Source organism: Juglans microcarpa x Juglans regia, chromosome 5D, assembly GCF_004785595.1.
Source record: "Juglans microcarpa x Juglans regia isolate MS1-56 chromosome 5D, Jm3101_v1.0, whole genome shotgun sequence".
In the NCBI taxonomy this organism is placed as follows: Eukaryota; Viridiplantae; Streptophyta; class Magnoliopsida; order Fagales; family Juglandaceae; genus Juglans; species Juglans microcarpa x Juglans regia.
Genome location: NC_054602.1, coordinates 7,036,285 through 7,280,077, shown reverse-complemented (window position 1 = coordinate 7,280,077; position 243,793 = coordinate 7,036,285). Strand labels below are relative to the sequence as shown.

Genomic DNA, 243,793 nt, shown 5'->3' with positions numbered 1-243,793 from the left:
AGTGCCAGTGTTTGAGATAGGAAGATAAGAGCCATTACCAATGCTGACATGGTCCGATCCATGATATGGAGAAGAGTCTAAATTGAGGTTAGAGAAATCTGCTATGAAGTGATTTGTGGCTGCTGTGTCAGGGAACCAGGAATTGTGATTGGAAGAGGTGGGTGGAAGGGCTGTGTAATGCGCAATAAAGGAGGAGGGTGGAGGTGATTGGTAAGACTGATTAAATCAGTGATAACAGGATAACGCAGTATGATTAGGTTTATGACAAACTTGGCATACAGATTTAGTAGTAAGTGCTGAGAAAAGAAATTGGAATTTGTGGGAGGAAGACGACTAGGACCAGGACCACAACCACATTGAGGACCACGACTATGGTTTCGACTTGAGGATGTAAAATTAGAGCGGGTGATTGTTGTATGAGCTTGAATTTGTGGAAGGGCGATACCTGAAAGGAGGGAATTGGTCTGGTGAGCAAGTCTAGACTCATGATTAAGTAAATAGCTGTAGACTTGAGAAAAGGATAGATGATCGGGTCGAGTGGTAATGGAGGTGACAAGGGACTCGTAGTCAGTTCCTAAACTAGCAAGAAGGTAAGTGATAAATTTGGAGGGGAGAGAGGTTGGCCAGCTGCATCGAGAGAGGTAGCTAAGGACTTTGCATGATGGAAATATTGGGTAATATTTTCAAAACCCTTCTTGAGAGTGGCTAGCTAAGACTGTGCTTGCATGATGTGGGCTAAGGTTTGAGTCAAGAACATGTTATGTAGAGTGGACCAAACTTCTCATGATGTGCTGCAATCAAGGACTTGAGAAAGAACAATATCGGTAAAAGAAGAGTTAATGACAGAGATGATTAGTTGATCTTGTAAAATCCATTTTGTGTATTTTGGGTTTGGTTGACCATCAATGGCAGAAGGGGGAGTGGGGATAAAATCATCAACATAACCAAATAGCTGGTGACCTTTGATAAATGGGAGGTTTTGAGCTTTCCACAATAGATAATTGTCAATGGAGAATTTTTGAGTGATGAAGTGAGCGGCCGAATTAATGACGGTGGGGTTAGCCTTATCCGGTTCCATGATTTTTAAGAGGGAGGAAGAAGGTGGACGTTAGTCCTCTAATGCTCTGGTACCATAAGAGACACCAAGTGTTCTACAAAATGTCTCACAAACAATATTTTTATTCAAGGCAATTTCTACAGGTTTCTATATTCCTTTTTTTACGTACCAATGTTCAATATCACACTAATATTTATAGACTACTTAGATCATTCATATATTTTTGTTAGAACAAAATTCTTTTGGAATCATCCAATGCACATTGTCAGTGCATTCTGTTATGAGACGTGGATGGAGCCTTGGTTGAGCTTGACAGAATATTGTCAGAATTCGTTGGTGAGCTGTGTGTTGTCTTTGCTGAGGCAATTTTGAAATATGCCTTAATAGAGTCGCTTGATTTTTGGTAATTTTTTTCAAAACCTTGCTGATTTACGTGATAAAATACAAGCTTCTAAACTCTCTTTGCAAAACTCTGCTCTTAACTCTGATCTAGTCATTTTACAAAATTTAGACAAAAGAGTACAATGACAAACTGCTCCAAGAATAAATCTTTTATAAGCAAAAATCTAGAATTAAATGTTTATGTGAGGGTGACAAAAAAACAATTTCTTCCATCAAATGGTTGCCCCAAAGAGGAAAAATGCTTCTATTACCTCCCTTACTCTCCCCGATGGTTCTTCCTCCTCTGAGCATAAGCTTATCCACTCAGTTGTTGTGGCTTTATTTAACAATCACTTAACTGTTTCTTCGACTCACTCTTCCATCTCTTCATTTGATTTAATTCTTAACTTGGTTTTTGATGATGATAACACATTGATGCTCAAACTTCCTCCGTTAGAAGAAGTAAAGCAAGTTGTCTATAGCATCTCTTTAGACTCAGCTCCGAGTCCAGATGGCTTATCTTCTTCTTTTTGCACCTCTTGTTAGTCTATTATCCATCCAGACCTCTTTGAAGCAATTAGTGATCTTTTTAGAGGTGAGCCTTTGCCTCCTTCCTTGAAACACACTTTCATTTGTTTAATCACTAAGAAAGAATATCCCTTCACTTTCTTTGATTTTAGATCCATTAGCCTTTCCCAAGTGTCTTATAAGATTTTTTTTCTCAAATTCTGGTTTCTCGTCTTTCCACCTTCTTACCCAAGTTTATTTTAGCCCACCAATTGGTGCTTTTGTTGAAGGGAGAGTCATTATTGATAGTATTTCTTTGGTTCAAGAACTTACTGATAGTCTTGCTAGAAACATCAGAGGCAATAATGTTATGCTCAAAGTTGACATGGCTAAAGCCTTTGATAGGGTCAATTGGACTTACCTCTACCGTGTACGTCATTCCTTTAGTTTTAATGAATGCATTGTCTCTTTATTTTAGATTTTTTTTTTTATTTTAATCTTACCATATCTTCTCTATTTGCTTAAATAATACTCACTCGAGTTATTTCACTTCTAGTAGAGGCCTTAGACAAGGGGACCTATTATCCATTCTTCTTTTTATTCTTAGTGAAGAACCCTTGGGTAGAGGTCTTCACCATCTTATGACTGAAGGTCATGTCGCTCCTTATGCAGTTCCTAGGGGTTACACTCCCATTTCTCATATCCTTTTTGCGAACAACCTTTTGATTTTCACTAATGGTTCTAAAAATAGTCTTTCCACCCTCATGGAATTCCTTACTATTTACAAAGACGAAGACTCCTCTAATCAAAAGATCAATCACTCCAAAAGTGTCTTCCTAGTTCATAACAAAGTCACCACATCTAGAAGATACATTATTACTTCTACTACCGAAAATGATGAAGGAAACTCCCTACCACTTACCTTTGTGCTTCCCTTTCCTATGGAAAAATTCCTTCATTTGCTTATAATTCTATCATTCTCAAGATTCGTAAAAAGATAGCTGGCTGGAAGGGTCGCCTACTTTCTATTTTCGGTCCCCAACTCTCTCAAAAAAAGTCATTAATTCCATTCACAAAGCCTTTGCTAATTTCTTCTAGGCTGACATTGATGGTAACAATACGAAACATTGGATTTCTTGGAATCACATTTGCCGTCCTTTATCGGAAAGTGGTCTTGGTATTAGAAATTTACATGATATTGTTGATGCTCTTCACTGTAAATTGGCTTGGAGATTCGTTAACTCGAACTCTCATTGGGCTATATTTCTTTACAAAAAATACATGAATGATAGTCCCTCATTGGATCTTATTTCAGCCAAAGCCTACCACTCTCACTCTTGGAAAGCCATTTGCAAATCACTCACAACGAGAGTCAATGGAATATTCTTGATGACTCTATTCATTTCTGGCATGAAAATTGGGCAGACAATAGTTCCCTTATCTAAAAAGGTTTCATTATTTCTAACCCCTCTTTACAAATTAAAGATGTTTGTTCTCAAAATAGTTGGAACCTTAATTTGATCCACAACCTCGGTGGCCAGTCCCTTATCAATGAGGTCAATCTCTTCCCTATCAAAAAAAAAAAAAAAAAGCCTTGATATCCGTATTTTGAAGCACAACAAAGATGGCATCTTCTCCTCCAAATCTGCCCGGAATTTTCTTAGAGAGCATTACTATCTTGCGTTTTTTTTAGCCCCTTCATTGGAATAAAGCCCTCCCTATTAAGATTTTTGTTTTTCTTTGAAAGCTATGGTTCAATGGCATTCCTTTTGATGACATGATCCAACATTGTGGGATCCATATGGCTTCTAAATGCAATAACTGCACTAATGGGTAAGGTGATATTTCTGATCATGTCTTCTCTGATTGTAAGCTTTCCAAAAAGGTTTGGCAACATTTCACTACTATCTTTGGCTACACAAACACAATCTATCATAGTTGGAAACTTAATGTCACTCATTGGTGGTCCTCCTCTAGAGGTTCTTATTAGCTCCATTTACTCGCTCACTTTCTTCCTCCCCGTATCTTTTGGAAATTTTGGGTTGTTAGAAATAAATCTCGTTTTGAGGACTCATTTACCTTTGCTGCCCCTATCATTCATAAAATCAATAAGTGGTTAAAAGACCTTGATTCTCTCATTAAGCCTCATTCTCTTGTACCCTTTGCTAATATTTCTATCCTTCATCACCTACACATTCCCCCAACCACCATCCAGATAAAAAAACTCATCATTGTTCGTTGGTTAGCCCCTCCTCAAGGATCTCTAAAGCTCAACATCGATGGTGCATCTAAAGCTAAACCAGGGTCTGTTGGTTTAAGGGGAGGGGGTTCTTCGGTCCCATGATTGCTCTTTTGTTACTAGTTTTTTTGGTATGGATACTTGTGCAGAGTTGTCTGCTTTAAAAATTGCTCTTATTTTGTGCTATCAATTGAGTGTTCATGACCTTATTGTAGAAACTGATTATCTACTTGTAGTGAATTGGTTTAATAAGAATTCACTTCCCCTTGGATATATGTTGATCTTTGGAATGATGTCTTACATTTCAATCATTTTTTTTCTTTTAGCATTACTCATGTTTACATAGAAAGGGAATACTTTAGCAAATAGTCTTGCTAATCATGGAGCTTTGGGCAACATTGTAAGTTTCTCTACTATTTTTGAACTTCCCAAACATATAGTTGGACATTTTGCTTTGGACTGTGCAAGTATTGCCAACTTCCGGCATTAACTTTGACATTCTTAGCATCTTCTTGTATCTTCATTTTTGTTTCGTTTCTAGTACTAGTTTTTTTTTTTCCCTTAAGAGCTTGGTTTTGGATTTTCAAATGTTGCAACTGCCTTACTCTTTTTGTATAAGGTATTCATCCGCTATAAATAAGGGTTTTTTCAATAAAATTGAGGTCTCATCCTCTTCTTTAAAAAAAATGTTTGTAATATTAAATATTAATGTTTATGGGGTTTATAAGTCAATAAAAAAAAAGATTAGTAATCCATATATATAATATATGATAAGAAACAAGTTTTTTTTTTTTTTAAATAAAGTTTAAAAGAGAAGTACTACAGCCGCAAAAAAATCCTACAAAAGTAAATCTAAATTCATAAACTAACATAGTTTCATATGATACGTCAGATGTACTTTATAATAAAATAGCTTTACAATCTAATGTACTGTTAGAAATGTATTTGACACGTGGTTAATTGTAGATATTTTTCTCTGTTGTATAGCTTCACTGCTTATATTAATATTGCATGTACAAATTAATTATTCACATTAGAATACACAATAAAGATCCAGAATCTCAAATCTCTTTTGCTCTCGTGCTCTCTTTGTTAGCAACCTCCATAGATAATCTCTATCTAGCTCTATGCAAAATAACCATTACAAAACACAAGCTCAAACTTTTCTTCATGGTATTAGAGTTTTGAGCTCTGTGATTCATATCTCTCATGGCAACTATATCATGCACATATTTGATATCTTAGCAAGAGGATTCTATAAATCCTTATTTTCTTTAGGACATTGACTCCCTTAGTCTTAGATACTTTCATGGCATTGAAATTGTCATGTCTGCTCAAGGAGTTGCTCTCTGCTAGCAAAAATATGCACTTGAAATCATTGTTGATGCTGGTCTTTTGGTAGCCAAACCACCCAAATTTCCTACGAATCAAAATCTGCAACTCACTAAGGATCAAGGCACTATGTTGACTGATCCTCTTGTGTGTAGAAGGCTTGTAGGAAGATTTTTATACCTTACTATTACTTGACCTGATTTGACTCTTTCAATTCATATTCTTAGTCATTTTATGGATCGTCCTCGAGATTTTCATTTAGCTACTGCGTATCAAGTCAAGCTTAGATACCTCAAGGGTACACCAGCTCAAAGTTTTATTTGTTCTACACATTATGATTTGCAGCTTAAAGCATTCTGTGATGCTAATTGGGCAAGCTATGATGATACTCGAAAACCAGTGACTGGTTTTTGCATGTTCTTTGGATCTTCTCTTGTGTCTTGGCATTCCAAGAAGCAGAATACAATCTCAAGATCATCTGCCAAGGTAAAATATAGAGATATGGCTACGACATGTTGCAAATTAACTTGGCTCTTACAGGTTTTGCATGACCTTTCTATATCTCATTCAAAAACAATAGTTTTATTTTGTGACAACCAAGCATCACTCTATATTACTGCAAATTCAGTTTTTCATGAATGGACTAAATACATAGAGATAGATTGTCATCTTGTGCATGAGAAATTGTTGAATGGTCCCTTGATGTCTCCTCACAAAACCAGCTAGCCGATCTTTTAACCAAGCCACTTGGTTTCTCTCAATTTTCTTTTCTTCTTTTCAAGATGGGAGTGCTTGGTCTTCACTCTCCATCTTGAAGGGAAATGTTAGAAATGTATTTGGCACGTGGTTAATTGTATATATTATTTTCTGTTGTCCAACTGGGTTGTATATATAAATATTGCATGTATAGATTTATTATTCTAAATAGAATACACAAGAAAGCTCTAAAATCTCAGATTTCTTTTGCTCTCATGATGTTTGTTAGCAACCTCCATAGATAATCTCTGCCAGCTCTGTGCAAAATAGTCATTACAGAACACAAGCTCAAACTTTTCTTCACATTTCACATTAATTTATTGATTTACTTTTGCGATATTTCTTCATAACTAAAGCATGTCTCTATTTATAATGAACTCTCTATTTTACATCACACGCTTAGGTATTTGCAACAAATTATTTATATCCGAATAATACTACTTATCATTCATTTAATCATTATCTATTCATTATCTTATGATGTGATATTAAATAATTAGAGACTATTTATTATGTTTTATTTGTGAGTCTATTATTTAATGCCACTCAATGAATGTTGAGAGGATGATGATAAATTGATTTTTCCTTTACACATATAGAGAGAAATAAGTTACGGAAAAAATATGATGCAAAATAATACAAAAATTAATGAAAAAATAAATTATAAATTAATATGAAAGTTAAATCACAAGATAAGGAAGAAGAAGTTTTTTTTTTCAGAAATTACACGTGCGACATGAAATTATTAAAATTGAAGTTACCATTTTAACCTTCAAACTAATAGTAATAGGCTAGGAGTAATATTAGGTATAATAACCGTATAAGTCTTAAATAGATAAGTTTTATACAAATTTTTTTATAAAAAAAAATAGGTCTCACTAATAAAAAATAATTATTTTTATACTTTTTTAATATGAAGTCTATTTTTTTACAAAGAATTATGTGAGACTTGTCTATTTAAGATTTATAGAGATAATTTCTCATAGGCTAATAGCATCAAACTGGAAGTCTAGGATTAGGAAACTACCAAACTAGGCCAGGCCGGACCGAGGACTGTAAGAGGAGAGGACCGGACTGAGACCAACCGAATATATATATATATTTTTAAATATTATATAATATTATTTTATATAGTAGTTGTATAAATTAATTATATAATTTTCATCAAAATGATCACTATTGATCATATATGTAATAAAATTATTTAATATTCATTAATTATATATAAAATGTTAAAAAAATTACTTAATTTCATTAACTATATATATAATAAAAAGATGTTTATAGGCCCAATCAGATCGAATAAATCGACTGAACTGATAGCTAACGGTCTAACCCACAAAAATAATGAATCGAAATTTTCGACCCATACTTCCTGGACCGGTTAGATCTAAGGAACCGGAGGCTAGAGTTTTCAGGAGATTTCATATATATGAAATCTCAGATACGTAGGCAAATATAGACCGTTGGATGGAATCAACCAGTGTAGTGCACGATTTAGAATCGCTCCTTGTTTGACCACTTCTTGGAGCTCCGTCGAGTTGAGAAAGTGAAGCCGTCCTTCCCTCTTTTCCAAAGATCCCGATCACACAACAGCCACTCCAAGTAAGTCTCTTGCTTTTCTTCCCAGTTTTCACTTTGATCTAATCGCTAATAACGATCTTCTTCTCGATTCACATTTTGAACGGATTTTTTTTCCTTCGTTGATAAAACAAGCATTGCACTGCCTTAGGGTTTGTGCGAGGCATCGATTAGCTGATTGAACTTCTCTAATAATGATATTCATTGATTCTTCCTTCCGTTTGGTTACTGATAAAATGTGGAAAGGAAAATAAACGATAGGAACATTATCTTCAGAAAGGATAATAAAAGAGCATGGTTTTCTCGGAATACATCTTCCGGGAAATATGAAGTTTCTTTCTTTTGCTTGGCATGTTTATTTATTTGCGGGAAAGTGGGATTATAAATGAAGGTTTGCACGGAAAATGCCCCAGGCAATTTTATGATTTATGTGAGAATTTCGTAATTGAATCCGATGGAGCCTACGTTTTCTTGTGCGGAAAATAGTTCCTTTTCCCCCTTTTTCTATGGAAAATCTTTGCCGGCTTAAAGTTTTTCTCAGCAAAAAGTAAAGGTTATTTACGGTCCCTGTATAGCAGATGGCACTGAGGAACTTCTACAATGAGATCAAAGGGCTGAAGGTAAAGGAACTGCCCAACCATGTGAAGCCAATGCTTTCCATCAACTATGTGAAGACTGCAATACAGAGAGGGCTGGACAACTACCATGCCAAGTACATCCAAACCAGCTCCATTGACCCACTCTACCATGTCTGCTTTGGTGGAATGATCTTTTCCTACCTGGTTGCACTCCCTGAGGAACGCCGCCACCTTGAGCACCAGCAGCATGCCAAAGAGCATGGCGACTGATGATCAGTCACTCGGTTATTGCAGGTGTGTGCTCAAATGAGTAATTGTGGGCTTTTTGCTCATAGATAATTGTGATTTTTGGTTGATCCAAGTTTTGTTTGTTTTCTTCTTGATTGATTTGTGGCTTTGCTGGATTACGCTACAGCTTTGTTAGATTGGATAATTTTTCAATATCTGAAGGATGGATGTGTTTGAATTAATAATTATTTTTTCTTGTTTCATTTTTAATTGATGGGTTCTATTTTCTGCATTGAGTTGTTTTTATAGGTCTATGATGTCTAGAAGTTTGATTGATGCAGACATGGTAATGGTTTTGTAATCTTATAGATTTGTTGGATGGCTTTGCTTCTACACGTGTTCACCCAATGTTTTGAAGAGAATTGTTATGGGTGGCTGCTTTTATTATCAGATATTATTGATGAAATTACATGACATTTGACTAGTGCATGTCAGGTGATGTAATCTTTGATAATTGTCTCTCTTTTTTCTGAATGGTGGTTTTTTAGTTTGTACACGTTGAATCTGTGAGGTTTTGAAGAATTTCATTGAGTATCTTTAATTTCTCAGGGGATGATTTTTTTTTTTTTTTTTTTTTTGGGTGGGATGATGATTGTTAGGATTGTGATACATTTTTCTCTAATCATGAAGCATCTATCATGCCACTCTTTTTGTAACAAGAATCTGTTCAAAAGTCTAGATTGGTACGTGCATATATATCTAAGCAAATATGTCCTGAGAGGTGTATGATCGTAATCAAATAGAAAATATGCACCTGGTAGTCATTATGATCAAATAGCCAACGAACTTGGTTTCTTCACAGCCTCTACTGTTATACTGCTGCTGAAAGAATTATTTTCTGGCTGTTCTTTAGCTAATGTTCAGTTTAAGTTTTTTTTTTTTTTTTTAACAATTTATGAGGCTCATACCTTTTGTTTCTTCTATTTGCAGGTTCCTAATCGCTGATTGGGAGACAATTAAATGCATACTGTTTATTTGGTTTTGGTATGTGGAAATTGTTAACAGAGAGATTCTGTCTTCTCACTTAGCAGCATTAAGTGATACAATAAAATCCAATCCACATTAACGTTGTCTATCTTACATCAATTACTTCAGTTTGATTGTTGAAATGAATGTCTATTTGCTTTGATTGGCCCAGTCCTCGTGATGAACTAATAATATCTTGTCGCTTCTATTGTTACTGCATTTGATCAACAGCTAAATTTGTTTGTGAATTACCAATAAAAGTAATATAATAGGTATCTACTTCAAGTCGGAAGCTTTTATATATTTTGCCAAATTCGCATGTTTGTGTGTAGAATTGTTGTCATTCTTTTCTAGGTGCTTGGCTATGCCTTTTTTTATTGGAAAATACTACTCTTATCGCTAGTTTCTAACGCTATAAGTTTTTTATTTTTTTTTATTTTATATTTTACTTAATGATTAAGTAAGTATTTTTTAATAATATTATGAATTTTTTTATTTTTTAAAATATATTTAAATATGTTAAAAATATACATATAAAAAATACAAAAAAAAAAAAGAAAAACTCATCCCAAAACCACTAGCGGGAGCTCCACCTGTGGGAGTAACACCGCTCTTTTTTATTATTTTTTGAATGATGTGAAACTCATCAGAGTCCAATCCTCCGAATTCACCCCATGGGGAGTGTGGTTATGCCGTTTGTAAATTGTATCATTTATAGTGCGCTTTCATTTATGATCTTGGCGGCCAAAACTTCTTGTTGACGTTGAAAGAATCTGCCATTCATTGAATGGTGGTTGTTATAGATATAAAAGGATTCTATACACTGATATGACATACTCACACCTCTTCTCCGCTTCTTTTTTTTTTTTATTTTTTTTTTCTCCACCCTCCCCCACTCCCCTTTACCTCTTTGTCTCTATCCTCTTGTGTCTCCGGCCTCCTCATGCCCACCATGGTGGTTGGGGATCACCTCAGGGCCGGCAAAAGTTGCCGGTGGGGCATGGGAGAGGGAGAGAAAAAAGAAAGAAAAAAAAAAGGGAGGGAGGGAGGCGTGGCACACTCACAACTCACAATATATCATATCAGTGTGTGAGATCTTTTGTATCTATAGTATTTTCCAAATATAGAATGCTATGTTTAAGTCATCAAAATGTGGTTTAATTATTAAAAAAATGAAGAATAAATATTAGAGATTGCCAGAATAAATACACGTGCTACTTTCATTATGACATGTCATTGTTTATTAAAAATTAATATTTATGTAAATAATTTCAAAAAAATAATATTTTATCATAGTACGAGAGTATGGTATCATTTTTATACTCCAAAAGATCTAATAATGTTACTCTAAAAAAGAGGGAAATTTTATTTTCCAACCTACGAATCCTCAAGGTTAGAGCATTTTGTGGACTTCAGACTATCAATGTTTCATCAATCCAGTGCTCAGTTTGAGTTATGGTTAAAAAGTTAAAAAAAAAATGCATTAAAATCGCGGGTTTTGAAAGAGTAGAACTCGGCTATGCATCATGAGACAGCTCGTTTTTTCTGTTTGATTGATGAAAAAGAGGAAAATCTTGGACTTTTCAAGTCTTCCCCTCTCATTTCTTCCATCTAAACAGATCACTCATCTCCTCGAGTACTTTTTTCGTCAGATTTCTTATCTACCAAAGCACGTCTCTCTCACTGAGTGCATATGCCATCCCATATTTTTCAAGAAAATTAGCCTGGAACAAACAAAACACCTTGTCATGGAAAAATTACCAGAGGTTCTCACAAAACTCGTTCAGGTAACAACCAACCGGAATTTGGCTATAGAACTTTTCTCACCAAGTCAAATAAAGTACACATGTATTAATGTTGGTTCTTCATCGCCCCAAACCAAAGTGTACTGTTCTCAAGCATCGACTATAGCAAAATATTATATATATATAAAAAAAAAAAAAAATTCCTTAAAAAAATTGGTCTTCCATGGCTATAATACAAATTCTCTTCAAAAGTGGAAAGGGAGCCACTTCTTCATGCCATCTTCTTTTTCTCCTAAAACAATTATTTTTCATCCCCAAACTTCAATCCTACAAAACCTGACGACTCTCAAATTCTTTGATAGGTGCTTCCTCCTAATAAATTAAATACATAAATCAAAGGCGCATTCAGATAAAGGAAATCACATGAAGACTAGAAAGTTGAAATGACCATCAAATAAACCGCATACCTCATAAATGTTGTCACGGCAATAATACATCCCTTAGACAATAACCAAATTTGAGTATACTCGATATAATATGTTCTTATTCGGGGTGCTGGAATTCCAGATCTAACTTCCTCTTTAAATGTGATCTGTCAGCACTGTATAAGTCAAAAAGAAAAAAAAAAAAAAAAAAGGATCAATTAGAATGACTACCAAATTTCAGTACAAGTTTGCCAGACGTAACAAGCATTGACATACCAAAATATTTAAAAAAATATCATGAAAAGGTGATTCTTAAGTCCACATTCCACTTGGCACTCAAAACAAATGTAAGTATACAAAAGAAAACCTACATTTGCCAATTTGGCATCAAGTACAAGATGAAATCCAGTAAAGATGATGTATTGTATCATACTGATAAGCACCAAGGTAACAGCAGTCATTGAGAGGTCCTACCAAAGAAAGCAGCCACTCACGCACATTTTACCAATTTTGCATCAAAATAAGAGATGGAATCCAGTAAAGATGATGTTTTATAACAACAAGCACTCAGGTAAGTTGGTAACAGTTGTTGAGAGGTCCTACCATTAGCATAACTGAAAATTTTAAAATTGCACGTTTTCAAGAAATTAGCATGATTGAATCAGATACTTGAGCAAACAGGAGTGGAACTTTGTTCCCTACCCATTCAATCAACTTTGTCTGACACCGGATATTGGTTCCAGACACTCTGATCCTTGTCCAGAATCTGGGTTCAGATGAACTTTTTCGTCCAAGAAGTTGAAATGGCTGAAGCAAAACCACTTCAGCTCCAAATTTAAAAATTATGGTTGTCTTGCAAAAGTTCTTTATTTATTACAACCCTAGTGTAGATATTCTTTAAACTTCCATTGATATATACTATTGTAAGATTTGATAACCTCATCATACATTTCTTTGCTTTGTAACTTAGGTTTGTTATGTAATTAAAAATTGTCACTTTTACTCTGAGGTAGGATGTTTAGTAACAAGGGTATAGATTAATTTATTATGTGCCTAATACGAGGTTGAAATCCAAAGCAAACCAGGTCAGTCAAGGGTTGCCTTAAATAAACAAGGATTTGTTTGGTCACTTTGTTATTTTTCAAAATCTGGTTCCAACTTGCTTTTGTACTTTAGTATAATTTTATACGATTTTTCTTTACTGATAAACTTCACATGCACAAATTTTGAACATACGACCTTACCCTCCATCTATTTCTATGAGAGAAGAAGCACCATTGGAACTAAAGCTTGTTGACTTATGTTTTAAGATGATATATATCATTGAAGGCATTATGCGTCCAATGTAAAAAAAAAAATTTGCCTCTTTTGATATCTCTTATGTTCCACAAACAAATTTGTGCGAATATGTTTTAAACTGAGTTAGGTTTGGTAATTTACACTTGTACTTGAAAAGGACTATACGGTTTAAATGAATGTTCCCTTAAAATATGAAATCCCTCAAATGGGCCAACAAAATGCGACAGATTGGGAAAAAAGCAAATGGGATTTTTGCCTCAGGTAGAACTCTGAATCCTTTTCAACTTCTATATTTGACCACTGTTTTGATCAAGAAACCTGTAAATCTAGCTCAGATATGTGTTCTATAATGAATAATCATGTTGTTTTACAGTTCAGTTTTAGTCTTATATCAAATTAAAATTTTTTATATCAAGATATTGCTACAAGGTTGAAAGTCCATCTTCAAGCAGAACTACCTATCATAGAAGTTTAAGTAAATTACAGACATTTAAAACAATTGTGAAACAATCCCATGTACTTGGGCTATTGCCTAATCTTATGATCAATAAAATCTTGTTTGCTGATAAAAAAACAATTGTGAAATAATAATGACTTTTTTACCTGTTAATTGTGGGCCTGTTCGGAGGTTTTGCTCCAAAGATAGAAAAGTCTACTGACATTGGTACTGGTTCATTCCTGCTTGCATTTTCACCATTTGCCTCAATCTTATCAATATGATGAAAAATTCCTTCCAAGCCCTCACGGTCCGGCATCACTCTCCTCGTCTTTCTTGGAGGTGATAAGACAGTAGGACCATCATGTGAATTAAAATCAGAAACCCTAGAATCCCGCTTAGGTGCAGGTCTGGGGAGTTTATCTGGATCTGTAGGCAGTGGTGCAGATGAGAAGTACCTAAATAGGAAAATATAGATGAGAGAAAGGAACCAAATATAACCATAGATTTCCTATTGAATGGTTGAAGGGACAAACCGGTGCTCTAATGCCTGCTGCACTGATATTCTAGCTTTCGGATCATAAGTAAACATCTTTGACAGCAGATCTAAAGCATCATCACTAGCCATTGGAAACAAGGAACGTAAAGGGGGTGCAGGAACATGCTGGTACTCCACATAATCAGGAAGGTATACCAGATCAGGCCACTGGGATGGTGTTGGTGTCCCAAATGCAGCAAAGATCTTTCCCAGTTGATCAATGTCACTTGAACCCTATAAAACATTAAAAACCACACAGACAAGAGAATCAGAAAATCATGCAAATACGGATTCCATAACTATAAATGGCACATGCAAAATAAAATAAAATAAGCAGACAAGATCAAGCCATGCAAGATATAAATGGTATACAATAAGAGCAAAGGAGCTCCGAGGTAGTTATGTTAGTCAGCAAACTCAACTCAAATAACGGTAATCCTGACCATGGGGTTGACCACATGTATCTTTCTTTGTCAATATATTCTGTCTAACCTTCTATAATCCATCACCTTCATGTTCATTACGTCCTTCTTTACCACTTCTACCCGCAAACTTTCAATTAAAATATAAGTAACAATCAAAAGTATGATATAAAGATAAAGTTCATCATAGCTAATGGAAAGATATTCACTAGTAGATTCAGTACAGTGATCGATACTGGCACCATGGAAGACTTCAAAGTAACACTCCTCATGCATGGGCCAAATTTCACTTTAATAAATGGACCCCAACACTAGGAATAATTAATTGAAATGAGAAGTAAAGAGCAAAGTTGGGACTCAAACTCAAGACCTCTATTTTAATACCATCTTAAATCACCATTGTCCCAAAGCTTTTGATAGGAAGAGGAAGAGGTGAATTTAATCATTTAATTTATATTTTTATACTTACTATATATTAAATTATAATTAGCATAAAAAATAGGAGTGAATCCTTAATACAGTAACATGAAATGATAATACAATTCACTCAATATTTAAAAAATAAGTTCTTGAATCTTTTTGCTAGAGAACAAAAGTGTGAGTGTGACCCTTTTATTGATTGTTGGGCCTCTACTAATTGTTTTCTAGTTAAGTCCTTTTTTTTTTTTTTTTTATAAGTAAACGATATTTAGTCCAACTGACATATTTTCTAGTTAAGTCTATCTCGGGTTTGGGTTTGGTGCTGAAATATAATTTGAAAGACCATTACAAAGTGGCCCCAATTAATAAAATAACCAAATTACCCTTCAACTGCAGAATCAATCAAATCTTTACTAAGATTTTACCAATTCACCAATCTAAATCTAGACGCACCTACAATCTGTGTTGAAGCCATCCGGATTGTTCTGCCCTAACATAAATCAAACCAGATGAGAGTCCAGGGACCCATGGGGCGGTAACTAAGATCAAAAGAGAAATCAACTGCAATACATGGCAAAGGGTGAATCTCCTTACTAAGCTTTCCAGAAAGTAAGCACTATTCTCAGATGCAACGAGCTTGACGCACCTAAGCTAAGTCTTTTTTGCCTGCCCCGGCACACAAACTTGATGAGTAAAGTATAAGACTAAGGATCACGACTAAATGCAGAGAGATATCCTTCCCCCCGTTCGATGCAATTCTTCCCATTCTCAGCACTCAAAAAAAGAGTCATTTACAGTCTTATTGGCCCCGCCTTTCATTCCATAATTCACGGACAAGTTCTTGCATCCGGTGCAAGTGTAACCGCTTTTTCTTGTTGCTCTCTCTTTCTTTCTGAAGAGAAATCTCCAAAAGGCGTTCCCAATAATTGAGATGACCCTGAAAAACGCGAATATGTTTAACGGTCTTTCTCAATTCTTCTTTTAAAGCCTCCCTGGATAATGCATCAAATAGATGCAAGGGTTGATGACTCAATAGGTCCTTGTATGGACTGATTAAGTTCCCCACTGGGAGAGCTTTAGAGGGAATAAGGGTGGACATCCATATGGGCTTCATGTGATTCGAAGCCAACCACTATGTATTGCAAGATATTAATTATAAAAAAAAAAAAAAAAAAAAAAAAAAAATCACGTGATGATCACCACTTCATATTAAAAGATACGAACAAAGCCCCACAGATAGTAGCAGAGAGAATACAGGCATCATAGCTAGCAAAGTAAAAAGGATCTGAAACACAAAAATCAAATTTGCAGAAATTTAACTGCAATCCCAACTCATAGGAACCAGTAAGCATGAAAATTTCAATTCACCTGCAGAAAAGGTCGACGCAGGAGAAGTTCAGCAAATATACAAGCAGCAGCCCAAACATCCACCCCAGCACCATATTGCTTGGTACCAAACAACAGCTCAGGTGCTCTATACCATCGAGCAAAAACCTACCATAAGAGTACAGGTCTATTATTGAATTATATTTTGCAATTGTGAGTCACAAAGATGGATCTTTTTCAGTTTGTAAAGGTATAAAGGAGTGTGAAACATTTTTTATGAGTAAAAGGAGTAGGAAACATAAACATCAAATTGGGTGATTTAGATGCAGTAAATGGTCAATCGTCTTCGGTGATATCTTCAAATATTCCAAAATAAAGTTTCCAATACGATAACCAATGTAGCTAATTTATGATTTACTGACTTGTCAACATGGACAGAAAGATAAATATAAAACAGCAAGCCTGACAGCCTCCAGGATCTCAAATATCAGTTCCTTCTCGCAAACTTGCTGTGCAAAAACAGTAATAATATTTACAGAAAAAACTGCAATTCTCATATAAAAAAACTACGAATGTGGCACTAATATACAATAGGAAAAAAAAAATCTATACGCAATAATAGTAGTAATCATTACTTGTTACATGAAAATACAAAAAAAAAAAAAAAAAAAATGAACATGTTTGATTCATCATATCTTACTTTTCGCTTAAACACTCAAAAGCTTTTGTTAAATCACTCCAATGTCCAAAAAAAATACTAACTCAACCAAGTTTACTTTCCTATTAGCAGCCCTAGTGACACATGATTTATGTTAGATGATAAACAGTAGTCACCACAAACGGGTGAAGTTCAACATCTACTCAAAAAAGAAAACCCAACTTCAAAAACACAATTATTTAAGCAACATGACCAAAGAAGATTTCTATTGATGAAAGCAGTACCATAAGGGCTACTAATAGATTATCCCCACAGGTCTCAAAATACAGATACAGGAACTTTGAATGATTAAAAGAATCACCATGCAATTCTATAAGTAGAAACAAACCTGGTGAGTGAACTTGCGATCTGGGCTCCCAAATATTCGTGCTAAACCAAAATCTGCAAGTTTGAGCTGTCCATTAGATCCTATTAACAAGTTGTTTGGTTTCATATCCCTGTTGAACACAAGTAGCACGTATTTCAGACAAATCCTGCCAAGAAGGTAACAACCTACAAATCAGCTTGTCAACATTAAAATGATACCTATGTAAAACCCATTTCTTGTGGCAGTAAGCAAGTCCTTTAAGTGTCATCTGAAGATAAGATTTTATATCAGCCGGCGAAAGAAATATATTCCGGTCCCGAATAACAGCTTCAAGGTCTGTCTCCATGAACTCAAACACTAGGTGCAAGTTACCCTTATGAGGGAACGCATCAATCAACTCAATTATATTCGGATCTTTCAGCTCTTTAAGGAGCTTGATTTCTCTAAGTGCCGTAAAATTTACCCCTTCCTTTTGCTTCCCAAGCCGAATCTTTTTAATTGCGACTTTCTGTCCTGTCTGCAAACAAGCGGTTAAACTTACAAATTAGTCATCCCCATTATTCCATACAAGTCTCAAGGCAAAATCTTTTAGCACATTCTACACTAAAATCTAACCAATTCCATATACTCCCTAACCCATTAACCCCATCTAATTTATATACGTACATGAATAACCACGTAGCTGCAACCCAACATGTTGGATTTTGCCTTAAAGAACATGCCTGCCTACCTGCCTATGTAATTGCTAGAAGAAAAAGGCTCCTGAATATCGACTCAGTCACTCAGCTTTCCCTGAGTCAACTATTCAGTTCCACCTCGGTTATGTTTTTTTTTTTTTTTTTTTATTTCTTGCATGAAACCAAAGATCATCTTACTGAAATTCGTCTACACATATAATTCTCAGCTCTCATTTCCCCCAACCCACAAAAAAAAAAAAAAAAAAAGTAATTACTCAAAAGCAAGAACTACCTTGGTATCAATGGCTTTGTAGACGACCCCGTAGGTACCTTCGCCGAGGACTTCTCGCTTCAGATATCTATCGGCGACTTTCTTGGACAGATCGAGCTCTGACATATTTTTTTGTTCGGCTTTCGGGTTTTTTTAATTTATTTCTTGCGTATGTAATTTATTTAACTGTTATATCAATTTAATCTATTTCTTGATTGATTATTGGGATAAACTTGGAGAAATCTTTAGGTGAGTCTTCATTTTCCCGAGAAAATCTGAGAAAGTTAGGGTTCGGATTTCGGGGCAAGGGGACGCGAGGAAAAAAAAGCCGTTGAAAGCAAGGGACAGAGTAGTGAGAGTAAAGATTCAGAGGCAACGTCTATGGTTAATTTAACATTTTTCAAGGTCGTTTCGGTAATAGTGAAAATAGTTCGTCTATGATCAGTTATCTATGCTGCCCGACATTTTGGGCTTGAGATTAGACTTGGACTCGTTACAGCCTGAACATAAGGTTGGACCTAGGCCCAATCTATTTCCTGAGTAGGCCCGTTTCGATTTTTCTCGTACAAAAGCACGTTCTTGTTGCAGTGAATGCAATGCATGAACGTACAAAATTGGATATAATTGCTTCTGTTTTTGAAAATTAGCTGTATAAATTCTGCAAAAGATAAGTTTCTGACATAATTATTCTTCCATTCAAAATTAGCCCAAAAATAACTTCTTTAGAATTAATTTAATTATCATTTGAAAAACTATTTATTTTTATAACTTTTAAAAAAAAATGATTTGTAAAGTTTTAAGATATACAAGCTCCATCCGTGTATTCTTTTTATAAAAAGTACACAAATTTAAGATTCTCATAAAAAAAAAATATCTATTTTTTAACTGAGTCCATTTTTTTAAAGAGAGTGTGTGGGTCTTGTACAACACTTTAGAATTATATCTAGCATTATTCAATTATTAAAATATTTTCATTAGGGTAGTTTTATAATTGGTATAATTATTTATTTTGTGTGTTGTGCTATATATTATATTAATATCGTCTTACCCACGTTATAGTACTATATTCTTGATACAAGATAAAAGTGGGATAAAAGAGTAATACATAATTTTTTTTTAGGTTACATAATTACCAACAAAGACATACATAGAAAGAAAGAAAAAACACCATATGCATATAAATTAATAGTACTCGCTCGATGATCCGCGGAAACGGAATCATACATGTAAACGTGTTTAGCTGTATCTGAACCATGATATGCATGCCATGCATGCAAGTTGACAGAAAAGGAAACCAGAAGCCTTTCTTTTCTTGTAATGCGAGTCGACATTGTCAAACTGCAAAAGGCGTCAAATGGAAAATGTTAGTGACTTATAATATTCATGATGATGACCCGAGATTCGATCTCAGAATTCTAGCTGTGTATGATCTGCTAGCTAGCTAGTAATTTAAAGTTATAACTTCTGACCCAAAATCTCACTACTTAATCATGCATGCATGCCAGTAATTAATTGAAGATAAGCCAGTAGCGTTGGGTTAAGAATATAATATAAATAATAAAATTTATTTTTTTTATTAATTTAAATTTTTGAAATAAATGATAATTTTATATAATATCGGAGTAGAAGTTTTAAATTCGAATCTTAACTCTACACTCTATCTATTTAATTAAATATTATACATATTAGGTATATTTATTAAAGAAGATACTGACCTACACGTGAAAAAATGTGTTAAGAATATAATATAAATAATAAAATTTATATATTTTTATCGGTTTAAATTTTTAGAATAAGGGATGATTTCCACGCTGAAACGCAAGAAAAAAGGCACTTGACTCAATTAAAAACTGATGTACGTAGAAGCACTACCATTTTTGGGGTGTTGGAGACTGAAATCTTGAAGGTTGGGGTGAGCAGGCTACAGGAGACGATCATGATATGGATCATTAAAAAGTGGATCAGGCAAGGTTGCTAACTGAAGCACACTACTACTACTACTTGCCGCGGGTTGCTGCTCTTCCCGGCCAGAGAATGGGAAGTACCGTTCCAGCACCTGATGATGTCTATTTTCCTCGGTCTTTGGCACCATAGCCACTTGGTAGTACGTCTGATGCTGCTCCATTGCTGCCTGATTCTCATTGATCTGATTTTGCCATATATAAATGATTTTGACAGTGAATCAAGAAGTTATAAGTATTATCAATCCAATTAAAAGGCCATGCATGCCATTGCTAGCTAATGATCAATGGTGTACGTACGTACGTACTCACCAGATGGTATATTTGTTCATTTTCTTCCAGCAGCATTTTCTCCTACATGATTTCATATTACAGAACAGAATGCGACAGATCTAGCGAATGATTAATTTAATAACAATCGCTAGAATTGTATATGCTGTGCTCTGTGTGTGTGTGTATGAGAGAGAGAGAGAGAGAGAGAGAGAGAGAGGAATGGTTAAGAGATTTTGCATTTTACCTTCCTTCGAAGATTATCCGTCTGCTGTTGTAAGAGTTCAAACTGTAATGTCCGATTATGACAAACAATATTATTATTAATTAAGGTTGTACGTGAAACAAAAAGACACTGATCATCATATATATATATATATATATACACACACACGAGCATATTTGCATCTTTCAAACTCTTACATTCATGATTTAGCAACAGTACTAGTACTAATATACGTACCTTCCTAGCTCGAACTCTGTTGACTGAGAATTCCAGCTGCTGCTCAAGTTCATCTAAATCCTCAAACTTTATAGAACTCAAGCCCTCACCATAGTACCGTTGCAAACTTAATTGAAGATTCGCGGTTTCTTTTTGCATCCTTGCCAACTCACCAGGCATTAATTGATGATCCTACGAATAGTAAAGATCAAAACCTTAATTAATTAGAACCTTAACTAGGTTTTTAGCTATATCTTACATCTAATTAATTAACTATGGTACGTACGAAGATGAGATGGGTTGTACGTACAGTTTGATAATTCTTTTCCGGATCTCCATTTTCTGTTGCAACTAATTGATACCTTCTTATCATATGTTCCATGCTGCAGCAATATAAAAAAAAACATATATACTAATTTCACATTTAGTTTAACTAGATCAGCATCATTAATCAAATGAATGACCCTTTATATATATGTAAGTTTGTGATCTCAATCTCAAAAATTAATTTGAAGTTTAAATCCATGGATTTGGAAAAAAATTCATTGCTCATGAAATGTGTAGAAAATAATATATATATATATATATATATATATATATATATATATATAACAGAAAAGAAGAGTGAGAAGGGGGGAGAGAGAATTTTAGGGCTACTGCATCTAATTTGCTATATAGTCTCATGAATTCATGTTATTGGATACATAACATCTGAACCAACTGAAAAAGGCAGCTAGCTAGAGGCCAAAGATCATATATATACATACATATATATATATATATATATATATATATATATATATATACACATACACACACACATATATATACACACACACATAGGCGGTAATACTGGCCAAGTGTAAATAAGAAAATAAGCAAGTGACTTACAGTTATTAATTGAAACAGTTGGAGTTGTGCTTCAAATTAGCTAGATAAACAAAGGCTCAAGGATAACATGGGAGGATTATAATTATAGAATTACAAGGATAGTAGGGAGAACTAGCTATATAGGAAAGAGTTCCTAAAATGGTTTGTTTCAAGGTTCTGTCTTTCAATGAAACAAAGCCAGTCTTTTTTAGGCAAAAAGCAGCATTACAGTAGTGCCGAGGCTCTCATGAGAGATGAACAGTAATTTTGACTTTTACTATTCATTTTGTCAGAATAAATCTACAGAAAACAGGGATAAAAGCAGCAGAAATCACAGGTTACAGCAATAATAGCCTTCAACAATACGCGCGCGCGCGCATATACATAGATATCCGGTTGCATGAGATAGTAGTATATATCATGTTTTACTTTTTGATGCTTCGAGTTAGCTGGCATGATGAAGGCCCGGCGCTGCTACATTTAATTGGTATATATTAGCAAAACTATTTAATAGGTACCATACATTTACCGGCGCTGCTACATTTAATTGGTATATATTAGCAAAACTATTTAATAGGTACCATACATTTACAATAAAACGAGTGCATATATATACATCAAGGATATACTACAAGAAAAAAAGGTTTTCTTAGCGCTCAAAATCGTCAAAAATACATCACAAATTCATTGCAGTTGATCAATTTCAATGATTTTGCTAATATGTTGGGGGTGTGTGTAGAGCCCAGACCCGTGGCCCAGGCCTAAACAAAAATCTAACCTAGCTTGGAGACCTAAACGACGTCGTTTAGGTAAGTCCCATTCATTCAGTTTCATCTTCCCAAGCACTTCTCCCACAAGATTTAGTTAGTTATATTGAATTTGTATATATATGGAGAATTTACACGTTAGCAAATAGTTTCTGTTTAGGTTATGATATTGATAGAGCTCGAGTCCATGGCATTAGTAAATCTCTCCAAGAGTCAGGTAAGTGGAGATTTTATGCTAGACTTTGCATAAAAGGAAAATGAACTAAGGTTGATTTATGAAAATGTGCATGATATGTTTTGAAAAGAAATGTGAGAACAACCTTAGTTATGTGTTATACATTACTCATAAAAATTGTATAAAAGATAAAATGTTTTCTGGCATGACTAGTGTAAACATGAATAATATTTTGACATGTTATTTCTTAAATGTGCAAAAGAGCGAATATGGAATTTGTGAATTTTGTACATGTTATATGAAAATGCTCTGAATTCATTTCGATTATTTGAAAATGATATGAAAATATTCAATACTCTATTTGATATGATATGGCATCTAAAAACATTTGGCATAACATTCTGATTTTGTATCTGATTATGTTCTGACTTTAGTTCTGATTCTGTTATATAGTTGGTACCAACATCTCTTATATGAATGCACCCACTTTGGAAACAAAGTGGTTTTTTTTTTCATGTTCTTTCCTGTGTACATACTCAGGACTCCGAAAATGAATAAAAGAAAGTTTCATATTCTGATACTGTCTAGTTTGGCCACCGGGGATAGCATAATCCTACCACGAGAGTTAAACATGGTATATGATATGATATGATGATATAATATAATATAATACGATACTATATGATATAATAAGGCGAAGATATTTAGTCATGTTATGCCAAAGGGTCTTTGAATATAAATAGTTTGAAATTTCGCTATGATATTTTGATAACATGCTTTTTTTTGGATATGCATTCTGAAAATGAAATGTTTTATTTCTACATACTGAACTCTCTGAAAAGACTCATATTTACATACTAGTATATGTTATTTGCTTACTGAATTGTTGATAACTAACTCCCTTATCTTCACAATATTTTTCAGATGATGTTGATGGTTTAGCTGAGGATCAGGAATAGAAAATGTGAGCAAGGCTAGCCAAGGATAATGAGTCAAGTACCTAAGGGTACCATCACTAATAGAGGGGTTTCGTTTGATTATCTGGATTTCATTACGTTAGTTGACTTATTGAGATTTATGGAATTAACAGTTTATTATGTTGAGGTTATTGGGAGATTGTGTAAACATTAAATTATGTTATTTGATTTATTGCATTGATGACCTTGTGGAGGAAATTTTTGTATTAAGTTGAAATAGTTGACTTTATGTTTTGTTTTGGAGCCTTTTGAGATTATATTTGCATTAGGAGACATGACTATAGGTGACAAGTAGTAATTCTCTAACCCATTTGTGTACGGGACGTTACAGTTGGTATCAAAGCCAAGTTTGATGTTCTGCAGACTATATTCTATGAGGTGTTGGATATCTTATTGTTTTAGGTAGTGATTTTAAGTTTTGGAGGAGATGATTATGTTACTACTTACATTTTCAGAAATTGCAGATTTTAGGAATTAAGTTATATGATAGTTGAGGACTTAGTTTTGTAAAATATTGGAGAACTGCTTCCATGGTATTTAAGGTGTTAGGTAAGGATTTAGGGTTCTTATGTTATAGTCGTAAATAGTCTCGAAGAATGCAAGGCTTCGGAATTACTAAACTCTAAAGTATGAATTTATCAACTACGAGGTTTAGATTCTGATCAAGAATTGTTAAGTTGTTGTGTAGATTCATTTTTTTTATTTATATATAATTATGATTAAATTATTATTTACCATTAATATTTTTGGAATACTCGTGTGAAACATTTAATAAAGTATGGATCTTCCAGGATGGCAGCTCGTCACAGTGTACAAAATATGGCAGACTTGAATGCGACAAGTGATGAGGGTGAATGTACCATAGAGCAGTTTAATCGAATGTACCCTCCTACCTTTGATGGGCGAGGCGAGGCGACCCAACCTTAGCAGAGGACTGGAGTCGAGACATTGAGGAGATACTTCATGTCATAAATTGTACTGATGAACAAAAAATATTGTACTCCGCATTCAAGCTGACTAGAAAGGCAAAAAAATGGTGGATTTCTAAGAGAACTATTAGAGAAGCTAAAAGAACAGAAGCAGTCAATTGGCTCCAGTTCAAGTAGATTTTTTTGGAACGCTCTTTCCCTAGCTTAGTAAGGGACAATAGGGCGAAGGAGTTCTCTAGTTTGGTACAGGGAGCTATGACACTACACCAGTATACTGCCAGATTTATTGAGCTGTCACGTTTTGCTGCATACCTAATCCCTAATGAGGAGAAGAAGGCTCGTAAGTTCGAGCAGGGACTAAATGATAAGATTTATGAACGAGTGGTGGGCTTTCATATCTGAAGTTTCTCAGAGTTAGTGAATAAGGCCACAGTATTTGAACGAAGCCTTCAAAGAAGTGATGCGTTGCAAGATCAAAGGAAGATGACTACTCCACCTGGGTCTCATTCTGGCATGGAGCAAGGCTTTTGGAAAAAGAGGAATGAAGGCAGTAGCTCTGGTAAGAAGCCGGATTAGGGCAACCAATAAGCATATCAGTGTAGAACACGCAACCGTGTACATGCGGGAGAGTGCAGGAATGAGGCAGGACTATGTTTCTGTTGTGGCAAGTCGGGTCACATTCTTAGGGACTACCCATTGCAATTGGATAGCAACAAGACTGTCATACCACCACCACTCAGGACAGAAGGGACAGCGCGAGGCAGCAACAAATGCATAATTGTGCCTGTACGGATCTTTGAACTGACGTCTAGAAAGGCTGAGAATAGAAATGACTTGATGACTGGTATGACTTCTTTCATTTGCTCTAAGAAATTAACTTGTTGTTTATTGTTAAGGCTATGGTTATTTAATTCATGGATGGTGATGGGCGTGAGCATAGGTACCCTTTCGTTGTTTTCTAATAACGCTAATGTGTTATTTAATTATAGAGCTACACATTCATTTGTTTCTAAGGATTATTTAAGTTTTGCACATTAGAAACCAAAAAGTTGAAGTACAAGTTAGTTGTCTTGACCCCAACAGGAAATTTGGTAATATGTGATGAGGTTCTACCGGGGTGTCCTTTATCCATTGAAGGGAGACTAATGCCAGCTAACCTAACAGTATTCCACATGGTATGGGTTTGATGTAATATTGGGTATGGACTGGTTGGCTTCCTACCACACTAGTATTGATTGTTTTAAAAATGAAGTATTATTATTATTGTCGAAAGCGTGGTTGCACCCACCAATTATATATGCGGTTCACATTGGAAAACCATTGCGTGATGGTTGTCAAAGATTATTAGCCTGCGTGGTAGAAGCACCAAAAGAGGAGTTGAAATTAGAAGAGATACCTATTGTGAGTGAATATTCAGAGGTATTTCTTTAAGACTTGTCTGGACTACCACCTAAACGGGTGGTAGAGTTTACCATTGAATTAGTCCCTGGCACGACATTACTTTCGAAAGCACCTTATCAAATGGCACCATTTGAGCTAGTGGAACTCAAAAAGCAGTTGCAAGACCTATTGGACAAGGGTTCATCAGGCCCAGTGTGTCACCTTAAGGAGCTCATGTTCTATTTGTGAAAAATAAGGATGGATCGATGAGAATGTATATTGATTACAGGAAACTTAAACAAGTGACCATAAAGAATAAATACCCTCTACCCCGCATAGAATATTTATTTGATCAGCTCCAGGGTGCTCAGGTATTTTCTAAGATTGATCTTCGATCTAGGTACCATCAAGTGAAGATCAAGGCAGAAGACGTGGCCAAGACAGCCTTTAGGACCAGATACGGCCATTGTGAGTTTTTAGTCATGCCTTTTGGCCTAACTAACTCTCCAGCGGTATTCATAGATTTGATGAACATAGTGTTTCACGACTTATTGGATAAATTTGTGGTGGTATTTATAGATGACATAGTGATATATTCCTAGAGCAAAAGTGAACATAAGGAGCGTCTGAGACTGGTACTCGAGACGCTCGGGGATAAGAAGTTTTTCACTAAGTTGAACAAGTGTGAATTATGGCTAGAATCAATTGCATTCCTGGAGCATGTGGTTTCAAATGAGGGCATTTCAGTAGACCCGAAGAAAGTTGAAGCAGTGGTTAATTGGTCAGTGCCAAAGAATATGCATGAGGTTAGAAGTAATTTCTTGGGATTGGCATGAAATTAGCGGCAATTCATTGATGGTTTCTTCAGAATAGCAGTTCCTCTCACTGCCTTCACCAAGAAGAAAAATAAGTTTTGAGTGAATAGAAAAATGTAACGAAAGCCTTTAGGCACTGAAGCAAAGGTTAGTGATAGCCCCGGTGTTAACAGTTCCCATTGCTAGAGGAGGATTTGTGGTTTACAGTGATGCATCAAGGTTAGGTTTGGGGTGTGTATTAATGCAACACGGGAATGTTATAGCATACGCCTCACGCCAACTGAAGTCATATGAACAAAATTACCTCACACATGATCTAGAGTTGACATCAGTCATTTTTGCACTTAAAATTTGGAAACATTATCTGTATGGAAAAAACTGCGAAATTTATACGGATCACAAGAGTTTGAAATATTTCTTCACCCAAAAAGAATTAAACATGAGGCAAAGGAGATGGCTTGAGTTGATCAAGGATTATGATTGTACAATCAATTATCACCCGGACAAAGCTAATGTTGTATATGGCCGATGCACTAAGAAGGAAGTCAAGGGGACCAACAGTTGCAACTATTACAACTCAACACCAATTATTAATGGACTTAGAAAGAACAGGTATTGAGGTTATCTCCAATGAACAACAGACTTTTGTAGCTAGTTTGATGGTTCATCCAACTTTGGTAGACAAAATTAAAGTAGCCCAAAAGGAGGATATGGGGTTAGTGAAGCTGGTAGAAGGAGTCAGTAAGGCAATAAATCTGAGTTTAGCGTTTCTGAGGATGGAGTGTTAAAGCTCAAAGGTAGATTGTGTGTGCCTGCTAATGATGAACTAAAAGGGGTAATTCTCGAGAAAGCACACCATTCGTTTTACACAGTACATCTAGGGAGCATTAAAATGTACTAGAATTTGAGAATCTTATTGGTGGAGCAGTATTAAAAGATAAATTTCAAAATTTGTAGAAGAGTGCCTAACATGTCAACAGGTGAAAGCGGAACATCAGAGATCAATAGGTTTGTTGCAACCACTTCAGATTCCAGAATGGAAGTGGGAGCATATCTCCATGGATTTATTGATAGGCCTACCAAGGACATTAAGCGAATAGGATGCAATACGGGTGATCATGGATCGCTTGATGAAGACTGCTCGTTTTGTGCCCATTAAGGTTTCTTATAAGCTAAACAAACTAGCCGAGCTATATATGCAGGAGATAGTGAGATTGCATGGGGTACCGGTATCCATTGTATCAGATACAGATCCTTGTGTCACTTCAAAATTTTGGCGAAGCATACAAGAGGCCATGGGCACTAGGTTAAATTCCAGCATTGCTTTTCACCCTCAGACAGATGGACAGTCAGAAATAACTATTCAAATCCCAGAAGACATGTTGAGGGCATGTGTGATAGACTTCAAGGGAACTTGGATGCGACATTTACCCTAGTCAAGCCAGTATTGGAATGGCATCGTATGAGGCATTATATGGCAAAAAGTGCAGATCGCCTTTGTATTGGGATGAAGTGGGTGAAAGACGAATTTTGGAGCCAGAAATCATCCAAAAGACCACAAAAATTATAGATGTCCTTCGAGCTAGAATAAAAGCAGTTTAGAGCCGATAAAAGAGTTACGCTGATAATCGTCGTCACTAACTAGAGTTCAAAGTTTAAAACTAGGTGTTCTGAAGGATAACACTAATGAAAGGAGTTATAAGATTTGGAAAGAATGGCATATAAGGTGGCACTCCCACCGACACCTACAGGGGTGCATAATGTATTTAATGTTTCTATATTGAGGAAGTATATTCCCGACCCCACTCACACTATTGACTATGGGCCACTTCAAATTCAGGAAAACCTAACTTATGCAGAGGAACCAATGCAAATTTTAGAGCGAAGGGAACAGGTGCTACGAATTGGAGCTATCCATTTGGTTAAATTGATGTGGAATAATCACGCTACTAATAAAGTTTCTTGGGAATTTGAGGAAGAGATGTGAGTTAAGTTCCCACGTCTGTTCAATTGTAGTTTTGATGGCTTGTAGCAAATTTCGACGGAATTTCTTTTCAATGGGGGATGTAAAGCCAAGCTCGTAGCCCAGGCCTAGACGAAAATCCAGCCCAGCTTGGAGACCTAAACAACGTTGTTTAGGTAAGTCTCCTTCATTTAGTTTCTTCTCCCTGATCACTTCTCCCACGTCTCTACATCCCAACCCCTTATTCCCCGAATATCTCTCTTTCTTACAGCTCCTTCCCATGATTTCCTCTTCCCCGATCACACTCATTCCCCCATGCCTCTTCATTTTCATTTAATTTTCTCTTCACTCTCAAAGCCCTTCACACCAAACTCTCTCTTCCTCACCTCTTGCAAGAATCCTTGTGAGATTGGTGCTGTGTGTATGGGTGTTTTTGGGTTTTGATCGCCGAACTGAACCAAGGTAAGCATAATCTCTCTCTCTCTCTCTCTCTCAGGCACGCAGTCACTCCGAGTTCTCTCCCTCTCCCATGGAATTTCTTTGAAATTCTTTGAAATGGGTTTCAGATATGCAGTCTGTGGGTTTTTATGGATCTCTCTTGCCATTGTTTGTGTTGTATTGGTGCTACAATTTTGTTGTCCTCCCCATCGTGCAGTGCTGCCACTATCAGCACCGTCGTAGGTTACCTCACGCTGGTAAGGTTCTCTCTCTCTCTACATCTCTCATTCTCTCCCTCTTTACCTATGTTTTCTTCTTTTTCCCTCAACATTTTGTCTATGGCAATTTATCCTCGTTGCTGCCCAAGAGCCCTACACCACAAATAAATATCTCTATGCACTACCAACACCAAAGCCACCCTTCGTTACCAAGGTAGTTTTCCTTTCCAGTGAGTGTTCAAATGTCAGCCCTACTGCTACATGTTTTCCATTAAATAAACTAAATCTGTCATTGTTGGTGAATCACAGAGAAGTAATTTCATTTCTAGGCAGCGTGTGTCATTCTCCAATTCCACGATTCACTGCACGAAATTAGGTATAATATTTTTGAGTATTTCCTCTCCACTGTGAAATGTACTGCTATGACTATAGAGTCGTATGAAAAAACTTTGATTTATGTGAAATTATGAGGTTAATTTGTGGATGCTTAGGAGTTGAGAAATGGTTGTCTTTGTTACTGTTGGGGTTATAGATGTTGATGGTTGAGTTGATGTGACTGTTTCGGGTTTAAATATTGATCATTAAATTGACGTTGGTTGTTACGGGTTATATTGGACATGGAGTTTGTTACAATGATTGTTTTGGGATAAAATGATGTGGTTGTCAAGTTTTGTTTTATGAGTGATGTTGGGTTAATTTTGTTGAGTGAATGTGTAGGCTATTCAGATTATTATGTGGCTATTTGGTTGTTTCAGTTTCTATTGGAATTGATAAATGGTTGTTTGGGTTTATAAATATTATTATTTTACCGTTATGTGTGGCTATTGGGACTAGAAATTTTGACTGTTTGGCGTTATCATTTGAGTTAATGTTAACTGTTGGGCTTGTTTTACGGAGGGTTGTGTTGGGTTGCAACGGTTGTGGGCTGTCAATATTGTAATAGGTTATGTTAGTGAGCTTGTTGGGTTGGACAGGGCGATTTGTGTTGATGTTTTGGGGTTGTGTGTGAGTATGCTCGTACCATGTATTGAAACCAAAGCAATATGATGACGTGTGTGATGAATAGAATTACAGGATTTAGTTAGTTATATTGAATTTGTATGTATATGGAGAATTTACACGTTAGTGAATAATTTTGTTTAGATTGTGAAACTGATCGAGCTTGAGTCCAAAGCTTTAGTAACTCTCTGCAAGAGTCAGGTAAGCGGAGTACTTATGCTAAACTTTACATAAAAAGAAAATGAACTGAGGTTAATTTATAAAAATGTGCATGATATATTTTGAAAAGAAATGTGAAAACAAGCTCAGTTATGTGTTCTGCATTACTCATGAAATTTGTATAAAAGAGAAAATGTTTGCTGGCATGACTAGTGCAGACATGAGTAATATTTTAACATTCTGCTTCTGAAATGTGCAAAAGAGTAAATATGAAATTTGTGAATTTTGTATATGTTATATGAAGATACTCTGAATCCATTTCGATTATGTGAAAATGATATGAAAATGTTCAATATTCTATTTGATATGATATGACATCTGAAAAATCTTTGGCATGAATTTTTGATTTTGTTCTGATTCTATATTTGATTATGTTTCTAGTTCTAATACGATGGTTCTAATTATGTTATATGGTTGATACCAACATCTCTGATATGAGTGCACCCACTTTGGAAATAAAGCGATTTTTTTTTTTTTTGCATGTTCTTTCATGTGTGCACACTCGGGACTCTGAGAATGAATAAGGGAAAGTGTCACAATATGATACTGTCTGGTTTGGCCACGGAGAATAGCACAACCCTACCACGAGGGTTAAACATAGTATATGATATGATATGGTGATATGATAATATACGATAAGATATAATATAATAAAATGAAGATGTTTAGTCATGTTATGCCAAAAGGTCTTTGAATATGAATAATTTACAATGTCGTTCTGATATTTTAATAACATGCTTTTTTTATATATATGCATTCTGGAAATAAAATATTTTGTTTCCACATATTTAACTCTCTGAAAAAACTCATGTTTACATACTAGTATATGTTCTTTGCTTATTAAGTTGTTGATAATTCACCCCATATCTTCTCAATATTTTTCAGATAATGTTGATGGTTTAGCTGAGGATCAGGAATAAAAAATGTGAACAAGGCTAGCCAAGGATAGGGAGTCGAGTACCTAAGGGTACCATCACTAATAGAAGGGTTTCGTTTGATTATCTGGATTTCATTATGTTAGTTGACTTATTAAGATTTATGGAATTAACAGTTTATTATGTTGTGGTTATTGGGAGATTGTGGAAATGTTGAATTATGTTATTTGATTTATTGCATTGATGACCTTGTGGAGGAAATTTTTGTATTAAGTTAAAATAGATGAATTTAAGTTTTGTTTTGGAGCGAGATTATATTTGTATTGGGAGACATGACTATAGGTGAAAGGTAGTAATTCTCCAATCCATTCGGGTACTGGACGTTATAGTGTGTGTGTGTGTGTGTGTGTTATATGAGGGTGTAAAAAAATACCAGTAAACCGGACTGGACCGGATCGAACCTGTAGGTTTTGTCCAATACCGAGTTTGGTTTGGTTCGGTCCAGTATTGATTTTATTTTCTTAAAACCAGTCAAAATCGGTCCGGTTCTAATTTTTTTTTTTTTAAAATGGATTGAACCTAACCGGACCGGTTCATATTTATATATTATAATTTTTTTATATATAATATACAATTATATATAAAATAGTTTTGTATTATATGATTACTAATTAATATAATATTAAAATTTGAAATTCTATATAAATAACTATACATTATCACTATAGTCTATTATGTTAGTAATTATACTAATATTATATCAGTATCATATATTATAATATACTATAATATATCACTATAGTATTATATACTATAATATATTATTATATATATATTATATAATATAGTATATAGTATATTGAAATCGAAAAATCGGATCGGAACCGGTAAAACCTGAATTAAGTACTGGTTTAGGGAGATAACTGGTGCCGAATCGGTTTTTGAAAATGTAAAATCGGTGCATGCCTATTTGGTCCCAATTGTCTAAAATCGGACCAAATCAGATTGGTTACACCCCTAGTGTTATATGGTACAATTATCTACAAGAAATCGATGGATTCTAATATTTATATCTGGTACCATATAATTAATGTACATTAATATCACGCTAGAAGCAAAATGACGAACCTAATAATTGGGAGAGAAAAACACATATTCATCATTATAGGAGGCAAAATATTGATCATTAAACACATATTCATCATTAAAAATATAGATCATTAAACATTTGTTCTAAGAAATTATTCCTCTAATCCTGGAACAATATTCCTATTGATAATTTGTTCGTTTAAAATACAGATGAAATTCTATTAATTGATTCTTTGATTTTACACTTTGAAAGAAAATTAATCATTGAAAAAATTAGTAAACATCAATCATGAATGATTTTGAGAATTTAAAAAAAGGTCAAATCCCATGTTGATAGTTGATTGATGATCAGTTTGAAATAAATTAGAACAGATTTAAAATATATATATTGTGTATCTTTAAAAGTTTATTATATATAAATGATTTTTCAAAACAATACAACCTAGCTAGCTGGGAAAAAAAAAACATACATTTACGTTCAAGGCTGCCCGAATAAAACCATGCATGTCAACTTGGCAATATTATATAGGGTACGAACAGTACTGAACCTGCCATGTAATTTTTCAGAACTTTACAGAAAAATACGAATCCTAATACTAATTGTAAGTATAAATATACATCAAAGGGTGTGTGTATATATATATATATATATATATATATTGGCCGTATATAATATTCTTTTCGTTTTTCAAGAAGCAAGGGACAAATAAATAAATGATCAAGTACAGTACGTACCTTGCTTGTTCAATATTTCATGGAACAAAGTTAATGTGTGCCGTGTATAAGTAAAAAAGGAACAAGATTACATGAGGTGATCAAAGATACACAGAAGTCATCAGGATATTTGATCAACTCCAGTACCATACATACATACATACATATATATATATATATATAGGTGTACAGATATCTGAAAATCATGAAACTGAAGACTTAGATATATAAGAACAAATTATCATCATGAGGCTGCGCAAAATTACTAATACCCTATATAATGGATTAGATCGGAATTAAGCGCCTATGGAGTAGAGCATAATAATATATATTATGAGTACGTACTTGCAGATCGATGATCAGAAGCGCGGAAGCTGCGCATGCATGAGGGTCATGTACGTCATTGATATTAATTAAGTCGGTCAAAACTCAAATTAAGTCGGTCATGGCATATAAATACCCTAATGGAACTAAAACATCTGAGAAAATAGATCAGAACCAAAACCAGATCACATGTATGATCAATATATTGATGACCTCCAATCGAGAAAACCCTAGTCATACGTCTAGGTAAAGACAACTAAAGAGATCGTCAGAACCGCGAAAACTAGATTTATCAAACCAAAAATGTCCAAGCCCATGGATTCGAGCAAGATGGAAAATCCAGCTAGCTTATTCAGAATTGATCTCGAAAACAAAATGCGTACATTATATATGCAAAAAGAACCGATTTTGAAGATCAACAAACCTACATAACACGCCATTCCCTTGAAATACAAGAGAGAGAAGGGGGCCGGGGAGGAGGAGATCAAATCAAAACAAAAACCAGAAAAACAAAACAAGAAAACCATGAAGAGTTAAACATGATGAAATGATTGGATTTGCATGACTTGGAACAGAACAACATTGGAAGCAAGAAACATGATAAAAGACAAAGATATTAATTTTTTACGTACCTAGATGTCTCGCTGCAATACTCGAACAACTTCCCATTGCTTGAGAAGATGATGAGCCCAATCTGGGCATCACAAAGCACAGAAAGCTCATGGGTTTTCTTAATCAGCCCTACTCGGCGTTTTGCAAAGGTAACTTGCCTTCTGGTTCGGTTCTCTATCCTTGAGATTGACATCTTTCTCCGTCCCATTTTCCAAGAGTAATCTTATTGCGCTTCTAGATCTTTATCTTGTCATGAGGGAAAGGTAAGAAAAAAAGGAACTTTACCCTTCTTGTACTGAAATTCCTGTTGCACAAAAAAAAAGATAATTAAATAGTAAACCGATCGAACAACTAGTTCTGAACACCAACTAGAAGGCAGCAAGCTGCATAAATAGGTTATCTGGTAGAAATTATTGGCGAGGATATGCAAATTAGATCTAAATACTTATTGATCTTTTCTTCCCTGGAAGAATATTAAGCTGATGATCAACCGGCGCCCTACAATATTATTATTATTGTTGCCAACCTTAAGTCGTGATCATCATGCTTGTCTTACTGCTCGCATCACGTACGAATAATTCAACAGAAGGCAAATAATTCAACAGATAACTGCTTGTACGTAAAACATGATACAAGTACTCTATGTAGGCCAGAAAGTATATATAAATGTCTGTCTCCGAGTATCTTTCGAATGGTAGCTAGCGCAGGAACAAAGCAAGTTGATTTCATAATATATATTATTGCGAGTCTGAGACTGTCAACTACCCTATCTACTGGAGGAGACCACTCTGGCAAGTTAGCTAGTTTGTCTTGTTGAATTTTCCCAATTAGGAAATGGCATATTAATTAGGTACATGCGCCAGTACCATTGCTACTATTCCTCAAAGTAATCAATTAATTAACTCCTCACCTTTTTTTCGTCACATGCATGCATGATGCATGCGGACACTAGTACGCCCATGGATCGAGCTTGTCATCATGAGTGCATGGCGGCCTTTTCTGCTTGTGAAGTTTTAACGAAGATTCCATGATATTGATCATGAACAATAATTGTGCAAGAAGATCAATATTATATCATAGTACGTATATATATATATATATATATATATATATATAATGTTAAACCACATTCTTAATTTCATGCATGGAAAGATACATGAGATCACTGTGCATACATCATATTGATGTGCTTCCTAGGAAATTATAAGTATAATTAATAAGTCTTCATGTAATTGAGGCCGTACGTAATTATTAAGCCTTCATGTACCCTCAATTCTGATCTGCCACACACAACATGATCATGTATATATACATGATATGTATATATATGCATGATGAAGTGAATGCAGGTAATATTCATGCATGCATGTAGTGTACGTGTGATTAGACTATATATTAATGTCGTACTACTGTGACCTAGCTCGTAATAATGGGCGCAAAAGCGAGGGTACATGAATGAGTGCCTGAATATTAATCATGTCCTAGCTAGGAAAAAAACGACAAATATTTAAGGATTCTGTGAAATTCTTTAATTTCCGTTAAGAAAAAATTTCAAGCAGCTTGTATGACAAAGTTTAGAGTGCATGAATGCGATCCTGTTGAGGAGGACTAGTACTGGCTACCTAGCTCTGATCAGTAGTGTTTAATTTTAATTGCTCGATATTACACAGCAAACCCGGCCTAGTAATTAATTATATATTTTATAAGGATAATGATAGTTACCGTTTAAATAGTAAGTTGAGATTAAAGTTATAAATTGAATAAAATATTATTAAAATATTATTTTTTAATATTATTATTATTTTAAAAATTGAAAAAAGTTGAATTGCTTATTATATTTTGTATAAAAATTTGAAAAAGTTGTAATGATGAGATAAGATAAAATATTTTCACTATCCAAATAAAATTTAATGTACAAGTCTCGCTCAAACCCTTTATAAAAAGGTGGATCTCACTATAAAAAGATGTGAAAAACTTATTTTCTTTTTTTATGGAACCTATAGTTTTATAATAAACTTAGACATTTAGGGCTTCTACGTACCTAGCATTAGGACCCCTAGGTATTACTAAAGCTATAATTAAACCCATGCAGATCGAACCACCAAATATAAGGAATAATATTGAGATCTAGCAAATATGCATATAGACTGCTGACAGCCTGTAGCTGCATGCAACCAGTTATAAGTTTTAAATAGATAAATTTTTTTTAAAAAAAAAAAAGTAAGTCCCATTAAAAAAGAATGATTTTTTACTTTTTTAAGGTAGAGCCTACAGCTTTTTTACAAATATTTGCACAAAATTTATCTATTTAAAATTTATATAAATCATTTCTCTATTTATAATATTATGCATTAATAAATATATGGTAAGAAATGGGAATTAGGCAGGCCAGATCTGAGGCAGATCTAGAGCTAGCTAGAGCAGCAGATATATATTGCTCAAAATTAGTAATTAGTAGTACTAGAATATCATTAATGTTGGAGTTTGACGAAGTAATTAGCTTACTGTTTCTCTCTTATAACTTCATACGTATATGGATAGGCTATGCAATTAATTACCTAGTTAATTAATTAAAGGATACAGTGTATATATATACATATATATATATTAATTGGAAGCTGCTAGGGCGCCACGGAGAAAATCCACTGATCAGGATTTGTACCGACAGTGTAATCTTTTTTTATGCATTTAAAAAAATACTAAAAAAAATAAACAAACAAAATACTAAAAAATAAACAAACACAAATCCTAAAAAAATAAAAAGCATCATGGGTACAAATGATAGGTACACTTTCTCATGATACCTATCATTTTCCATATTAATTTTATGCCTTGGCATGCATTGATCATATCTATTTCAAACAAATCAATGTTGAATCAAGTTATATATTATCTAAAGGGAAAAGCCCCCAGCCGATCGGGTGAAAATCCAAGTTTTACACTAGCCAATAAAATATCGCCACGTAGGATATACAACAAATCTCCATCTACACTCACATGCACTAGATTCCTTCCTTATTTTCCATCTCTTTCCCTCCTCTCTCTTTCTCCCTTCCCCACCCCACTGCAACTTCCCCCATCTCTCTCTCTAAAATACGTTATCTCTCTCTAAAATACACTCTCCCCGCTCTCCTCTGTGGGCCAAGTTACTAAACAAGTGAATCCACCATAACCATGAGAAATGAAATACTTTTGATATTTCTGGTCAACTTTCTAGGGATATGCATCCCTAAGCATGTACATTTTCTAGCTTCGGTGGAAACTCAATAATTTCTTCAAGTTGCTTGCAATCATGCAATATAAGACTCCTCAATTTAACAAATGTTTTGATGTTTGCTGGAGTGCTTATGATATTATTGCCTGGTAGATCTAATAATCCCAGATTGGGAAAGAAATGAAATGGCCCAAATAAATTCAAATTTGATAGGCTAGAGTTTTTAAGCTTCAATTGCAACGAAGACAAAAATGCTAATAAGAAAGAATCGTGACGAAAAGAAATGACTAAATTTGTTGGAAGCAGCAATGGGAATAATTCTACACTCGATGAAGTTTCATTTTTCCTTGCAGAGGAGATCAACAATCTTTTGGTTGTTCAACCGATAGAGGAGAGCGAGGTGAGTGTATTTTAGAGAGAGAGAGAAAGAGAAGTTGCAGCAGGGTGGAGAGAGAGAGAGAGAGAGAGGAGAGATGAAAAATAAGGAAGGAATCTGGTACATGTGAGTGTAGATGGAGATTTGTTGCATGTCTTACGTGGCGAAATTCTATTGGCCAATGTGAAAGTTAGGTTTTCACCCGACCTAATGGGAGCTTTTCCTATTATCCAAATTTGAGAGTTAAATGAAAGAGATAAACACATTAAATGGATCCTATAGTTTATTCCTACCCATATAAATATTTCGTGTATAATTAAATGAGCAACAAATGCAGTAAATCTAGTACTTGACGTGTTTATCTGTCTTTTCCAACCACTTAAGAGTATCTTTTTTCCTCCCAACCACACAAACATATCTACATATAATGCACCCAAGGCATATATACAAATGTACCAGTACTACTCCAAGTTCCACAAGATAATTAATTATTAAAACTCATCTAACTTTTGTATTAATTCCTTGTCTATACATGATATGATCTTCGGATGATATATGTAGTCTACAATAAAAGAGGCTATAGCCTCGTGTATAGTGATTTTTGTTTTTCTCAAATATTATGGTATAAGCTCCAACAATATTGTTAAGATTCGAGCCCTCTCAAATGGACTTAATTTATGTGCACACATGAATATAACTTACATAGAAGTTGAAACTGATTCAAAGCTTGTGATAAATTGGTAGGAGAAGAGTGGGCAAGTCCCTTGGAGGAGTCATACGTACTGGAACGAGGCAAAAATGAAGGCTCGCTCGATGGTGGTGAGGATCCATCATTCTTTTAGGAAAACGAGTCATGCACGTCATGAACAGATTAGTTAAGCTGAGCAGTATTGGTAAAAAGGCTTTCTTTGAGAATAAAAGCAATCTCCCGAAAGATATTCTATGAGCTAATCGTATAGATCAAACTGATTTACACGTAATTCAACGTTGATAACAGAGTCTATATAGGTTTGATATTTTTGGTCTTTTATTGAGGTATGTATTTTGTTTTGTTTTGGTTTAAATGGTTATTTTAATATATTGCATAGTGTTTAGTTTATTTTTTATGCGTTTGGATTTTATGATTATGTGTAAACCTCAGTTGTTCAAATGTAATCATGATATTTCTCTGCTATAAGTGAAAGTTATCAATAAAATTAGAGTACCATTTTCTTCCTTAAAAAAAATAAGTAATGATTTTTGTTTGAGTTCACACGGCCATTCCATATGCACAATTACGTTTTTGTCTTCTAATTCATCATTAAAAATCCTTATTTGTATAGTTACGTTAATTTTAACCTCTAATTCATCATTGAAAATCTTCATTTGCACAATTATGTATTTTTCCTCTAATTCATCATTAAAAATACAATTAATTTTTTCTGTTATTCTAATATTAATTAGAATATAATAATAACAAGAATGAAATATTAATATCTTACAAATAATCTCAATTAAAGATATTTGTTTATTGAACTTTTGTGGAACAAATTAACAACTTAGGAATTTTTTATTTTTCTTCTTAGATTTTAAATAATATTATTTTTTTGCATATAATATTATTTGAAAAAATAAGAATTACTTTCATATTATTTTTTATAGTAAATTTTTATTACTGATCTAATATTAATTATAATATAATGATAATAAGAATGAGATATTGAAGATTTTGGTTTATTGAACTAATTTTTGTGAAAAAAATTAACTTGGGATATTTTTTTATATTTCTTCTTAGATTTAAAAATAACAGTACAATTACAATCATTTGTAAAATTTGTTGGATGGATTTATGATTATCTTTACATGATTTATCATACTTATTATTCTAATTGATATGCATCTTAAAATTCATATTTACCATATCAAAAATGCAGTAGCACTTTCAACAGGTAATACGACTGCAAGGCACGTAAAAGCACATGATGCCTTTAATTTCCCTCCCAACTTATTTCCCCACATGTTTACAACTTATAATTTATGTTGTAAATTATAATATTAGCATTTCTCAACATGTTTATTGGTATTATAATTTTGGACTCATACTCATATTTGTTATTATTATGTTTTTAATATTGATTTTATTATAGGTTAAAATATGATAAATAATGATATTTTTTAGTAGGTAGTCTTATTATTATTTTTAGATATTGTGGTTACTAAAAAATATAGATTTTAACTTTTATATAAAATTATGTTAATTAGGTCAAATTGGTTATATGGCTCAGTTCAACCCATCTACATAAAATAGATTGAAATGAGTCGTGTCGTGTCTACTCATTTATAATTAACTGTTAAATGGGTCAAAACGGATTATATCGTGCCACCCGTTATTTAAATAGATTGTGTTAAGATTTGAATGTCCTGTTTATTTAGCTTAACGAGTCGTGTTCGAATTGACTCATATAGATAAATGTCTATAACTTCACACGACATGAACACACACGAATTATCACCCCTATAATATATGCATGTGGTTAACAACCGCTATAGACGATCATTTATAGATAATAAATTAAGCATAATCGATTTAAAAATTAATTAATTAATTAATTAAGCATACACTATAGTCTATATCGGCGCATAACGACTATTAGAAACGTCACTTTATATTGGGTGGTAAAAAAAACTTTACTAATAAGAAAATCGAACGTATTAAATTTGATCACGTCAAATTGTAAATTTTATTTTTATAAAATTTCTTTATAAATCTAATACTTCCTTTTCTTTAATCAAATTAATAAATAAACCAATACCAGTGATTTGAGGAATGAAAATTGAGCAGTGCTAGCACTAGACGGGACTCGATAAGAGTAAAATGTTTTTTTTTTTATTTATTGTTTTATACCATAAATATTTTTTAAAAAAAATTACAATATTATTAAAAAATACTTTTTTAATTACTAAGTAAAAAAAAAAAATTATCGAAACCCAACTGTAAGTGAGAGTAACATTTTTCATAGAAATTATCCTAAAGCCAAATATGCCACAAATAACGAAACGATCTTTTACCTAATTTCCCCATTTAACTTGTAAGTAGGACCTTAATCCACATTTCCATAGGCACCAGATTTTCAAGAATGAAATCCTGTCCGAGCATTCACAAAAAAAAATAAAAATAAAATAAAAATTCCTGTCCTAGCCCTATACATATGGAAAAGATTTTTTAACTTAATGATTAAATAATTATTTTTTAATAAAAAAAATAAAAATAAAATACACTTTTCAGTCGAAATATGTCGGTAGGACTAGCATGACCCTAAACATATATACAAATCTTGTAACATAAGTAAACATGGCCCTGTTCTGAGCATTCAGACAAAAGGCCATAACACCGCACGTACGCCCGAAACAGCCCCAAACTCGCACGCTAAAAAGCCGCTGCAGGCAGACGTCTCAAATCCTCCAAAACTCCTCCGTTCAGACAAAATAACAAAAAAGTTTATAGTCTATATATTACCAAAATTAATTGAAATAAAAAATAATTTTCAAATTTTCGTATGGTCCATAAATTTTTTGTGGCTTTTCTTTGGTAAAATCTTACTTAACACTTTTGGAATATTTAAAAAAACAAAAAAAAGGTGCCTCTGCCTACCACCCACCTCGTTTATGCGCATCACCTTCACACATACAAATACGCTTTTTATCATCCCTTCTCCATTACTCGTCTCCCCCTTTCCGTTCTTTCTTTCTGATTTTTCTACGAGCACTTCTCTGTTTCTATCTCTGTTCCTCTCCATATTCGTGTTTTTTTTTTTTTTTTTTTTGGTTCTTTCATTCTCAGATCCATATCTTGATATCCACGCAGCTATGGATCTAGCCCCTGAACAGCTCCAATACCTCACAATCCCAGAAATTCTCAGAGAAGCAATCTCCATCCCCAAGCAGTCCCCTAAGACTTTCTACCTTATCACCCTGATCCTCATCTTCCCTCTCTCCTTCGCAATCCTAGCTCACTCCCTCTTCACCCACCCGCTCTTAGTTCAGATCCAGAACTACTCACAAACCGACCCGTCCCAGACCCGCCACGAATGGACCCTCCTCCTCCTCTTCCAGTTCTTCTACATCATCTTCCTTTTCGCCTTCTCCCTCCTCTCCACCGCCGCTGTCGTCTTTACAGTTGCCTCCCTATACACCTCCAAGCCCGTCTCTTTCTCCTCCACAATGTCAGCCATTCCCAAGGTCTTCAAGCGCCTGTTTGTAACATTTTTGTGGGTCTCTCTTTTGATGATGGCCTACAATTTTGTGTTCGTTGCTTTCTTGGTGTTATTGATCATAGCTATTGATACCCAGAACGTCCTTTTGCTGTTTCTGTCTGTGGTGGTCATCTTCTTGCTCTTTATTGTTGCTCATGTCTATATCACAGCATTGTGGCATTTGGCCAGCGTGGTTTCGGTGCTGGAGACGGTACACGGGTTCGCTGCGATGAAGAATAGCTACGAATTGCTGAAGGGGAAGACCTTTTACGCTAGCGTGCTCGTTTTCGTATATTTGGTGATTTGCTTGGTTATTGAGGGCGTATTCAGCTCGGTGGTGGTGCACGGAGGGTACAAGTATGGGGTTTTTGTGAGGATTGTGGTGGGTGGATTCTTGGTGGGGATGTTGGTGATTGTGAATTTAGTGGGGTTGTTGGTGCAGAGCGTCTTTTACTATGTTTGCAAGAGCTATCATCATCAGGGGATTGATAAGACCGCTTTGCATGACCATCTGGGTGGCTATCTCGGGGAGTATGTGCCTCTGAAAAGCAGCATTCAGATGGAGAATTTGGAAATTTGAGCACAGGGTGCAAGCTGACAGAGACGAATTTATGTGTAAGTTTATGAGGTAGAAGAAATGATGTGTACCTTTTTTCTTTTGTTTTTTTTTTTTTTTTTTTTTTTTTGTCCTTTAGATTTTGTTGTTACATTGAAAGTGTAAAAATGGGGGAAAAACCTGTCGATATGGAGCAAATTTACTGTTTAATTGTACCTTTATTTATTGTTTGGTTTCCAACAACTATTTGAACGAGTCCTTATTTTTAGTTGTGAATTGATCCGTTTTAGTTAGAGCATGCCCAGGGTCCATTTTCGTTCTTGGGTTCCTGGTATGAGGGCTTTCGTGCTCCTCGCGGGCTTATTCATGGTTGAGAAGTGGGAAAGGAGTCTAAATCAAGGGACATTAATGAACTATCAGTATATGTTGACATGGATTTGGAAAATATTTTCGCTTAGATATTGAACATCAATAGCAACTTCGCTTCTACTTTGACAGACTGGGAAACTCAAGTTAGATGCTTATGCTTTTGTTCAGTGCATTCCATAAATAATGTTCTTTTTCTGTGATGAAAGAGGGAAGGATGTGGTGATTGTAGTACTGTGAGCTGATTTCACTTCCTGTCGCATTACTTGTAATCTGCTGCTTGTTAGAAGTTCATATGAGCAGAAGCTGGTTTTCTAATAGGTTTTATCATCAGATCATAAATTAATAGCTGGGTTAGTTTATATTCTTTTCATTGCATTCCTATTAGTAAGTTTGGTTAGTGGTGTTTAGAAGATTATTTCGAAGGTTCTTGCCAATTGGTTAAGCCTTGTGCTGGAACATATTATTTCCAACCCTCAGAACGTATTTATCCATGGGAGACAAATTCTTGATTCAGTGCTTATTGCAAATGAGTGCTTGGATCATAGACTGTAGGAGGGAAGTTCACGTATTCTTTGTAAGCTTGACATGGAGAAGGCTTATGATCATGTGAACTGAGAATTCCTCTTATACTTGCTTGAGAGGTGTGACTTTGGGGATAGGTGGATATTCTGAATGCGTCATTGTATTTCAACCGTCCGGTTCTCAGTTCTAATTAACGGTACACCTGCTGGTTTTTTTTATAGTTCTTGGGATTTGCGGCAGGGAAATCCTTTGTCCTCTTTTGTTTGTTATAGTTATGGAGACTTTAAGTCGGATGGTGCAGGCCGCTGTTGGTGGAGGTTTCTTATCTGGTTTTCAGGTGGGCATTGGCTCTGGTGGTCCTATTATCATTTCACACTTTCTTTTTGTAGATGATACTTTAGTCTTTTGTGTAGCAGATAATAGCCAGATCCAAACCTTATGAGCATTGTTACTTTGCTTTGAAGCAGTGTCGGGGCTTAAAGTGAATCTTGATAAGTCCGAGATGGTTCTGGTGGGTGTGGGTCTCAAATATCCTCAGTTTAGCAAGCATCTTTGATTGTAAGGTGTCCTCTTTACCAATGAAATATTTGGGTCTTCTGTTAGGAGCAACTTTCAAGGCTAGAGCTATATGGGATGGGGTGGTGGAAAAGATAGAGAAAAGGTTGGCTGATTGGAAACGGGTGTATTTATCGAAAGAGGGCCGACTCACTCTTATCAAGAGTTTCTTACTAACCTCCTCACATATTTTTTATCTCTGTTTCCTATGTCTGCAAGGGTGGTGAATAGGATCGAAAAACTCTTTAGGGCGTTCTTTTTGTCATTTCAAAATCTGATGATGAGGTTTTGAAACTCTTTTATTAAATTCCTCTGTTCTTTTGTTTTGATTTGGGGGGGAGGGGGTTTATGCTATTGTTCAAGTCCCAGCTGAAAGGATGCTCGACAGGTTTCCTCCATGGTAGATGGGTAGAGGGGACGTGACTATAGGTATTACCTATAATGCAATGTACTATGTTATGTTTTAAATTACATTTTCGTATACTGTGAATTGTGAAAATAGGAAAGCCGTTGTATATTTAATGTTTAAGGGAGTCTTCAAGAAGCTAAAACTCCATTTTGCATGTGCTGTGCTAGAAACTAATGCTGACTGTTGCGAGATTCAGGATTTTTTTTTTGTTGAAATATGGGTGGAACATGATTATGTGGGTTTCACATGGGTCTTATGATTCTTCCATCAAATATTATGTGTCATTATCCTTGAACCTTTTAATAGAGGATCATATGTTCTTAGGAGAGTTCTATACTCCCTATCAAATCTTAAGATCTTACATGAGTTTTACCTAAAATAGGTGCCACAACTTCAGAAATGAGTGTTTTGTAGGTGTTGTGATGTTTCCTTAGCCGTTGTTCTCATCTTTTCCCCACTGCATTTATTTAATCGTAGAACAGAAAACTGAAGTTTTGGCATTGGTTGTCTCGTCTGGGTTCTTGGTTGCGTAGTCACTGGTGGGAGACAACACAAAATGCTGCAGCCTGCAACTTTCCATGTTTGAGACATTAATATAGGCTTGTGTGATGTGCACAATCCTTTTTATTGTAGTTCCTCCCAATGATGCCTCGAAAATTAGTTACTTTTTTAATTTAATTTCATCTACCCGATTATAATCTATGGTTCCTGGAGGCATGGAGAAGCCATAAGAGTACATTTATGAAGTTCAGTTCCCATGAACAGAATTAGTCAACAATTGTATAGCTGATTAGTCACTGCAATTTCTGCACAAGCAATGTTTGTACGAGAAAAACAATCTAGAAATATCGAGTCGAGTACTGTGTACTGACAAATTACTATGTTATGTGTCACCTTCCGGCATTTAGTTAATTAATTATCAGCATCCTCTTTAATTATATCTTATTATACTCACTCAAATTCTCGAAAAATGCTTTCATAACGTGTTGCTTTCAACATCAAATCCTCACCACCTGCAATAACAACGTGCAAACAGCCACTCCAATGTGATATATATATATATATATATATGTATATGCAAGTGCAATTATATATTATCAATAATCATACCCTTACACCTCTTTTACTATTATTTTATTACTCGAATTTTTTTCCTTTTATTATTTGAATCTAGATTAAAAATTTCAGAATATGATATTCTTGCATAATCTAGAAGAAAATAATTTGAAGCAATTTTTATAAAATTGAATTTATTTTCTTTTAGATTATGCAAGAATATCATGTTCTGAGATTTTTAATCTAAGTTCAAAGAGCAAAAAGAAAAAAAAAGAGCTTGATAGTAAAACAATAACACAGAAAGTGTAAGAGTATTATCCTTTATATATTTAACGCTATGTTTTTGTTCATTTCTCAAAGAGTAATGTTACATCCAGTCGTCAAGTGCGCAAGTGTCGTGCAATCGCTTTGAAAAAAAGTAGAATCCACTATTAAATTTTTTTTTTTCATATAGATCCTGTATTTATTTCTAATATCTAGTATACTTGCACAATCCATAATTATATATAGTATTATTCGATGAGGTAACGGCATGAACTAATTGGGTTGATCTAGACACCTCCATGAAGTCACAAAAGAGATCCATCACAACCAAAACACCTATCATCATGAAGTTTCTATTGACACATCATTAACCAATTTCATGAGCAAATATTCACGTGTAAGAGTGGAAAAAGAGCATAGGGTAAGGTTAGAGAGAGAGAGAGAGAAGGAATAGGATGTAGAAAATACGCGAAAACTTGCCAAACCAGCTTCAGGAACAATCTTTTCGGAAACTTTACATGTAAGTAATGTCGGATAAAGATAAATTAATTGGAAGAGTCGATAAATGCATTGTTATTTATAAGTAATACTACATACAGTCATGTAGTACGCAAGTGCCAAGCAGTCATTTTAAAAAAGAGTGGAGTCCATTATTAAATTTTTGTTTTTTTCATATGGATCCTATATATATTCATTTTTTTTTAAAATAATTATACAGCGCTTACGCATTCACGACTGTAACTATTATTTTTCGTTATTTATTGCATTGAGCATCTTATGATCTTATGGGCCTGCAAGTTTGCAACCCAGGGGGGTTAAATCTACATAAGTCTAGCCCAACACACAATGAAGAGCCGGCCGGATAGATGGGAAAATTCCCAAACAACCTTTATGAGATAGCAAGATATATAAAAGCTATCAGGTTGCAACAAGATCATTGGCCAACAAAGAGTTAATGTAAAATTAAATACCCATTTGAATGAGATTGATTTAAAAAATCTTTCCAAACAAATAATCTGCCACATTTATGTGAATAAAGTTCAGAGATCCTTATTTATTATTGGAATTTTTTTTATTTCTTTTTACTTCGTGATTAAGGAAATATTTTTTTAATAATGTTGTGATTTTTTTGAAAAAATATATTTAAAATGATGTATGTAAAAAAAAAAACACATAAAATATACTAGCAGGAGCTCCCAGCAGTGGCTCTAGTGTTACTCTTATTTTTTATATAATGTTTTTCATCCCATATTTTATTATCTCCAGATACACCAATATTCATGTAGCACATCATGTTAAGTGATTACTATTTAAATTATTGACATATGAAACCATTTAAAAAATTTATCACATCAGCATACAAGTGTGACAAGAAATAATAAGATTATTTACGGTGAAAATTAGCACTATTTTTTTTATTCTCTAAATTTATAAGGTTGAAAGAGATTGATTGAAAGATTAAAGAAAGAGCCAGGACCCATGCAAAGGCCTAATTAGCAAGTCCAATTCATTTCGTAGTGAGCTTGAACATGATTTGACATGCCGCGTGTTATTTTATTAATTTTATTAATTATAATCTTTTGAAATAAATGCATAAATATATGGATCTATTGCTTACACAACTCTCCTACGATACCATACCCTAGTAGGAGAATTGTACGGTAGGTGTTTGTGAAAATGTATCACACGCGCGCTGTGTATAAAAATACCATACCCTAGTAAAAAGTTAGGAATATATCATAGAGAATAATGCTAGAGCTCCCGCGCTCTCGCTAGATTTTAATATGTGTTTTATTATGTATTTTTTTAATTCTTTTTATATAGATTTTTTTAACAATTTTCAATATTTTGAAAAAAAAAATACAATATTATTAAAAAGTAATTTTTTATTTCACTTCATGATTAAAAAAGTATTTTTTACTGATTTTTTTTTTCTTTCTAATTAAATAAGTATTTTTAATAATATTCTAAATTTATTTTATTTTCTAAAAATATTAAAAAATTTATATAAAAAATAACTTTAAAAAAAACACATGCTACGGCTCCAGAGAGCTCTAGCATTGTCCATATCATAAATAAGGACTACTCATCTTTACTTTTCAGTTGACTCCTGCAAATAGTACGAAAAATATATATGTAATCCAGATCAGATCTTACATCCACATGTTTGTCTTTTTGCCTCGATGGGCATGGGATCCTATATATATATATATATATATATATATATATATAACAACTCACTTTGAAAGAAAAAAAAAATCATGATTAAAAAAATATTTTTTAATAATATTGTGAATTTATTTGTTTTTTAAAAATATTTAAAAGTGTTAAAAATTATATATATATATATAAAAGAGCAAAAAAAAAAATACATAATGATAAAATACATTAGCGAGAGTCGCCGGTGGCTATAGTGTTAAAAAAAAAAAAGAAAAAAAGCATATCATGTATATGGTTCTAAAGATTCTGAGACGCACTGATTAATTTGTGCAGAATTTTCCTTGTGTTCTATCTAAAGCTTTATATTAGTGGAAGGTGTCGACACACATTGTCTACCATGAAAAGTGACACCATCGGTAGCCCCACATGCTGCATGCATGCACCATAAAATATCATGCATATTTTAAACAATAATAATTTTATGCTTATGGCATATTCGAACAACTGTTAGTCAGCTAGCCCTCCTCCTTCATCCATTTTGACAATGTCAGCTGAAAGTCCAAACCCACTATATATGCACCATAGAAAATGCATGGCTGCTTAATTAATTAAACCTTATATTATAATCCCCTTTAACTACTATTCCCATTCTTTTGATCTTGATCAACGTACGATTCAATCTCATCGTGACCATATTAATTAATCAATAATTCTACATATAATTATGAAGTGTAAAAATATCATGTAATCACTTTGAAAAAAAATAGGATCTACTATTAAAAAATTAATTTTTTTTTCATGTGGGACTCATGTTTTATTCACTTTTTTAAAGTAATTACGCGGCAGTTGCACAATTTACGATTGTAAATATCTTTTCTCATATAATATATATAAACTAGATATTATATGTTTATAAATATATACATGTATATTGGTTTCTAGAAAACAAAACTGCATTATTATCTATGTATCTTTCCATTTTGTTAATTTATTGGTAGCAATAAGAAATATTATCTTTTGTTCCAATTACTGGAAATTAAATTAAGTGGGTAGGAACAAATTAATAATTGGTTAGGTAGGTTGATCAATTTTTTTGACTAATATTTAAGAAATATTTCTGTGAGATGATGATGATGATGTAGATCAACAGAAAAGGCCAGCCAGAAAGTACAGAAATTAACAAAGAGGGCAACCGCCCCGTAGTACTTACTGATCATCATCATCAGTACGTGATATTGAGTTACCTTCTTTGATTCACTTAATTCACCAATACAATAATGAACGTCCCTAATATTAATAATTCAGCCCTAGCTAACTAGTATTAATCAGTACAATAAAAATGAACATTTATGACGAGTTATTTATGACGATAATAAACTCATTTTAATAAAAAAATAACTGACACAAAAAAATAATTTTCTTATAATAAATACCTTTTAGTGATCTAATAGGCCAAATTGAAGACACAAAGCGTGCGCAGTCTATATATACCTAATTATTCTATCAAAATATTCTTTGTTGATGTCGTGTTTCGCGGGCCTGGGCAATTTCACACCCCCGATATCCGAGTGTTTGTCTACACAGTAACAATGGGAGGACCTCGGGGTCCGTTGATCCTCCAATGCTTAAGTCAATATAGTGAAGAAGATAATGAACGAAAGCAAAACAATAATGTGTATGAAGAGCGGTAGATTTTTTTCATTACCTTATTTGCTGTTGGTTGACCCTTATTTATAGTTACCGACTAGGATCCCACCGTAGTGGGGTGTTGCGTAGCATGGGATAATACGCTCCGCGCAATTGATTCATCGAGCAACTTCTATGTCATCATCTTGCTGAGCATCGATGGTCTCAGGCCTTTTCTGTGAACTGCTCAGGTCTTGGATCGCATTGAATGCGACACACTCTACGCTCTGGGGTGCATTGAATGCAGCATGGTCGGTATTATGGGCCGCATTGAATGCGACGTGGCCTCTGTTCTGGGCCGCATTAAATGCAACGTGCTTCTTGTCCCGTGTTCCTTCCATCTGGTGATATACGTCAAGTCCTCCCTTTTCCCAGTCTTCACTCAAATCTTATGTCCCATTATCGTAGCCCGATCCGAGTTTCCTATCCGTACCTTGATCTAGGCATTTACCTTTCTTGCCCAGACTTAAATGAAAGGGTTGGGCTTTACTTTCGACTCAACTCCTCGCAATATACTCTTCCTGCAACCCGGACCTAATGTAACAGATTTTCTCTTTCTTATTTATGCCAAAATTAGAGCAGAAAATCATTATAATATTATGATCGAGCTGCATATATGGAATCCAATTAGATAACATGTTAAACTAGGTGAGCCAATATATATATATATAATCAGTAGACAGAATACTACCTTTTCCTCATCAAAATTAGAGAGCCAATAAATCCTCCGCTTAATTAATTAGCATCCAGCTGGTCCAAGAGTTAGGTCGCTTTTAATGTTCCTGGCACACTATATATATGTGAACATGCATGCGCATATGCACGATATATAGATCAGTGGTCCAGCATGCATGTGAGTGTGATCTGTCTTTCTATTCAAATGTACGCGCGTAGGTATAATCGCTTTCCACCAAATTATTCACGTGCGTATATACGTAGTTTTTTCTACTGCGAAATCTCATTAAAATAATTCATCACCTAATTAATTAAGCAAAAGCAAAAGCAAAATTAGGTGCATGGTCATGTTAAAGCAATCCAGTCATGTAATGTTAAAAACATGTCGGCTCGTCCCAACAAATATATGGGGGAAAGTACTAAACATTTCTGTTTTAATTAAGAATGTCGAATGCTTGGTTGCCCCCACGAATTCATGGTTCACATGAATGGCACTACCACTGCTCGTGGTACTCTAAACAGAGTTTTGCCAATCTTGGCCGGAGAATTTGTACATGCATGATTAATATTAAAGATATAAAATAAATAATAAAAATCTACATTTTTCTATCAGCTTAATTTTTTAGGACAAGTGGTGATTTCACATGGTATCAGAGCAAAAGTCCTAAATTCAAACTCTGACTCTATAATTTACCCAATTTAACTAAACATTCCACGTGTTGGGCCACCCATTGAGAAAGAGTCTGGCTCACACGTGAGGAGAAATGTTAAGATATAAAATAAATAATAAAAATTTACCTCTTCTTATTAGTTTAAATTTTTGAGATAAGTTGTAATTTCACATATATACACACGTATTTTTTTTCCTTCCCCTATCTTCTTTTCTTTTTGTTTGTAACCATTTTTCTAGAATATTGTGTAAATATTGCATACTCATTTTAAAAAAAATATAAGATCCACCATTTAAAAATATTTGTTTATATGTAGTTACATATTTATTTATTTTTTTCAAAAAAAGTACTATGCAGAACTTGCATACATTAAAACTGTAAATATCATTTTCCTTTTAAATTAATAAATTTATGATGTTCTTCTTTAATTTTGTTAATTAATTACACTTCAATATTATTTTGCATCGATTACCTAACACAAACGCATGCATGATATCATACGTGTATTTAAGTACATGCCGGGATATATATTTCCCTACTATTTAATTGCATTCAAGCTAATTAATACGTAAAAAAATAATCAGTTGACTTCTTTATAAGCTATGAAAGGAATTTATAAACATCCTGCATGCATATATATATATATATATATAACTATTATTTTCTTTAATTATAAACAAATTAAATATGAGTCCCGCGTCATGGTCCAGATCATCTGATTGGTTCATATATATATATATATATATAGATATATAAACTAAACATGTCATGAATGTTTCTAAATTCTTGATATATAGTTGAAATTGCTGATATATATATATATATATAGTATTGTCCGATGCATTCCCCTTAGAAATTAATTCAGTTTCATTCAATATTGAATGCTTAAGCTGTCGACTATCAACAGGGAAATTTGAGTCATTGACCCGCTTTGGATGCCGATCCCAAAAAGAACAAAAATGTATTTAATATTTGTTTTTTAAATTCAACTTGATTAATTTGTTTTTCTTTATTAATATTGTTGAGTCAAATTAATTAAGTTTTACTTGTTCATTGATGATCAGATGAGAGAAGCTAAAATGTAATTTTGTATTCATCGTCATAATTAGAATATTAGGAAATTTAAGGGTACGTTTTGTTTTTTTGTTTTTTTTTTTTAAATAAATAAATTTTAGTTCCAAATTACCTTTACTTTTAAACACTAATTTAAAAACTCAATAAAAATAAGATTTTAATTTATTTAAAAAAAATCCTAAAAAATACATGATATCAAATTACATGTCACTCATGATCATCGTAAAAAATGCTTAAGATTGTCAATAGTGCCAATTATTATATATTTGTTGGGTTTCTCTTTCGTAAACGAGTTGGGTTCATGATTTGTTGCTCACCACACAATGATTATTTTACTATTTTTCCGTAAGGAGCGCTTGTTATTCAAGGAGATAATAATTCAGACATTAATGATTGAGTATGGAAATTAAGTCCAACCAATAAAGAAAAAATCAACAAAAAAACAAATTAATTAATCAAGAAGAATCATGACACACGATTAGACAATAAGGGAACAAAAAAAAAAGAATTATTATCATCAGTCACTATTCATTACTTCATATTTTATAAAAAATACTTACATATTCTATGAAAAATACCTCTATATCCGATAAAAAAATTATAGATGTGAGGTATTGAATAGTATGTATAATAAATCTCTTAAAAAAAAAATTTGTGAATACATAAAAAAAAATTTATTTATGTTTTAAGACAGAGTCACTTGTTTTTCAAAAGTTAATTGGATATATGGTCAGGCCATTGACATCGGCTGAGATATACAGATGTGAGATGTTGATGGTAAAACACTTTTTTTAATTTGCAATTATTATTACATTGGAATATATAATTAATTAATGTTCCATCTTGTGATTTTTTTATCCTAAAGTTCGAATGCTCCACTTGATTATTGATCGTCACGTCATAGCCACGGATTAGGTTGCCAGCTCCATATTAACACGTGTCCTCCCGTAGAGGCCATGGTTGATTGACACTACGTCATTGGTACTACGTCGTCCAAGGTAGTGAACCAATTTATGAAGAGAAATGCTTGGAATCTCGAAAATAGATTTCGAATATTTCTCTAGTAATTTTATTTATTTAATAATTAAAAAAATATTTTTTAATAATATTATAAATTTTTTATTGTTTTAAATATTTATGATGATTAAAAAAATACATGAAAAAAAAATAAAATGTATTATTCGAAACATCTTTCTAAATAAGTTTTCAGTAACTATAGTACTGCTCATTTATAAAATGCTTAGTAGAAATAAAAATATATATTATAGATTATATTTAGAAAAGATAAACACTTTAATCATAAAAGTATTTTATAAAAATAAACTATATGTGATATATTAAATTAAAAAATAAATTTAATGTATAGTATAATAATTAATACTACATCAGGTTATTTTCCCATTTATAGAGAACGCCTATCACTTGATTAAATTAGGCGACAGTTAGCTAAGTAATTGTGAACCTGACAAGGGTATAAAGTTAGAAAAATATTTTAGTTACAATCAGATTATATAAAAATAAATTTATAAATTAAAATAATTTAATATATTAAATTATAAAATTATAAAATAAATTTAACTAATCCTATAAAACTATTTTTATCGCTTGACAGCACTTCTGCAGAGTTAAATGTAATGGCATGTATAGCGCTTAGCGTTGGCCTGGATTTAGAAATAAGACGATGATGTTTTAGATAAAAGATGAAAATTAAAAAAATATTATTAGAATATTATTTTTTAATATTATTATTATTTAAAAATTTAAAAACTTGAATTAAAATTAAAAGAAGTTAAATTATTTATTATATTTTATATAAAAATTTTAAAAAATTATAATAATAATGAGATAATAAACTTTCCGATCTAAAAGGGCGTTAATTAAAGTGGGAAGCCTGTTCTAGTGGTAGGTGAGAGGCTTGAGAATTGTTGGAGCGTGTAGTATACTCGCTATTCGCTCGTTTGAGAATGGCATCAGCGAAAATTAACAAGAGAATGGCATTCACTCATTCAGTGTCTCACAGAGGAAAATGTTTTCTATTTGACGCGCGACGTACCGTTTTAGAAACTAGTCCAATATTTCATTAAATATAAATCAAAATTAAAAAATCTATATATTTGACTATATGCATGACAGTTTGTATTAGACTTTGCATAATGTCATGATCTCTAACATTATAGATGACATTAATTTATAAGGTCTGGTTTGCTTTCAAGATTAAAAAATTTTGAAAATTTTAAAAATTTTAAAAACCTTACATCTTATCATTTTCGTTTGTGTTATCTAGTAGCTTCGAAATGAACGGTCTAGAATTCATCTAGTTCATGGCTCTTAACATTTCTGCTTGTGTTGTCTCAAAGCCAATATTTCCGTTGGTAGGCATAGAGCTATGCGTAGTATTAAGCATTTTTTCAATTAGAAAAGTACTTATAGTATAAAGTAAATTCACAAAATAACGTATTTTGATGATATTATGCGTTAGATTGTAAAGTTACTGTAATCGTAAAATAAATTTAACAGTTTACATGATGAAATTATATCAGTTTATAAATTTATTTTTATGTAATTTTTTTATATCTATATTATTTATCTTAATCTTTTACTTATTAATATAATAAGAAATGACTAAAATATTTACGATACTCTCTAATTTATTTGAAATGAAGAGATGAGTAAGATGGAGAGACGTTGGCTAGCTATCCTCCGATTTTCTCAAGCTTATGTTAAATTTAAGGCTGGTTTTTATAGTGCACCCACCTGCATGCGGTACGTCCTTCCCTATTGCACGACGCACGTGATGAATGCGCGCAGTGCATGCAGAAGTAGCTAGGATTGATGTTGACGCTTGGTTTGAGAATTATATAATATCATTCGACACAGTTAATGCAAGTTGCAGGACAGATGGAGAAAGTAGAGAAGGACGATGATCACATCAAGTTGGCTGGTTTTTCTTTCATGTTAACCAAAATTTCAAGTTACAAGTTGGAGGAAATTATTTTACTCAAAAAAAAAAAAAAAAGTTGGAGGAAATTAGCAAGCTGCCGCATGAAATGATTGGCTATGGCCGCATGCATGCAGGAAGATCGAGCAGACATATATATGTGTGTATCTATCAGAGAAGATCATTTTTCCTACGTCTCCCCATGCGGCCATTGTCCTTGATCATGATCTGGCTCAATGTTATTAGAGAGTGTAGTTTGATATGATACTCGGGACAAAAGAGTGTCCCTTTCAAATTAATAGACAATTATCATCAGACTATACAAAAATAATATATTCTTCTTTTTTATACCACATTGTTCATTTTCAAGTTGGAGAGAGAGAGGTTTTAGTGTACTTCCCTTATGTTACTCCTCTTTCTTTTTTTTATCTTTCTTTTATCTGTTGTCAAAATCATTATTGAATGAATAATACTAAATATAATCATGAAATGTATAAATATTGAGTAATTTTTTTAAAAATTAAGAATGAGACTCACTATTAAAAATTTATTATTTTTTTACGTGAATCTTATATTTATTCACTTTTCTTATGATGCGCTTACATACTCCATAACTATAAATATTATTTCTCTTACCAAATATTCATCAACACATATGTATTTTCTTTATAAAGCTTTCTATTTATATATCTTATTGGAATCGTGATGTTTTTTTATTTATTAAACTTCATTTTTGTTTGTGTGACATTAGAAAAAGAATATAAAAATCTAGAATTATATACATTGAGGTTGAAAGTATCTCTCTTTCTTTCTAAAAGAATTATTCTTTTGGCAAGAAAGAGAAGAAAAATCTTCTAATAATCCATCATTTAACTTTTTTTTATTCCTTTTAACTTAAGAAGGTGATCATTAAATGTATAAATTTATGTTACTTAATATAATGTATTAAGTTATTCATTTTCTTTATTATATAATAAAAACTGAGACATCATACTTTTTTTTTAGATAAAAAACTTATTTTTGTAAGAATCTTTTTAAAGCCAAGGCTGCCAAAATGAGACCCATATGTTTTTGGGACATATGTTGTAAAACAAAGGCACGTAGAAAAATATAAGTGTCACAGACACAAAAATATTATACAAAAATAAATTTACAATTTGATGTAATTTGATGTGATTCATTATATATATTTTATAATAAAAATAACTTGACAATATGACGTGTACCACATCAAGTCATGTCAATTTATGGATTACTTTTGTGTAATCCCTTTGAAGTATTTCTTGTAAAATAATTTTGTTTTGCAATATTGCAAAGTAGTAGGGCAATCAATAGTAAACCCCATCAAGCTCGAAAAATTGAAATTGGGTAATAACTGATTCAATAAATCAAGCAATTCAACAAATTGAATCGGGAAATTCATGATAATTCTGGATCGGTTATTTCAATATTGACAAAAAGTATTAAAAGTCATATAGAATGCAATTCAAGCATTTGCTATAATGTATAAAAGAGTAAAAAATATAAATTCATTTACTAGTTTTAATAAAAATATAATATGAATCTAAATAATTTCAATAAACATGTCATGTATGTATTTAATCTCAACTGTAGACATTTTGTTGTCATGTATACGAAGAAGATAAAGATCATTAAGTTATAAGTACATAGCAAATATAGTATTATATGCACAACCACAGATTTAATGCAAACACTCATTCATCTCCTAAATTTCTTGTTCAACTAAAAAAGATAAAGAACTACATGTTATGTATTTTAATTTGTTTCGATTCTTATTAAATACAATGATGAAAAAGTTAATATATGTTTAGTTTTATCATAGTTTTGCACAATAAATTTAAAAAAAAAAAACTTAGTTGTTTAGACAATTCAAAATTAAATACATTTTTGAATAGATTGGAGTTGGCCTAAAACTGGCTAGAATCTATCTTAATCGGCCTAAGTAAGTACTCAATTTAAGCGGTTTAATGAACAACTAAAAAAGTTCACTAAAATCAATTCGGTTTATGAGCGATTCAATTTAAATCAACTAAATCAACCTAAATCGTACTGTTTTTACGAGTTTTGGACCTTATGATTAGAGCATGTTTGAATATTATAAGAATTCTTAAAACTTTTTATAATTTAATTCTCAAACAATATTCAAACACAAAATACTTATCAGTTTTAAATTTCTAACTTTTTATTATCTAATCATTATCTAAGGATTATTCAAACACAAAAATTAATACAACTTTTAAAAACTTCAAAACAAAACATAAAAATTAATATAATTTTTATAAATTTTAAAATAAAAATAATATTCAAATAATTTTTAATTTTATAATATTTGTATTTAATTTTTTTCTTTTATTTATCAAAACACAATAAAATATATTAATTCAAATTATTTTATTATTGTTTATAAAATTGTACGGTTTAAATAGTGCGATGAAACGAGATGATTTTAAATAGAAGTTAAAAATTGAATAAAATATTATTATAATATTATTTTTATATTATTATAAGATTTAAAAAAATTAAATTATTTATTATATTTTAAATAAGAATTTAAAAAAATTATAATAATAAAATAAAATAAAATGAAATGAGGTGGTATAAAATAATTTTAATGTACAAACGGGGTTAAGAGAGAAAACATTCCATTGAAGTACTGCTGCCTACCAGAAACCTTCCGTACTTCCACGGATGGTCATCGGAGCATACAGACGAGAAACTTATTTTTCTATTTGTTTTTTTTTTTTTTTTCTTTCGCTCAGCAGAGATCCGCCGATGTTACAAACGGTAGTTGCCACGCGCGCGCTCTCTCTTTTCTCTCTCAAATTTTGCTCCACGTTTCTTTCGTTTTAACTCTGTCAGAGAAAACTCTGTTTCCTTGGGCGAGTAAAGACTAAAGAGCCAAAAGAAGCCTTCACACAAGAAGGTTCTCTGTTCGCTTCTTTCTATTACCGAGCCTTCGTTTTTGCTCAGGAAACCCGCTTGGTTTTGGTCGTCTCTGCGTTTTTGGTACACGGGTATGTGAGTTTTTTGGTTGGTTTTTATGATCATGTGGCTGAAACAGAGCCTCTCTTCAAGCTGACCCCACTTGGAATTTCAGTGTCAGAGTAATACATACTGAATTCTTTGTCTGTTTCCTCTTTATGTTCTTTGCATGTGAGGTGTGTATGTTCTTTGCATGTGAGGTGTGCCTGAACTATTCTATCCTCAGTTATATTTCTGGGTTTTATTTTTGGGGGTTTTCCGTAAGTAACTTACCAGAAAAAATGATACTTTGAATTGAAGTATCAAGCTTAGGCTTTTGGTTCGTTTTCAGCTTGTCTTGGTTGTCTTAGTCATAACTTGAATATTTAATTTGGTCCTTCTCTTTCAACTTTAGTTGCTGTCAGTTTTTGTTGGTCAATCTGGGTGTTAAAGAACTGAGACTAATTTCTCGTAATTGGATTTGAATTGTCTGTTTTTGGTTCGAATTTATAGTTCTATATTCGTTATTAGTCTAACTTGCATCTTGGTTCTCTGTTAGATTTTACTGGTGGGTACAACTCTTAGTTGGATTGAATATAGATTTCAAGTGAAGATCAAAGCTGAAATTTTCGGGTTTAAGTCATTTCCTGCTATTTCCGATTGGTTTGGTTTTAGGACTTTTGAGTCTTGGTGCTAGCTTCGGAGTGAGAGATTGAACAAAGGGGACATCATAGAGGGTAGGCGGTGAGAGCTGCAGAATCACTGAACCGAGTTTCAAATGGCTTCAAGAACGGAGATGGATGAAGACAGCGATAACAACAAAGGTAGCATGTGGGTGTTGGATCAGAAACTTGATCAGCCTATGGATGAGGAGGCTGGAAGGCTTAGAAATATGTACAGAGAAAAGGTAGGGGCAACTTTCTTTTCAAGATTCTCTCTCACATAGTAGCATTCAGACTTGAATGTTAAAGTAGAACATCTTGTTAATGGCATTTTACCTTTTTGGGATGAGCTGTTTTAAATGCCAAGTTGTAATCCACCTTAGTTTTCCAATTAGATAGCCCTTGGATTTATTGGATCTTTTATGCTCCAGTTAATTATGATCTTTATGCCTTAAGAAGCCAGAAAAGAATCTTTGGAATTAGTGTATGGGTGTTATTTCTGGATGTAGGCTTGACTATTATTATTCTAAGCTGTCTGATTAAAATAATGGCTTAATATGGGAGATCCAGCCTATACCAAGTGCATGCATGCTGCAGTGAGATATATAGTCGAAGTAATTGAACAATACGAGATCTATACATACCATGCATATGCTTTTAAATTTTCTTTACTTATAAAAAAGTCTATACAAAGTATTGTCTGGAGTAAATTGACAGATATTGGAGGATGTTCTAGCTGTTGGTATTCCATATTCATTTTCTTTGCTGATAAAGGTTTTGATTCTTTTAGAAATTCTCTACGCTATTGCTTCTGCGGCTTGCATTTCAAAGTCTTGGGGTGGTTTATGGAGACTTGGGCACCTCTCCCTTGTATGTTTTCTACAATACATTTCCAAGTGGAGAAGTTAATGATCCTGAAGATGTGGTCGGAGCCCTTTCCTTAATTATATACTCGCTTACTCTTATTCCACTCCTCAAGTATGTTTTCGTTGTATGTAGAGCAAATGACAATGGTCAAGGTATCTGATCTCAACTTATTTATTTTCCTCAGTGAATGTTTTTATTTAAGCACTAGTAAATTGGATAAAGGAAATGCTAGTAGTACATATTTTTTTTTTGATAAGTACGTACATTTTTTTTCATATGCTGGCCAATTATTTCCTTTTGTCTCTAACCCAATAATAGACCATCACTATGAATCCGATGTGGATGCATTTATGTCTATATCTTTTTTGTTTTGTAATTGACCTTCCAGTAAAAAGAACAGAGATGTAACTGCCATAACCTTAACTATTTTTCCTGTGCCGCATGTGCGGGTGGGGGGATGTGTTCTATGTAACTGATGAAGTAGATTTATGACCATGATTATTGCCTGTTTCCTTTATGGTAACTGGTGCAAGTTTTATTTCAGTCACTCCACATATTACTTAACTTGTGAAGGAACCTGTGGTTAAAATGTTATGTTAAACGTAATGTATGCTGGGATGCATGCAAAATCTGTAAATAAGGGACATCGGATTTTATATCACTCCTGAATTAAGATTAACCATTATCTTCTTACAGCCACTTTGACAGGTGAAAGAAATCTGTTGTAATGACTTTACAAGTTGAATTTCTGGCGAGAAAGAATTTAATGAAGTCCTTAGTTGTGGGAGATTAAAATATAGATTGAAAATATTGATATTGGAGAAAAAAAAACTTTATTAAATAGGGTGTATTCTAATGATGCTGATTTATGCCTGAATTTATTGATTATATATTCTTGTTTGGTTTTTCTTGCAACCTTTTGAACTGAGGTGACTGTGATATGTCTCCTTAAGTTTATTTCTTTCTTCAAAACGTCAAACCACCCTTCTTTTCTTCTGAGGCTATATAAGCAAACTGAACCAATTATTTGGTAGTCCATTTGTATTATTCAATTTAGATTAGAATTTGCTAGGTTTTTAACACTCATGTCCTATTTTGTATGGAATGGAAATTATTAAAAATGAATATTTTTTACTATATATACAATAATTTTAACTGCATGCCACCCATAGTTGTATGCTGCAATTTGATATTATTTGCATTGTTCACACTGATTGGGCATATTCTATTTTTAGGTCAATGAGGTGTCATTAAGTTCCCTGAAATTTTTCTCTATGTGGTGAAGGTGGAACATTTGCTCTTTATTCGTTGCTTTGTCGACATGCAAAAATAAAAACTATACCTAACCAACACCGAACTGATGAGCAGCTAACAACATATAGTCGTTCTACTTTTCATGAACACTCATTTGCTGCAAAAACAAAGAGGTGGTTGGAGAAATATGCATTTAGGAAAAATGCGCTTCTTATTCTTGTCCTTGTTGGCACTTGTATGGTGATTGGGGATGGGATTCTAACTCCAGCCATATCAGGTATACCTTACGTGATGCTGGAATTATGTATTTGTTTGTATTTGTGTTTGCCTTCTACCTGTCTTCCTGAGTAGTCTGCCTTTTTTCCTTCTCACATATAATTAGTGCACACTTGTTATAAAATATAATTACAAATTGCTATTTCAACTAAGACTTCAGATGGCCAATGGGGAGAGAAAATGATTGAAAATAATTCTGGCACACATAGGAAACATAATGCTTACATGGTTCAGCACATAGGCTTTACATCCACGAGCATAGATGATCATGCAGAATTTCCTTTGATAAAATATGAAGTACAGTGATGATGAGAGATGCTCAAAAACCCTAGCTCCCAGTACACCCAAAGCCTTGCTACATAATTGCTTGCATTCTACACAAGGCATATACACCAACATCACACTGTGTAATTGAGCTAAAACAATATGAGCCCAAATTTAAGTCACCTATCATATGCAAAAACTTGAATGACCCCTGCACCAGCGCGGGAATTAGATGAATTACAAGGAATTGTGGTTTCACATGTTGCTGAAATTGGAGAGATAGCATGTGATATCTCGCATATCACTTAACAGTGTGAAGAAATCTAGGTTTCTTTTTATTCCAATGACACATCTTGAGTCAGGGACCTTTCCTGGAGTAACCACCTATTTCAGTCCACTTTCTGCTTTACCTTGAGACACACGAAATATATTTTATTACAGTGAATGAGTTGCAGAGTATCAGTGAAAGTTAGAAGAAATCAGCTGGATGAAACCATCACCATCTTTTTGAGATTTATGGGGTTATTCTAGTAGTCCTGTTGGTTGTTCTTTACTTGTGCTTTGCTCATGTGCAGAATATGTTAATATATTTTTTTCTAGGGCATTTTCTTCTAGAAACTATTTAATATGATTAATCATACTATTTTTACAGTTTTATCATCTGTTGGCGGAATCAAGGTAGTCCAGCCTGGCATGAGTAATGGTATTGTATCACTCCTCAACCTATACATCTTCTGTAGTTGCTTCTTCTTGTCAGAATATATATTCTTTCATCAATAATTTAAAATTATGTCTTTAACAACCGCTTTGTTTTGTATGGTGCAGGAGTGGTTGTGCTTATTGCTGTTATAATATTAATAGGATTGTTTAGCCTGCAACACTATGGTACAGATAGAGTAGGTTGGCTCTTTGCTCCTATTGTTCTGCTTTGGTTTCTCTTAATTGGAGGTATCGGCATATTCAACATCTGGAAATATGATAGTAGTGTTCTGAAAGCCTTTTCGCCTCTGCATATATTCTATTATTTTAAAAGGAGAGGAAAAGAGGGCTGGGTCTCCCTTGGAGGTATTATGCTTAGTATAACAGGTAGACTTTCTATTATCTCAGTCAAATCTATTTTTGTAAGCCAATAGGTCATTTAAATTATATAATTGTGACAACCCAAGAAAAGTGTTAGCCACATCTATACTTGTACTCCAAAAGGACTAGTCAAGGTTATAATTAAAGTTTTTTGAAATCTAAGTCTCCCAATAGTAAAGAACCAATGTGGGATTACACACTTATTCACCACTATTTTAATTCACCCACGCAATATGGGACAACCTATTCAGGGAGGTACAATCTTCGACACTTAAATCCCCAACATCCTCTTCAAGGCCCATGTCACACTGTAGTTCCGTAGTGCAACATGGTGTTACTAGTTTGTCTTTGATACCATTTGTAATGATCCAAGAAAAACGTTAGCCACATCTATGCTTATACTCCACAGGTGCATAAGTGCAAAGTCCTACATTGGTTCTTAGGTCGTTGTAAAATTGACTAAATAATTTAGAGTACAAGTACTGATATGGCCATCGGTTTCCTTAGATCGTTGGAAATGGTATCAGAATTGACCTTGTAACACCATGTGGCATTGGGGCTCTACAGTGTGATGTACAAGGATGTTAGAGATTGGAGTGGGGAAATTGTTATGCCTGGAATTCGTTAAGTCCCACATTGGGTTGCACAGATGTGATAATGTTAGAAGAGTATCAAGTCTGGCATTAGTTCCTTACTAAGTGGCACTAGGCATTGTAAATGACTTTAACTTCAATTATAACCTTGACTTGTTCTTGTGGAATGGTAGCACTTTTCTCGGACGTGGGACTTTACCAATTTGGGACGTTACAATAATATTTGACGATTTTGGATTCTGATCATTATATATGAATTGTTACAGGTACGGAGGCGCTTTTTGCCGACTTAGCTCATTTTCCTGTTTCCGCCATACAGATTGCTTTCACCATGGTTGTCTTTCCTTGCCTTCTTTTAGCCTATTCTGGTCAAGCAGCCTACATTATGCATAATAAAACTCATGTTCGTGATGCATTTTATCTTTCTATTCCAGGTTTGTTGTCTGTACTGAACCTTTCTTAGGGCTAAATATTTATCAATTATATCAACAGTAAGCTACCAAACATGTGAATGTGCTGTGCTCATTTTACCTTTAACAAGGTTGAGTTGCTAAAGAGTGAGCCTGTCGCAATGCTTTAGCCTTGCTCTTCTCCAACACTTGTATGATGTCAATTAACTGTTTAATATGGCAAGGGTTTTTTAAACATTTCTATGATGTGGATACACTGTTTAATATGGCAAGGGTTTTTCTGATAGATACTGATTCAATCCTGTTCTTCAGAGAGCATATACTGGCCAGTGTTTCTTATTGCAACTGCAGCCGCTATAGTTGCAAGTCAGGCAACCATATCTGCAACATTCTCCATAATTAAGCAGGCTCTTGCACTTGGCTGTTTTCCAAGAGTCAAAATTGTACATACATCCAAGAAGTTCCTTGGCCAAATATATGTTCCAGATATTAATTGGATCCTTATGATTCTTTGCATTGCTGTGACTGCTGGATTCAAAAATCAAAGCCAAATTGGAAATGCTTATGGTAAGTTCATCTTGTGTGCATGTTACAATGGACTAACAGCATCAGTATATGTTATGTGGTTCTAGTATAAAATCCTACATGAACACAAAGATGTTGTCTTTTATTCATATATCTTAGGTAAAAGCATTTCTTTCTCTCTTCCTGTAATGTGGTTCTTAACTTTCAAAATCAGAGGTGGCTGGGAACCTCCAGACTGGACAACTGTGAATAAGCTCATCAATTCCAACTTTGTTCTAATTTGTTCTGCATTAGTCTGAGAGTTTTCTCTATTTATAAGCCGTTAAGATTTACACACTCTTTATTATAGCATGTTTGCAAAGAGTTTTTTTTATAAGTAAAAGAAACTTTATTAATGAGAATGAAATAAGGGTTTCCCTAGTACACAAGGAGTATGCAAAAGAAAACACCTATTTGCTTAAGAAAGTTATTGAGAGCTTGCGAAAAATTCTTGAGATCTGTTTTATGTTTGTGATTATAAGTGGTGGATCCGTTGAAAAGATGTTTGGAAATTATTTTTTTAAACGTGTATTGATGTTTATGAAAGTGGTGTGATTTTTTTGGTACTATGAAAGTGGTGGGGTCCACTAATGATTAGATGAAACTTTTTGTGGTGAGATGAAAAATTCTTTTGGTGGTTAAAGGTATTTGTATTAAAAGCTGAAAAAATCTGGCATTTTTTCGTTAGAAAAAATAATTTGCATTTCAGGGTTAGATCCGTTAATTCTGTTTTGATTCTCATTTTGCAAGCCCTTGTGCAATATTGTTTATGTATTGAAACTCAATGGTACTGAAAGTGAAAAACTTATATATTGTCGGTACATTTCTAAGTATAATTGGTTTTCTTATTTCTAAGCCAGTTATCATTCCTTTAGGAATGGAAATGAACATTCCTATTCTTTTATTCTGTGAGAACACATGATGTCTTGATTGGAGTTAGATTAAAATTCCTAAAATACCTCAGCTCAAAAATTGTTTTCCAGAAAAACCACCCAATTTATTTTTTAAATTTAAGAAGTACTAACAATAACATGATGACCTGACTACAAAACAAACCAACGGGGGTGGTTAGACACCCTTGAAGTTTTTTTTTTTATTTTTTTTAAATAAGTGTTGAAAAAAGAAAGGTCTATTTTAAATTTTATTCCAGTGCCTCGGGAATAACTCTTCCTCTGAAAAATTTCCTCATCATAAAATATAACCAAACTATGGAATATGACTAGCTATTCCATTTTAGGCATCTATTCCTCGTAACAAACGTACTCTAAATGTACTTGTAGTGTGAATAATTTATATATTAGTGTGTTTGTAGTGTTTTGTGCTTTTAGATTGAGCGTCAGTTGTATGTAGAATGGGTGATTGGACAGGAAGAATGAAAATAAAAGGAGCCATGCCCTTTATTGCATAGAACATGACTTGAATTCTGATGGGGGCATTACTGTCGTTTCAATTTAGTGGGTTTCTTTTCAAGAATACAATGTCATTTTATAGGAGTACATTTCTTCTAACTACAGAAAAATGAATGCTTCATAGTCTCATATTTGGTGTTTATGGCGATAGTAATGGAATTAAATCATTGACACTGTCCATCTTTTCTAGGTACTTATTTTCTTTAGCATTTTGCTGCAATGGACAATTTGGGTAAGTGCGACGAATAGTTTAGATTGGTCCCCTAGTTTAGAAGTGAAGCTGTTAGCTTTCGGCTGATGGGATTGGGCATTAGGGTCGGTTCAAGCTCAACTAAATCTGAATCAAATACTTTCTGTGAACTTGGGCTATGCCTTTTACTTTCAATGAAGTTTTACTTTTACTTGTATAAAAAAACATCTGAATCAAATTGCCAGTGCAATTGGGGAAATAGTGTGGGTCCATGCTCAACCAAACTTGTCATCTTTTCCTTGTTAATTAATAAACACGTGTTATATATTTACGTGCTAGTAAAATGGGCACAGAAAGCACCATAAGTGTGTGATAATATCATTTTCCCATGCTTGCACATAAATGTAAAGAGCCTTGTTCCATCTTAGGTTAGAAATTTAATTTTCTCCTTGATATATGTACTTCCATAGATTTACAGGGCCTCAGTAAACAGCACCCATTCTGTGAAAAACAGAAAATATATCATATATCGAAAACCATATATTAACTGATTCATATTCATTTCCCTTTCAAAGATATCTAAGATATCTATAAAACTTTTTAAACTGTCCAAAGATTTTCTTTCAAAAAAAGGAATCTATTGGCTACAATATCAATTTGTTTACGAAATTCCTGAATTATTCTGGAAATTTTATGCTAAATTGTGTTTAACATTTATGTGTCCCTGCAGGAACGGCAGTTGTAATAGTCATGTTAGTAACCACTTTCCTCATGATTTTAATCATGTTGTTAGTGTGGCGCTGCCACTGGATCCTTGTCCTAATCTTCACCATCTTATCGCTGGTTGTTGAGTTTACTTATTTTTCTGCTGTACTCGTCAAGGTTAATCAAGGTGGGTGGGTTCCCCTTGTAATAGCAGCAGCCTTTCTTCTCATCATGTATGTTTGGCACTATGGTACAGTGAAACGCTACCAGTTTGAAATGCACAGTAAGGTTTCAATGGCGTGGATTCTCGGGCTTGGTCCCAGTTTAGGACTGGTCCGGGTCCCTGGGATTGGACTGGTATACACCGAGCTAGCAAGTGGGGTTCCCCATATATTTTCCCACTTCATCACAAATCTACCTGCCACTCACTCTGTTGTTGTCTTTGTCTGTGTGAAGTATCTCCCTGTCTACACTGTCCGAGAAGAAGAAAGATTTCTTGTTAAAAGGATTGGTCCCAAGAATTTTCACATGTTCCGCTGTGTAGCGAGATATGGTTATAAAGATCTACACAAGAAAGACGATGACTTTGAGAACAAACTGTTCGATTGCCTTTTCTTGTTTGTCCGGCTTGAATCCATGATGGAAGGGTGTTCAGACTCTGATGAGTATAGTCTCTATGGCCAGCAAACCCATCAGTCTGGAGATGGTCCGATAGGCAACAATGGCAACTCAAGTTCTTCCAACATCGACCCGACCATGTCATCAGTGGACTCGATTGTTCCGGTTAGATCCCCATTGCATGGAAACAGTACCGTTGGTTCATCAGGTCAGGCAAGTGCGCAGACTGAGATTGATGAGTTAGAGTTTTTGAAGAGCTGTAGAGATGCTGGGGTGGTTCACATTCTGGGGAATACAGTGGTGAGAGCAAGGAGGGATTCAAAATTCTACAAGAAGATCGCTATTGATTATATATATGCATTTCTTAGGAAAATATGCAGGGAGAACAGTGTTATATTCAATATTCCTCATGAGACTCTTTTGAATGTTGGACAGGTTTTCTTTGTATGATGTTTTGGTGGCAATATATACAGTAAAATTGATTTCGTTCCTACGATGAAACTGTAAATGTGGGTTCCTTTTTCATTTTTTGCCTACTTATGTGAGCATTGTTGGGTATTTTTTAATTTATATATTAAAAAGGTCTGATATGAAGCGAACTGGGTGGTGAACAAATCTACATGCAAAATTGGAAGAAAAAGGTCAGGGCTGGGCTACCCTTTATCACTTCACTTGTACGGTTTTATTTTCTTTCACGGGTTATGGTCAACTACTTTTTGCTAAATTATTTATTCTTTTCTAAAGTTAGTGTAGAGTATGCAATTTAAGATTTGATATGAAAAATAATAATAATAATAAGAAGATTTAATTTATAAAATTTTATCTTTTAACTTAAATTATTTCATGAGGCAATTTACTAAATGTGCTATAGATCGGTTTGAGAATATATTTTTTCTCTATTATATTTTTAGATTTTATGACGTCATGAACTTTGTTAAATTATCGTATCTATATTTAGCGTATTAAATATAATTAATTGGAGGAGTTGTCACTTACCCAACCAAATGGCATCAAATAAAGATTTCCGTACCGTACGCCAGGGCAGGAAGACACGTGAGCTCTCTCCTGTCTTATAATAAAGAGGAGCGAGCGTAGCTTACGACAACAAAGATCGAGCTGGGAGTTTCACTGGAAAGAAACAAGTAATGGGTGCGATTACGATGCTCCAGAAACAAAAAAAAAAAATAACGGGTACGAAATCTTTTCATTTTTGCTCCCGAGTGTAACGTACCTGTGTCTTCGGCTTTTCCATCTTCAATCGGAGTTTCTGGTTTTTTGGTTATTGGCCCTTTGGCCAAGTTTGACCCCTAAACCCACTTGGGAATGCGGATGATCAAGTCGGTGATACATACGTACTTGTATGTGTGTGTGTGTGTGTGTGTGTGTATTTGTGCTCTGAAAGAACTATGCGCCGGGGTTTCTGTCTATTATTAATGTGAAACTGGGTTTTTGGATTTTCTGAATTGGTGTTGATCTTTAGTATCTCAATGTATATGCTTGTCTGCTTGGAGTTAAAAGTTCCAAGCTTTGGTTTTGGATCATTTTAAACTTGTTTCAACTTTTCTTGGTGGGTTTTGTTCAGCTCTTTTAATAGGGCTCAGATTTGAAGCAAACACCAAACTAGTAGATTGAGGAACTGAAAGTTTTGGTCCTTCTTCAAAGGTGTTTTGTGGGCTTCGTCTTTGAGTTCAGTAGGTTAATAATAGCATTAACATTGTCGGGATTTAAACACGATTCTTGTCATCTTGAGCAGATTCGTTTTTCTTTTTCTGTTTTTCATGTCATTTCTGATTTCTGATCTACAGCGATCCAACCAGTACACTCTGGTCAGTTGATTACTTCTTTTATCAACAATCTGCGGCGATCGTTATACCATTATAATCTGTCGATTTTTCATCATTATTTCGATTGAGAGTATAACCTGTCTGTTATATATGTCTCAACCGGTAGGATATAAATAATGCCTATCGGAATAAATGCATTTCAATTTTCAGATTATGAAGATACGAATCGTAAGAGTTGAAAAATCTTTGGCTTTGTGTGAATGGTATTAACTATATGCATCCGTTCCTTCTTGTTTACCATTGAAAAAAAAAAAAAAAAAACCTCTCTGCATCAGTTCCTAACTTCCCATGTGGTCAAAAGAATCTCTCTGTATATTTTCCATGTACTCTGCTGGCAATTAACGGGAGGTTTCAGAATATAAGAATCTATACTTTTTTTTATCTGTTTTCCACAAAGAATCTGGCTTGTCACCTAATAATAGAAGCTGTTAAGAAACATTGCGTTAAATTAACTAAAATTCTATCCAAATTTTCGCTATAGAGGATATTTTTTTCCTATTTTGGCTTAGACATTTGAAGTGCACGCCACATTGGATTTAATGTTATTTTCTCTATACTCTATAAATGTTCTTTTTTTATATATATCTTTGATTAGTACAATTCCCTATATTATTTAAATACAATCTCTTCTAAATTTGGATTTTTCAAAAGAATTGTATGAGTAAATTTTGATATTGAAACGATAAGTATTAAATCATATAAACCTACTTCATAACATAATTAGTACATCAAGAACTCTAAAAGGTGGATGTAACATTTTAAGAGTTTCTCTTTCTGTCATGCAGTAAAATAACAAAGATAATTAGCAATTGCACCAGAAACGTTCTACAAATTGGTGTACCTTTTTGCCTATGTATATTTGTAATGGCAAGGAGTTTAGTTGCTAGGAAGAAGGAAAAGGGGAAAGAAAAAAGAGCAAATAATTTGGTATTGTCAAGTACGTTTATAGTAAGGTTGTATTAATTTGGTATTGTTGTTGAGATGGAATTCTTATCCTTTTTTTTTTCTTAATTTTCAAGCAAATAAACGAATAGAAAAGGTTAATGGTGTATAAAAGAAAAAAAACTTGGTTGTTCTAAACTTGGGGGGGGGGGGGGGGGGGGGGGGGGGGGGAGGGAGAGGGAGGGAGAGAGAGAGAGAGAGTAAAAAAAAAAGTCTAGTTGGAGAGGTACTATACTGCAAATGCATTTAAACTAACAAAAAGCCAATCTGATTTGGGTCAAACTGAGAGGTCGTTAGCTAAATTTTAGCTAGCTATGCATTAATGCTCTAATGCGTGATTGGTGTAAATCATAGGCCCACTTCTTAATGGCTTAAGCCTTTGGGATTAATGCTTTCCAACATAATATCAAAGTTTTGTTTGTCTAAAAGATCTAGTATTCAAGTCTTGTTTATATCCTGACTAGATATAGCTTTTTAGAATTCTACTTGTTCTTAGCTCTTTAATGAATCAGAGTTAAGTTTGGGAATTTTGTAAAACCCAGGCCCAAGCCACATCTAGGCCTATACTACTACTTGTTCTCCCTCTTAAACAATGTGGGATCTCATTCACTACCTTCTTATACACAATCCGGGATATTACAATCTCCCCACTTGAAATCCTTAGTATCCTTGTTAGGCTAAGTTTATCATAGGTGGCATGGCTCAAGTCCCATATCTGGTTGGGATTAGCTGTGATATCATTTATAACAACCCCAAGGAAGACCCAAGTGTGGACTTGGGCCTATACCCAAAGGGATTAGGCAAGTTTACAATTGGAGCCCCTTAGAATCAATTTAAAAGTCTTGAATTTCTCATTCCCAAGCAATGTGGGACTCCATTCACCACTTTCCTATACACAATCTGGAGTATTACAATAAAGTTCTCTACCACATGTTGTCAAATTAAGGATATCAAATTGGATTTGTGCAGGGTTGATGTACCCGTGGTCTTCATTATAAACAAAAACTGTAAAAGATGTGTAGGAATTGACAAAGTGAATTTGAAGAGGTTAAGTGGTGGAAGAGGGAACAATCATTTGAACTGAGATGCAAATGGCTTCAAGAGCACAGGCTGGTGAAAACATTGATAGAAGAGGTAGCATGTGGATTTTGGATCAGAAGCTTGATCAGCCCATGGAGGAGGAAGCTAAGAGGCTTAGAAATATGTACAAGGAAAAGGTATGATGCATTTACCAATTTTGGCACACACATTCTCTCTGAAATACTATTTTGGGATCAACTATTTCAAACTGAATTGCAAATGGGACTCAAAACTCAAATGGCAAAGGCTTTGAATCTTTTTTTATAGCTTATGATAAATTAATTTGTTGCTTGCAGTTAGTCTAAGGATAAAGGAAATGAAATTATGGAAAGGAATTCATGAAATTTTCAAGAAAATTTCTTTTATTAATATCTTGTATGTTATATGGTTGAATTGGTCAGATAATCTAACATGGACATAGCCAGCATATAAAAGCATGGCCTGAAGAAAAACAAGACGATTTTAATTTGTTGTAGTTATTTGGCAACCCAACATTTCTCTCTTTGCTGATTGATTTTGTCTCCTTCAGAAATTTTCGGCATTATTGGTTCTACAACTTGCATTCCAAAGCCTTGGAGTAGTCTATGGAGATTTGGGCACGTCTCCCTTGTATGTTTTCTACAACACATTCTCTGATCGAATTGAAGACCCTGAGGATTTGATCGGAGCCCTATCATTGATTATATATTCCCTTAGCCTTGTTCCACTCCTCAAGTATGTTTTTATCGTTTGTAGAGCAAATGACAATGGTCAAGGTAAATTACTCATTTCATATGTTACTAATTGTAATAGATCTTAACATCTCTTATTTTCTTTTGATGTTGGTAAATTCTCTTTAGGAGAAATCTACATGGAGACAATTTAACAAAGGCCTGTCAAAGATATTGAACTACAAAAGTGAGAAAATGAAACATGCAGCCACAAAATTGACTAGTTAAAACCTGGACACATTAGCTCTCGAATCAAATATGAATTCTAGACTCCAACCCAAAGAATTTTAACAGAAGTTGGATAAGAAGTGAGAAAATGAATATCTTGGAAGTATTAAGCGTAGACTTTAAAATAATTTTTCATTTAATATGGAGCATTACATCATTTGTCTGTACAACAAGAGAAAGAAAGAAAAATGGAGCACTATATTTTAATATCACTGCTATCTAACTTGCCTATTTTACCTCATATTTATTGTGCAGGTATAATTCACTGTAATTAACTTTTGACTTTTTTCTCCAAAACGGTGGATCATTCAGAACCACCTTGAAAAAAATATCTGAGTCCAAATTAATCTTTTAGTAGATATCACCATATATGTGCATTCACTGCATTTACCAATCAAAAAAAGTTTCTAAGTTAAGATACATAAGAAATGGTCCTTCTTGCCCTTTTTAATGTATTATTTATTTTAGAAAAATATATATTTTAAGAAATAAATAAGATTCAGTTTCCCTTGATATACATTGAACAATTTAACAGCATGCTTCCAGTAGTGGCATGGCATAATGCACATAATATCTCCTCTTAATAGGCTTATTTCCCTACTTGATGCTGATGTGTCACCAATGAGTTCCTCTAATTAATAATCCACAGGTGGAACCTTTGCTCTTTATTCACTACTCTGTCGACATGCAAACATAAAGATTATTCCCAATCAAGAAGAGACTGATGAAGATCTAACAACGTATAGCCGCTCTGTATTCCCTGAGCAATCATTTGCTGCAAGAACCAAAAGGTGGTTGGAGGGAAATGCATTCAAGAAAAATGCGCTTCTTGTTCTCGTACTTATTGGCTCTTGCATGGTGATTGGGGATGGTATTCTGACTCCAGCTATATCGGGTATATATCCTTCATGCTTGAACCCTTGGTCCATTAAAATCAATCAATCTATTTATCTATCTGAGTGGTCTGTGGACAAATGAGAAGATCTTTTTTAAGACAAACTGTATGTTCTCTGCAACAGGCCACTGAATGAGATCCCACAAACAGTAAATAATATATAACATGGTTTGGCTGTATTGTACCTGCATCCACAGATGGGAGAAAACGGATGTTAATGTCTCTTTAGTGTTGATTTGCCACTGAATCAGGCTGGTTGTGAGAGCCAATCTGTCCGATTGTTAGTAACTGTGCAAATATAATTATAATAGGTAAATAATTTAATGCAGGACTAAAAACAAAACTGTAGAATGCTTAGGCTCCAGTAAAGTAGCATCTTTGAAGTACTTCGTTTTTGGCTTTGGAAGCCAAAAAACTGTCAAAGTTTTTATTAACCTAGCGTTTAGCCTAATTGAAGAAGATCAGAAAGCTTGTCACCGTCAATACCATTGTTGTTGGAAACACTCAGACTTCTCAGCTCTTTAGCGAAATGCATTGCATTGTATAACCATATGAGGATATGAATGGATCCTTCCTCTTTTTCTCCAAAAGTAAATGTGGAAAGCTATTTCATTCTCCATATGCTGCAGAATCTTAGATAAATTGATTCCTTCAATAAATAAATTTGATATCTCATGATGGTTAAATGTTGCTTAACCATCCAATCTCTTGCAGTTCTATCTGCTGTTGGCGGGATAAATGTGGGTCACACCGTGATAAGCAATGGTATCTCCATCCTTCTGAATCAAAGCATTTTCTTTTATACTTCCTTAAACCTTCCTCTTTCAATTTTTTTCTTACTTGTCAGTATAATTCACTATCTCTGTGATGCAGATATAGTTGTGCTTGTTGCAGTTGTCATAATAGTAGGTTTATTTAGCATGCAACACTTTGGTACCGATAAGGTTGGTTGGTTATTTGCCCCAGTCGTGCTTGTCTGGTTTATCTTAATTGGAGGTATTGGCATATTCAATATTTGGCGATACGATAGCAGTGTATTGAAAGCCTTTTCTCCGGTGTATATATATCGTTATTTTAAAAGGGGAGGGAGAGGTAGTTGGACATCCCTGGGAGGTATTATGCTCAGTATAACAGGTACATTTTTGTTATGGCAGTTGATATCTTCCTCTTTTTTTTTTTTTTTAAAAAAAAAAAACCTATTTAAGTTTCATGAAAATAACATAAGAAACTGGTGAATTTTTACTGCATTAATTAGTTTTGAACTATTACAGGAACAGAGGCACTTTTTGCCGACCTATCCCATTTTCCAGTTTCATCCATACAGATTGCGTTCACAGTAATTGTATTTCCTTGCCTTCTTTTATCGTATTCTGGACAAGCAGCGTACCTTTTGAAGAACCCAGATAATGTAGTGGGTGCATTTTATCATTCTATTCCAGGTTTGTTTTCTGGTCTTTTTAGCGTGTAATTTGTGAGTGCTGATATGTCTAGAAAATAATTAATCTGGTGCCAAAATGGATGGAAAGCAATACCAAACATGTCAGAACTTAAAACTGTTTTTATCTGAGCATTATGGAACATTGAGAAGCCATGCAGATTCTGAAACTTGCGGGGAGACAGTTTCACTGTAGTTAGATAGTGTGGCAACTTGTTACTTATCTAAAAAAGATTGTGTGGCAACATGTGTCAGATACACAAAATGTGAAATCAATTAAAATTCTATGGAGATGAATCGAGTTATATATAAGCTATCCTCGTATTAAGATTCAATATAGATGAAATCGTGGAATCAGATCTTTGATTCCTTGGACCCCCTAAGAATTTGTCATCCAATTGAATCTTCTTATTCTTAGATCCTCCTCATTTCCGTTGCTCTTCTTAGATGTCGAGTATTGCTTTTTCTTGTGCGAGAATCTCCCTTTGCTCAAAACCCAATTTTGGCTATGGTGAAGTAATCAGGATCTCATCTCCTAAATTCTTTCTAAACCCAATTAGCTCAAAAGCTAGTGTTGGTTGCAGATCTTGAGAGGATCATTCTATTAGAAGATAGAGAGCGTTATGGTTGAAGGAAGGTGATCGATGTACTAAGTTTTTTCACAGGGTAGCCAATTCTCATAGGAGATCTAATAATATTGAGATGCTGAAGATTGATGGGGTAGATTGTAAGGATGAGCAGAGAATCAATGATCATGTAGTTGGCTTTTTTGAACAGCTACTTACCGAGCAGGAGGGTTGGGCAGGAGGGTTGGCGACCAAGCTTGATGGGCTAGTTTTTTACTCTGTTGGGCCTATCGATAGTAATCGTTTGGAGAGGCCTTTTGAGGAGGTTGAGGTTTCTGAAGTGGTGAGGAATAGGGGTGATAAACGGTCCGGTCTGACCGAACGGGCCGACCATTTCGGTCCAGACCGGATTGGACTGAGACTTGGTCCGGTCAGTCTCAGTCCACATTTTAGAGGACCGAAAAGTTTTGGTCCAGTCCACAGTCCAGGGTTTTTCCCGACCGGACCGGACTGAATGAAAAATAAAAAATATATATATTTTATATATATTTTTTATATAATAATTATACAATTAACAATATAAAATTTTAAATATGTTATTAATACTTGTTAATATTCTATAAATTCACAATATTTTATATATATCTTCATCTAACTTATCACTATTAACAATATAAAATTTTAAATATGTTATTAACACTTGTTAATATTCTATGAATTAACTAATATATAATATCAATTAGTTAATTATATAGTAATTATATAAATTAATAATATAATTTTCATCTAATTTATTATCATTGACCATGTAAAATATTTTTTATTGAGTTTGTTACTTAATTCACATTAAGAAGTCACTTAATTTAATTTAGTATTTTAAATAAATTTTTTTATTAATTATTTAAAAAAATAAAAAAAACTAGGCCGGACCGACTGGACCGGACTGGACCATTTGCACCCCTAGTGAGGAAGATGGCTAAATACAAGGCTCCGGGTCCTGATGGGTTTTCTATGGGTTTCTTTCAAACATGCTGGGAGGTATTAAAGGATGATCTCATGAAGGTGTTCCAGGAGTTTCACTCGGTTGGACAATTTGAGAAAAGCTTAAACGCCACTTTTCTTACTTTGATTTCGAAGAGGGTTGGGGCTGAGGAGATTAGGGAGTTCCGACCCATTAGTCTAGTAAATGGGGTTTACAAGATTCTCTCTAAGGTACTTGCGAATCTCCTTAGTGAGGTAGTGGGAAAGATAATCTCAAAGCCTCAAAATGAAAGGATAGACAAATCTTAGATGCAGTCCTTATCGCAAATGAATGTCCGGACAATAGACTGAAAGCTGGCAATGCTGGGATTATATGCAAGTTAGATATGGAGAAGGCGTATGACCATGTTAATTGGGACTTTCTACTTGACTTTCGTAGGAGGTGTGGTTTTGGAGAGAGATGGCGATCTTGGATCCGTTGGTGTATATCTACGGCGAAATTTCAATTCTGATAAATGGAAGTCCAACAGCTTTTTTTAACAGCACACGAGGCCTTAGACAAGGAGATCTGTTGTCCCCATTACTGTTTGTTATTGTAATGGAGGCTTTGAGCAGAATGACCTCAGCCCTGGTCGCAAATAGGCGTGTGACTAGTTATTCGATTGGATCCCCGGGTGGGGGACTTATTAATATTTCGCATTTATTGTTTGCAGATGACACTCTTTATCTTCTGTGAGGCAAATTATAATCAGATTCGAGTATTAAAGGCCATCCTTCTTTGTTTTGAAGCAGTTTCTGGGTTGAAAGTGAACCTAGACAAATCAGAGATGGTGTCCATTGGAGGTGTTTAGCGTATAAGACAGTTGGCTAATACTCTGGGGTGTAAGATTGCCTCACTCCCTATGACATATCTTGGTCTTCCATTAGGGGCCGCCTTAAGAGCGGCTTCTTTATGGGATACAGTGATTGAGAAAGTAGAGCGTCAATTATCAGGATGGAAGAAAATGTATCTGTCAAAAGGCGGTAGGATTACCCTGATAAAGAGTACGTTATCTAACCTACCGACCTATTTTTTGTCCTTGTTCCCTATTCTTGCAAGTGTGGTGGTTCGTATTGAGAAACTACAATGAGACTTCTTGTGGGGAAGATTAGGTGAAGAGTTTAAATTTCACCTAGTCAGGTGGGAGAAAGTATGCAGCCCTATCTCTCTTCTGGTGGTTTGGGCATTAGAAATTTGAGAATTTTTAATCAGGCGCTACTTGGGAAATGGTTGTGGAGATACCATAAAGAACCTGATGCTTTATGGAAGCTGGTGATTGAGAGTAAATATGGTGAATTATGGGGGGGATGGTGTACCAATGAAGTGAGAGGGGCATATGACATGGGGTTTTGGAAACATATAAGAAGGGGATTGGGGGTCTTTTCTCGCCACACAAGATTTTGTCTAGGAGATGGGGCCAGGATCAAATTCTGGTATGATTGTTGGAGCGGTAATGGTGCTCTAAAGGATCTATTTCCTGTTCTTTTCAGGCTGGCAAGTGCCAATGATGTCTCAGTGGCGGAAGTCATGGTGATAGTGGGGGAACAAATCCAATGGAACATCAATTTTAGCCGGGCGGCACATGATTGGGAACTTGACAGTTTTGCAGTTCTTTTAAGCTTCTTGTATTCACTCAAACCGAGTAACCAACAAGCTGATTTATTGTGGTGGACACCTACAGGTAAATGTTTATTCTCAGTTCGCTCGTATTATAAATCTCTGTCGCAAGAACTTCCAACTCAGTTCCCTTGGAAAAGGATTTGGAGACATAAGGTGCCTCTCAAAGCAGCATTTTTTGTGTGGACTGCTTCTTTGGGTAAGATCCTCACAACGGATAACTTGAGAAGACGAGGGGTGATCATTGCAAATTGGTGTTGTATGTGTAGGAACGAGGGTGAATCAGTGGACCATTTTCTACTACATTGTGAGGTAGCTCGAGGGAGATGGAATGAGGTATTTAGAAGATTAGGCTTGGGTTGGGTTATGCCCGAGTCAGTAGTGGAGATGTTGGCTAGTTGGATAGATCTAAGAGTTAACCAACAAATCAAGGCTGTATGGAAGATGTTGCCTATCTGCATCATGTGGTGTTTATGGCAGGAGCGCAATGAACGGACGTTTGAGGACAAAGAGAGAATGATGGAGGAACTAAAAGCTTTCTTTTTTAGAACTCTTTGTACTTGGGCCATTGCTGTTAACTTTAATGGCCAAGATTTCCATGATTTCCTTGTTTCTAATGCTCCTACATAGCTAGGGCATTCTTTGTACTGAACATGGCTTTTGCCTATTCTTTTATTAATATACTTACACTTATAAAAAAAAATAATAATAATAAAAAATAAATAAAAATAAAAACAAAAATCTTTCTAAAGGCTTAAATTGTCAGTAAGAAAGCATTCCTGGTAGCTCAAAATGGTACTGTTTGTGCCCACTTAGATTCAGCACTGGCTCAACTCACATCCCAGTTAGACGTCAAGACACTTGACTTCAAGGAGATTTCAGAGAAGTTTTTTTACTGTAGAAAAACGTGAACTGTGAACTGACATTACTCTTTGTCAGGGCTTCTGGCTAGAATTTTATGGTAACAAAAAGGATACAGGCCGAGGAAAAAGGTGTGCTTACCCCATGATTTTGTGCAAAAGCAGGTTTTCGTAATGTGATCTATATAAAGATGCAACTTTTAGTGTTTTGCATGAATAGTCTGCCATTATGACTTGGATGTTTGTGCTTAAATTTGTCAGCCTAAGGCTCTTACAACTTCTCTTGTAGCAATTTGATTACACTGAGCATTCTTGGTACTGCAAAACTCATCAAATAATTGGAATAGGCATCTCCAATGAACTTGAATGCTAGCGGTAATGTGCATCCTAGGTAAAGTTAATTGGTTTGAATTTATCAGGATCAGCATCTGTTGCTAAACTTTCTACAATAACATACTTAGAGAAAAGTGTTTCTTGTTTACGACATGGTACCTTATGTTGTTTTTCTAGTATCCATTGCAATGTTGTGGAAATCTCAGTCGTGAAAACATTCATGAATAGTTGACAATGATTGAAGATATGGAACTGATATCATGTAAAGTTGAAGTCAGTATGGCTTAAACACTGATTGAGGATGTCCCATTCTATTTGACAATGGATTTCTGACAGATGCTGATTATTCATCATTTTACAGATAGCATATATTGGCCAGTGTTTCTTGTTGCAACTGGAGCTGCTGTTGTTGCAAGTCAGGCTACTATATCTGCAACTTTTTCATTAGTCAAGCAGGCCCTTGCACTTGGTTGTTTCCCAAGAGTGAAAATTATACATACCTCAAAAAGGTTCCATAACCAGATATATATTCCAGACATTAACTGGATTCTCATGATTCTTTGCATTGCAGTAACGGTTGGATTCAAAAACCAAACCCAAATTGGAAATGCTTCTGGTAAGTTTACCCTCTGTGTATTATTATGAGGTTTATTTGTTCCATTCGGTTATGCTAATATATGTTATGGAAACACACACACACACACACTATTTACATTATAGGCATTTGTATGCAATGTACTAAGTATTCTGAGAGTAGTGGAAAGGAAGAGCACATTACAGGGAAGTAGTAAGTGATTGATAGCATCTCTGACTTTGATTTCAAGTAAAGATGGTAGTTATATGCGTTCTTCTTTTCTATATCAAACTTTTCGGATCCTTTTTGGACGTGAATAAAGTTAACCGTAGTTGCTTCTCCTAGCGTGAATCTTCGGCAAAATTTATTGAAGTTTCCATTTACTGATATTTCTTGGTTTACCTTGAATCTGGCTTATCATGTCGGTGAATATTTCCATCTTATTTAGGTTCTTGATTAGTCACATTGTCCAAACTTACCTGATTTAGTTGAAGATTTGCTTGCGAGGCAGATAAAGTATTTTGTTGCTGGTTCAAAAGAGTTTGGATCAGCATTGTGAAACTGACTGAAATCATTGTGAATCTTCCTTATAGAGGGTTTAGTACAAAAACAAGAATAAAGTTTTATATTGGTTGTGGGGAAAAGTACACTTTGGAACCCCACGTTACCACCCCTTTTTCAATGTGTGATGCACCCCTAACTATCAACTTTGTCACATGGAATCCTTGAATGACCAAAAAGTCTCAATATACAGCACCATCCATTAAAATACAATCATTACCACTTTGTGTATTTTTCATCTATTTTAATGGTTGTATCTTAACGAGGGTGCACCTTGCAAGTTTTTGGTAGTTTGATGATGTCCTGTTCAGGAAGTCGATAGTTTGGATGCACATTGCAAAGGAAGTGATAGCTTGGGGGTGCAAAGTTGCAATACACATCCAATTAAGATCCAATTATCACTTTACCCATTTTTTGTTTATTTTAATGATTAGATCTTAACGAAACATTGCAAATTTTTGGTATTTTGATGATGTATTGTTAACGAAGGTGATGGTTTAGATGCACATTGCAAAGGGAGTGGTAGCTCGGGGGTGCAAAGTATAATTTCCCGTTAGTCTTAAGGTCGATAGGTTGATAGTTTGACAAAACCTTGTTACAAAAATTCTGGATATGGAGCCATATGAATACTGAAGGGATGTACCACAATAGGACTATATGTTTATTGGGATTGTTTCACACCCCCCCGGTACCTGTAGGTGAACCCTTTAACCTGAAATCCATAATATATATATATATATAAAATATATATATATATATATAAATACATAGATACAATAAGCCTCCAAAATCGAATACCTCAAAAATTCTTTCAAGTAAAATAAACTAAACCCTACTACATACTCTCTAAATCCTCACCAATCCACTTATGCCTCCTGGCACCTATCCCATCCTTCTCTTATAATCTTGTCACGTGCCATTCATTCCAACTGTCACAACTATCAAAGTTATCTGGAGATAAAGGGGTGAGTCCACTGACTCAGTAAGTGGCAAACCTATATTAGTGTGCAAACATGAGCCAGCTATAGAATGCAGAAACAAACAATTCTAAAAAATATCAATGATATTTTCAAAAATATATTTTTTAATAATAATATATATACAAAAGACCTTAGGCATAAGTAGAACTAAAACAACATAAAAAACAAAAAGCCATGTTTACCCCCGTGGCAGGGTTGTGCACATCTGCAGTTAGCTAAGCAGAACATAAATCACTATTTTGTCATTGAAGTGAGTGCACTCAAAACAGAGGCCATGTTTACCCCCATGGTAGGGTTATGTATTTTGCGGATAGCCAAATAGAACATCAATCACCTTGTCATCAAAGTAATTGCACTCAGAATAGATGCCACTATTATATCCCGTGAAAAGGCCAGAAATCATAGCAGAATAGAATCTTATGTCTCACGATTTTCAGATACAATGCAAAAACAGAATAGTATACTGAACAGATAATATCATAGAATCGGATCAAAATTTCAAATTTCATATTCACATTTTATGCAGTAGAGAAACAGAGTACAAAAATTGCTCATGTCTACACCAATCATGATAAAATGTCAGATTTCAAAGTTCAGATACAAAGACTAGTGTAGAAAATAACCTAGACCGTTTTCATAACAAAATATGTAGGTTTTTCACAAAATAAACCTTAGACAATTTTAGGCGAAATCTAGCATAGGAGCACCGTTTACTTGAACTTTTTAACATCTTTGAATTTCCTCACAATGGTTCCAAGCGTATATCAATCGTCACCTAAACATAATTAACGCCATCTATAAGTTAATAGAATTTAAATAGCTCATCTAAAATAAGACGAAAAATACTAATTGACTCCACAACAATTACCCCCATGGTTTTAGTTTTTCTAAACCGGTTACTACTTAACTTCAAACCAACCAAAATAACTTCCAGAATTTTACCTATCCGAGGCATCCACACCCAAATTCTCCTTTCAATTTCAGCAACTCACAATAATTATCCCAACACAATTTATTCTCCCTCTTCATCCAAATACACTCAACTCCAACATCTACTCAAACCAAAACCAAAACCAACCACCCAAACGCCCACTCTAACACACAATCAGAATCAACAAAATTCCTTACCAATCATTGCAACCTGAGACCATCAATAACATATTTTGAGAGGTTACCCTTAGCCATGCAAATAAGCAAGTCCACTCTCCATAAACCTAAATACCACCAATTTAAAATTGAGATGTAGAAATTCACCTTGGGTGCATGTGATGAGGCAGCAGCTAAGCATCGAGATGGTGCAACGGGCTACTACCGGTCATGGTGAAATTGTGAACTCAAAGCAAAGGTGTGGCACTAGGCGAAAGAAAGAGACAAAACATAAAGGATTAGAGAGAGAGAGAGAGAGAGAGAGATGGATGAAAGGAAAACTTACTGGCGACGGCAAAGGATTGCGGCGACGCAGCCTGTGGAGCAAGGCCTTGGTAGTGGCGGTGCACGATGGCTGCGAACAAACAGGGATATGAGAGATAGGCCAAGATAGAGACAGAGAGTGAAAGTGAGAAGCCGAGAAGGGAGAGGATGGCTTAGCGGTGCAGTGGAGCATGGTGGCAGTGTGACAGAGGGCCTGGACGGCATGACTTGAGAGAGGGAGGTCCCGGGGGGTTAGGTGTTGGCTGTGGGAAGAAGGAGAAGAAATAAAGAAAAAAATAGGGTTTTCTGAGGGCTTGGCCTGGGCTCGATGGGCCAGGTCATTACAGATCATATGCTAATTGTTCTCATATCAACTCTCTTTTCATATACTAGATAATCACTTCTACCATGCCCTTTTTTGTCCATTAAATTCCTGTATATTGAAACGTGCTATCTATTGAAGAAATTTGAAAGGGTCGGGTCAATTCATCTTTTCTGCTTAAAAGAATATCATTTTCTTTCAAATGTTTGTTTCAGGTGTTAGTTGCTCCATTTTTGTTACTATTCTAATTAGTTGAGAGGATTTTCATACAATTGTTCTCTTGCATATTTTGTGGATGTGGACCAAATTGTCTGGGGGCAGATTGGTCCAAATCACAATTGTAGAGTGCTGCTTTTCCTCTTTTGAATCTTAGTTGTTTTTCTCAGATTGCAAATAAAATGAACCAGTATGTTGCATGAGTAGAATCAGTGATTAATGTGAAGCATGTGATTTTAGGGTTATTCTATGTGGCAAATCTAGGTCATCTTTGTCTAGTTGTATATTTAACTTCTTGTCTGACTGATGGATGTTTCCCTTTCAATCTTTGCTACATAATGAAGGTTGCATTCAGTAACATATTTCATTTCACAACAGGGACAGCAGTTGTGATAGTCATGCTCGTGACCACATTGCTTATGACTCTAATCATGATATTGGTGTGGCGCTGCCATTGGATAATTGTGCTGATCTTCACTGGCTTATCACTGGTTGTGGAGTGCACTTACTTTTCTGCTGTACTATTGAAGGTCAATCAAGGTGGTTGGGTTCCTCTTGTGATTGCAGCAGCCTTTTATATCATCATGTATGTTTGGCATTATGGTACAGCTAAACGCTATGAGACTGAGTTGCACAGTAAGGTTTCAATGGCCTGGATTCTCGGGCTTGGCCCCAGTTTGGGACTTGTCCGGGTCCCTGGGATAGGACTAGTGTACAGTGAACTAGCCAGTGGAGTACCCCACATATTTTCTCACTTCATCACCAACCTACCTGCTCTTCACTCTGTGGTTGTGTTTGTCTGTGTGAAGTACCTTCCTGTCCACAAGGTCCCAGAAGAAGAGAGGTTCCTTGTAAAGCGGATTGGACCCAAGAGTTTTCATATGTTCCGTTGTGTTGCTAGATATGGCTATCAAGACCACCACAAAAAAGATACCGATTTTGAGAAGAAGCTCTTTGATAGCCTCTACCTGTTTATTCGACTCGAGTCCTTGATGGAAGGATGTTCCGACTCTGATGTGTCTAGTTTGCTTGGTGAGGAAACTGTCCAATCAGATAACACCCTTGTTAAGTGTAATGACAACACACCTCACTCCAATTTGGGCAACACAGTCTCATCATCAGACTCCATTGTGCTCGTTAATTCTTTGTCTCACACAAACAATAGAATCAGCGAGATTGAGATGGATGAGTTAGAATTCTTGAATAACTGCAGAGATATTGGGGTAGTACACATTCTGGGGAATACGGTAGTGAAAGCTAGGAGGGATTCAAAGTTCTACAAGAGGATAGCTATTGATCACATATATGCATTTCTTAGGAAGATCTGCAGGGAAAATAGTGCGATCTTCAATGTTCCTCAAGAGAGTCTCTTGAACGTCGGGCAGATATTGTATGTATGAGTTGTTGGTTGGTTTTTAACCAATATCATTTCATAATTGCTCACCTTCCAATATATATTGCTTTGGCATGCACAATAAGCACCTGAGTGGAAAGTGGGGTGATAGAGACCAAACCCAGTTAAATTGGCTGTGTTTGTAAGTTTTGTTGTCATCAGTTTTAGACATGCTTTTACTCCTATATAATTAACCAAGAATATATGGGTGGTTGGTAGCTTGAAAATTATTAGGCGCTCCAAGAATATGAACAGCATGATACTCACATCCTATCACAAGATGTTATATCATTAAAATTGCTTTTGAAAGTACTCATCATATCATCTTGTGATAGAATCTGAATGTCAGTGTTCATACTCTAAGCTACTTTATAATAACTGTCTTGCCTCCTGATGCATCGGACCTTTTGTACTTTATTTTAATGAATTTCTTGTCCAGCAAAAAAATTGTGACACATTTTAGTTAAGACAAACACCAACGTTAGGGCATTATACTCGTACCCTTTTTAAAAAGAGAATAGAAATGATATCAAAATTATGATATAAAGTCATAAGAAAGTTAATACTAACAACAAAAAGGAATAGACAATGCTTGGTTAACACAGCCCTGTCTTCATCACCACCACACTTTTTTCTACTATTTTGTTTTGGTCGAGTACCAGAAGAAAATAGTGGTATTCATAAGAAGGAATAATCAATGAGAAAATCAGAAGGATTCTCTTCTTCTTTTTCCCCCTATTTTCTTCAGGCTAAGTGAGAAAAATGTCCATTTCTTGAATTTGTCCCTTCAAGAAATTCACACAAATTTGCCAAACTACAAAACTCGTTTATATAACTAATATTTGCCATTACAACATGAATCAAACAGCAACTTCCCACCACAAGGGCAAATTGGTATTTGTTATTCACACAAAGTACCAGAAGCAAGTCTGTTTACTGTGGATACAAATAAAAAGCTTTACATATGAACTGTCTATCTTCTGTTTTCTCTTAACCAGCAATGGTGATAAAAAAAAACCGACCTATAATTTGAACCTCTAAATGGAAGTCCCATCTCCCCCCACTCATATTATACACAAATTTTACGAGGAATATAAAGGTAAACGTATCTCATCATCACTATTCGTGGTAAAAGCCAAAACTGCGGGACGGAATTATCAGGTGACATCACTTGGGCACCTGGTTCTGTGGCTGATGACCCTGTGGCTTAGTTTGGCATGCTGTTGACATCACACGTAACCGTCGAGCAATCTCCGTGAATGATGGGCGGGCCACTGGGTCAGGGGCCCAACACTGCTCCATTAGAAGTCGCCATTCAGGATCGCAGAAGCTTGGCACAGGTGGTCTTAACGTGTTGTTCACTATGCCTCCTGCGTGCAAGAAAATACACCATCAAATAGAGTGCTGTTTCTAGGATATTTTTCCCCTCCAGTTAAGGAAGTACATAGAAATCACAAGTACAGAAAAAAATCAGATATAAAATATTTTTTTTTTACAGATGGAATTTGATTCATAAATTGGACTGAAAATAAGAAAATATAAGACAAGAAAGAGCATGTTCTTGGATATAACAAATAGTAATGCCAACGCCATAGCTAAGAAAAAAAACAAGGAAAAAGAAAGAAAATGAAGCTCCTCATTGAACTCAGCATTAAGAGATTATATGCAGAGAGACTGATTTGGGAAAAATCATTGCTAAACATCTTTGCCGGCAGGTGAAACCTCTGATTCTCTGAATCTTTTCATTGCCACCAGTCGACCAATCCCAAGGTTGCACAAGTCCTCGGCAATGAGTTTCCCTCAAGGGCACCTCAGACAATTCAAGAGGAAATTCTCCAGTCCGATAGCGGTAAGAGTGTGAATGCAGAATTTCGAACCCAGGACATCCGGTTTATACGGCTCGTTCCTAGACCACTATGCCATCCTTTGGGTTCTTACTTTCCTTGGATGGTCTGAGCTGCCAATCGATATATTTTGATGTTTGATTCATTTAAATTTATTTCCTTTCCATTATTTTTTTACTTGATTTTGAGTTACTTTTATTTTATATTTTATAAAGGGTGCCACAGAGCAGACTCGTCATTTGATACAATTAGAAAGGATGCTTTTCACACATCAGGTGTAGTGGTGCTCTACAAATAAAATTTATTGCTTAGTTTAGTCTCCCTGAGAGTGAGAGAGAGAGAGAGAGAGAGAAATTATTTCAAACCTATGATTGCTCCGTAGTGCATATTGGCATAAGGCTCCTCACAGGTGAGAATCTCCCAAAGGACAATTCCAAACGAGAACACATCAACCTGCAAGTAAGGCATGCATTGAACTATTATGGATTGGGCACAATCTACGAGAAATGGAAGGCATAGAAGGCACCGTTAAAACCATCTTCAATAATTAAACACCCATCCCCAACAGTAAAAGGTGATGCTCATCAGTTCTGAATACTCATAGGTTTAATACAATCGAGTGCCACTAGCTTCTATGGTAAATAGCTTCACCAAAGAACAACAGCAAAACAGGTTCAGGAAAGAAATTTTATTTTCTTCTTGTACAATAGACTCTAGATAAAATAGTAATTTACCAAAACTAACATTCAGCATAGGTCAAGTTTGCATCTCCCCAAACTATTAAAGAATCAGCCAGTGATACGTTTAATCTAATTTATGCTTCTTCCTAAAAGCAAGAAATATACTGTATTCTTACTTATAAAATATATATATATATATATACACACACACTACCTCACCTTTTCAGAAACCATACTACTGCTCCCATTCAATAGCTCTGGAGCCATCCATGGAAGGGTTCCCCTTACACCACCAGTCACCAAGGTATTTCTTTTAATTTTTGACAAGCCAAAATCCCCTACCTGCACAACAAGTAGTACGTCACCAAAAACCTTTTCTTTGATGCAAAAGAGGAAGTTTAGGACGACCCTTTGGCAGGGGGTTGCAGTGTGGAGTTACTCTACTGCTTAGCTGTGTGTGAGAGAGAGAGAGAGACAGAGAGAGAATATTTTCAACTATTTATGAGGTCTGCCAGAGACATCCAAACCACCAGCATTAATTACCTTGCAAATAGGTCGTAAAGGATCTTTCAAGTTGACAAGCAAGTTGTCACACTTCAAATCAAAATGAACAATATTTTTGGAATGCAAATATTCCATTCCAAAAGCAGCATCCATTGCAATAATGAGTCGCTTGCGATGGTCGAGTTGCCTGGACATATATTCAACATATTTAAGATGACGAAGATATGAGGAAGTTCAACTTCTTAAGCATTGAACAATATATTACCTATCCTTGCTTAGCAAAACATGTCTAAGAGAGCCATTCACCATGAACTCAGTCACAGTGGCTAGTGTTCCTCCAGGCCCATCTTGAACCACCCCATAAAATGCCACCACATTAGGATGGTGAAGCTTTGAAAGAATTTCAGCTTCACGCCAGAACTCCGTGGTCTGGAAAGGGTGATTACCGGTTACTGAGAAACAAACATATGACAAAGTAGTCTCCCTTAATGACAAAAAAGCAACCGGTGAGAATACCCTCCACCAGTAAGTTCCGGAAGTAAACTGGAGCACCAGAAACGGGGACTACCCAAGCTAATAGCAAGGGATCACAGCCATCTCAAATTGGCAACATAATCCTTCCTAGACTTCAAGTTATAATCATGATATACAAATGAAATGATAGATAAATAACTTAGGTTTGATTGTCGCAACTGAAATTTTCAGGATGACTCTTTCATGTACTCAATTAATCATTTGGCAGGAAAACAAATTAGCAAACACCTGAAAGACCTACTGAATGAAAGAAAACTCACCAATCTTTCCTGCTCAGATGAGCGACCCGTGAAACAGATTTTTTTTATTCGCTTAATGGCAACATCTGATCCTCTCCATTTTCCATGATAAACTGTCCCAAAACTGCCAGAACCCAATTCCCTTAGCTCTTCAAGATCTTCATTCTTAATGATCTGTTACGACATCATGAACAGTAATCAAGGAAGGAAGCATACAATTGATTCAATATAAATGCACGAAGTGCCAGTGCCAAAAACTTTAATGCCCACAAGTTCTGAAAATTTTGCCACGTCCAAAGAGAAACTAAACTTGCAGTTAGAACACCGTGGGAAGGGGAAGGGAAGGGAGGAGAAAAAACAAGGAAACAAAAACACAAACAGAGGAAAGATATAATTAAAACAGTTCCAGTTCCCTAGAGCAGCTTTATATTTTATTTTTAGTTCTGGCGAAAAAGGGAGGAGACAGCAGCCAGTAACCATTTCATATGAGCATAGCAATTACCAAGTCATAATCATACTGACTTGTCACACAATTAACAGAACGAAGGTATTCAACAAAAGAATTCAGGTGGAGGCCCAACCATGCCTCCCAAATACCAACATTCTTTAATGGGCTTAACTTTCATGATTTTCACGTTTGTTTTTCTTTCTTTTTTTTTTATCAGTAAAAGATAGATATTATATATATGAATGAAAAAGGTATAGCCCTTGTACACAGGAAGTATACATAAGTGCTCCTAAATACATTCTAAGAACGATAAATTAAAGACAAGAAATCCTGAATATTGTCCCCATGCAAAACAATAGTGGAAAACCAACACATTAGAGTGTGAAGAAAAAAATTCTTCAACTCGGACATTGTACGCTCCTTATCTTCAAAGCACCTCGCATTCCTTTCCGTCCAAGTACACTACATAATGCACAACGGAATCATCTTCCACACTGCTGCCACTTGTTGACAGCCCTGCAACTTTGTCCAACAACTCCACCACTCTCATAGGCATGACCCAAGCCACACCAACCCTTTGAAAGATCTCATCCCACAACGCCCTTGTTACCTCACAGTGTAATAAGAAATGGTCCATAGATTCTCCATTCTTTTTACACATGTAGCACCAATCCACCAATACACAACCTCTCTTCCTCAAATTGTCCGTGGTCAATATCTTCCCAAGAGCAGCATTCCAAACAAAAAAAGCTACTTTAGAAGGCACACGAGCTCTCCAAATATTCTTTCATGGGAACGGAGTATTGTCAAGATGTGTAGTCAAGATGCTATAATACGCCTTAACTGTACATATCCCGTGATTATTAGACCTCCACTTCAAACTATCTCGTTGTGCCCTAGGAGTCTCCGTGGAATATAATAAGCTGAAAAAAACTGAGGCACTAGGTAATTCCCAATCATGGAAATCCCTATTAAACAGAATATTCCATTGGTGCGTACCATGAGAAAATAACCGCACATCCGCCACTGAGGCTTCCCTATTAGCTGCAATATGGTATAGAGCCAGAAAAACCCCTTCCAATGCCTGATCTCCACACCACACATCTCGCCAAAATCTGATTCGATTGCCCTCACCAACTACAAAACGAATTTGATTTGCAAAGCATGGCCACCCCTTCCTTATATACTTCCATAATCCCACACCATACCCCCCTCTCACTTCATTAGAGCACCAACCACCTAGCCCAATACCATATCTAGCATCAATAATATCCTTTCACAATGATCCCCCCTCCAAATGATATCTCCAAAGCCATTTTCCTAGTAAAGCTTTATTAAAAGTTCTCAAGTTACACACACCCAACCCCCCATTCACAATTGAGCCACATACAGTCTTCCAACTCACCAAATGAAATTTTTTCTCCTCCCCCATGCCTCCCCATAAGAACGCCTTAAAAAGTTTCTCCATTCTATTCACCACCCCTACAGGCATAGGAAACAAAGATAAAAAATAAGTGGGGAGGTTAGTGAGAGTACTCTTGATAAGAGTGAGACGGCCCCCTTTTGATAAATACACTTGTTTCCAGCCAGCCAACCTATTCTCTATCTTCTCCACTACCCCATCCCATATAACTCTATTCTTGAAGGTTGCTCCCAATGGAAAGCCCATATATTTCATTAGAAAAGAAGAAACCTTACACTCCAACAGGCTTGCTAAACTATAGATATTAGAGACCACACCCACAGGCACCATCTCAGACTTGCCCAGATTCACCTTTAGCCCTGACACTGCTTCAAAGCAGAGTAACAATGCTCGTAGAGTTTGGATCTGGCTTCTATTCGCTTCACAAAAAACTAACGTATCATCTGCAAAAACAAGGTGTGAGATGATAGTAGAACCACTAGAACCATTGCCCACCTAAAAGCCAAATAAAAACCCTCCCCCAACAGCAACCTGCACCATCCTACTTAAAACCTCCATAACTATAACAAAAAGAAGAGGAGATAGAGGATCTCCCTGGCGCAGACCTCGCGAACTGTCAAAGAATCCAGCAGGTGTGCCGTTAACCAGAACTGAGAATCGGGCGGTTGAAATACAATAACGCATCCATGAAATCCACCTATCCCCAAAACCACATCTCTCAAGTGAGTATAATAGAAACTCTCAGTTCACGTGATCATATGCCTTCTCCATATCAAGCTTGCACAGCACACCTGAACCTCCCTCCCGTAATCTGTGGTCCAAACACTCATTTGCAATGAGTAATGAGTCAAGAATTTGTCTCCCACGAATAAATGCATTCTGAGACTTGGAAATAATCTGTTCCAACACCGGACTAAGCCGGTTAGCAAGAACCTTCGAGATAATCTTATAAACACTACTAACCAGGCTTATAGGCCGAAAGTCTTCAATAGTCAAAGCCCTGTGTTTCTTGGGAATGAGAGCAATAAAGGTCGCATTTAGGGATTTTTCAAACTTTTGAAGAGAGTAAAATTCATTGAAAACCTGCATAACATCACCTTTCACAATGTCCCAACAAGTTTGAAAAAAACCTATTGAAAAACCATCAGGCCCCGGCGCTTTATCTTTAGCCATTCCAGATATGACCTTGTAAATCTCCTCTTCAACAAAAGGCCTCTCCAAAACACTCACACTATGCAAGTCAATTGCCTCAAAGTTCAAGGCATCAAGCTTCGACCTCCAAGGAAACAATTCTGTGAGGAGAGTCTCGTAGTAATGTACTATATGGTTTTCTAGCTCGGGAGGAGAAGAAAACACCTAAGAACCTAATTGAAGTGACTCGATAGCATTATTATGCCGATGTGAATTAGCCACTTTGTGAAAGAACTTCGTACACCTATCACCTTCTTTCAACCAAAGGGTCCTGGATTTTTGACGCCATGAAGTTTCCTCTGACAACAAAACCCTCTCCAAGTTTGCCATAACCATGCCCTTCCTCAATAACATCTCCTCTGAATTATCTCCCAATAACTTTATCCTCCAGCTCTTGCAGTCAGTGTTTTTGATACCGTTCCGTACCGGCCGGTACGGCCGGTACATACCGTACCGGTCAGTTGGCCGGTACCGAAAATATGCTATTCCGTACCGGTTTAAAAACCGGGTGTATCGGCCGGTACCGGCCTGTACCGGCCGGTATTTTATGTTTCGGCCGAAACATAAATTTCGGCCGGTACATATTTCGGCCGGGTCAGTCGAGTTTAAGGCTGATGGCATTTTCGAAATTATGTCAAATAGTTAGGGGCAAAGTTGGAATTTCACCTCAAAATTAAAACCTACATTTCTCTTCTCTTCTTTCACGTTCAGACTTACTTCTTCCTTCAAGATCATCACACGGCAGCCGAGTCCCATAGCCAAACAGCGTAGCGCGGCAGCGCCAGCCCAGCAGCCGAGTCCCAGACCGCAGACGGCCAGCCAGCTGCCAGCGTCCACCGCCCTCCGTCTCGTCGCACCGCACGTCGCCGACCACCCCCTCATCTCGGTATTTTACTATTTTTTTTGTTTTTTACTTAGTTTGATTTTTTTTTTGTTACTTTTTTTATAAATAAATCATAATTGTATTTTTATAGATGTTTTAGATTATATGTTTGTAGATGTTTTAGATTATATTGTTATAGTGTTTATTTTTATAGATGTTTTATATTATATTTTTATAGATGTTTGTTTATATTTTTATAGATTATGTTTTTGTAGATGTTTGTTTATATTTTTATAGATTATATTTTTGTAGATGTTTTAGATTATATTGTTATAGTATTTGTTTTTATAGATGTTTTAGATTATATTTTTATAGATGTTTTATAGATGTTTATTTATATTTTTATAGATTATGTTTTTATAGATGTTTATTTATATTTTTATAGATTATATTTTTGTAGATGTTTTAGATTATATTGTTATAGTGTTTGTTTGTATTTTTATAAATGTTTTAGATTATATTTTTATAGATGTTTGATAGATGTTTGTTTATATTTTTATAGATTATATTTTGATAGATTATATTTTTATATATGTTTGTTTATATATTTTATAGATGTTTGTTTATAGTTTAGATTTGATTGAGTTTCTTCTTAATGGCTTACTTATAAGTGTTAATGTTTTATACTTTAATAGTTATAAATGTCTAGTTGTCAATCAACCGGTAGTATGACTTCAAGTTCAACTCCAGCACTTGCTCCTGTAAGATCAGAAGATGCAGCTTGGGCCCATGCACGTGCAGTGCCAGGGGCAAGAAATAATACCGAATGTTTATACTGTAATAAAGTAATTAGAGGTGGCGGAATCACTCGGTTGAAGTATCATCTAGCTGGGATTCCAGGCGATGTAGAAGCATGTAAAAAGGTCACTGAAGATGTAAAATGGCAAATGAATGAGTTGCTTAATGAAATGAAAAAAAGTAAAGAGAAGAAAAGAAAATTAAGTTTAGAGATTGGAGGCGATATAGATTTAACATCTGATGATATTGATGATGGTAATAGTATAGAGGGACAGTCTCAGCTTTCAAAAGGTAAGGGGAAGTCGAAAGAATCTGGAACTGGAAAGTCAGTGGGTGGATTGAGTAGATTTTTTGCTCCAAGAACAACTCCTGGGGCCCAACCTTCAATTAAGAGTTCTATGTCTTCAAATGAGATGATTGTAAAAGCAAAGATGGCTGTAGCACGTTGGTGGTATGATGCTAATCTGCCTTTCAATGCAGCTCAATCCAAGTTTTATCAACCAGCTATCGATGCCATGACTGCCATCGGGTCAGGATTCAAAGGCCCATCTTTATATGAGTTGAGAGGAAATTTGTTAAAGATGGCTGTAGATGAGGTTCAAGATTATTTGCAACAAATTAAGAAGGTTTGGAATGAGACCGGTTGTTCACTAATGGCAGATGGTTGGACAAACCAGAAGCAACAATCAATAATCAACTTTCTAGTTTATTGTCCGAAAGGTACAATGTTTTTGAAGTCTGTTGATACATCTGGCCTTCGAAAAGATGCTGAAACATTGTTTAATATCTTTGATGAGGTTGTTCAAGAAATTGGAGTTGAGAATCTTGTGCAGTTCATAACGGACAATGATGCAAGTTATAAAGCTGCAGGAAAAAAGTTACAACAGAAGTATGGCTCTTTCTACTGGTCCCCATGTGCAGCTCATTGCATAGATTTAATGTTGGAGAATTTTTCTGATTCAAGATGTTTTCCCCTTATTGATGATGCTATAAAAAAGGCAAAAAAGATAACAAAGTTTATCTATAACCATGGTTGGGTTTTGGCATTGATGAGAAAAGACTTTACCAAAGGTCATGATTTGTGTCGTCCTGCAATTACAAGATTTGCGACAAATTTTTTAAGTATCCAATGTTTGCTATTGTTTAAGAAAGAACTCAGACAAATGTTTACTTGTGATAAATGGATTGCATCAAGTCATTCTAAGAGTAACATAGGGAAGGAGATAGCTGAGATCGTTTTAGAAGATAAAGAGTTTTGGGCTCAATGTCAATTTATTGTCAGAGTTAGTGAGCCTTTGGTTCGTGTTCTACGACTTGTTGACGGGGATGAGAAACCTGCAATGGGATACTTGTATGATGCAATGGAAAGAGCCAAAGAGAACATAAAAGCAAGATGCAATAATAAAGTTGGTTTATTCAGTCCATTCACCAGGATCATTGATTCAAGATGGGATAGGCAGCTTCACAGTCCATTACATGCGGCGGGTTGTTTTCTTAATCCTGGAATTTACTATAGCCCCAATTTTAAAAATAAAAATGATGTTGTAAGAGGCTTCAACAGTTGTGTTATGAAGATGGAACTTGATCCCGATAATCAAGATAAGATCATTGCAGAACTTGACTTGTATAAGAATGCAATAGGTGAGTTTGGACATTCTTTAGCAATCCGCCAGCGTGATAAGATTAATCCAGGTATTATCATTTATCAATATCATTTGTTAAATAATGTGACTTTGTACTTTAAATTTTATCTTATTTTATTTTTACTGATTAATAATTTATAATTGCATTATTGTTATAGTTGCATGGTGGTCCCAATTTGGTTGCGAGGTTCCAACGCTTCAAAGGTTTGCTGTTCGAGTGCTAAGTCAATGTTGTAGTGCAACTGGATGTGAGAGAAACTGGAGCACATTTGATTTTATTCATTCAAAGAAGAGAAATAGATTAGTGCATAAACGTTTGAATGACTTAGTATTTGTTCGTTATAACTTGAAGCTGAGGGAGAGGTAAATTTTTTTAATACTAATGTTTTCACTCTTGAAAAATATATAATATTTTCACTTATGTTTGATTTTATTTTTACAGGAGCATAAAAAAGGGAAGAGATGCTTTAAATCCAATCAATCTTGAAAACATTGATTTGATGGAAGAATGGGTGGGTGAAGAATCTGAGCTTCTTGATGGAGAAGATTTGGATTGGGCAAATATTGAGGAGCCATTAGCCTCACTAAATGAGGAAGACAATGATAATGTTGGTATTGATGTTGATGACAGTGATGACGTTGATGAAAATATTTTGATTAACATGTCGAATCTTGATCCTTATTGTCTTTTTGATGAGGATGAGTATCTTTGATGACGTGGTGACGTTAATGACTTTATCATGATAATGTTGATGTTTATAACTTTATGTTAGTTGTAACTTAAAACTTAAGACTTGTATTGAGAAGTATTGAGTTTATGACTTATTCTGTTGTTATTTTAGAATACAGTTAATGCTTGTATATATATAATTTATTCAAGTATAAATTATTCCGAAACGGTATACAAAACGGTACCAGTACCGGTACCGGTACCGAAACGGTATCGGGACCGAAATATTATCCCGAAACGGTACACGAAACGGTACCGGTACCGAAATATTTCGTTCCAGTGCCTTGACCGGTACGACTTCCGGTACGGTATTCAAAACTTTGCTTGTAGTTCCTCCAACAGTGCAGACTTTTGATTATCAATGTGACCAAAAACCTCCAAATTCCACTTCTTCAAATCATGTTTCAATACCTTCAACTTACTTGCAAGAATGTAACTTGGAGTACCCATGAACTGATATGTAGTCCACCAAGCACGCACCCTCTCTACAAACCCATCTGCTGTTAGCCACATGTTTTTAAACTTGAAATACCGGCACCCCCTGTGAATACCCCCACAATCCAAAATGATAGGAAAATGATCAGAACTGACTCGAGCTAGTCGTTTTTTACTCACTTTCGAATATTGAGCTTCCCACGCAGGAGATACAAGGAATCTATCCAATTTCGACCACACCCGCCCATTTGACCAAGTGTATTCACCCCCTACCAAAGGGAGATCCATGAGATCAAGATCGAAGATGAACTCGCGGAATTCTTCCATGGCCAAAGAATTCAGACAATGTCCTGAACGCTCACTAGGAAAGTGAATAGTATTAAAATCGCCCCCCATACACCACGGCACATCCCAAAATGAGTATAGACACGCCAACCTCTCCCACAACCTTCTCTTATCCCTATCCACGTTAGGTCCATATGAGCCTACAAATGCCCATTCCCAACCATCAACCACATTTTTAAATCTAGTCGCGACCGAGAATTCTCCGATACACTCCTTGATCAACTCAACAACTCTTTTGTCCCACATAAGTAACACTCCACCTGAGGCTCCCAAAGAAGCCAAATAAGTCCATCCCACATACGAGCACCCCCATACACTTCGCACAATTTTCCTATCAATGAAACGCATCTTTGTTTCTTGAAAACACACCACATCACCCTTCCACATCCGCAATAATGATTTGATACGGAGGCGTTTATTGCGATCATTAAGCCCCCGTACATTCCATGTTATAATCTTAGGCTTCATAAGAAACTATATTGCCCTTCCCTTTCAATCTATCCCTTCCACCACTCCCTTCTTTCACATCATAATTAATGGAACAAGTTAGCCTTTTAAGCTCCCTATCCCGCTTTGTGGCTGACTTTGAATGACTGGCCTCAAGTGCTATAAGAAGAGCCTTGAATTGTTCTTCGTAACCTCCAAACGAAATCCCAATGACATCTTGAATCTCCTCTACCTTCTTAAACACTCAATTTGACGAACAACTCCCCAAAGTAGCGCTGGGAGGGAGTGTACACAAAGGAGTTAGGATGGCCCCCTCCTCACCTGTGCTGACAGGAGCAAATAAGGCCAATTCTGATCCACACACTAAATCTGACTCCCCAATGGAAGGAACAAGACCCATCGGAGACCCCAGTGATGAAAGGCCATGTTCCGAAATGATTGACTGCATCGGATTCACCATTGGGCCTCCATCCACCACACACGACCTTGTCTGAGTATTTTCTAGTGATAACCCACAAGGTAGCGACGTGAAACCCACCAATAACCCATCCTCTGCCAACGGTAACTGCACGGGAGCAACATCTGCTCCTTTGACCACCACTCACGGCAGAGACTGAACGTTCTCCAACAAAAAACCAGGTGACGGCATCGGGAAAGCAGCCCTCGAAATGAGAAGTTCCTCTGTTACCTCGCCGTTGTCCCTGTCTTCCGGTCGGAGTGGCCCTACCGGCACACCATGGTGGTCGCCCACCACCGGCGGTTCTTTCTGTGCCGGTATGGGAGCCAGCGAGGCACTTATCGGTGCCGCCAGTGTTTGACTCGGGCCAACGACCGAAAACTCGGGCCTCACCCGAGTCCTCTATTTCCAACATTGCTCTGGGCCTACGGCCTGGCCCATACCCGGGCCCATGCTAGAGCCCATCACGGGCTTCCCTTTTCCAGCACCCAAGCCCAAGCCCAAGCCCAACCCATCTCCTTCACAGCCCAACCCAAACTGCAGCACCTCCTTCCCCTTAACACTGCGTTTCAGCCAAAGAATTTCTTCCAATAAAAACCCAACTCTTTCCTCCATATTACTCAGCACCCCTAGTATACTTTCCTCATTTGACCCAAACCATGCGTTATCAACTACCCCACGATTCTGCACGATCTCTGAACAGGCCACGGCTGGCACCACAGCACTCACTTCTCGCGACTGAACCTTCTGTGCTTGAAGCACCTCACTGTACGACCGTGAACCACTTGTTATTAACAATGGAGCACCACCTTCTTGCCTGAACAACTTCAAGTTTTCTGCCTGGAAAGCACTAGGTGCTCTGTTTCTCACCTTCGAAACAGAGGAAGAGAAAGGAGGACTGAGCTCCTTCACTGTATTTCCAAAATTTCTCCACCCCTCCCCCTTCCTTCCTTCCTTCCGGCACAACAATCAGACCTCTTCTCTTGTCATGCCCAAATTCCGAGAGGGCAATAAAACTGCCATAATAATTACTACCCCTCCGTACCATCAACACCATATTTCCTTTTCTACGAGTTCTCAAGAACTCTGCAGAACCCAGTGATGCTGCACATTCCTTCACCATAGAGCCCAACCATCCCATGGTTTCATGATCCAAAGAGATGTATTTCACCACACGACGACTTGCTCTCTATGATTCTCCACCACCTTTCATTCTCCTTTCTGAACTCAAAAACCTTCTAATCAATAACAACCTCCCTGCACAGCCCCATCAAAACCAAACAATATTGTACCCAAACTGGACTAAAACTCAATACTCTCAAAGAACTGTTGCCAACTGGACTAAAACTCAATACTCTCAAAGAACTGTTGCCATTAACGCACCAGTACCAACAAAACAAGGAAAAAGAAAAAAACCAACCAAAAACAGGAAGTGTACAGAGAGAAAATATTTTGAGGAGAGAGAATTGGAAGAAATATTTTTCTTCTATCACTCATCTCACGTTTCTTTTTCTCCTTTTAGATAGATGTATCTTTTATATACTTCCTGGGTACTTGGATATTGCCTTTTAATGAAATCTTATAAAAATGGTACAAAGGATGAGCCTGATTCGTCATGCAGATCAGAATGTTAAAAGAAGTAACTGATACATAGATCTTAATGACTTGGAAATGTGAGACACCTATCAAGGGTTTCTCGGCTCAAAACCAAAGAACATATACATAGTCTGGAACCTTTCTAAAAGATATACATACAATGAAAGTTATGAAACCAAAAACTACAATAATACAGTAGCGAGGATCTTAATTTATTCAACCTGCATTCCAAAAAGAGATATTCATGTCAAAGCACCTAATACATAAGAAATAACCTTGTAATCAAACATGACATGGCACATGGATCACAGTACAATAACATCAAAACCAGGTCTAGCTAAAAGGTTGATCATTGTCGCAGACAGGACAGTTGAAAGACCATTAATATAAAACATAATGACTATATATCAAGTATTAACTACATTATCTATCAAAAAAAGTATTAACTACGTCAGAGAAAATCTGGAAAAAATGTTACCAGAGATTTTCTTTAGTCTCTTGGTGTCTCTTATCATTGCTTGCATTGTTGCATTATGATTATATATTTTTCTATGTTCCAATTCGTCATAACTTTAATTTGTTGATAATAAGAAAAAAAGAAGAACTTGCTACATTCAGAAATAAATTGCAAAGAAACATGCCACATGATGAATTAAGCAACCTGCAACACAAACTTCAGGGAGCACTGCAGAGAGAACAAGGGGGATTTAAAAGATTTTTCAAGATTAGGATATGGACCAACTTCCTGGATTTATCATGATGAGCTTCATAGTTTTTTACTCATAGGTATAGGTTTATTACTGACTTGAGTAATTTGGGAAGCAAACAGATTGTAGCCTGCATATAAATTGGAATTGGAGTTGTGTAAGTTGTACTAGCTATTAAAGTTGTGTAAGTTGTACAAATTGGAATTGGAGTTTGGTCTTAGAATTCAAGGGAATGGAAGATTTTTGTCCTATTCTTGACGACCACAAAGCCCAACGCAATAGATATGAAGATTATATCAGCTGCATTATCTTAAGACAATGATGTTAAACTAAAACCAAAGTATCTAAATGCATTTCTTCATAGAACATATACAACATTCAAAACACCTTCATGGTCTTGACTACGGTTCTGAAGCAAATCCTCAGTAAGGTTTCCTTCTCTCTGTCTTGCTCTTTTATTCTTTCTGCTAAAGATTTTTGGGCAGCTGCATGCCTGCAACTAAAATCACTTTCTAGAGACTAAAAGTTTCTCCAAGACTAATTATTGAGACTGTTTGGAATTCATTGCAAATACATTCATGGATCCATTATTTCCTCATCAATCTAAATGTAGAACAATCAAGTTGTCGTCACCCTAATTCTAATAAGGATTGCTAATTCATTTTGAGGTCAAACCCTTGTTCTAATCTTCAATTACTATTGCTTTTATGTAACTTTGCAACAAATTAGGGAATCTGCCAGAGACCAAATTACTAATCTGATCATATCTCTTTCCTCGTGGATTACTTATAAAAAAAATAGCACCTTATGGGTTCCCCAGTCGAAAAAAGAAAAAAGGAATATAATTAGTCCAATACCTAGAACCTTAAGGTAGACAAGATTCAACCTGGTGCTATATCAATCATGAAGCAAAAATAGGAGAACCATAATCCAGCCATCCAGCAAGGGATTTCATTTAATTTTTACAATATCAAGTATCACAAATTAATTGTTTCTTCCTCTTTTTCTTTCATTTTCCTTCCTCCTTTCTCTCTCTGTTTCTTCCTTTTTTTCCTTCATTTTCTTTCATTACTCTTGTTTTATAGGTAATGAAGACTCACAAAAAATTCCTGCATTATGATTCAAAATAGCCTTGAACTAAAAGCCAATATATAAATATGCTTTCTTTTACTTTTGCCATCTTTGATTTACAAATAAATATGAAACAAGTGATCATGCATATACACACATATAGAACAGGTAATTACACATGCGCATGCGCGCGCACACAATACAGAATCCAACGATCACTCCTCACAAATGAAATTTCTAAAGTCCAGGATCCACTAGTTCACTCTGCTTCCAGATGCAAAAAGGGATCATCAAGATATATCTAAATCGTACCTCGAAATATTTGTTACAATGCAAGTGAAAAAAAAATTAAAAATAAAAACTTCCATGTAACCTCATGCTGGTGTGTAGTGTAAAATAAGGCATGATTCAACTATTTCCATATTGATGATAATGGAGATGCAAACTTTAAGCATCATACCCAGGGATTAGTCAGTGCCAATCAAAAAAAAAACTTTGAGCATCATACCTGCAAGGTGTTAATATCAAAATCTGCCAGAGAAAGATCAGCAAGAGGTGCACCGGCATTCTGAATATCCAACTTCACATCCTATGATTGTTAAGAGAAATAATAAAACATGGTCACATGCAGCAAGCAATACGGGTGCAGGATTGGTAAAGAAAAATGTCACGAAGTACCTCATAATCCGATTCTGGCATTCTGGGGATAACCTCATCCAACTGCACACTTCCATTTCCCTTGAGCTCAGGACTGTAATCTGGTTGCAAATTCATGGTGTTGGGTCCGATAACACCAGATGACCCTAGTTGAAATTCTTCATCCAAATGGATTTGGGAGTCATTTTGATCTAGAGCTGCCACCCCGTCAGACTTCATTGGTGGATAGCTGTAATCTATAGGAGCCCCTTCCTCATTTGTGAGTGAGGACAAGAAGCCTAAATGATCCTGATCCATAAGGGAAATATCTTTTCTGACAAACTCATCCTGGGCCAACTTTCGAAAATATGACCAGTGCTTGGGCTCATGATTCTCCATGTTCAAGCTCAAGCCAGTTCCGTCACTAGGTAGTGGGCCCATACCAGAGAGGTTCTGTGATATTCTCGCCTTTGAGAATATATCAGACAGGAAATCATGAGGAAAGCGATCATTTATATCAATAAGAATATCTCCCTGCTCTGGATTACCAACAACAGGGGCCTCACCTCGAGGAACGCCTCTAGCTGGCTTCTCGGCCCAAGCCAAGGGCTCTGCATTGGCCATACCGTTATTCCCACTATTCTTACTGGTAGCCATCTCACTCCATTCAAATTCTTGTGGCCTTAAAGCAGAACCTTCCATGTGCTTGTCAGATGTACCTTGACTTAACATTAGATTATTCAAGTTATCATCTTCTTTACTGTTTATAGAGTGATCTTTGTAGTTTTCTTTTATCCAGGCCATTCCACGTTCATCCTCAGGATTAATCTGCATATGTCTCAAATTAGATTTCTGAAACTTTGACTCAAGCTTATCCTCAGAAATATTAAAGTGTATGTCATTGATATACTTTTCAAGCTTCACCAGTTCATCTTCAACATTCTGAGTATCTGTAAACAGAGGTTGTGGAGATGAGTTGGAACACTCAGCCTGAAAAGCCACATGTCCATCATGCAACTTATCAACTGATTCGGTAATTGGCTGAGAATGATCAGAACGTGCTTGAGTTATCAGAAACTGAGGACCTAAAGAATCATCAGACTTGGACAAGCGGTTCAATTCTGACAGCTCCCTGGGAATTGGCTCAGAATGAAAAACCGGTGGAGGAACCAGCGGTGCTTCAAGGTAGCTAAAGTCAGTTTGATAAGCCTCAGAGCCACCATATCCCAGAGTGATTTGTCCACCAGATGCAAAAAAATGGACATCTTTGTTATTCTTTGTCCCATCATTTAAACCTTCAGCTGACATTTTATTCAGTATGGGTTCCTGGAGCTTTTTATTGCTTTTCATAGACACCAAGGATGATCCTATGTCTGCAGCGGAATTGGTAACCAACACTTCTTCACCAGAAATATGACTCAGAACAGAAAAATCACGTGGATAGGAAGAAACAGGATAATCATGGTCAAAAATTTGATCTTTGTTTGTTTCATTTATTTTTTGGAGTGAGCTTTCCCTACTCATTTTTGCCTCCTTTGATGATGCTTCCTTCTCCTGCAATTGAGTTTTATCAGGTTCATTTAGCTTATGGGCTGAGCTATCTCTTTTCAGCTTCATCTCTTTTCCAGATACTTCAGGATCTTGTAAATGAAAACGATGCAGCTGCCCAGTCAAACCTCCCTGCTGAGTCAGATGGCTATGGACAGGTGTTGGAGCTAAATTCTCTCCAGCAGTGGCATGGTTAGAATGATCAGAACCATAACCATATTGTAATGCAACTGACAAGGAAACAGTACTCTTTTCATCTTTCTTAGGGAAGCTCTCCAAAGGCTGGAAAGGAGAGAAAAAATGCTGTCCAGCTTCTCCATGATGATTCCTTTGTCCCTGATAAGGATATGAATTGGATTCGTAAGCACTAGATGAGCTTGGTAGCAGAGGCTGAGAAGACTGACCAGTGGACAAAGGTGTATCAACTGCCAAATGTGCAGTGCTGGCAGCAGCTAATTCTGGTGCAGCTCGACCACTCCCCCTTTCAACATTTAGGCTGATTAACTCATCCAAGTTATTTCCTGAAGCACTTGCCAAAGCAATTGAGTTCTTTCTCAAACCTAAATCCATTCCATTCACAGCAACAACATACTGAATCTCAGAATCACCCTCAGTGTTTCCGAGACCAAACTCAGCATCCTCCAAATCACCATTGCAAAACAGGAACACCCTTAGCTTCTTTGATCCCCCATCTTGCAGGCCATCATTACATTCTTCCATCATGTTTTGCAGGTCCTCATCAGAAGATACGGACACTAATGCATCAAGATCCTCACCAGGAAGCTGATATTTTATTGAATTAGTTTGGTTGTAAATATTCAACATTTTCTGCACAAGATCTTGCCAAGAAATATCCTTCCTAATCTGGATAATGCGTGTCTCTCCACCAACATATCTAAGCTTTCCATCGCTGGGACGAGGCAAAATCTTCCCGCCAAAGCTGCAGAGGAACTTCACCTTTGTTGATGAGCTATCAAGGGCCCCTGAAGAGGCATAACCATGAAATCCTTGACTAATGTCATTCCTTGACGAGGTTCGGGGCACTGACTGCAATGAATCATAATAACTTTTGTCCTCGTGTGAGGAAGGTCCCTTTCTCTCAAAACCCTGAATGTGAGCATTTTCTACTGAACTGAGTATTGCATTTTCAGACCCACTTTCTGAACCTGTGTGGCTCATTCCCAGCACACCATAAGTACTTGGAACAAACTGCTGCCTAGGATTCACCCTTTCCCGCATAAATTCAAGAGCAAACTCCTCACCAGTTTGAATGGAGAAATTCAGCACAGGTCTTGCTCCAACCGACATATTGTAATCTGGAGGTCGCAAGTTGGTGTTGATATTACTCGACAGATCGGGGAAAAATCTTTGGTTTGCAGACCCAAGTCCCTCATTTCTAGTTTCACCACTGGTGTAAATTTGTTCATAGTTCTTCCGTTGGTCCACCGTACCCTTTCCCAGATTTCGCTCCATTTACTTCAACTTCTGGGGGATAAACACCCAATTTGAGATGCCATGAATATTGACCCAGTGAAATATCAACACAAACTACAGAGAACTTGCAGAGAACCTTCTTCAAATGCAGATAAGTATTTCAGATCCTCAATAAGGAACCTGGGAGTAGACAAGCTTTCAGTAACTCAATCACTCACACATAAACTTCTCTCAAACTAAGCAATCTTAAGACAAACTAGCATTATCCTCATTAAAAAAAAAAAAAAGCTTCAAGAATTTTATTCCTCTATGAAAAATAAAAAGATCTCTTAAAACACTATCATCAAATTTTAGAGGAAACAAAACCATTAAATATTATGCTGTATGTAGGTAATCTAATTCTAGCAAAAAAAAAAATAAGTACCAAATAGATTAATTTCACCAGCAAACACAATAGGCTTAAAACTTTTGAGGATTTGCAAGCGTTATCCACACACATCCTAATAACAATAATTAATTGTGTTAGGCTCATTCTAGTGACTTGGAGCTTTCAATTACCCCAACTTAGAAAAAGTCAGCTTTCTTTGTATGGACAGGTTCTTTGGGGAAGATCCTGATTGTGGACAACCTACGGAAATGTCGAGTCATTAATATTATTATTTTTTATAAGTAAACGATTGTATTAATAATAATATGCTTATCCCAAGTACACAAGAAGGTATACACGAGTTAATGCCTATATAGGAAGAAGAAAAAGAAACAAGAAAGTCATGAATGCCAAGGCCATTAAAATCTACAGTTATGGCCCATAAAAATAATGTTTTAACAAAGAGTGATCTAAGTTCCTCTATAGAGCGTTCTTTGTCTTCAAACGTCCGGTCATTTCGCTCCTTCCATGGGCACCACAATCGAGTCATTATTATTGACTACTGTTGCATGTGTAGAAAAAGTGATGAAATAGTGGATCATTTGCTGCTGCATTGGGAGGTTGCCAACACCCTGTGTGATGAGTTTTTGGAAGAGTTGGGTTAGCTGGGGTTATGCCTAAGAACGTGGTTGAGTTTATTACAAGTTGGAGAAGCCTTCAAGGTATTCCGCAAATTGCTGCAATTTTGAAAATGGTCCCAATTTGCCAGAAGAAAAGAAGTGATCGGTCTTTTGAAGACCAGGAATGCTCGTTGGAGGAGCTTAGATCTTTCTTCTTCAATACACTATTTCTCTGGGCAGTAGCTATTGATTTTAATGGGATTAACTTTTCATGATTTTCTTGCATTTTTTTCCTTCTTCCTAATAAGGCGTTCCCTCTTGTATACAAGAGATCCACCTAAGTGGGAAAAGGGAAAAGTGCTAGAAAATCTTGAAAAGAGGAAACGAAAAAAGCTACACTATTTTGGTCCATGGTCCAATGAAAGAGGGTATTAAGGAAGGAAGACTTGAGCTCAAACATTGAATCTTCACATTCTTCAAAGCTATGCTCATTTCTATCTCTGCAAACACTCCACAATAAGCAAGAAGGATCATATTCCACATTAGTGGGCAATAATGGCTAGAAGATCCATCACTCGAGAAGGCATAACTCAATCCATCTCAAATAGGCCAAAAGCCATACGCCATAAAGAGCATGCAACCCCATAATGCAGCAGAAGGGTAAGAATCTTCTCTAAAGCCATTGTTCAAGTGAAGAAGTTCACTCTAAGGGGGCCTTATTCCTCCAAATAAGCTTACAAGGGAAATGGGCACTAACATAAGCACACAACACATTAGAAGATACTTTCATTCGAACACACCTTTCCTAAATGTGTCTCACAAGATTTTATCTTTGCCATTACGTTCCACCCGACTTGAATGTAACTGGTCAAAGAATGATGCGAAGAGATCTACCTCATAGTCACTGCCCTCCTTGACAAAATTGACACACCTGACAACACTGAAAAGGATTGTGTGAGAGTTGATAGTGATCCCCGCATAAACATCCTTAAAGCAAGCGGTTCTAAATAACTCTAAGGAATCACATTTTAGTGATTTTTCACCACACCAAAAAGCATGCCAAAAGCAAATCTTGAACCTGTCACCCACAATTAATTTTTTTGATAAGTAAGAGGAGTCCCACAACCCCTTCTAGTAAGTTTCTAGAGACCAACGTCGCAAGACCCATTCACCTCATGAGAACACCAGCCACCACCCAAGCTTCCATAATCTATGTCCACTAGCACCCTCCAAAGGCTCTTTCATAGGCATAGCACCATGGTCATTTCCCCAACAGGGCTCTATTAGAGATAATCAAATTCTAATGAGGTTCCTTCCTCTCCACAAGAAACATTGTTATATATTCCCCAATCGGTTGGAAACTCCCACAAGTAGTTGGGAAAGGGACTTATATTAGGCAGGAAAGTTCATAACATACTATTAATCAATGTGCTTTTGTTGTCTTTAGACAAATAAGCCTCTTCCAATCCACCAGTCAATGTCTCATCTTCTCTAGAATATCTTCCCAAACCCCGAGGGAAGACCAAAATAAGCAATGGATAAGATAGAAATCCTACAACCAAGAATTCCTATTAGACTAGCTCAATTCTCAACCCTGCCAACAAGAATTGACTTCGACAAGTCAAACTTTAAACAAAATACAGCTCCAGAGCAAAGGAATAAGAAAAACAGAGATTATCTAATATCTTCATTTGCCTCGTAAAAAACCAAGGTACCATGTAGGAGCAAAAGATGAGAGACATTAAGCCCCACTCCATTCTCAATACCCATAGAGAAGTTTGATAAGAAACCCCTATGAATTGTAGCAGATACCATCCTACTCAGCGTCTCCCTGCTCACTCAATCTTAGTCTACTATCAAGGCAGGTCGTCTTTTAACATCTTAACTTTACCCACCAAAATACAATTTGAAGAACCTTGAAAATGGTAAGAACCCCACCATTGTTTCACTTTTTCCACAAAACCTTCTAACATTAGCCACATATTTCCAAAATCGAAATACTGTTTACCATCCCAAAAATCCTCACAATCAAGATGGAGGGGGAAATTATTGATGCAAAGCCTCATCGACCATTTCTATAACGCTCCAAGGAAGTGAGCTTCCCAATAAGAGAAAATGAAAAAGTGATCCAGTCCAGTCCAAGCAGGAATCTCTTGACAATTTGACAATGTAAAAGCTCCTACTCAATTTAAAGGATAATACTAACAAATTAATTAGTGAGTTGAGTAGAGAAGAAATGAAATGAGAGTTGAAAGTTGAATAAAATATTATTAGAATATTATTTTTTAATATTATTTTTGTTTTGGGATTTGAAAAAGTTGAATTGTTTATTATATTTTGTTTGAAAGATTGAGAAAGTTATAATGATGAGATGTTATCCAAACAAGGCCTAATTAGTAAAAAAAATAGTAAGTAGCGACTAAGCACCTCAATAGGTCCAAATAACTGACTAGAGCTTGAATCAGCTTACTGGGTGTGGAATTGTCCTAGATAGAATGCCAGCAATAGACAATTATCTGAAATGGGTTCAGAATCAACCTAGAATTAGTGTCGTTGAGGAGTAAGCAATAGAACCGAGGAATCAAGTAAATGAACAAAGATTGGTAAATGAAGTGAACCAAACTTCGCTACTGACAAGCGAGTTATTGTTAAAAAGTGAATCGGTGTTACTGTCAAGTAAGCAAACGCCATGCAGACCCAGAAAATAACATTTTGATACAAATCAATCTCAAAAGGCTTAATATTAAAGCTCACAAAACCCCGATTTTACAACCAACAAAAGCTAAGAAAGCGGACCCGAACGTAACATCAAAGCCAAATATCCGACGCAAAACACGATCACAACAAAAAATAAAATAAAACAAAAGAAAAAGAAAAAAAACCATTAATTGTGTGAGAGATCAAGTTCAAATCGCTACAGAATTATGACCAAAAAAAAAAAAAAAAACCATCAGAAGCTCAAAATCTTACATTTACCTGAGAAAGCAGAATAAAACAAACGAAAAGCACCAGAAGACCCTGAGCTTGCTTGCTAATCAGGTCGGCTCAAGCAAATTTCACATCGCGCTCTCTCTTATAGTTGATCTTCCAGAGCTGAGAGACGCTCCTCTCAACTCTCTCATATTTCATTTCCTTGAAGTTCAGAACTTTTTTTAGTAGAATTTTGATTAGTTTCGATTTCTCTCTCAAATTTTACGACTTTCCTTTCCTGTTGGTTCCATCTGGAAATGTCTCTATTTTCCAATTTTTAAGATTACCCACGCGCTTCAGTGACGCGTCTCTCGGTAGGTGTCAAAAGGGGACGGTCCCCACTTGATACAGAAATGCGAGCCTAACTTAGGTGGCAGGATACTGTACCGCTATCCTCGTAATCTTGCCGTGAACTCTGGTTTTGTATTACGGATTTTATTAACGCGATAATTTCTATATTTTAAGTGATTTAAATGTACATCAACAAATTTTTATATTAATCAAAATTGCACTCCTAAAATCAGAAATGCTTCATCTAAAAAGCATAAATATCAGATGAGTGTGTCCGGTCGAACTCATTCTTTTTATGAAAATAAATAAATTATTATCATATGAAATTAATTTAGTTTTATAATTCACGACTCCATTGTTGCTTTTCATGATTAATATTTAAGAAATTTTTAATCAATCTAAATATAAAAATAAAAAATAAATGAAAAAGGGAAGAGAGTGTCCCATTTCAATGGTATAAATTTGTTTCTGGAAAATTAAATAATAAATTTCTTTTATTTTCTTTTTTCTCTATCAAATTTTCGTTTGGCCCGACGAGTTAGGAAATAATCTCGGCCTTGTTCGCATGCTTTTACCTTTTGTACTAGTGGCAATTTTGATCGTGTTTTAATTTTTTGATACGTGAGATATCTTTATTTATGATTTTTTTTTTTTTTTAATGTTCTCTCCAAGTGTACATGAAATATACATTATTATATGTACTAGTTCGAGTAAATAGTTCAAACAATTTGAAAGCTAAAGACTAAGGGTGAAAATTGTTCGGTCCGGATTGGATAAATTAACCGGACCGAACCGACTCGGGATCGAGATGGTCTCGGTCCAATCCTAATTCAGGATTTCTCATCCTAGACCGACTGAATTTAAAAATATATATTATTTATATGTATAATTAATTATGTAATTTTCATCTAACCTGTCACCATTAAAAATATAAAATTTTAAATATGTTATTAACAATGAATATTCTATCAATTAACTAATTATATAGTAATTATATAAGTTAAGAATGTAATTTTTATCTTATTTATTATCATTGATCATATAAAATAATTTTTTTATTAAGTTAGTTACATAATTCACACTAATAATTTACTTAATTTTAATTTAGTATTTTAAATAAAAAATGTTTATTAATTAATTTTTTAAAAAAATAAAAATAATTAGGTCGGACCGACCGAACCAGACCAATAACTACCGGTCCGATCCGATTCCTATAGATGTTCGGTATGGTCCAATCCAAAAAAAATGATGGATCACCCCCTGAACTGGACGAGACCGCGATTTAGTAGTATTTACATCCCCACTAAAGATGCAGAACATAATTGGACAGCCAATCCAATAGTAATGTTTTAAAAACATAAAGTTTTGAAATCTCGAGAATTTATTTCTAATCACACACACCACATTAGATGAATTTACAATTATTCATTTGTTTATTGTAATTATATGCCGATCTAACATGTTTATTAATTTGCCTCGCTTTGTTTAGATTGAAAAGTGATATCAATTTATCTCATTTCATTATTATAATTTTTATAAATTATCACGCAAAATATAATAATTCAACTTTCTCGAATATAAAAATAATAATAATATTAAAAAATAATATTATAATAATATTTTATTCAACTCATCTAAAACTATTTAAACTCATCTCATCTCAACTCTTAATCCAAACGGGCCTTAATGTCGCCCAATATATCTAACTTAAAAAGGCAATAAATTGTTTGTTACGTGGTATTTAATATCTTGCAGTGAAGTAAGGGGATCCATTGTTTGTTCATCCTTCCTATACATGCAACACCACTCTCATACCACAACATAGATTGTCCAAGCTAGGTAAGAATATATATATAGGTACAATATTAAATAATCGATCGAAGTTTACATCATTTAATAATTCATAGACATCGTTAATCCTGCATTATGCTCACAAGTCGTCTATTTTCCTCAAAATTTAATCAGGTAGAGAAATTGAGAAAGCATCTATTCTTTAACAGGCCAGAGATTTGTTGCAAGTTATCCGTTAAAATGATCTAATATCAATTTGGTAATTTAATGTTGAATTGAAAATAATAATAACAACAATAACATGAGAGAATAAAATTTAATTTTTCAAGATAACATAATAACAATTAGACACGATCACCTGGCTACAAGACTAGATGGTTGGATTACAAAATCTGAAGAGAGATTGAGGGATTTAATTATTATGGGATAAGTTATGACTGTATATTATCTGGTGGGTGGTGCTAGAGCTACCAATAGAACTACCGATAGTGTTAAATTCTTTTTTTTTTTTTCCTCAAGTTTTTTAGTTTTTTTAAATAATTTTTTGTAAGTTGGAGGCCCGTTTGGAACTTGAAAGATACTGACATCTCTCAATTCAATTTAATTTTAGGCCGAGTCTGATATTAAAATACTAAACTCTAAAATCACTAAATATTACTTAACTCAAAACTTATTTACACGTTGGATTCATAATTTTTTTCAACTCAACACCTATTTATATGCAAGATCTATAATTTTTTTCAAATTCTCATAAATACATCTGAACTTATCTTAATATTTAAATACATCTAAACTCATATTAGGTAGATCTTACAAAATCCACTCCAACATCTCAACTCCTTGCTGTTTATAAATAACTAAATTCATTTAAACTCGGCTCAAAATCGGACTTAACCCAAGCAGACAGGGGGCTTTGCACATCAATGTAACCCATTAGCCATTCAAGGGCGCCTTGCAAGTTGCAATGCTCCTTCTATATCTGCATTCACTTGGCAAGATCTATTTTTAACTTACCTAAAATGCATGCAGACAGACTTTTTAAGTAATTGGCTAGTCCTGCATTCTTTTTATATTCAGTAGCAGTGATCCTCATCATCTATATTTGCTTTCACTTGGCAAGATCTATTTTCAACTTACCTAAAATGCATGCAGACAGACTTTTTTAGTAATTGGTTAGTCCTGCATTCTTTTTATATTCAGTAGCAGTGATCCTCATCATCAAACATGTCAATCTATTACCTGCTTTTCATGGAAGGGAGGAAAAAAAGAAGGGACTAATGCACATTCATCAAACTGCTATTTTTGTTGGCTGGGACTCTGAATGGGTAATAGCCATGGAAATGGGGCTATAGAATTGTCTGCAAAGTGTAGCAGAACAGGAAGAAAAAAGAGAGATAGAGAGAGGAAACAATAAAACCTGCTGCAAATGGAAAGGTTGAATAACTAAAAATATCAGTAAAAACACAGCAGCTCCAGAAAACACGATGGCGGCTGCTTGAGAAAAGAAAGAAGGCAAGAGAGAACGAGAGACTCATATTTCCTCTATTTCTCTCATCCTCTGTAGTATAGGGAGACTCGGGGAGGAGAGAAAAGCAAACAGAAGAGAGGATGAGGAAAAGGAAAAGGAAGATGGGGAATGATGGGGAGAGAGCAAGAAGAGAGAGGACATAAGAGAGTCGTCGTTTGCCACGTGGCGAGGTCTGACTGGTTGAGTGCTTTGGGCTTCAACAACATACAGCAACAACAACACCAACACCAACACCAACTCTCTCTCTCTCTCTCTCTCTCTCTCTGCTGCCGTGTCAGAGCGTAACCCCGTCCTATGACCCCGGCGAATCCGTATTTGTATGCTTCTCTTTCTCCATCTATTTATTCGTTTGTCGCCCACTCTTTCTCTCTCTCTCTCGTATTCACTCACCATCATCTATCTCCGAGCTTCCATACCCTAACCTATTTCTTTCTCGTCCTCGCACTATCTCTGAATCCAAGACAATATTTCTCTATATTGTTCTTTGATCCGTTTATTTGATTGGTAAGCTTCTGAATTCACATGTGTACTTTGATTTCCTGTGCTTTCTTATGCATTTCTTGGTCGGTACTTCTGTGGGTATTATTTGCGTAATTTCAGCTGACCCATGTGTGCTTTCATGCTGATTTTGGTGTGAATGTTGTTCGAATTTGGAGTTTTTGGGTTTATGGGTTGTAATTGCTAATGCAAAAGTTGGTGTCTTTGGGGAGCTATAAATTGGATTTGGCATGGCTGTGTGATTGGTGGTTACTCAAATGTGGTTTTGGGTTTAGTACGCGTTGAATGTGTGTGCATGCTGAAGTTGATGCGATTGGATTGTTCAATTTCAACATTATCATTCTGTTTTGTAGGTGTATGTAGTCATTTATTGATTAATGGTGTTTGACTAGATGGTTAACTAGATTCAACAATTGGATTTGTTGTAAGTTGGATTTGGCATTGATGTTTCATTTGCTGCTTTTATGTGTTTTTTAGAGCTGCTTTCGCTTCGGAATGTCAGAATGTTGCCGATAACTGTTCTGCATTAAGTGAATATATAATTATATATTGGTTAGCTGCTCAAGAATTAATAACTTTGCCTTTTGTTGTGATAGCCATGAATCAGTTGCCTGCTAGCGGAATCTGAATGATTATTGCTGTAATGTGTTCTAAGTACTTTTCATGGAACTAGCTTCTTCCCACTTCTGCTTCAGACGTGGTAAACTACAAAATGAAACTCTTTTTTGAATCACCAGTATTATATCACGTTCAATTTAAGCTTCGATTCTTACATTATTTTTTTCTTTGTTTTAACCCCCAAATGACTTGTTCTCCCATAATTATATTTCCTATAGTAACCCCCAAATGACTTGTCGTCCCATAATTATATTTCCTATAGTTGAATTGATGGCACCTCCACCTGATGAAATGTGTCTTGGTTATAGAAAGGACTGTCTGTATGAGATTTGTGTACTAACATCTGAAATTAGCATCAATTTCCAATTGACCCCTTGGAATTTAAATTTTCCTTTTAAGTCTTGGTTCCTATATTTCGCCTATGGGCACATGTTTTCACAGTAAGTATTGATTGTACTTTTAGAGTTCTATTTATTTTACAAAAGATCTATTTCCAGTATTGTTCCGGGTTGTTTTTTTTATAAGTATTGTTTCGGGTTGTACTTGATCAAAATTATACTTCTGGAGTCCAATCTATTTATAAAATATCTATTTCCAGTATTTTTTTGAGTTGAACTTAGCTCACAATCTACTGTTTTTGGATATTCTTCACGGTTATTATTGAAAACTTCTCAAATTTATTTTAGGTGAAATGAAAGTGGTTGACTATTGGATTTAGCTCATATCTTGTCGTCAGTTATCTGTGCCTTTTCTTTTCTTCATTTCTGTCTCTGTGCCTTGCTTATCTTGATCTTTCTGCTGTTTGCTTCTAAATTTTGCATCTTATTCAAGTGCAGAAACAGAACATCTTTACCTTGCAGCAAAATCCTGTCCAGAAGCTCTAACTAATCAAGTATCAACCTTATTGTGAATGCAAAATTTACTTCTGTAACTTTTAACCACCCATGTATGACCCAGGTTGAGAGATGAAGGAAAATGGTTCATCAACTAGTAAAATGATTAACAGAAACTGGGTCTTGAAGCGTAAACGGAGAAAGCTGCCTTGTGGAACAGTTCTAGCCAACAGTAAAGAAGATAGTTTGTTGGTATCAGAATCCCGAAAGAATACTTCTTTGGTTAAACACGAGCTGAAGAGTGAAATTAGGTCTGAGCGATTTTCATCCAAGAAGAAAGGGAATGATGGGGTGAGTTATCTTTTGTGCTTTGTTTCCTCTCTCTTTCTCTTTCCCCCTTTTTCTGATCATTTTCATCATTTTTGGGGCAGCTTCTTAATCTAGCCATGAAAAATCTGGGCAACTGATTGCCTTTTTTCCTATCATTCTTGTGAATATTTTCAACGTTTTGTTTCTTTTTTTCATTGAATGCGAAGAGTAGTTTTTCTTTTGCGAACATTAGAGTCCACGTACAAGTTCTACACTAAATCACGTGTAATATATTTTAACATAACATTTTGTACCCATCTCTCCTGAATTTTTATGCACTTAATGGGAGCTGCTGTTGATGGAGTTACTTCATCATTGAATGATGGCATTAATTCTTCTATGTATTTCTTTGCCTCTTCTGGCATGCACGCATTATGTCACAATTGTTTATCTGCCCTGAAAAAATTTCTTTTTTTTTTGTGCTTACCAAAGTCCTTTCTTTGTTCATGCTTGTTTTTGGAGTGATAGATGATATTTACTCTCTTGATGAATTAATGTTTAGTTTGTAAAAGGGGTTAAAACTGTGTAGTATTCCCTATAGCTCAAAAACTTAACTTTACTATTGGTTCTACAATTTTTGAGTAAAATTAATCCTTGCACGTACATGGGCTTTTCTGCTACTAAATGAGCCACTTCTTAGAGATGAAGGCAAACAAGTTAAAGCTCACCTTGAAAAAGTTTACACTTGCATTCACTCACTGTAGATATCGTTTCATGTTATTTGAGCAAATTTTATTATTATTTTGAACTGAAGATGCAGTTCAATACCATATGAGATGGAATCCTTGCTAATGATGGAATCTTGTTAGGTATTCCCGAAAAATGGATACGTGGTACTCCCGTTCTATCACAAAATGTCATGCCATTAAAATTGCTTATATGTAAGCACCACTTTTTAATGACATGGTATACTATGATAGGATGAGAGTACTACATATGTGTACTCCAAGACTACTTAATAATTACTTGTTAATGATACCTTCTTTTGCTTTATCTGTCTTCTGCAATATTGGAAGCATTTTAAGGATTCACTAACTACTTCCTGCTTTTGCTCTGTTCAATTCCCTGATCTTCTAGTATTACTTTGAATGCGTTGTCTGTGATCTTGGCGGCAACTTGTTGTGTTGTGATAGTTGTCCCCAGACCTATCATCTCCAGTGCCTCAATCCACCTCTCAAGGTATGTTTTTGTCTACTTTGAGCTAGTTGACTCGTGTGTGATCTAATTTATTTATCTTTTATTTATAGTCAGAGACGCCAAAACTCAGTGCTTGTCTTTTACTTGTTTAATTAATTAATTAATTAATTATTTTCACTTGAAGCGCATACCAATGGGAAAGTGGCAATGTCCAAAGTGCTGTCAGAAAAGTGATCCTTTAAAGCCCATAAGCCAACCTGATACCATTTCAAAACGGGCAAGAACAAAAATGGTCACTGGAAAATCAAAAAGTGGAATGCAATCATCTGACATTAACAAAGTATCCCAGATTTTTGGAAGCTCCATTATTGCGAAGAGAAGATCCTCCAGCAAAGGAAAATCTGTCAGACTCCTTGAACAGAAACCTATCTCTTCCCGAATAGATGTATCCTATAGCACCAAGCCAAGCCATCAATCCCTTGCTTTGCTAGAAGGTGGTTCATCATGTGTGAATGTTGATGATGAGGATAAATCTAATAAATCTTCTATGGACTCTCCTGCAGACAGGAAGTCAACCTCTCCTGCTAAGGAAATTTCATCTCATTCTAAAGTTACAAATCCAGAAACAACTGATGAAGATCCTGAGGGGAAGCTTGATTTGTCTGGTAACAATAAATCTCCTGAAAAAACACTTGTTCTTGCAATAAGTGCTGCTACCATGGAACATAGAAAAAGAAAACAGAAAGTCGATGATAATAACAGCCAAAAGAAGTGTAGGACTGATAATGGAAAATTTAAAGTTAGCACATCTAAGAAACGCGGATCCAAAGCAAGTAATGCAAGCCCTGGAACTAGTAAATCACATCAGAAGCGCAAGTCTGTTAACGATGGGGCTTCCACTGCTTTGTCAAAGGAAGGTCTTGGAACAAAGATCTTAGATGTGCGGAGGAAAGATGAGGTATCGTTGGCTTTCTATCTGTGTGATGTGGATTTTGGTTATCTATTCCTTTCCAGAAAATGTATGTAGAAAATTTTCCATGTAAAACTTGCAAGCATGGAGAGTGGAAATGTTAGTTGCTGAATGCTTTGTTAAAATGTCAAATACAACATGCTGCGGAACATTAGCACCATGTTGCATTTCTTTCTCTCTCTCTCTCTCTCTCTCACGCGCGCGCATTCACGCTCACACCTTCTCTCTATTGTTTCCTCTCTTTTTAGATCTTATTTGGATTCAAACATGAATTGTAACCAAGAAGAGCTTTTAGGTCGTACTAATTCAAGAATTTGAATCAGTTAATGTAACATGATAGTTGGTCATGACCGATGCACCTATCTGCATAGGCAGGAAGAATGTTAGGTCTCATTATTCATAGGCTCTGAATGAAGAACCTATTTTGTCTCCCAATCCTTTGACTGCCTACATAGAAGGCTACAAAGTAATTTTCTTGTTAATCCCATCAATTTAATCTTTTGTATCTTTCTGGGATTTTTAGACAAATAGGTCTTCATTTACAATCCGTATGCTTAATTTGATAATTTTTTTGTTTACCTATGTGCATGCTGTTTATTTCTTATATGCACGTGAAAAATACTTATTGAGTTATCCTCTCTCTCTCTCTCTATATGTGCTTGTGAACATGCGCCCAAAAAGTACAGATTAGTATTAACTGCTGTAGAATAGCATAAGATTATATAATGTTGCAACAGAATTGATCATCGTTGGATCCACAATGTTGACAAATTTTGGCATTTTTGTAATTTCTATCAAATGTATTTAAGAATATACCATAAAACTCTTGTTTTTTTGGCACTTTGAGTACCATTTTCTTGTTTTCAATGTTTCTAATATTTTATATCACTTCAATACAAATATACCTTTGCTATCATATATGTTTAAATTTTTATTTTTTATTTTTTTGATAAGTAAGAAAGAATTTTATTCATCGAACGAAATAGGCGAAGCCCATGCATACAAGAAGTATACAAAAGAAAACACCTAATTACATCCTATAAAGAAGAAAACGAAAACAGAAAATCATGAGCTGAAGCTCCATTAAGCACTATAGCCGAAAAGCATTGAAATAAAGAGAACACAAAGAATTTCCATATTTCCTCCATAGTTCTCTCCTTATTATTATTATTATTATTATTATTTTGATAATTAATAAGAGAATTTTATTCCGTAAATAGGCATAGCCCAAGTACACAAGATGTATGCAAATGAGTACACCTAAATAGAAACTAGAACAGAACACAACTAAAACAACACATTACAAATATTCCCATTACGAACTAGATTCTTCACCCAAAAACTTAAATTACTAAAGAAAAACTCCCTAAGTTCCCCCATAGAACGTTCACTGTCTTCAAAGCACCTCCCGTTCCTCTCCAACCAAAGGCACCAAATCAAGCACAAGGGGATCATCCTCTACGCTACTGCACTGCTTCTACTCCTCCCAAGACCCTGCCAGCAAGCAAAGAAGTCCACCACATGCATAGGCATCACCCAAGCAATATCCACCCTAGCAAAAATCTCATTGCACAGCATTGTCCCCACCTCACAATGAAGGAAAAGATGGCCAACAGATTCTCCATCCTTCTTACATGTATAACACCAATTAACCACCAATAAACCTCTCTTCCTTAAATTATCTGTGGTTAATATTTTCCCAAGAGACACCAGCCAACAGAAAAATGCAACCTTACTAGGCACCTTAGCTCTCCAAATACATTTCCAGGGATAATCTTTAAGGCCATGACTGGTTAAAACCTTGTAAAAAGAACTCACAGAGAATCTGGAATTTTCTGCAGGCACCCACATCAGACAATTCTCCCCGTTCTGATCAAACTTCATATCATATAATCTTCCAAAGAAATCAGAAATTTCACTTACTTCCCAATCCTGCGCATCTCTGGTGAATTCCACAGTCCAATGAAACATATTATTAGAAAAATTATAAGAATCAGCCACTGCAGCCCCTTTATCTCTAGCAATCCTAAAAAGATTAGGATACACATATTTAAGAGCTGAATCCCCACACCAAGTATCATGACAAAAATAAATCTTTGTCCCATCCCCCAGTTTAAATTTAATATAATTGACAAAATCCCCCATCCCATCCAAATAGTTTTCCACAAACCCACCCCATACACCCCTCTTACTTCATACGTACACCAACTGCCCCACATCCTCCTATATTTAACATATATGTCTCCATAAAGCATTCCTCTCATTAATATACCTCCAAAGCCATTTCCCAAGAAGAGCTTTGTTGAAAAACTTTAAATTTCGCACTCCCAAACCTCCACTAGAAACTGAAAGATAAACCTTGTTCCAACTCACCAAATGAAACTTTCTTTCCTCCCCATTACCATCCACAAGAAATAGAAATTCCGGAAAATCATTTTTTGATGTCGGGGAACCTCTCCAAAGTAGGGCCCTTCGGACCCACCCTTGCAGAGTAAACATTTTGGAAAATCCTCTCTAATCTTTTAGCCACCCCCGAAGGCAAAGGAAAAAGAGAGAGAAAATATGTAGGAAGATTAGACAACATACTCTTAATCAATGTAACTCTTCCCCCTTTTGACAAATATAGCTTTTTCCAACCAGCTAACCTCCTCCCGATCTTCTCAATCACCCTTATTATTAAAGCATCACTCGTTCCTTTCCCACCAAATACACCACATAAGACACAAATGAACCATCTTCCACACAACAGCCACTTGAGGAGAACTTTGAAGCCCAATCCAACACACAAGTAGATCCACATCCGCTACTTTCATAGGCATCACCCAAGCTAGCCCAACTCTACTGAAAACATCATCCCACAATGCCTTTGCCTCCTCGCAGTGTAGAAGTTAATGATCCACAGATTCCTCATGTTTCTTATACATGAAACACCATTCCACAACAACAACACCACGCTTTCTCAAGTTATCGATCGTCAAAATGTTCTTGAGTGATGCTGTCCATATGAAAAAAGGACTTTGGAATGCACATGAGACCTCCAAATAGGCTTCCAAGGAAAAGGAGAACAATGCCGAACAGTCAATGCCTTATAGTAAGACTGTACTGGAAACATTTTACTACCCTTATGCTTCCATAAAATTCTATCCCTCTCATTACCCCCAATTCCCCCATGTTTAAATTTTTATTAATGTGTTCATATATTTCTTTAATTTGCGATTGATGACTTTCTCAGTAATTGCCTTTGATGTCTTAATATTATGGTGACTATCACCTTTATAAAGGTTGTGATTATCGTCATTATTCTTTTTGTTTCAATGCTGATTAGTAAATGTATTCAATTTAATGCAGAAACTTCCTCAGGAAGCAACTAAACTGTCACATGAATTAAACAAGGCAGATAATGTGAACAGAGCAGTAATTTCTGGAGAAAGCATCCTCACTGAACCTTTGCAGGTAAATGAATCTCTTCATCATAAAATTTGTTGTATTGCTTGTTTTAGTGTCTTAAGTATTGGACTATCTCTTGTATTCATCTTGTGTACTTGGGCTATGCCTATCTTTATTAATAATATCGTTTACTTATAAAAAAAAAGTATTGGATTACATGTATTTTTTAATTTTTTATATGTCTATGTGCAGGTCGATCGAGTTCTTGGGTGTCGAGTTCGAGGTGATTATATTGGTTCTTCACATCACTTATCTGTGTCTGTTGCTGATAACCTACATTCTGATGTCTTACTAATTTCAGAAAACCAAAACAGAGTATCGGAAGAAAATTCTGTTTGTGATACTGATTTAGATGTAGCAGCTGGGGAAAATCTTACTGACGGTTGTCAGAATATTGTTGTGAGTCTTGATAAGGAAGGAAGTGTGAAGACTGAAATGAAAGTGGATAAAATGCATGTATACAGAAGATCTGCAACCAGAGAATGTAAAAAAGGGCAAAACATGAGATTTTTACAAAAGGACATCAAGGATTCAAATTCTAGTGCTGCAGATAAAGATCAAGATGAAGTAATTACTGAAGATTTGGAAAAACCAAATGAAAAGATGGTTACAGAGAAGAATACATCACCTAATTTGAGAGATCCTGACAATGATGAAGTTCCAAAAATTTGGGAAACACATGTATTTAATGAAACCAAAGATCACAACCAAGCTGATTTAGAAATGGAAATAAAAATTTCTGGAGAGAACAAAATTCAGGAGGCCACACAGGCTGAAACTGCATGCGTTGATCAAGATACGGTATTGTATGAGTTCTTAATTAAGTGGGTAGGGAAGTCTCATATTCACAATAGTTGGATTTCTGAATCTGAGCTCAAAGTTCTGGCAAAGAGAAAATTAGAAAATTACAAGGCAAAATATGGGATAGCTGTAATAAACATCTGCGAGGAACACTGGAAGCAGCCCCAGCGGGTGATTGCTCTCCGTAATTTCAAAGATGGTAGGCGTGAAGCTTTTGTAAAATGGACAGGCCTCCCTTATGACGAATGCACTTGGGAAACATTGGATGAACCTGCACTTCAAAAATGTTTGCACCTGATTGATCTGTTTAACCAATTCGAATGCCAAACATTGGAGAAAGATTCTTCTAAGGATGCTTCACGAAGAGGAAAGGGTGATTGTCAACAAAATGAGATAGTTACTCTCCCAGAGCAACCTAAGGAACTAAAAGGAGGTTCATTGTTTCCCCATCAACTTGAAGCGCTCAATTGGTTGCGTAAATGCTGGCATAAATCCAAGAATGTGATACTTGCTGATGAAATGGGGCTTGGAAAAACAGTATCTGCTTGTGCTTTTATTTCATCTCTGTATTTTGAGTTCAAAGCTACTCTGCCTTGTTTAGTGTTGGTCCCGCTCTCCACAATGCCTAACTGGCTTGCTGAATTTTCCTTGTGGGCCCCCAACTTGAATGTTGTGGAGTATCATGGATGTGCAAAAGCAAGAGCCACAATTCGCCAATATGAGTGGTATGCTTGTGATCCAAGTGACTTGAATAAGAAAACAGCTGCCTATAAATTTAATGTTCTTTTAACTACATATGAGATGGTTCTTGCTGATTCCTCTCATTTGCGTGGAGTTCCTTGGGAAGTTCTTGTGGTTGATGAAGGCCACCGTCTGAAGAATTCTGGAAGTAAGCTTTTTAGCATGCTCAATACGTTCTCGTTTCAACATCGTGTACTGTTGACTGGTACACCTCTTCAAAACAATATCGGTGAGATGTATAACTTGCTTAACTTCTTGCAGCCAGCTTCATTTCCTTCTCTCTCTTCATTTGAAGAGAGGTTTAATGATCTTACAACTGCGGAAAAAGTGGAAGAATTGAAGAAACTTGTTGCTCCACATATGCTTCGAAGGCTTAAAAAGGATGCAATGCAAAATATTCCCCCCAAGACTGAACGGATGGTTCCTGTTGAGTTGTCATCCATTCAAGCAGAATACTATCGTGCGATGCTGACAAAGAACTATCAGATATTGCGGAATGTTGGGAAAGGGGTTCCCCAGCAATCAATGCTAAATATTGTGATGCAGTTGAGAAAAGTTTGCAATCACCCATATCTCATTCCCGGTACTGAACCTGATTCTGGTTCGGTAGAATTTCTTCATGAAATGCGGATAAAAGCCTCAGCCAAGTTGACTTTGTTGCATGCTATGCTTAAGATTCTATACAAGGAAGGCCATCGAGTCCTTATTTTCTCACAGATGACCAAACTTCTTGATATCCTCGAAGATTATCTGACTATAGAATTTGGGTCTAAAACATATGAGAGAGTGGATGGCTCTGTCTCAGTGGCTGATCGTCAATCTGCAATTGCACGCTTTAACCAAGATAAAAGTCGATTCGTCTTCTTGTTGTCAACACGCTCTTGTGGCCTTGGGATCAATTTGGCAACTGCCGACACTGTCATTATCTATGATTCTGATTTCAATCCGCATGCTGATATTCAAGCTATGAATCGTGCTCATCGAATTGGACAGTCAAAGAGACTTTTGGTATATCGACTTGTAGTTCGTGCTAGTGTTGAAGAGCGCATCTTGCAGCTTGCAAAGAAGAAACTGATGCTTGATCAGCTTTTTGTGAATAAGTCTGGATCACAAAAAGAAGTGGAGGATATTTTGAAATGGGGAACAGAAGAACTTTTTAATGATTCTTATAGTATGTATGGGAAAGATACAGTGGAACTTAATCATAACAAAGATGAGGCAGTAATAGATACAGACAATAAGCACAGGAAGAGAGCTGGTAGTCTAGGGGATGTGTACCAGGACAAATGTACAGAAAGCAGTAGCAGGATCATGTGGGATGAAAATGCTATTTTGAAATTGCTTGACCGTTCAAACCTTCAGTCTGGATCAACTGATAATGCGGAAGGGGATTTGGAGAGTGATATGCTTGGCTCAGTGAAGGTAGGCAGTCATTCTTAAATCTAAATAATTGCACCTTTTTTTGTAATGTTGAGAGCTTTTGTCAGTGTTGGAATGATAGTTAATTAATGTTGCAATGACGTGAAAACTATCTGAATTTTGTGAAGTAATGCATTCTTTACATTGTGGAAATATGTTTGTAATGCCTACTCCTCTCTCCCCCCCCTCCCCCCCCCCCCCCCCCCCCCCCCCCCCCCCCCGAGCTACTGATGGATTCTGTTGCCATTTTTAAAATGCTTCTCACAGTTGTAAAGAAATTTATTTAAATTCTGTTCATTGTGATGCTTTTTTTATCAATACAATCTTCACTTATTTATAAAAGTTGTGATTTTTTTTTGCTATGTGATTGCTTGGAGATTAATCTTATTTTTACAGGAAGTTGTTAATTTAATGACGATATTGACAATCAATGTGTACAACCCAATATCCTTTTTACTGTTGATGATAATTATAATGGATCTGAACCAGGCACTTGAATGGAATGATGAACCAACAGAAGAACAAGGGGGAGCTGAATCTCCTCCCATTGTTACTGATGAAATCTTTGCACAAAGTTCTGAAAGAAAAGACGATAATGCGGTTGCTGGAATGGAAGAAAATGAATGGGATAGACTTTTACGAGTGAGGTAAGAATTTCCTTCTTGTAACCAGTTAGTTCCAGAGTTTTTGTGCATCACCATGGTACTACTAGTCAGTGACACTTGTGCTTTGAGAGAAATGGCCCCTTCCTCTATGGAAAGTTTTTACTAAGATAAAGTCTTAGTAAAAATTTGTACTAAGATAAAGGCTTGGTGGGAATAGTGCTTTTAAAGTAAGATTAACAGAGCCTTTTGCATAAAAATTGTACGATGAGAGAGAGAGAGAGAGAGAGAGTTGTGACAAAATGATTTAAACACAGTGTAAATCACAATGTGATGAGATACAGTGGGCAATTTCGAATAAATTGGAATGGCAATCTTTCTGAAAATTGGACACTGGAGCAGTTGTTAGATTCTTAGAGACCATAAATATTTGTGTGGGTAAATTACAAAGAAACCACCCAAATTACTGCCTTATTTTCAAATACATCTACAAACTATAACTTGGACAATTCACCCCCTAAATAAAAATTTTCATTATGAAACACACTTTGGGCCCGATTGAAGAGTTAAATTGGATGGTAAAATGACAATATTACCCATATTTTTTTATAGGTAATAAAATTTTAGTAAATGTCACAATCCAAGCACATAGGATGTATGCAAGAAATACATCTATCTAGAGGGATAACAAATAGAAGAAAATCATGAGAGTTGAGCAAGTCTATCAAGGCCGTCCAAAGGATGAAAGTGTTGAAGAAGAAAGTTTTGAGCTGCTCCTATGCCTGTTCACAGTCTCAAAACTTCTATCATTCCTTTCCCTTTTTTTTTTAGAGGTAATCAAGAAGTTTTATTCATAGAAAGAGAAGGCATAGCCCAAGTACATAGGAAGTATACATGAGAAGTATCTAACTAGGGTTTGCAATCAAATGATAGAAATTGGTGGCCCACCATGATAGCCAAAATCATTTCCCTAATGGCCACAATGGGCACCATGGAAGTGGCTTCCATGATGGGCTGCCGAGTTCTCTCTCTTACTATTTTTAGTGAAGTGCGATTATATTATTTTTATTATAAGTTATGGTAATATTATTCAATTTAATGTCCTATGATCTTTTTTTAATATCCTGGTGTGTACTCGGGCTATGCCCTTTGAGTCTATTTAATAAGATATATGCCCTAATCTAATCTAGCGGGTAACTCATAAGGTTTTGATGGTGACTTGTCATGAATCATTGTTTGGAGGTGCACTTGAGAATGAATAGCATTTGAGAGGGTTCCTGGAATTTATTCTATTTCTATTTATAACTTGCTAGTACAATTCCTATACAAAGGTCAATGACTCAACATGTTAGGTGTATGTTATGTGTTTATCCTGTAGACATCATGTTAGGTTTTCAGAATTTAAATAATAAGATGGAGAATCCTATCCCATTGAACTACTATTTCCCAGATCAGGCCTCAGATTGGGTAATACCTAAAGCAAAAGAAATTCAACATGTGGTGGGGATTGAATGTGATGGGTATGAGGAGCAGTTCATAGCTTTGTTAACTGCTATAGAAGCTGGACATCGTCAAAGAAAGGGGACTCGAAGAAAAGTCGGGAACTAAAAAGACTGATGCGGTCGATGAACTCGGAAGGTAGCTCTAGTAGGAATAGGGCAAAAGGAAAGGGGCTGACTTTTTCCTAATGAAACCCAAGATTGTGTCTTGGAATGTCCGGGGTCTAAACGAGGTAGATAAGCGTTTTCGGATTTGGCATTTAATTCGTAAGTGGAAAGCGGACATTGTTTGCTTATAGGAGACGAAGCTGAAGATGATAAGTAGGAAGACTATGCGGAGTTTATGGAGCAATATTTATGTAGATTGGGTATACTTGGCCTCTTCAGGGGCATCAGAAGGAATTGTGGTGATGTGGGATAGGCGGGTGGTGGAGAAAATGGAGGAATACATAGAGAGATATATGATAGCATGTTCATTTAAATGTGTATCAGATGGCTTTTTATGGGCATTTGTAGGTATGTATGGGCCTAATCAAGATGTTGACAGAAGATTGCTGTGGGAAGAGTTGGTAGGGGTACATAGCTGGTGGGAGCTCCCTTGGTGTATTAGGGAGGATTTCAATGTGGTTCGCTTCCAAAGTGAATGTTTTGGAAGTAGAAGATTGAGGCCTGCAAGTTTGGAGTTCTCGGAGTGTATTTTTGATTTGAATTTGATCGACCTTCCACTTGCAGGGGGTTTAGCCACATGGTCGAATAATCAGACTTGGTCCCGATTGGATCGTTTCTTAATTTCACCTGAATGGGCAAGCCATTTTCCGGATGTCTGGCAGACACGTTTGGTACGTCTAGCCTCGGATCATTGGCCTATTTTGCTTGATTGTGGAGGTATTCGTAGCGGTAGAAGGTATTTTAAGTTTGAGAATACGTGGTTGAAGTCTGAAGGTTTTGTGGAAAGGGTTAAACAGTGGTGGATTTCGTATCATTTTGAGGGTACTCCCAGTTTCATTTTTGCAAATAAACTGAAAGCCTTAAAAAGAGACTTAAAGGAGTGGAATCAGCCGTCCTTCGGCAATGTTGAGGAAAACAAAAATACTAAGTGGAGGGAAATACGGGATTTAGAAAGAATACAAGAAGGGAGACAACTTACTGAGGAGGAGCAAGCACAGAAGACTTTGCTGGTTGCAGCTCTTGAGAGGATAATTCTACAAGAAGAAATGTCATGGCGCCAGAAATCAAGAGCTCTTTGGTTAAAGGAAGGGGACCGGAGTACGAAGTTTTTCCATAAAATTGCAAACTCTCATAGAAGAAATAATACCAATTTAGTGCTGAAAATTGAGGGGGTCGAATGTAGAGAATAAGAGGTTATATAAGATCACGTGGTCGACTTCTTTGGAAAGCTCCTCACTGAACAGGTGGGGTGGAGGCCCATGCTTGAATGGATTAGTCTTTGACACTATTGGGTCGGGGGATGTTGCTAGATTGGAGAGGGCATTCGAAGAGGAAGAGGTTTATGATGTAGTAAGGAAAATGGCAAAAGATAAGGCCCTCGGCCCTGATGGGTTCTCTATGGGTTTTTTTCAAGAATGTTGGGAGGTGATTAAAGAAAATCTTCTGAAGGTGTTTTAGGAGTTTTTCTCGGTAGGAAAATTTGAGAAAAGTCTCAACACCACTTTTCTCGCTTTAATCCCTAAAAAAGTAGGAGCCATTGAAATTATAGATTTTCGGCCTATTAGCCTAGTGAATGGAACATACAAGATTATTGCAAAAGTGCTTGCTAACCGTTTAAGTGGGGTTTTGGGGAAGATTGTTACTAAACCTCAAAATGCCTTTGTGAAGGGTAGACAGATCCTCGATGCGGCTCTAATTGCTAATGAATGTCTGGACAGTAGAGTGAAGGATGGCAGGTCAGGGCTTATGTGTAAGTTAGATATGGAAAAGACGTATGATCATATGAATTGGGACTTTCTTCTATATCTACTAGGTAGGTGTGGTTTTGGAGAAAGGTGGAGGTCTTGGATTGGATGGTGTATATCTACGGTAAGATTCTCTGTGTTAATCAACGGCAGCCCTGAGGGTTTCTTCCAGAGCTCTCGTGGTTTGAGACAAGGGGATCCGTTATCTCCTTTACTTTTTGTTATTATTATGGAGGCACTAAGCAGGATGATCTCGGCTTTAGCGACTAATGGTTCTATTAGTGGTTTCCAAATTGGATCGCCGAGTAGGGATATCACTACTATTTCGCATTTGTTGTTTGCAAATGATACACATATTATGTGCGAAGCTGATCAAGATCAGTTGAGGGCAGTGAAGGCATTGCTGCTTTGTTTTGAAGCAGTGTCTGGTTTAAAGGTGAATTATGACAAATCCGAGTTGGTGCCTATTGGAGAAGTTCAGAATATAAGGGAGTTGGCTGGCACATTGGCTTGTAAGATAGCGTCTCTCCCAATGAGTTATTTGGGATTACCGTTGGGTATAGCCTCAAGGTCACACTCTATTTGGGATACAGTGATTGAAAAAGTAGAGAGGAGACTGGCAGGTTGGAAGAGAATGTATTTGTCAAAAGGGGGCCAGATTACGCTAATTAAAAGTACACTTTCTAATCTACCCACTTACTTCTTATCCTTATTCCCTATACCAGCAAGTGTGGCGGGTCGACTTGAAAAGCTACAGAGAGATTTTCTGTTGGGGGGGGGGGCTTAGGAGAAGAGTTTAAATTCCATCTAGTTAAGTGGGAGATGGTGTGCCGTCCTATCTCTAATGGCGGTTTGGGTATCAGAAATATGAGGTTGTTCAATCGGGCGTTACTTGGTAAATGGTTGTAGCGATATACTAAGGAACCAGAAGCTTTATGGAAGACGGTGATCGTGAATAAATATGTTGATTTAGGGGCGGGTTGGTGTACTAGAGAAGCTAGAGGGGCCTCTGGAATGGGGCTATGGAAACACATTAGAAGAGGGTGAGAGGTTTTCCATCAACATTCTAGACTACAATTGGGTACAGGTTCCAAGATCATATTTTGGAAGGATGTATGATGTACCAATAGTGCCTTACAAGACTTGTTTCCTACATTATTCTTGATTGCAAATGCTAAAGATGCCATGGTGGGGGAGGTTATGGAAGTTGCAGGAAGGAACATTCACTGGAATATCAACTTCAACCGGGCGGCACAGGATTGGGAGGTGGGGAGTTTTGTAGATTTTTATAGTCTCTTGTATTCTTGTCGTCCAAATATCCAGCATAAAGATGATCTGTGGTGGAGTCCAGCAAGGAAAGGGGTGTTCACTGTTTGTTCCTTCTACAAGGTACTCACACAAGCTCTTGAGATTCAGTTTCCCTGGAGAAAGCTGTGGCACAATAATGCCCCTCCCAAAGCTTCTTTCTTTGTGTGGACAACATCTTTAGGAAAGATTCTCACTATGGATAACCTAAGAAAGAGAAGGATAATTATTGCAGACTGGTGTTGTATGTGTAAAAGAGGGGGTGAGTCGGTGAATCATTTACTTTTACATTGCGAGGTAGCCAGGTCTTTATGGGATGAGGTGTTTAACAGAACGGACATAGCGTGGGTTATGCCGAAAACCGTATTGGATGCTTTGGCCTATTGGACCTCAATTTGAGGTGTGCGTCAAATCAAAGCGGTTTGGAAGATGATTCCTATATATATTATGTGGTGCGTGTGGCAGGAACGCAATGAGAGGATTTTTTAAGACAGAGAGATCTATGGCGGAGCTAAAAATGTTATTTTTTAGGACTCTTTGTACTTGGGCCATTGCTGTGGACCTTAATGGCATGGATTTTCATGACTTCTTAGTTTCTAATGCTCCTAACTAGGGCATATTCTGTAATTGACAGCTGATTGGATGAATAAATAATTATTTTACTTATAAAAAAAAAATCTTGTAGACATCTTATGTACTAGGGCTATGCCTATTATGTTCTTCAATAAAATCTTCGATTCCTTATTAAAAAAATAAAGTGCAACAGTTAGCCTGCGATGGAATATGCCTTCCCAAACTTGAACCTTTTATAAAATATAAGGCCGAACTATCTCTTACCCATTTAGATGTTGAAAGCTTTTCTCAGACCCTCTTGAAGATTATAAATATTAAATTGCAATTAGATTTCGTATTATTCTTTTTTATAAGTAATATAATTTGAAATATTCAAACTATCCATAGAATATTAATAACGCAATATAATATTTTATATTTTTCATATTATTTTTTGCTTGGGGTGGTTTGTGTTCCAATGAAATAAGAGGGGGGTATGGTGTGGGTTTATGGAAGTTTATAAGAAAGGGGTGGCCTTGCTTCGAAAAACTGATTCCCTTTGTAGTCGGAGAGGGCAATCGAATAAGTTTTTGGCGGGACGTATGGTGTGGTGATCATGCATTGGAAAGGGCTTTTCCGTCTCTCTATTGTATTGCAGCTAATAGGGAGACTTCAGTGGCGGATATGCGGTTATTTGATCATGGTTCTCATTAGTGGAATATTCAGTTTAATAGGGGTTTTCATGATTGAGAACTATCTATTGTCTCATATTTTTTCAATCTACTATATTCCATGGGGACTCCTTTGGCACAGCGTGATAGGGTGAAGTGGAGGTCTAATAATCACAAGAAATGTACAGTTAAGGCGTATTATAACATTTTGGTAACACAAGATCATAATTCGTTTCCCTGGAAGAACATTTGGAGGTCTTGCTTGCCTTCTAAAGTAGCATTTTTTGTATGGAATGCCACTTTTGGGAAGATCTTGACCACGGACAATCTGAGGAAGAGAGGATGTGTAGTGATGGATTGGTGTTGCATGTGTAAAAAGAATGGAGAATCTGTGGACTATCTCTTACTACATTGTGAGGTAACAAGGGTGTTGTGGGATGAGATCTTTCGAAGAGTTGATGTTGCTTGGGTTATGCATTTGAGGGTGGTGGAATTGTTGGGTTGTTGGAGGAAGATGCAAGGCTGTCAGCAAGTGGCAACAGTGTGGAAGATGATCTCGTTGTGCATCATGTGGTGTATTTGGACGAAAAGGAATACACGCTGCTTTGAAGATAAGGAATGCACAATAATTGAGCTGAAGAATTTCTTCCTTGATACTTTAATGCTTTGGTTTTCCGCCATTGTATTAAACAGGGACAATGTCCATGATTTCTTATTTTTAAGTTATCGCTCTTAGAATGTTTTTAGGTGGTCTGCTCTATACTTCTTGTGTACATGGGCTATGCCTACTTCATTCATATCAATAATATTAATTCTTACGTTCAAAAAAAAAAATTTATTTTATTCATATCACCATTTGATATTGGGGGGTGATTAAGATGAGAAAGAAAGAGAAAAATAGTGGTTAAGGGCTATGGAAAACCTAGGATTCACTCTAGAAATTACCAATAAAAAAAAGGATTCACTCTAGGAATTTTTTACTTATTGAATTGTTTAATCTTGTTGCATCGGGTTTTAAAATTCAGGCCCTAACCTGTGTCAAACCCGTTTAAGCTTTTCTAAAGCTGTCTTATTAGGGTTTGGTCAGGTCAGGAAACCTGCTTAACGCGTCTCATCACCATCCTTAGCATCCTACATTGAAAAGAATCTTCATCAATTTTGGAGCTTTGAAGTTAGTGCTGCTAACGATCTTAGCTGAACCAAGTGTTATAATGGTTTGGTTCAACTTGGTGAATTTGACCAATATTCAAGCTCCAGTGAAGGTTCTGATTTTTCTTTCAAGTTTGGCTGGGTCTGTAAATGAGTAGCTTCTTTCTGACTTGCTGACGTATGATACCCCATACTAACTGATAATGGTAGGTGGTGTATGAGATCTCACATTTTTTGGGAATGAGAAGTTCTTGCTCTTTATAATGGTTTCAATGGGGCTCCAATTGTATCATTGACTTGTCCTTTTGGAGTGTTGGCCTAGATATGGCTTGGGCATCCCTTGGGGCGTTACAAATAATATCAAAGCCTATCCGAACTATAAATGTGGAAAATGAGCCGTGCCACCTATGATAGACTAGCTCAAAGAGGACGTCGGGAATTTTAGGCGGGGAGATTGTGATACCTCATACTGATTGATAAGTGTAGGTAGTGTATGGAATCCCATATTGTTTGGGAAGGAGAAGTTCTTGCTCTTTATAATGGTTCTAATGGGACTCTAATTGTATCGTTGACTAGTCCTTTTGGAGTATAGGCCCATATGTGGGTTGGGCCTCCATTGGGGTGTTACAACTTACATGAACTTAATTATGTGATATTGGTCAAAAGAGTCTGGTCCCTTCCACCATAGTACTTGGGAAGAAAGCATTTGACAAGTCGTTTGTCAAACTTGTCAACAGTTGTCTTCTTTCGCATTCTAGCAAGTTATTCCGGATTGATATAAATATTATTTATCATTTCACATACTGTCTATGTGCATGCCATTATTCACCCCTTTTTCCAATTGCATCAAAATATCTAACCTGGTATTGCACTCATGATTTCTCTTTTAGCTGAAAAGAAAGTTCTTTGATCTCGACTTGTATTAACCAAACAAGCTTGAATGGAGTTAACTGAGTTGAGCCCAAGTTATGCCTTGGGTTTTTTGCAGCCCTAGTTTTGAGTCCTGCAATTGTAACTAATTTTTATCGATGAGAGTTGGACCTCATTTGACCTTGGATCTGGACACAACAGACGAGCATTTTCTTTTTTTGTAAACACTTAAATAAGAAGAAATAGGAAAAATGAATGTAGGAGGAAATGCTTTGCTATGTGAAGAGTGACTGTGCCATTGATTACTAATTCCTCTACCACTTGCTTCCATTATTGGGAAGCCTTGAACTTGCAAATAGGAATTAAAACTGCTGTATTAAATTTCCTTATTTTTTATGTGCTTTGTAGATGGGAAAAGTATCAAGTGGAGGAGGAAGCAGCACTTGGTCGAGGGAAGCGTCTGCGAAAAGCTGTTTCTTATAGGGAAGCATATGCTCCACACCCAAGTGAAACATTGACTGAGGTACTTTTATTTGCTTTCTGCTTCTAAGCATGAGGATTTTCCTTGTCTACTCAATTTTTCAATATTTTCAGTGATATTGTTAATGAAGATGTGGCTAGAATCTGAAAGGTTACATGTGATAATGATACACGTTGATTCATCTTCAAAAATCGCTTAATTAAACATTAAATCCTAAGTGATTTGTACCTTATTGTCCTTCGATTTCCTTTTTCTATCATGTCTATCTGTGTTGCAACCTCCCCCAAGCCTTGAGAAACTTTCATTTGAACCTTGTAACTCTTTTGGGAAAAATGAATTTCTATGCACATTCTACAAAAGATACTTCTAGGTACATTTGAACCTTTCAACCTCCCCTAAGACTTTGGAAAGTCTGAATTGCACAAGATTACTGATGAAGGATAGTTAAAATAAAGCAAACTCCCCAGAGAAATATTCTTTTGCCTTATCATCACGCAAAATACATATGATATACCAAACTGTGCATCTCCATATATAATTCCTTGAAACCGGGAAATAATTCAGAATGTTTTTGTCATTGAGGAAAGCCATCTTATTCTCTGAAAATCATCAAAAAATGCTACTGAATATCTATAATTAAGACACAGAAATGCTCAAAGGACACTCCAAATATCAAATTGTGCAAACGAGATAGACTAGAGTCTTGATGACTAGCCCTAGATAAAAAAAGAGACACAATGATGCTAACTAAAATGACAAACATTACAGTCAAATACGGTCTCATTACCCAAATCAGGAGCCAAAATGCTTGATAAAAAAATGAAGGATGACCAAGCCTGCAATGCCATTGGAAGGAATGGAAGTAGAAAAGTCTCATCTCTCTAGTCCACCATCCACCAATCACAATAGCGAGGAAGAAAGAAACTGAGAATTGTAAGAGATTTGTGAAATTACGTACAAAACCCGCCCATAGGTGCAAGCAGTAACATGGATAATCTCATCCATATGAAACAAGGGTATAGGATCCATCAGTGCGCTCAATAATATGAGATGGAGCAGATGGACACAATAGAAAAAAAAAATCATTGGAATCACCTATCATGTAATTAATTGTCCTAAAATCAATAACCCACAAGCAGGAAGTAAATGCGATACTTGTGTTCGCAAGAGAGGCCACAATGGAGGGATGTGGCTGGTACTGCTTGTTGCAAAGAATTTCTCAAACTTTTCCTTCGTAATAATGACGGTCATTTCTTGTCGAAAATAATGGAGAAGGTTGTTTTATTATTATTTTTTTTATAGGTAATAAAAATTTTTATTGACTGATGGAGAAGGTTGTTTATGGAAGGAAACCTCATTATTGTTGGTGTTGCTATGTACCTATAAAAAAAAAAAATTGTTGGTGTTGCTATGTAAATTCCAAGAATAAGGAACCATATGACTGTCACCACCTCTGCCTCTCCTTGAATCTCAGCCACAGCCCCTACCACCACAATTACCATGACCTCCACACCTAGTTGTCGCAGCAAGACAGATTATTTGGTAGGACCATTAGGATCCTCAAATAACTTTGATTCGTAAAAATGAGAAGAAACCTCCAAATGTGTTGGAATATCGTAGCTTCCCAAAATCCATGTTGGAATCAAAAAGCTTCCCAAAATCCACGTGCGTACAGGTTCATACTCCGGATGAAAATGAAAAAAAAAGTATAACATGCATATTTTCCAAATCCTTTTCCATCTCTTTAATATCCAAAGTAATAAGTTGATACTGATCGAGTTCTTCACATATATGATTCATCAACGAATAATCTTCCAAACTTTTGTCATCTTGCTGTAGGGAGAAGTATTCATGGGAAAGTTGACAGTTTTTAGTCACATTCTTGGTTCCAGAATACGACTCTACCGCACAGTCTCAGATTTTCTTTGCAATTGGGTAAAGAGAATATTAGGGGTAATTCTCCATGCTATTGTCACACACGCACACCCCAGGTGTTTGACAGAATGCAAGAATGGGACTGCTCTCTTCAAGGGGAGCTCCTCCTTGAGAAATGAGAGAAGAGGGAATAGAGAAGAGAGAGAGAGAGGGAAAAAGAGAGAATTCTATTAAGTTCCAGAATAATCCCTCACAATTTTGTGCCTTCAGTATATATACTGCCAGGCTATCATTATGGACGCAAGCTCTAGAGGCCATGGGCCAGACCAAACACAAATGTAAATAGCAAGAGTCCACTAAATAAAAATGCAAGTCCTACCGTAATAAACTAGGCCCTAGGGAACAACTCCCAGCCCACCAGAACTGATTCTCTAAGACTAATATAAAGAAGACAGGATGACTCTTGAGGCCGATAAGCCCATCAAGCCCAGCCCATCTCAGTTCCTCCTTGAGCTGTGACAGCTATCCATAATCAAGTAATTATCCGGGTACCCTTTTGGTCTTATTTTGAAATTGTGGTGGAAGAAGAAGCATTAGAATTAGAAGAAGATTTAGCCATGATTAAGAGGTTGCCTTTTCCTTAACACCAAAAGAAAAGGGGGATTGCCTTAACACCAAAAGAAAAGGGGGATTGTATCAGCCAAAAAGTGTGACGCAGATCCTGGTGACTGGAATTGGGTTGGCTCAGATACAGTTGAAGATATGGGCCTTTCAGGCTGTGGGCTTTTTATATGGGCTAGACAATTAGGAACATTTTTTCTCTTTTTGCTTTGGGCTGGATTTATTTAAACCGGGTAGGATTCGATCTATGATTGCTTTGAGCTGAACTTAAAACTAGGATATCATAAATTTTTTCTTCTTTCTTTGTTTTAGGTTGTGGGCTAGATTGTGTTAAAACTGAGCTGGACATTCTATCTATGAATTTTTTGAGTTTGACTGAAAACTTGACCAATTGAACTGAGTGAAACTTTTTTTTTTTTTTTTATAAGAGGTAAATTTTATTGATACGAATGAAATAGGCATAGCCTATGTACACAGGAGGTATACAAAAGAACACTTAAATACATTCTAAAATCTCTAAATTAAGGATAATAAGTCATGAACATTGTTTCCATTAAGCACAATGGCTGAAAACCAAAGCAATAACCCGTGTACAAAAAAATTCTGAAGCTCCGTCATTGTGCGCTCCCTATCTTCAAAGCACCACGCATTCCTTTCCGACCAAGTACACTACATAATGCACAACGAAATCATCTTCCATATTGCTGCCACTGGGGGACAACCTTGAATTTCCATCCAACAAGCAAGTAAATCAACCACCCTCAATGGCATTACCCAAGCGACATCAACTCTTCTAAAGATCTCATTCCACAACACTCGTCACCTCACAATGCAATAATAAGTGATCCACTGATTCTCCATTTTTTTGCACAAATAGCACCAATACACACAATGAGTCCCCTCTTCTTTAAGTTGTCCGTGTTCAAAATATTCCCAAGAGCAGTGGTCCATACAAAAAAAGCTACTTTGAAAGGCACGGAGACCTTCAAATACTTTTCCACGGAAGGGTACATTACCTTGTGATGCCAATATTTTGTAATATGCCTTGATTGTAAACTTCTTGTTGCCAATGGACCTCCACTGTCTCATATCCCCGTGTCGTTACACTTTCTGTGGTTATATCAATATGAAAAATTCTGAAACGGTATGCAATTCCTAATCATTAATATCCCTATTAAATAGGACATTCTATCGGTGAGAACCATGAGAAAATGCAAGCAGATCCGCCACAAAAGCATCCTTGTTAACTACAATACTATAGAGAGATGGGAAGGCCCTATCAAGAGCACAATCTCCACACCAAACATCATGTCAAAACCTAATCCTTGTACCCTTTCCAACCACAAAACGGATATGGTTCTCGAAACACTGTCAACTCCTCCTAATAAATTTTCACAAGCCACACCATACGCCCCCAAAAAAAAAAAAAAAAAAAAAAAACTACATTGGAACACCAGCCCCCAAAGCACTTCCATGTCTAAAGCCAATAACTTATTTCCACAGCTAATCCCCCTCCAAGTGGTACCTCCATAGTCATTCCCATAGAGCTTTATTGAAAGTCCTCAAGTTGCACACTCCCAATCCGCCGATCGAGATTGGAGAGCAAACTTTATTCCAATTAACAAGATGAAATTTTGTTTCCTCCCCCACTCCACCCCACAAAAAAGCCCGAAATAACTTCTTGATCCTATTCACCACCCCTGCAGGCAACAGAAATAGAGATAAAAAATAGGTCGGAAGGTTAGATAAAGTGCTCATAATCAGCGTGAGTCGACCCTTTTCGATAAATACAACCGTTTCCAATCAGCCAACCTTTTCTCAACTTTCTCAATAACCCCATCCCAAATAACTCTAGCTTTAAAGGTTGTCCCCAACGGAAGACCCAAATATTTCATAGGCAAAGAAGACACTTTACAACCCAAGAGACTTGCCAGACTATTGATTCTAGGCACCACACCCACCGCCACCATCTCGGACTTACCAAGGTTCACCTTAAGCCCTGACACGGCTTCAAATCATAACACAAGTGCTCGTAAAGTTTGAATCTGGCCAAGATCCACTTCACAAAAGAGGAGAGTGTCATCTGCATATAAGAGATGTGAGATTATGATAGAGCCATTAGTACCATTACCCACCGAAAAATCGACTAAAAAAACCTCATTCAATAGCAGCCTTCACCATCCGACCAAGTGCCTCCATAACAATAACGAAAAGAAAAGGAGACAACGGATCCCCTTGCCACAATCCACGGGAATTGTTACAAAATCCAACAGAGTTGCCATTAACTAGCACTGAGAAGCGAGTAGTAGTAACACAATGTCGAATCCATGAAATCCACCTATCACCAAAGCCACACCTCCCGAGCAAATAAAAGAGAAAATCTCAATTCACATGGTCATATGCTTTTTCCATGTCAAGCTTGCATAGAATGCCCGTTACTCCCTCCTTCAACCTATGATTCAAGCACTCATTGGCAATGAGAACTCAATCAAGTATGTATCTCCCCCGAACAAATGCATTTTGAGGCTTAGAAATAATTTGTTCTATTACCAAGCTTAGCTGATTAGCAAGAACCTTCAAAATAATCTTCTATACCCCACTCACCAGGCTTATAGGGCAGAAATCCTCAATTCCCAATAACTTGAACTGAGTGAAAATTGGCGTGGTTCAAGTTAAGATGTCCTATCCTTGTAACCAAAGAGGGATCTTCCCTTTCTAATTGAGTGATTAAGGTGTATTCTACTATCAAACACTCAGAATAGGACAACCACAGTTTCGGGCAAGCCTACTTTGCTGAGGAGTACTTGCCCACACCAATGGTGTTGGAAATCGATGATGATTTCTCAACCACCAAAACCCAAAGCACTAGCGTTGTCAACATGCATTATTGATAGAACCAACCACTATACTCATCAACACTATCGTCATCACCACAACAAACAAACATCACTCCTGAAATCAACCTCTACAGCAGCTGCAATGACAGATTTCTTGCCTATCATTCTAGTGCACTTCAACACCCAAAAGAGTGACAATGATGGTATCATGACTTTCACTGACATTGAAAATTGCCCATAGTGTCAATTGAGAATGTCATCTTGCTAAGATAAAGAATCACTAAAGTGCAGTTTGGATAGTGAGATGAGATGAGATGAGATGATATGATTTTAGATGAAAGTTGAATAAAATATTATTAAAATATTATTTTTTAATATTATTATTATTTTGAGATTTGAAAAAGTTGAATTGTTTATTATATTTTGTGTGGGAATTTAGAAAAGTTGTAATGATGAGATTAGATAAAACACTTTCACTATCCAAACGGGGCCTCATAGAGAGCTGAGACAACTAAATGACATACATATGGTTCTAAATTTAAGAACAAAAAAATGAATGGAAGAAAGATGACTAAGGGTAAAATGGAAGTAGGATCAATATGGCTTTGATACCATGTAATGTTGACCAAGAGAAGTGAGAAATGTGGGAGTTCAAAAGTATGTACTCCCCCATTAAGGCTTCTTTCCATTATGTGGTATAGACGTGCAAAGTTTGATTAGAAAAACTCTTCTCACAAGCTAACCGTATTGACAAGATAAAGAGAATACTGTCTAATCAACGGGTAAAGATAACACCAATGGTTAAGCTTTATCTGGGATAATCTTATTTTTCCTTTAGGCAGTTTTCCTTTTACTTAAAAAAATTAAAATCTAAGATTTAGAAAATCTATGAAATCTGCAAAAGGAATAGACGTAGTGTCAAAAGCAAGAGAGTGGTCAAGCGCACAGGTAATGGTAATGGTGTGACCTTTCTAAGTCCAAGTGTGTGGATTGAGTATGGAGAGCGGCCACCACAAAAGTGCTGAAAGTAGGATTGTATCTAAACCACCCCTCCTGAGAAACGACTCAAGTGGGACCTGCACTAGGAGATGCCACCTAATTTTTTGGGAAACCTTTTCTATACTTGTTATGGACATGAAGTTTTTCCTCTTATTAACTAAATATCTGTTACTTAGAAGACAATTGTAAATTGAATCTATTAAATTATAGGTTCTAATGTGACGTGTCCTGTAAAAAAACTGGTATGTAACTTATCAAAAAAATTTCGGTATTTCTATTCCTACCCTATGCTCAGTGTTGTGAATGGGTGAGTGTCTAGCAACGACCAACTCATGACTTAACACGTTCTTTAATAAATCATTCTTGTTATATGCAGTCCTTTAAGAGAAGTATTGTTTTTGGAGCTTGATTTGCCAATGTATTGGAAACACATCAGACACATATACAGTCAAAAGATCTATTTAATCTGTTGGCATGCCTGTTTTTTGTATTAATGCAACTCTACTTAGAGCCATATCCTCTGATGAATGTGAGGGAATCATGTATTTCCTTGGGACATCCACTTGCTTTTTTTGGCCTCCCATTTGAATCACTTTGATAATTGATGCATAATTTCTACTTATAAAAAAAATGATTGGTGCATAATTTCCGGGTGCTAATTGTGTTATGCTCTCGTACATGTTGCTTCTTCATCCTGCTTATGTACATTGCCATAAGGAACCATTTCCATAATTGTTTGTTTGTTAAGCAGAGTTGTGGTGATGAGGAACGAGAGCAGGAACCAGAGCCAGAGCGGGAATATACACCAGCAGGACGTGCACTAAAATCAAAATTGTAGGTTCAATTACTTTTCTACTGCGGTTGATTTTGTTAAGAAGCCAAAATGGTGAAAACTATGCACATGAATAATTTACTGCTGACAATGATTCACGCAAAGAAGTTAATTACAGAAGATATTTCAAAAGGGAATAAAAAATCTATGAATTTGACAGGCAAAAGTGCAGCATACAGGGGGAAAAGAAGCCTTTGTTCTCATCATGAAGTTGTTAGAACAGCTTGGCAATTTTGTGCAAAAAAGAAATTGTTCTTTTTTTTTTTACTGTTGTTGTAACTTTCAACTTGTTGTATAATAGTACATGATTAAATCGTTTTTTGGCCCTTTGCGAGATGATCAAGGGCAATTATGGGTTGTTAATATATTGAAACCATGGATTATGCCATTTACTCTCTAATTTTCATTGAACAGTGCTAAACTCCGTGCTAGACAAAAGGAACGGCTTGCTCAGAGGAATGCAGGTTTAGAATCTTGTCTTGGTGGGGGAATACCTGAACCTGATTCTGTCCCTAACTATCCTTCCATAAACTCCAAAGAAGGGGATGTAACTGAATTACATCAAGCTGTCAGTGAGAAGATTTCAGTAATTGACTTAGAGGATGACAAATTCATTCAGCCAGTAGATGGTCCGAAGTGTAAGAATGACATCCCTTTAAGGCTGGGCAGAATGTCAAAGTACAAAATGAGTAGTCATCTGGATTTTCCTGTCAATCCACTTGGTCATCCATCTCCTGACGTTTTCCTTCCTAGTCACCATTTTCAAAGCACGAGTTACACAAACTCAGTGCCCACCAGCAACTTGTTACCAGTTCTGGGACTTTGTGCTCCCAATGTTAATCAAGTGGAGCCATCATATCGAAACTTGTTAAGAGCAAATGGCAGACAAAGTAAGCTGGGACCTGGACCAGAGTTTCCATTCAGTCTGGCTTCTTGCTTCAGGACTTCAATTGAGACAGATGGGAAAAATCAGGACTCTAGCTTGGACAAAGCAAAGAAACCAGATGCGACTGCTGAAGTTGTGCAACAGGGTCTTAAGAACAGCATCCCGGATAACTGTCCTCCATATCTTCCAGTACTCTCTCTCCCTCCTCTCCCCCCCCCCCCCCCCCCCCCCCCCCCCCCCCCCCCCCCCCCCCCCCCCCTCCCCCTTCCATGTCAGGCTTATATTTCTCGTCCTCATATTAACTGCCATGCCTTTTCTCTTTGCAGTGCCTGCCTGCTGTCCAAGGAAAAGCTTCTGAACGTTTAGAAAGTTGTGGTTCTACTTTCTCTGATTTTCAAGAAAAGATGGCATTGCCAAACTTGCCATTTGATGAAAAAATGCTGTCCAGATTCTCACTTTCAGCAAAGACCGCACCAACTTCACATCTTGACTACCTACCTAGCTTGTCATTAGGTAGCAGACCTGAAGCTGTCAATGGCTTCATGCAGGACTTCCCAACAATACCATTACTGCCCAACCTAAAATTCCCAGCACAAGATGCAGTGAGATATAATCAGAAGGACAGGGAGATGCCACCCACATTGGATCTTGGACAGATGCCGGCCACATTTTCCTCATTTCCTGAAAAACATAAGAAGGTGCTTGAAAGCATAATGATGAGGACTGGATCTGGATCAAGCAATATGTTTAGAAAGAAATCGAAAAAAGACAGCTGGTCTGAAGATGAACTTGATTTTTTGTGGATTGGTGTTCGTAGACATGGACGGGGAAATTGGGAGTCCATGATTAGAGACCCGAGGTTAAAATTTTCCAAATATAAAACATCAGAAGATTTATCAGCAAGGTGGGAGGAGGAACAACTCAAGCTCTTTGATGGGTCAGTCTTTCCAGTTCCAAAATCAACCAAGCCGACACAGTCTACTAAATCTTCATTATTTCCAGGCATTTCTGATGGAATGATGGCCCGGGCCTTGCGAGGTAGTAGACTCACCACACCCCCAAAGTTTAAGGCCCACCTGACAGACATGAAATTGGGTTTTGGTGATCTTATGCCCAGCGTGCCACATTTTGAAACATCTGATAGACTTGGTTTGCAAAATGACCAGTTTGTATCTATGCCAACTTGGAATCATGAGAAGTATTGGGCAAATCATCCTGGGGAGTCTTCTGCTGGACCTTGTGAAGGGCTGGGAACTTCTTCAAATGTACCCATTGACAAGCCATTTCTGCTCAATTCATATGGAACCAGTTGCTTAGGTTCTTTGGGTCTGAATTGCTCGACCAGCTTTGATGCACAGATAAAAGAGGATGAACAGTGTGCTAATAAGTATGGGAAGTTTCCTAATCTCGATTTAGGAGTTGGCGAATCTGTCAGCTCAGTATTGCTTCCTGATTCCAATAAAAGGCCGAATCTTTCACACTTAAAGGGCGAAGAAGCAGCTGGATGTAGTTCTTCAAAGGACAAGCTACCCCATTGGTTGCGAGAAGCTGTGAGTGCACCCACAAAACCCCCAGATCCCGACTTGCCACCCACTGTATCAGCAATTGCACATTCAGTTCGATTGCTATATGGAGAAGATAAGCCAACCATCCCTCCATTTGTGATCCCAGCTCCGCCTCCTTCCATACCAAAGGATCCAAGACGGACTCTAAAGAAGAAAAAGAAACGGAGCTCACATTTGTCGAGGTGGGTACCGCCAGACATTGCTGAAAGGAGTCAGGAATTCCGAAGAAACCTCCATGGTGGTAATGCTGGTTCAAGCTCAATCTCATTGGCTCCAACATTTTCACTGCATCCAGAATTGACCTTGGGAACAACAGCGCTTCCACAGATTGAATCTGACCTGAACTTGCGTCCTCTAAATTTGAATATGATGAACCCATCATCCTCATTAGTACATTTACACCAGCAGAAGAAAATCGGCATGGGATTGTCCCCCTCTCCCGAAGTGCTTCAGCTGGTAGCATCATGTGTTGCTCCTGTCCCACATATGTCATCGATTTCTGGCATGACGAACTCAAGCTTCATTGATGGTAAGCTTGAGGTATCAAAATCTGTTGACCTAGTCGGATTCTCAGACCCGCAAGATGCATTTGAAAAAAGGAAAGCTGAGCAGAGCTCACCTTTTAATGTATGGAATTCAAATCCGGGGAGAAATTACAGGAACGTCCTGAAAGTGGAGATTCTAGCAAAACTCAGTCAGATCCCCTTCGGACTGAACGGCCTGATGGTGAGGATATATCATCTGAGGGCACTGTCTCAGATCATCTTGTAAGTGACCATGAATCATAGCCGTAATATGAGACCGAAAACCTGAACATAGCTATTCTTTCATGCTACTAAAAGTTTCAGGATCTTCACCAATGTGCTCGAATTTTTGTAGGTATGAAGTGAGTGATGAACAGAAAATATAGGTTTATTAGGACATCTCTTGTAAAGGTTCTGTAGGAGAAAATGAAATATAGTGTTGCTTGCTTGATATTTCTTAATTCATTGCCTTGCACCAATCCATGAGCATCTCTTTCGTTTTCTAGTCCCAGACCAATGAGATTATATCCGAATTAAGGTGTCGGATTTGTTGGCTAATTTTCCTTTTTTAAATGCTGCTGCATGCCAGACCTTGAAAAATTCCTCAGTTTTAAAACAGGAGATTGAAATGCAACCTATCGGTGCTGAATGCGGCTGCAGAAAGCGTATATATAGAAGTTTATTTTTTATTTTTTCCTAGGCAAGCGTCGTCTTGATCTTAATAATAAAGCTTGTAACTGATGTAATCCAAGATACAAGAGTAATCCAACAAGAGATATGATATTTATAATAGAGTGCGCAAGTACTTCATGACTTTTGAAAAAAAAAAAGAGTAAATATGAGATTCACATGAAAAAATTAATAAGAAATGATATTTACAGTTATAGAATGTGCAAGTGTCATGTACTTATTTTGAAAAAAAGTTAGTAAATATGAGACTTATATAAAAAAATTAATTCTTTAATGGTGGACTCTAGCACTGCACGCTCTTTATGAAAAATAGTGAGATTTAGTATTAAAAAATTAATTTTGAGTAATGTTACATACAGTTTATATGAGTTGTTTAAGTACTATGCACTCTTTTTTATTTAAAATGAATGTGTGACGCTTGCATAACTTAAGACTGTATAGCATTGCTCATCCAACAAACATCCCATTACAACTTATGTAGCATGTAGAGAGAGAGAGAGAGAGAGAGAGAAGAGTTAAAAAATGGATTTTAGGTCTAATAAATCAGTTTTCACCCATCTCCACCAAGGGAGGGCCACCCTGTGTGGTGATTTTGATACAGTTTGATTTGCAAACTACCAAGGCCTTATTTGTTTTCGAAAAACATCTCATCTCATCTCATCTCATCATTATAACTTTCTCAAATCTCTATACAAAATAAAATAAACAATTCAATTTTTTCAAATTTTAAAATAAAAATAATATTAAAAAATATATTCTAACATTATTTTATTCAACTTTTTAACTTTAATCTCATCTCATCTTTAAAAACAAACGAGCCCTAAGTTTTTGGCTCGAGGCCGTAACGGTTTGAGTGGTGCATGTGCACTTTGCTATATTTGATAGAGAGATCTGGACACAGATATAGACATAAAATTTTCAAAATTCAGATGGTCGTGCCGGTTGACATGCAGCTCCTGATCCCCTGCTTAATGAGTTAATTTGGTTTTTTTTTTTTTTTTTTTTATTTTGTCCACATGAATATTATTATAGGGGAACCTACGTTTCTGTAGTGGAGTTTTTGTAGACCACTGTTTTGGGTTAATGCTAATGAATTTATGAGATAGATAACTTTTTAGTAGTGCTACATGTGCGTATAATTTTATACATTATATTATACATATAGAGTGTCGGTCCTATTTTATTAGTTAGTAAAATTGCAAGTATAGATAATATTTTCTTTAATTTTTTTTATTATAAGATAAATTTCAGGATTTAATAGTGGGATTTTTGTAAGAGATCTAAAATGTCATTTGCATATAAAATTATTGTAAGTTTGTTATTAATTAATTCCATTTGTAATTAATTTCGAAATAAAGTTAACATATGTCCCGATTCAATGCCAAACGCAACAATCAAAATTCAGTTTCCATATTTATTATTATTATTATTATTATGGTAAGTAAAATTCACGTAATATTGCTTGGGATTCAAAATAAAGAAATGATTCGTAGAAATCTTAAATAGACAAATTACGTGCAAGTTTTTATAAAAAAGTAAACTACATCTTAAAAAAATAAAAAATATTTTTTATTAATAAGTCTCGTTTTTTTAATAAAAAAAAACTTATTCGAAACTTTTATATTTGAGACTGTTCTTTGTTTTCTTTGTAGCCTCTCTCGTGCTGTATTTTTCAGAAGAAAAGCTGTCTCACTGTAAACTCCTACCGTTAATCGCGGAATATGTCCACCAAAATATTAGAAAACTTTCTCGAAGATGGTAGCTCATGACTTGCACATGGCTAGCTCCACAGTCAACTTTCAAACAAAACTGCAAAGAAAAAAAAAAAAAAAAAAAAAACAGCTCCCTACAAATCTCTCTCCCTCTCTTTCTCTCTGTGTTCAAAGCGTTATTTTAACTTCCTTTTATATAATGCATATGATCAAATCTCACGGCCAAGAGCCCACTTGCAAACATATGATACCAATTACTGCTTTCTGAGACAGGTCCTACTTGGTCCCATCTTATCTTTCGCTCTTTTTTCTCTCGTCCCAAACAAGATATACCGGAAAGTATCTCCCATATTAATCTCTGAGTTTAAAGTTTGAACGGGCTGTATTTGTTTTCCCATTTATAATTTGTCTCAACAGCATGACAAACAGGGTTCTTTCTATATATATAGGAAAGTAGCCTGCTTGCGTCTTGTAAATATAGCAAGGACTGTCTTTCCGCTAGCTTTCCTATGTCGTTTTTTGTGATCTATGACAAGAACTGTACTGAACATCTGAATGTGAGCAAAAATAAAGAAGGAAGAAGTAAAAGACTTATATACATGTCATTATCTGTGAATGTATAAATATATATATATATTAATTACCCATTTGATCGATACAACTAAAACAAAAAAGACAAGGAAAAAAAAACAAATCTACCAAACAGGAGATCGAAAAGCAAAACAAGTTTGCTTTGTTTTTTAGGGTCAGTTTCTAGTGAGAAGCAGTGGCCAGTACTAGTCTTGGAGAAGGGTTTCTTGGGTTGGCCACAAACCTAGAAGAGAAGGAGCAGAACTGATGGTAATCTTCATCCAACAAGCCTCCACTTCCAGTGGTATCGAAGTTGAGAGAATAGCTCAATGGATCGTATCGGCACTGGAATGAACTCTGTCGACTACTCGTGGCGCGCAGGCCTCGGCTATGTCTCTTTAGTTTCCTCACCAGTTTGGTTAGACAACAACAATGCGACGGCGAGACATCGGTTGCCAGGCAAGTGCTTGACACGGCGGTGGTACTCATACTGGTGGCGGAGGCAGTGGTGCTGCCGGCTGAACCACCGCCACTTTTTGTGGTGGCAGTGTTTTTCGGCCACCAAAGGAGACACATTATTTGGGCCATCTCTTAATTTCTCTGTGATCTCTCTCTCGTGTCTATCTCTCTGGCTAGATGCGTTGGATGTAAAAGATTGCGGAAATGAGTGGGACAGTTAGAGGTGTGGAAGTGTTGAGTTTCTTCAAGTATATATAGAGGAAAAGTGGGTCTTATTTTAAACACTTAATAATTATTTATATATATCTCTATCATCTCTAATATTTATTTAGAGAAATACTTCGGCCACGAAATGATTACATAAAATCAGTTTCACAAATTAATATATTTTGATATAGTTTATCAGATTATAAAATTATTTTTATTATAAAGTAATTCTAACAAATCAGATAAAATCACATTAATTTATAAAATTATTTTATATAATTATTTTGTAGATATAACATTCCTCATTTATTTATATTAAGAACTATATTCAATTACGATGTCTATTCGTTTTAGCTTATAACACGAAAGCAACAATATCGATTCAATATATAATATTGTATGTATATAATATTTTTCTCAAAAAAGTTTCATAGGTCAAGTGGCTCAACGAAAAAATATATATTTATTTCAATTAGAAAAGTGCTACAATTGTAAGGGGATTTCCCTCACTTCCTAAGTTTATTGGGCGTTCGGTCGAGAGTAATAGGCTTCAACTCGATACCCAACCTTAGGGTCTAAACTTATCTACGAAGTAAGCCGCCTGCAAGAGAAAGTAAATAATGATGACTGATGGGACGAACATACTTGGCAGGGCAGAGCGAGAAAGATGGAGGACCTTTGATCTTTTGACGTAGGAATATCGACAGACCACCAAAAATATCAGGAGAGTAAGGCAAATCAGAAAACTACGCCAAATTATTGACACCACTATCTAAACTACATGCCACATTAATTACACCGTTGCAGAGATAAGCCGCATTAAAAAATTCTGACAAAAGAAATAGTAGAAAGGATATGAACTCTAATGGGACAAGCACGATTTGTCCCCCTAGACCCATGATATAAGTAGTAATTTTCAGATACGAGAAAGCTCTCTGATTTCTATACTCCATTATTATTTATAAACTTCTAAAATACTCTACTAACTTTGGCATCGGAGACTCTTCGGCAATATTTTAAATACCGTACCGGACGCCGTACCGGGCAAGGCACTGGAACAAAATATTTCGGTACCGGTACCGTTTCGGGATAGCGTTTCGGGATAGTCGATATATGAATAAATTATATATATAAATATATATAAAAATTATATTCTAAAATAATAGTCTATATATAAATAAATAATATATAAATACATATATATAAAAATTATAAATAGTCTAATCTGAATTAGGAGTTAAAAAATAAGCTTGTAGTTTGAAAAAACGAAAAAAAAAAAAACACAAGCTGAAATATCGGTCGGTACCGGCCGAAATATAGGCCGGTATTTTGGTCGGTACGGAACAGATATAGTACCTGTACCGGCCGGACGGTCGAAACGAAAAATTTCGACCGTACCGGCCGGTACGGTACGAAATTTAAAACACTGCTCTCCGGCCTCAAGGGCACCCTCTCCCAGCTTCTTTCTTCTCTATTTTTGCAGGTTCAAATTTGAAGAGTTGAGTTGCTGGAACTTGACGTAAAGACATACAAAACACAAAATTAATAACAATTACAAAAAGATATCACAAAAATAAATCTACATAAAATGAATTCATATAAAGCGTTAGATCTAATTATAAAAATAATTTTATAATCTAACGTATCATATCAAGTAATGTAAATTTATATGATTGTCTACGTTAGGTTGTAAAATTCAGTTAAATTCAGTCTAATTTTAAGTTAAGTCTAACATCTAAATACCCAACTCTCAAATTATTAAACTCATTTCAACTCAAAAACTTCTTACACATGGGACCTATAATATTTTTTAACTTAACACATCTTTATACGTGAGATCCACAATCTTTCTTAACTTTTTATAAAATATATTAAACTCATAATTTTAATATCTAAATACATTTTAAATTTAATTTATATTAATTTTACATAATTTTTTTTATTATTTAATTTATTATTATTTATAAAAAATTGAACTCATTTTAACATTCAAACGAAGTGTTATAAAACTTTTTTAAAACTATAAAGGTGAAGGTTCCAAGCAAATACGAATATTTGAACCGCATTGCTCTTTTCCAAGACCCCGTTGTGTCAGGCACGTGATCATAAAAGCATGGCAATTAATTAAACCTTAAAGTTCTAGATTGTAGACATTGGTCATATAATGGAAGTGGAAGTAATGGAAATGTATCGCCATCACACGTCACGTCACGTCACGTAAGACCACGAATGATCACGATATGACATTTTCATTTAGCTAGGGAGTAAAAGATTTTTTTTTTCTTATTTTGTGTCACACTCATATCATGTGATAAGAGTGATTGCTTTCAAAATAATTAAAAAATATTCCGATTGCTTAATAATTGATCTTGAGAAATTAGGCCATGCCATGCAATGCACTTTTCAGTTCAAATTCAAAAAGCTTCTATTGTTTTGGCCAAACTAATTATTTCAGTTGCATTACTTTTTCTTTTTGGTTAATAATGTCAGATGTAAAGGTAAAATGTTATGATCTCACGTCGACTCTGTATAACAATCAATCCTATACTAAGTGGATTGATTGCATTACTCATCTTAATTTTTAAAGATGAATTCTACGGAATAGATTCATCATAATAATGATATCAGAACTAGAAAAAAACTTAGCATAGAGCCCGCCTGTATGAGCGCCGAGACTATTGTGGATTTCGGCTGTAGAGCGAGGTGATACGATCCCACATCGACTAAATATGAGATTAGTTGATAGTTTATAAGTCATTAAGCACCCTTCTATTATAAGCTAGTTTTCAAAAATAAGTTCTACTTAATGGGTTCATAACACAAAATGCCCTTTGCTCGAAAAGATAAAATTCTCCAAGACAAAAAGAACTAACTACATGTTACAGAAATAAAATCAAAAAATGAAAAAGTGTATTGCCCTTTATTTTTGGTAATGTATAGTATATGGACGAGAGAAGTGCTACCAAGTACCGATACCAAAAAGTATCATAAAAATAAGTTTACAAATTGAAATAACTTCATATTATATATGTAGGGGTCAAATCATAAGTCTAAAAGTTAGCATCGAGATAAAGTCGAAAATCAAATTAAGAGATAAGGCTAAGAAGAGATAAGGAAAGAGACTCCTAAAAGGAAAAAGTTACACAAGGTAAGTTAGACTCAATCACTCTAAAAAAATAGACCTCTATATAATGCGGAAATCTTCACAAATCTAACGATCTCTCCACAAGCTGATCATAGAAGCTCCTTTCACCTAGACTCACCACAACTTCTCTACACTTAGACTAAATTCTTCAATTATATTGTGAGATATGTGAGGTTACAATAAATTATAAAATCAGCTATCATAATAAATTTTGCCTCCAAATAACCCGTGAACGTAGGCATTATGCTGAACCACATAAATTTATTTGTCTTTTTCTATTTATTTTTATTTGTTTATTTGTTATTTATTTTATGGATGAACGCGAAGAGTATTGTATCGAAACCCAAATCACCATCGTGGGCAGGGGATAATCATTTCCTTCCTTTCTGTCTGTTGTACAATTTAAAGCATTAACAATATGTTAGATTTATTTTATAATAAAATTAAGTTTATAATCTAACATATCAAATCATCAAATTATATTAATTTTTTAGTTTAATTTTATAAAATTTCTTTGTGGCTAAATTATATATGCAAATATCTGCATATATACATAGAGGTTAATAACAAAATAATGCCTCGAAGACTTTTCCCAATAATTTAGAAATTGAGATACAGTGGTAGAGGAATAATAGAAAGCTAGAGAAATTAAAAATGAATTAATTATAAATTAAACTGGATCAAACATTGCCTCTTATAAATGAATTATCAGTCAATATTCCTACACTTATTTTCTGGTTGGGTGACTGTGGTACTGTGACACTGTCATTATTCTTGGAAAAGAAAATCAAAAGGAGAAGGAAAACGACTCCTGTGTTAAAGAATTAATTAAAGTTAATATAACCCTTTTTCAGCAGTATTGGCAGCTTCCTTCTCTGGTCAATTTTGTTAATCATTTTCCTGACCTGCAAGCATGCGGCAATTTCAAGAAAGGTATCAAAAGAGTATCGCCTTCAAACATTACTGCCAGTGGCCAATTAGTTTTTAAAAAATAAACTGTAAAAAAATAGTGCCACCTGTGGTATAAATTAATTTAAGCTTAATTGTTTGAGGACTGTTATGGCAGTCTTAAATCGCTGTAACAAAAAAATAAGGAAAATGCTCTGCACACAACATTTTATACAACACAATGTGTTAGATGAGAGGTATTTTTATAAAACATCTTATAAAAGTAACATAATTTTATAAAAATACCCATCTTTTATAATATTGTTGTATAATATATTGTATAATTTGTTGTGTGTATATCATTACTTAAAAAACAAATCCTAAGATATCAACTAAATCTAGTTGATGACATGCAACACATGATCGATCCTGTTCTTAATGCACACTTAAGACGATGAGTAATGCTAGAGAGAAGTTACTGTAGCAGTGCACACTTTGCACTCACTACATGATTGCTTTTAGTTCTCTACTTTTTTATTTTAGACTTGAGACATGTGTGGTATAGATGATATCACATCATGTGTGCAAAATAGTTGTTCCTAACAGTAACTTCTATCTATATTTATTCTAAGATGATATATCACAAATGAATTAATCTATTAATTAATGACTAAGGAGTGATTTGGATTGAGAGATGAATTGATATGGATTGAGATGATTTGTGAATAGAGAATAAAATTTGAATTATTTATTATATTCTAAGATGATATATCACAAATGAATTAATCTATTAATTAATGACTAAGGAGTGGTTTGGATTGAGAGATGAATTGATATGGATTGAGATGATTTGTGAATAGAGAATAAAATTTGAATTATTTATTATATTTTGTGTGAGAATTTAAAAAATTTATTTTGAGATTTAAAAAAATTGAATTGTTTATTATATTTTATGTAAAAATTTAAAAAAATTGAAATAATGAAATGAAATGAATTGAAGTAAATTTTAAATGCAAACTTGGCCTAAGAATAATTATTAATTAGAGAGTAACATTTTTTTTACAATTTTGGTTATTATTTTTGTTATAATTTAATTAGTTACAATTAGGACTACGCACAGGAATTACCACTCATGACATTTCAGAGTAAAATCACGGTGACGAACGATCGATGGTGGATTACCCTAGAGGAATAGGAGTAGCAAGAAAATGATGAAAGGCAGTGGAATCCCAGTACCCATTCTGAGAATATATATTGTACTGTCGTTTTGTCAGAGTACTCTGAATAATTTGACTCAGATGACATCAAATTGACAGCCTCTCGATTGGCTCATATCATGGGTCCACCCATCACCTTTTCTATCAACTCCAATGCTTGCTTTTGCTGGGCATTTTGTAATGGATGGTGCTACTGACCGTTGTCACTGCCGATAATCCAATCGTATTTTAGGTTTTTGTTTTTGTTTTTAATATTTTTTTATAAAAAATACATAAACTCAATAATAATATTCACTTACTTAATTATTAAAAAAACACTAAAAAAAAAAAAAAGAATTGGTCAAAACATCGATCATCTCATCGGTTCAAACAACATTACTCTGCTAACTTCCATGGACAAATCTCAAATAGTTAAATTCTGTACAAAATTTTTGCAAAAATGTGAGTTTCATTAATAAAAGATAATTTTTTTATATTTTTTTTAAGTAAAGTCTATTTTTTTTACAATAATTAATTTATATGAGATTTATTTATTTAAGATTTATATAAATTATTTTTCTTTACAAAATAGGTAAAATAATGATACGACATATATATAACATTTACAATTTTTTTTTTTTTACAGTTTTTATAATACAAAAATACCAACCATTATTTACCAATTAACTACTAAAATGTTAACTAAAAAAGAAAATTATTTTTTGCGAAACATAGTTTTTGAGATGGATAAGAATTATAATTAGGTCGACTCATGATCAGGATTCAATTTCAGTACGTATAAGTTTCTCGTTTTTGGCCAAGGTGACGAGAATCCACACATATATCTGAAAAACAAACTTAATTTGCAGTGTTTGAAGAAGACAGAAATGGCATGATTAAGTCAATGGCCTGGTGGGGTTCTCGATCTGCATGTTGGAGATACATAGTTAAAAGGGTTGATCTCTACAGACTACGTACAGAGCCATGATCACGTGGTGGCCGGCCAGAACTATATGTATATGTAAGTAACATGCATGATATATATAAATAATATAGCACATGGATTGAAGGGGAGCCTTGGATCTCTCGATCGATCAGTAAGTCAGAGACGATCCAGTGTGCATATGCAAATGGACATTCACAGCTTGCAGACATGAAATCGTCAATTTATATTCTTTTTGGGATGTCTTATTTGCTGTATTTTTGGGTGATCTTTTACCTCTTTATTTCTGTGTTGATGTATGCTCTCTTAGAACACTGACATCATTGCATAATATATATATATATATATATATATATATATATATTTATAAATATAATAAGATTTGTGATCCAGCATGCATCAAATCCAGTGTTCTGAAAAAAAAAATATCATGTACCCTCATAATAAGGGTACAAGCACTACTTTATTTTGTTGTCGTATTTTTTACCACCTTTTCCCTTTGTCAGATTGATTTTTTTATTATCGTCGGGTCGATTTGTTTGTAGGGCTTGGTCTTCGTTTATTTGTTTGACTGTTCAAGCAGCTTAAGTACACACTCTGACAATGAAAATATTTAATAATTTTGTGTTAAATAGTAATATGCATTAATATATTTTAGATGTTCTACTCCTGTATTTTTTTTTTCAATTTTTTTTTCTTCCTTTCTACATCTTGATGTTTTATGCTCGGCAAGTACTCCATGAGCAGATGCTCTTAAATACTTGTTAAACATCATCCACTAATTATACATATATATATATATATATATATTTTTTTTTTTTTCGAAGAATTTTGGAGGGAAGCTTAATTGATGCTTATTTCACTACAACAAATTACATTTTTTCTCGAGTGATTTTGTTGCAATTAGTTAATATTCTTGTTGAAAATGACTTTTTTCCATCATCTCAAGTCCTAGCTGCCTCTCTAGAAATAAGTGGAAACATATAATACTTAAACTTGCGATTGAAATGTTTGTTTGAAATACTCTTATTTCTAATGATTTTTGTCGCTATAAAAAGTGTAAATAAAAGCGTGCCAACCATGATCAATTGTAGTAAAAAAAAGGTAAAAAATTTTTCCAACGATTTTTTTGTCAGTGGAAAAAGTCCATCATAATATTGAGAGCTTTGATCGATGATTCTTATTGCGGCGATTAAAATTGCCACAAATAATTATTTGCAAACAAAAAATTAATCCCGTTCGCAAATGCTTATATATATATATATAATTTCTACTTGGTAGAGAGACAGATGTTGATTAGTGAAAATTAAGGGACAAAAATGCTTTGAACAGCCACATTGTTTGCCTTGACGAGAAAATGGACCATGCAGAAATTGACTCATGATCAGTTTGAAATTAATTTATTATCTATATATATATATGTACATAAAATACGTACACATTCTCCTAGGAATTAAGAATATGGTTTTCATGCTTCTTAAAATATTGACAATGGCAGTTTGCTTGTATGGTGGATTTTGGTTCTACTTTATCTGGTCAAAATGACAGTGAAAAGTGAAAAACAAAAGCACAAAAAAGAATGTTATATTTTTAAAGAATTAAAACGCGGCCATGGCTAGCTACTTGACATTCTTTCAATTATAGCCTAGGTTTATTTTTTAAATAAGTGTACAACTTATAACTGTATTTATATAATGTTATTTTATGTACAAACATACACACAAATCCGAGCTCACATGACATGTGCGCACATGTATTTTCCTAGTACGTGAGAAGTAAATTAAAATGGTTTTCAAGACTGTGGGCTACCATTTTGTTGTTTCATGGAGCTAGCTATTTTTTATTTATTAATCTATGGTATTGGAGTACACATTCCAAGCCAACCGACCACATGCATTTAGTCTAGCTAGAGCGAGCGAGCCTGCCTATATAGCTAGCTGCTAATTAATTACAGGGCAGCTTAATTAATAGTCGACCCACATCAGAATAAGTGCGCGCATACCATCAGCTTCTTGTCTCTCCCGAGATGTACACTGTAACATGGGCGGGGAGCTATATATATATATATATATATATTCACAAGTCTGTAACATTATTAATATTACATATAAGATCATTAATTAAGAATTTTGAACATTTTTAATTAATTAAAAGAACCTCAACCAAGTTTATGAACCATGCGTTGACACATTTTGATCTAATATTGACTCTTGGCAGATGGGGTTTTATTAATGAGTAATTATACTCATCATCTCATGATGTGACATTAAATGATAAGTTTACGAATGAAATATAATAAATAGTCTCGGCCAATCATCTAATATCATATCAAAAACATGATGTAAATTGTGAACTACTATATATATATACATATATATATATATCGCAGGACAAGGTCATGTGCTTAATTAACACTAATCTATAACCTGCATGTGTTACTGTTTAATTATGTAATAAAAAAAGATTAGTAAATGACATAGAAAAATATAATGAGTCGTTTATATATTTTATAGGAACCGGTGAAATCTTTCCTTTCTTTTGCTTTCCTTAAATTAGGCGCAGCATGCACATCAATCCGTCTTGAAATATTTAAAACCCTGGAGTTTTTCAATAATTTATAGTACTTCTGCATGAGTATTAATCCAATTTACACGCCGATTCTCAATGATGCAAGAGACATTGATGAGTCAGAATCCGAATTGCTTCCTAGCTGATGAATGTATACCAACCAACATATATAGCCTAACTTAACATGAGGACAAGACCATGTTATTTTTAATGATTTTGTTCACTGTTGTCTATGTTTGCATCCAAAACTCTCATCATGTACAGGTATATAATTAATGTAAAATTTATAGAGTATTAGAGTGAATTGAATAACTTAATTAGATTCAATTCACTTTGAGCCAAAAACCAGAAGGGGGCCGCGCGCGGATCAGAGGGCAGGTACTGCCTGGGGATACTGTGGGTTCATGAACCAAGTCCTTGTTCTGCTAAAGAAGATTAAAACAGGCCAGCGCATGCATTGCCTTTATACGTACCCTAATATCAAGAGAACTGTACGTGTTGCATGCAGGTCATCAAACACAATGCATAAATTTTCAAGGATTCATGCAGCATGCACAATAATCGCTCGCCCTTTTGTTGTTTTTAGAATTAATGATTTATTATCTTGATGCATGCTTTTCCAATTCCAACATTGTGTTTTACATTGCTGAAGGTTCATGCATGTCAATCAAAATCATCCGCCCTGTAGCTTGGGTGCTAGTACTCTTAAAATATATTTTGGGATTTTTCTTGCTGGATCTTACTTAATCATGTACAAGTACTACTGTGTATACTTTAAAATTGTGTTGTATTTTTTAAGAAAAAATCTAATTGTAAGCGATTTTGCGCACTAATACGCGCACCCATTTAATATTATTAGTCAAAAAGTAGATTTTATTGAAATAGTATTAATTTGAATTTAGAATGTGAAGGCAACAACATTAATACGCAGATTGGTACGCAAACTTGTTTGTACAGAGCAAAACTTATTTTTTAATGAATAATTGTTCTATTTTATTTCCAGGGGATTTAATTTTCAAAACACATGGAATTATATTATGAATAGAGAACTACTATAGACATAAAGAGATTATACAAAAGTAAACTCACAAACTGGCATAATTTCATGTGATGCGTTAGATCTATTTTACATAAAATGTAACTTTACAATCTGATGTATTGCATCAAGCCATGTCAGTTTGCGGATTTCTTTGTATAATTTTTCTGTGGCTAAATTATTTCTCTTATGGATAGCCCGTAATTAATCTAAAATCTATTTTTTTTTTCTTGGCAATATATAGGAGATTTTTATATTAATAAAGTAGAAGTGATCATACAATACTAGGGTATATAGGAGCGAATCCGATATATGAACAACAATAGAAAATATAACTTAACAAAAATTTTATATGCAATAATTTTTACGTACTTCTTGCACACTTTATTAATGTGATTGGCTGCATCATTATTTTTTAATATAAAATAACTGTTTTGGTCAATTAAATCAGTAGTGCAGAAAGAGTACGCAAAAATGATTGTATGTAGTAAAACTCGCAAAACATGATTTTTTTAATGATATTTGTAATCATAAAGTGTGCAAGCGCTGCGTACTTATTTTGAAAAAAATGAATAAATGTGGAATTATATGAAAAAAAAATTAAATTTTTTATAGGGAACTCTATTTTTTTCAAAAGGAATGCGCAGCGTTTGCACAAATTATGACTGTATTTATCATTATTCTTTTTTTTTTTTCAAAGATTGAGAGATAAATATAGGAGGGTGGTGTCGGGGCTAAGGAAGCGAGAGGAAATCAGTCGGTCCATCACCCGTGTTCTAGGGTATGTGGGGTTAAAGTTATCGCGGAGCCGGGCGGTAGCATCAGAGATGAGGATGCCATCGACTGCTGTAACAAGCGTTTCACTTCTCTTCACCAGTATGAGACACTTCAGGCAGTGATGATTGCCAGCATCGCTTTACCCTTTTCAACTCATATGTTACCATCCAAGCACCATGATTGAAAGTCCTCGCCCCCCTCATACAATAAGTAGGGGCAATCTTATTGGGAAGTCACTGTAGTCGCATTAGATTGATGTAATAAGCCAAATGTTGTGCAATCAATTTTAGTGTATTTCATGGCATCAGTTTTGATCAGATTGGGAAATCTACATATTTCAGGATTTTTTGGTTAAATCGAGATGAAATGGGAAGAGTTCAATCTCAACAGTGGAGTGGTTAATAAGAGAAAAAAAAAATTAGAGAAAGAGGCTTCTCTGGTTACTATTCAGGTTATTATCCAACTTATAGATGAGTTGTATTATGTACGTATGCGAAAACCATATCTAATATAGTTGAAATGATCTTTGGACAAGTTAATATAGCAATTAAATGTTGCAAGACGTATATGATGTCTTATTTTCTTTTTTTTTTGAGCAAGCTAATAATTTTATTAAAACTAAAAGGAAATACAAAAGACAGGAGAGGGAATCCCCAACAAATAACCCCAACAAGTTAATATGGAGCAAGAAATAAAAACAACCAAATGGGAAATGGATACATCCTATCAAAAAATAAAAATGAGTAGGAAGTCCTTTAAAACACTCTGTTACAGCCAATACATCGCATATATCACATATGAATGAGAGCAAAAGAAGACAACAGGGCCAAAACCTTAGTCCGTACTCCTGTTCCTTGATTAGGTCGAGGAAATGATTACCAAAAGATGGTTTTAGCACGAAGGGATTGTAATACTGTGGATGAAACTAGAATGGATAAGGGAGCACAATAGCTAAACTGTTTCAAAATGTCTGTCCTACAGATTTTCGGGCTAGGAAGTAAAAACCGATATCGAGGGACATCACACATCCTGATACATTGATAGGACTGAATCAGTCCTGACACGAGCAAAATAACAAAAAACTTTCATCCATAGACCAGGATTTCACCCACCCTTCTACCTCAATTATTGCACGAGAAAAGTAATAACCAGTGTCCAAAACAAAATGCCTAGATTTAGAAATTTTTTTTAACAGGGAGTCATACTTTTCTAATCAGCTTCCGTTCATTCCATGACAACCTTGGCCCCAAGAGCTTTCATCTTCTCAATTATTTGTTCACATTCTTCTTTTGATACTCCTCTTTTAAAAACCGAAGGGGTCTTCTCCACCAAGTCTTTGGCTTCCTTGAGACCCAAATCGGTGAAACTCCTAACCTCCTTGATTACCTTGATCTTTGCAGCAGCTTCATAGGACTCAAGTTTCAATTCAAAAACAGTCTTTTCTGGTTGCTTCTCCTCCTTGGCTGCAGTTGGTGCCTTCCCTGTAATTCCAGCCAACCCAGCAGCTCCTGGTTTCATAACCCCCACTGTTGGTGGTTCCTTCATTCCCATTTTTCTCATAATTATGGCTCCCAGCTGGCAAGCTTCAGCCAATGTGAGTCCTGAAACTTCATCTACAAGCCTAAAGACACGTTCAGTTGGAGGACTACGATGCTCTGTAGGATCGAAAGTAGCTGGGTCATAATCAGTAGGGAGCCTTCTCTGATCAATCTCCACTTCTTCCTCACTTTCCTCTTCAATTGCAGGTTGACTAAAGCTTCGGGTGAACCCATTGAAGTTAAAGGTATTTAGTCCTACCACAGCTTTTCTGGACAACCCATTAGGCAGACTATGTCTTCTTAAAATGAAGCTCATTTTCAGGTTTATATTCTATTGATGGAAAATCAACCTCTAGGCTTTGGAATTTAAGTAGACAACAATACGGTCTGGAATCCACAAAATGAACAGAAAGGATCAGAAGATTGTTAAATCATACATTCCTTCAATCGTGTTTCATATAACAGGAAATAATTAAAGATAAACTGGAAATGAAATTAAGCTTCAAAAGAAAAATAACAGGAAAAATATATTAATAGGTCTAAACCTGTCGAAGAGAAGATACAAAAATTTTGAAAAAAGGTAATGAAAAGTGGGGAGAAGAGAAACATGATAATTAGGATCCTTGAATCTTAAAGAATTAAAAATTTCAATGCATCAAAAGAAACATGATGATTACGGTTGGATATATTTTTTCATCTAAAACTCAACAGAAATTGTTCCTATGAAAAGCAATCCTCAATCCTGAAGCAATTGAAATTCAAAGGAGTGGCAAAGTCTACGAAGGAGGAAATGGGCATATTGCCTAAAGCACTAAACAGATCGTACAGAAGAACACAAGAAACAAGATTTTAGCTCCAAAGAAGACCCTTAATCCATTAAATGCATAATTATTTCTCCCGGACCAGATCATCCCTATAATGCAAAGTGGAAATATATTCCAGGAGGGACTACTGTCTTCCAAACCAACTTTTCCAACAACAAACTACATCAGCCACCTTTATGGATTTTTTTTTTCCCAAAACCCCTTTTAATAAAATCACTCAAAAGGATCACTTGATACTTCAAACAAAGCAGAATATTTTTTATTGATTCTCATCTACCCACTGCCCATCAACGTTCCTAAAGCAAGTTTTTCTAAGATGCGTATAGTCACGTTCTACCACAATGGCTAAAATTTATGGGCAGATGAGTTGTGCCCGTCACATAAATCCAATATAATAATGGTATAGGGCTAATACGCTCTCTCATTGCACGTGTGTAACTGAACATTGAAAAGAAATAATGGTGGCATATACGTTATCAATCCACAAATTACCAAACTACGGCAACTAGTATTTCCTAATGCAAAATTTCCCAACATATTCAAGTACCCAAAACAGCAGTTAGCTAGTACATCTGAGCTTCTCAGAAAAAACACAAAAATAAAAAACAAACTAGTACAATCGAGCTGTCAACTTGGAAATTAATTTTCAAAAGAATTCCCACGTACTTATTAAGTTACATACACAAACTTTTTCTGTAACTTATTTACAAAAGAGGAAAAAAAAATCGTTTGCTTATATGAGATGATGAAGGAAATGGGATTAAAGATTCATTTGCAACCTAAACGACTAAAAATTTCAGCCACTTAAGCCTCTTTTAATTACTTTTATCACATTTTCTCAGCAGCCAAACAGACAAAGCACAAAGGAAAGCAATAAAAAATATAGCTTTTCAAGTTTCTGAGGGAGCCATTTCAGCATATGTGAATTAATCAAGAATAAGGGAAATTAGGGAAAAAAACATCGATTTCACATCATAGTTCAAGATGAGAGAAAGAGGAAGATAACCTTTGAGAGAAGAAGCCAAGCTCTAACACCCTAAACTGGCAAAAAGAACCAATTTTAAAAACTATATCCGCTCAAACATTCTAAATCTTCTGGTTCAGATTCTCTTCAAACTACAAAAGAAGCACAAATACCAAACACATACAAATAATCTTATGCAGAAACTATAGAAATGCTAAAGAGAATATTTACCCGAAGGAGCAGCTGAATCCCTGACCCGGAATTACGAAAGAAGTAGAAAAAAACAGCGCCGTCGAGGATGGTTCGTCGGAGGGCTTTTTTCTCTGATCGGCGATAGTCCAACTTGAATGTGTGTGCGTGTTTGTCGGTGTGCGAGCAGATTGCCGAGCTCCAGTTACTCTCAAATGGGGTACACTGATTCTTTGGTATTTCGTAAACGACGTCGTCCTTTGAGCATGGCAACCAATGGTCCAGTACTCTCAAATTCTCAATGACACCCTTTTATGTGCCCGACCCGAGTCAATAAATAGCGCGTCTTACACGCGCTATCCTTGTTGCTGGCGTCGCAGTTTCACAGTGTGAGAGAGAATGAAGAACGATGGAAAGGTAGTGGTGGAGAAGGTGGGAGGGAGATCGACAGTGACGAGGTGCTTCTCAAAGTATCCCCTTAAATTCATCATTCCCAATAAGGTTCAGTACTTCTCCTTCTATCTACCATACGTGGGCAATCGGTTTTCATCACAGACAATCTGAACTGAGGGTGTTCGCATGCTCCTCCTTTTGCTTTTCCCTTAGGTGGGTCCCTCCAAAACCGATGCTGTTTGGATTTACAGCCTCACCTATGGTGGTGGCATTGTCTCCGTATGTTGCATTTCTTCTTCTTCTTCTCTCTCTCTCTCTTTGTATTACAAATAATCGATCTATTTGCTTGTGGATTGTAATAGTCTTGAATGTTTCTATGTTATTGGGTTTAGGGTGATTCTATCTCGTGTGAATTAACCATTGGAGATGGTTGCACCACTGTCCTCACAACCCAAGCTTCAACAAAGGTAGATTTCTTCAACCTCTCTCGATTTGATTTTCGATGGGTCAATATAAATTAATTTTATGTGTCTTCTTTGCATTTTCTTTTGGGTTAACGGGCTTTGAATTGTATGTAATTCTGGATTGCGTGCTTTTAATAATTTTGTACTCGGACGGGTCGGACCTCTGTGTATTTCTTTCGATTCTTGTTATATATGCACCTCTCGTCATGGTTTCGCTTTATGCTCCCATAGGTATACAAGAGTATGGGATCCAAGTGCTCTGAACAAGCGTTGGAGGTAAAAATCTTGCCTTAACAAAATTACATAAAATATTTATATCACCGGCTACTACTTAATTAACTTACAAATATTATGTTAAAATGCTGAACTACTGTGTCCTGGAGGAGCATTAGTTGTCTATTTGTATTTGGTCCCGTGGTTTTAAGTTGACAACTTTTTTGGAGTTCAAGAGATCCGAGGAATAAATGGTTGATCTTCTTCTTCTTCTTCTTCCTTTTCTTCTTCTTTTTTTCAATGTTCCTCTTTATTTTGTTTTCTTTGTATATGTTTATGGTTCCATTAATCCATTTGCAAGGAGTTAGGTTATAGGAGATTTTCCTGTTGAAATTACAAGACGACTTTGCTCAAAGATACAAAGACTTGATGAAGATTTCCTTTTGATTATTTGTATGACAAATGATTTCAAAGTGATAATGGTGAATTAATGAAATGAAATAGGCAAGAATCGGGAGTGATGCTATTTTGGCCATTGTTCCAGACCCAGTGACATGTTTTTCCACAGCAAGATACTCTCAGAAACAGGTCTTTAGGGTGGTTTCAGACTCGAATTTGGTTATTGTTGATTGGATTACCAGTGGACGCCATGAAAGTGGAGAAAGATGGGATTTTGATCTTTATAAGAGCACCAACCGCATACTCTTAGAAGGTGATCTGCCTTTGTTTCTAGATACGGTAATGCTCGAGTTTGTTTTATTCTTAGTTGTTGCATTAATGTGCTGCTGCTTATTGAATGTACTGTTAGAAAGGAATTTATCTTTAATAAATGGGGATTCTGGAAAGCTCTCAATTTATTTTTGTTTTTCGGTTCTCTGTTCTGATGGCAGTGTTATGAAGAAACCATGTCCTATTTTAGGGACAGTAGTGCAACCTAATCAACTTAGCTCTGCTATATTCATCACCATACACTATTTGTGATCTTTTCCCTGCAGCTTTTTTTTACTGACTCTCCACGTCTTTGCAGATATATATTCACTCATAAAAACAATGTCTTCCCAGTATTTCCTCCTCCTTTGAATCTCCAACTTGCTTCAATACGTTACAAGCTGGTGCCATGTTTATGTCCTCTATTTTCATTTTTGTGCAACCCGGATTTTGATTCAAAACTTTGGTGATTTCATTTTATTCTTATTTCAGAAGAACTGAAAATTTCATAGTTAATTTTTCGTCTTGTTATGCTTTTTAAGTCTTTTTTTATAAGTATACTTTTGGCATAGCCCAAGTACTGTTATGTTTTTTAAGTCTTGGGATGTATTTTTTGCATGATGCACCTGGAGATTCTAGTTTCTTTTCCTAGGACTTCATCTCACATGTTTTAGTGTTCTGGAACAGGTGCTTCTAGAGCGAGGAAGCATTGCCTCAATTGCAGAACGCATGCAGGACTACCAAGTCATTGCAATGGTTGTTCTCTTTGGGTGAGTACTTGGTGATTTATAACCCATTTGCAGCTTCGTTATCCTGTATATTACATATAATTCCTGTAATGATTAACTTTAGTTATGTTAAAAAGGAGGTGAAAGAAATTTGAATAAATAAATCAATGTTAGACCTTGCAATTGCTACCTTGTAGGCCAAAGATGAAGCACATTCAGAACCAAGTTCAAGAAGATGTGAAGAAGATAATGTCTGAGCAGTTGATTATTCCTTCCACTTCCTTGGGCCACCAAATAATGAATAAATCTAAGCATTACTTGATGAAACCAAGCTTTGTTGCTTCTGCCAGTGTCTTTGGTCCAAAGGTAATTTCCTCAGTTGGTGCTACCAAGGCTGCCAATAAGTTTTTATGCTACACCTGCACATCCCATGTTTTCGTCAACCCGCTTGCTTACAGAGCTAAGTAGTATGAAGTAATTATTTTCATAACCTAACTATATGAAATTTATATGCTTACTAGCCACTCAATAATCTTTAGAACCACCTTCACTCTGTTTGCTACAGTTCAAGTCAACCTCAAAATTCTTGTTGTCCGACTAGCGTCTTAGTCTTGATTTATCTCAAAAGTTCATTAATTAATATATTAATCTGATTATATGTAAGTCAAATTTAGTGTATAAGATTCATTTTGTGAATGCTCCATGCATTTTTATGGACTTTTTTCAGGTGAACGCAAATTTTCATATGATGGATTTTTGAAATTAACCACAACACATGTATAAAAATACAATTAGTATTTTCAGGAACCAAGTCAGTCAAGCTCGTCTCTTCATCCCCGACAAGGTTTCCTATTTTTACTTTGAATTTTTGTCACAAGGATGCATAGATTGTTGTACTACTAGCCTGCATCAGTTGTGGGGGGGTTTAATATGACCTCTTGATATAAAAACAATTGCTCTCTGTAATGTCTGAATCACAAAACAGGAGTCTTTTTGTTATGTAGCTCATTAATCAGGGTGAAACTATATGTTAACTGATCTCTCTCTCTCTCTATAATTTGTAACACAAACGTCAAGGGATCTTGAACCCATGACTTCATCTGCCCCTCTATTTTTTGAAGGGGATGAGGTGCCATATGAGCTAGAGCTCAATAACACTACATTAATCCAGCTCTTAAAGTATCCCTGTACTCCCTTCATCCCTTCAAGCTTTGGGTTATGCTTCTTTTTTTTTTTTTGATAAGTTGGCTATGTATTTGAAGATCCAATTTAGAGTTTGCTTACGTTTTCATAGACATTTAACAGAAATATTATATAAGCTTCATATTGCTTGGCTATCTAAGTTCAATGCTAACCAGTGGTCGTGTGTGTGAGAGTGTGCAGGGAATAGGTGTCGTTGTCCGTATAGCTGCCATGACAACTGAATCTGTTTATAGATTTCTGCAACAACAATTGGCTAGCATGGAGCCATTGCTTGGGGTGTCACCATATAGATAAATATGCAGCAGAATGTGTTTTGTAACAGAGGTAGTTGTCAGTGGTGCTTAAGCTTTGCCTCTATTGTAAGTAAAGCATATGTTTCCATTCTTCTATGGATGTCTACTTTTTGCCAATTTTTTTGGTGGCTACAGTATGTATTACCTCATAGATCCTGTTTCCCTATTCCTTCACAAATTGTAGATGTTGAAGGCTCCGGTATGTGGAGAAAACAATGCAGGCCACCATCGTAAAGAGGCCGTGCTGGAAAATGGGTAGACAATTAGAGCTCCTTCATCAATTTGCTAGGATGATGGGTTACTACTAGATTTGGAATAAATGGGGGACTTTTAATTACTATCTTTACAGATGTGCCATGCAAAAAGATGCTTCTTTCTTTCAACTGTCGCCTCTAATTCGTAAGCGCATAGGTGCATGACTTTTACAGGCGAATGCTAATTCATCTTCCATTTCCATACGCCTGGTTTGTTTGTTTTTTGAAATTTTGTATTCAAAATTTCAAAGTGATCCAACTACCATGAATAATATGTAACCGGTTAGTAATTTTAGCGTCTTATAGTCCAGAGGGGTGAAAAAAGAAAAGAAAAACTATCTTGCTGAAGACATCTTGCCATTTCAGTCCCTACTTAAAAATAATTTTTTGACTACCTATAATAGACCTCATGGAGAGGATTCTAGCCTAATTTGAATTTGTTTTTCCCTACCATGAGCTTCAGGTTCAGAAAATGATAACTCGTTAATTACCTAATTCCCCATGCCCTAAGGCCCCTAACATTTACAAGCGCCTTGCTCATTCAACAAACATGATCTAACATATACATCATCCACAGTTCAAATGCTCAAGTTTCTGATATATCGAGTATACTCATTTCATGCAACAATTCACCATAGAAATGATGCCCCGAAAACAAGCATTAACAATTTGAGATCAAAATTGAGCCTTGAATTTCCCCATTCAGGTTCAAAAAGGTCTTCACTTGCAGATAAACAACCATAATTGAATATCAAGGGGCATCACAGCTCAAGGATAAAATGCACAACATATATTTGACATAATAGAATCAGTCCTGACATACTTCAGATATCCCAAAACCTCTAATCCATACACACATTTCAACCACTCTTCCGTCTGAGACAGCACCAGAAAGATTAACCTCGGTCATTCTAATTTCAGTTGAAGCAGAGCCGCAGAGATTGAGAACTCAAAACTAAAATGAAATCTCGCAAGGCGCATGAAATGTTCTTCCGCGGCATATAGCTTCTAGGTTTTCTCCAGCATAAGAACATAGTGGTGATACCTCCACACCTGCGAACAAAATCGTCCAACATAAAAGTATGTGGTATACCTAGAACTATGGCACCGTCCTCTCTCTTTTACTTGTTTATTCTCTTTGTTTTAGCATTTAATAACACTTGATATGATTCAATTGAACTACAGAAATGCATATAAAACAAAGCTTGTGATTACCAGTTGCATATAAGGGAACCGAATGTGTTAAGAAGCCACCTGCAGCAACTACCCAACGACTATGGAGCCGGAGAACAAGAAGCCTAGCACTATCCGGGGTGTCAAAATTTGACCCGTTGGCATTTTTTACAGGTGCAAACTCCTCTTCCCGTGTTACCTGGATATTGGGCCAAACATTTTTCTAATTTTTAATAAGCAGGAGAAATATAAGTGCTGGGATTAACTTAACTGAAAAAACAAAAGTAACCTCAAAAAGTGCAGTTGAAGGAGCATAAGGAAATGCATCAAAAATAAACTGCTCTAGTTTTAATCCCATCGTATGTCCGTGGATAGAAGGAATTTTCTTCTCAGCAAGATGGTAACTGCAGTCACAAAGCATGTGAACATTAACATCATGTAACAGTTAGAAACTATAGATGGAGAGCTACAGATGTAAGAGGCTAATGATGTATTACAACATAAAACAAATTTCAGACTGAGAACTAGCATTCTGCTTTGTGGTGTCACAATATGAGTTAACAGTAATGTGGCATGCAACTATATTCTTTTCATTTTTTTTTTCTGTGCTGACATATCCAACTTCTGGATAGATTCAAAACAGATGTTCCAAGACACAGAAGCTAGCTCATGTTCTTCCTCTACTTGTACTACTTATAGGCATCCAAAGACCCTCAGCCTTATATTATAAAACCTATAAATTTAATGTCGATCACTCTTCTTTATCCCAGGGATATGAAAAAGAGTGCCGCACAGAGTTACAGGGATGAGGGAGTAAAGGGTAATCTATACATAATGAATGGTTCAATCAGCATTACTTGAAAGTTAAACACAGCTTATGTAAATATAGGCCAAAACTCTGTTCTAATAGAAAAATAAGTATTTTATATTAGGAGCAAGATAAACACATTGGCTAGATTAATGTTATAAACTACTTGGAGTCCCTGACAGTACATGGCACTAATTGATAATTTGATGTCTAGGCATCATGAAAATAAACTTTTGTAACTGTTTTTTTTATAAGTAAAACTTTTGTAACTGTTTTGCATTGTCAGATTATGGAAATAAAAATTAATTCAGCCAACCTAGATTAAAATCAGAGAGAGAGAGAGAGAGAGAGAGAGAGAGCATCACTAACATGCTGTCTTTCTCAAGGCCATTTGCCACTTGGTTTAGAAAATCCAAGCTAAACATGTGTAAGCACACCTGAAAAGCGTAGAGTGACAGAACCAACAATGACAAAAACTATACAAGACAAAACAATTAACAATGCAACCTGGTTTTTTTTATAAGTACAATTAACAATGCAACTATATCCATTAGAGCACATGGCAAGTCAAAACGCTTGGCAAACTATGGTGCTCCAAGGTACCAATAATAATTTTCATTAAAAACATTGAGAAGGAAGCCACGCACATTGGTATTAAACATAAATCTGCTTTTTTATGTGGAAAATTAACAAAACAGCTTACAAAATTTACAGCTTATAGAGCATAATGATTGCAAGTATACCTATTTGACCTTTTATATTCCTCTTTTTCTTTTTTTTTTGGGTTTGTAAGGTTGGATGGGAGGGGGGCAGATCTGAGAGTCTACCATATAGGGATGAGATTGTGTCAACCAAATATAGGGGCAATAAGTATTTCCGACATGGGAAAGAGAAGTTTTCAGAATAGAAGCGGGCTAGCACGTGTCAACAGCCAATGGAAATGAAGGGGAGGATGGCATTGCCATCCTTGCATGAATCACAATTTTCATGAGAAATTCTAAAGAGTCCAGGATTTCAAAGGTGTCATCTGCATGGAGTTGGGACTAAGATAATAAAAAAAATGAAATTCCACATGCACAATACATGTTGTAACCAAGCAATACTAGATCAAACAAGGTGGCAACAGGCATTACATTACTCCAACAAAATCGAAGACGTCCAGTCTGCTGATTGATTGCAGAAGCCAGTGATGAGTCTAACTCACTATATTCAACTACAGTAAGAGGTCCGCCTTTACCACGCCTTACAAACACACCAACCTTTTCTTGGGGATATGCCTGTAACCGAATAACTCCAGGAATCAATATGTAATACTGCATCTAGAAGTTTATGGGGATAAACAGAATGATTACGTACAAAAATCAGCAATTGCAGAGAAGTACCATTGTTCAAGTAAATGATTGAGTGCAGCCTAATCTATGCATTATCAATTGATTGCTTCTTCCCATCATCAAAACTAGGATTATAATGACATATTGATCTACGTGTATCCTTTTCCATACTTTATGTGTACATGACTTGAGCCCCTCTGCACTTTTAAAATTCTTTTGCATTGGTAATCAAAATGAGATGTGGAGCTAAGGCAGATCCATTCCCACCTATGATCTGTTAAAAGTATGAACCTCCATGTATGACCACTTCTAAATTATTACTATGTTTTTTACAACTACGAAATTTATTGATCCTCATATTTAGGCATAGCCCAAGTATACATGTGGCATACAAGAGAGAAATACCTAATTACAGCCTCTAAATTATTAATATTTAGTGTTAATACGGTAATGTTAATATACAATTTATAATAAATAACAGTGCCTCAAAGCCTATAATAGTTTACTGAAGGCTAGAAAGCATAGACGTTCCTTGGGGAAGTGTCCCCGTGCCCGACAACCTGATGGCAACAACATATGTAAGGCAGGCCTCCAGGATGCTTGAATACAGACGATGACAATAGGGATGCCAAATAAATTCAAACATGCATGAAGAAAATAGCAACTGGAGAGTATGAACACATGCAACTCCAAGAATTACACTGATATGTGACTCCAAATATTCATATTCAGTTCATTTCACATTAGGGGAATAATGACTTCAATCAGCATAACACAACCAACAGAAGCTATAGCACAAACCAATTTGAATGCCCCCTAAAAAATTTGGAGTTTTGGATGAGAAGATAGTTAGAGCATGAACCCTCATATACATCTTTTAAAAAAAACAGTTACCTTACGAACAACTTTTGCAGCAGCAGCTACACCTTTATCAATGAAATAGCCCAAGAAAGTAGGATCAGCTACACGGACCTGCTTTCAAAACTCTAATTATTATGTGATCCAATAATTAAATAAAAAAAAAAAGCAGGGTACTTCAACAAAGAGAAAGTTAAAGAAAATGAAATTGACCAGTGCGTTGTCAACTCCATAGCAATCCAAGTATTTAATCCCTCTCGTGGCCATATCTTCTAACAATCTTGAAGATTTTAGAGCTGATCAACAATTTAGGTGTCCAATTGAACCAACAAGTGTTGTCCAATCAATAGGGAGACAAAGAGAAGTCAAAATCAGTAGTTGAATCAGCGTGTTAAGTATAGATTTTAGGAAAAAGATACCTGAATATACTCCTCCATTCCCATCTGGAGCCTTGGACACCTGGCTTAAAAAATAAAACTCATGTAACCACCCGCATAGGCAGAATGGATAAGTAACATATTAAAATTACAAAAAATGGAAATAATTCTAATAACTACATATATTAAATGAATCAACAGATCACACTTATTTCTATCCAAAATTTAAAGGTGAAATTCTCTTCAGCTTTTTGGGATTGCTTATATGAATTGTTGGATAGAGCAATTGGGTATGGTTCGATTCCATTCAATATCTAAGTTTGTGTTATTGCACTATAATAGACCAGTATGCAACATTATATAGCACCCTTAAAATCAAGACACATTGTTGAAATGACTCTATCCTAATTCTATAATATGTTGGAGATATAGCGATCAGTCTGCATATTAGAGTTTAAACTGTCAGACTGGTGGATCTACAAATCAAAGCCTGGATGACCTTTTCCCTATCAGTCTACTTTTTACTGTTTCTTTTCTAATTGAACCTGTTGCATTCTGAATTACTAAGTTGTGCTGAAATTATCAAGTTTAGAAAGACTGCCTATATTAGACTAGCTGTAACACATCTAAATTATGGAATGACATAAACTTTATCCACAACCAAGTAAATTTAGCTTTACTGCATTCTTTTTCTTTTTAATAAGTAAAATTAGCTTTACTGCATTCTTCAGCTCTCTAAATTTGATTTTTTTATGATAATGATGATGATAATGATGAAGAAGTCGTACTTTGTATGGAGTCTCCATAATAAATCTACCATCTTTTGAAACACAAGGTATGGTGCCTTGCTGAAAGAAGGTGACCTGCATCAAAAGGTGTAAATTCAATTTAAGCAGAGAAACCTACAACCCCTCCCACCTTGTCCAAGAAAAAAATAAAAATAATAGAATAACGACCAAGTCTTACTTGATCAGCTTCTAGACCAAAGAATTTATGACTTTCAAAAAATTTGCGTGTAGCATCATCGGTAAATGGACTGGTCATTATATACCAATGTATTTGCATTGATCCAGCAGAAGCTGCAAGTATTATCATAATAGAATATCAATTGATGTGTTAACTGAACAGAAAATAGATAAATGAACATCGAACATACCCAGAAAGGATATAGGGTTTTCTGTTGTTTAACTAAAACTTCAGGGGGGAGAGAGAGAGAGAGAGAGAGAGAGAGAGAGCCTTACCCTCACTTGTAGCTTGGGCAGCAAGTCTTTGAACACATAAAATCCTCTCAGCTTGAAGCTGAAAAAGTGATTTGCCAGATGGAAGCCCAATGTCTAAAATCAAAGTAAAAGTAAAAAGAAAAAGGTTAAAAATTAAAATAACAGAACCATCTACTGTAAAACTAATTAAACTATCATATGGAAGTATCAAGATCTGGGAAAAAATATCAAGAATCACAAAATTCAGAAAAGAAAAGAACTGCCCTAAAGCTCCCTATAGAAAACAACTATAAGGCTCACATATATCATGTTCAGAGAAGGAATATTATTTTAAAAGATATTAACATATATCATAATACAATTAAAAGGTAAATAGAAAAGTTAAAAAAGAATCTTACAGATCGCATAAAAAATACTAACCACCCAAAATTCTTTATTAAACAACCATAAGGCTTATCCATACTATACTGTGTTTGCACACTCTCCACGATTCCTCATCATAAAAAATAAAATATATATATATAAAAAAACACACAGGATGAACAAGCCTTATGGTTTAAAAAGCACAAAATACTAGACAGTTATGATATTGACCCACCATAACAACTGTACTGAACCTAAAATTTCAGCCAGATCTGACAATCAATTGTTGGGAAGTTAGAGGAATGATTGCTCGATCAAGAAGTCATTTATTTCAATGTGAAAGAAATACAAGGATAAACTGAAGGTTAAAGACATAATTCAAGCCATCGACTAAAGCAAAAGGCATATTAGGAAATTCAAACAATTTATTCCATCAACTATTCAAACTGTACAGCATTTGGAGACATAACAGGACAGAATACAAGACAAATAATATGTTATGGAGGGCGTATTACTTTCCTAATAGTTTGATCAACAAGAAGACCTTATATCTTAGCATGCACACCTAGCATGCTCCAACCATTTTCAGTTTAACAACTCTTCTGGTTGGTAGCAGAGGACATGGAGATATGAGGCATTCATCCCCATATTTCTTCTGTTTAAAGTTCCACACCACCCCTTTAGATTATACATGACAGCAAAAGAAACTTGCATGACAGAAAATTGTCAACTCACTGAAACACCCTTTTGGATCTGAACTTCCGAGCCTAGTTCCCTGCATGTATATTTAAATCACAAGAAAACATGCGTATAATTAGAGAGAGAGAGAGAGACCAGAAGATATGGCTCAAGTAAAACTATCGATGACACTAAATAATTTGCAGAGCAAACCACGCCATGGAGGCAGTGTAACAAGCATCTTGATATCGTCTAGAGGATTAAATACCCCCATTTTCCAAAACTAAATTATCTTGATGGACCAATCAATCCCTCTGTGTAATCTTGAGCCAGCAATATGCTAACAAGTGCCCATTATCACGGAAAAAATAAGGAGGAGGTGATTACAAGATTTTAAGATCTTTTTCTTTTAGAAATAATCAAAGATTTAATTAAAAACCACAAAAGGAGAAAATGCTTCAAGATATCTGCACTGCCATACACTTAAACCTACCATTAAGGCCATTGTGATACATTCAATACCCGTAAACCATCTTGCATGCAGTGTTTACTCACAACCAATCAAAGTAACTTCTTATGGCAGTTCAAGAACACCGTACACTATAAGTCCTCAATAAGTCCTTCTAGTTCTCATGTAACACAGTTTCAACCAACCATTAAGAGGGGTAGAACTACAAGGACTCAATCCAGTTCCTCAGCCTTTTTCATCAGGAAATTATGTTGAGTTTCCTAAAGAACTATGTTTGCAATTTATTTTTATGGGCAACTATGTTTGCAATTATTTAATCCATATGTTCCTATTGTTTCAAGGAAAATTATTTTTCCAAAAATATTTATTGATAAAGCTAATTGAGGGTACATCATTAACCCTAAACAAAAAAATGAAGGGAAAAAAGGGTCTATGATAAGTTTTATGTTAAATAATCTGTGTTTCTGTATGAACCCAGAAAGCCAAAAGGAAAATTAGTATTAGCATACAAATCAATATGAGAAAGCCACTGTCCAATATTACTTGATGACTGAGGAAGGAGGAGATGATGGGGGCACAAATGTGATCTTTCTATCTCTTAGAGATTAAAATGCCATAAAAACAATTTACATTCAATCATTTTTCTTTCCAGCTATATTTGTCTAAATAGTTATCTTATCTTGTAGTTTTAGTTATTGAAAATGGATAAAATACAAAAATAAATAAAACCTCCCAAACGTTTTGTTCGTAAACAAAAACATGGGAACACAATATAACATTCCCGAAAGTGTTCTATTATAATGTTGGGGCCTAAGTGCTTTCAGTATCAAATTTGATGATCTTGAAGAGGATACCCCTGAATTAATTTCCATTTTCCTTAGTAGCTTCCAACTAAGAAGATTGTGGAATCCTATAAAGCAACTTTGCCACAAATAGTGATTATTCACGAAAAAGCTACAATCACTGCTTACTAATGAGAAAAGTTCATAAGCGAACGTTCGGAAAAGAATGTAATGCTAACCATAACGTGAGAAGAGAGAGAGAGAGAGAGAGAGAGAGAGAGATTATCCACGGAAAGGTTGACACTTTTACATTATTAGTAAACATAGATATCATTAAATTGTTTTGAGTGGATAAATTCCAAAAAGCAACATCATAAAAGAATTATGGTTGAGAGAGACTGAGAGATTACTCCACTTAAGCATAATTATTAAATAATCAATTCGTTTCACTATAAAGTTGCACATAAACTTAAAGGCGATCTACAGTAAAACTCGACGCATCAAGTATGTCATACGGTTTGACAAATTAAAACACAGAGAGAGAGAGAGAGAGAGAGAGAGAGAGGAGGGGGGGGGGGGGGGGGGGGGGGCGAGTAATAACAGGAACACCTGGCCACCAGATAAAAGCAAGACGGCCAATTTTCCGTCCGAGATGGCCTTCAAACCCATCTTCCACCATCGCTCTCTCTGTTCAAGTGTTCGTTCCTCCACCGTCGAGACACTGCTCTCCGGCACGGGCTCTATCGCCGCTGCTGGTAGCCCTAAAACCTCAAATAAAAGCATGTAATTCACATATCAAAGGTATCAGAACAGCCCTATAAGTGCATACCCATGCATGCATTTATATACGTATTACAACTATATCTAAAGAGAGATGAGAGAGATTCTAACCTTGAGATTGAACCGAGCATCTAATGATCCGATCGATCCTTGGAAGATCCAAGTTCTGAAGAAAGCATCCTCAATTATAATAAATTCATATCTCAAAGGCACTGTTAAAAAAATTATTTTTTAATCACAAAATAAATTAACTTGTGACAAAAAAACAGCGATTCAGTTAATTCGCGGTGGATGACAACGATTTGATGACAAATCAATAGAATTCACCAAAAACTCATCACTAAGCGCCTGTTTGGAAATTCTGAAAATATAGACAAACAAAAATAAACGAAGAGTTCCGAATTACGAATGTCCCGTTGTTTGGCGCCAGAGAAGCAAAATCTCGACGCCATCGTTAAGCTCGATCGTTCCAAGCCGTTAATATTCTTTACGTTGGTTCGTCATCCTTGTCATGAACCAAACATGAAAGGGCAGCAGAACAGAGAAGCTAGCACAAACAAAACAACGAAGAGAGAGAGATCCAGAGGAGGAGGATGAAATGACCTCGATTTCCTTGACGAGAAGGTCGCGTTCCTCGGGGGAGAGCTCGTCCCAGAGGGCAAAAGCGTCCTCCTGGCCGTAGTCCTTGAGCCTCTCCAGCAGAGCCTGCGGTGGCGACGTTGCGTAGTTGTTGCTCTCAATCCCCACCACACCCTGTGGTTCCCTCATTCTCTGTCTCTCGGTGAAGCCTACAGATCTCTCTCTCTCTCTCTCTCTCTCTCTCTCCCCTCTCTGAGTCTCAGACTTTTGCTTTGATTGCTTGCTTCGATTTGAATTGCTGTGGACGGTGGTTGAGAGAGAGAGAGAGCTTATAGAGAGCGAGAGTCAGAGAGGAACTGTGGCGAGGAAGACAAGAATCAATCAGTGCGTGTAACCACCTACAGTCACGCTTCAAATCACGGAAATGGCCTCCGTTTGGTTTTTTAATTACTAGATCTTGCCACTTCCTAGTTCCTTCCTTGTTCCGATTGCCGAAGCCTTCCCTGTTTCTACAACTTTCATCTTCACATTCAGCCCCCCCAAAAAAAAAATTAGCACGTATACCGTTTTTTCTTTCAAAAAATTCTACCAGCTTTACGTCACATAACATATTTATTAAAAATAATAATAATAATCTTTCTACTTTACACGTATAGAACTGCTTAATAGAATAATAATTTTCTTCCAAACTCTCGTGAAATACTATAATTAAATATAATTCATTCGAACAGAACAAAATTCTTTTATCATTTTGTGAATAATGTTAAATATAATTTTAAGATGTATAAATTTTATATATTTTTTTTAAAAATTTATTATTAAAAAAATAATATTTTCATATAGGTAGTACATTTATCTACTTTTTTCAATAGTATGCAAAACTTGCATAATTTAAGATTGTAAATATTATTTCTCTATATCTTATATATTTATTAAAATAATTAGTTATATTTAATTAATTGTTTAACTTATTTAAAAAAAATTCTATGTTAATTTAAATAGTTGATCTTGTTAATAATAATTTAATTGAGAGACTTCTCCACTCAGTTTGAAACATAGATTAATCTTACAATAAACGATTTAAATTTTCACCAAATCATCTGCAGACTATTATAATTAGTACGTACTGTAGTTAGTGTGTCCATCTCAAAACAGATACAGAATATGTTTAATTTGTTGAATAATGATAATTTGTAGAACAAAAGGAAATGAGATCACACAATATATATAGCTTAGTTTCGAATTAGAATATCTTGATATAAAAATAAAAGCGGAAGCATCTCCCACCCAACATCTAGTTTGCACCCTAATAAAAGCCTTCCCGCCAAGGTTCCTTCTGCACTCTACGGAGAGCCACCTGATCGGATGACCAAAGCTTCGATTCCTCCCTTCCTCTTCTAAATATTTGATCCATTGCATTTTGTCCATTATCATCAAACATGAACACTATAACTAATATGTTACGCCTCCGATCTTGAATAGTGGAGTGAACATATAAGTGATTATAAATATTAATAACAATAATAAATATGGTAGAACTTATTTTATATATTTATTTTTCTCGAATTAAAAGTATGGGCCGTTAGTCAATATCTTGGTCAACTAACAGTACTCTAACATCTACATTCTACCTATGATCAAATTAGTCCCCTTTAAAATAGGCATGATCATGAGGATGGTTTCATGATGGCGCAGCTTTTTATATTATCAATGACAAGTACTTCTTTTTATTAGATACGTTCTATCGTGTTTGTGGATATATATAATTACTGTGTGATTTGTCCACAGTAGTTAATTGAATATACACACACATATATATATATATATATATATAACTAAGGAAATAAATTAATAATTAGAGAAATCAATAAAAATACATGCAGCTAGCGTACGGTAAAGAGATTTAAATATACAATATATATATATTCAGAAATCATACAAAAATATTATATAAAGATCATCATGATGTACGTATTCCTTCGATTTGATATATGAAAAATTTTAAATATAAGTCTCACATTTCTACACACTATTTAAAAGAATAAAATTACATATTTTTAAATGATATATAAAGTGTAAAATTTTTTTTATAATATATAGATGCATGGCATGGAACTAGCCAGGCTTATGATTAAATATAAAGCGTACACTTTATTGTTTTGTACGTTGCAATGTTCTTTTCTTAGCTTTGATGCAAGTAGGCTTTTCGATTGATCCCTTTCATTCTTTCGATGATCCCTTTCTTAAGCATCGCTATAAATCATGCGTTCATCTGGAAGTTGAAACGTAGTTATCAGACCGCACGAAGGAAGTCATACATTGGCCATCCTTTTTTTTTTTTTTTTTTCAGCTTCCAATATTAATTAATATTGCGTTATGGGAAAGTTAAAGTTTGGTGGTCATAATTAAAAGTAAGTACTCGAAACAACACGTTGGCCAAGTAATTAATAATTGGGGTTGGACCTGAGTTGTCTTTTTGGCAACTTAATTACATGGCATGGCCGGAGTAGTACTAATTTGTTTTGTGGGGATCGATGTTGTAGCTAGCTAGCGAGCATGCATATAGATCGACGGTCGAATTAATACACAAGTACCTTTATAAAATGAGTACTAGTGAATATTAATTGAATAAATTAAACATGTACAGCTTGTTCGTTGGATAAGGGTCCATAATGCATGCCTCCAACCTAGCAATTTTTGTATTCATGAGATCATGTAGATCCAAATTAATGCCTAGAAGATCTCGATCGATGGGCCCCTATATATATATATATATATGTATGTCTATAACATCTATCAATGGTACCTACTAATCAATTAATTAGCAGGACCAAGTACTGATATATACATATATAATATATATATGATTATATTCATCACCTAATCATCGTTAATTAATTAATTAATTAATTAAAATTGTAATTAGTCTTAACCTGATTAAGCAGCTGCATTAAATTGTAACCACCATAACTACTATGTGTGACATTATATTTTGAAACTTTGTAAATTAATAATAATAATATTGATGATCACCATGGCAAATTATTTGGAGAATAAATATGGCAAATTGTTACATGAAGATCAACAGCTATTTAATTATAATAACGTATAATGACCTTATATATATTCTTTCTGTATATTCTGATAATTAAGCTTATTATAATCGTTTGCAAGATATAATGATCATCTGCATGCAACTCATGCACTAGCTAGCCGCGCTAATTCTCGCGAGGGAATTACCAAAAAAGAAAAGAAAAAACAGCTATAGCTGGCTAACATTTCAATCCACTACAAGAAAAATAGAATTTTATGACCAATTTATTACAATAAAAAAATAATTTGCAAACAATTTTATTTATAAATAATCATTTCGCTAGAATTAACTGGTAATAAATAAATAATTTTCTTGTAGTGATTGTATGCATATATAATAAATATTTATATATGGTACTAGTGTATATGTACGGAATATTATAGCATTGGCAATTGGCATCTTTTATTTTAAACAGCTAGCTTCTTCTTTTTTTTTTTTTTTTTTTTTCTTTCTAACGAATTTTAAACAGCTAGCTGCTTGATCATTTTACCTTTAATTTTCATTCCCGTATATATATATATGTGTGTGTGTGTGTGTTGGGAGTAAAGAAGAGAATAGAGACAGTGCGTGGGCATATTTTTTCCCCTGCGTGCAACTGAAGCAGCTTACATGTGAAGACAAAATGACAATTGACCTAAAAGAGAGATCAGATATTGAAGGCCATTAAAATGCAGCTTTCAAGTCCAGTACTGAGGTTTAAAAGCACTCATCCGTAGGTCCATCCACCACACACATATATATATATATATATATATATATCATCTGGCCGGCCTCCTAAAATGGAATACATTTCCAAGTAATTAAATAAAGGAAAATTCTCTAATCACAAAAGGATCACTCAAAAATATAATTCTATAAATTGATGTGATTTAATTAACGTGGTTCATCATATTATTTTTATTGTAAAATTAAAAGATAAATTTAACGAATTACGTGAAATCAATTTAATTTATAGGATCATTTTTTATGTAATCTCTTCATGACTATAACATAAATGAGTCTGGAGCAGCTAGCAGCTAGCGAGGATATATAATTATATATATGGCTACAAATTATATGTTGTTAAACTAATTAACGAACTTGCAAGATCGAAAGGGAATTTTATTCAATAATCTCTGTATATGTGTATGTGTGTGGGGATCGAGATCATGATAGCGGAAACATATACATGCAACCCTATACAAAGGAGGTGATCATGGGTCACTATATATTGAGAATCATAAATTTAATCTTAAAATAATTTAATTAACCTTATTTATAACATATATATATATATAAAATATATATATATAATTGGTTAATTAAAAAGAATATTAATCTAAGCACTAAAGAATGGGTAAATCTCATATCTAATATTACAGCTTCCACCAACGACCCTCCCTCCTTCTTTGCCATCGCAGCAACTAGGAAGTTCACCAATCGCATCCTCAAGACACTTGAAACAATTCATGCTCGAAAGGTCTCTTGTGCACTGCGCATATCCGTAGAGTTTCGTCCATTCTCCGAGCTCTACCTCTCCAACTGCATACATTTTGGGAACCACAGACGCCTCCTTGGCTAGTTGGCTCAACAAATCCCTGGCTTTCTGGTTGAATACTTCAGGCTCACTAACATTTCTCACATTCAACAAGTAAAACCTGCTTTCATTATCGATTTGGCCGAAGAAATCTTTGTTCGAGTACTTCAAAAGACAATTATCGTACCAGATAACTGCACCTTCATTATACGGGCAGCGTTTGTGGATTTCGTTGCTGGCCTCGTTCACACAAGTTTTGCATTCCGTGGAATTAACATCACCGCGACAGAGAGCAAGACCGTGAATTTGGTATTGATCAAACTTTCCAACTGAACCAAGGCCAAAACCCGGGGGAGGGGTTTTGTAGTGCAGATAACTCAAGAGCTTTTTGAGGTTTGATTCATAAGGGCCATTGCTTGTGAAATTCTGAGAGCTGGAACAGACATGGTAGAGAGGGCTGGCTCCGAATATGGTTTGGAGGAGAAGAGCAACAGTGAGCAGGTAGATAGAGGAGGTGAACTGTGAGGAAGACATTTTTATCTTTTTGGAAGGAAGTTAAGCACAGAGCTAGCTAGGCAAGTCGATCGATCGATGATATCTATGGCTTTAGGTTCGTCATATATTTATAGCAATCTCAGCATGAATATCTCCTCCGTGGAAAAGTTAAAAGGAGATCCGAGCTGACTTTCCTCTTCTGAAGAAGTGTTCCAGTTCATCACAAGAATATGTCAAAAGTACTCATGGGCTGCTTCTTGGGGAGTCGGTCAAAAATGGGTATTCTGAAGCAGCACTTCATCAACCTGCATGCCTAGCATTGGATTCTAATATAATATATATACAAGATTAAGAATCGTTAGAAAAATTAAACGAGAGTTCTATAACGCTAATTATTACGTGTGAGATTAATATATACATACATATATACATATATATATATATTATTTCTTGAACGAGTAAGTACTAGTTGTTGAAGAGAGGAGAGTAGTACTTTTGATCATTTCAAGGCAGAACTGCACTGTCCATGCATGTTGTTGGCCGAGTACCGTGAGAAGATCAAGAAAATCAATAAGTTAATGTTTTGCGGAAAAAGATCGAAAGAAGCGTAAGGTTGTAAAAGTACATATATATTTTTATATATCAAGCAAAGCCGATCGTTGGCCGGGTGAAATGCTTCTGGAAATCATTTGGTCTCGCTTGTTTATATAAATATTTTTAATTCATCTCGTCTCATTTAATTATTATAAATTTTTAAAACTTTTACATAAAATAAAATAAAAAATTTAACTTTTTCAAATCTCAAAAGAAAAATAATATTAAAAAATATATATTTTACTAATATTTATTTAATTTTTAACTTTAATATCAATTTATATAATCTCATCTATAAAAATAAACGTGACTTAATCCTTTCTTTTGTGTTAATAGTACTGTGGGCTTGTGGGAGTTATTTTCTGTCATTCACGTTATTTCGTGGGCTTATTTTCGGGACCCTATGGATCACTAATTTTTACCTTCTTTTTTTTTTCAAGTCTCTGATTTTTAATAATAACTTTATATTTTTTCGAAGAATACTTTTGTAGGGGAGTTTTTTTGTAGGCCTATCATCACCGGCCACCTTGCTATATACATAATACATTAGTAGTAGTTAGGAACGCTACCATTGGGACCTTAATATGGGCTGGTTTGGACACTTGAGTACCATCTCAGAATTATTTAAATAGTAATGAAATAGTTTGTTCAGTTAGTAAGAATAAAATTGTCTATTCATAAATGGTTTGAGTTAAAGTAATATTTTATTAAATTTTAATAAATGAGAGAGAAAAAATTGAATAAAAATATTATAAAGTTAAAAAATTATTTAAATATAATATAATTTGAATATAATTTTTGTTTTAAAGTTTGAAAAGATTGTATTGATTTCTGTGTTTTGTTTTGAAGTTTATGAAAGTTATAATAATTAGGTAACGATTAGATGAAAAAAACTAAAAAATTGAAATTAAAAAATATAATTTTGTATTTTAGTGATGTTTAAAAATAAAATAATAAAAAATTTTAAAAATTTATTATCTCATCTCATTATCAAAACGGTAAGATTACCAAAACAATGTGTTGGATCCCATGCCCAATATGCCCAAGAGCACTTGTACGTTCGTCATGATGGTACTAACTATTAAGATATATATAGTACTACTACTTCTGATATAGAACGGAAGCTTAATATACCCAGGCCACTAATATTTAAGCAAGAAAAAACTCGTTTTCAAGAGAACTAGTACTTGTTTAATTTCACATGATCCCATTGCTGTTAGCTTTAAACGCGCGGGGAGACATGAATATAACACTTACAATATAATTGAATTTTGAAAATGCTCGATGAAGCTTAATTAATTTTCCCTAAATAATGGTACGTAGGATATCTAATGGCCAAACACATTAATGAACGAAAGAACTAAATTTTATTCAATAATCTATGAATTAGACAGGCAAAACATGATGATAATATATATACACACACACAACGCAGTATTAATGCAAGAAACGGAAGGGCGAAAAAGAAACATGTAAAAGAATTCTTGATATTGATCTGTTTTAATTAGTAGTTTACACGGTATTATGAGTATGGGTTTTTATATACACATTGAGGTACTATCTGATTCGTTGAAAAAAAGTGATATTCAACACACCCATCTTGGAAAAAAGTGATCTGAATTGTGTACAAGGAAGAGCTTTAGTTAATCTGCTAGCTGATTTACAGAAGAAACATGTAGTGGTTTAACTACTCCAGAAAGTACTTTGTCTCGAATTAGGTGGCAATCAATTTTTATATGGTTTGTTCTTTCATAGAATACCGGATTTGCTGCAATGAGTAATGTAGCTTGATTGTCACAGAACAAAAGGGATGGTTGATTATGTTGGATGCCAAAATCTTTAAGGGAAGAAATAAGCCATGTAATCTCACATGAAGTGGAAGCTAAAGCCCTGTATTCTGATTCAGTTGAGGAACGAGATATAATAGTTTGTTTCTTTGACTTTCAAGAGATGATGGAATCCACAAGGAACTCACAAAATCCTGTGACTGACTTTCGAGTATCCACACATGATGCCCAATCTGAATCACTAATGCCTTAAGATGACAAGTGGATGAAGCTTATAGAAAAATGCCTTGTCATGGAGTTGATTTCAAATACCCTAAGACTTGTTGAGCAGCTGTAATATGAGATTGTGAGGGCTTGTCTATAAGCTGACTTAGGACTTGTACTGAATATGCTAGACTAGGTATGGTAATGGTGAGGTAAAGAGACGGCCAACTAATCTCCTATAAGTAGTAGGATCATCTAATAGCTCAGTATCTGTCTTACTAAGCTTCAGATTTGGATCCATGGGAAAATTAATGGCTTTTGATCCCAACAAACCAGTGTCATTCAAAATCTCCAAAGCATAGTATCTCTAGCATAAGAAAATATCTTTGGTAGATCTTACAACTTCAAGACTAAGGAAATATTTAAGCAAACCAAGATCTTTTGTCTTGAATTTGTCATTCAAGGATTTCTTAAAATTCATTACAACCTGCAGGTTATTGCTAGCAACAATTATGTTATCCACATACTCTAAAACAAGCAAGATAAAATATGTAGAATGCTTGATAAAGAGTGAATAATCAGACTTGGACTGAATCTACATACATGTTGCTCCCCTTGCTAGCAAAACTAGGAGGCAAGACATGTACACTTCATCTTCTAATTCACCATACAAAAATGCATTATTGACATCAAGTTAATAAAGATGCCAATAATGTATAGATGTTAAAGCAAGTAACAATAAGACTGTTGTGAGTTTGGTCACAGGAGAAAATGTATCCATGTAATCCAAACCCTCTTGTTGAGTGTAGCCCTTGGCTACTAACCTTACTTTATACCTCTTTATGGTTCCATCAGAATTGTATTTCACTTTGTACATCCACTTGCACCCAATAAGCCTCTTATCAGCAGGCAAATCAGCGAGTAACAAAGATTTATTAGATTCAAGCGCTGCAATCTCATTTGCCATAGCTTCACGCCAAAGAGAAAATTTAACAGCTTCAAGATAGTATTTAGGTTCAAAAGTGGAAGAAACAGCCAGAGAAAACTTTCTATGTGGAGCAGATAATTTGTCATATGAAAGGAATTGATGAATAGAGTGTGGATTACCTGTGCCAACAAAATCAATACTTGTAGAAGATTACTGGCATGTAGTAGATGAAGCTAATTGACAATGATAGGTCTGCAAGTATGAAGGAGCATGTCTAATTCTAGTAGATCTTCTTGGAGTAATGGGAGAAGGATTTGCAATGGTATTGGTGTTTCTTTTTGAGGCAATGAGATTATGTTCAACAAACTCATTTAGAATGGAAGTATGGAGAACCAAGAAAGGATCATCAATAGATGAGATGGATTCAGAAGCAATGGATTTGTAGGGAAATACATCTTCATAAAATGTGACATCACGAGAAACAAAGATAGTTTTTGTATCAAGGTCATAGAGCTTGTATACTTTAACACTAAAATGATAACCAAGAAAGATACATCTACGAGCTCTTGATTAAAATTTAGAGCGATTGTGAGAAAGTTTTGAAGCATAACAAAGACATCCAATGACACGTAAATGACAATATGAGGGGGAAGTTGAAAACAACATTTCAAATGGTGTTTTGGAAGAGAGCAATGGTGTTGGAATTTTGTTTATCAAATAGGCAGCAGTAAGTATACAATCTCCCCAGAATTTTAGTGGAAGATTAGCTTGAAAACGTAAGGCTCTAGCTACATTTAAGAAATGTTAGTGTTTTATTTCAACAATACCATTTTGTTGAGGGGTGGTTGTACAAGAAAGTTGATGAACAATCACTTTGGCATTATAGAAATAATGCATAAGGAATTCAGGTGCGTTATCAGACCGTAGAGTTTTGGTTTTTGTATCGAATTGAATCTGAATGATATTGAAGAATAATTGTAGAATTAGTCTAGTATCTGATTTGTGTTTCATTAAGAAGACCCAAATGCATCGAGTGAAATCATTTACGATAGTTAAAAAGAAATGAGAACCATCTAAAGCTACACTAGGATATGGTCTTCATATGTCACAATGAATTAATTAAAAGGGAGAAGTAGTCATAGACTGTTTTATTGAAAAAAGGGTAAATGATGAAGTTCAGCCATAGGACATATTTCACAATGAGAATTATTTGACAACTTGATACTGTCAAATTGGTCTGACTGCCCTTTCCATAGGGTTTCCTTTCATTATATAGAAGAGGTTTACATAGATAATGCCAGATTTCCAGCGCCTAAATGCTATACAAGGTAAGTATTTCTAACTTATTTACAACCTAATTATCTGCTTTATACAATCTAGATAGCAAGAAAATCATTCCTAAAATATAACAAATCAAATCCCTAAATTATCTTCGTAACATCCCCCCTCAAATTGATGCTGGTGGATCAAGAAACATCAATTTGTCAACCAAGAACTGATGTCGGTGCCGAGAAAGAGCTTTAGTGAATATGTCTGCAGTTTGATGTTTGGTAGAAATGTGAGGAAGAGTAATCACATGTCTATCAAAGGATTCACGTATGGAATGACAATTGACTTCGATATGTTTCGTACGCTCATGGAAGACAGGATTAACGGTGATCTGAATAGCACTGGTATTATTAGCATGAAGAGGAGTGGAATGAAGTTGAGGAAAACCAAGTTCACCCAATAACCCATGAAGCCATGTGATCTCAGAGCATGCGGAAGACATAGCTCGATACTCAGACTCAGTGGAAGACTTGGAAACTCTGTTTTGCTTCTTACTCTTCCAAGAAATGAGTGCATTGCCTAAAAACATACACCAGCCAATAACATAGTGACGAGTATCAGCACATCCGGCCCAATCAGCGTCACTATACCCCACCAACTGTAAGGAAGATTCCTTAAGAAAGAACAACCCGCGTGTAGAGGTACCCTTCAGATATCGGATAATGCGGTGGACAGTGGCTAAGTGAAGGTGTCGGGGAGCCTGCATAAATTGACTGACCTGCTGCATAACAAAAGAAATGTCAGGACGAGTAATCGTCAAGTAGTTCAAACTTCCAACGAGTTGCCGATACAAGGATGGATCTGATAGAAGCTCGCCGTCCTCCTGACGAAGCTTAAGATTTACCTCCAAGGGAGTAAGAACATAATTACCAGATTGGAGACCAGCCAATGAAATCACTTCTTGCGTGTATATGTACCGGTGTAACAATGTACCAGTCGAAGTAATCTGCACCTCATTTTGGCAACAGGTGCAAATGTCTCTTCATAATCAATACCATACTCCTACCGATTCCCAAGAGCCACGAGACGGGCCTGTCCAGTGAGCCATCAGATCGAAACTTGACTGAGTACACCCATTTACAACCAATAGGTTTGACACCAGAGGGACAAGTCACAAGATCCCAGTGTGATTGTCTTGAAGAGCTTGGATTTTTTTCTTGCATGGCTTGCTGCCATGCTTGGGTGGCTGCCTGAGTATAAGAGTGAGGAACAGAAACTCTGTCGCCAGTGGCAGTAAGCGGGGTATGAGAAAAACCATACCTATCTGATGGATGTGTAACCCGGGTGGAGCACCGAAGTATAGGAAGCGCAGAATCAGATGACAGATCAGTGTCTGGAAGAGGCGTTGAAGGAGGACGTTTATGATACACTACACCTGGTTTAAATCGCTCAATAGAAGAAGGCACATCATCAAAAGCGGGTAGAAGAGTAATAGGAGGATCAGAAATAACCTGAGACTGAAAGAAATATTGATTTTCGAAGAAAATCACATTCCAGGAGATCCAAAATTTGTTTACATGAGCATTATAACTAACAAATTCTTTCTGAGTAGGGCTATATCCCATAAAAGCACACGTGACAGACTGGGCAGCAAGCTTGTGACGATTAACAGGTGGCAGATGAACAAAATAAACATACCCAAAAGTATGAAAGGATTGATACTTAGGAGATATGCCAAATAATCGAAAATAGGGAGAACCATAATTTAGAGTGGCAGTAGGTAGACGATTGATCAAATAAACAGCAGTAGATAAAGCTTCTACCCAGAACTTGGAAGGTATAGAAGAATCAATCAACAAGGTACGAATGACATCTAAGAGATGACGATTCTTATGCTTAGCGACTCCATTTTGTTAAGGGGTATAAGGACAAGAACGCTGGGAAATAATCCCTTTTTGCTGAAGATAAGTTTGAAAGGAATGAGACATGTATTCTCCCCTAAGTCAGAGCGTAAGATTTTGATACAAGTACTGAACTGTGTCTCGACAAGCGTAACAAATTTTTGAAAAACAGAAAACACGTCAGCTTTAGAACGAAGAAAATAGATCCAAGTAAATCGACTATAATCATCGATAAACGTCACAAAATAATGATACTGACCATGAGAAATAACAAGAATGACACCCCAAACATCAGTATGTACAATCTCAAAGCAATTAGAAGCACGACTACCATGCATAGGAAAGGGTAAAGTTTTACTTTTACCAAGACGACAAGTAGCACAATCAAAAGATACAGGAGAAGAAGAAAATGAATCTTTATTGCCCAAAAAACCATGTTTCAAAAGATAAGTCAAGACAACAGAATTAGGATGACCTAATTTCTCATGCCAGACTTCATTATTATTGGCAGTAGCCGTATAAGCAAAGGAAACAACATTAGGAATAGAAAACTGTAAAGGAAATAGACGTCCCACTTTAGGCCCCTTCGCAATCACATCCTCGACACCTGATCCTACACAAGACAACCACCACGAGAGAAATGAACATCACGGTTATTATCCACCAATTGCCCAACAGAAATCAAATTGGTAGATAATCCAGGAGAGACAAAAACATTTCGAAATGAAGAGCCCAAAGTACCAACAACAGTAATAGGAAGTGTACTGCCATCAGCAATCTAAATAGTTTGCATGCCTCCATACTTACGAACACCATGGAGACCCGTCGTACTACCAGTCATATGATTAGAGGCACCCGAATCAACAATCCAAGAAGAAGTGGAATTAGGATCCATACCTTGCAGGCCTAAAGCCGTAAAAGCAAACACAATCATCTGTTGGACCATAGCAGGTGTGAGAATGGATGAATTAGAGCTTACAGTGGGGCGTGCAGAAGAAGATGAGGACTAAACAACAGCTTGAAGGCTTGGGATTGGCGATTCTGAGGCCACACCCAACAGTCTTTGATGATATGACCCACTTTCTTGCAGTAGTTACAAACTTTCTTCGGACAGTTGCGAGCAATATGACCAACTCCTTGCAACTGAAATACTGCAACTTGTTCCTCCCTCTCCCTTATGCTGCATAGGCTACATTCATAGCCTCAGAAAAGACATTCTCAGAAGTCATACCCATCTGAGTGGATAACCGCTGTTCACGCAATAAATCTCCCAAGCATATATCCATGGACGGAACCGGATTACAGTTCAATAAACTGGCTCGGACAGGCTCAAATTCAGGTCGAAGCTTCATCAAAAACTGATCGCGTTGACTCTCAGCATGAACCGCTTGAAGAGCGGCGAGTGCCGCAGTGGGAACCTTAGCATGAGCAATAGCAGAATACTCGCTCCAAAGGTTAATAAAACCAGAATAAAATTGCTCAATAGTCAAATTACCTTGAGTGTAATTGCTAATTTCCAACTCCAATTGGAATTTTCGAGCGCTGTGGTCTTGATGATAAATACGATGCAGGTAATCCCACATAGCTTGAGCCGTAGTAAACCATCGAAAATTGGTGACAAGATGGGGTTTAATCGTTCCCAATAGCCAAGAAATCACTTTAGCATCCTTAACCTCCCATTGGGCAAATTCCTTTTCATCAGTGGGAACTCGAACAGAACTATCAAGATGATTTAATAATTCTTTTCATTTCAAGAACATTTTAAATTGAAATGTCCACGTAGGAAAATTTTAGCCAGTAAATCGAACAATAGTATTGTCAAGAGACATGATGAAAACCACATAAAAATAAGAAGAAGTCCAACCAGAAAATTTCAGATTGTCACGGTAAGAAACAACAGAATAATCGGCAAGCCCAAACAGAGAAAGCCCAAAAAATAAAACCCACGAGAGATACTTGCCTCAAAACTGAGAGATACTCCAGGAGGAAGCCCATGAGAGATACAACAACGAACCCAAACAGCACGGCGAGACTTACGACAGATACTTGCCCACTAGAAGGTGTCGTCGTCAGCCACGCCAGGAGGAGTTGAAGCTGCTGACCACCACAGAAACTGCCGACCACCACTAAGCCACCCACAGAAACGGTCGACCACCTCACAGCCACCCACAGACGCTGTCAACCACCACAGAAAGTGCCGACTGTCACAGAGATAGCACTTGCAACTCCCAAAGTACGCCGACAACCACCAAGGTGATGAGCTCACAAGTCGAAACCCCACAGACGTGTGAGAAAACACTCACGGAACACCACAATCTCAGAACCTCACCAACGTGCGAGAATAGAGAAGGGAAAAAAAATTCCTATTGCCGCAACTCAGAAAACTCTCAAAGATTAAGACCATAGAGAAACGATAATCAGAGTAGGGGCTCTGGTACCATGCCAAATTGGTCTGACTGCCCTTTCCATAGGGTTTCCTTTCATTATATAGAAGAGGTTTACATAGATAATGCCAGATTTTCAGCGCCTAAATGCTATACAAGGTAAGTATTTCCAACTTATTTACAACCTAATTATCTGCTATATACAATCTAGATATCAAGGAAAACATTCCTAAAATATGACAAATCAAATCCCTAAATTATCTCCGTAACAGATACAAGGTACATATTTTTCTAGTAAAGATTCTCTGGCATGTGAAACATGTCCAAGTCTGTAATGCCAAAGATCAAAAGGTTCAGAAACAATTGAAGAAAAAGTACAAGGATTAGAGTGAGATACAAGACTACTTTTATTAGACATATGAGAGTCTTGCAGTAGAAAGTATAGTCCATGCTTCATTCTACTCATGCCAATCGTCCTCCATAAGCAAAGATCTTGAATGACACAATATTCAGTAAAGAATAGAAAACAACAAGAGTTATGTTTAGAAAGTTGAATAACAAATTAAATTGAAGGAGAAAGAAGATACACACAAGACATTTGTCAATATAAGGCTTTCAGATATTCTAATTGTTCCTATATGGGTTACAGAAACTTAACTTCCATTCGGAAGTTTGATAGAAGAATTTACATTGTATGTGATGGAGATAAAAAGGAAAATAGAATTGATCATGTGATAGTGGCTCCAGTGTCAATTACACAGGGCACAAATGATTTAATTCAAGTGTCACTATTTGTGAGAAATAAAGAATGATCTATTGGTAATGTATGTATCTCGAGATGTAAAGAACTTTTGTAATGCCTCGGTCCTGGAGTTCTAGGAAGTTAGCTCCTGTAGCCTAAAATTATTTCTCATAACACAATTATAAATACTCCAAAGACTCAAGAAAATATTAATATATATATATATATATATTCCTCCACAAGGACATTAGAGAAAGACCTCAACATAATGAATTAAAACTCCATAAAGTCTGAAAGTATTCACGCCTCAAAATACCCAAAGTAAAAGAAAATAATAAATCTATTGAATATGACTCTCCAATAATTTCTATACCCTTTGGCATTTATTCCCCTACAATCATTAAACTTTGCTAATACTTCTTACTCTTGACCTACAATTGAACCATCTAAATTATCTGAAAAATATCGTGGAGATAAGGAGTGAGTTATCAATAACTTAGTAAGCAGAGAGCATATACTAGTATGTAAACATGAGTAATTACAGAGTTTAGAATGCAGAATAAAATATTTTTAACTTTAGAATGCAGAATCGTAACATGTTATAAAAATATTAGAGCGAAAGTTCAGAAATATTCTTATTTAAAAGTATCCTTTGGCATAGCATAACTAAGCATCATCATCATCATATCATAGCATTATATTTGAACAGAGGCCATGTTTAACCCCTGTGGTAGGGTTGTGCATCTGTGAATAGCCAAGTAGAACATAAATCACTCTGTCAGAAAAATGATGTGCACTCAAATAGAGACCACTACTTGGCAGGACCGTATGCCACTGCTATTACCCGTGGTAGGACTGTATACCACTATTATCACTCGTGGCGGGGCCGTATACCAGTATTATCACCTGTGGTAGGGTCGTATACCACTATTATCACCTGTGGCGGGGCCTTAACTGAACATAACAAAAACATAATCAAATACAGAATCATAAAGTCATGCCAAAGGTTTTTCAGATACCACATCATATTAAAACAAAGTACTGAACGAGTTCATGTCATCTTCGTAAAATCAAAAACAGATTCAGAGCATTTTCACTTAATCATGCAAAAGTTGGTAGGGTTGTATACCACTATTATCACCTGTGGCGGGGCCTTAACTGAACATAACAAAAACATAATCAAATACAGAATCATAAAGTCATGCCAAAGGTTTTTCAGATACCACATCATATTAAAACAAAGTACTGAACGAGTTCATGTCATCTTCGTAAAATCAAAAACAGATTCAGAGCATTTTCACTTAATCATGCAAAAGTTTTCATATTTCATATTTGCTCCTTTTTGCACAGTTCAGAAATAGAATGCTAAAAATAAGCGAATGTCTGTACCAGTCATGACAGAAAATACTTTCTTATTATATAACGTTTCATGAGTAATGCAAAACAATGACTGATGTTGTTTTCACATATCTTTTCAAAACATATAATGCACATTCATAAAATAACCTCAGTCCATTTTCTTTTAAGTAAAATTTAGCATAGGAACCCCACTTATCTGAACATTTTAGCTTTTCAGAAATTTTCCACAATAGTGCCGAGCAAATACTAATCATCACCTATAAATTAATCACATAACTTCTGTAAATTTTCAATCGAACACTTATTTTGATATTTAAATTGAAATACCAAAATAACCTATTTTTTCTAAATGTCTAAAATTCCCTTAATCTTAAAATATCATTACTTCCCAAATTCATCGATTGATATCCACTTAATTTCTCCTACTAATACATTAATTCTAAAATATTTCTGTAAAATAAAGGTTTAGACTAACATGAAATATAATAAGTCCAACTTAAACATAGTTCCTGAAATAACTAATTTATGTCAATTAGAACTCAAGTTAAAATTTGAATATGCCCATCTACAACAAAAAGTCCATAAGAGCTCAACCAATAAAAATATCAGGGTCATCTTGGTCAATACCCTAAAAATATTCCAACCTATACAAGATAACATGACAAAAGGGTTTTTAAGGGCAATCATGTAAAAAGTTTTATAACATGTGGTGAAAGTAAAAAACTAGGAACAAGTTCCTTATGAACTACGTATACTAAGAGAGAGAGACCATGTGCTAGACCCACCGAGAACAAAAATAAAGCGGGGACAAGGTGGCTAGATTGGTGGTAGATCACTGTGTGAGGGAGAGAGAGAAAAATGTTATGGTGGAGAGAGAGAAAAAAAGGAACCTAGGGTAGCACAACCAGTGGTTTTTGTGGCTCGTCTGGGTGGTTCACGCTTGTTTCGTGGTGGGCTTCAAGGCTGAGCAACTAGGCAGCAGCGAAAGAGCTATTTTTGTATGGTGATACAGAGGACAATGGAGGCTGAGTGTGGGTTGATGGTGCAGGGGCAGCGTTGTGGAGGAGTATGCAGGGCTTTATCTCCTTGGGAAGTTGCAGTTCTGTGCGATAGGGCTGAGGGAAGGTTGTGAGGGTGCTAGGCTAGCTTGTTGTGTGGGGTTGCGGTGTGGAAAAACTTGGCAGTGGGGCTACCTTTTGGTGGTGGTATAAGGTAGTGTTATGGAGGAGCAAGGTGATTCTTGTGGCTAGCAGTTGAGGAGAGTAAAATAAGAGGAACGGTGGTGTAGCGGCTAAATATGCTGGGAAGCGAGGCTTCCTTTGCCATGACACCACGAGACTCACGGTTGTCGCTGTCGTGGGTTAGTGGTGGCAACCCTAGGCTCTAGAGGAACAAGGTGAAGGTGCATGGGGCGTGTGCGTGAGTATGTGTATATATATAGTATTGTCGTGAATCCGAGTGGAATGGAGATGGAGACATGCATGGTGTGGGGTTTATAAATAAACTGGACTTTGGGTCTCGTGGTTTAGAGCAAATGGGTTTAGGCTGGTTAAAGCAGTCCAAAAATCTCTTTTGGCTTGTCCATATTTTCATGGGTCGAGTATTTAACCAACACTAATGGGCCTTGACTCAACTTCTAAAATAATCCAACTTGTCTCATAATTTTTTCGGACCAATGCCTGCATGGTCCATTAAAGATCTTAACATAATTATCAAGCCCAAAAAAATACATACTTTGCCAAAATAAATTTTGGCCTCTTAGCCTGTTCTAAAATTACTCGTTAAAACTCAAGTGAGCTTTTGATACATATTAATCCGAATAAAATTTTTTTATAGAACCTACGATTAGCTTGGGCTTAGTGCTCGGCCTGTGTGTTACAACTATGACTATAAACGATAGATGAACATATACCTGACAAATTGGAAAATGATTGATGAAGATTTGGTAAGTTGTCTACTGAACTATTGTTGGTAGAACACTCATTAGCATTTTTGGAATTAAGCAAATCGAGAAGTTGTTTGCATTGCTCTTGAGTAAAAAGAATTTGTGGAAACTCTTTGACTGCCTTTGGGAGATCATGAAAAACTTGATTTGCAGCAGCAACAAACCCTTTATTTCCTTTCGACTTGAACCCAAGTGGTTAACCATGGAGTTTGTAACATTTGTCCACAGTGTGCCCAGTTAAGCCACAATGTGTACAAATTGATTTATCTTTTCGAGTGCCTTGCACATGCTTATTCACCAATCTACCATTGGTAGTATTTGAACCAAGATTAGGTCCAGATCGTGCAAGCAAGATTGGATTTTCCATTCTTGGCATAGCAACTGCACGAATCTCTCTATCTTTCTTTTCTTGCAATCAAAGCAAAAACTTTATTTAAAGGTGGCAATGGATCTTGCAATATTATTAGGGCACGTACATTGTTGAAAGATTCATTAAGCCCCAGAAAGAATTTCATAACATATTCTTGTTGATGAGCCTCTACAACATTCCTTGTTGCACCACAAGTACAACCACAAGTGTAGATTTGAGAAGACTGGTAAATGCTTAGTTCATCCCACAAACCCTTGAGTTGAGTATAGTAAGCACTTGCAGATTGTTGATCTTGAACTAATTCAACAATTTTTGATTTCAACTGACAAATGCAAGGGCCATTGGTTTGCGAAAACTTTTCTTTCAAGTCATCCCATATTGCCTTTGCCCGGGTGATGAAGACAATGCTCGACGCTAATTCTTTCGAAATAGAGTTTAACAACCAAGAAGCCACCATGTCATTGCATCTTGTCTAATATGGATACAAAGGATCAGACTGATCTGCAGGTGGAGGTAAAGACCCATTTATAAATCCGAGCTTATTCTTGGCATTTAGGACCATTAACATGGAACGTTTCCATGTATGATAATTCTCACCAGATAGAGGCCAAGTAACAAGAATGGTGCGTGGATTATCACCATTTTGAAGGAAATACGGAGTAGAAGAATCCTCATAAGGATTGAAAAGAACCATTTACAAAGAAAGGAAAATAAGATTTCAGACGTACAACAAAGCTTATTGCTCTGATAATACCATATCAGAAAACAGAGTAGCAAGAAACAGAAGGGAGAAAAAGAAACATCTAAAAGAATTCTTGATATTCTGTTGTACGTAGTACGTAGTTAACACAATATGAGTACACATTGAGGTACTATCTGATTGGTTGAAAATACAAGAGAAAATATGACTGGTAATTCTAACACTAGTACTAATTGCCCCTAAAATTAAGAACTTGTTTTATTCATACATTTGTAATATACAAAAGATTCTATTTAATTAAACTCTAGAGATAGAGCATGCATTAAAAAAGGAAAATGATAGGGATCCCGCTGGGGGATCCCGCTTATGCTCCCGCTCATTTTTCTTTTTTAGTTTTTTTTTTTTTACTTAGTGATTAAAAAAATATTGTTTAATAATATTGTGAATTTTTTTTAATATTTAAAAGTGTTAAAAAAATGATGTGAATAAAAAAGTTTTAAATATATATTTTTTCACATCATTTTTTAATACTTTTAAATATTTTGAAAAATGAAAAAAATTCACAATATTATTAAACAACATTTTCTTAATCACTAAGTAAAAAAAATAAAAAATGAGAGTGGGAGCATGAGCGGGATCCCTAGCTAGCATTACCCATTAAAAAATGATCTAATAATTAAGCACTAATTAATTAATTAATTAATTAACAAATGGGTAAATCTCGTATCTAATATTACAGCTTCCCCCAACTACCCTCCCTCCTTCTTTCCCATCACAACACCGAGGAAGTTCATCAATTGCACCCTCAAGACACTTGAAACAATTAGTGCTCGAAAGGTCCCTTGTGCATTGTGCCAAACCGTAGAGTTTCTTCGATTGATCTCCCATCTCTCCCTCTCCAACTGCATACAGTTTTGGGGTGCTAGACGCTTCCTTGGAAAGTCGGCTCAACAAATCCCTGGTTTTTTGGTTAAATACTTTGGGATTAATACTTACATTTCTCACGTTCAACATGTAGAACTTGTTTTCGTTATCGATCTGGCCGAAGAAACCTTTGTTCATGTACTTCAAAAGACAATTATCGTACCAGATAATTGCACCTTCATTATATGGGCAGCGTTTGTGAATTTCGTTGCTGGCCTCGTTAACACAAGTCATGCATTCCGTGGCATTAACATCACCTCGACAGAGAGCAAGACCGTGAGTTTGGTATTGATACTTACCCAAAGAAGCAAGAGCAAAACCCTGAGGAGGAGTTTTGTAGTTCAGAACACTCAAGAGCTTTTTTAGGTTTGATTCGTATGGGTCATTGCTTGTAAAGTTCCGAGAGGTTGAGCAGAAATGGTAGAGAGGGCTGGCTCCAAAGATGGTTTGGAGAAGGAGGGCGAAAGTCATGAGGATCAGGTAGATGGAGGAGGTTAACTCAATATGTGAGGAAGACATGATTTTTGGAAGGTTCGTACGTAATTATCAGATCTAGCAAGGATATTTATATATAATTTGTTGAAGTTTAATTCTGATCATAACGTTTATTTATAGGGTAATTAAAAGGGCTGACTTCTCTTGATCTTCATATATAACTGTACAAGTTGACAAGAAAATGTCAAAACTAAGCTGCAATAATGTCGGCGTGCAATAGTCAAATTGCATGGGCATGCTAAAACCTCGCTTGGTCAACCTCATATATAATATATATATATATATATATATATATATATATATTTATATATATGGACTGTAATAAAGTATAGAAGATGAAAAATAGGTTGACCATTTAAGATAGGAAGTTCTTGTTGAAGAGTTGATCGATCAGATCCCGCACGAGTGACGCTTGCTATTCTTGACTATTATTCATAATGCATCACCACCTTACATTTTTCGGGGACATGAATTAATGAGTTCAAGAAAAAAGTTTGCATTTATATATAAATTCCGTGACGTAGTGGTGATAATTGGTAGTCCTATTATCCAAGTTGTTGTTGGACTAAAAACAAGCCGGTTTGGTTACACAAAATCAAATCATCTCATTTCATGATCTCATATAATTATTACAATTTTTTTAAACTTCCACACAAAATATAATAAAAAATTCAACTTTTTCAAATCTTAAAATAAAAATTATATTAAAAAATTATATTTTAACAATATTTTATTTAACTTTTATCTCATCTCCTCTTATCTGTATAACCAAATGTAGAAAGCATGTTGTAAAACTATGGATCCTAACCTATCAATTAAGTTGTTTTTGGACTGGTAAATGTTTCTAGAAATCAATGAATACGGCCACTTAATTGTTTAATGTTAATTCATCATTAACTATATATGTAGATATTATCACGTAAGCGAGAATTTTAGGGCTCGATCTGAGTCATTTTATTGGACCTTGCTTCAGGCCATGACTTTTGTGGGCGTATGTCGAATATCTACGCTACATGATTTGATTCTAGTGATTGATCTGTTTGTTATATAAATATAATGGGGAGATAAGTACATAGGAATGCAAAATTTGTCTGTCACTGAAAGTCTATTATGTTGGTGTGCCGTCATGTACTTTGAAAATAGATATTCAATTAATAGCAAGAACTAATATAATGTCGACTGAGCATGCAGTACATGTATATATTAATTTGCAATATTGGAATATTGAGCTTAAATATATATTAGCGATCGATCGGATAACTAGTTAGGCATATGCTTATAATCATGATCATTATGATCGGTCGATTCATGTCAATGAAAGGTCGTCAAAAAAGGTTTGAGGCGAGCGCTAGCTAACCCTCCCTTTTGTTCATGATGATCATGAGTAGCTAGAAGAGTTTTTTTTTTTTTTTTTAAATAAAAATGTTGGTTATTTTTCATTATCGACCCTTTGCGGCTAAGTTGACGGCCAGCTTCAAGCTTCTAGATTAGAGTTGAAAAAAAGTTGCTTTCGATCGATCGAGCTCGTGCTAATTGATCATGTGTCGTCGGTGAATATTGCTGCTGTACGTACGTCTATTAGTGGAGACATGTCTACAGCTTCTAGACAGTCTTCACATGATTTTTATATACATAGCTGGGATCGATCACCATCCAGCTTATTTAGTCACTTTCCATTTCATCATTCATCTTCCATATATATCTGTATATATCATGGTCAAAATTTAATGTTTGTTGGCTAGCTGGTCTGATCTAGAGAATTAGTACTACAGACACAAAGAAATTACACGAAAGTAAACCTACAAATTTATGTGGCTTTATGACATATGTTAGATGTATTTTACAATAAAAGTAATTTTACAATCTGACGCATCATATCTAGCTGCATCAGTTTATAGATTTACTTTTGTATAATTCTTTTGTGTCTAAAATATTTTTCTTTTCTTTACATATACATATATATATATATATATATATATATATAATATGTCAGCCTCTGCGTCATGATGTGTAATATAGTTGCGCATGCATGTGCACGAACAGATCATGATTGGCCGGTTTAATTAAATAAAGTTGAGCACAGTAACTAGTACTTTAAACAAATCATCGTGGAATTACGAACTTTCGCATCATGAAACTGAGCCACAATATGGTTGAGTCAAAGCTAGCTAGATAGGGGAGGTATTTTGAATGTCATCCCCAAGGTTTAAAGTAGTACCGATCGATCATTATGCTTTTGAAGCCTCAAGTGCCACTTGATTTTTCATGCGTGCCACTTCTTTAATTTTCTATAAATATAATATTTAATTTCATGATTTTTTTCTCATTTTTTCATCTTGATCTTATTTCAGTCAAATATACGATATTCGATCTATCTATCTATATATCTCTATATATATATATAGAAAGATTGAAGGAAAATTTCAGAATATCTATATATATGCATGCATGAATGCGTACATGGTGATTTTCTTGTTGTATCCTCGAGGATTTTTTTTGTTTGTAGTTAACCCAATTATAACAAACTCTTTTAATTAGTGGTTGTAATTATGATCTTAAAAATAGTATTTCAAACACGGGGCTTCAAAGTAACAATTATTTTTTCATAAAATTACTTTGTCTTCTCATTAATTTAATTTCCTCATAGGACCAAGAATTCAGAAGCAAAGTCCTAATCTAAATTAAACAAAAACATATATATACCTGGATGGGCTTTATCTTCTGTTTTATTTTTTAACAGCAGATATATATATATATATATATATATATATATCCTGATTCCCTAAAGCATCTTTTATTATATATAGGATAGTAATTAATTGGTTGGCTAAAAATGAATAATTAATTGCTAATTGTGTTAATTATTAGAAGCTGGGGTCTAAGTAATTGTAAGTAGTACATTAGCTAAACTCTAATCATGATCAATGTATTCCCAAATGAGCAAATCACATATATGTAAGAAACGGAAATTTTATTCAACCATATTTGTGGACAGTTGAAACACACAAACGTACAATATTAGAAGTGATACTCCATATGAGTCATAAACTTATTCATACACGCACACTTTATTTTGCTTAAGAACCTGTAGAAGATTCAGAAACCCTAGATATATATATATATATATATATATATATATATATATATAATAACCCTTATGATTTATATATATCTTGATCTATGTGTTGACGAAGGGGTAAATCTCGTATCTGAAGTTGCAACTCCCACTGACAACTCTTCCTCCTTCTTTCCCACCACAACAGCGAGGAAGTTCATCAATAATACCATCAAGACACTTGAAACAGTCACTACTAGAGAGATCCCTAGTGCATTGGGCCAAGCCATAGAGCTTTTTCGATTCTCCAATCTCTTGCTCTCCAACTGCATACAGTTTTGGAGTCGCGGATGCTTCTTTTGCTAGTAGGCTCAACAGCCCCCTCGTCTGTTCGTTAAATGTGGTGGGATTGCTAACATTTCTCAAGTTCCACATGTAGAACTTGTTTTGATTATCGATTTGGCCAAAGAAGTCCTTGTTCAGGTACTTCAAAAGACAATTATCGTACCAGATAATTGCACCTTTGTTATATGGGCAGCGTTTGTGAATTTCGTTGCTCGCCTCATTAACACAAGTCTTGCAGTCTGATGCTCCAACATCACCGCGACAAAGAGCAAGCCCATAAGTTTGGTATGGATGCTGACCCGCTGTACCAAAACCAAAGCCCTGGGGTGGGGTTTGGTAGTTAAGATTACCCAAGAGCTTTTTTAGGTTTGATTCGTAAGGGTCATTGGTGGTGAAGTTTTCAGAGCTTGAACAGAAATGGAAGAGAGGGCTGGCTCCAAAAATGGTTTGGAGAAGGAGAGCAAATGTTAGCAGGTAGACAGAGGAGGTGAACTGCGAGGAGGACATTTTTGTAAAGGCCGAAATGATCGTTGAAGATTGTGTGTTTAAGCTATGGACCATGCAGCACTTATTTATAATAGTATATCTGACCAGCTAGCCCTAGGGCCGGAAGATGTAATGGCCGCACTATTAATGGGTTCGGCAGCTCTTTCCTCTTCGTAACTTTTCAAGTTGAATGAAATTGTCAAAAATGGGCTGTGTTCATTTCAAAAGTCAAAATATGGGTAAGGTAAAACCACACTCATGATCAACGTACAACTTATCCCACAAAAAATTTATATAAAAAAAAAAAGGAATTGCGCTTCGATCGTCAATCCTCGTACTGGAAAGCGAATTTGCGACGAAATATACATGGAAGAATTACGAAGAGATCGATCGATCGCGCGGCAGCATATTAAAAATGAAAGTTCCTCAAGATTATGGTGGTATTGATATAAATATATAATATATAAGAAATAATATTTGTAATTCTAAGGTGTGTAAATCTCACGCATAACTCTCTTGAAAAAAATAAAAAAATGGAGTCCACTATTAAGACATTTATGGAAAGGAAATGATCGTTGAAGATTGTGTGTTTAAGCTATGGACCATGCAGCACTTATTTATAATAGTTTATCTGACCAGCTAGCCCTAGGGCCGGAAGATATGTAATGGCCGCACTAATTAATGGGTTCGGATATTTCCTGATCTATGTAACTTTTCAAGTTGAATGAAATAGTCAAAAATGGGCTGCGTTCATTGTTTGACCTTTGCAAAAGTCAAAATATGCATAAGTTAAAACCACACTCATGATCAACAACTTATCCCACAAAAAATATTAAAAAAAGGGAATTGCACTTCGATCGTCAATCCTCGTACTGAGTTTGCGACGAAATATATATGGAAGAATTACGAAGAGATCGATCGCATATTAAAAATGAAAGTTCCTCAAGACTATGGTGGTATATTACATACAAATAAAATATATAAGAAATAATATTTGTAATCTTAGGATGTACAAATCTGCGCATAACTTTCTTTAAAAAAAGTGAAGTCTACTATTAGGAAGAGCAAACACTTTGAAGTCTGCATTTTTATTATTCTCAAGTGTTATTGAATACAATGCATAAATCTCACTCTGTTCATATGAAAATTTTAAATTACATTGAGATAAAATAAGGAAAGTATCTCATTATGAAAATTAGATCAAGATGATATCAAATCACTATTATCAAATTAAATTCTTGATTTAATATTATATCTTCAACAAATATAAATAAGTGCATACATATCTTAAAGTGTATGCATTAGTACCATTTTATGACTTAAGTTACGTTTGGATAATGAGGTGATCTCAAATATTCTTAACTTACAAAAGAATTCTCGTGATTTCAATATATTTTAATAATGGACACCGAGGGAAGCTTAATATGATCTGTTTGGTGGATTAGTACCCGGTCAATTAATTAAGCACAAAAATTATAAAACTATTATTGACCGAGTTGGCTTACATCCAATAAAAAAATCATTGGATATCCATGTATCCTGTATATTAAAAAGATTATCGAGTAAGATCCACTTATATTTATTTATAATTAGCATATCGGTCTCTTCATTCACTTCATGTGATCATATACATGCATGATCAACTAATTATAGTTGTAATCCAAACAGCTCCAAATTAGTCTTGATCTTGACCAACCTCTTTGAAAGACACACATATAGGGCCCGTTCGGATAGTTAGATGAGATAATATGAGTTGACATAGTTTGTAAATAGTAGTAAAATTATTAGTTAAAATGAGATGAGATGAGATGGCATCACCTCTGTATCCAAACAGCCCAATCGTATTCCGCATGACGTTATAATTATATGGTGCATATATTTTTGTATGAGAGAGAGAGAGAGAGAGAGAGAGAGAGAGAGAGAATTCTACAGTCACGGGTTGTATGTCCAATACTTATCCTTGTAAGGTTGAAAAATATTATATGTATATGTATAGTTCTTTGTGCATTGGATTTGTATTAAAATTCACAAAAGACCAATTAAATTTCCATATATATGGGGAACCCTCTCTCTCATTCTAAAAAGAAAAAAGTCTCTAGATCTAAGTTTTGTTGGATCCTTCCCCCTCTCCTTCCCTTATTTCTCCTTTCCCCTCATTCTCTCTCTCATTCCCTCATTTCTTAGTTTTTTTCTATTTTCAAGGCTGAAAAAGTTAGATCTACAATTTTCTGGCAACTTGAGAGAAACACACGCAGCACAAGAAAACTCCCAAGTCACAAATAGTTCGGATGATAGTGGCGGTTTTGCTGAAATCACCGCGTGTGGTCCTTACGCGCCTCTCACAACTGCACGTGATCCTTACTTGCCACACTCGCTGGGTCACCAGAATCACTACCACCAGATCTTTTAGATTTGACTTTTGTGGCTCATGAAAAGAGACAAACTTGTTGCATTCACGTGCCATCAAAGTCCTCCAGAGTTGGTCCAAACTATAATCCATTCTTTTTTGTTCTTGTTTTCCTTATTGTATAGTAAAAATAAAAATAAAAAGAGTTCGTCTCTTGTACAGTTTGTCCGTAGATGTCGAGTCCTCCATTTCTATGAAGTGTGAGGTTAAGTCTCTATTTAGACAGAGTGTTGTATCTGGTAATAGATGTAAGTTTCTCTTGATGAATGAATGAATGATGACATTTTCCTTCAAATTTTTTTTTCCATATATATGGACAAAATAATTTGTGAAAGCAATCCCTAATTTGGTCATCAATAACCTTTCTCCACATAAATATAAATATTGGAACTCACAAGCATGATCTGCGAAACTATATATATTATATTAGATCGGCCGAGATATAAAAACGAAGTGAAATGGTCGAATGAGGTTCTGACATGTCACGTATAATTTTAATTTATTGTGATATATACATTTCTGTGATCTATCTTTTGCTCCTTTTCACTACAAGATCGATTTGTCTGAATAATATATATATATATATATCTAATTTATTTGTATATAATTAAGTTCATGATGATGGTTCAGCGTATATAATCCTTCTCTTGGTCCATTTTGATCAGTTCTTGGTCACCCGCATGTCGAATATTATATTGGATTGATTGCTGGCCGGACAGTGTCAAAATATATATACAAGCTTGTATATTTCGTTTATTTGTCTTAATGATCAAATTATATAATCTTAATTTTTAAAACATGGTGACTAAAAGTTCTTGAGGGGGAAAAACCTACAATTAATGAAGAAATAGGCCGTTGAATATTTGAACGTATTAATATTACAACAAACATGATATTCGATCCGATCAGTGGCTGGCCAATGGGTTTGTTGACATGGTAATTTATTTTTGTTCAATGTCTAAAAATTAATATCTTGACGAGGAAAAGAATATCTCAAGTTTCTGCTTAAATTTAAGGTACTTTAAGTAAAAAAGGAGATGGACACGTAAAAACGTAACCCTAAGACTTTAATGCTATCTGAAAATTTCGAGCAGACATTAGCATTAAAATGGTAAAGACTTGAACACATCAACTATTGCACAATCAAATAATAAAATATAATATTTTAAAAATTTTATACTATTAGTTTAATTTTGGTGCGTTTGAATTTTAAGAAAAAAAATATTAATTATTATTTGAGTCTATATCGAGAGGACTCATTTAGAAAATAAGATGAGATGAAAATTTTATAAATAATAGTATAATAATTTAAGTTAAGATCTTTTATTGAGTTTTGAAAAATAATAGAGAAAGAATTAAATTAAAATATTATAAATTAAAATATTGTTAGAATATAATTTTTCTTTTAAAATTTAAAAAATAATATATTTTTTATTTTATTTGAAAGTTTGAGAAAGTTAAAAATTTAAAATTGAAAAATATTTATGTTTAAATAATATTTAAGAAGAAAATTATAAAATATTTTAAGATGAAATTAGATCATCTTAATTCCCAAACAAACAGTTGTTACGAATGAATGTTGTCTTTATGAAATTATTGTTAACGCCTTGACTTGATGGCGGGCCATAACTTCTAGATAAAACATTTTATCTTAAAGTCAAACTATCTCATCTAATCTCATCTCATATAATCATTATAATTTTCTCAAACTTTCACACAAAATATAATAAATAATTTAATGTTTTCAAATCTCAAAACAAAAATGATATTAAAAAGTTATATTATTACAATATTTTATTCAACTTTCAATAAAACATTTCATCTCATTTGAACTGTATAACCAAACGAGGCTTAATGGGTGGGTTTTCATCTACTGTCACGATCTGCCTAAAAAACAAGATGGTAAAAGTAAAATGTTGAATACAGTCGGCTCACGTAAACGGTGCGCAAACGGCTGCTGATATTGAAAAAAACAAAACGCATCGTTTCGTTTAAAAACCAAAACCGCCACACTTCCCCCTCAGTTTTCCTCTCCTTAATTCCCTCCCTCTTTGCATTTCTTCAGCACGAAGAAACTAACTCCCACACTGAGTCAAAGACAATTCCACCACGGCCTCAGGTTCTTCTCTCACTGAAGCGATTCCACCTCTCTCTCTCTCTCTCTCTCTCCTCTTCTGCCATCCCCAAATCAGATTTGTAGTAATGGTAGTCATTTCTATGTGGGTATTGTGGGTGTTTCTATTTTTCCCTTCATTGGGCTTGAAGTGCTTTGTGTTCTCTCTAATTTCACTCCATTTGAAGATTAAGCCAATCAAATCTATGGATGTTGTAGTTTATTGTTATTGTTGTTGTTGTTGGGTTTGGGAATTAATCGTTGGTGGAAAAGAAAGGAATTGAAGTAATTCAAAAGACCTAGCCCACCGGATCGTGAAGGATTTAGGTGCTGGTGTTTGCTTCTTGATCTACAAATACAAGTACGAGGAAATAGTTAGAGCAAAAGTTAGCAACTTACTTGAAAAAGTAGAACATTTAGCTCTCCTATGATCAGAACCGATGTTTTAGCTCTAAATATGAGTTCTAAGAGCATAGAAGCAAGTATTGCCTCAAGAACTCTTTCTAGTACTAACATCCGTCTTTAGTCTGGTTCAGTTTCGTGTTGCTTGTTCTATGTTGAGTTTTCTGCATTCTTGTTTATTTTTTTATTGCTTTTTTCAAATAAAATATTTTGGAATATGAAAGGTTTTTGAATGCTCTGTTATGGAGTATTCTATGAATAATAAGCTGATGCTTTGGATTACAAAGGAATGAATGCAGCATGGTAATGTGCTGGATATAAAAAAAGTACATACCTCAGACGAACCCGTTTCATACAAACGAAAACAACGGTAGAACCGTAGAAGAATGAACTAAAAGAACTTCCTTAGCCAAACTGATGAAGAGAAAAGAAAAAGGAAAAAAAGTAGAGCTTTTATAGATTATTCTCGAATGCTTGAAAGTAGACTATATATTCTTTTCAGCGATAGAGGGAGTGAGTCTCTTCTACTAGTTATGCTGCAATCGCCGAACGAACATGTAACTAAAGACTAAAGAGTGCATAAAAGACAAAAGCGAAAGAGAGAGAAAGGAGACCCACGAAGACAAAGACGATACCCCTCCCTTTCGAATACGAAGAACTTGCTACTTGTTTGTAACTTTTCTCTTTCAGATGCCTAGTTTTTTTCTTCTAGTTTCGTCTGTTTTCCTTTTTTTTTTTTCAAAGTGGCAGGCGACTCCCCTGCTGTTGCAACTACTAACTATATGTAGAAGAGCTGATAATAAAATCATCATCATGTGTCAAGGTTTGACCACCAAAAATAAAATAAGTGCCTATAAAAATAATCTTTTTTTGAGCCAATACTTTTATTATTATTATTATTATTTATGGTTATAAGTACTACTTAAGCATTGGCAATGGTTTAGGCAAAGACAAATACAAAATTTGCCTGAAAGTAGATGTTTTGCCTTTTGTTTTTGCAATTCAAGATGTAACTTCACATTGGATGATCTATTTATTAGCTAAAATAATAATTAAATTTTATTTTTTTAATAATAATTTTATTTTTTATAACTGTTTTTTCATATTTTGCAATTATACTAATCACATATTAATTAATAATTTATTTGTTATAATCTTGTCCAATACATGCACAATCTCAACTTAAAAAATAATAACAATTAATCATAAGGTTCAGTATAAAAAATCTGAAATTGCTAATCTTTTTGCCAGCATAAAAAGTCCCAACTTGAAATAATAACAAATGGACATGAGTTCAGTAGATTCATCCCACATCAGTAAGGGTGTAATTGGTCCGGTCCGGTTTGGTTTTGGACAAAATAAGGGACCGAACCGATATGCACCGGTTTTGTACTTTCGAAAACCGATTACGCACCGGTTACCCTCCTAAACCGATACCTCCAGTTTTACCGGTTCTGGTCCGATTTTTCGATTTTAATAGTATTAGTATTAGGGTATAAAAAGTAATTAAGATACTAATATACATTAGTATACTAATATATACTAATTAATTAAAGTGAAATGTAATTAATATACTAATGTATTATGTATTTATCAAAAGGAATATGTTGAAAATTTTTTAGGTCATAAAATGTTATTAATATATATATATTTTATGTTTAAAGCATATGATCAAATAAATTTTCATATTTAAGATCAAAACTTTATGTTATAAATTATAATAACATTATCTTTTATATATAATTATAATTTATATTATTATATATAAATATTATATATAAATTTTATATATAATATTAAAAAAAATAATTTAAAATATATAATATAGTGAACCAGTTCAGTCAAATCCTATAAAGCATAGAATCGGAATTGGACTAGTACCGGCCGATTTTGGAACTAAGGGAATGGGTCCCGGACCGGACGAGTTCCACCGATTTGGGCCCGTTTTCCAATTAATGTTTACACCCTTACACGTTGCTTTGAAGGGGTTGCTCTTGCTAGTCTTTTTGCTGCAATTTTCTAAACTGATTGAATGGTCCAAGCCATGCATGCGGACTTTAAGTTACAATAATTAATCTAAAAGAAAAGGGGTACCAATGAAAGATATAAAAACATGGCTTTAACCCTTATATGACATAAAGTCTAGTACATGCAACAACAACCGATGATCATGACCTTGCATCATGACCCTACATGCTACATGCTTGTATCTCCAATAGTGCTGCAACCCGATGCCATCCAACAGGGTCTGGACCCGGTCCGACCCGATATTGTTTGCGAGCCAAACCGGTCCAACCTGACCCGTACTGTGTGGGTCGGGTCGGGTTTTCATTTTTTATTTATTTTTATTTTTAAAGCTGAAAGTTCATGTGGATAGTATAGTTCAAAATGAGTAAACAATCCAAATATGTCTATGGTTATTGACATAAACCAGATGAACAAAAACAAATAAACCAGAAGATCCTTTAAATCTGGACTAAATACAGGAAAAAGATCATTTAAAGATCTAACATTGTTTTCAACAAAACATTATTTTTCAGGATTAGCCTCCAAATCGTCCAAAATCATTTGCTCAACAACATGTATCTGTCCTGCATAGCAAAATAGTTCATAATCCGCAATAGATTTTTTCTTTACTCAATGTCAGAATTAATTTTTTTCCTTCGTTTTCTCATGAGCCAAACAATTAAAACCACAACAGAAACCCATTTCATTTTCTTTACTCAACATCAACATTCATTTTTTCCTTCGTTTCCTCATGAGCCAAACAACTAAAATCACAACAAATTCTATTCAAATATGAAGAAAAAATCCACAAAATTCAGAAACTTGAAGACTAATTGAACCAAAAATACCAATACATCTCCAAATCTTTTTTGTTCTACTTGAGTGACTGAAAAAAAAAGAGAGAGAACCGAAACAGAGAGAGAGCCAAGAGACAGAGAGATAACCTTGAAACGAGGTAGTGGAACGAAGGCCTAGAAGCTCGAAGTCGGAGAACGGTGATGGAGACAGCAACGACGACATAGAACGGCGACGGTGACTAGGGTTTTCGCAGTGGGGAGAAGACTTTTCGCCTTTTGTCGTTCGCCTTTCGGTTTCGATGGGTTTCAAAAGAGATGACTGAGGACTTTTCGGTTTCGAGGGGGTTCAGAAGAGAAGACTGAGGAGAAGGAAGAAGAGACGTCAATGGGTTTTATAAGAGAAGACTGAGGAGAAGGGAGAAGAGAAGACTGAGGAGAAGAGAGGACTTTTAGTTTCAACGGGCTGATAGTTTAAAACCCATTATTAAACTTTGACCCGATGAACCTGTATTTATTTGGGTGGACCGAGTCGATTTTGACAGACGAATCGAGCCAAAGGCCTTTTCTGCACAACCCTATCTCCAATGATCATGACCCTGAAGTTCTATAAGACCATAGCATGACCCTGCATCAGTATGTATGTATGTGTGTGCTCATATGCTAAAACATAACTATACATAAACCATACACAAACCAGAGTCCAAACTCAGTGCAAATACAAAACATTTTAGAACTTAAATCCAACACACTATACATGCCATTTTCGAACTTAACAACCAGCCCACAAAACATGTCACTTTGGTTAGCGTAGTGCAAATACAAAACTGTCCAGTACTCGGCATCTAATCAATGTATAACATCAAATTCCAACTGCCATACATATCACAAAGGTCTACTAGTAATGTTCAACCAAAAATCAGAAATCATAGTTGCTGCCTAGCCACATGTTATGTCAAATGTTTTTCCATAAAATGTGGCTGGGCAGACACTAAAATCAGAACATAAAAAGCTGTCCAACAGTTGCAAACCTCCATGAGGTGTGGATGGAGATGTTGATGTAACTCCAGAATTATTCTTCGAAGCCTCATAAATTTCCCTCTAAAGATTAAGGAAATAGTCTTGCTGCATGGCATTCAAGCTAGCAAGATCTAATCTCATAATCTTAGCATCAAATTTTTTCTTCTCAAGTTCAAGTTGTTGACATCTATCGTGCTCTGTCTTCTTGACCATTGCTCTCCTCTCTACCATGCATAGGTTTCTATCCTTGGTCATTCGAGCTAAGGCATAGTTGAACTCAACATCATTGGATTCTCGAGACTTTTGCTTTCTCTCCCTTTCTTTCTAAGATATTTTACTTAGAGGTCTCTCACCAAGAACCTCCACGTTCTCCTCCAGTGTTGCCGGCAACTTGACTTGAGTGATCAATGGTTGAACATTTATTGTGTGGCCTTCTCCTTATATTCGATGTCATCATGTGTTGCTGTCATTTGGGTTTCTCTTGATAAATGAATGAATGATGACATTTTCATTCAAAAAAAATTTTCATATATATGGACAGAATAATTTGTGAAAGCAATCCATAATTTGGCCGGTCGTCAATAACCTTTCTCCATATAAATATAAATATTGGAGCTCACGAGCATGATCTGTGAAACTATATATATTATATTAGATTGGCCGAGATATAAAAATGAAGTGAAATGGTCGAATGAGGTTCTTACATGTCACGTACGTATAATTTTAATTTATTGTGATATATACATTTCTGTGATCTATCTTTTGCTCCTTTTCACTACAAGATCGATCTGTCTGAATAATATATATCTAGTTTATTTGTATATAATTAAGTTCATGATCATGATGGTTCAGCTAAGAGAGTAATCCTTCTCTTGGTCACCCGCGTGTCGAATATTATATTGGATTGATTGCTGGCCGGACAATGTCAAAATATACAAGCTTGTATATTTCGTTTATTTGTCTAATGATCAAATTATATAAACTTAATTTTTAAAACTGTTGTATCAAAACTACCCAAAATCACACCTAAACACAAGATAGAGACAATATGTAAGTGGTTCGGCAATTTGCCCACATCCATGTAGCAGAAACAATATATTTCAAAGTGTTTGTATAAAATATACAAACTCCAACATGATTATCTTTATCTCTACAAATGGCACTCTTTTATGTATTTTCCACAGACACTGTTTCGTTTACAAGATGATCTCTTTTTATAGGAGAAGCTTCAGGAGACAAACAGACAATTAAATGGGCTATAAGAGACAAACTTGATATTTTTGGAGACAAGCTTGATATTTGGAGCAGCTATCTAAGACTGTTGAGGAGTTACTGTTCACACTTGGGTTGATATTTAACAAAAACATGGTGACTAAAAGTTCTCGAGGGGGAAAAACGTACAATTGAAGAAATAGGCCGTTGAATATTTGAACTTGCTAACTTACTATTACAACAAACATGAAATTCGATCAGTGGCTGGCGAATGGATTTGTTGACATGGTTTATTTATGTTCAATGTCTAAAAATTAATATCTAGACGAGGAAAAGAATATCTCAAGTTTCTGCTTAAATTTAAGATACTTTAAGTAAAAAAGGAGATTGACACATAAAAACACAGCCCTAAGACTTTAATGCTATTTGAAAATTTCGAGCAGACATTAGCATTAAAATGGTAATCACGTAAACTCCAGTACTTCTTGCATGTGTCCGTCAATCTCACTTCATGAAATCTTTAATTAGATTTAAATAAAAATTAAGTAGGCCTAATTAATTGTGATGAGTTAACTTCTTTTGAATATATATATATATATATATATATATATATTGTAAACTCCAGTACTTCTTGCATGTGTCCGTCAATCTCGCTTCATGAAATCTTTAATTAGACACTACAAGAAAACTGCTTATTTGTGGCCAGTTAATTCCAACGAAATGACTATTTACAGCTAAAATGAGTCTGTTTTGGTCACAAATGGTCTTTAAGTTGTTTTCAGACTGGTAAATGTTTCTAGAAATCATTGAATACCACTTAATTGTTTAATGTTAATTGAACTATATATGTATATATTAGGGTACCTAAGAAGGAGAAGCAAGAACTCATTGCTTGTGTTAGGGTAAGGCTTTATTATATATGCATTTTCAAATGTAGTAATTTACGAATTCGTCCTAATGTGTGTTTGATGACAATATGTGGGGACAATATTTTCAACTTGTATTGCATTGGACAAAAGAGAACTATCGTGAAATGGTGATAACGTATATGTCCGATAAGTACAACACTATGAATTACATAAAGTCTATGTAAAATATGCATCGCATTAGGAGCCACATGTGGTGGGATGTCCATGGTGGACAAACCTATTTGGCAGTGGCTATGTGAAAGGCAGGCCAACGGAACATTCAAGGTATATGGGTATTAGAGTTGAGCAACCATTATGGCTTTTTACGTTGCATTTGTTTCTGTTTATATGTTAGATGTTATTAAATTTATTTTGCTGCCTTTTTAATTTCGAGCAGTAAGTGAATAAATGAGACTTGATATCTTTAAAAAATAATTCAAGAGAAGTTTCAAAGAAACACTACGAATAGGAAAAACTAAAGGTGAAACATACGGGCAGGAGGAAATCCTTTGTTAGGATTTTGGAAGAGAAGGTAAAAGCAATTTCTTATATATAATATAAGTACTCAGACTGTGTCATTTGAGCCTTAGCTGTTAATGATGTGTGGCAGCAGGAGACGACACCAAATTTGGTCGCTTTCTATAAGGAAACACATTGGTCAAGGCAGAATGGAAAATTTATCAATGTCACAACTGAACACAATTATGTCAGATTGTGTTTGATTTAATTTTTTTTGGATTATATATTGCATTAAAACAAGCTTGGTTGATTTTCTTTCATTGATGAATGAGAAAGACCCTGAATAGGACATTGATGAAGCGGCTGCAACTGTTTTCAAAGACGTTTTGGGGTTCAGATCTGGGTATGCACAAGGGATGGTGCACATGATCATTCCAGACCCCTTTCTTTCAATGAAGAAGAATAAGGCATTTCTGCCTCTGGCCGAGGATAATGAACAGAACAAGTCTTGTGTAGAAATGTAGAAGAGTAAACTAAACCAAATTATGGGTGATATGGCTGCAATGATGAGAGATTTTTCTGAGTATGAGAAATGAATGAACTTTAAGACGTCTGAGCTGGAGGCAAATAGTGAGTCTCATATAGAGACTCAGCGAGATGCTTAGGCATCTCTAACTATATTCTAGAATTTTAGGAAGTGTGTAAGATTTGACTTCTGATTGATTGCATAGATACACGGCAGTGTATGTATTTCTCTTGCTTTTTAGAAAGACTTGTAGTTATTATGAAGGAGTGATTATCTTATTCTTTTCCACGATTTGGTTTGTAGACTTTGTGTATTATGGTAACAGACTTGGGAGGCTAAATTCAACATCTTTCATTCTATGCAAGTTCCACACCAGGCACTAGCATGCATGTAGAAGATCAGGATGACAGGGGTTCTAGCAAACTGATTAGATAAATTTTATGGAAGGCAGTTGTACTGTTGGTGGAGATAACGAACAAGCAACAAATACATTAGTCATAGATATATTCCTTAGACAAGAGTAAGTATAAAACATGGAATTGCTGAGATTCTAGTTATTCAAAATACATAGTTATGACTTATCCTACTACATCTCTATTTGCACATGAAAGGTGTTAATGTTCTTTGTAGTTTGGTTATATACATATAAATAACTATATATATATATATATCAAGTAGTGGTTGGAGTATGTTTGGATTAAAAACCGATGGTGCAATAAAAATGTATATGGCTGTGAAAAAGTTTTAGGTATGTATTGTTTCAGGTGGATTTGTATAAATTATAGGGCAGCAAAAATAAGGTGTATATATATATCTATAAGGCAGCAAGTATGTATTTTTTAAGTGGCTTTGTATGAATTAGAAACATGGTGGATCTTATATGGCTGGTTATTATGGTCTTGTATGTTTTATGTGAAAAATGATACTAGAGTTTTAGTTTGAAGTCTCCATTAATCTCGTTCAATGGCTCCTAAGGTGAGGTTTTAAACCACATAGCAATGCTCAGTTTCAAATATGTTCACCAAAAATATTTAAATGTGTGTTGGGACGTCTTAAACTGGTGGGATCATATTATGATAACTTGAGTAAGGTGTATGAAATCAAAGTGGTTGGATATGGAAAAGTTTTAATTAGCCATTATAATGTCCTAGATTCCTTGTTCGTATTAGTCTTTGATTGATTTGCTATAGTAATGTCCTAGTAGCTAGGTAAGAAATGTTTTCTATTGGCTAATACAGTTAACAACATGATTTTTTTCAGGTAATCATGATCCCCTAATATTTGTGGATTAAGAGGCTTTGCAACCAGACATGAATGGAGATAAATTGGAGCAAACAAAAGCAGCATGGAAGTGTTTTAAGTAATGTGTCTAGAACCAAAGATATGTATACATGTAGTTAGGCACAAGGATTTGTTATGAACATTACTAACCATGTAGGCTTCCCTCTTGTACTCCCCTATTTGCAAACATTGATGTATATTCATGGCCTTGATTGACTGGTTAACCCAATGAAAAGATGTGTAAAACTAGTAATAATTCTGTTATATATATTGGTGAACTGAATTTTTTGTTGAAGTTCTGCAGGTGCTGGTTTTATCAAGTGAATGACCTTTTGTTGTATAGTTGTAATTCTGATATTTTTGAAATTCTTCTGATGGTCAGATGGTTTTTAATTCAATACAGTGATATTTGAATATTTTTGATTGTAACACTTCGTGGAAAAATTGTAGGGAACATGGCTTTTTCTATAAGCAAGTTTTGTGAGAAAAGACTTTTTAAGAAGAGTTGATGTGGTCGCAAAATAGGTAGTCTACACAATGGGCACTCAGTATTTCCCATGACTAATGTTCATGGAAATGATCTTTTCCAATGAATATTGTTCATGCAAACTGTCTTTTTCTGACAAATAGGTCGTTCGGTTTTTTTTTTTTTTTGTTTTGAAAAATAGTTATTTCCACTAAAATTGTTCATGCAAACAGTCTTATTGCCATGAATATTGTTCATGGGAAAAACAATAATAAAAATCCATTTTCCACTAAAAATTAAGGTTCATGGGTAAAATAATAATCCACCTTATTTTATGAAAAACTGTATTATTTCTCACAAGAGAAGTCTAGATCTAGACTTATTTGAGGCCAAATATAAATGCTTTCACTGCCAATGACGTTGTCGAAAAAAGATTTTTCCCTTGAGCTACCGTTTTGGTGGAGAAAGAGACTTATCTCACCAATAATATGCCACAGTCTCCCACGAAATAAATTGGTGAGAAAAGAGTTTTTGTCACTAAGGTCATTCCTTTTTCAACGTTCACAGTGCCGCCAGGGAATAAGTATTTGTTATAGTCATGTATCCGAAGTTGCAACTCCCACCGACAACTCTTCCTACTTCTTTCCCATCACAACAACGAGGAAGTTAATCAATAATACCATCAAGACACTTGAAACAGTCACTACTAGAGAGATCCCTGGTGCATTGGGCCAAGCCATAGAGCTTCATCGATTCTCCAACCTCTTGCTCACCAACTGCATACAGTTTTGGGGTCCCGGATGCTTCTTTTGCTAGTAGGCTCAACAGTCCCCTCGTCATTTGGTTAAACGTGGTGGGATTGCTAACATTTCTCAAGTTCCACATGTAGAACTTGTTTTGATTATCAATTTGGCCAAAGAAGTCCTTGTTTAGGTACTTCAAAAGACAATTATCGTACCAGATAATTGCACCTTTGTTATATAGGCAGCGGTTGTGAATTTCGTTGCTCGCCTCATTAACACAAGTCTTGCAGTCTGATGCTCCAACATCACCGCGACAAAGAGCAAGCCCATAAGTTTGGTATGGATGCTGACCCGCTGTACCAAAACCAAAGCCCTGGGGTGGGGTTTGGTAGTTAAGATTACCCTAGAGCTTTTTTAGGTTTGATTCGTAAGGGTCATTGGTGGTGAAGTTTTCAGAGCTTGAACAGAAATGGAAGAGAGGGCTGGCTCCAAAAATGGTTTGGAGAAGGAGAGCAAATGTTAGCAGGTAGACAGAAGAGGTGGACTGTGAGGAAGACATTTTTGGAAAGGAAATGATCGTTGAAGATTGTGTGTTTAAGCTATGGACCATGCAGCACTTATTTATAATAGTATATCTGACCAGCTAGCCCTAGGGCGGCAGGGCCGGAAGATGTAATGGCCGCACTATTAATGGGTTCGGCAGCTCTTTCCTCTTCGTAACTTTTCAAGTTGAATGAAATTGTCAAAAATGGGCTGCGTTCATTTCAAAAGTCAAAATATGGGTAAGGTAAAACCACACTCATGATCAACGTACAACTTATCCCACAAAAAATATATATAAAAAAAAAAAAAGGAATTGCGCTTCGATCGTCAATCCTCGTACTGGAAAGCGAATTTGCGACGAAATATACATGGAAGAATTACGAAGAGATCGATCGATCGCGCGGCAGCATATTAAAAATGAAAGTTCCTCAAGATTATGGTGGTATTGATATAAATATATAATATATAAGAAATAATATTTGTAATTTTAAAGTGTGTAAATCTCACGCATGACTCTCTTGAAAAAAACAAAAAAGTGGAGTCCACTATTAGAAAACGAATGAGTGGATATAAAATTGCTCGTAAGATATAATAAAAAATGAGATAAGGAATAGAGGAGCGAGAGCAAACACTTTGAGGGCTACATTTCTATTATTCTCATGTGTTATTGAATACAATGCATAAATCTCTATTCAAATATATGAAAATTATATTGAGATAAAATAAGATAAATATTTCATTATGAAAATTAGATCAAGATAATATCAAATTACTATTATGAAAATCAAATCGAATTCTAGATTTAATATTAATATCTCCAACAAATATAAATAAGTGTGTATGTATCTTTAAGTGTTATTAGTATCATTTTATGACTTAACCTATGGAGGAATGCTTGAGATTTCATTATAGGGTGTACAGGAACCTGCTGCCGGATTCAGGAACTAGCCAAAACTGGTTGGTCGATGGGAGAAAATTAACAAAACCAACGTCGGCCAATTCAATCCCGGTTTGAACCTGGTTCAAACCGCCAAACCGACCAATATAATATATATATATATATATTATTTCTTATACAAAACGATATCATTTTTTTCTTAATCCTATGAAAAAAATTTAATGAAATGACGCCTGTCGTTTCTGGGGTAGGGTTAAGAATCGTTTGATTCCCCCCCCCCCTCTCTTCCTTCTTCGTCGTTTCACAGTTCACTCTCCTCTCCTCTCCCTCTCGTGATCTCGTCTCCTCAAACTCCTCTCAGTGCTTTCAGTCTCACTTTTCAGACTCTCTCCTCTCTCATTGCTAACAACCCCACGGCCAATGCCTCTCGGCCCTCTCTCCTCTCTTAGACTCCCAATTGGCCAGTTCTCTAGTCTCCTCACTTCCTTGCGTCTCAGGCTGTGCAATGCTACTGTGAGTTTCCTTTGTATTTTATGTTTTTGTTGGGTCCTATTTTTGTTAGTTGTTAATTTATTTACTTTGCTTTGATGAGCATTGGTTTGCTGGGTCTATATATATGAATTCGATCCTTTGCTTTGTTTTGATGAGCACTGGTTTTATTGATTAAGATTTAAGAGTTACTTGGGTCTCTGTTCTTCTGAATTTTTTATGAGCAATAGGGAGTCTCTGTTCTTATGCATTTTTTATGAGCACTGCATTTTTCATGAAATTCAAAATAAACGGTAAATGAGAGTGAGGAAAGATGAAGCATTCTTGATTTTTGCATAAATTACATGAAGCATGCTGCTCCTACATACATGATTACATTCATATTGTGTGTGATAATTGTGTGAAATAGTTTGATATAAATTGATAAAAGATGAGTGAACTAAACTTAGATCAGAGTCTTAGACTTGTGATGTTTGCCACGTTGCAAACTAGTTGCTATGTATTTATAATGTACATGTAACATTTATGTTTTGTTTTATAAATTAGATGGGTTTTTCGTCGACTCCGATTGATGTTGATTCAAATGAACCAACCATTAACTTGGGAGATGATTTGAGGGAGACCGCAACATCAAAACCCCCTAGTGCCCTTACTAGTAGTACTTGTTCATTACCTAAGAAACGGAAAGGGAATGATCCATCGATTGCTTGGGACCATTTTACGAAGGTGGAAGGTTGTCCTGTAGATGATCCGAAGGCTAAATGTAATTATTGTGGCAAGACATACGCTTGCCACTAAAAAAGGAACAAAATTTCAACAATGCAAAACCATTTGCCTTCATGTCCTAAAAATCCTCATAAACGTAGGCTTTTTGATAGGTACCAAAAAACATTGACAGGTGAGGTAACACCTGAGGAGGGGTTGGAGAGAGTGATAATATATTAAGGAGTCTTGTAACCCACAAATATAGTGAAGAGGCTGAGAGGTTGGCGATTGTAGAAATGATAATTATCGATGAGATACCATTTTGAGTTATTGAAGGACAAAGATTTAGGAAAGTGCGTTGATCTCTTGAACCTCGGTTTAAAGTGTCATGTCGTGTCACAATTGTAAGAGATTGTATGAAATTGTACGAATTAGAAATGGGAAAACTTAAAAAAGTGTTTAAAGATGGTGGCATGAGCATTTTGTTAATGATCGATACATGAACATTGGTACAGAATTTGAATTATATGTGTCTAACTGCACACTTCATTGATAAGGATTAAAAATTGCAGAAAAAAATATTAACTTATGTTTAATCCCTAATTATCGAGGGGATACTATTGGGAGATATGTTGAGTCATGCTTGCTAGATTGGGGCATTGATAGAATATTTATTGTTTACTGTTGATAATGTAAGTTTAAATGATACTGCAATTTCATATTTGAAACAATTTTTGGCTGGGAATCTATTGGGGGTAAATATATGTACATGAGATGTTGTACTTATATATTAAATCTTATTGTTAATGAGGGTTTGAATGAGTGTAATAATGCCATCACAATGGTTAGAAATACAGTTAGATATGTGCGTTCATCCCCCACAAGATTAGACAAGTTTAAGAGATGTGCAAAAAAAAAAAAATTTGATTGTAAGAAAATTTTGTGTGTTGATGTACAGACACGATGAAACTCAACTTATATGATGTTAGGGGCGGCTGAGAAGTTTGAGAAGATTTTCAGGCGGATGGAGAGTGAGGATTATAATTACCTCTCTTACTTTGATGATGGCCTTGGACACAAGAGGTCTCCTAAAGTTAGGGAGTGGGAGACAGTGCGATGTTAAGTTTTGGAAAATGTTTTATGATGTCACTAATAGATTTTTTATGTCTTTATATGTGACAACTAACACCAATTTTCTAGAGATTTGTGATCATCAAAATGAGTTGATTATGTTGAGCGAGAGTTTTATAGTTGCTTGAGGAGTATGGTCATAAACATGAGAACAAAATATGATAAGTATTGGGGGTCATTAGACAGGATGAACTTGTTCATGTTATAAATTGCAGTTGTGTTTGATACATGAAGCAAGTTAGGACTTCTTACTTTCCACTTGAATAAAGTTCATGATGAGTTTCATGCTAAGGAGTTGGTGTCGAGTGTAAAACAGGTATTGTGAGATTTGAACGCGGAGTATAATGCTGAATACGGTTCCACCACGAGTACCCAAGAACATGAACCCCCTCTGACATCTATAACCATGAATGATGGTGATGGCAAGCATGAGACCAAATGGTTCCATGAGTAGTATAAAGCATCTTCCGTCATGGGATCTACTATTACCAAAATAGAAGTGGATCGATATTTATCAAATGGTTGTGAGGCACTCTCCACATCGTTTGACTTGTTGAATTGGTAGAAAATTAATGAGACTAATTATCCTATACTAGCAAGGATTGCATGAGACTTAGGCTATGTTTGGCAAGTGAGAGTACCTCAAGTACTCTCACTACTATTCTTTACTTTATTATTACTTTTTACCTACTTTTTTACTATTCATTACTTTTTACCTATTTTTTACTACTATTCAATATTTTATTATTACTTTTTCATTACTTTTTCACTACTATTCACAAACATTCTCAACACTTCTCACTACCCAAACGTACCCTTATTAGCCAAGCTTGTTTCCACAGTTGCGTCCGAGTCAGCATTTAGTATGGGAGGTCATGTGCTTGATCATTTTCAAAATTCATTGGCTCTGAGAATCGTTGAGGCACTTATTTGTACTCAAAATTGGTTAAGGCATCTGGCAACAACCATTGATATCTGGGAGGTTGTGGATAATGTAGAGAGCTTCATAGTAGAATCAAGTAATATTTTCTTTGTTTTCATTGTAATTTAATTTTAGTATTTTTTATAATCCAAATTCACTAACATTTGATATTTTATTCTTATTATTAATATTTATTAATATTTGTTTATAGAGTTGGACGCACAATTAAACATGACAACTATTGAAGATTGAAGGTTGAAGTAGCAAATATGAAGATCACTCCCAATTTGTTGTCATTTATCAAGGTTATATTTTTCAGTTGCATTTTGCTATGCTTAAGACAATTTTTTTTTTTCTAATGTCTTATGTAATACTAAACATCTAGTGAAGTTATTTTTATTTTTTTTAATTATGTAATAAGTAGTAAGTAATATAGTCAGTAATAGTAGAAAATTATAAATGACATTAAAATTAAAATGAAATTAACTATTAAAACGAAATCAACTCAAAAAAAGCTCAGAAAGAACTTGGATAATGAATTGAGAAAAAACGAAAGCCAAAAAAAAAATGTTGAATCGGGCAAGAACAAAGGCCCAAAAATGGCCCAAGAAAAATGGCCCAAACCGACAGGTGACAGGCCGGTTTCACCCCTCTATACTGGTCAATTTCGAATGGTTTCCAAGCATAAATATGTCTGGTCGGTCGGTCTTGGTTTTCGACCAAAACTAAACTGACCGTATTGGTTTTCACCCCTAGATTTCAATATGTGTACATATCTAGAAGATATTAATGGATGTTGAAGAAAGCTTAATATCTTTTGAAAAATGTTGGATGTGATCGACTAGGGGAATCGTGTCCCACGTGGCATAAATGAAACGGTACTGTTTCATTCAATTTGTCAAAACGCCTCATCTTATCTTCATCTATCTATTATCTCATTTCTCTTTCATCCTATTCTTCTTCGCAGTAACATCACCCAAGTTTCACCCAACGAAAGGAAAGGTGGAAAAGCATGGAAAGCCCACCATAGCAAGTCATTATTTAGGAAAGACAAAAACCATGGAGAGCATGAGCATGTTTTCTTTGTTAGACAACCATTAAAAAAAGCCATCAACTTACAAATCTATATTCTGAAAACCTACAAAAATCAAATGATCCTTGGAAATAGTTCAATGAACCTAGGATTTCCAGTGAACCTTAGATTTGTAGAAAATTGTTGGAAAGATTAATCGAACCCATCAACGACTTCCTCTATAAAATTACCAAAGACATCACCAACCCAAAGAAAAAATGAGGCATTTACTTCACAGATCTAGATGAGATGCATCCTAGAAAGCAAATATGCAGCTGTTCAAATTTCTACTACGTACCCACGACCAAGCAAATCTACACGGTGGAGACAAAAGCACAGACCAAAATGCAAGGAAACAAATTTCAGAACGAGGTACTCGAGCACAACCGAGAGGTAGACATGACAAAATCTCTTTATTTTGTTAGTCCATTTTGATCTGGAAGCATCACTCTTATTTTTTGATCTGGCAAATCTGAGACTAAAGATGAACAAGCAGTCTCTGTTTTTTCTCCTACCCATGAAGAAACCACAGATCTGAGTTGTAGAAGACGCCCCCTCTCCTCTGCTTTTTCTCCTAACAAAGTTTGTGCATCCATTGGTTTCTCTCCTTTCGTCTATTTCCTTTCATCCATTTTCTTCTTCTTCATTTTTTTTAATATATTCTCTGATGTGGCATTAGCAGATTACACCGTGGTTCCCACCACGATTGTACGTAGAAGAATTGATATCTTTTTGGTGGATTACCCAGTCAACTAATTAAGCACAAAAATTAGGAAACTATTCTTGACCGAGTTGGCGTACATCCAATAAAAAATGGATTATGTTGTTTGAACCGATAGGTGATCGATGGTTGATTGATTTCTGTTTTTTATTTTAATTTATTTCTTAGTGATTAAGTAAGTGAATTTTATTGAGTTTATGTATTCTTTGTAAAAAAAAAAATTAAAGATGTTAAAAAAATGAATAAAAGAAAAGCAAAAAAAAAAAAAAAAAAAAAATCTGAAATGCACTTACCAGTTAGATTATCGGTAGGGACGTCGGTCCCTGTAGCATCATCCAAAAAAAATCATTGGATACCATGCAGTATCCTGTATTTTAAAAAGATTATCGAATACGATCCATTATTTACTTATAATTAGTTTCGGTCTCGATCTTCATTCACTTACTTGATATGATATTATACATGCATGATCATCTAAATATAGTTGTAATCCAAACAGCTCCAAATTAAGTCTTGATCTTGACCAACCTCTTTGAAAGACACACCGTATTCCGCACGTTATTATATATATAGTGCACATATTTTTGTATTTCGAGATATAAAAATGAAGTGAAATGTACGTTAATTGTGCTGAAATATCTTGAGGTGTCAGATCAGTATAAAGATGGTAAAAAATCGTGATATTTTCTTGATTGGGGTAGTTTTGGGTACATTTTAATATTTTGGTCATAACATTGGCTACGGGTATTAGAATCACGCATATGACCCCAGCCAATTCAGAAAGCTCTTTTTCACGCGCACGTCGTGGGCACATAGTTATGTTTGGTGTGCATCATTTTTTAGGCCAAATTTTACTTTTTTTTCCTCTGAATTCTTATTTTTAGTTAATTTTTTTCTTTGATGGTAATATTTTATTTATTGTTTAAGAAGTGATTTTGAACTCAATTTGGACCAATTTTTTGGCAAATTACTTCTTTTATTACGTATTTATTTTTTGTGTGATTATTGAGATTTTTCTATTTTTGATAAAATCAATTTTCAGCTATTACAGCCTAGCTTATGGGTTGACTGGATCATTCTTGAATTTTGAAAATTTTGAATTGAACATCAGAGACCTTTTTTTTGTATTTTTCGGGATAATTCTCTTGTCCTCATTTTTGTGAATTATCTGTTGAAACTAACCTCCAGAATAATCATTATTTTGTCCAGCGTTATATGTCACGTATAATTTTAATTTATTGTGATATATACATTTCTGTGATCTATCTTTTGCTCCTTTTCACTACAAGATCAATCTTTCTGAATAAATATCTATTTTATTTGTATATAATTAAGTTCATGATGATGGTTCAGAATATATAATCCTTCTCTTGGTCCATTTTTATCAGTTCGTGGTCACCCGCGTGTTGAATATTATATTGGATTGATTGCTGGGACAATGTCAAAATATACAAGCTTGTATATTTCGTTTATTTGTCTTAATGATCAAATTATATAATCTTAATTTTTAAAACATGGAGACTAAAAGTTCTCGAGGGGGAAAAACGTACAAATATTGAAGAAATAGGCCGTTGAATATTTGAACGTGCTATTACAACAAACATGATATTCGATCAGTGGCTGGCCAATGGGTTTGTTGACATGGTTTATTTATGTTCAATGTCTAAAAATTAATATCTTGACAAGGAAAAGAATATCTCAAGTTTCTGCTTAAATTTAAGATACTTAAATAAAAATAGAGATGGACACGTAAAAACAACCCTAAGACTTTAATGCTATCTGAAAATTTCAAGCAGACATTAGCATTAAAATGGTAAAGATTTAAACACATCAACTATTGCACAATCAAGTAATAAAATATAATATTTTAAAATTTTTATACTATTAGTTTAATTTTGGGGCGTTTGAATTTTGAGAAAAAAAATATTATTATTTGAGTCGTACCTAGACACTCATTTGAAAAATGAGATGAGATGAGAATTTTATAAATAATAATATAATGATTTGAGTTAAAATGTTTTATTAGATTTTAAAAATTAATAGAGAAAGAATTAAATTAAAATATTATAAATTAAAATATTATTAGAATATAATTTTTTTAATTTAAAAAAAAGTTTATTTATTTATTTATTTAAAAGTTTAAGAAAGTTAAAAATTTAAAATTATAAAATATTTATATTTAAATGACGTGTAGGAAGAAAATTATAAAATATTTTAAAATAAAATGAGATCATGTTAGTTACCAAACAAACAGTTGTTACGAATGGATCATGTCGTCTTTACGAACTTATTATCAATGCCTTGACTTGATGGCGGGCCATGACTTCTAGATAAATCATTTTAATGGGAGGGGTTTTCGTCTACTTGTGCCACGATCTGCCTAAAAAGCAAGATAATAACGTCATCATCATGTGTCAAGGTTTGACCACTATTGGAAACCATCATCAACAAGAATCCATGAGTTCAGACTCTGCTACACAACCAGATAAAGATAGATTTCAACGACCCTGTGAGGATAATGCTCAGCAATAATCAGACGAAGATGAGCAAATCAAAGCAGCACGTCTTATCTCATTTGAATATTTGAAAAGTCAGTGTATATATCTTATCATGTAAATAACAGATTACTTACAAACTTACTCTATAAATAGAAGTCTAACGTCCACCAAACAGAGTGAGACAATTACACTGAAACCAGTGTGCAATATTCTTCTTATAACTACCCAAAAAAAAAAAAAAACGCACAGTTTTTAATTAGTTTGAAGCATATTTATTAATTATTAAATCACTAGTATTTTACATTTTATTTAAGATTAAAAAAAAAAAAAAGGAAAGATCATAGCCTTTATGCTTTAGCTAAGTCCTGGGGTGGGGAAGGTAAGATCTTGTGAAAGTAAAGATTCTATTCTAAGCGCGATCGATATGCCATTTTCCCTCCAACAAAATATGTGCCTACAAAAATAATCTTTTTTCTGAGCCAATACTTTTATTATTATTATTTATGGTTGTAAGTACTGCTTAGTGGTGCAAACTGCATTTTTCGTATTTCTGATTTTCCAGTGGTCTTCAGTCGGGAGTGAGTCTTTTATGGTCTGGATTAAAAAATATGACTGTCATGTATTTTTATAACGTATGTTGCTAATTGGTATACGTGAGTACTTGACGAGAGACTTACGCGACATGACCTTGACTGAGCTAGGTGCATTTTTTAAATATTTATGTGCTAGAACGTTATATGTAAAAGTGTAGGAACATATAAAACGAGAAATTGTTATAATATTGTGTAAATTGGAGAGTATTTACTCGCCGTCGTTCTTCGTTGGCATGGTTCACTTAACTGTTCATTTGGCACATGAGGTTTGACTTGTAGGACTAGTCCAATATAAATAGATGTATCCTATTGAAATGTTCCTTAAAAAATTGAAACGCACAATGGGTAACAAAGCTTGCCCAAAAGGGTCAATTGCATGAGTATATATTGATGATGAGTGGTCTACATTTTATTCAAAATACTTCTATGGAGTTGACACGAGTTTTGATCGACCAGAAAGAAACTTTGATGTCAACCAAGCAAGACAAAAAAATGTTATTTATGTGTTTTTCCAACATGTATGTCCACTTGTTTCTGAGCATGGTTGTGATTTTTCTAGAAGAGAATTTGAAAAAATTCAATAGTACGTGCTAAACGATTCTCATGAGATAGAAAGTCACTTGAATTAAGTTGTCATTATTTAATAATTGATATTGAAATCTCCTTAAAAATTTATGCGAGCTATGAATTATTTACTATATATCTGTTTCAGTGATTATATTAACGTGCTCAAAGAGTAATGAGCAATTAATATAGACAAGAAACATGAGGATCAAGAGTTCTCGAAATGGTTTGAACAGCAAGCAATAACATATAGTATACAATTTGTTAGCTAAGATTTTTATCTGATGATTGTTTATTTTTTATATGTTTGTGCTCTCTTCAATATGTAAGTTGTTCAAATGCATATTAGAAATCCTCACGATATCTCGGATGAACTGTGTATGCATTGGCGTGTGGCCCATCGAGATGCGGAATTTGATATTTTGCGTGTATTTCTCGGAAAAGTAGGTATCACATAATGGATCAAGAACGTTATAAAAATAAAAATAAAAATAAAATAAAAAAAATTCAAAAAAGTGGTGTCCTAGTCGAAGGAAGTCATGAAGGAGACAACATAGATTTTTATGGGGTTATTGTGGACATAATTGGCTTGGAATATTTGGATGAGGTTGTGGTATATCTGTTTAAGTTTGATTGGTGGAATTTAAGCAATCCTCGAAGAGAAGTATATGTGTGGCGCCCCCAATCCCCCTTATAAAAATACACAGGGATCGAGACGCCAGGATGGTGACAACACGGTCACGCATCCCAACGAAGTGCCAGTGTGTGTACATGCAACAGTGTTCAAATAAAATAACGCAGCGGATAGTCAACTAAGTACTAGAATTTAATTGCAATCAAACATCAGTAAAGATTTAAATAGCAGTTATACAGTCATCCATAAAATAATTTACAATAGTTTTAAATATACAAACGAGTGATCCCAGATCACTCCTCAGGCGGAGCCGTCTCCTCAGGCTCACCCTCCTCCTCCTCATCAGCATTAAAATCTGCGTTACCACAAAATGGTATCGCAGGTAAGTATAACCCAAACAGCAACGTAATATAAAATGCATTAAATGCAACTAACATGCATGCACATGAAAACATGCATTTTTTCCACAAAACATCATTTTCTCCGAAAATGATAAATTTCCAACTCACACCAAAATCCCATTTTGGTCCAAATTATTCGTAAAACATTTTCCCAGAAAATGATTTACCCAAAAATCAACTCGCACTATTTTCCCAGAAAATAGTGCATTAATACCAAATGCACCATGCATTATTTCCATATGCACCATGGCCTCCCCTATGGACCATCCGCACGTCCTGGCTTCGCAGCGGTGCTCAGTTCCGCGCTCAGCGCGTACATGGCCAAGCACTCACACTACGCAACGAGCGATGTCCAGTTCCGCGCCCAGCGCGTACGTGGCCAGACATCCTCTAGTCCCCGCCAGCAGAAGGACCACGGAGTCGGCACGAGACCATCTCGTCCGATCCCATTGTCGCCCGGCGACAACCCAGGGGACGTTACTCAGTATATTCCGCTCCCGAGTAACCAGAGGAGCTCCACCGAGTTAATGCCCCATCTCGGCTTGGGGTCATGATACACACGCACCAAAAATATCATCACATAAAATCATAACTTTTCAAAGCACATGAACATGAATGCAATACACGAAAACTCAGTTTTCTTTTACAAACATGATCATGCATGAAATGATGAAATGCACATGTACCAACACAACATCCAAACCAACAAATACCAATCCAATCAAATCCAACCAAACAACTCCAATCACAAATCCATCCGACCCCCGAACTCCTCGGACTCAGTCCGGCATGCCAAAAACACAGTGAAATAGGTTAGTGCAAAAATACATTTAAATTACGAAAGTTCTTTGGAGAAATACTTACAGTGCAATATAATAATTTTCCGAGGATCGCGAAGTTGAAAAAGGCGACGTTTGAGCAACACCACAGTGTAAAATACACTGTGGCCGTGGGTCACAAATACCAACTTTTCAACGAGGACAAACGAAGACCCAAGATTGATAGGGTAGGGCCTATGGAGGTCGGTGAAGCTAGTGGTGGTGGTGGTTTGCCGTGGGTGGCGGCGCAAGGGGTGGTTTTAGGCCAAAAAAGTGCAAATTGGAGATGGACTTGGTGGGGCTTCACCGGTGACGGATCGGAGCTGGGGTTGGGTCCAATGGGTTGCCAAGAGGCCGGGGATGAAGTGGTAGGAAGATGGTGGCCGGAGGTGGCGCGACGGCGGCGCAATGGAGGAAAATGTGCCGCGGCGTCGTGGGTTTCGTGGGCTTCGTGGAGGCTAACGGCGGCACGAACGGCGGTGATATTGGTGGGGTAGGACGGCCGGCGGCTGGGGAACGCAAAGGACCGGGCGGTGTCGACCACCGCCGGCGGACGGCGGCGCTGGGAGGGGACGATGGAAACGGGCGGAGGAGAGGAGAGGAGAGAGAGAGATTGCGCGGGAGAGGAAAACCAGCAGGAGAAAAAGAAAAGAAAAGAAAAAAAAAAGAAGAAAAGAAAAAGAAAAGGAAAAGAAAAAATAGAGGGAAAAGAAATGAGGTCCAATCCTCATAACTTGGGTCACGAAAATGATCCAACGGAAACGATTTTAAAACCACAAGTTAAATAAAATAATTTAAACGTAATGGTAAAGTCAAATTGAAATAATTAAATCCCACGGTAATTAATTAAATATGAAAAACAATTTAAATGCACAACAATAAATAAATATTAAGAAAGCACATAAAAATTAATTTCCACCAAATAAAAATCATAGAAATAAACTCACTAAAAATCCAACCAATTTAAAATAAGAGAAATTATTTTAATTACATAAAAATAATTCCTTCAGTAAAAATACACTAAAATACGGGGTGTTACAATATGATGATGAATATTTCTTGAATACTGATGCATTGAAAAAATAGTATGATGATGATACTTCTTTTGTTTTGGCTTCTCAAGTATCTCAAGTATTCTACTTAGATGATCCTAATTTAAGAAATAAATGGTGAGTTGTACAAAAATTTTCTCCAAAAAATATGTATGATGTTATCCTTGAGGAAGATGATCCTTTTATTCAAGAAGTCTACCAAGAGAGTCGGTATGTCTTCAACTTGTTTGTAAATTTGAGCCAATATGAGATGATTCTTTTGCATAAAAAAGATATTGAGGTTGAAATTGTTGATATGTTAGTTTAGAAAAATGTTGACTCATCTAAAGTATGTACAGATGAGGAGAGTAAATGGTCCATTGAAAATGATATGGATGATTGTTGTGTTTTGTGTTCACATGACAGTTTTAGGACAAATCTTTTATTGTGATGCATGTATCAGTATTTTGAAATCATGCCACCCAAGAGGAAGGAGGTTCACATTCCATCTCCACCCATGCCTAACTCTCCAATTGACTCACCACTAAAGATTAACTCTTCAGACCAAGATAAAAGTTTGATATAATATTGTTTCAATTAAGATAAATCACACATGAGCATACTAAATTTTAACTATATTCTTTCATGTGTACTATAAATATGATTTTTTTTTTAGCTAAACAAACGATCTCATCAAGGCTAAGGCACTACAAAAATCGTGACATTAGAAAAATATCATAAAGTTGGTAAGATTAAAGTTAACATTCCTGACGATCATACCAAAAGTGAAGGAGAACCAAAGGCCTGGCTTGCTTCTCATGAATGTACTCTTACATGAACTTATGCACATTTGACTACAAGTTCATGGTATAACGTTTCTCAAGATGTCAAAGAGCTAATTAAGAAGTGTCGTTTGGTAATCGTTTAATTCATTTATCAAATTATTTAACGACTACGCAAAATATAGAATATGCAATTAATTTGTTCGTGAATCTTATTTTTCAAGGATGACTTCGAACTAAATTTTGGTAAGAAGGAGGAGTGCAAGATTGTTAATAAGCTTATGTATAATAAATTCTGGAAATATAAGGTTAGATGTCATGAGCAGTACAATAAGTTCGAGAACATGGATGAAGCACGCCAACATCCTTTTTAAGATGTCTGGCCTTCAGATTGGAAGAAACTTTATGATATGTTTGAGGATCTTGCATTTAACATAAATAAATAGCTTATTTTACACGTCATGGTTGATAATTTCTCTTGCTAATATTTACAGCTTCTATGCAGGAGCGAAAATCTATAAACAAAGTAAATAGATCGAACTTAAAGATTCATCACCATACACGCTCAAGATCTTTTCATCGCCTGTCTAAAGAGTTGGTAAATCTATTTTATGTAATGGATTTCTCAAGTTTATTGTTTTTCGTATTCTAATAACTTTATATCTATAAAATATTTGTCGTGCAAAAAGACTTAGATATCAATTATGATCTGACAAAATTATATAATGTATCACATACTAAGTGTTAAATTGTAAGTCATGTAGCAAGACTCATCCTAATGCCCTTGAAAATTATGTAAGTATTATTATCTTTTTTAATTAAATGTATTTATATATTTGTGGCAATATTAATTATTTCTCTTATATATAGGAAAAAATTGTTGCCCTGCGTGCTGAATTTACCACATATCAAAATTCCACAACAAGAGATATTTAAATTTTTGCGAAGGTTTTGGGGTCCACGTCCAGGCTATTTGAGGGGTCTAGGTCATTTTTTCAAGCCTTCTAACTCATCATCATCGTCTAGTAATGCCTCCAACGCTTCTAGAGCATTAGAGTGATCAAGGTCAGAAATCGAGGAATTAAGGACAAAGCAGCATGAGTTAGAGGCTCAAGTGGCCCAACAAGTTGACTTGGAGATGCAAATAAAACAACAATAAGAGCAACAAGCAGAGTTTATGAGAGAAATGCAAGTCCAAATACAGATGCCTATGCAACAATTCAAGATTCCAAGCAACTAATTTAATTTATAGATCAGATTTTCAACTATCTTTCGTATTATGAAAACTATTGTTTTATCTAGTTAATTTACACTTATGAGACTACTTTTATGTTTGTTGAACATATACTAATGCATTTTCAAATATTATTTGTGTATATCATTTTCAATTAATGAGTTGAAAAAAAATATTATATTGTTCGAATGCAAAAAAAACCGTTCGAACAGTTAGTAAGTGCCAACCATTCGAACAGTTTAATAAGACATTCGAACGTTGTAACACCCGGTTCCATCGTGAAACCCAAGCCCAAATCAGATAGAAGCCTAGCCTTCAAGAGAAACCGACGCCGTTTTGGGTAAGCTTTCTCCCTTTCAAATATATTTTTTTTCTTTTCTTGACCCCGACGGTTACTTCTTTTATCTTTTTCCATTTAGTTTTTCACACCTCTGAATCCCTCTCCACCTCAAGTACCACCTCCCCACGCCTCTATAATTTTTTCCCCCCTTTTAAGTTCTCTCTCAACAAAATCTTTCTATCCATATTTCTCAAGCTCTCGGTTCTCTCTCTCAGAGTCTCTCTCGTTTCATTGCAAACCTACATGCAATCACTATTACTTGGGTCTTCACACCTGCTACAACACTGCCAGCCTCCCTGCATGACCGTCCTCCAGTCTCATGCAACATCATCAGCAACAGACGGTGCCGAACATCTAGACTCCACTGTCGGAAGAAGCCTTGTTGCACTCTTCACAAGAGTCTCACATGCAACCACCATAAGCCACCCCAAAGCAGAACTCCTCCTCCAACCTTTCCCGTGAATCAGCCAACCCATGCACGTTCAACAGCTTTAAGCCACTGCATTGCAATCTCCTCTCTCTAACCACCACCTTACCAGCCATCGAAACCTTGGATGAGTGTGCCCTGTTGCACCACGCCGAAACAGGAGAGGTATTTCTCCACTGTAAGACATTGCCACCACCCCCCACCGAGAACTCCATCATGTTGAGACCCCATAGAAATCGCCGGCAAAATTTTTCCCATCACCTCCAGTCCACCACACGCCACCTCGACCTTGCTGCCTCACGGTAATTTCCCTCTCTATTTCTCTCTCGCGCATCTCTCACTCTCCATTATCTCTTTCTCGCTCACCACTCTCTCTCATTATTTTCTCTCCACTCAGTGCCCCGCCAACGACCTCACAGCCACCGTCCACCACCCAGCTCGCACTCGTCATGCTCTCCATCTCTCGGTGAGCCTCTACCTCGCGAATTGTTGTTTCACAAATATGTTTTCATATAACAGAGTTCTACATAAACTTAGCGTAAGTTGGTCATGCATAATATATTTATGCAATGAAAGTACTTGGTTACCCTTTGAGTTACCACTATATTAATTTGTTTTTAAACTTTTAACACATAATAGTGGACTCTATTTTATTTACGTTTACAGTATTTTAAATTGTTTTTAAAGTAAAGATTTCTTTAAAAAGTAAACAATATTTCCCTACAAACAAAGAAGAAGAAAAGAAAACCTGACTTAGTTAGTTTTATGATATTACAAGTTTGCCCTTTAAGTACAAGCCAAATCATAAGGTGGTTTGAGTTCATCTTTTTCGTTGGGTTGATTTTACGATGGGTTTAATTATGATTTCAGATAATTTTTTTTGTTAATGTTATTAGAGTTTCATCTTATTTTATATTAGTCAAAAATGTTTCTAAAGTGTTTTAAATCTTTTATTTCTTTCGAAAGAATAATCGATAATGTTGTATTTTTATTATGATCTAGTTTATTATATTGTTGTTGTATAATTTAAAATAAATTGGTTTAATTATATAATTATCTAGTAACAGATTTTATAGTTACACTTCAATAGTAAATAAGTTAGCTTTTTAATGTTTTAGTTGAAGTTATTAAATGGACATTGATTATATTAGAAAGTGATGATCTATTTTGGGATTATGAGAATTTTAGGTTTTGAGGAATTAAAATAAGTTATTTTAAAAGCTTAATCTTAAATATTGAAATACGTATTCAATTGAAAATTTACGAGTATTATGTGATTATTTTATAGGTGACGATTAATATTTGTTCGGCATTGTTGAGGAAATATTCGAAAGATTAAGAAGCCCAGGTAAGCGAGGTTCATATACTAGTTTTGCACAAAAGAAATGAAATGAGGTTGACTTTGAAAATATGTATGTTTGTTTTTGAAAAGAAATATGAAAACGACATCAGATGTTTGTTCTGCATATGCATAAATTCTATATAAGAGAAAGTATTTTTTGTCATAACTAGTGTAGACATAAGCTAATTTTGTGTATTCTATTTCTGAACGATGCAAAAAAAGTAAATATGAAAATCTAAAAGTTTTTGCTGTGAATAAATGAATAGGTTTTGATTCTATTTATCTCAAACATGTGAAATGATCTGAAGATGTTCAATATTCGGTTTTGATATGATGTGGCATCTGAAAAACCCTTGCATAAATTTCTGATTCTGTATCTGAATATGATCTGGTTCTGATGATATTTTGTTTTGTATCTGTTAAGGCCCTGCCACAGGTATAATGGTGGTTTATAACCCTGCAACGGGGGTAAAACATGGTATACGGTCCAGTCACGAGTATAATGGGGGTTTATAACCTACCACGAAGGTAAAACATGGTATACGCCCCAGCCACGGGTATAATGGTGGTTTATAACCCTTCTACAGGGTAAAATATGGTATATGGCCTAGCCACGGGTATGATGGTGGTTTATAACCCTACCATGGGGGTTAAACATGGTATTTGTCCCGATGCAATGCTCCGATATGATATGAAGATGATGTCTCAGTTAATGATATGTCGAATGATTTTTGAATAAGAAAGTTTTTCTCAAAATTTAGCTCTAACGTTTTATAACAAGTTTTGTTCATGCATTCTGAAAGAAAATATGTTGTTTCTGCATTTTGAAAGTAAATGTCTTTGATAACTCACCCTTTATCTCCATAATATTTTTCAGATATTTTGATAGTTCAGCTGAAGATCAAGATTATGAGGCATTGGATGAGATGATTTAAGTATAGTGGATTAAGTATAGAAAATTTTTATAAGTATTGGCAATTTTTATTAAGAGATTTTCTTGTGTTATGATGACTTGGTTTTTTAAAAAATTGGTTATATAGAAGAAATTAGTTTGAATCGAGATTTTTATATGATATTGGAAATTTGGAGTCTATTATTATATTGTTGAAATGTGAGTTTAAGAGATAGGAAGTAACTCTCCGACCCGTGCGGGACCGGGGCTTTACAAACGTAATGCATAAACGGTGTTCGAACAACTATCGGGCAAATCAAATATTATATAACTGTTTGAATAAAACATTAAACGATCAAATGTCAAACTGTAAGTTCAAACTATCAACTACATACGTTCGAACGTGAATATCTTTCGTTCGAATATTGAACTATATACGCTCGAACCTTTTATAACGTTCAAACTTAAGTTGTCACATTCGAGTGGACTCTTGTTCGAACATAATTTATTCAATCAAACATATAATCTAATCCAATCCGTTTGAACAGTTTTAGATGTTCAAACGACCGTTCGACTGAATTTCTATGACAAAATAAAATCGTCCCAAAAAAAATTTATGTTTGAATGCTGTAAAACTATTTTTAACTTTAATTTCTCGATCAAATATAAATTTATCCTTGTAATTAGTTCATTTCTCCTTCTAAAATACCAAGTTATCACAATTCACCGCAATCCTTTAAATCGCAGTGATCCCCAACAACTAGTACTACTAGCTAACTATTATTTCAAATGCCAAGATTAAAATTTTCCAAAGTGCATATCATGTATTGAGAATTTAATCTGTTTCTTAACCTTGTAAACCGGGCCAAGACCACCTTCTCCGAGCTTATTCGCATCTGAGAAATTGTTTGTAGCAGTTTCTATGGTATTTAAGTTGAAGTGCTGCATTTCTCCACTGTTGTCTGGCATATATACTTACGCTCATCAAGTGTGTTAACGGTGAAACTATTACCAGTTCTCGTAAGGGAATTTCCTGGTTTGTTTCTTCCCCTGAGTAACAAATAAATTACGTTAAACATCAGGGGCATTATATAGGTACAAGCTTTAATAGATGACAAAACAAACTGGCCTTCTTATCTTTTTCTTCTTCCAAAGGATGAATAGAACCAGAAATCCACAAGAGTTGTAACTATTGCAATTGATACTCCGGTACTTGTCACGATCTAGTTGATTCTATTCTTTTCAGCTCCCTCTCCTGCTGTATTATCATACAATGCAACCGCGCGTAAGTTTGCTTAAGATATATATCTAAGAACATTGATGTATAAATAGATGTAGGGATGTAGCTAACCTTGCAGACTGTGGCAAATAATACCATTCTATATACAAGACCGCGTTCTGTGAAGATAATTGTTATCACTTTAATTGGCAAAAAGGAATAAAGGATGCATTTAGAATTTCGTGAAGGTTCCTATTAGCAAATGGGAATACCACGAAATGGAGAACTTTTTCTTTAGATAGTTTTTATTTCTATTAATTATGAGCTTTCTTATATTGTTGTGTTTTCCAATTACTCCCCTCTTGACTGATTTCTTAGATTTACAAGGGTCTTCATCTTTTGAAGAATAAATAAGTTTGATGGTCAAATACTAGTACTTTTATATTCGACAGGCATGAACGTAATGGTTAGTTCTTTAATTTACTGTAAAATGGCCTTATAAAATATTGACACAAATCTAGAAGTCGTGTTACACTTACCTCGCCGTGACAGTGTAGTAAAAGCAGGTGGAGGTGGCAGCAGCGATGCTTCTGATGATGATTGGAGAAAGAAAGTACTGGAGTACTTATAGTAAAACTTTACAATGCAACTTGGGGTTAAAATGTGCCACCTTATCTTCTTTTGGAATTGTCACTGTAAGTCATTAAGTAATCCTAGATCTCTAGTGCACTGCACCAGTCCATATCTTAACTGAGATTCATCATCACCCACTGCCCGCCTGGTACAAAAGATCTGTTTTTACAGCTCTCCTTACAAGATCGGCCATATTAGATTGTGCACCAGAATTATAAGGGTCATCAGGTGAGGCGGTTATATTCTCGGCATTCCATATGTTAATATGTTATCTGTCTGTACCTCCCCAAAGAAATTACTATCAGATTAATATCGTAACATACTAACATGCATTAATCGTACCATATGATGGCAGAGCTATTTCCATCCAATACGTTGAATTCGCACAGACTCCTGATATGTGTAGTCGCATGCATGGCTGACACAATCTCGGCAGGTGTCATTAGAAACATCACCTCGACAGAGGAAGAGACAGTAGATGCCACCATTGGAATCGTTGTAGAAGCTGTAGTTTTGGGAAGCTTTAGTGGATAAAGAATCCAAAAGGCCGATTGTGAGGCTTTGGTTTGAGACGTAAGACAAGATGGCCATTTGGTTAGATTGATACAAGCAAGTGTAATTCTTGTACAGTTGGCTGCAGATGGAGCTGGTTGGAGCGCAGACTGCGAGTAGTAGGAAAAGAAAGGCTTCGTAGTTGTGAAGGAAAAACATTGTTAATTACCTAATAGGTAGCTAGGCTTATTAACACAAAATTCATCCATGCATGGGCGTATACTTATATATAGTTGATAGTTGAGAATCCATAAGCATATAATTTTCCTAGGTTTTAAGAAAACTAGAAATGTTATTGGCTCTAACAGTTGACTGCTCGTTTAACTTGTATAATTAATTACAGGGCCTACTTTTAAGGTACATATATAGGTTTTTTTAACCTCATTCCAATGCCAACATGACATGATCTCTATTCATCCCTGTATTTGGAAAATTGGGCGGCAAAGTTTATCAAGTCAATTACATGCAATAACCAAGGAAAATGTCACTGCTAGGATCGTCATCTGGGTTCCACTTTGGGAGTATGGATTTAGGTTTACATCTGGATTTGGATTTAAAATTAAGATTTTTGGAACGTCCGGCTAGATTTTACATTCTTAAACGACTCGAAAATCACTTATTCTTTAATAATTTTGATATATTGATGATTTAAAATTTGTTAAGGTTATTAAACGCTGGAAATGAAATAATTAATGAGTTTTTAATTTAGGGAATGCATACCATATACCTTAATACTAAATGTTAATGCCAAAAATTGTACAACAATCCGGAAGATGAGAAAGAGTCATTCTCGGCCAGCTATGACGATCTGGGCCTCGATCGGTGTAGTCTAGAGCCCCCAGCATTATCCAGTGCGGATGTGCATACGTTCATGGCAGTAAATGAAAAATAAATACTGAAAATCATGTAAAAAGAAATAAACACACAAATTTACGTAGTTCGGTATAAAGCTTACATCCACTGAGTTTTTGGGGAGGGATATCCAGTATAATAAGCTTATTTATAGTCTCTCATAACCTCTCATTTCTCACTATATAATGGATATCTCGAATATATGTTCTATAGAATATCTTTTCGCTAGAGACCCTTTTTAGAGATTGAAGAAACTAAAGTAGAAGTTGAAGAAGTCCCCTTGGAGTAGTCTGGTTGTTTCCTTTTATATTCTCTCTTTTCGCGTGCCCTTAGGGAGTGGTGAGAATTGGCCGTCTTTCCCTTACATGTTTGACATCTTCTTTCCCTTTCCTTTTTTTTTCCTTCCCCTCTTATCTTGACACCTTCTATTTTCCCTTATCACCTCCTTGTCTCTCATTCCTCTCTTTTCCTTTGTATTTTAGTGGTAGGACCTCTCTCTTAAGCTGGGTCTAGTAAGCTTACTTTAGGCCGTGTATATTTTATCCTTTACACTAAGGGTCGGTTTGGATAGACAGTTCAGATGAGATAAGACGAGATATTCGAGATATTTTAAATACTGATGGGATTTTTTTAGTTAAGATGAGATAAGATAGTTTTGACTTTTGGAGATTTGAAAAGGGTGTGGATCCCACAGTTTTATAAAGTGCCTGAATTGTGCACTGTTCATGTACCATTCATGCACTGTTCACGTCAGTTTTCACTATTCATGTGCTGTTCACGCCATTTGGCACTGTTCACGTACTGTTTATGTCAATTTTCATTGTTTTATACTATTTGTTTACTGTTTATTAAAGTGAATGTTTTCAAAACTTAAAAGATAAAATATTATTTTTGAATAGCTAAAACTATTGTACGGGTCAATCTTGGTGATTTGAACCCTTGCCTTGGGTCAATCTTGGGCATCATTTCAATTTTCCATTAAGCTAATGAATGACTTACGTTCTATTTATGGATCCAATTTCTTATAACCAAAGGCAATAGGTTATAAGCTTTTCATTACTTCTCTCTTTCCAAAATAATTAATAACTTCTAAAATAAACTCCAAAATATTAATAATAATAAATAAAATATATGTTATTTTGAAAATATTTCCAATATGGAGACTTTCCAATTGGCGTGATTTAGCTCTTTGATGGCTCTCAATCTTTGGATGGTTTTGTCTCATGCAAAAGCCCGAAGTTGATTGCTAATTATAAAGAATAACCATCATGAGGTCGATCTGGCTGGGGCTAAGAAAAGTGTAACACCCAGACCCAATCAAACTCTTTTTTTTATTATTGATTTTGTTATTTATTTATTTATTTTGTTCATGTTATTTTGTTTTAATTCTTCTCACGTAAAATATTTTTTTGCCGCATGTTTATTTATTTATTTTTTTTTTATTTTTTTGTCTCTTTCCGTCTATTTTTTCGTCTTCACCCGTTAGTCTCCTTTTCGTCCACGACATGCACACACACGCATGGCACGACTCTTCTCCGTCCGCAAGCACGTTACTCTCTTATCTCTAGGGTTTGTTTTTTTCTTCTTTGTCACCACCAGTGTATATATGTATATATATATATATATATATACAAGCATACCTGCATGTTGGTTTACCAAGTCCAGCTGTCGCAACTCCCACGGCATTCTCCACCCACGCACGCACAAATATCACCATCCACAACCATCGTCCCTTTTGATCTCATCCCTCATTCCCCTCATCCACCACCGCAAACCACCAACACCGTAAGATAGCCACTGCAGAACACTTGTCCTCCACCTTGGTCAAGTAAACCCACCCCAAGCTGTGCAGCACCCCAACTGCTGGCCAAGCCGTGACGCAACTCTATTTCTTTCCTTCCCGTGACGCCGCTACCCTGCCACTCGAAGTCATGGACTGTAACTCCTCTGTGCAATCATCTCACTACCCTCCAGCCGTCCTCACCACCGCGGCAAGGCAGCAACCGTCGTCCAGCCGTTGAAAGAGAAGCACACACGGCATACTCTGTTTTAGCTTCCGAAAACAGAGTATTGGTTGCTCCTCCAAGCATGATAGGTTTTTCGCTTTGACCAACCCTTTCGGACGTCTCCTCCGTGGCGCAAAGGGAACCCATGGTCCAGCATCTCAGCCACGCCTAGCCGTGCCACCATCGTTAGCCACCCGGGCCGTTGCCGCGCGTAACACTCTCGGTAACACCTCCATGCACGTCGTGCTTCACTCTGTGTTTCATGACTTTGTCTCTCTCTCACCGTCCATCTCTCTCTCTCTCTCTCTTTCTCTCTCTCTCTCTCTCTCTCTCTCTCATCCAGTGCATAGCCACCGAGTGCAACACCTCCCATCGCACCCTGCGCCGTCACACTTTATCTTCTCGGTGAGTCTCTGCCGCCGCTGCATGTCTAATATTCATGCGTTTATGTTCATCGCTAAATTTATTTCTTAAGGTGTGATTATATATATATATATATATATATGTATATTTATATGTAAATTTTTAACCTAATATATATGTATATATATGGAAAGTTCCCGGTTTTAGCCTACTATTTTCGGGTGAGAAGTTTTTTTTTTTTTTTGTTGTTGTTGAGTTTATAGTTAAATAGGATTTTTGCTTTAAGTTTCAATAAATATTATATTGTATTTTGATAATATTGTTAGTTAAATGAAGTAAACCTATTTTTCTTAAGAGATGAGTTTTTCATGACTTATTTTATGAAAATTTTAGTAACCAATGTATTCTTTTTATTTATAAAATATTGTTGGTATTTTAGATATTTTGAATGTTAATTTTTATTGAGTTATATAATTATCATAATACTTATTCGATAAATTTTCTTCTTCAGTATAAATTCGATTAAGTGGATATTGACGGTCTTAGAAAATGATGATATTTTAAGGTTATGAGAATTTTAGGTTTTGAGGTTTTAAAAATAGATTCTTTTAGCATTTTAAGTTTAAATATCGAAATACATGGTTGATTGGAAATTTACGGGAATTATGTGACTTTTATAGGTGACAATTGATAATTGTTCGGTATTTTGAGGAAATTCCTGAAAAGCTAAGAAGTCCAGTAAGCGGGGTTCCTATGCTAGACTTTGCATTAAAATAAAATGAGCTGAGGTTATTTTTGGAAAATATACATATTTGATTATGAAAAGAAATTTGAACTAGTTCAGTTAATTGTTCTGCATTATTCATGAGATTCTGTTTAAGAAGAAATTATTTTCTGTCATGACTGGTGTAGACATGAGCTTATTTTTTACTTTCTGTTTCTGAACTTTGAAAAGAGAGCGAATATGAAATTTTGTGCATAAATTATGTTGTGATATGATTTTGTTCTGTTCTGAAGATTCTTTGTACTCTGATATGATCTGATGTGATTTCTGAAAACCTCTGGCATAACATTCTGTTTCTATTTCTGTTCCGTTCTGACCTCACCACGGGTGTAAAACTGTGGCCTCTGTTTGGGTTGGTACCAACATTTCTATTTCTGGTGCACCCACTTTGAAAACAAAGTGATTTTTTTCTGCATGGTCTTTCCTATGTGTACACTCGGGACTCCGAGAATGATAAGGGGAAGATTCACATTCTGTTTCTGCTCAGTTAGCTACCGGGGTTTGCACAACCTACCACGGGGGTTAAACATGGTATTTGTTCTGATATGATAAGATAAGATGTGATATTTCAGTTTATGCTATGCCAAAGGGATTTTGATTATGAATGTTTTCTAACTTTAGCTCTGATATTTTTGATAACATGTTCTGACACTGCATTATGAAAATGTTATTCTGAATCTGCATTTTGAAGGAAAATATTTTGTTTTTGCAGTCTGAATTTTATAAATGCTCATGTTTACAAACTAGTATATGTCATCTGCTTACTGAGTTGTTGATAACTCACCCCTTATCTCCATATATTTTTCAGAAAATTTTGATAGTTCGACTGGAGAACAAGAGTAGAAAGTTTTAGCAAGGTGTGATAATTGAAGTGGAATAAGTGTCTGAGGGTACAAATGCTTATTTGAGAGTCGTAGTTAATAAACTGATTTTATTTTTTCGGGTATTTTGATTTGATGAGTTAAGGATAATTTCGAGTTTTGGAGAGTTTTTAATTTATGTTATTGAGATTTCCTTTATTGTCCCCATGGAAGAACTTAGATATTTGGATTGATTAAATGGATTAACATTTTATGGGATTTTCTGGATTTTATAGTTGTGTTATTTAAGTTGATTTTACGTATTAAGAGTTAACTCTCCGGACCTTCGAGAACGGAGCGTTACAAAAAGTATGGGGATCGTCTATCTGATATTGTCAATAGAGTAGTGCTACATATACTTACAGTTTTACTTATATGTTTACTTAAAAAGCTCATTTTATTAGTTTTCTTTTGAAATTCAAATTTTAAATTTTAAATTTCATGATTTTCAGTATATCATCAATAACTAACATGTGGAGAAATAAATTTTTCATAAATTTTTTTTAAATATATTTAACATTTTCCTTGTCAATATTATGCTTTAAAAGAAATGGCGTGATTTGCCTCCCTATACTCATTGCACGTTAATCATGGGGAATCAAGACCGATATTGTGGATAATTACTGCATTTAAAGCTAATCCTAATTAAATATTTATTGCAGATTTGAGGAGTACTAGCCACTAGGACTGTGAAAAAACTTACTAGAAATAGAATTAATGGGGAGAAAAGATTTTGTCTAGACAAATTGCTTGCAACTGTGATGGGAGTTTGTTTGCAATATTCAACGTGGACAAGTTAGATATGTTCACGACACATTTTTGGCCTAGATTTTGCTTGGGTTGATTTGCTTATAGCTAGGTCATATTGTTCCCATTTTGTAGATACACAAAATATAAATATTTATGCAGGACCAAGTACGATGACAACCCAAAAATTCCTTGTAAATAAATAAAAGAAAATCCAAATTTGAGACCATTTGGTATATATGGCAAGTAATGATACATGTAAAACTCTTTTTTACAACCATTTATACGTATAATTATGTTTTCAAATGAGGGTATTTATGTAAAAATATTTATACAGCCATTTCTACAACTCTTCTAAATTTCTCAATATTTCATAAACATTGATATGAAAAAAAATATATATCTTTATTTTATTATATTACAATTAACTATTAAGGAAAATACTAAACGTACGCTAAAAAAACTTACATCCCGCTTGGGCTCTAGGTGCTGATCATGTAGCAATGACAGATGTCACTGTCTCGTCAGCCTCTTATGTTTGAAAAAAAATAAAAAATAAAAACCAGGACCGGAAAGGAGGGCCACAGTCGAAAAACAAAAGGTCAGTCCTTGGCAAAGTCAGAAACGGCTAGAACAAAAGGGAGAGTTTTTTTTTCTTTTCTTCTACGCGTCTTTTCCATCTCTCAAACCCTGATCCCTTAACTTGGTGGGGCAAACGACTGGTCCACCTGTTGCGGTTCGAGGACTTGCAAAAAGCGGAGAAGCCTATTTCAATTTTCTGTTGTACGTGTAGGCACTATCCAAGTGACCTCCACCATCTTTAAAAGTGTCAAATCGTGTTAACGAATCATGTTCGTATCATATCAAGATATATATATTATACTATATTGGTCAATCTTAATCCAATCCGTTAAACTTATCGTGTCAAAATCTCAAATCTTAACACGTCTCGTTAATATAACGGATCGTCTCGTTTTAACCTGTTTATGTAAATCGGTTGAACAGACTCGAAATTAACTTGTTTGATCTAGTTAAGTTTAACATAATTTTATATAAATTTTAAAATCTCAATATCTATAAAAAAAATATAAAACTAACTACAAATCCAAAATTACAATCCAAATAATGAAAATATTAAAATTAAAATTTTAACAATTTTATTTTTAGGTATGAGGGTATAATTGTAACTTTAACTTTCTTAACGGGTCATAACGGGTTATAACGGGTTGACCCGTTATCAACCCGTTAAGCAATCATGTCTCAACGGGTCAACTCATTTTGATCCGAACCCATTAAGACTAAACTCTAACCCGCTTTTATCGTGTCGTGTCGTGTTCGTATTGGGTTAACGAATCGTATCACATATTGTCACCCCTAACCATCTCCCACGTGTATTAATCGTTCTACCAAATGAAATTACTTCCTATATATATATATATAGTACAGTTGTCTCTAGGGTGTATACTCTCAAGATTCCTTATAGTCAACATTAAGTAATGATATTTATATAATATATTTTACAACATATTTCACAATATATATTTTAAAATGAGGATGTTTTTATAAATTGATGCTATGTTTATAAGGTATTTTATAAAAATATTTTTTATTTTAAAATATAATTGTATAATATGTTGTGAAGTGATATATATTTATCATTTTTCAGCCATTAATCCATTCTCTGACCTAGTTCCCGCCCAAGTATCTGTCACGGGCTGCAAGAAGATTCTACACACAAGGAGATATCAAAGAGGGCCACGTAATGGGCTGAGTGCTAACTCGCAGTTTCAAATACACTTGGGGGCAATCCCAGCGGTACAAGCTGGGCGGCCCCTAGCATTGTGCATAAAAGATTCACGCCTTGTTTGTTTTGAGAGATAGATAAAAATTTTTTAGATTAAAATTAAAAATTAAATAAAATATTATTAAAATATATATTTTTAATATTATTTTTATTTTGATATTTAAAAAAATTAAATTATTTATTTTATTTTATATAAAAATTTAAAAAAGATGTAATGAATAGATGAAATGAGTTAAAAAAATTTTCTGAAAACAAACTATGCCTCAGTATAAATGTACGATTACATTTGAAAGAATAAATACGAGTTCTCTCTCTAATTCTTTTTTTCAGCTTCTCTTTTTCTTGTTTTTTCTTGAGTACTCTTTGTTTATCTTTTCTTTAACTTCTTCAGTGGCAGACACAGAAGATCCTGACCACGAACATGAAGAACAAAAAGGATGTAAGATTTTTTATTATACAAACAGAGCAAGATGGCTCAAAGCTGCTGTCTTGGGCACTTATGATGGGTTGCTCTCCACAGCATCCCTAATGATGGGAGTTGGAGCTGTCAGAAGGGATGCTAAGACCATGGTCCTCACTGCATTTGCAAGCTTGGTTGCTGGAGCTTGTAGCATGGCCATCGGAGAGTTCTTCACCGTTTACGCACAGTATGACCTTGAAGTGGGTCAAATAAATAGAGAGAGTCAGACTGGGGAGCCAGGAGCTCGATGCAGAGAAGTTGCCAAACCCGTGGCAGGCAGCAGGAGTGTCTGCGCTTGCATTTTTGGTAGGGGCGATGTTTCATTTACTCGGGGCTACCTTTGTGAAGGATTATGGAGTTAGGGTGGGGGTGGTGATAGGGGAGGTGAGCATTGCCTTGTTAGGGTTTGGAGGGTTAGGTGCAGTGCTAGGGAAAGCACCTGCGGTGAAGTCGTCTTTGAGGGCGTTGGCTGGAGGATGGCTTGCCATGGGAGTTACTTTTGGCTTAACCAAGCTTCTTGGTTCTATGGGCTTTTGATTGAACAGAACTATTTTCTTTCTCACGTTCTATTACTTGCGATCTGTTTTCTTTATTTACTTTTTTAATATTGATGTTTGAATTTTTTTTCCTGTTTGGATGCCGAGAAAATTGTGAAAAGATAACAAAAATGAAGTGTGATCTATCGTACATTTTTGTAAAGAAAAATACAAACCATGTGAAAGGAAATGAAATCCAAGTATAATGGTTTCAACTTCGTCAAACTATTTATGTTTCTTTGCAACTGATTTATCATATCAGCAAACGAATTTGACAATGGTTTCATTCAGGCTGTGTTTCATTGGCTGGACGAAATCGAGAACATTATTTTTTGGGCTCTTGTGCATATGTATTCAGAGATAGGTTGATATAAGCAAAGAAATTTCGTACTTTGATTCATACGCTTTTTTTTCTTTATGTACGTGGGCAACTACTAATTTAGCCTAGAGTCATCTATTAAAAATAGATTAATGTAATTGTGAGATACACAAAGACTTTTATGCATTCTACGAAGAAGTCTTTTCAATTTTTCAAGAGTGTGTTTTAGTTTCTCAAGAGTGTCCTTTTATTTTTTTCAAGAGTAATTTTATGGTCATCAAATAAGATGAGTCTTATATATCTATATATAAGTTTACGCATTGTAATTTATTTTCAAGAGAGTGATAAATAAATTTTTCTTAGACAAAAACTATTTATCTCATTTTATATGCTAACATAGTTGTACCAAGAGTAAGGTTCGAATAAAAAAGTGGCTGAGCGTGAAGATTTGTAGTGGAAAAACAAGCTCCAAAGAAGACAAAAACAATGTCAAGTACAAGCAATCAAAATATGGAAACCCACCAACTATCATTTCCTCTTTTCAATGGAGAAAACTATAATCTTTGGTATGTAAAGATGATAACTATCTTTCTTTCATACGATCTTTGGGAATTGGAAAATTCTATACACCATACTACCAACCCACTTTCATCCCACTAAGTATGATGTGGCACATTTATCACATTTAAATGATTATTTATTGCATGCTTCTTTATTATCTAATGGTGATGAATGTGTCACATACCACTTAGTATGATCAAAATAAGATAAGAGTGTGGTGTATAGCATTACTCGAATAAAAACGTGTAGAAGATGGGTATGAAGAAGCGTAGATGCCACAACTTTGTCAGATGCTTAAAAGCAACAATTGAAGGAGTATATGAAGAAATATGCAAAAGCCTAAACCTTGATTCAACAAGGTGTTTTCAAACAATCTTTTCAAGATTATCAATGCAATTAAAGCAAATGAGGCTTGAGAGATTCTTCAAAAGGAGTATAGAGGCACATTGAAGGTAAGAACTATAAAACTTCAATCTTTCATAAGAGATTTTGAAAACATGAAGATGAAAGAAATGGACTTGTTGAAAGACTATTTTTCTATACTTATGGAAGTTGTGAATCAAGTGAAGACATATGGAAAAAATATTTCGGATTAAAGAATTGTTGAGGAAATATTAATTAGTTTGACAGATAAGTTTGATCTCATTGTTGCCATTATTGAAAAATTTAAAGAAATTGACAAGTTAAATGTTGAAGAGTTGATGGGTTCAATTAAAACATTTGAGCAAAGGTTGAGTAGGCACTCCAAAAAATCAATTGAAAGTGTCTTTCAATATAAACTCAATGTTAATTCAAAAACCCAAGAAAGAGACTCATGACATACTACTAGTTCCGGATTTGGAGCAAAATTTACTGTTGGGCAACTTGTAGAGCATTGGTACTCTCTTCACTTTGAATGAGGTTTTTGCAAAATTTATGACAAAGGGGGGAGAAGAAAAGTTGTAGCAACAATAAAGATGAAGAATAATAGGAGCTTTCCTTTCACTTTCCCGTATTAAAAAAATATGGCCTTAAAGATGGATGCTGTTGGCGAGTCATGTCTTTGGCACATAAGACTTGGGCACTTGAATTTTCAAAACTTGAAGACTCTCCAACAAAAGAACATGTGTATGAGTTGCCGACTATACAAGAAGTGCAAAATACAAGAAGTGTAAGAGGTTTATGAAGGTTGTGCACTTGACAAGCATCACCGAGAGTCATTTCCGGAGGAGAAAGCATGGAGAGCCAAAGCACCAATGGAGCTTATCCGTATCAATGTGTGTGGGCCTATGTCAACACCAACTCATGGAGGTAATAAATATTCTATAATTTTGATTGATGATTTTACAAGAATGACATGGGTGTATTTCTTGAAGCAAAAGTTGGATGTTTTCTCCATTTTTAAAAAATTTCAAAAGTTTGTTGAGAGACAGAGTGGAACACTTTATAAAAGTGTTGTGAAGTGATAGTGATGATGAGTACAACTCCCATGAATTTGAGAAGTTTTGTGAAGATATTGGCATGGAGAGACAATTAACGGTTGGATACACTCCACAACCAAATGGAGTGGCAGAAAAAAAGAATATAACTATTGTTGAGATGGTGAAGTCTATGCTTCATGAGAAAGGGTTACCCAAGTCCTTTTGGGGTGAAGCAGTATATATAGCGGTTTATTTGTTGAATAGATGTCCAACAAAGGCGATAGAAAATAAAACTCCATTTGGGGCTTGGTGTGGAAGAAAACCATCTTTGAATCACTTGAAACTATTTGGTTGTATTTGCATTGCTCATGTTCCAAAAGAAATAAGGCACAAGCTTGATGAAGCTAGTGAAAAATGCATCTTTGTGGGTTTTAGCTCAAAATCAAAGGGCTATAGACTCTTTAGTTTGAAGAAACATAAGTTGATTATTTGTAAAGATGTACTTTTTAATGAGAATGCCTCTTGGGATTGGAAAGAAAATAAAGTTTAAGATCAAGTTACTACATTCAATAGAGGACTTGAGAATTAAGAAGATGAAGTTTAAGATGTTTTTGAAGCTCCACAAGAGATATGTCCTATTGCTAGTTCACAATAATCTCCAACTTCTCCCTCAAGCTCAAATTCCTCATCTCCAAGTTCAACTCTAAGAAGAATGAGAAGACTTAGTGATGCATATGCAAGTTGTAATTTTTGTATTGTTGAACCGTAGTATTTATGCAATTTAAGAAGAAGCATGAAAGAAAACCATGGAAGAAGAGATTTATGTGATTGAGAAGAACAAAACTTAGGAGTTGGTAGAGAGGCCAAACGACAAAGAAGTGATTGGTGTGAAGTGGATTTTTAAAACAAAATTCAACACGGATAGTTCCATTCAAAAGAACAAAATAAGACTTGTAACAAAAGGGTATAGTCAACAACTTGGAATTGATTTCCAAGAAATATTTGCACCAGTGGCTCGGCTTGATACTATTAGAGCTCTTATTGCTTTAACGGCTCAAAAAAGCTTGTTCTTGCATCAACTTGATGTAAAATTAGCCTTGCTAAATAAAGTTTTAAAAAATGAAGTTTATGTAGAGTAACCACAAGGCTTTGTAGCAAAAGGAGAAGAGAAGAAAGTGTACAAGTTGAAGAAGGTTTTGTATGGCCTAAAGTAAGCACTTCGAGCATGGTATAGTGAGATTGATGCTTATTTCAATGAAAAAGGCTTTGAAATAAGCAAAAGTGAGCCATCCTTGTTATGTCAAGACACAA

General features: G+C 35.3%; 14 protein-coding genes and 2 pseudogenes across 31 annotated transcripts; 7 read left to right on the top strand and 9 right to left on the bottom strand.

Moving 5' to 3' along the window:
- Positions 1 to 7,713: 7,713 nt before the first annotated feature.
- LOC121266299 lies at positions 7,714 to 9,846 on the top strand. 2 transcript variants are annotated; one of them, XM_041170081.1, is made up of 3 exons: positions 7,714 to 7,877; positions 8,432 to 8,725; positions 9,650 to 9,846. In XM_041170081.1, the coding sequence occupies exon 2, from the start codon at positions 8,432 to 8,434 to the stop codon at positions 8,699 to 8,701; it is 270 nt and encodes an 89-aa protein (XP_041026015.1). In that variant the 5' UTR covers positions 7,714 to 7,877; the 3' UTR covers positions 8,702 to 8,725; positions 9,650 to 9,846. The 2 variants fall into 2 exon arrangements, with proteins under 2 accessions (XP_041026015.1, XP_041026016.1); XM_041170082.1 differs by having other exon boundaries at positions 7,719 to 7,877; positions 8,429 to 8,725.
- A 1,404-nt stretch (positions 9,847 to 11,250) lies between these two features.
- LOC121266182 (cyclin-dependent kinase D-3-like) lies at positions 11,251 to 18,673 on the bottom strand. Of its 4 annotated transcripts, none has more exons than XR_005940757.1 (8): positions 18,291 to 18,673; positions 17,540 to 17,838; positions 17,343 to 17,451; positions 16,339 to 16,464; positions 14,127 to 14,362; positions 13,758 to 14,048; positions 11,898 to 12,031; positions 11,251 to 11,409 (listed from the first exon to the last, which is right to left on the bottom strand). XR_005940757.1 is itself a non-coding variant. In XM_041169929.1 (7 exons), exons 1-7 carry the CDS (start codon positions 18,393 to 18,395, stop codon positions 11,974 to 11,976), a joined length of 1,224 nt encoding a protein of 407 aa, XP_041025863.1. In that variant the 5' UTR covers positions 18,396 to 18,673; the 3' UTR covers positions 11,897 to 11,973. The 4 variants fall into 4 exon arrangements, 1 of the variants encoding a protein (XP_041025863.1); XR_005940756.1 differs by lacking the exon at positions 11,251 to 11,409 and adding an exon at positions 11,592 to 11,766; XR_005940755.1 differs by lacking the exon at positions 11,251 to 11,409 and adding an exon at positions 11,592 to 11,802 and having other exon boundaries at positions 18,291 to 18,672.
- A 687-nt stretch (positions 18,674 to 19,360) lies between these two features.
- LOC121265252 (MADS-box protein FBP24) lies at positions 19,361 to 34,877 on the bottom strand. Of its 2 annotated transcripts, XM_041168810.1 has the most exons (8): positions 34,752 to 34,877; positions 34,327 to 34,610; positions 21,229 to 21,325; positions 20,964 to 21,134; positions 20,748 to 20,789; positions 20,543 to 20,584; positions 20,142 to 20,415; positions 19,361 to 19,607 (listed from the first exon to the last, which is right to left on the bottom strand). In XM_041168810.1, the coding sequence occupies exons 2-7, from the start codon at positions 34,512 to 34,514 to the stop codon at positions 20,191 to 20,193; spliced, it is 765 nt and encodes a 254-aa protein (XP_041024744.1). In that variant the 5' UTR covers positions 34,515 to 34,610; positions 34,752 to 34,877; the 3' UTR covers positions 19,361 to 19,607; positions 20,142 to 20,190. The 2 variants fall into 2 exon arrangements, with proteins under 2 accessions (XP_041024744.1, XP_041024745.1); XM_041168811.1 differs by having other exon boundaries at positions 21,253 to 21,325; positions 34,327 to 34,788.
- Positions 34,878 to 41,533: 6,656 nt separating this feature from the next.
- LOC121265251 lies at positions 41,534 to 42,894 on the top strand. The gene has a single exon (XM_041168808.1). The coding sequence runs from the start codon at positions 41,542 to 41,544 to the stop codon at positions 42,706 to 42,708; it is 1,167 nt and encodes a 388-aa protein (XP_041024742.1). The 5' UTR covers positions 41,534 to 41,541; the 3' UTR covers positions 42,709 to 42,894.
- A 14,849-nt stretch (positions 42,895 to 57,743) lies between these two features.
- LOC121264096 (potassium transporter 10) lies at positions 57,744 to 67,430 on the top strand. Of its 5 annotated transcripts, none has more exons than XM_041167145.1 (9): positions 57,744 to 58,098; positions 58,721 to 58,952; positions 59,498 to 59,726; positions 60,860 to 61,105; positions 62,021 to 62,071; positions 62,194 to 62,454; positions 63,308 to 63,475; positions 63,764 to 64,018; positions 66,345 to 67,430. In XM_041167145.1, the coding sequence occupies exons 2-9, from the start codon at positions 58,824 to 58,826 to the stop codon at positions 67,385 to 67,387; spliced, it is 2,382 nt and encodes a 793-aa protein (XP_041023079.1). In that variant the 5' UTR covers positions 57,744 to 58,098; positions 58,721 to 58,823; the 3' UTR covers positions 67,388 to 67,430. The 5 variants fall into 5 exon arrangements, with proteins under 5 accessions (XP_041023079.1, XP_041023081.1, XP_041023082.1 ...); XM_041167147.1 differs by lacking the exon at positions 57,744 to 58,098 and adding an exon at positions 58,153 to 58,326; XM_041167148.1 differs by lacking the exon at positions 57,744 to 58,098 and adding an exon at positions 58,291 to 58,385.
- Positions 67,431 to 67,964: 534 nt separating this feature from the next.
- On the top strand, positions 67,965 to 84,127 carry LOC121264869 (potassium transporter 10-like). Its single transcript, XM_041168197.1, has 9 exons — positions 67,965 to 68,128; positions 70,693 to 70,940; positions 71,333 to 71,558; positions 72,391 to 72,636; positions 73,351 to 73,401; positions 73,510 to 73,770; positions 73,908 to 74,075; positions 78,830 to 79,084; positions 82,910 to 84,127. The coding sequence occupies exons 2-9, from the start codon at positions 70,809 to 70,811 to the stop codon at positions 83,929 to 83,931; spliced, it is 2,361 nt and encodes a 786-aa protein (XP_041024131.1). The 5' UTR covers positions 67,965 to 68,128; positions 70,693 to 70,808; the 3' UTR covers positions 83,932 to 84,127.
- Positions 84,128 to 84,729: 602 nt separating this feature from the next.
- LOC121264868 lies at positions 84,730 to 107,645 on the bottom strand. 4 transcript variants are annotated; one of them, XM_041168194.1, is made up of 10 exons: positions 107,421 to 107,645; positions 106,872 to 106,960; positions 100,518 to 103,637; positions 100,348 to 100,428; positions 87,747 to 87,899; positions 87,218 to 87,381; positions 86,992 to 87,139; positions 86,668 to 86,790; positions 86,134 to 86,221; positions 84,730 to 85,294 (listed from the first exon to the last, which is right to left on the bottom strand). In XM_041168194.1, exons 3-10 carry the CDS (start codon positions 103,494 to 103,496, stop codon positions 85,092 to 85,094), a joined length of 3,939 nt encoding a protein of 1,312 aa, XP_041024128.1. In that variant the 5' UTR covers positions 103,497 to 103,637; positions 106,872 to 106,960; positions 107,421 to 107,645; the 3' UTR covers positions 84,730 to 85,091. The 4 variants fall into 4 exon arrangements, with proteins under 4 accessions (XP_041024128.1, XP_041024129.1, XP_041024127.1 ...); XM_041168195.1 differs by lacking the exon at positions 106,872 to 106,960 and having other exon boundaries at positions 107,415 to 107,645; XM_041168193.1 differs by lacking the exon at positions 106,872 to 106,960.
- A 3,029-nt stretch (positions 107,646 to 110,674) lies between these two features.
- Positions 110,675 to 141,499, top strand: LOC121266574 (protein CHROMATIN REMODELING 4-like). The gene is given in 13 exon segments (XM_041170444.1): positions 110,675 to 111,528; positions 112,977 to 113,324; positions 114,420 to 114,521; positions 114,664 to 115,437; positions 118,798 to 118,902; positions 119,089 to 119,119; positions 119,198 to 121,860; positions 122,347 to 122,504; positions 130,827 to 130,941; positions 137,983 to 138,065; positions 138,478 to 139,138; positions 139,276 to 141,159; positions 141,162 to 141,499. Coding segments are annotated over 12 exon segments (6,936 nt in total). The 5' UTR covers positions 110,675 to 111,528; positions 112,977 to 113,105; the 3' UTR covers positions 141,303 to 141,499.
- A 14,665-nt stretch (positions 141,500 to 156,164) lies between these two features.
- LOC121266267 (50S ribosomal protein L7/L12-like) lies at positions 156,165 to 158,966 on the bottom strand. The gene is made up of 2 exons (XM_041170045.1): positions 158,787 to 158,966; positions 156,165 to 157,154 (listed from the first exon to the last, which is right to left on the bottom strand). Exon 2 carries the CDS (start codon positions 157,081 to 157,083, stop codon positions 156,454 to 156,456), a length of 630 nt encoding a protein of 209 aa, XP_041025979.1. The 5' UTR covers positions 157,084 to 157,154; positions 158,787 to 158,966; the 3' UTR covers positions 156,165 to 156,453.
- Positions 158,967 to 158,995: 29 nt separating this feature from the next.
- LOC121266265 (urease accessory protein D) lies at positions 158,996 to 163,124 on the top strand. 4 transcript variants are annotated; one of them, XM_041170041.1, is made up of 8 exons: positions 158,996 to 159,245; positions 159,351 to 159,416; positions 159,530 to 159,604; positions 159,833 to 159,877; positions 160,319 to 160,526; positions 161,210 to 161,292; positions 161,425 to 161,616; positions 162,634 to 163,124. In XM_041170041.1, exons 1-8 carry the CDS (start codon positions 159,144 to 159,146, stop codon positions 162,745 to 162,747), a joined length of 885 nt encoding a protein of 294 aa, XP_041025975.1. In that variant the 5' UTR covers positions 158,996 to 159,143; the 3' UTR covers positions 162,748 to 163,124. The 4 variants fall into 4 exon arrangements, with proteins under 4 accessions (XP_041025975.1, XP_041025974.1, XP_041025976.1 ...); XM_041170040.1 differs by having other exon boundaries at positions 160,319 to 160,552; positions 161,448 to 161,616; XM_041170042.1 differs by lacking the exon at positions 159,833 to 159,877 and having other exon boundaries at positions 160,319 to 160,552; positions 161,448 to 161,616.
- Positions 163,125 to 163,570: 446 nt separating this feature from the next.
- On the bottom strand, positions 163,571 to 172,830 carry LOC121266264 (UDP-N-acetylglucosamine diphosphorylase 1). 3 transcript variants are annotated; one of them, XM_041170037.1, is made up of 16 exons: positions 172,443 to 172,830; positions 171,951 to 172,005; positions 171,669 to 171,820; positions 169,866 to 169,905; positions 168,789 to 168,881; positions 168,514 to 168,626; positions 168,336 to 168,410; positions 167,590 to 167,629; positions 167,384 to 167,466; positions 167,207 to 167,284; positions 166,115 to 166,258; positions 165,351 to 165,418; positions 164,463 to 164,577; positions 164,216 to 164,372; positions 163,957 to 164,053; positions 163,571 to 163,840 (listed from the first exon to the last, which is right to left on the bottom strand). In XM_041170037.1, coding segments are annotated over exons 1-16 (1,476 nt in total). In that variant the 5' UTR covers positions 172,608 to 172,830; the 3' UTR covers positions 163,571 to 163,839. The 3 variants fall into 3 exon arrangements, with proteins under 3 accessions (XP_041025971.1, XP_041025970.1, XP_041025972.1); XM_041170036.1 differs by having other exon boundaries at positions 163,571 to 163,851; positions 163,940 to 164,053; positions 172,443 to 172,829; XM_041170038.1 differs by lacking the exon at positions 172,443 to 172,830 and adding an exon at positions 172,246 to 172,429 and having other exon boundaries at positions 163,571 to 163,851; positions 163,940 to 164,053.
- Positions 172,831 to 176,830: 4,000 nt separating this feature from the next.
- On the bottom strand, positions 176,831 to 177,733 carry LOC121266266 (cysteine-rich repeat secretory protein 38-like). The gene has a single exon (XM_041170044.1). The coding sequence runs from the start codon at positions 177,560 to 177,562 to the stop codon at positions 176,831 to 176,833; it is 732 nt and encodes a 243-aa protein (XP_041025978.1). The 5' UTR covers positions 177,563 to 177,733.
- A 14,672-nt stretch (positions 177,734 to 192,405) lies between these two features.
- Positions 192,406 to 193,149, bottom strand: LOC121266300 (cysteine-rich repeat secretory protein 38-like). Its single transcript, XM_041170083.1, has one exon. It carries the CDS (start codon positions 193,147 to 193,149, stop codon positions 192,406 to 192,408), a length of 744 nt encoding a protein of 247 aa, XP_041026017.1.
- Positions 193,150 to 196,169: 3,020 nt separating this feature from the next.
- LOC121263978 (cysteine-rich repeat secretory protein 38-like) lies at positions 196,170 to 197,037 on the bottom strand. Its single transcript, XM_041166988.1, has one exon. It carries the CDS (start codon positions 197,030 to 197,032, stop codon positions 196,304 to 196,306), a length of 729 nt encoding a protein of 242 aa, XP_041022922.1. The 5' UTR covers positions 197,033 to 197,037; the 3' UTR covers positions 196,170 to 196,303.
- Positions 197,038 to 211,167: 14,130 nt separating this feature from the next.
- On the bottom strand, positions 211,168 to 211,943 carry LOC121264831 (annotated as a pseudogene).
- Positions 211,944 to 239,464: 27,521 nt separating this feature from the next.
- LOC121264830 lies at positions 239,465 to 240,203 on the top strand (annotated as a pseudogene).
- Positions 240,204 to 243,793: the final 3,590 nt, after the last annotated feature.

Excerpts from the sequence above, each read along its gene's own strand:
- LOC121266299 (XM_041170081.1), top strand. The coding sequence starts at position 8,432 with ATGGCACTGAGGAACTTCTACAATGAGATCAAAGGGCTGAAGGTAAAG.
- LOC121264096 (XM_041167145.1), top strand. The coding sequence starts at position 58,824 with ATGGCTTCAAGAACGGAGATGGATGAAGACAGCGATAACAACAAAGGT. Across the intron at positions 61,106-62,020 it reads TCTAACTCCAGCCATATCAG|TTTTATCATCTGTTGGCGGA; the intron begins GTATACCTTACG and ends CTATTTTTACAG. Across the intron at positions 64,019-66,344 it reads CCAAATTGGAAATGCTTATG|GAACGGCAGTTGTAATAGTC; the intron begins GTAAGTTCATCT and ends GTGTCCCTGCAG.
- LOC121266264 (XM_041170037.1), bottom strand. The coding sequence starts at position 172,607 with ATGAGGGAACCACAGGGTGTGGTGGGGATTGAGAGCAACAACTACGCA. Across the intron at positions 166,259-167,206 it reads CTGCAAAAGTTGTTCGTAAG|GCATATCCCCAAGAAAAGGT; the intron begins GTAACTGTTTTT and ends ATTCGGTTACAG. Across the intron at positions 164,373-164,462 it reads CTTCAACTGCACTTTTTGAG|GTAACACGGGAAGAGGAGTT; the intron begins GTTACTTTTGTT and ends CCCAATATCCAG.
- LOC121266266 (XM_041170044.1), bottom strand. The coding sequence starts at position 177,562 with ATGTCTTCCTCACAGTTCACCTCCTCTATCTACCTGCTCACTGTTGCT.
- LOC121266300 (XM_041170083.1), bottom strand. The coding sequence starts at position 193,149 with ATGTCTTCCTCACATATTGAGTTAACCTCCTCCATCTACCTGATCCTC.
- LOC121264869 (XM_041168197.1), top strand. The coding sequence starts at position 70,809 with ATGCAAATGGCTTCAAGAGCACAGGCTGGTGAAAACATTGATAGAAGA. Across the intron at positions 73,402-73,509 it reads TCACACCGTGATAAGCAATG|ATATAGTTGTGCTTGTTGCA; the intron begins GTATCTCCATCC and ends TCTGTGATGCAG. Across the intron at positions 73,771-73,907 it reads TATTATGCTCAGTATAACAG|GAACAGAGGCACTTTTTGCC; the intron begins GTACATTTTTGT and ends GAACTATTACAG.
- LOC121265251 (XM_041168808.1), top strand. The coding sequence starts at position 41,542 with ATGCGCATCACCTTCACACATACAAATACGCTTTTTATCATCCCTTCT.
- LOC121266182 (XM_041169929.1), bottom strand. The coding sequence starts at position 18,395 with ATGTCAGAGCTCGATCTGTCCAAGAAAGTCGCCGATAGATATCTGAAG. Across the intron at positions 17,839-18,290 it reads ACAAAGCCATTGATACCAAG|ACAGGACAGAAAGTCGCAAT; the intron begins GTAGTTCTTGCT and ends GCTTGTTTGCAG. Across the intron at positions 16,465-17,342 it reads ATCGCAAGTTCACTCACCAG|GTTTTTGCTCGATGGTATAG; the intron begins GTTTGTTTCTAC and ends CTCTTATGGTAG.
- LOC121266265 (XM_041170040.1), top strand. The coding sequence starts at position 159,144 with ATGAAGAACGATGGAAAGGTAGTGGTGGAGAAGGTGGGAGGGAGATCG. Across the intron at positions 160,553-161,209 it reads TGCCTTTGTTTCTAGATACG|GTGCTTCTAGAGCGAGGAAG; the intron begins GTAATGCTCGAG and ends GTTCTGGAACAG. Across the intron at positions 161,617-162,633 it reads CCAGTGTCTTTGGTCCAAAG|GGAATAGGTGTCGTTGTCCG; the intron begins GTAATTTCCTCA and ends GAGAGTGTGCAG.
- LOC121265252 (XM_041168810.1), bottom strand. The coding sequence starts at position 34,514 with ATGGGACGGAGAAAGATGTCAATCTCAAGGATAGAGAACCGAACCAGA. Across the intron at positions 21,326-34,326 it reads TATTGCAGCGAGACATCTAG|CATGGAACATATGATAAGAA; the intron begins GTACGTAAAAAA and ends ATATTGCTGCAG. Across the intron at positions 20,416-20,542 it reads ATGAACAAATATACCATCTG|ATCAATGAGAATCAGGCAGC; the intron begins GTGAGTACGTAC and ends TGGCAAAATCAG.
- LOC121263978 (XM_041166988.1), bottom strand. The coding sequence starts at position 197,032 with ATGTCCTCCTCGCAGTTCACCTCCTCTGTCTACCTGCTAACATTTGCT.
- LOC121266267 (XM_041170045.1), bottom strand. The coding sequence starts at position 157,083 with ATGAGCTTCATTTTAAGAAGACATAGTCTGCCTAATGGGTTGTCCAGA.
- LOC121264868 (XM_041168195.1), bottom strand. The coding sequence starts at position 103,496 with ATGGAGCGAAATCTGGGAAAGGGTACGGTGGACCAACGGAAGAACTAT. Across the intron at positions 87,382-87,746 it reads CATCTGAGCAGGAAAGATTG|ACCACGGAGTTCTGGCGTGA; the intron begins GTGAGTTTTCTT and ends CACCCTTTCCAG. Across the intron at positions 86,222-86,667 it reads GTAGTATGGTTTCTGAAAAG|GTTGATGTGTTCTCGTTTGG; the intron begins GTGAGGTAGTGT and ends CCTTACTTGCAG.